At 43.0% G+C, this 230,356-nt stretch overlaps 2 protein-coding genes across 2 annotated transcripts; one reads left to right on the top strand and one right to left on the bottom strand.

Moving 5' to 3' along the window:
* The first annotated feature begins 68,712 nt into the window (after window positions 1–68,712).
* Window positions 68,713–203,060, top strand: STAB2 (stabilin 2). Its single transcript, XM_066591428.1, has 69 exons — window positions 68,713–68,866; window positions 74,678–74,811; window positions 75,563–75,678; window positions 85,117–85,202; window positions 87,347–87,416; window positions 90,253–90,348; window positions 91,041–91,160; window positions 92,239–92,435; window positions 97,003–97,136; window positions 97,218–97,348; window positions 97,876–97,955; window positions 102,033–102,182; window positions 102,360–102,503; window positions 103,296–103,358; window positions 103,456–103,572; window positions 104,380–104,433; window positions 104,835–104,915; window positions 106,274–106,426; window positions 107,324–107,386; window positions 107,470–107,565; window positions 107,694–107,780; window positions 109,987–110,098; window positions 112,455–112,635; window positions 114,351–114,444; window positions 114,874–115,032; window positions 116,260–116,355; window positions 117,045–117,140; window positions 117,354–117,401; window positions 118,365–118,495; window positions 119,894–120,008; window positions 120,611–120,688; window positions 121,299–121,397; window positions 121,526–121,633; window positions 130,243–130,374; window positions 133,261–133,389; window positions 135,802–135,858; window positions 135,973–136,068; window positions 136,635–136,830; window positions 138,060–138,155; window positions 140,166–140,211; window positions 142,692–142,768; window positions 142,889–143,014; window positions 143,128–143,201; window positions 145,871–145,942; window positions 147,407–147,526; window positions 154,353–154,400; window positions 156,111–156,194; window positions 156,265–156,411; window positions 158,460–158,594; window positions 163,245–163,304; window positions 166,048–166,224; window positions 167,143–167,235; window positions 169,989–170,135; window positions 170,307–170,363; window positions 171,677–171,803; window positions 172,521–172,670; window positions 175,403–175,507; window positions 177,798–177,905; window positions 178,837–179,030; window positions 179,453–179,594; window positions 181,084–181,217; window positions 182,075–182,240; window positions 182,819–182,925; window positions 190,910–191,029; window positions 192,774–192,923; window positions 195,397–195,507; window positions 197,689–197,817; window positions 198,438–198,572; window positions 202,795–203,060. The coding sequence occupies exons 1-69, from the start codon at window positions 68,783–68,785 to the stop codon at window positions 202,840–202,842; spliced, it is 7,668 nt and encodes a 2,555-aa protein (XP_066447525.1). The 5' UTR covers window positions 68,713–68,782; the 3' UTR covers window positions 202,843–203,060.
* Window positions 203,061–204,358: 1,298 nt separating this feature from the next.
* NT5DC3 (5'-nucleotidase domain containing 3) lies at window positions 204,359–225,329 on the bottom strand. Its single transcript, XM_066591429.1, has 14 exons — window positions 225,091–225,329; window positions 221,274–221,458; window positions 220,220–220,294; window positions 219,186–219,241; window positions 216,482–216,572; window positions 215,908–216,045; window positions 214,470–214,530; window positions 213,560–213,662; window positions 211,599–211,700; window positions 210,781–210,862; window positions 210,603–210,689; window positions 209,402–209,542; window positions 207,842–207,906; window positions 204,359–206,783 (listed from the first exon to the last, which is right to left on the bottom strand). The coding sequence occupies exons 1-14, from the start codon at window positions 225,284–225,286 to the stop codon at window positions 206,522–206,524; spliced, it is 1,644 nt and encodes a 547-aa protein (XP_066447526.1). The 5' UTR covers window positions 225,287–225,329; the 3' UTR covers window positions 204,359–206,521.
* Window positions 225,330–230,356: the final 5,027 nt, after the last annotated feature.

The raw sequence follows: 230,356 nt of genomic DNA on the forward strand, positions 1-230,356 counted from the left end.
CTGCGTGGAGTTTGTATGTTATTGTTAATTTTATATTTTGTTCATTTTTAAAAAATGAATAAAGATTTCTAACATTCTGTTTCCACCTAGTCATTATGGGGTATTGCTTGCAGAATGGGGGGGGGGGGGGGGAAACTTGACATTATTTTTACATTTGCACAAGCCACAACTTAAGTAAATCTAAACGAGTGAAGAGTCTGAAGGTTTCCCAAATGTATTGTATGTCAGTGATGGCAATAGGTTTACAGCACTGCTGAATATGCTGACACTATATAAGCAACAGGTAATATTTTTATTCTGTTTTAAAAGGGAATCTGTCATCAGAAAATGTCCTATTGTTTAACCTCTTAACAACACAAGACATACATTTACATCCTGTGCTTTTGGGGTTCATATGGAGGGGGATTGGGAGACCTTCTCCATACAATGCAAGTGCTGGTAAGCTCCCCTATGAGATCACATAGCAGCATGGGGTCTTTTGAAGGCTGTGGGTGAGCTTGATAGACTGCCTGATGGATTGCGGTGTAATGTAATACTGTGGTGTTACATTATACTGCAGGAGCGATCAAACAATCACAAGTTGAAGTCCCTTATGGGGACTAAAAAAAAAAGTTAAAAATGAGTTTTAAAAAGTTTTATTCGTTATTAAAAAGCAAAAACATATTAACCCTTTGCAATCCAGTGTCAGACCTCGTTTGATATTAAGATTTCCCTGCTTAGCACCGATGTCGGATGAGGTCCGACCCATGTTTCTAACAGTATACAGGATAACGCTCTGATGTCAGAGGCTGTTCTGCATATGTATGTAACAGTATACAAAACAGAGCTCTTATGTTGTCGGCTGTTCTGCAGATGAATGTAACAGTATGCGAGACAGCGCTCCGATGTCAGACGTTGTTCTGCATATGTATGTATTGGAAAGGGTTAAAAGTTTTTTTTAAAATACACCCGTTCCTATATTTATAATTTTAAAAAATCAAAAAAATATATTTTTAGTATTGCTGTATCAATAAAAGTCCAATCCATCAAAGTAACGCATTATTTATCCTGCACGGTGAACACCGTCCAGGAAAAAAAAACCCACCAGAATTGCAGTTTTTCAGTCACACTGCCTCCAAGAAAAAATGTAACAAAAAGTGATCTAGAAGTTGTCTGTGCTCCTAAATGGTACTGATAGAAACTTGAAGGATGTCCCACAATAAGCGAGCCCTCAAACTATGTTGACTGGAAAATAAAAATGTATTGCTGTCAAAAGATGGCGGCAGAAAATCATTTTCTTTTTCCAAAACTATTTTTTAAAAGCAGTTCAGCAAACAAAAGCTACATAAATGTAGTATTGTAGTAATCATACTGACCAATAGAATAAAGTTATCATGTCATTTTTGCTGCAGTGTGTACGCCATAAAAACAAGAATCCCCCACCCCCCAAGATGGAGGAATTGTGTTTTTTTTTTTTTTCCATCTCCCGCCACTTAGAAATTTTTTAAAGTTTCTCAGTTCATTAGAGGGTACATTTAAAGAGTACCATTGACAAATACAAAAATACAACTCATCCTGCAAAATACAAGCTCTCAGACAGCTACATCGATGGATAAATGACGTAGGATTTTATTTTTTTTTTTTTTTTAAAGCGAGGAAGAAAAACCCAGAAATGAAAAGAATGGTAGCATACTTAAGGGGTTAAATCAACTTTTATTAGTCCTCTCATTATGTGCGCACACCTACGTAATTTGCAGGATGGATGCAGCGGGGGAACACTGAGGATGGTGAGTATGATAATCACATACACTAAATCAGCTCCTGTAAGCCCATAACTTTAGTTTCAGCTGATTAATTCCCAATAAACAATAAAATCACAGAGAAAAAATGTACAAAGACCTAACTCACAGAAAAAGAAGCCAAATACGCTGATACTACAGGGAAGGCCCAATCACCACATCCCCTAGTAGCATGCAGACAGCCAGATTGCAATATGGAGGAGCTAAATGTTCAGTGGAGACTAATGTGCAACCACTCACATCAATCCAAGATTAGGGGTGGGGTGACTGCTGACAAATATAGTCTGCACATGTGAACTCATACCAAGGATGCCATCCATAGATAAGACACAACACAGGAGTTCAACCCCTACTGACAAAGCAGTGGATTGCCCTGTATCACCACAGTGTGCCACACTGGCAGGGCATAACACTGCATGCAAAAAAAGTCTTATAAATGCGGGTGTTAGTTTGCATTTTGGCCAAAACACGTAAACTGACGGGCCACAGCAAGGCCACCATGCATATAAACAATAGGTAATTTTCTGGTGGCACATTCCCTTTATGATGTACATACTCGTAACATTATAACAGTATGTTAAGAACATTTTAGGCCGGACCATGTCATCTGTCTACAGTAGAGTCACTAACAGTATTAGCAGGTTTGTACTGGTCCTAGTTATGTAATAAAATTAATTTCGATACAAGAAAGACCACTCGTTGCGCTTTACTCATTTGAAATGAATACAATGGCTAAGAGAGACTCTATAGAACTTGATTGGTTCTGTTGCCTAAAAAAACTTCTATTCAAGCTCCTTGCATAGTCTAATTTTCTGCATTTGCGATAGAAAATGGTTACATAGCTCATTACAAGAGACAGTTGCGATACACTAAATAAGATTCCTAAAATGTGACTTTTATTTCTCCATTTAAAAATGACTCCAAAATTATTGCCAACATACACCAAACAAAACAAGAAACAGAGCTCACCTCCACCTTAAGACCAATACAAAGGGGCAATAGTACTCAGGATGAGGTACAAATAAAAACCTAAGTATTAGACCAGTAATGTAACAGTTAAAGTTACTATGAGGCCTTTCCTTTTACCCAATAAATAAATTGCATATCAGCAACTCAGTATCTGAAATTCATAATCCACAGCTCTGTTAAAGCAAATACACATCTATCATAGGTGCATTTTCATAGTGCTCATGCTCATTCTCATTGTGTTGAGGACAGACTGCGGGTGCATCCTGCATATGTGGAGAGCAGGCTTAGGCCTCATGTCCACGTGGAAAATCAGGCCCGCTACGGATTCTCCATGGCGGCTGAAAAGAAGAATAAACTTACCTGCAGCGGACCGTGCAGGTCTTCTCTTCTTCGCCACTGGATCTTCTTCCTTCGGCCCGGCAGATGTGCTTGGCACACATGCGCCTGGCACATCCGCCGGGCCGAAGAAAGGAGGTCCTGCTGCGAAGGAAGGAAGATCTGCATCGCCCGGAGCAGGTGAGTTTAATTCAGGTGCGGGTCTCCTGCGGGAAGCTTGCGGGAGCCGTCCCCACGGGAGACCCGCACCTAAATGAAGTATGTCCTTCTTTTTTCATGCTCCAGGATTTTTTAATTCACTTTTATTGACCATCCGCGGGTATTTACCCGCGGGTGGTCAATGCATCCCTATGGGGTGCGGATCCGCGTGCAGGTGATCCGCTGCAGATTTAAAATCTTCTTTTCCCCCGTGTTTAATATAGCAGATTTGGATGATTCCTTTAAAACGGGTAGATTCTAAAAATATAAATTTATAGATAGATCTAATACATGTAGGTTCACTGAGAGGTTTGACGCATTTCTGTCAATATAAATGACTTCATCAGGAACAAGGAGTTCCCCTGAACCTCAATTACAAGTGCCCCTCAAAAAAATGACATCCTGTCTAAACTTAATCTGATTTTTTTTTTTTTTAAACTAACAAATCACTAAAGAGGCAGCTAATATTCTCCTCTGTCTAAATTAAACCTGGTAGCGAGTTATGCGAAGTGACAATAAACCCCGCTATACGAATCCTGCTAGAGAAGATCCCAGGATAAGTACTTCTTTGAAGGGACGATACTCCTTGCCTTAACCAATAGGGTTGGCATAGGCTGTCTAATAGTCCCCAAAGAACGATATCTTAGTTGCTAGTAGAGATGAGCGAGCACCCAAATGCTCGGGTCTGCGTTATTCGAGTCCAGCTTTTCGTAAAATTCGAAAGCTCTACTCGAGTAACGAACCCCGTTGGCTACAATGGGAAACTTTTTGTATGTGAGACGCCGGGTGCCGAGCTTTTTTTTTTTTCTAGGTCTCTCTCTCTCGACAAAAAATTTGCCATTGACCCGCGTGGTGGCGGGGAGGGGCCAAAACAGGCATGTCACAGCGGGGAGGAGCCAAAAACTGGGGCAGGGTCAAACACGATTTGATGCTCGTTCAAGTAACAAGCACCATCGAGTACGCTAATATTCGAACGAGCATTAAACTTGGCAGAGTATGTTTGCTCAACTCTAGTTGCTAGCATAAGCCCTACGCCATTCGAAAGGTACTGAACAAAAAAAAGCAGGATTCAGATATAGCCTCCAGCCTACCATCAAGGCTGGAGGCTATACCTGAATTTTGCTTTTTTTTTTTGCTCAGTATCTTGTGACTGGCTTGCTGTGAGCTGACCCAGGGGACTGGAAAACAATAGGTGAGTACAGAATTTTTTTTTTTTAAATGACAAAACTAGAGATGAGAGAGCGTACTTGCTCAAGCAAACTACTTGAGCGAGTAGTGCCCTATGCGAGTACCTGTCCGCTCGTCTCAAAAGATTCAGGTGCCGGCAGGGGATAGCGGTGAGTTGCAGGAGTGAGCAGGGGGGAGTGAGTGAGAGAGAGGTCTCCCCCCGTTCCTCCCCGCTCTCCCCCGCCGGCACCCAAATCTTTTGAGATGAGCGGGCAGGTACTCTCATAAGGCACTAGTCGCTCGAGTAGTTTGCCTTAGCGAGTATGCTCGCTCATCTCTAGACAAAACCCCTTTAACAAGGTCTTTTCATTCATTGACAGCAAACAAAAAGGTCTTGCAAAAAGAGGACATTTTTCATTCAATTTTAAATACAGGATACAAAAAATATTTCTCCATAGGGGTGCATTCACATGGGTGAGTGTGATAGCTGTCCCATATCGCTCTCTTAAACCTGCGAGTGTGATACGATTTGCGAGAAACATACCGCATCTCTACAACGTAAGATTTTTTACATGCATGAAAAAATCTCATGCTGTTTCAAAGGGGATAATTGCACTTGCACGTAGATGCGATGTGATTTTTCTTTTTTTTTGCTGCCATAGGAAGTAATGGTCGATTCTTAAACAGAATTGCGTAAAAATAAGACATGCTGCGATTTTTCAATCTTAGATCATTGGTCTAAGATAAAAATCGCTCATGTGAATAAACCCCCTAAAAGCACTGTGTTCTTTTCACGCATGACCTCTAACCATATATTGGTCAGATACCGCACATGAAAATCGCCCATGCACCCTAGGTAGGAAATTTGTAAACATTTAACCCCTTAATGACATGGCCTATTTTGAGCTTAAGGACCAAGCCTTATTTTTCAAATCTGACATCTGTCACTTTCTGTGCTAATAACTTTTGAATGCTTTTACTTATCAAGGTGATTCTGAGATTGTTTTTTCGTGACATATTGTACTTTATGTTAGTGTAAAAATTTCATCAATAAATTTTGTCCTTATTTGGAAAAAAAATCCAAATTTACTGAAAATTTGGAAAAATTCACAATTTTCAAACTTTGAATTGTTTTCTTTGTAAGATAGAAAGTCAAACACCACAACATAGTTATTAATTAACATTTCCCATAGGCCTACTTTACACAGCAATCATTTTTTAAGTGTTATTTTACTTTTTGCAGACTCCACAAAGTATATAAATTTAGCAGTAATTTTTCACATTTACTAGCAAATTTCAAAATCTACATTTTTTAAGGACCAATGCAGTTCAGACATAGTTTTGCCGAGCCTGTATATCAGAATCCCCCATGAATTGCCCCATTTTAAAATCAGCACCCTTCAAAGTATTCAAAATGGCATTTAGAAAGTTTATTAACCCTTTAGATGTTTTACAGGAATTAAAGGAAAGTGCATCAAAAATTAGAACAGTTCCTTTTTTCTACTGATTTTCAATATAAAACCTTTTTTTTAATATAAAACAGTAGGAGTTAGCAAAGAAACAAAACTTGGAATGTATGACCCAGATTCCGCAGTTTTTAGAAATGCCCCATATGTGGACGTAGCCTGTTGTATGGGCACATGGTAGGTCTCAGAAGGAAAGGAGCGCTTCTTGTCTTTTTGAATGCAGATTTGGCAGGAATAATTTTCAGACCCCATGTAGTGTTTGCAGTGCCCCTGAGGTAGCAGTACTTTTGAAACCCCCAATAACTGACCCCATTTTGGAAACTACACCCCTCAGGGAATTTATTAAGGGGTGTAGTGAGCGGTTTGAACCCACAGATGTTTGAGGAATTTTTTTTAACAGTTTGAGTTCAATACGAAAAAATCCAATTTTTCACATAATGTTTAGCTTTAGGCCCAGAAGGAAAAACGTACCCCATGATGCGTTACCCAGTTGCTCTCGAACACGGAAATGCCCCATATGTGGACGTAGCCTGTTGTATGGGCACATGGCAGGACTCAGAAGGATAGGAGCGCTTCTTGGCTTTTTGAATGCAGATTTTGCTGGAATAATTTTCAGAGCCCTTGTAGTGTTTGCAGTGCCCCTGAGGTACCAGTGCATTTGAAACCCCCAACAACTGACCCCATTTTGGAAACTACACCCCTCAGGGAATTTTTTAAGGGGTGTAGTGAGCGGTTTGAACCCACAGGTATTTGAGGAATTTTTTTAACAGTTTGAGTTCAATACAAAAAAATCACATTTTTCACATAATGTTCAGCTTTAGGCCCAGATTTATATTTTTTACCAGTGGCAGAAGGAAAAAACGTAGTCCATAATGCATTACCCAATTACTCTCGAGCACGGAAATGCCCCATATGTGGATGTAAACTGTTGTTTGGGCACATGGCAGGGCTCAGAAAGAAAGGAGCGCTTTTTTTGAATGCAGATTTTGCTGGAATAATTTTCAGACACCGTGTAGTGTTTGCAGTGCCCCTGAGGTACCAGTGCATTTGAGACCCCCAACAACTGACCCCATTTTGGAAACTACACCCCTCAGGGAATTTTTTAAGGGGTGTAGTGAGCGGTTTGAACCCACAGGTATTTGAGGATTTTTTTTTAACAATTTGAGTTGAGAACGAAAAATTCACATTTTTCCAATAATGCTCAGTTTAGGCCCAGATTTTTATTTTTTACCAGGGGCAGAAGGAGAAAACGTAATCCATGATGTTACCCAACAGGGAAATGCCCCATATGTGAATCTAAACTGTTTTTAGGGCGCAGGGCTCAGAAGGGAAGGACTTAGCATGTGGCTTTATGTACAAGCTGTGCGAAGTACATCAGGGTAAAACGTCAGGGCAATAAAAAAATTAAAATTTCAGGGACGTGTGGTAGATCTTAAAACACTCATTAATACAGAGGCCGGGTTGTGTGGGGCACGTTTCACACTGGTATCTGGTGTCTTTTCTTATCCCCTGTTTGTAGCACACTCTGCACCTCTTTTGGGGCCTTCCCTTCGTCGCAGTGGAGGGAATTTCACTGAGAAAATGCTGCCCTGGTACAATTCTTGTGGCCTCGCTTCCAGAAGTACTGGGCCTCTCCCCCACCTCCTGGTCCCCAAATATTAGGTCCTTGATAACTTCCTCTTGAAATTCAAGGAATGTCCCCCTGTGGCCTGCACCTCGGAACAGCACGTAGGCATTATACAGTGCCATCTGTACGAGGTGCACGGCCAGTTTTTTGTACCACACCCGTGTTTTCCGCATGGCTCTATAGGGCTCCAGTACCTGGTCTGATAGATCGACCCCTCCCATGTACTTATTATAGTCGAGGACGCAGTCTGGTTTGGGGGTCTCTGCACTGGTACCTCGTACTGGGCAGGGGGTACTGCTGTGGCCGTGTATTGTCGTCAACATAAGGACATCCCTCTTGTCCTTATATTTAACGCACAATACATTGTCGCTGCATTGGGCCCGGCTCTCACCCCTTCTAAGCAGTTGCCCAAGCAGCGTCTTAGGGAGGCTTTTTTGATTTTTCCGAACAGTGCCACATGCCACTGTTCCTCTGGAAGCGAGGCACTGAAACAGGGGGACACTGGTATAAAAGTTATCCAGGTACAGATGGTAACCCTGGTCTAATAGTGGGTGCACCAGTTCCCACACTATTTTCCCTGTTACTCCCAGCACGGGGGGGCATTCTGGGGGCTCAATTTTAGTGTCCTTCCCCTCGTAAATACGGAACTTGTGGGTGTACCCTGATGTACTTTCGCACAGCTTGTACAACTTCACACCATACCGTGCCCGCTTACTGGGCAGGTACTGGCGGAATTTTAGCCTCCCCTTGAAGTGTACCAGGGACTCGTCTACTGCAATGTTTATCTGTGGGGCATACGCCTGGGCAAACTTGGCGTTAAAATGGTCTATTACGGGCCTGATCTTATACAACCGATCGTAATTGGGGTGATCGCTGGGGGGGCACAGCAGGTTGTCATTGTAGTGCAGAAATTTTAAAATACACTCAAAGCGCGTCCTCGACATCGCCATGCGGAACATTGGGGTGTGGTACAAAATATCGGTAGACCAGTACGCCCTGATTGTTGGCTTCTTTATTAGCCCCATGGTTAGTATAAACCCCCCAAATTTTTGTATCTCTGGTGCATCCACAGGGGTCCACTTATCGGGTCTGGCATAGCTGGAGGTGGGATTTTGTTGAATAAAATTCTGGGCGTACAAATTAGTCTGGGTAACAATGTGGGCAATGAACTCTTCTGAAAAAAAAAACTTGAAGAAGTCCTTCCCTCTGAGCCCTTCCGGATCAAATTGAATCCCTGGGTTCCCAATAAAATCAGGGATCTGGGGTCTGTAATCTTCCGGAGTACTCCAGTGAGCATCTGATGCATTGGGGTCAGTGGCGGTCCTTGGACGCCTTCTCGGGGGTGCAGGGAGCTCAGACTCGCTGGATGAGGATGAGGATGAGGAGTCGGAGAATGCCAAAAAAGTGGGGTCGTCATCACCACTACCTGAGTCCGAGTCTGATGCAATGATTGCATACAGTTCCTCTGAAGTGTACCTCCTGCGGGCCATATTTATATAAAATGGGGCACACGGGGAAAAAGTTTTATTAGATGGGACACTGCGGGATGGGGTGACCACGGGACGGGGGTCGGAAAGAACGCGGAAACTTATGTGGTGTATTCACGTAAGTGTTTTTTTTTTTTCTTTTTTTTTTTTTTTTACACAGACGAATACACTGACACAACACGGACTAACGACACACTACACACTAGACGGACTAACTAGACGCTACACTAACTAATAACGGGTGACGGGACAGGTAACGAAATGGAAACAACAGGAACTTTTTTTGTTTTTTTGGGTTTTTTTTTACACAGACGAATACACTGACAGTACACGGACTAACGACACGCTACACACTAGACGGACTAACTAAACGCTACACTAACTAATAACGGGTGACGGGACAGGTAACGAAATGGGAACAACAGGAACTTTTTTTTTTGTTTAGTTTTTTTTTTTTACACAGACGAATACACTGACAGTACACGGACTAACGACATGCTACACACTAGACGGACTAACTAAACGCTACACTAACTAATAACGGGTGACGGGACAGATAACGAAATGGGAACAACAGGAACTTTTTTTTTTTTTTTTTTTTACACAGACGAATACACTGACAGTACACGGACTAACGACACGCTACACACTAGACAGACTAACTAAACGCTACACTAACTAATAACGGGTGACGGAACAGGTAACGAAATGGGAACAACAGGAACTTTTTTTTTTTTTTTTTTTTTACACCAAGGGATACACTGACTACACGCTGCGCTACACTACACTGCTGATCGCACGCTACAGCTCACTCACTACACTTCTGATCACACACTACAGATCCCTCACTCACTACACTACACTGCACTTCTGATCACTCACTCCACTCTGCTACACTACACTGCCTGATCAATCACTCACTACACTCACTACACTACACTGCCTGATCAATCACTCACTACACTCACTACACTACACCACACTGATCACTAACACTCACTCCACTACACCACACTGATGACTAACTCCTCTCCACTACACTGATCACTAACTCCACTCTGCTACACTACACTCCCGCTACCATGACGTACCAGGTACGTCCAGGAGCGGGAAGGGGTTAAAATACTAGTAACTTAAAATCTACTACATTAACCCTTCTCAATCACATACATATTGCGGACAAAGCTGTGACTATAAATGTCTACCTCCATATCCTAGTTAGTGGTGACAGACTTCGCAAGTACATTGCTCCAGAAGAAATTGAAAACCTATATCAACAGCCTACTGTGTGAGCATATAATCACTGGCTGCTGCTTTGGCAACTGAGGTTCAAGACTGTTCATGTGCTTCAATGCTGCCATCTGCTGTCACTCCTCAAAAGTGGAGAGGAAAAACTTTCAGTAGCTGGCTCAGTTTTAATGCTTTGGAAACTAAGGTCCCCACCAAGCTACAGATTGATCACATTTTGCAAAGTTCTAGAGATGAGCGAGCGTACTCAGAAAAGCACTACTCGCTCGAGTAATTTGCTTTATCCGAGTATCGCTGTGCTCGGGTCTGAAGATTCGGGTGCCGCTGCGGCTGACAGGTGAGTCGCAGCGGGGAGCAGGGGAGAGCGGGCGGGAGAGAGGGAGAGAAAGATCTCCCCTCCGTTCCTCCCCGCTCTCCCCTGCAGCTCCCCGCTCCGTGCCGCCACCCGAATCAGGGACGAGCACAGCGATACTCGGATAAAGCAAATTACTCGAGCGAGTAGTGCTTTTCCGAGTACGCTCGCTCATCTCTATTCACTATCCTTTTCTGAAAATTCAGATATTTGCCCTCTGTAGCAGTGGGATGAATATTAAAGGGTGAAACTTTTATGTATTTTTAATCGTGTGACCACGTCCATTGACACCCATATGTTCTATCTTTTGTATGTGCAAATTTAATGCGCATGTAAAGATCGGACATGTGACCTCTACCATTGAAAAGCATTGGTTCTATATAAACGCAAAAAATGCCTGTCTGACTGAGCCATCATTGTGCTATATACTGTAATGGTCTTATTTTTGTGTTCTATGGGCTGTGTTCATGTGTAAATTTGAAGTTGGTGGTTTAAGGCCGCCTTTCCACAGCCGCGACGGAATATCGCGGGGGAGCACTAAAGAGCTCCGTGATGAATCTATCTTAATGATAGGTTCAACATGGAGAATTGCTGCAAATCGCGGCATGCCGCAATTTTTAGATGCGAGCAGTAAATCGCTATGGATTTCCCGCTCATGTACATTGGGCTGCGCTTTCCATAGTTATCCTATGAAAAACGTTTCAAGCGTGATCCGTGTGTGAGTTATCGCCGCGGATCACGCTATGAAATATCGCCTGTGGACAGACAGACAGCCTAAAAGTAATAGTTTAGTTTAGATAAGAATAGGGCAGCCAGTGATTTAGCTCTTTCTAGCCTCCCAACTATCAGCCAATCAGCCCTAAGCTGAGGGGAGGGGTAAAAGTTATATAAGTTACTGTAAAGTTTCAGAAGTGAGAAGAGCATGTTTAGTAAAAACTGAGCAAATCGCTGGTTTACAGGACAGACCTTTACAGTTCTAAGAGCCAGTTCCTGGATCGGATGCACGGAGGTTAAAGAGTGCTTAGGGCACGTTGCAAGTAAGCTGGAGTCCTGGTGAAAAACCCAGATCAGCAGTATGGATTATATACAGAGGCAGCAACACCTCCAACCACCACCTTCAAGACGGGATTTGAGAGACTGGACTGTGATGCACTTTAACTGTGAATTATCTGTTACCCTGTCTGACTCCTTGGACTCTGTTCCTCTGGGGGACATTGTACTACACCAAAACATCACACCAGGGAGCAGAGGCCAGCCTTTACTATCAATCCCCCAAACTTTTCACTATAGTGTAGCTGAGTTGGAGAGGGACTTGTACCATAATTTCCATTGTGACACTAACCTCCCACTCTGGTGCACTTAGTGTCATTGCCAACTCTTCCCATAGCTTCCCTGGAACTTCAACAACAAACAACACAAGTTGTTCCCTGTCGCAAGGTATCTTTCATCACAGTGCCAAGAACTGTTCACTGAATGTATTGTTTTCTTTGCTTCGTTGGGACTTTGCCAGTATTTTTGGGCACAGGCCCATAGTGCCTAAGGCTATCAGATGGTCCTGTTCTTATGTGTATAGACTGCGTAGAGCGAAAGATCATCTTGACAACTTGTAAAAGTCATTAGCAGATAGTGACGAAGGCCAGGTATAGCTTTTTGCATCTGGCCCAACTACAGTATGTCACTTCTGCCATCTTCTACTTTATAGCCGTACCTGTGTAGCCTTTAATGCAGGGTTAGGCCTCATTCAGACACTTGTAACATGCAGGCTTCATTATGACCGTCTGAATGAGGCCATAGCTATATTTCCACAAGTGAAGATGTAATACAGTTATCACTAACAATGGAAGCCATTGCTTATTTATACTGAATAGCCTCTTTTTTAATTTTAGAAACATCTGCCCTTTTCATGACTGGAGCTTTCCCCCCTATGGAAATTGGACATGCGACCCCGAAGTGCTGCATAAAATCAGGTGAGGAAGTTTTCCATGGATCAGCTTCAGATGGTCAAATTGAGTGATCTGGGCAACTTTGAACAAGGCCTAATCATCAGTGCTAGGCTATCTGGGGCCAAAATTTGAAAAACTGCCAACCTTATGGGGTTTTCTTGTGCAACATTGAGCGTATACTAAGAATAGTGTGATCAAGGCAAAAACATCCAGTGAAAGGAGGTCTTGTGGATGTAAACCGCTTGTCCACAAAATGGGTCAAAGGAGGATGTCGAGAATTGTTCAGATGAACAGGCAGTGCACAGTCAAGCAGATTGCAGCTGAATACAACGCAGGTGCTCCAACTAACATCCGAAAGCACAACCCATCATTCATTTGCATGAATGAGCTTTAACAGTAGATGACCAGTTTGAGTGCCAATGCTGTCTAAGAATAACAGAAAAGCAAGACGCCATTGGGCAAAAGGGCACAAAAATTGGATGAAAAAGCATCGCCTGATAGATAAATCCAGATTTCTGTTGCATCATGCTGATATTGGGGTCGGAATTTGGCGCAAACAGAGGGAATTGAACTTTTCCTGTTGGGCGCCAACAGTTCAGGCTGGTGGAGGTTGAATAACGGTGTGCGGAATGTTTTCTTGGCCCACCATGGGTCCTCTGATAAGGGTGGATAAACTTCATGATGAATTGCTTTGTTTCCGAAACCAAAGGAGGTCCAACACACTACTAAATCCCATCTTAGTGTAGTTTTATCTTATATTGTACAAGAATGAGGACATGTCAATTGCTGTTAATGGCTATTTCATGTCAAAAAGGTTGTTTTTCCACACTTGGTTTTCACATTCATGTATTCTTCTGGTCAAGAAAATCAGCTATAAGCAGTAATCGGCATCACCTTACTCGCAGCACAAAAGGACTAATAGGCCTACGCTGTTCTCAGCAGTTTGACATATGGTCTAAACTGCTGTGTTTACTTGCCTTTAATTGTGCGATCTGGGTGGACCATTGTGAATTAATTATTCCAGAAGTTTTTTTTTATTTAAGTTACAATATAGTCACTTGACTTTTTTTATCATTATTTTTATCAAGATCGTAGCAGTGATTTGTTGCGAACTCGAAACCGCATAATGCTCTGATCAAAACCTCAAACAGAGATTTGTGTTATAAAACATCAACTGAAATATAAACTTTATAACCCCATAATAAAAGCTGAACAGTACACTAATTGCCCTAATATACGCTGATCACTACAGGGTCATTTCCTCACAACTGTGCCATGACACGAGCGCTCTTAGGATAAAACAGTAAGAAGTCAATTTATAGGCTATTACATTTACAAGAGTAAACCTATGACCGGGTATTACCTGCATTACAGTGGAAGGAAGTGTTAGGCTGTGTTCACATCACTATCAGAGGTTTGCTTTGGAGCCTCCATTGCCGATGGTCTGTGAAAATCCTAGTTGAAATAGCGCCGCATGCGGCATTAAATGCCAAAGTGCATAATGGGGCCAAACTGAGCCCAATATGGTCAATGGGTTCTGTTTGGTGCCATTCAGGTCAGATATGTGCCGGATCTGACACTTTTGATTTTACCATTGTTCAACTCCTAGAATAGAGCACAACAAGAGAAAAAGAAAACGCAGGTCAGTGCTAATGTGAACAAGCCCTTCAAGCCAAGCTCATTCTTTTCTTTTTGGGTTTTTTTACTGTATTTTTTGCAGTAAGTTTCTTTGTTCTGCAACTAATGTAAGCTTATTGCAAAACAGATGATAAACAAGACTACATAAGTTTCCATAGACTACTTTTTAAATCTGTGCCTGTCATTTACATTGTTTAGCTCTATCATAGTTGCTGAATAATGAAAATCACTAAGGCATCAGATTTGGTACGTGATGGGCAGGTATTGACTATAATGGGGTCTGTCGGGTTTCTGGCAAACCAGCTGGCATATAGTGCACCTAAAAGATGCTGCTCAAAGTTGAACGTTTTTTTATTTGCCCTATAGGTAATGAGGAAAAATATATTTCCATGTTGTATATTTAAATAGTACATTTCCAGGTCCCAGAAAACAAGCATCACTTTTTGCATTTACCCTGAGGGGCACACTTCCTCCCGAATTGTTTAGATGATTGAAAGGGATTGGCAAGTAGAAAGTTGTCTCATGTTTTTGAAATGTCTTCTTTTGTTACCTAGCCAGAAATGGAATCCCCTTGTTTAGGACCATGAATACAGTTAACCAATGGGAGGATCTTTTATTCAACATGGACTTCAAAGACCAAACCTTACTCTACATAATGCTGCTACCTATTGTCTGATGACAGAGGCTACACACTAAAACTACTGGTTTTGTTTGTTGAGGTTTTCCAAACAGGGTGTACTGGGCGCATGCAGGAGTGTGCCGTCTGCTCCGAGTCCTCAGGCAAAGTTCAGTCAAGATGCTGCGTGATAAATGGCTGCTGACAAGGAGGTATACCGATGATGTCCTAGATTCTTCAGGTGATAGTGATGTTTGCAGTATACTTAAAAGCACTCCTGCTTTGCTTGACTAATAAGCGTCTGCTCTGCTGCCTGCCAGCTACATCAACAGCATCACATATCAGATTTGAGTAATTGCTAATTACTTAGGAGAACAATGTGGCAAATCTCATTTGAGTTCTTCACTAGCATCTGTACTGTGATCCATAGTTTGATCCAGTCAGTAAACTGCCTGACCCCGGGCACTTCCTTTACTCCAGCTGGATCCTGCTGCTGAGATACAGGCGGCGTCTGCGCCGTCACAGTGTAGCACAGTCACAATTATTGAATGCTTTTTACATCCAGTATGTGGATGAGCTGGACCACATGAGCTATAGACTATCCATATGATAATATATGTACAATTAAATCTTATGTATAAAGGCCCATTTAGACACAACGATTATCGCTCAAAATTCGCTCAAAAGATGTCTTTTGAGCGATAATCATTACGGGTAAATGAATGGCCATTGTCTACTGTTCGTTCATCGCTTATTTCTAGCCAGCTAGAAATGAGCGATGAGCCTCATCAGCGCCACCCGCTGATATCCCACGGGCGGTTCTGATACCATTCTTTCTGCTGGTATACCACTGACAGTTGTCTGCAGGACACCAGCTGAAAGCTCCGAGAACAAAGCAGCTGTTTGCATATACAAAACAGCTGCTGTTCGTGGAGCTATTGTGGGTGTATCACGCTCTGCCTGCATTAACTCTTTAGTAGCTAATTAGCTACTTAGAGTTATGTAGAGATGAGCGCTCAAAATTGTCACTCAAACTGTCATTTGAGCGAATTTTGAGTAATAATCGTTCTGTGTAAACGTCCCTTTAAGTGCAAAATCTTTTTTTTTTAATGTCGTATGCAAATCCACAATTCTGGTCCGATTTAAGTGAAATTTTGCATGAACGAGGTAAAAAATAAAACTTGAGACTCCCCGAGAACAAAAAACATTTTTTCGAGAAAAATTTATTTTATACACCAAGCAGCCACCCCCCTCTATATCAAGAGGCAGTTTGAGTGGCTGTCTCATCGGTGTCCCACACAGGTGCAATTAGCTCCCTCATCCGGTAGTCTGCTACCTGCATGGTGAAAGGATGCATCTATATGCACTCCTTAGTAAGTATATGGCCGTTTTCTGTGATTGTTTTTATGTTTTCCCCTTCTGTATTGTCTCAAGCATTGCCCCATGGGATTCTACCTGGTACTCCTTTTCTCTCACAATTCAAATGCATCCTAAGGGTAGAGTTGCAGAGTGGCACTGATGCCCTTGTGATGCAGCCAAAAAACGGTGTCAACAGCATGCAGCTGCTGCCACGGTTTAAAATTGATTGAGTTGCGGCTCTGATTGGCTGAGCAACTGCGCTTGTGATCCAATCACAGCACTCGTTTGCTGGAGGCGGGGTATTCAAAGCCCAGTCACCAGAAAGAGAGTGCTGTGTCAACCCTTCGGAGACCAGCACGAGGGACCCAGATGCCGCAGGGCAGGTGAGTATAAGACACATTCCCCCCCACACCCACACCCACTTCAAACATAGGACACTGTGTCTGTTTTGGGCAAAAATTAATATAAGATAGTATCTTATTTTGGGGGAAACACAGTAGTACTGGCAGAGCCGTCAGGCAGGGTTACCGCCCACTGAAAATGAGTGGATGGGTAAAAGTGCAGTAACTCTGGGGCACTTTTCAGGAAAGTAAAGATGTGTGCCCCAAATCATATTACCACACCATCTGAGGCATAGGAAGTACAAGCCTAGGTATTTATTTCAGTTTTTGATGAAATTACAGGTTGTCTTTAACACAATGTTTGTTGAAATGTCAAAATTGACTTTTTTTTCCCCAATTTGCAGTTGCAGTTTAACTAGGGAAGAAGATGTGAATGAAAGGAAGCAGCCTGGGTAAATCTTTAAACTTTCTTTCTTTCTATTGATACAGGGGAGCACAAAAAACCCAATAAGTCATAAACCAGTCTTCCCTAAGAGGGAAACAACTCTTTCCTGACCCTAAGGGGTGATCGGACTGGATCAAGGTTTTAACAATAAGAATTTTGAAGAAATTACCTAAGGGTACTTTTACATGGGCTGATAGTTGCCAGAGTAATCACTCAAAAGTGCGATTAGAACCGATTGTCATCTCATATAAACATAGGACAAGTAAGCAAGAATCGGTTACTTTTCAGAGTCACTATATATTTAGTTCACCGAAAAACTAAATGACTATCAGGTCGTGTAAACAGGCAGTCGTTCACCTATGAATCACTGCCTCTTCACAGTGAATGGAGGCAGGTGGGCAGAATAGATGTCTGGCATGCTATGCCTCTATTCGGTGAGAGATTATCGCTTCTGTGTGAAAGCACAGGAGCAGTAATCATTGGAATGCTGTTGAGTGCTTGGAGGGGTATTCCAGGACTTTTTTATTTTTTCAACTCATGATTGACAGGTCATTAATAAATGATCAGCGGGGACCCGTCATTTGCATCCCCGCTGATCAGCTGATTCCCAGGACCTCTGTCACTATGTACAGTGCAGTAAGCGCTGATGATAGTTCAGTGGCCTGGGTTGATATTACAGGCGCAGCTCCTGTTGAATTCAATGGGTCATCTAAAGACCTTAAAAAGAAAAAACTTCCAGAATACCCCTTTAAAGGCCGGACAGTGTCCTCTGTAAAAGCACCCTAACCGCAGCATTCTGTCGTGGATCCATGCACCGAATTTCCCCATTCAAAATCCGCATGTAGAATTCCTTCCTGAAAAACGCGTTTTTCCACATTGGAATTCCACACACGTATTTTGCCTAGTAAGGCCTCAGTCACACGGGCGTTTTTTCGCGCGATTTGCGGATCGCATAACGGATGCGCATCCGCAAATCACATGACCAAGGCCGACGATTCACCGAAAAATCTGCACCTAGCAGCATTTTCAGCTAAACGTCCCAAATCAAATGAGCGCTGCCCGCTATCCTCTGCCACAGCTATTGAATGACAGCTGAGAGCTGTCTCTGATTGGTCCCTGCACTCAGCCAATCAGAGGCAGCACTCACTCACCCATTCATGAATGAGTGAGTGAGAGCTGCCTCTGATTGGCTGAGGGCTGTGACCAATCAGAAGCAGCCCATTCAGCAGGTAGGGATTTTAAATCCCCGCCTGCTAAATATTGCACAAAGCAGTTCAGGAGAACTGCCGGCCGGACGCGGCTGAATTCCGGCTGCAGCAAAAAGGCGAGTATACATTTTTTTTTTATTTTTACACATTTTCAGGATGCCTTTCAGGGAAGGGCTTATATTTTAAGCCCTTCCCCGAAAATTCATCCCGCGCTCGTTGGCAGACCATTGCTTTCAATGAAGCCAGCTCCATTGAATTTAATGGGCAAACATTCTTCTCTGCCACAGCTGTTACAGCTGTGGCAGAGGAGAATGATCTTTGTAGTATATGTTCTCAATGGGGTCGGCGCTGCTGCCGCCGGCCCCAGTGAGCGCATATATAGAACACCGATTTGCGCAGAACGCGGATAGGCGCGTTCTGCAAATCGTGTCCTATAATTTATCGCACATCCGCATAAAAAACGGACATGTGCCCGCTCCCATTGGGATGCACTGGGTCTATATATCTGCAGATCGCAAGCGCGTCTGTAAATCGGACCAAAAAAACGCCCGTCTGACTGAAGCCTAACAGTGCAAATTCCACGTGTGGATCTGCGCTAAAAACTGAAGCAAAAAGAGGTGGATTTGATGCTGTTTTTTGATGCAGGGTTCACACTAAAATCTCTGCAGTGAATTCCGCTGTGTGAACATACCCAAAGTTTTTCTTGAAACAACATATCACATACCTATAAACATAAAGTGAATAGCGGTCAGTTGTTAACGGTCATGCAGTTTGATTAAAACCATCCATTAGCAACTGACCGCTAATGAACACTTAAATTGCAACCCAGCCGTGTGGCGACCACTGCGTGGGGCCGTACCTATACCTCTGATCAATACCATCTATGTAGATGAAATATTTTTATTATTCTTTTGTTTTGCTCATTTACATTTGCCAATTACTATCATTGTGAGTGCTTGTAATTTGTCTGTACCTGAGCTACTGTAGCTTTACGTAAATGGGCCGATTTTGGCTTTCTGTTCCCACTTTAGGCCAATAACATGCAGACATTAGCCTTCTAGCAATACAAAACATGTCCTGATGGCGTTTCTATAATTATCATATTTTTCTGGTCCTGCTTCACATGGTTGTTAGAACACAAAAAGGAATGTGTATCATTTGCATACACTTGGCAGAGAAGATATTGTTTAGCAAACAACAGGGATCCATGGAGTGCTTAGCTGTAATTAGCATGAAATTGATTAATTGTACTGTCTCCTGCACATGTTCCAGAACCCAGGAGTTGTAGCATGGAATTCCCTCAAGCATGTGTTCTCAATCAGGACCTACCGATCTGACTAATGGTGTCCACCCACTCTCCTAAAAACGACTGTATTATCTGCCCTGTGCGTTAATCATTGATTATCCTATCTCTGCTAGGTTGTGCCTAGAGGTGCTTTTACACCCAACGATGTTTCGGTCGAACAAGCGAATGATGTCGGAGTTCACTCGTCTAGCCTATTTATACAGGCAGATACATCGCTGGTCGCTAAATCTCTCACGTTCGCTGTATAAGTGAATGAGAACAACCAAACGATCGGTATTTAAACCGATTGATTAGCGAATGAGCCAACGATTATTTTTAGGCTTGCATGAAATGAACAATAAGCAAATGAATTATCGTTCAATTGTTAGCTATGTTTACACAGAACAATTATCTTCAATTTTTGCTTGCTTAAATGATTTTTTTGGACAATAAATATTCTGTGTAAAAGGGTCTTAAGTGTTGCTGTAAATCATAAGCAGTACTTCAAAATCTTGAAAAAAGCCTTCACAGTAACTGCACTACTATAGAATGGTCGAGTTGGAAGTGACCTCCAAGGTCATCTGGTCGAACCCCCTGCTCAGTGCAGGATCACTAAATCATCCCAGACAGATATTTGTCCAGCCTTTGTTTGAACACTTCCGTTGAAGGAGAACTCACCACCTCCCATGGTAACCTGTTCCACTCATTGATCACCCTCACTGTCAGAAAGTTTTTTCTAATATCTAATCTGTGTCTTTTCCCTTTCAGTTTCATCCCATTGCTTCTAGTCTTTCCTTGTACAAATGAGAATAGGGCTGATCCCTCTGCGCTGTGACAGCCCTTCAGATATTTGTAGACCGCTATTAAGTCTCCTCTCCGCCTTCTCTTCTGCAAGCTAAACATTCCCAGATCCTTTAATCATTCCTCATAGGACATGATTTGCAGACCGCTTACCATCTTGGTAACTCTTCTCTGAACTTGCTCCAGTTTGTCTATGGGTACCCACTTTAATGTTAGTTCTAGTTTTGAAGGTGACTAACAGAAAATATTGTTTTTCTCATTCCTTTAGAATCCACATTCTCAAAAAGTAAATGAAAAACTGTCACAAATACGGTGCAATTTATTTAAAAATAACGCAACGTGTATTATAGGGTGTATTTACACTGGCGATTGCAATATGGACAGAACTCGCACAGGAAAAGAACCCATTCATTTCAATTGGTTCATGTACACAAGCAATTTGTTTCACTCAGACAGGACTGTGGCAGGAGCTTCTATAATCATCAGCAGTAACTTTGATAGGACTTTATGTCCTGTCTTACCCTCTCTCCTCCTCCTTCTTCCATAAAGAACCTATGTGATGGAGTCAATGTAATTTCTTCATACAGGAAGTTCTGGTGACTTAAATTGTGACTCCTGGAGAGAACAGAGAGACAAGTAATTCTCTGATGGTCACATTGAGATCATATAACTCGCCTAGCAAGAAGGATTCCAGGAATGTTCAAATAGAAAGCAATAACTAAAAAAGGTAATTCTAGTGGATACAAAGATGTATCCACTGTGCTTGCAATCTAATACTACACCTAGATTGCACCGTCTTTATCTCCCCTTTTTTCCCAAGCAATATTTCGCAGGGTTCTTTATTCTATCTCATGTATAGTATGGGGGGTGCACTTACTTTCCAGGAAGTCAAGATCAGGCATTTCCTTTGTACATCCAGGAGATAAGTAACTGTCATTGGTGCCTCACAACCCCTTATTCTACTTTCCCCATTGCCAAGCCAAGTGCATATATGTATGGGAGAGCTGGGAAGAATAACTGAGTTCAGCCAACAGCTGTGGAAGGAGTACGGCCATCTTAACATTAGGGTCAGCCAATAAACCACCGGTCCGGCTGGTAATTTACTCCAGAGCTGGTGCCTGTATTTTTTTTTTACCAGCCATTTTACTTGATGTAAGCACCTCTAGCTGGGCAGCAACCCTGTCATACAATGCTATAACTCACTCAGATGCTCCCAAAGGGACACCGCTGCACAGCCCACAGGAGATCCTTGCTTCTCCCCCAAGTGTCTGCATACATGCACATACTGAGCCGACACGCAGTGCGGATGGCGGGACAAGTAGCGAGAATCTCCTGTGAGCTGTGCAGTGGCATCCCAATGGGAGCATTTGAGTGAGTTATAGTGCTGGGCCAGGGGGCATAAGCCCAACCAATTGTTTAGGGCCAACTGGCCCCCCACACCTAAATTGACGGCCACTGATAGAGCTGAGAGTACCTGGTTTACCAACACTCACATGTTGGACCTGACCTACGATGCTGCACACTGTCTCGCATGGTCTAACCTCCAAGTACAATGAACAGGTGGAGGAGTGAGATGGGCACACAATTTTGCCAGTAATTTTATCTGGCCAGGTTTTTACTGGGTGTGCCCAGCCACATTGTGTGTCTCCACCATTGGGGTGGGCCGTAACTCATGGACCAGTGCTGGGTGCTTGCTTCAAGGCTAAAATTTGTCAACCAGCCCCTACACTGGATGATATGGTTACTGCCTGCCCAAGGTCGACTAATGTAGGCACTTTTACTACTGGGGCCACAAAAGAGGGCATCATTATTATCGGGGCCACTAAAGGAGGTACTAATATTACAGGAGCCACTATTACTTCTGGCATCACTGAAAAAAAAACATGTTCTGATAAGCCATGTCCCTAATCACACCCCATTTACCTTGGCCAACTTTTTTTGTGGTGACAAAGGTGTCAACCCTACTTAAAGTACAGTCTTTATCGTTCAGTTAGGGTGAGCTCACACATTGCAGAATGTGAGCGGTAATACCGCAACAATGTACAGTACAATGTAAGTGAATGATGTTTTAACAAACCCCATTCACTTACAGCCGAAAAAAAATATTCATTGGAAGATAGTAATGCTGCGGATTTTCCAATCTGCAGCATACTCTAATTGTTACAGAAATGCTACGGATTTTGCTATGGAATTCATTCATTGCAATGCAGTGACTGAATTATGTATTTTTGACATGTATCACTTAAGGTCAGTTTTGATAATCCCATCCCTTAACTGTAAAGCGCTGTGATATATGGTGGTTCTATATAAGAGTTGGTTCCCATGCAGCTGTAGTGTCCCATGCAGCCAATTAAAACAAGTATGCTATACAGTTATTGGTAGTGCAGTTTTTTAAAATTTAAAACCCATTTTAATGTGTTTCAACGGCAAAAACTGTAGGGCCAGTAACGGGGTTAGCAAAACTGTTGCAATTTACTTTAAAATTAGCAATTTTGTGGCATGGTAATTGGCTGTATGCCACAATATTGCTGCCTGTGAGCCCAGTCTAAATGTGCTTAATTCATTTTATACAGTACAACTTTTGCTACAATCTTGCTGTATGTCATTGCAGCATTCATCTAGCGTCTCACTACTGCGCTCTATCAATTTCGGACGCGGGGCCTATTTTCTTTACTTAAAATGCCGTTAAAATCAATGCACATTACAGTTTATCAGATAATGCGCTGCGTGCTATTTCAGAACCGCATCATGTGGTGTTCAAAGATGCTATGTGATCTGCAGGTCATTCTGTGCATTCAGATCTTTACTAGTGCACTGTGTGAGCTGACACAGCCTCAAAAAAGGTTAACGAGCACAACAGACATCATTTGTGACGAGTGGGAATGCTCCATGTGCTGCGCTGTCATCCATTATCATCCTTTCTGTTGTAGGCTGGCAGGGCAGCTACCAAGCTATGCTTGCAGTTTGCCCCTCGAAGGGTTTTGTATCCGCCTTCCAACTGCTGCCAAAAAACTGACTTCAAAGAAATAAAAGGTAGTATATGGAAAGAATAAGTGTACTTCATAGTAAATTAATACTAAGGCCAAAGCTGTTATTACAACTTTCATCTCTTCATACTGGAAGTACACATGGGCATTAGCGTTAAAACTTTGACATTGCAAAATTATCTTATTCTCAACTCGCATATTTATGGCATAGCCAAAGGATATATCATTATTGTCTGTTAGATACAGGTCTCCGCTCTCTCATCTCTTTCCGTAACTCAATGCATGCATAATGACCTCTCTATTCATTGTCTATCTAGACACCACAGCCAATAACTGTCTCATTAGGCAGAACAGTGGTCGAGGGCAGGGCCGACCTTTGGGGTGTGCAATTGCTCAGGGCGAATTGCTCCAATAATCTGAAGTGGGTGGAAGGGGTTAACTTCAGTAATACACACACAAGCTGCCCTCTGCTCTGAGTCTAACACACTGCTGGGCTCCAGTAGTCGCTGTATTCTGAGTACTTAAAGGGGTTGTCTCGCGAAAGCAAGTGGGGTTAAGTACTTCTGTATGGCCATATTAATGCACTTTGTAATATACATCGTGCATTAAATATGAGCCATACAGAAGTTATTCACTTACCTGCTCCGTTGCTGGCGTCCCCGTCTCCATGGCTCCGTCTAATTTCGGTGTCTTCTTGCTTTTTTAGACGCGCTTGCGCAGATGGGTCTTCTCCCTTCGGCTCCGCTCGGCAGCAGCGGCGTTTTGGCTCCGCCCCCTTGTACGCGTCATCGCGTAGCTCCGCCCCGTCACATTGCTGATTCCAGCCAATCAGGAGGCCTTTTTGCCTTTTTGGCTGCTGCATCACATTGTTGACTCATGTTCAGTCTATGATCTATTAGTATACTGAAGTCTTTTTCACATGTGCTGCTGCTTAGCCCAATTCCTCCCATTCTGTATGTGCTTTTTTCACTTTTCTTACCTACATGTAAGACTTTGCATTCCTCCTTGTTAAATACCATTCTGTTAGTCGCCACCCACTGTTCAAGCTTTTCTAGATCTTTTTGAATCCTTTCTCTCTGTTCTCTAGTGTTAGCTATCCCTCCTACCTTTTTGTCTTTGGCAAATTTGATCAGTTTCCCCCAATTCCCTCCTCCAGATCATTTATAAAAATGTTGAACAACACTAGGCCTAAGACAGAGCCCTGTGGTACCCCACTTGATACATTCTTCCAATTGAATGTGCAATTGTGTGAGTGTGTATTACTGAAGTTAACAGGTTTTAGCAGTGGGGCACAGAGAGTCCAATTAGTAAGTGAGGGCATCCAGCGCGTCCTTTTGCTATGTGGGGGCACCCAAATGGGTCACAGAGTGGGGTTTTTTTACTAACTGGGGCATACAGGGGTCCTATTACTAAGGAAGGGGAGAGCACAGAGGAGGTAATGTTAATAAGTCGGTCCAGAGGGAATCTTACTATTAAAGGAGTTGTTTCATAGCAGACTGTTATCACCTCTCCATAGGACAACTTTGCTCTGTTGCCTGAAGTGATGTCTCAACAACGCTGTTTTATCTTGTTTCTCTTACTATGGTGCGGAGTGCAAAATATTATTTTTCACAGGGTGTTTAACCTAGATCAGCCCTAGTTGAGGGTCACATGTTCTCCACATGTGTCGGTCCCAGAAGTGGGACCTGCTTCCATCAAGCATGGCATGAAATGGCATATTGATGGTATATATTGTTGTAAAAATATCCCATTAGGGATAAAAATAAAATAAAACTTTACAAAATGTTACATAAGGTAAAAATAATTCTGCTGACTTGCTGTGTACAGTCGTTCTGGCTTCTAAATAATTCATTCTACCAGGTTTAACCCATTAAAATACAGTATTGTTTAAACATTTAATTTGTGCTACAACAAAAGAAAGACAGTACAATAGGTCATCAACTAATGGCCGTGCAAATGAATTCACATCAATAGTATATAAATGTAATGTGGCATCATGCATAAACATGGCAAGAAAATGCAAACCATCACGTAAATCAAAGTGAACAGCATGCCTGTATGAACAATTGCATGGCTCTGAATCCTTCTCCCGCTTATATTGTTCCCGTAAGCAATTATAATCACTTTGCTTGGCCTGTGCTGCACGCAATTCACTAGGGGGAAAATGAGCTATATCTATAGACACTTAATCCCATTGGTTTTATATTAGGTTCAAAGTAAATTTCATTATGTAGGTAGATTATAAACTGTCAATCAGCTATTTTATAGAAGACCTGAACAGGATGACTATTAGCTATATATGTGTGCACTATGATTTTTCACAATCGCCCTTCTTATGTGCTTGAAGGCATGACAAGTGCATACTAGGACAGCATAGATAATGTAGGAATGGACAGTACAAAAGTAAAATAAAATCATTTTGATGGTATCTCTGCAAGGGATATGAAAGACGAAATGCGGACTGTATTGGTGTCTTAGGCTCCAGCTGTCTACTGCAAATGTTTTAGACTACCACTTATGTGCAAGGGACAGAAAGCAAACTCAACTTCGCCATAGGCTAAGTCAACTAATCTTAAATTTTCTTCAAAGAGGAGACAGCTACACCCAGTTGATTTGGCATCCATTCTTGGTTTCCTTTAAAGAAGCCTCAAGAACAAGCGATACAATGTAGTAACAAGTGGTACAATACCCCCACTGCTGGTGTGATGGCCTGGGGGGCCATCGCATATGAAAATCAGTCACCCCCCGTAGTGGTAGGAGGGACAATGACAGCTTATCGATATGTTCAGGTCATCCGGCAGCCACATCTGTTCCTCTCATGGTGGCTTCCAAGAGGTATCTTCCAGCAGGATAATACTCGGCTGCACACACAAGGGGGTCACAGGAATGCCTCCACAACATTGCCACACTTCTGTGGCTGCCCAGTCACCAGATTTATCACCAAAAGAACATGTATGGGACCATCTGGGATGCGAGCTTTGGCAGCTTACAAGTTTGCACAATCTAGGAGGTTTAGTTACAGCAAATGGGACTGATATGCCGCAGGATACTGTACGGAACCTTTATGCCTCCATGCCCACCCGTATCATATCTTACATCCAAGCTAGAGGCGGTACAACAGGGTACTAGAGCCTCCATGCCCGCCCGTATTACAATTTGTATCCTAGCTAGAGTTTGCCAACAGGGTACTAGAGCTTCCATGCCCGCTCGTATCACATATTGCATCCAAGCTAGAGGCGGTACAACTGGGTACTAGAGCCTCCATACCTACCTGTATAACATCTTGCCTCCAAGCTAGAGGTGGTACAACAGGGTAGTAGAGCCTCCATACCTGCCTGTATCATATCTTGCCTCCAAGCTAGAGTTGGTACAACAGGATACTAGAGCCTCCATACCTGCCTGTATCATATCTTGCCTCCAAGCAAGAGTTGGCCCAACAGGGTACTAGAACCTCCATGCCTACCTGTATCACATCTTGTATCCAAGCTAGAGGTGGTACAAAAGGGTACTAGAGCCTCCATGGCTGCCCATATCACATCTTGTATCCAAGCTTGAGGCGGTACAGCAGGGTACTAGAGCCTCCATGGCTGCCCGTATCACATCTTGTATCCAAGCTAGAGGTGGTACAAAAGGGTACTAGAGCCTCCATGGCTGCCCGTATCACATCTTGTATCCAAGCTTGAGGCGGTACAGCAGGGTACTAGAGCCTACCTTTAAGGGATCAAATCATCCTTTTGCTCTGATACTGTAATCACTTACTTAGCGAAACGGAATGAAACTTTCTATGTGTGATTGTAATGTTGATATAAGTCCTCCCTGGTGCTTGATTTTTATACATATTTTTTTACAATGAGCTTGTGTAATATATAATGTGTGTACATATATATAAAGCACCAAAACCAAGCTCTGTCTATAAATACAATCCCAGAACTAGGCTCATTACATAAACACAGTACCAGAGCCAAGATTAATAAAGAGATCAATTGTAAAGTCAAGTCTGCCCCTGCTGTTTAGGTTAGTACTTTCTAATACCTGAACAATATTAAAGTATACAGTGTTTACAGGACTGATCAGAGGCAGCCAGTGGCAGAATAAACAATGACATTGTGACAGACAACATCATCTCTAATTAGTGTTGTCATTTTCTTCTCCATCCAGTCCAGAGCAGCATGACAAATTGTCCTGGACACAACTTGTCTCTTCAGAGGTTGTCACGCAGACATTTTTGGTTCTTTGCTTTTTTCATATCTGTAATCCCTAGATTGTTATAGACTTTTAATAGTGCCATTAGTGGTTTCCCCTAAATACTGTATGACAGTGCAACTTGCAGCGCCCTCAGTAATAAATAACAAGTCCCCTGTAATGAACAATGATCACACTGTCTTCCAATTGTAAATAAGCAGCCATATAATTTTCCTATAGTAATAAATAGCCATACTGTCCCCCTGTAATAAATAGGGACTATACTATCCCCCTGTAATAATATATAGCCATACTTTCTTCCTATAGTAATATGTAGCTGTATTGTCCCCCACCCTGTAGTAATAAATATCTGTACTGTCCATCTGTTGTAATAAATAGCCATACTATTCCGCTGTAGTAGTAGCAATAATGTCCACCTGTAGTGATAAGACGCAGACATAAAGTCCCCCTGTACTAATAAATATCCATTATGTCCCCTGTACTGAAAAACAGCCATACTGTCCCCCTGTAGTAATAGCTATAATGTCTGCTATAGTAATAAAATGCAGCCATACTGTCCTCCTGTAGTCATATATAGCTATACTGTCGCTCTGTAGTAATAAATAGTCATAATGTCCCCTCTAGTAATAAGTATACTGTCACCTGTAGCAATAACCATAATGTACCTTGTAGTAGTAGCTATAATGGCCCATGTGGTAGTAGCCATAATGTCCCCTGTGGTAGTAGCCATACGTCTACTGTAGTAGTAGTGGTACTCTCCCCCATATTAAGATAATCACCTCCCCGACAGTCCCATGACGCCTCCCATCCATTGCTAGCTGACTTCCTGTGGAATAATGGAGATGACACAATGACAACATAGCACCCCCTACGCCACATAGAAGATACCTGAATGGCAGAGCAGGGAGCCCAGCGTAGTGTCCAGTATTTCTGAACATTAGCAGTTACCCTCACTACAAGTAGGCTTAACGCCAAAACTTCACAGTTCATACCATGTACCTTATACCATGTATTAGCTGTCATATCGCTATCTCGGCATATCCGTATATTATGATCTCCTCATCTCACATCATATCAGCAAATCCCATCAGCAAAGGGGGCATCCTTTCCCTGTCACGTGTGAGCTGTCCCTTTTCAGGTTTGAAGCCAGAATGGAAGCCCAGAATCGAGAAGCAATTCTTGAGCCATTTCAGATGCCTTGTAATTAGGCTCATTAGCCATCCAAACATTTTTTTTCTGGGTTTGATACCTAACCACTTGCAACAGTCTATAATTTGGCCCTTTAGTGGCCACTTTAATAGCCATTCATACACATCAAATATCCTGTTGTTTTCCCTACTTTCTAGCTTAAAGGAGTATACCAGGACTTTACAAACTTCTAACCGTTTACCAAAGCCAGCCTTAATAAGGCATTCAACACTTTTTTTTGTTTACCTTAAATGAGTGCCTGTGCTTCCATCAGGGTTTGTCATATGAACCCTGCTGTCCTGATTCTGAGACTTCCTCTGATGCAATGACCATGGTTAGGGGCTCCTAGCTTCTGGCCTGACCCTGTATATACCCTGTTTCCCCAAAAATAAGAGTGTCTTATATTAATTTTTGCTCCAAAAGATTTTACTTTTTTACATGTATAGCTGCCTAGACACTATTTATATTGTCTTTTTTTATTGAATATAACTAGGGCTCAATTTTGGAGTAGGGTTTATTATTTAAGCATCCTGAAAAATCATTCTGCATCCTCAAAAACCCTGAAAAATCGTGCTAGGTCTTATTTTCAGGGTAGGTCTTATTTTCGGGGAATAGCTGAATAGTGTAGTAACTAAGAATCCTGCCTTTGACATGGCAGACTGGGGTTTGAATCATGGCTGAAACCTGTCTTACTGATATTGTATGTATACATTTATTTGCTCCAAAAGCAGGATTTTTTTTTATTTGGAATGACATTCTATATGTTTGTGTGTGTATGTATATATATATTTTTTTCCAATGAATCTATAGAATTTCACAGTGTGATAAGCCAATGCACACTAGAATACTTGTATGAAAGTAGATTACAGTTGCAGCTATAGCTGGTGATACTCATGCAGGTCCTACCTGTCAGGCTTTGTGAAACAATACGAGGAACTAGGTGATCATGGGTTTAGTGGGTGGGGTTTAGTATTCATGAGCTGTGTGTGGGAGGAGGATACTGAGTGAACAGGCAGAGATGCAGCCCAGGGGATTATGGGAGATATAGTAGAGAAGAACAGGAAGTACTAATGTAAACAACAAAGCACAGGGGATGCTACAAAATGAAGCCGAGAGCAGAAAAAGTAGAGGAAAAGGAATTGATGGATTTACTATAACACTGTGAGATGATTTAAGACTATTGTGGAATTTTATTTTGCCATCAGAATAACCCTTTAAGCCATCATACACAAGTTAAGAGTCAGCCAAAAATTATATGTGAACACTGTGTGATGACCGATAGCAGTCTGCTGTCTGACAAAACTGTGGTCTCTTAGGTTGGATTTTGTTTTGGCCATGGTCATCTGAAAATGCAAGTGTATGACTTGGGTAACTGAATTTGGCTGATCATTTGCCATTTTATGTAGGCCCACTCTTTATATATTTTCTCCCTTTTGGCCAGTTTAGTCTAACATGTTGTTGGTGGAATAATTTATAAGAACAATCATTTGATCAGCCACATTCTGATCTATGGGCAATTTTACATTTCAATTGCTGATTCTAAAGGCCCATTTAGACACAATGATTATCACTCAAAAGACATCTTTTGAGCGATAATAGTTGTGTCTAAATGTGCACATCTTTCACTGCTCGGCCGAGCGACGGTTTTCAGTTCTGCTTAAAAACGTCATTCAGCAGAACAGCTGATAAGCAGGACCACACGCTGTGCTCTGCCCCTGGAGAGCTGATTGCATTGTTACAGCTGTTCTCAGTGCCACCTGCAGAACAGCTGATAAGCAGGACAGCATACTGTGTCTGCTGTCAATGGTGCTGAATTCTCCATGAGAAGCTCATGGCTGAACAATGGAGCTCATTACAGAGCTCAGACCGCCTGCTGAGGTAACAGCTCCCAGAAGCTCATTTGCATGCAAATGAAGCTAATAAAGTACTAACAGCAATTAGTGCCTATTAGTACTTTATGCAAAACGATTGCTGATCTTTCAATCTTTTGAACAGTATCTGTGTGTGTAAATGGGCCTTAATAATATGCACACATGAATGGGTTAATTTATCTTCCTGGAAATGTGTAACTTAAAGTCAACAGGCACCTTATCATAAATTTTGGGAGCAAGAGCCACTTATCACTACCTAGAGTTTATTACACAATGAACACACATTGATATGTTTATCCTCTATACACAGTGGGGGAGATTTACTATGCCAAACGCACCAGAATTCTGCCTCAATATTACAAATGATTCCTGATTGGATGCTACAGCTGTCAATCAGAACAGAGAGGAGGGTACTTGATGGAGAAGGACCATCTTCATCGAACTTTCAAGTGTTCTGCATGGGGGAATAAAACTTCATGTTAAGAGTCCTGCTGCTAATAAAAGTTTTGATAATTGTATGCATAATCCCTTCTAACCTGCAGCTATCCAGCACTCTTAGCAGTTGTGCATGATCAAAACTGCTAACAGTGTCCCTTTAACCCTTTCCAATCCACTGTCTGACGTCTGAAGACATTCTGATTGAAGGCTGTACAGCTCCGATGTCGGAAGACGTCCGGCGGGGTATTCTTACTGTATATTACTGGCCACTCTGTTGTTGGGGGCCTCTCCAACATGTCCCATACTGCAGTACTGGCTCTAGCCAGCAGGTGGAGCCATTGTATGATGGCAGAAAGAGAAAGCCCAATAGGAAACCGTGAATTCAAAATTGGATTGCAAAGGGTTAAAGTAGCCAAACCTTGGCCTTATGTGGAGAGCACATAGGGCAGCAATGACATGACTGTGATGTGGACGAAAACCATAATGGTGTGCAGTCACTGTAGTTTTTAAATTCACTATTAAGCGGCCACATGCTTTTGTGGGGAAACAGCTAAGGCCCAGAGTCCACGGGAAGATCTGATTTGCGGAACCGTGCGGGCGATCTGCAAATCAAGCCGCCCATAGGGAGGCAAGGGCCATCCGCACATGAATTGAAGCATGCAGATTTGTTTTCCAGACCTTTTGGTCTGGAAAACAAAGCACAGCACGCTCTTTTTCAGTGCAGTTCCTGCGCGGACGGCTTCCATTGAAGTCAATGGAAGCCGTCCGATCCGCGGCCCGTCCGCAGCTGACACTGCAGACGGGCCGCGGATTCTGTGGGAAAGCAGGAGTTTTAAGGAAAAAAACTCCACACATATCCGCAGTGAAGAAAATTGAAAACCCAGACAGGCACGCAGAAGACCCGGACGGGTAAGTAGTGTCCTCAGCCGTGGGCAGGGTCGGATTCCGCTACGGCTCCTGCAAGTGGAATCTGATCCACCCATGGACAGGAGGCCTAATTCCGCTGCAAAATCGTGCAGCTGATTGTAATGATGCCAACGTAAAGGGGCATTCCAACAATGACCATTTATGGCAAATCACTAGTAGATATCATAAATATCTGACAACTGAGAGAATGGATATTCCTTGCCCCCGATTGAGTCTGACAGAGCCCATGGGGTCTATAGGGCGTTACAGAAACAGCCAAGTGCTTGCTTCCAACTTTAGAGTTACTTGGTAATGTGTAATTCACAGTCTGTAAAAGTAGCTCCATGAGGATTTACCCATTTTACATATTGGAACAGTTTTCAGTCTTCATTTCTATAGGTTTTCAGCTGCATTTTACATCGTCAGCTAACATAGCTGTAGGCTTCACATTGGTATAGCATCAGATACAGAAGGCAATTACAGGGATTCCCTATCTAAGCAAGAGTTGGCAAATTGCTAGGATTTGCCATCACTTGCTGATTGATTAGGGCTGCAGTACCAGCAGGGTGAAAATCAGAAGGGGCTGTGATGCCCTTTGTTGCTAATGATTGGTGATGGTCCCAGCGGTTTGATCGGTACCAATCAGTGAGTGATGATAAACTCCTGCAGATGGTTAGTCTGCACATTCGGGTAGCTCTGGTTCTAAACCAGATTATGTTGTCTTATATTTTAGCAGATTTATGTAGAAATTATAAAAGGTGTAACTCTGGGGGGTAGGTGCACTGTAGTAACCTGTAAAAATAGCCTTGATTTTCAAAAAACCCTACCATTTTTTTTATATATACAGCTCCTATGCCCAGGAGGTCAACTGCTGTTCTTTGGATATAGACTACATACAAAGCCTGTGTGATTTCATCCAACAGTCCTGTGCTCCTGCCATGTTTCTTGCTAACACACTCCTAAACACCATAGAGGCATCCGTGATAAGAGTAGGTTAGTGCTATTCACACGCAGCATCTTATAAAGTACTGTGTAAAGCTTTTATTCAGGTGTGGAAGAAATGCTGCAAATTAGGAATGCTTTAAAAATAGAAGTATTACTTTTTTGTCAATTAACAAAATGCAAAGTAAATGAACAACAGAGAAATCTAAATCACATCAGTATTTGGTGTGACCGCCCTTTGCCTTCAAAACAGCATGAATTCTTCTAGGTACACTTGCACACAGTTTTTGAAGGAACTCAGGAAGTGAGGTTGTTTCAAATGTCTTTGAAAACTAACCAACGATCTTCTGTGGATGTAGGCTTGCTCAAATCCTTTTGTCTCTTCATGTAATCCCAGGCAGACTGGATGATGTTCAGATCAGGGCTCTGTGGGGCCATGTCAGCACTTCCAAGACTCCTTGTTCTTCTTTTCCTGCTGCAGAATAAATTGGAGCCAATCAGACGCCTCCCTGATGATATTACATGATGGATAAGTATCTGCCTGTATTTCGCAGCATTGAGGACACCATTAATAGCGATCAAATCCTCAACTCTATTTGCTGAAATACAGCCCCAAACTTGCAAGGAGCCCCCACCGTGCTTCACTGCTGCCTGCAGACACTCATCATTGTATCTCCTGCACCGTGCTTCACTGCTGCCTGCAGACACTCATTATTGTACCTCTCTCCAGCCCTGCAGCAAACAAACTGCCTTCTGTTACAGTCAAATGTTTCACATTTTGGCTCTTCACTCCAGAGCTCCTGCTGCCATGTTTCTGCACCCCAGTTCCTATGTTTTTGTGTAGAGTCACTTGGCCTTGTTTTTATGTCCAAAGTCTGGGTTTTTGGCCACAATTCTTCCATGAAGACCACTTCTGGTCAAATTTCTCTGAACATTAGATGGGTCCCACTGGTTTCTGCCAGTTCTGAGCTGATTACACTTCTGGACATCTTCCGATTTTGAAGAGAAGTAAGCATTATGTTTCAACTGCTGCACTGTTTCCTTGGCCAACCATTGTGTCTACGGTCCTCAACACTACCTGTTTCTTTGTGCTTCTTTCACAGAGCTTGAATAGCACATCTTGAACCTCCCTGATGAGTTCTTTCAAAAACTGTGTGCAAGAGTACCTAGAAAAATGTATGCTGTTTTGAAGGTAGAGTGGGGTCACACCAAATGTTCATCATTACATTTAGATTTTTCTTTTGTTCATTCACTTTACATTTTGTTAATTGACAGAAATATATTGTAGCATTTTTTTTTCCACACCTACCTAAAACGTTTGCACAGTACTGTAGATCCTTGAGGAAACATTTGAGTATATTCTCTGCATATTCTCACAGAAATCACAGTCTACACATCAATGTCCTTTTTATGAAAAAGGAATAGATAAGAAAACGGACATGATTGCAGGGCTAGCTTGGGGATGGGGCAAACTGATCCAGGACACCAGACTTGTGGGCTCAGATACAGCTGCAACATCTGGCAAAGCAGGAAGCCAGAGGCTCCCAGCCCTGCCATTCGATAGGCCATAGACCTCTCCATAGAATAGAGGATAAATCTTTGATCTGGTATTAGTGTATCTTGACGCCACCAGGAATTCCTGGTGGAGTCAAGATTGACAGAGGCGTGATGCCCCCTGAATGTAATTGGCTGAACATGCAGTTGGGCTTTAGGTCCTGCAAGCCCACTAAAGATAAAGACAAAACATCATACAGTGGTCGCCGGCGCTGCAACCACAAACCCCCAGGAGCAAGTGCCTTACTTTCTGGCAGCAGCGGCGCATGGCAGGCCACGAGTCAGCACCCCATCACAGTAGAAGCGGTGCTCGACACGCATGTTCACCGCCAGTGGCCGTCACACAGCAGCGAAACAAACCTGACAGCCGCCGGCCGGGAGGGGGACTCCGGCGGCGGAGGAAAAGGAGAGGTGAGGCGAGCACACTGCACGCGATGTCTCCACTGGGATGGACCTCACAGCCGCCTGTCGTGAGGGAGAGAGTGGCTGACAGAAAGGACACATGAGCCAGCAGCCACATAGCGGCTATGCACGAAAGGCCTGCCGGCACAGAGCACAGACGCTGCAGCGTCTCCATTGATTTACCCTAGCACTGCAGCCTTAGGCTGAGGGTTACTGTCGTTCTTTGGGAGCATTTACGGCTAATAATGTAAGGCTACAAAGTATTGTACGGCTAAGGCTGTAGCGCTGGGAAAAATCACCCCACACTGTGCTGCTAGGACCTTTGTGCCTTAAGCCTATCAGGAGCTAGGGGTGTGACAGGGGCGTTCCTGCTGTCAAACCCCTACCTTCTGGTGGCATCAAGGTACACTAACACCGTTTGATCTCTGGTGATCTGACTAGTGATACCCCCAGTGACCGCAACACGACACACCTGAATGCACTATTTGAACGGAGGGGCAATGCACATGCATAATCACTGCTCCATTCACATTTATGTGGCAGAGGGAGATTGCAACTATCAACTTCTATCTGTCCCATAGAAGTAAATTGAGCGGCAGTTGAGCATATAAATCACTACTCCATTTACATAGGGCACTCAAGTGCGCTGGTGGCCACATCGCTAGGGATTCCACCAGTAAGACCCCCAGCAATCAGACATTTTCCCCCTATCCCATGAATAGGGCATACATTTCTTTAATGGGACTCCCCCTTAATAGCAACAAGCTATCATAAATTCTTGATGTAAGTGTATGCATCACTTAATTACTGATCTTCCTAATCCTGAATAGAAAATGTAATGTTCATTTAATTCCAGTAACCATACAGCTTGGGACAGTTAGTGCTAGGAATCCTTCACACATAATGACTGGAAGCCTTTATATATTACTGATGCACTTACTGCCAGTGCTGCTGCTCTATTTTTTGCTAGGCTCTTGCCATGATAAATACAATGATGCAATGAAATGGCAAGAATATTCATCAAATTCATTTTAGGGGACCTGAATCCTTCATGGCACAACAAAGAGGATTTGTATCTTGCCTCCCTTGCTGATAGTGTGTTTTCTATAAATCACTTGAAGTGCATTGCATTACAATGATAAATTGTCAGGACGTTGTGTCAGTTCATGTAGACAGATATTGGCCCACTTTCTATTTCCTTTGACTTGTGTGCTATAAGTTATGACTACAGTCCACAGGCTACATGCCTGGAAAATATTTACATATCCAGGTATAATCTGGTATTTAAGGACTTTAAAAAGTATTTAAAAAGTATCAAAGAAAATAATGTAGCTATCAGTAATTTGGTTTTCTAACAAAGTACACTAGTCACACAAAGCAATGTATATAAACTACACTGAATGAACACCGTGTTAGGAACACCTACGCAATAGCAGGTTGGTCCACCTTTTTGGGCGATCATGGTTTTCAGATGTCAGGGAACAGATTCCACAAGTTGGTAAACATCTTCCATACTGAACTCAAGCAATGCCTGCTGCAGCAGCTCCGTCAGTTGGCTCATATTAGTGATAATCGATATCACAGCCCTTTCCAGCATATCCAATAGGGTCACAGTCAAGTGAGTTTGGCAGTGTGGAGAATTCATTGTTGTGTTTCTCCAACCACTCCCTAGTGATCAGAGCTCAATTTATGATAGTGTTGAGCTGTTGAAAGTTGGCATTGTGGTTGGAGAAGACTTCCTGAAGCTATGGGTGCAGATAGACAGCTAACAGATCCCTGTAGGGTTCATCATTCCAGGATTGTGATATAATGACCAACGATCCTAGGGCATGCCAGGAAAACACTACCCAGATCATGACTGCATTGGTCTGGTGAACCTCAACAGTGCACCCATGGGATATGGCTTCATGCTGTTTATGCCAGACCCGACCATTTTTATGGTTCAGCAGGAGACAGGAATTGTCACTCCAGACAACTTTCTGCCACATGTCCAAGGTGCATTAGCATCTTTCCTGTGCCCATGTGAGGTGGTGTTGGTGATTATGCAGGGTCATCAGGGGCACCATTGTTGGTCTTCCGCTATTGATACAAGGTACACCACATGGTCATTTTGGAAATTTGTCTGACTTCTCTGGTGTTGCGCTACTGAGTCAGTTGGTTCACTGTAGCATGTTGTTACTGAGAAACTAGACATGCCACTTAACGTTTGCCTCAAGGTTCTAGTGTTGGATGTCTGTCCGTTGTTCAACAAATCTTAGAACACCCTTGATACTGTAATTGAGGAACAGCCAACAAGTGTAACTGTTTCAGATATACTGGCACCACACCTCTGGACACCAAAAATCTGTCTGTGGTCACAGTTACTCAAGTGACCACGTTTGCCTATAACTGCAAACTAATGCACAGAAAAGAGGTCAGCATGTTATCTGAGAGCAGATCATGACACGCTCAGGGATGGGTTGAGGTAGGGAGGCATGGTGGGGCTGGCTACTCACGAGTAAACCACAGCCATTTGCAGTGGAAAGGCAGCACAGCCTTGCCAGTAATTTTCGTGGCCATGGTTTGACTGGGTATGGACAGCTGCACTTCTGTTTCCACCCTAAAGCCCTTTTACAAAGGCAGAGAAATAGTTCAGATTCCCACAATCAGCTATGGGTATTGGAAAGCGGCGACACAGAAGCAAATCTTTAAAAAGGGGGGCTCTGTGTAGATAAATAGCAAAACATTAATTTTTTTTATAAACTTGGTGTTGCCGGAATCATGCTGACATGCAGGGTGATGGTGCCCAGCGGTAGATTAGCTGGAGGAATGGCGGCACACCATGATAGTAATTGATTCTGAAGTTGCAGCTTTGATAAATTTTCAAGCAGAGCCATCACCATTCTCCCAAAGTTGTCAGATATTTGAAGAGCAATGCAGAGTAGAAAATAAAGGTCCTTTTAAACGGGTGGCATTCTGGTGGACATTTGTGTCAATCGGCTTTCATTTAAGTTTATCTTACACAAGCTGAGAGTTGGTTTATGGGGACAAATCATTACTAGTACGCCCCCATAGGCCGGCTGTATGTATAAAATTAAGCACATGCTTAATTAAGTCATCCAAACTGCATTTTTATGCTCCCTGAAAATCATTGATCAGCCAATGAACAAGTGTTTGCTCATTTGTTAGCGGATCGTTAGTCCTTTTATATGGTATGATTGTCAGGCAAATGCATGTTTGGAAGAACGTTCATGCCCGATAATTGGGCCGTATAGGAGGACCTTGAGAGCAGGGGCGTAACTATAGAGGATGCAGGGGATGCAGTTGCACCCGGGCCCAGGAGCCTTAGGGGCCCATAAGGCCTCTCTTCTCCATATAGGGAGCCCAGTACTATGAGTAAAGGATTATAGTTGGGGGCCCCGTTACAGGTTTTGCATTGGGGCCCGGGAGCTTCAAGTTACGCCTCTGCTTGAGAGTAGAAGTGAGGTCAGCAATTATGGACATCAGGCGTATCTATTGAAAAGTACAACATAGGTGAAGAACAAGACATGAGACGTTGAAGCCTTTAGGGCAAGTCTGGTGACGGCCTGCAAGCCCACAGCTAGAAACACTATCTAATCTGCAGTGTAAATTGTTTCCTCATTGATAAGGGCTGTTTATTTACAAATAGAGATCGCTTTATTGTAACAGACTACCTTGTTTTCTAAATGCAGTTCTGCGGGTGCTTTAATGGAATTGGCCAACAAAGACTTGGAATGAAAAGGTGGAAGGACATGATAGAGAATTGAGGGGAACATAGTACTTACATTTGGGGGTGGGGTAAGAAATGGTTTTGCTTGTAAACTACATTATATAGAACATGTACCGCCACTAAATTCTTACATAGATGGGTTTATGTAAGGAATGAAGAGGAGCCATAGCTGAGCTCATTACGTTTACAATCACACAAGGCCAGGTTCCGACAGGGCACTGAGCAAGAAATCACTAATCTGTCGGAGTCGCTTGGGGCTAAAAACTAAGCAACTATTGGGCCGTATGAAAAAGAATAACTTAATGTTTGTGCGACTTCTGCTAACTGTGAATGAAGGCAGCCAGCAGGAACGATCTCTACCCTGCTTCGCCTCCATGCACTTGAGCGACTCGCTCTTATGTAAAGCACAGGAGCGATAGTTGGTCCATCAGACACTTATGCACTCGATAGTCGTCCCATGTAAAGGGCCCCTAAGTTTATTTTAAAAGTTTACAATGTTATTTATATACTTTCCTCAAGACGTCTGCTTTAGCATGCAAGTCAACACTGGCTGCAAGTTGTGCCAGTAGTATCACCAATTCAAAGATGTAGTTGCAGCATTTTTTTGGTTTCAATATGTGTACTGTGGGTTGTTTTCCTTATATTGGTAAAGAGTGCAGGTTGACAGTTGCAGAGTATACAGAAATCAGTTCCTTATTAAACTCGTAATTAAATTAATTGGAGGCAGAAGATCTTTTAGATACAATCTCTGTGTCTCTAGCAGACTGCTTTTCCTATCAGATAAATGATAATTGCTGCTAAACAGTGTACTCTGCTGCCCTCTAGTGTCAAGGTGCTGAACTAGCTGCTGATTAGTCCTGCTACAAAAACAGAATTACTTATCTGAGTGTTTTATGGGGGGGGGGGGGGGGTTGATTTTATTTATTTTGTTACTTTTTTGTCTTAAAAACAGTTTAAGAAGGAAAGACCTATGAAAAGGGACTATTAAGAAAAACTGCAGTATATGATAGATAAGTCAACATTACGCCTGGAGCCAGCAGCTTTCTCTATAGCAGAGCCTATCTTTTTTCTGATACTTGGTTATTAGTTACCTAGCCTCATAAACCACAATAAAATGGCTACAAATATATAATGCACAATATCAAATATATGAATCAAACTGCTATATTTGTAATCATAAGGTTCAAGAGCAAATACTGCCCGGTAGACCTCATTTAGAGGATTGTGGTGACATTTATTCATTATTGGTTTATATAGTGCTGCATACAACTGTAAGGGCTCATTCACACAGGTGTATTTTTGGTCCTTATGCTTGTAGTACAGACAGCATAAACCCCATTGATTTGCATTGGGTTATACAGAAAATAAATCACAGGATGTCCTATTTTGGCCCATTTCACGGCCCAAAATCACCCATTCAATTCTATGGGATTGTGTGAAAATGCAGAAAAATGTGCAGTTGCATGTGTATTCACTGTATTTTTATGCATGTTGGCAGAAGACAGTGACTAAAAAAAATAGGCATTTTGCGTGTTGTTTTTTTTAATGAATAACACAGTGAAGAAAAAGTGTACACACCAAATATGCCCCAAATACACATATATACATGCTCCCTTGGGCTGCTATCACACAGGTATCTTTAAAAACGTCAAATCTACAGCATTTTAGAATTGCATTTTAAAACGCGTTTGACAGCATATAATGTACCCGTGATGAGGTGCGTTAAAAATCACTGAAACGCACTACAATAGAGCAGACAATATTTGGAAATTGTGGCGTTAGAAATGCCGCATTCGTCTGAGAAGCCCCATTGAAATCAATGGAGGTGTTTTGTAGCATTTAGCGTGGCTCTTAAAACACTGCGCTAAACGCTGGAAAAAACGATAGTGTGAGAGCGGCCTTAAACTGGAACCACTAAGAAACTTCTGTACCTAAGGGTAAGGCGAAACCTAGCAAATATGTTGCAGATATTCTGTATCATTTGCAGAAGTTTATCATTTCCTATTAGTAAATATTACATTGTGAGCTTAGAAGACAGCTGCAGTTAGAAATATGCTTACGGTAAAATAGTTCTGTAGAAATAGAGTTGCAGGAATAAATGCCAATGACGACAGACATTCACATGTTTTTACTTCTTTTCCAAGCTTCTGTACTGCTACAGATGCCAAATTTTGGATTTCAGCATGCCTGATCTTTTGTTCCCACAGGAGTTAAGCTGGGTACATGGGAATAAGCTACTGTCAGACCCCACTGGCAGCAACTCATTCCTATCTCCCTGCTGAAAACACATGCCCCGTGGGCCAAGCCAGGCATGCATATGTATGAGAGAGTCGGGAAGAATAGTCTGTCGATTAAGCATTCAGCCAACGGCTACTGAAAATGTATGGGCACGATAATAGGGTATTCCAGAGAGTAAGACTTTTTATAGGTTTTCACCCATCTGCTGGAAGGGTAAAAACTGATAAGGCAGTGATGGTCTGACCGCTTGGACTCCACCAATCCCAAGAGCAATGGACCCTTGTCCCCCTATCTGTCATTGCAGGATTGCTTATCCCCATGTCCATTGTAATTGGCTATCTGTCTGCCCCATTGAAATGAATGAAACTGTTGCCGCTCCATTGATTTCAATGGGGTTTCTGAAAATAGCTGAGCACAGCACTTGGCTATCTATCAGAGTCACTAAAATAAATGGAGTTGAGGCCGTGCATACACAACCAGCAGCCCATTCACTGCATTATTTAGGAAATGGGGATAAGCGATCGTGCATTGAGAAATACATGGCATTCTTGGGATCAGTGGGGGTCCAAGCGATTGGACCACCACCGATTTATCAGTTTTCACCCATCCAGCAGATGGGTGAAAGCTTGGAAAGGCTCTTACTGTTTGGAATTTCCCTTTAAGTCAAACTCTTGAAGGCAGCAACTCCACCTTCTTACTATGTTTCTATGAAAGTGAATCTGGCTTTACTTCTAACAGTCAGGACATGAGTTAATACCTAATTGTTTAGTATGAATATCTTTGGAGATCATTACACAAGGAAATTGACAAATATACCTGGAATGTGACTGTAGGATGTCCACTGTGATCATATCATCTTTTGTTGCAATAGTATGCATCTTCATGACCCACTTGTTGTTAGTATTTCATGGTATGTGTCTATTGTAATGGGCTATTTTCTTGCCTTTCCTAGTATTGCATGGTGATAAAACCAATTGTCGGGCTTTGTATGGAAGTGTAAGTTAAAGAGGTTGTTTCACGGAAAATATTGTTAACAGTTTTTGTATTTACACTAATGAAAAAAATGTTTCCACCCCAAGATACTCTAGGACTAATGTTAGAATAGCACCACCCCCTGCTGTTTCTATAGAAGAGCCTTTTTGTGTCCTGCCCTCCTCAGTAAATGATCCCAAATGATCACACATTCTCAGTATTGCTTCGGACGAAAAGATTCGGGGGGCGCCGGGGGTGAGCGGGGGGTTGCAGAGGGGAGTGGTGGGGGGAGAGAGCTCCCCCCTGTTCCCCACTGCTACCCCCTCCGCTCCACCACGCCGCTCCCGGCGCCCCCCGAATCTTTTCGTCCGAGTAGTCAGTTACTCGGAAAAAGCGGTGCTCGAGTGCAAAAACACCCGAACCGAGTACGCTCGCTCATCTCTAGTAGTAACGCTGTCTCACTTTCTCATCATTTCTTCTGACATCAGAGAAGTCACAACAACTTCAGAAGCAGCCGCTCACCTCACCAAAGGTCCATATACCCAGTGGAGCAGAGAGAGAACCATCACTGAGCATGTGTGACCATTTGGAAACAAATACTAAGGTGGACATAGATTAAAAACAGCAGGTGCCGCTATTATAACATTAGTCTTGGAATATCTCGGGATAGAAACATTTTTTAGTAAGTGTCAATACAAAAATGTTAATAGTTGGCAAGAAGTAACCATCGTTGTTCTCACTGCCACCTCATCCCTAAAACCAACATCACTGGCCATTAGAGGATGAAAAATCAATAACTTTGGAACCTAATTGCAGAGATTATTGGGAAAAGAGGCGACATATGAAATGATTGATTTTTTTATCCTCAGTCGGGCAGTGAAGTTGGTTTTAGGGCTGAGATGGTGGCGACAGGTTCCCTTTTAAACTACCTTATCCCTTTCTAATAGTATAGTTTAACTACTCGTCATCTTGACACGACTCCTTGTCTTGTAAAATGTATTATATATATTATACAAATATAATGCTTCCTACATGCTGTCACCAGTTCTTGCCTCAATGGATGCAGAATTTATGCAATATAAACTTTTATGTTGATTTATACCTTAATTGCTCATGCACACAACCTTTTTCAACTCAACATCCAAGTTCTAGGAAGCATAATATGAGAGTGAATTAAAAAGTAGGGCCTCCCTTTCTGCAACTTTTTTATCTATTCAAGTGACTGTGAATGGCTATGAACAATGTTATATTGATGCACTTGCACTACTAATGTATATGTTTTCTTTTAAGGCTGAAGGTTCCTTTACATAGGGCTACTACAAGGCACATAAGTGCCCGACACTGCCCAGCGACTATTGCCCCAGTGATTTGACACAGGAGTGATCGTCATTCAGTGAATGGAGGCGTAGCGGGCTGGAGCTGATCAAGATCAAGATCAGTCAACTAACAATGTGCTGATGAGTTTAATCGAGGTGACAGATGTTGGACAATTCAGGATATTGCTGATGCATTGCACATTTCATTTGGTTCTGCCAAGGCGATGATTACCGACTTGGGGCATCTTCCACCTCAAGTTTTCCAATCTGGATTTCATACTTGTGTTCAACGTTGGCGTAAATACATTGAATGACTATCATTGTGACTATCTTGAATAGTGATTTCGTGTACAGGAGACTTCAGGCTGTAATCTGAAGTCCATTAATAAAGTTGTGGTAACAGTAGAGGCATTACTTTTTGATTCACCCTTGTATGTCATCCATAGAGATAAGTCTTAACGTACTTCGATGTGAGCCATGTGGACCATCCGCAGTACAGAAAACTTGGAAGAAGAGAAGTCCGTGCGGAGGTTACTGCCTGCACACACAGGTATGCAGAGTCAGGGGCGTAACTATAGAGGATGCAGGGGATGCGGTTGCACTTGGGCCCAGGAGCCTTGGGGGGCCCATAAGGCCTTTCTTCTCCATATAGGGAGCCCAGTACTATGAATAAAGCATTATAGTTGGGGGCCCTGTTACAGGTTTTGCATTGGTTCCTAGGAGCTTCAAGTTACGCCTCTGTGCAGAGTCAACGGCCATGGTCAGGCCCAGAATCCATGTGGGATTCCACAGGCTGAATCCGGACCTGCCGTGTGCATGAGGCCTTAGCTTACTTAGAAGTTGTACTTTGTGGTTTATTTTCTTGCTGAAATTCAATAGCAAAGTGTTTTGTAATACTGCGCAGTGCCCGGCCGTGAAAGGGTTAGTAGTTGTAACTGTTTTTACCCTGATATAGTAAAATGATCACCGCAGTAGCCTGAAGTCTAAATACTCTCTTACTATAGTAAATGTGACAGCACAGGCATGTGCCAAGTGTCATGCGCCAAAGAACTGCACGCTTACACATCAATGAATGAAAAAAATCTTCTTTGCATTAGTTTGATTTCTGCCGACAAAGGCTGCAAGTAGAGATACATAAATTCCTTACCTTAACAATGTTATCAGGACCTTTCAGGCTAACCCAAGGTTGATGGCGTTACTTAATTGCTTGCAATTCATTTTATTGCTAGAAGATTATTAACCATCCAGAACTGATGGCACGAAGTGCTGCTGAATAGGATTGTTGTATGTGTCGTCAGCCCTGCATTTGTAACAACGCCTGAACCTTCTGCTTACATGATCTTTAGTGCATTTCTAAAAGATGTATTCAGTATGTATGTAGCAGATTTTATTGTAAATGCCATGTATACGTTTTTCTAGTCACAAACATATTTTCTTTTATAGGAATTATGAAGTGGCAATTGGTCATTTAAGAGTCAATTGCTTTATTGTTCTAGAGATAAACAGAAGCACTTGTACTGGATGATGTATTTAGTGGAATGTCAGAGTGTGTCAGTGATTATCATGACTTATGGGAGTGGAAGTAGATCCTGGGGCTATAAAAACGGAAGATCAGAATAAGAACATACAATGCAGGTGATCCATTTTCCATCATTTAATTTTTCCTAATTTCTTGTTTTTCCCTGGAGAGGCAGAAAATTTCTATACCATTTTTAAGTTTTGAGATATCTATGACTCCAAGCCAGCAGCCTATTGCATACTGATTAGGAACAAAACCCCCATGTCTGTACATGGTGTATCTTTTCCTTCTGAGGAAACCCCTGGCTTTGGCTTATATTCCCAGTCATTGTTATAAGGCTTGGTAAAAGGTCTGACATTCACTTGAAGGATGCTGTCTTCCAATAGGTGGTGGTGTTCCATCTTTCCATTTCCCGCCAAAAATAGAAAAAGAAGAGAGGACCAGGGCGTAGATCTAAGGGTGGTTTCACATCTGCGTTGGAACCTCCAGCCGGTGGTTCCGTCACAGATGCGGCTAAAAATACTAGAAGAAAAAATGTGCATGCCGGGCAGCTGGGCAGAAAGTGGGTGAACCCCTTATAGTCAATGGGGTTTGTACTGTACTGTGCTGTTCAGTTCCGTCCGGAGGCAGAACTGTTTGTCCGCAGAGATTCCCCTTTTCTGCTTCCCGGACAGGTCCATTTACAAACAAGATGCAAAGATACTGTTCATAGTTCTTTTCCTCCAAAAGTTCCTAGGGTATGTTAGAGGAGCACCTGGAGTGAAACCACTGTAATTGTCACAGTGAACTTTTGTTGCGGCTCACCTGCTCCTATAGCCATGGGCGGTTGCCTCACTCGCTCACCGGTGTACTCCCATAATTCATACTCTTCCAATCCTGTTTGTCTACTCTCTTATTTAGGCATCCACAGCCTAGGGAAGATTCTTAAGCAGTTGACTTCTTACTCCCATCTGTGACAAAGCCCCTGTCTTTGCTTGTTCTGGTTCTGACTTTTACTATTCTGACTCTCCTGACCTTGGCTGTGTACTCTGGACTTCGTTATTGCCTGCTGTCTGGCTTGACCTTCAGCTTGGACCACTGCACTTGTGCCCCCAGCCCTGATTACAGCCTGCTTCCCTACTACTCTCCTGTTCACATCCTCAGGTACTGCACCTCAGCCCAGTGCAGCATCCGCAGCATATTACCAGGACTATCTATGTGTGTGACTGCTTGGAGGCCCCACAGCAAAGACCATATCCCACTTGGAAGGGTAAAAACTCCATAAAGTCAAATCACTGTGTGGTAAGGTGGATCCACATCCGCCTGCCTGACAGTAATTTGCCCAATCAATTCATTTAATAGATGTGCAAACTTTAACTTGACATTTAAACACATACCATTAAAATCAATGGTATGTAATGTGTCAAATATCAAGTAAAAATTCGCTACATTTGTAAGTATTATATGGCCTCATGCATGTGGCAGAATTTTGCTGCGGAATCTGGAGCAGGCGTCACCTCCATTGAAGTCAATGGAAGCTGTCCGACCTGTGACCCGTTGACATTGTCGACAGCCCACTGATTTTGCGGAGTTTTTAAAAAAATTTGTACTGCGCATGTCTGACAGCGAGCCGTGCGGACTACCTGCAGTGCAGAGAAGTCAGAAGAAGGGAGGTCCGCGTGGACGCCGCCACCTGCACACACAGTTAGGCAGGGTCACCCACCATGGTCAGTGACTGATTCCATGTGGGATTCCGCAGGCAGAATCCGGACCTGCTGTGTGCATGAGGCCTAAGTAATAGTCACTGATACTAATAGGCATATCATGATAGAATGCCTACAAGTGGAGTAATACTGATATAGCTTGTACATAAATGCAAATGCCACAAGAGGATTTTAGAAGGGAAATTTCAAATTACTACTAGTATGACTACTAAAATATTCATACCCTGTGTGTGTTCATATACTTATACCATACCTTATATTGTAGTATAAGAATGAAGACCCTTCCTAGACAGTTGTGCATACAATCATATTCTCTAGTGACTATAATAAAGATGTTCGATTATTAAAGAGGTGATTAAAAGATTTTCTAGTCTGCACATCCCACATTTTAAAGGGATTCTCAGACACTCTGTATCAAGCTCAACAAACAATGTAGCTACAGAAATGAAGACCGAAGGCCTCTGGTTAACAATGGAGGGAACACGTCCAGTGAAACTTTTAAGTCATTTATGTCTTTGTACCAGTAGCTATAGATTTTGGTGTCATGCATTTAGGCTGATTTCTCTTCGAATGCCTCCCTGGCGGGAGCGGTTTAAATAGAGCTCCACATTCTATTCAATCTCACCAGCTGAGAAGCTTTAGTTACTAAACAAAAAGATAAAGAGGCAAATCTATAGTGGCTGCTTTATATGGCCGGTCTATGAAGACGACCACCCCTCGACTGCCTGAGTTTGTCTTCAGCTGTATGCACCCTCAGCACGTGTTGCTTTCTACCGTCAGTAACGCTGACTAATTCTGAAAAGGGCACCATCTATGAAGCATTCCTGAAGCGACACCTGCCGTAGCCTGCAGCTATGGCCCCAGCGAGATTAAATAATGACATCTCATTAACACGTTAAAAACTGGAGACATGCATGACATGATCTCCATTCGCTGCATAGAGACCAGTGAGCGATGAGACAGTTCACTAAAGCTATAGGAATCATACCAAGATCTTTATTTAGGAGAACAGAAGGCAAGACTAGTTGGTCTCTTTGTGTGTGTATTGTCATCTTCCCATTGTTTGTAGAACTGGGATGATGCCACTGTCAGGTATTTTAGCCACCCAACTTTATGTAACTTCAGTACAGGCCCAAGGGCACAGTTGGTTGAAGACTGTCCTTTATTCTTCCTTTATGCATCTTCTATGGATACGTATAGTAAATTGATACATTTTAATTGATGCTAAGAGTATTTCAAAATATTATATCTGTATCTGAGCAAATGACGCTGAATACACATTGTTGTGGTAAATATTTGCATATATTCAAAATATAAATAAATATCATTTATGTAAAAATGGTTTAAATAACACAAAAATGTAATCTACTTGCCAGTTTAAAGAATTTCTATGTGATAAACAAGATATGGCTGCTTTCTTCCAAACACTGCATTGCTTATGTCCATGTGCTGCATCTGATATTGTAGACCAGTCTTATATAAAGGGGTTTTCCCATGGAAATACTATCAATGACCTGTTCTCAGGATAGGTCTCCAAAATCTGGTTGGCTGGGGTCCACCACTCAGGACCTCAGCTGATTGGGTGCCCACTTTCAGTGCTGCTGCAGGCTAGGCGATAGAGTGGAAGCTGCCGTTCTGACCAAGTAGTGGCCGGTGCTTTTAACTGCAGGCACAAGTTTACTTGATTTTAATGAAAGCTGCATCTCCAGTTAAAAGTATCAGCCACTACTCCATGTGTAGCATCAATGACAGCGGGCGCCCAATCAGTTGATCGGCTAGGCTAATGTGCAGTGGACCCTAGCCAATCAACTACTGATGACCTATCCTGAGTGTAGGTCATCAATAGTCTTTGCCTGGAAAACCCCTTTAAAAATGAAGCAGCCATGGCATTACCATACACAGCCTATGGACAAGGGTTGTGCTGTTTCAAAGTAGCCATGTTTTGGGGTTTTTTTATACAACCTTTAAGTACAGTGTCCCTTTACATATATTAATTGGTTTGGGGAGGATAATTGTATGTTGAAAATATTGTATTTTAAAACCATAACTCTACAGAAAACTGGTAATTGGTTTCAGAAGCCCAGCAATGTCAACCAAAAGTAATAGAAAATGAAACGTAAAATGTAAAAAAATTTAGCAAAAAACTATCAATGATAAAGCAAGTCCTTACATATAGATGCATTAATTTAATGGCATTATAGATGTGAGATTATTCATTCTTCTATACACAAGCATTATTATTTTCATACTGTAGAGGACTGATAGAGACTGTCTTACACATTCTATACTAAATAATATATGACAGGTAGGATATGTAAAACGTAATATTTAGAAATATGACACAGCTAGGGCGAAATTGATTTTTCGATCTCACACTTAAGTTGCAAGCGAAAAATCGTTATGTACATTAACCTATTGAAAAGGTGTTATTCCACTCCGCAAATTCTGTGCATCTCTCAGTTGCACAGAATTCACATGTTAGTACCATCCATTTAATACAGCCTACTAATGATTAAACATAGTAACATAGTGTGTAACGTTAAAAAAAACATGTCTATCCACTACAGCCTATTATCCTGTGTTGATCCAGAAGAAGGCAAGACCCCATGAGGTAGAAGCCAATTTTCCTCATTTTAGGGGAAAAAAATTCCTTCCTGATAACAAATCTAACAATCAGAATAATCCCAGGATCAGGACCCCTCTAAAGTTATCAGTCACTATAACATGTAATTTTGTTACACTCAAGAAAGGCATCCAGGCCCCTCTTAAACTCTTTTAGCGAGTTCTCCATCACCACGTCCTCAGGCAAAGAGTTCCATAGTCTCACTGCTTTTACAGTAAAGAACCTCCTTCTACCATGTTTCCCCCGAAAATAAGACACCCCCTGAAATATGCAGAAGTCCCAAATATAAGGCACCCCCCCCCCCGATAGTAAGGCATAGTAAAGTGTGCAGGCAAGTCAAGAGGCCTGTCCCCTGCTGCCATCCCCGTTGTCTCCTACCTCCAGATGTATAGGTAGATCTGCAGACAGTCTGCTGTTATCCTGCCCCTGCTGTGCTGTACAAGTATGCTGTTGTGAGCTCCCCTTGCTGGCTGGAAAAGTCCATACTGTACATTCTGTTCCTGCTGTACATGTCTGCTGTGATGAGCTCCCCCTGGTGGCCGGAAGCTGCAATACCATCCCTGCTTACAGGTGGTCCAGGAACTTCTGTCTGCAGACAGGTACGTTACTTTACAGCCCTTATTTTTTTATGGCTCAGTGTGTGAGTCAGGCAACCTGTGTGTGATTCTTAAGGCTGGGTTCTCACAGAGCGTATTTCCAGCGGAAATCTCGCAGTTTGGCCACAGCGATAAACAGCAAGATTTCCGCCGGGAAAGCGCTGCTTCAAAACCCACGGCACTCAGCCGCTTGTTTTGAAGCGACCTGGCTGCACGCTTTTCCGTTTCTGTGGCCGGTGAAGCCGCACCACAACACCGGCTTCTCCTAGCTTTGCCGTGACAGATTTGCTGTCCCATGTGGACGAGATTTCTGATAAATTTTGTCCACAAAGCTGGCCAATTGAGGGATTAGCGGCCACAGACGGATTTGCCATGGCGAAATAAGACACCCCCTGAAAATAAGACGTAGCGCATATTTGGGAGCAAAAATTAATATGACACGTCTTATTTTCGGGGAAACAGGGTATGTCGGTGTAGAAACCTTCTTTCCTCTAGATGTAGAGGATGCCGCCTTGTTACAGTCACAGTCCTGGGTATAAACAGATCACGGGAGAGATCTCTGTATTGTCCCCTGATATATTATACATAGTTATTAGGTCGCCCCCTCAGGCATATTTTTTCTAAACTCAATAACCCAATTTTAACCTCTCTGGGTATTATAGTTCACCCGTTCTGTTTATTACTTTAGTTGCCTGCCTTTGTACCCACTCAAGCTCTGATATGTCCTTCTTGAGTACCGATGCCCAAAACGGTCCACAATATTCCATGTGTGGTCTGACCAGTGATTTATAAAGAGGAAGAACAAGATTCTCATCATGTGCATCTATACCTCTTTTGATGTCCCCCATGATCCTACGTTACATTTATCAGTGTTAGAGGGGTTTTCTGAGTTGTACCATTTCTTTGCAACCAGCCCCCAATGCAGTAAAATAACAAATAAGCATATACTCTCCTCTCCCCGATTGTGCTGCTTTGGGTTTCCCCTCTGACGTCACTGTTACAGGCTTCCTCATCCAGTTTACGGGACGTCGCAGTGCTACAGCCAGTAACGAAGCTTAACACTCGATCGCTGAGCTCCATTATTGGCTGCAGTGCCTGTGACATCCCGTAAACCCGATGGGACTGCAGCCTGTACACCAACACAGGCACAGGTGACTGAGCAATGCTGTGGGACATAGTGGGGAGAGGTGAGTATTTGTTATTTACTGCATAGAGGACTAGTTGTGCAGAAATGATACTCAGAATACCCCTTTAAACTTAATTTTTCACTTTTCTGCCCAAGCCCCCAACTTATCCAGATCCTCTTGCAACAACACTCTGTTCTCTTGTCTTAATTACTTTACATCGTTTTGCTTCCTCTGCAAATATTGCTATTTTCCTGTGCAAGCCTTCTACCAGGTTGTTAATAAATTAGAAATAATAGGCCCAGTACTGATTGGTGTTAAATGGATAATGGTCAATTAAAAATAAATGTGCCCGGCTCACTAGACTGTCCTCATGCAGCGATCTCAGTCCTGTTTTTTCTCTCTTGCAGGAAATCCATAGCTGGAACTTGTGCTGTTGTGGAGTCCACACTTCCTAGAATTGTTTCACAGTCGGAAGCATGTATTTCTGCAGATTGGACAACCGCCAGGTAATATACTGCATGTCACTGTTTTCTTTGTTTAATGAGAAGGGGCTTTTACCACTGCACAGAATAAGGCTCGATTCACATCGGTGTAGTGGCGTCCATACAGTATATGATGTAGGCCACAGCGTTCTGCTGGATCCACCATATAGAGTCCATAGGGTTCTGTTCTGTTTTTTACAGAAAAAATAGCTATTTTTCCCCATTAAAAACAACAGCTTCTGCATTGGAGGCTTTGAATGGAGCTCCAGCACATATGGAACATAGCCTAAACCTGTCTAGTATATAGATGATCAAATCAATCTTTCTATTTAAAGGGATATAATCACGTCACACATTTATGGCATGTCCACAGGATATGGCATAAATGTATGATCGATGTGGGTCCTATCTCTAGGACCTGCATCTATCTCCAGAACGTGGGACCCCATCCTGTCATGGCTCTCGACCTCTCACTAGCCCCTGGATCTGGTTGTCAAATATCCTGTGCTTTCTGTAACTCCCATAGAAGTGAATGGGAGTTATGTTAACAGTTTTTTTCCTCCACATCTGGTAGACCTGCCCAGGGGTTGAGAGACTGTGGTCTTAGGTTCACAGTTTGCTCAACTCTTTGTTGGTTCGATTCCCACAGTATTTCATTTAGGCGATCTGCCGACATTTAAGAATCAAGCCCTTAAGCTTATCCAGTATATATGTATGACTACAAGAATCCATATGGTTTCTAGATGGAAGTTGCCTACCCTTTTCTTTAACAACGTTACCAGTAGAGCCTCTATTTTGATGTTGAACAAATAAATTTATGTGGTCAGGATGGACACTCTCTCTGTTTTCTCCAACACCTAGCGGTCCTGCATTAATTATTTAGATAGGTCTTTGGCATAATGTTTTCTTCAGTTAACTATGCCCATTACTCTAGAAATCTCGTTCTATATCCATTTCTATTAATCCCGCTTTGGACAAATTTAGGAATTCTTTATGGACTCTTGATGACCTTTATTCCTGTTATCCCCTCCATTGCGACTACAGATGTTTAAGTTTATTGATTCTTCTCTACTTGTCACTTACGTATTTCTTTGGCTCTACTGCACACTTCTGTATTTGCTCCCTGTGAGGGCAAATTATAATGTTCAATGCTTTCCCCTTTTTTTTTAGTTTTGAAGGTTTTTATTACGGTTAATCAAATAGTTTTTTCCACATCTCAAAAGTTACGGAAAGAACATGCCACATTGTTTATGAAACTCCCATTCACTTCTAGGGAAGTTACCAAAAGAATGTGGCTCAGTCAGCTTGGCTGTTTCCATAATCCGAGCCACCTTTTGCAACTTGACTATATCGGCCACATGGACAGGTGGGAGGCGGGATGGGGGTACACTTGTTCTAAACATAAGATGAGGTGTGACCTGCATCTATCAGATATTTATGGCATATCTTGAGGATATGCCATAAATGTTTGAAATAAGAATACCCCTTAAATACAATGCACTTTTTTGCTGTGTTGTGGCCTTGTGCAAGTGTAAAAAAAAATCCAGTTTTTCCCCATCATTCTGCACTCAGTACCCCATAAGGACAAAGTGAAAGCAGAATATTAGAAATCTTTGAACATTTTTTTAAAAATGAAAAACTAACATACTACATAAGTATTCACACCCTGTACTCAGTACTTAGTTGAAGTACCCTTGACAGTGATTACAGTCTCTTGGGTCTGATGCCACAAGGTTTGCACACCTGGATTTGGGGATTTTCTGCCATTCTTCATTGCAGATCCTTTCAAGCTCTGTCCGGTTGGATGGGGGCCGTCTGTGGACAGTCATTTTCAGGTCTCTCCAGAGATGTTTGATTAGGTCCAAGTCAGGGCTCTGGCTGGGCCACTCCAGGACATTCACATAGTTGTCCCTAAGCCACTCCTGTGTTGTCTTGGCTGGGTGCTCAGGGTCATTGTGTTGTTGGAAGGTGAACCTTCTGCCCAGTCTGAGGTCCCTTGTACTCTGGATCATGTTTTCATTAAGAATATCTCTGTACTTTTCTTCATTCAGCTTTCCATCAACCCTGACCAGTCTTCCTGTCCCAGTCACTGAAAAACATCTCCACAGCAAGACGCTGCCACCTCCATGCTTCACTGCTGGGATGGTATTGGGCAGGAGATGAGCAGCGCCTGGTTTCCTCCAGACATGACGCTTATACTGTGAGAAACAAGATTCTCTTGTCTGATGAAACCAAGACTGGACTTTTTGGCCTGAATTCTGAGTCTTTTAGGTCCTTTTTGGCAAACTCCAGACGGGCTTTCATGTGTGTTTACTGAGGAGGGGCTTCTACTGGCTACTCTGCCATAAAGCCCATATTGGTGGAGTGCTGCAGTGATGGTTGACCTGATGGAAGTTTCTCCCACCTGTACACAGGATCTTTGGAGCTCAGCCAGAGTGACCATTGGGTTCTTGGTCACCTCTTTTTTACCAAGGCCCTTCTTCCCTGATTGCTTAGGTCTGTCAGCTAACCCTAGCAAGAGTCCTGGTTGTTTCAGACTTGTTCTATTCAAGAATTAAAGAGGCCATTGTGCTTCTGAGAATTTTCAGTTCATCAATCTAATATTGAAGGCCTATCCTAAAAGTGGATCATCAGTTTTAAAAGGCCGGATAACCCTTTAGCCCATGTGTAATTTTTAAAATAAAGTTTTGTACTAAACTTTTTATCTAAGTCACTTTTCAAGATCTCGGTTTGCAGTCAAATAGGAAGCTACATTGTAATAAGAGCTATTATTATTGGGCAGCCCTGAGGACCTTTGTAAGTGACAACTAGAGAGAGATAGGTTACCCTAAACTGTATACTGGATAACGTATGACAAATAAATATTCACTGCATATATATAGTGAAAATAAAAATCTGTTCTATTTTCATGCAATAGCTTATATCCATTCACTATTAATTGTAAATGTTGGACCATGTAATGTATTTAATATTTTACATTACTGGACCTTTCACCTGGATAAACCATGACTGTTCCAATAACAACTCCCTATAATAAAATTATCTACATTATTTGTGCACTACAAATATCAACCGGTATAATGCTCGTTGCGATTAAGGTCACTGAGGCAGAGAAATTAGTAAGATCGATTAAAATGGAGACAAATGCGCCTGCTGCTTTGTGCTGAGTTAGCAGTAAAGGTCAGAGAAGGGCTGCTTGGTACTGGCAGGAAACACAATAACCAAAATAAATCACTATGATTTATCCCTGTGTGACTAAATACAGGACATCTGCAGGGGGCTTTTAAGAATGAAGACTGGATTACGGTATGCCATTACATGACTAGTGCTACTTTTTGCATCAATCTTCATATGATGATGATTATTAATATTCTAATAGGGCAAATACAGTATTTAGCAGGGGTGTCAAACTCATGGCCTGCGGGCTAAATATCTTTTTATTTTCTTCCACCTGTACATGCTACGACTGCTCCTTGAGTCATGGACAGAGGTCATCGCTGTATTATAGACTCTATAGTATAGCAATAGCCTATTTTCAAGGAGCAGTCATAGTATGTACAGGTGGAAGAAAAGAAATGTTTGGTGGAGTTTGACAAAATGTGTATATAGCCTAGATACTAAGGGTCCTGCGTGCATACCAACCACTGTTTGCAAGTATGGTCTAAGAAGATGCTCAAAGTAATGTGCTTCAGCGCAGGCTATTGTACTCCCTGAATAATGTCCTAAGCTCTTGTTTGATTCACTGACAGCTCATCTAACAGCCTGTGGGTGTTACATCAATCTTCAGTCATCAGACTTTTTTTTTGTTTTACCACTGAAAATCAAGTTTTAAGTGGCTAATACTAGGGGTCTCTCTTGCAGCATTTTGCAATCCACTGCCTGTTGTTTGGCATTTGGCTTCTCTAGTAACAGGGACATCGGGATGTTGCTAGTTACTACATGGAACACAGGAGTGGACATTCAGGTGCTGCCTTGCAGCTGATTGGAGCAGGGCCATGCAAGGGAAGGGGAAGTCTCGGCCAGTGCAGTACTGGCAGAATGACTGCTTAGTACGCCCCCCACCTGTAAGTGGATTGCAAATGGCAGGGCAGCAGAGAAATCATAAAATCTACATGAAAAGCTGAACTGATAGAGCTGAGGACTACACAAAAGCCTGCCGGAGACCAGCAGGAGGGGCCGGGGCGGCACCTGCTAGGCGAGTATTGTATTTTTGGGGTAGGGCTTATATTTACACCCCCCCCCCCCGCATCCCCCTTCTTCCCGCAGAAATTAGGTTAGGGCTTATTATCGAGATAGGTCTTATTGTCTGGGAAAACACGGTATACAGTACCAGTCAAATGTTTAAACATCTTTTCATTCCATGCTTTTTTTTTGTTTATGTTTTACGTTCTGCATGGGAACCATCAAATACTCTGATGAAGGTGGCCCCAGGAAAAGAAGACCAAGAGTTACCTCTACTGCAAGTGCACTAGTTGCCAGCCTTAGAAACCATAAATTAACAGTACCACTCACATCTCAACATTAACTGTTCATAAGAGACTGCGAGAATTGGGTCTTTATGGTCAAATTGCTTAAAAAAAGCCACTATTGAGGAACACCAAGAGCAAGAAGACAATTGCTTGGTCCAAGAAACACAAGGGAATGGACATTAGATGAGTGGAAATCTGTAATTTTGTCTCATGAGTCAAAATTTGAAATTCTGGTTTCCAACCACCAGGTCTTTGTGAGGTGCAGAAAAGGTGAGCAGATTTTTTCAGCATGTGTGGTTCCCACTGGGAAGCACGGAGGAGGAGTGATGGTGTGAAGGTGCTTCACTGGTGATTTATTCAAACTTCCAGGCACACTTAACCAGCATGGCTACCAGAGGCATTCTGCAGCAACATGTCATCTCATGTGGTTTGTGCGGAGTGGGCTCATCATTTTGTTTTTCAACAGGACAATGACCACAAATATACCTCTAGGCTATATAAAGCTATTTGACCAAGAAGGAGAGTGATGGACTACTGTGTCAGATGACATGGCCTCCACAACTACAAATGAGATTATTTGGGGTGGGTTGGGCTGCAGAGTAAAGGAAAAGCAGCAAATGTGAGCTCCTTCAAGACTGTTGGAAAACCATTCCAGGTGACTACTTTATGAAGCTGATTGAGAGAATGCTGAGATTGTGTAAAGTTATCATTAAAGCAAAAGGGGGTTGTTTTGAAAAGTCTAAAATAGTTTTCATGTCTTTAACATAAATCTACAATGTAAAAAATAAAATAAAAAAAGCAAGAAAAAGCATGTAATGAAAAGTGTGTCCAAACTTTTGACTGCTACCGTAGATAAACAGCAGCGGATGGGAATTGGCATGACTTATATAGACAGTTAAAATACATAAAGTCTCTGTTGCAGAAAATGCTTTTAAGTAATGTAAAATATCACAATTCTTGTAAAAGTACTTGTTTTATGGTGGGTTACACAGCAAGAATAAATGGGTTCGCATAAACGCATGCTAAATATTCATAAGTTTTACTTAAAAAGGAGTGGAGATATGAGATATAACAAGAAGTACAAGTAGTATATCAGCAAAATACGGAAAAGCAAAACAGTATTATACTTAGCATCCATGGTACATGGCAAATCAATCTGGGGTGGATTCGTCATTGTTTATCTGCCCCAGAGGTTGAGAGATGACTTTGCCAACACTGTTTCATGGTGGACTCCTTCTTCCCTTTGTCCCCAGTGAATTTATAAACCATGGATGGAGCAACATAATATTTCAAAGACGTTATTCAATAAGATGTCTGACACTTATTCTGTCAGCTGTTGTAAGGCAGAGCTTTCCTCATAACTGCACAGGTAAGAATATCATGATTGAAGAATGTTCTGCAGAGTCATCCTGTGCTAGATGAAAGATAGGGGCTTTCCAAGCTGTGAGTATATGTTAAATACCTCTAGATAGTTGCTCATGGATTAACCCCTTAATGACCAGCCCATAGTGTTTTTACATCCTGTCCAAGTGGGCTATGGACATGACAGCTCCATGCTGTCAGTGCCTGCAGGTAGCCAGGAGCTGTTATCCTGGGCTGCAGAGACCCCCCCCCCCCCCCCCCGGCAATGCGATTGCAAAAAAGTGAAAAAGTTTTAAAAAGTTAAAAATTCAGCTGCCCTAATTGATCGGATTCATCAGGGCAGCAGAAATTACTCACCCGCCTTCTCCGAGGTGTCCCCCGCTGATCTAGTTCCCCCGTACCTGCCGCCGCTCTTCTGCGCATGCGTGTCAGACGAATGACGTCACGCGCATGCGTAGAAGGATGGGAGACCTGGCAAATTTAAAATCTCCTGGCTCCCGGCTCCTGAAGGTAGCCGGGAACCAGGAGATGTTACCAGGGACCGCAGTGAGCGGTCCCCGAGCCTGTGATCGCCGCTATCCAATGGATAGCGGCGATCACAAAAAAGTTTAAAAAAGTGAAAAAAAGTACAAGTTTCACCTCCCCTCATGATCCATGAGGGGAGGTGAAAATACTCACCTCGGGTCCTCTGCTATGTCCCGTTGTTCCAAGACCTGAAGTCCCCTTCTGCGCATGGTTGCCCGACGTCAATCATCGGAAGCGTGCACAGAGGGGCTCAGGCCCTGGGAAATTCAAAATTCCTCTGCTCCTGGCTACCTGGCTTTGCTTAGATCTATTCAAAAATTGTAGGATTAAAATACACAGTACACCCCTAGATGAATTTGTTAAGGGGTTTACTTTTTAAAATGGGGTCATTTGTGGGGGTTCTCTATGGTTTTGGCCGCTCAAGAACTTTACAAGTGTGCTATTGGGCCTAAAAGAACTTCAAGCAAAATCTATGTTCTGAAAGACACCGACTACTCCTTTCATTTTGGACTCCGTTGTGCATCCAGACATAAGATTAGGGCCACAATGGGTATATTTCTGAAAACAGGACAAACAGGGGTATCCATTTTGGGGTGCAAGTCTTCATTCATATGTGTGCTGTACAAAAAAAGCTGTTTTTAAAATGACAGAATTGCCAAAAAAAACGAAAATCCCAATTTTTTCCTTTTGCTTTGCTTAAATTCATTCAAAAACTGTGGGATCAAAATTCACAGTACACCCCTAGATTCTTTAGGGGTCTAGTTTTCAAAATGGGGTCATTTGTGGGGGTCCTCAATGGTTTTGGCCGCTCAAGAACTCTACAAGTGTGCTATGGGGCCTAAAACGCCTTCAAGCAAAATTTCTGTTCTGAAAGACACCGACTACTCCTTTCATTTTGGGCCCCGTTATGCACTCAGATATAAGATGAGGGCCACATATTACACATCGCAGTAGGCCTTTGAAGTGAATGGGCGGGCGCAAATACACAGTGAATACGCAGGAGACCTGCATATCTGCGCACCATTTCAATGAGTCTTTGTGTTTGTTTTTGTGTACGCAAATACGCAGCATATTTACGCACATAAATACACGCTGGAGCGGCTGAAATACGCTGACGTAATTGATATTTGGTCATGCAATTACACAGTGTATTTTTATGACCGAAATGTACTTATACCTCTGTGAACAAGCCCTAATTCTAACCAGCATAGTGTCCCCAGTAATAATAATGACCCCCATAGTGGCCCCAGCAGTAATTGCTCAAGTGACTGTCAGCTCATGTAAAAGTACCCTAACACTGTAGAGCTTAGGTCATGTTCAGATCAGAATCTGGGTCTTAGTTTGAGGTCTCTGGTGCAGATCCGGCAAAGCATAATGGAAAATGCTGGCCTCATATTGGAACCCCAGTGGACCTCATTATATTCAAAAGCAGGGGCGTAACTATAGAGGGTGCAGGGGATGCAGTTGCACCCGGGCCCAGGAGCCTTAGGGGGCCCATAAGGCCTCTCCTCTCCATATAGGGAGCCCAGTACTATGAATAAAGCATTATAGTTGGGGGCCCTGTTACAGGATTTGCATTGGGGCCCAGAAGCTTTAAGTTACGCCTCTGTTCAAAAGGCATATGCCAAATCAGAAGGTTCTGCTATCCTCTATATAAGATGCTGAACAACAGAATAGGGAAGCGCAGATGTGAAAGAAACCTTATAGGGCTGAAGCTTATGCTTATGGCAGGTGCTTTTGCTCTATTGAAAGGAATTGTACCACTTAGAGCTGTTTTGCTCCAAAGTGCGGTGGCCGGGGGTTGGGTTGGTACTGCAGGCTGAGTCCTACTGAAGTGATTGAGACCAACCCGGCTCACTGCACAATATACAGAGCTGCAGCAAAACCGCTCAAAGTGGGACAACTCCTTTAATGAGAAAAAACATAATTGCTATACCAAATGCATCGCTGAGACTGACAAATAGGGATAAATTAGTGTTTTCTTTCTATTGTTATTTTTTCCTCCTTTATTCTATATTTAACGTTTATATTGATTCTCTGTATATAAACTGTAACACTGTTTTTCATAAAATGTAACAATATCTGTTGTGAAAACAACAAATCCTCTTGCTATTGCTAAATGGTCAAATATTCATGATGACTTTCAGAATAACAGGGAAACGGAAGTAAAACAAGCTACTTCCTGATGAAAGCTGAACTAGATTTCCTATTATCTTTTGGCTTGTTTCCTTTTACATGTGAAGTATATGAATGTGTAGCGCAGAGCCGGGCGCATTGTTTCCTGCAGATCCTGTTTGTTTTACTGCAATAATTCACTCTTTCACATGAAGGTCATCTCCGCCAGAATCAATACTCATCAAATAACACCATTTAGATTTTGGTGGATAAGTGCTTGGTCACTAGAGTTCTAAAAAAATGACTTTTTTTGCAGTTTTGTTCTTTAGTTTAGTTTTTCTCCATTTGTTCCAGTAAAATGTCAACTAAAAGTATTCTACTATAAAAAAAAAAAGAATGACGTTAGACCGCTATCAAAAGGCATGTCTCCTAAAATCAGGAAAAGCTGGTTGAAAATTAACTTTACAGTCGTTATAGCACCTACAGGGGTTTCCACCATTCTTCCTACAGTCCACAACTGTAAATGTGCCCATGTAATGCAGACAATCCCATTCCATATGCCCTGTTGGGGTACATGGAGTTTATAAAAGGAGTAGTTCTTTATGTAAGCCGTTCCTTTATGAGCCAGGGGTACAAGGCCCACTAGTGAGACTTGCTCAGTCATGCATTGCATGGGCGGTAACTTCAGTTTAATAAAGGGATTTTAGCATGCTTTGAAGATTTTGATGGCAATATGTAATTTTTCGGCCCCAAAAAAGGTCTTTTTCTGGGCCAAAACTAGAATTAATAAAGTTTTGTACTTTTTAACCAAGAGACTACCATTTATGCTGCCACTTTCTACAATTTGCTTGTTTAAAAACAAAATTGCATATTTGTGTAACTCTGTCTTCTGCTTAGTATCCTATAATCTGCATTGCATATCATCTCCCGCAACACTGTGCTGTCCTATCTAAGGGCAGCATATAACAGCGACAGGTCTGCTCGGTCATTTGCCAAAATAGCACAATAAATGTTGTTTCATTTGTCTATTAGCAACTATCAGACAATACACTTGACACATAGTTTATGAGTTCTGTGCATTGATGAGCGGAGCACGCTTCTCAAAATCCTGCTCACAGTGATCAAATGAGCTCAGTCACCACCGAGAGGATAGGGAAGAGTGCTCCCATTATGAATACACTGGACTTATGAACTATGTGATCCACTTTAAAGGGGCATTCTCATCTTTTAAAGCAAACCTTTTCAAACTACCATGATTTCTGTACAGGCTACTAATAAAATGTGGTCAGGTTGTCATATGTCACAATTATAGACACAGTTTAATTAAACTAATAACACTCAGGCAGTTCTATCATTCATGTCTTTTATTCTGTACACTGAGTAAATATCCACAGTGCAGGGAGAAAAGAAAGTGAACCCTTGAAAATGAATGACCTGTAAATCATCTTTTAGCAGCAATTATCCTCACCAAACATGTCATGTAGGTGCAAAAACTATTTGCACACTGTTGAGAAGGAATTTTGGCCCATTCCTCCCTGCAAATGGATTTCACTTCATCAATATTTCTGTGATGCCTTGTGTGCACAGCCCTCTTCAGACGATGCAACAGCATCTCGATAGGGTTAAGGTCAGTAAGCACTGCGGAATACGTTGGTGCTATACAAATAAAGATTAGTAGTAGTAGTACTCTAACTTGGCAATTCTAAAATTAAATCTTCTTCCTCAACCACTCTTTCATTAATTTACATGCATGCTTTGGGTCATTTTCTTGGTGCATCCAGCAACATCTCTTCAGCTCGAGGTCATGGACTACTTCCCTTACATTCTCCTTTACAATTTTTTTATACACCTCTTGAATTTGAGAAGAATTGCAATATTTATTTTGGATTGTAGCGGTTTCCTTTCCTTTTGTAGGTCATTTGCTGTCACACTTGGGTTCTTTATAAACTCTTTCAGGATTGCCTGTTGTGCCCTTGGAGTGACGTTATCCTCTTTTAGGGAAAGTAGCAACAGTTCTGACTTTTCTCCATTTGTACATAATGTAACCGCGGATGTTCAGCCATGTCTAAACATTTTGTGACTGCATCAATTGTGCCAAGTCTCTCAGATTACGTACCTTATCTATTCTATATATTACACACTCACAAAGCGAATCGCTTTCACCTGGTCTATGCAGCATTGTGATTAAGAATGTGTTATATTTGGTTGTTATCAATTATATGACTTTGTAACAATATGAGATTAGCGTGCTAATAATTTGCACTTAAAGGGGTTGTCCCGCGGCAGCAAGTGGGTCTATACACTTCTGTATGGCCATATTAATGCACTTTGTAATGTACATTGTGCATTAATTATGAGCCATACAGAAGTTATAAAAAGTTTTTTACTTACCCGCTCCGTTGCTGGCGTCCTCGTTCCCATGGAGCCGACTAATTTTCGCCCTCCGATGGCCAAATTAGCCGCGCTTGCGCAGTCCGGGTCTTCTGCTCTCTTCAATGGAGCCGCTCGTGCAGAATGCCGGCTCCGTGTAGCTCCGCCCCGTCACGTGCCGATTCCAGCCAATCAGGATGCTGGAATCAGCAATGGACCACACAGAAGAGCTGCGGTCCACGGAGGAAGAGGATCCCGGCGGCCATCTTCACCGGTAAGTATAGAACTCACCGGAGCGCGGGGATTCAGGTAAGCGCTCCGGTAAGCTTTCTTTAGGTCCCTGCATCGGGGTTGTCTCGCGCCGACCGGGGGGGGGGGGGTTGAAAAAAAAAAAAAACCGCTTCGGCGCGGGACAACCCCTTTAATAACACATATTAAACTAAATTTGACTTGATTGCTATACTTTGTATTACAATGGGAAAATTGAAAACCAGTGTTACCTAATTAGAATGGAAGAGGAATTGCAAATATCCTCTAGAAATGTTTATTAAGCCTTTGTAGCAATTAATATTCTAATAAGTGTTGACCTATGCAAATAATGACTTGTCTTCATGGATGGGGCACGTGTTTGCACATCATGTGACGGAGAATGTGCTTTCCTTTGCTATCTATGTAATCAACAAGAATATGATGAGTCTGCAGGAAGTTCCTTTGTTTTCCCTGTTCCTACTGAAAAACTGGGCTCTTTCTGGAGGGACTCAATGTTAGAAAAACAACTATAAGTACATGCTGACAAATGCACTCTCCACTTTGTGGTACTAAGACGGTATGCAATGTGTGTCATGATCCTGACATGTTCAGGCAACCCCTACAGCAACAAATTCATGCTACGAGGAAGTAATTGGACAAGAAGATGTCGATAAAATACTATGAAAAACGTATATAAAAAAAGACTCATTAATATAATAGTGTGTATTTGTAAAGCCATACGATAATAATATAATATTAAGAATATACATGAAAGCAGTGAGAGAGAACGATCATATGAACTGTTTGTGCCACAGCATGTGGGCATTGAATGAATGCATATGTGCTTGGCAAATAATGGCACAATTTTCAGATCACTAAGGCCAGGCAAACACAACATGATATGAGTATGAAGGATACCACTAGAGATGAGCGAGTATACTCACTAAGGGCAATTGCTCGAGCAAACATTGTCCTTAGCGAGTACCTGCCCGCTCGAGACATAAGGTTCGGGTGCCGGCGTGGGGGAACGGTGAGTAGCAGCAATCAGCAGGGGGGAGAGAGGGAGAGAGAGATCTCCCCTCCATTTCTCCCTGCTCTCCCCCTCAGCTCCCTGCCTGCCGCCGGCACCCGAACCTTTTGTCTTGAGCGGGCAGGTACTCGCTAAGGGCAATGCTCGCTCGAGCAATTGCCCTTAGCGAGTATGCTCGCTCATCACTAGATACCACCATGTTGGTTCCATCTCTATGTACTGCCCAGGGTTATATATTTGAAAGGATGCAGTATTTTGGTTAAAAAAAAGAAGCTACACTCACGCTCATTGGTCAGTGATCATTGATACTTTGGTCTATAATCACAGCAATGTGATATGCAGGACCTTGATCTGCCTGGGGCTGCCAGGTGGAGCAAGTATTTAAGATGCTTCGGGCCACCCAGGTTGTTCCATCTATCTGTACAACTTTCCTCACTATCGCTGACAAAGCATCAGTGCTGCGTACAAATCATGACTACTCCTCCATTGGGCTGGAAACAGGAGAGGAGGGAGTCATGGTTTGCACACATTGGTGATAGTGAGGTAAGTTCTACTGATGGATGGAATGCCCAGGCGGCCCTAAACACCTGAAACACTTGCTCCACATGGGCAGTCCCACTCATAAGGAAGGCAATTTTTTTTTGTGTGGGGGAGCTTGACAACTGGGGGGAGAGAGAGCGGTATACTATTGGGTACTAATCACTTAGTGATGGGACATTAAAGGAGGCCCAACTTCTATGTCGGGAGGGGCACTAAGGGGGCATACTTTGTGGCGGGCCACAGAGGGTCTATAATTACTTTGTGGCGCTAACACAACTTTCCTTGTTCTGCTTCCATAATGAAGAAGAACAATATAAGTTGTAACGGCGTGCAAACATTGATATGAGTACGGTCCAACTATTAGTCTTACAGTCACTGCAGTGTCTACTTTTTGCTGAATACTCTTAGTATCAAGAAAATATTGTGAATCCTTTGTTTTCATGTAGAATTTGCTCTAGCTGAAGTATGCACAAAGTATAAGAAACTCCATAGTTTTTATGAGGAGTCTGCAGAGAGGAGCTCTTCAGAGACACTCCTAAGGTGATGGCGAGAAGGTTTGGCAACTTTTTAAACAAGTGTCAAAATAAGTAGCAGAGCACAGATCAGAGGCTAGTGGAAGCACAAGCCAGGAAAGCAACAAAAAGCAAGAACAAAAGGAAGATCAAAAGGAAGTGGCAAGTTGGCCGGTAAAAGCAGAGTCGAGAAACAATACAAAACAAAGGCACAGATGGACATGCATCATAACGTCACTCTACCTATAAAATGAATGCTACAAGCACCAAGAAATGATGAAGAGGGGGATCATCATTAATCATGCTGGCACTGCTGAGGAGGGACAGTGCAGCACCACTGGCAATATGTAAAAGCACATAATATTATGTTGTGTGTTATTTGCACTGTACTATTAATATATTTTTTTGCTACAAATTAGTAATTTTTATCTGAATATGGCCTCAGCTGACTGCAAACAAAGTTTCTTGAGGCATGAGATTTATCATTCTGCAGTAAGGTGAGACTAGAGCATGCATAATTCAGAGGAGTTGTTTCATGAAGACAATACATTATTATTACATGTAGTCCTCTCACACCAGGCAATCAGTTATCGTTGTTATCACTGGGGAAAGCCTCATCTGGCGATATAATAGCCAACTAAGTAATAAATGGATTGGCCGAGTCTGTCAGAAGCTCTTTCTGAGAGGTTCTCGCTCATTGAAGGGAATAGTGATTTGGGGATAGATCTCTATTATATCCATATGCTCTGAGACTGACACAAAGTTTGCTGCTTCAGCTTTTATACCGATAATTTACATTAACTAGATTGTTATGAAGTGTAATTAGATGAATTGTCAAAGTCATTCCTTGCCACGAATATTAGCTTGAAGGGTATTCCCATTTCAGGAATCCTATTTCAATGTGTTTGAAATTGCAAAACAATGCACTCACCTATAGGATATTCATTTCCAAAATGCTCCGTTCTCCAGATATTGCAGCTATTGATTCCTCTGCCTTCTTGCTGTTTATTGCTCTTTGCCAGGGAAACTGACCACCTCTTCTATGGAAAGACACAGCATAGCAAAACAGTTGCTACTGCTCCAGAGATGCCGGTCATTAGATTTAGATGAAAGAAGTGCACAAGCGCCGGCCTCCTCTACTATTTCTTCCCATAGAAGAAGTGGTCCATTTTCCTGGCAACAAGCAGTAAACAACCAGGAGGACAAAGAAATCCATATCTGCAATATCTTGAGAACGGAGCATTCTGGAAATAAATAACATGGGAAGTGCATTTTTCACAATTTTGATCACATTGAAATAGGATTCCTGAGATCAAAATACCCCTTTTATCACGAAAAAATATTCTCACAGAATTCCAACCTTACCACAAAATGACTTGCTAATAGAGATGAGCGAGCATACTTGCTAAGGGCAATTACTCGAGCGAGCATTGTCCTTAGCGAGTACCTGCCCGCTCGGGAGCAAAGATTCGGCTGCCGGCGCGGGGGAGCGGTGAGTTGCGAGAGTGAGCAGGATGGAGCGGGGGGGGGGAGAGGGAGAGAGAGCTCCCCTCCGTTCCTCCCCGCTCTCCCCCGCCGCTCCCCGCCCCCCGCCGGCACCTGGATCTTTTCTTCCGAGCAGGCAGGTACTCGCTAAGGGCAATGCTCGCTCGAGTAATTGCCCTTAGTGAGTATGCTCGCTCATCTCTACTTGCTAACATCATTTCAGTGATGTCCATCACATGCCAGGACGCCTTCTAAAGAGGATTCGGCTATGGGATGGGTTTAACACCAGTGCGGAGCTTGCTTGGAAATGGCAGTAGGCAGGTGTCAGTGCATCTGTATGCACAGTGAGACAAATGCTTTTAGAGGCTGGCCTGGTGTCAAAAAGGGCAGCAAAGAACCTACTTCTCTCCAAGAAAAAACAGACTGTAGAGGACTGGGGGAAAGATATTTTCTTTGAAGAAGCCCCCTTCAGATTGTTTGGAACATCTGGAAGAACGATTGGAGAAGAAAAGGTGAGCTCTAACAGTAATGCATCCACAGATCATTCATGTGTGGGGTTGCTATTCATCCAAGGGAGTGAGCTCACTCACAGCCTAAGAACATTGCCAGATATGAAGAATGGCATCTAAACTTCCTCCAGGAGCAACTTCTCCCAACCATCCAGCATGATGAAGCATCATGCCACAAGGCAAAAGAGAGAATGAAGTTGTTGGTGAACAAAACATTGAAAGTTTGAGTCCATGGCCAGGAAACTCCCCAGATCTCCATCCCATTGAGAACCTGTGGTCAATCCTCAAAAAGTGGGTGGACAAAAAACCACAGAAATGGTTATTAACTCCAAGCACTGGTTAGGCAAGCACAGTTTGCCATCAGTCAGGATTTGGCCCAGAAGTGGATATCCAGCACGTCAGGAGGACCAATTGCAGAAGCCTTGAAAAAATGGGTCAACACTGTAAATATTGAGTTTTGGTCTAAACTTGATATATTTGTCAATAAACATTGAACCACTTACGAAATGCTTTTAATTGAACTGCAATATACCACAGAAACATCTGACTATAAGATCTAAAAACACTGAAGCAGCAAACTTTGTGAAAACCAAAATCTTGGCCAGTCTCAAAACCTTTGGCCACAGCTGTACAATCAGTTGTTTTTGCAGGCAGCATGTTATAAAACAGGATGAGCTCAACAGGTTGATATATAGTTTTGTGAGAAATCATTTTGTATAACATGTATTTAATTTTTTTCGATTCCTGCTCTTTCTATGCTTTTGTTTTCTATGCTGGGCGGTCCTATCAGTGACTGACAGTTGATGGCTGTCAATCATTAATTAGACGGCCCAACGAACACTGTGAAATTATATGGATTTCTATAGCAATCGGACCACGTTATATTTGTAATCAAAGGATTCACTTAATTTTCTTGCAACTGCATAATGGGGTCATTGCCATATGATTGGCACATGGGTGACATTACAATACGTGGTGCCACTATTAAAGGAATATTCCAGGACTCTATTTTTTCTAATAATGGGTGGGATCCCAAGCGGCGGATCTCCACTGATCAGCTGATTCCTGGGGCTGTCGCTGGGGTCAGCGCAGGAAGCAGAAAGCACTGAGCATAGCTCAGCGGCCCAGGTTAGTACTGCAAGCGCTGCTCCCATTGATCCACAGTCAGCACTTTCTGCATTCTGTGCAAACCTCAGCAACAGCACCCTGGGAATCAGCTGACCTGCGGCGATCCCCACCAATCTTCTATTAATGACCTCTAGGTCATCAATCGAAATAGTAAAAAAGTTTCAAAATATGCCTTTAAAGAAGGGTAAAACACACACAGAGCCAGGAAAATTTCAATGATTAAGCTGAAGGCTGAGCTTCAGCAGTCTTGTTATATTCAGTAGTTCATTTAATTGAAAATGCTGAAAGCACATGTCCCTCTAAGCATTTCCAAATTCAATATCTGTTGGCCTCAGAAGTGAATTTTACCTAGTTTGTTTCAGTTGTAAGATCGGTATAAAGTAGCTCGCAGATTTATATTGCCACATTATTTCAAGACTTTTGCCCTATGATCATCATTTGTTATGACATATTTCTGTTCTGGCAGTGAGTGAGCGCTACTACTGTGGATTAAAGAGGATTTCCGCTCCAAACATAACATTGATCTTATGTTAGTAAAGCTTAAAGAGAACCTGTCATCATCTTTGAGCCCTATAGAGTACGCTATGGGGCTGAAGGGTGAGGGGACGGAGAGTCCTGGGAGGTGTGTTTCATACTTCCCCGGGTGCCCTTTTCCTGAGTTATGTCCCTGCAAAGTTGGCGCATTCACACATCTTGACTCTTTTCAGAAAGTTCTGTTCAAAGAACACATGCTTTCCCATTCATCTCTACGGGAAATCATGTGCATAGAGCCATCTGAAGCTATGTGCGTGTGCCAACTTCGTAGGGACATAACTCAGGAATAGGGCACCTGGTGCATATGAAACACAACTCCCCAGACTCCCTGTTTCCTACACCTTTGAGCCCCATAATGTAGTTTATGGGGCTCAAAGGTGATGACAGGTTCCATTTTAGTTAAAGCAGTAGCTAAACTTTGTCTTGCACTTCCCAAGATTTTGGTATTTTCTATATTGTAGCGGTGGCCATTTTTCAGAAGTGTTAACAGGAAGTTCAGCCATAATAGTTATCACGTTTGAGCGAACTTATGCTAGTATATGCTGTGAGCGATTACAATTTGTATACACTGCGGATGGGAATTAGTAAACTTAATTATATTGAGGTCAGGATCACACAACGGCCCTTCCAAAATCTTCAATAAACTACTCATTAAGGATATCCTGCTATTTCACGGTCTCAGTATGCAGTTCTAAACTCACATAGAGAAACTTTTCATGTTTTCCTGTGATTGGCAGATTTCGTGCTCAGCTGTTTAACCCTGTACAGGAAAGAGAGGTGGGACTAGAGTAAAGAATTTATTTAAAGATGCAGCCAACAGAAAGTGCATGTAGCGAAATGTAAGACCTCTGGAACTATATTTATGAATTCGCACAATCACACAAACCTTTATCATGATGGGGAGAAAGACCACAATGTTAATTGTCCTAGCTATTTTGGGTCTCTTTCGCACTTGTTCGGGGGTTCAGACGCAGACGGTAAGAAATAGCTGCCTTTCATATCTTGATTTGTATCACTGTTGTAGTTTGAAGATATGTTTTTTGTATATTTTTGGCTTCTTGAAGTATCTGAGATGTTTTTGACACCAGTTCACGCTACATGAAATGCTACTTTTGTTAGAGGAATGCAGGAGATGGGACAGTTAGTATTAGCTAGTTTGTTTTTTGTTTTTACGGTATTATTTTATGAATTACATATAACATTTCTTGTGTGTCATTCCAATATCTCCATCTGGCTGTTTTACGCATTGCTATATTATTAAAGGCTCCTGCACACTTGTGTTTTTCTTGCTCATTTTTTTCTTGCGATATCACTGTGTTTTTTTCACGCAATTGTCAATGGGACTTTCTTATGTTAAAAACGCATCGCAGGTTGGTGCTTTGCAATTTTTGTGCGATGTTTTTTTAACAATAATTACTTTATTGCTGTACATTAGTGTTGCTTTAATTGCTTTACTGACATATTCACATGCAAGGGATTTGTTGACGAAGTTTCTCTGATTGTCCCATTCATCTGAATGAGGCTCATTGAAATGCATGCCCTTGCCACCAAATCAACCCCAATCAGACGAATGGCGTTGATTTTCAGTTGCAGAAATGTCTACAACAAATCTGCCATGTGTGAATACACACCATTTGATCATTCATTGATGCGAAATATAGACCAATTCTCGGTCAGAACTGTAAACTTGTATGTTGCAAAAAAATCTGCACTTGAGCCAAGATGCAATGCATTACAGCAGTGAACTTCGTCCTTTCTTCCCTGTCATGTACAAGCAAGGGAAGTAATATTTCTTGATCAGAGCAGGTCTTCTAGCAGTAACCAGCTCCTACTTGGGAGTTGCCAACTTCTTGTGGCTGTAAGCAGGGACGTAACTATAAGGGATGTAGGCGATGCGGTTGCACCCGGGCCCAGGAGCTTTAGGGGGCCCATAAGGCCTCTCTTCTCCATATAGGGAACCCAGTACTTTGAGTAAAGCATTATAGTTGGGGGCCCTGTTACAAGTTTTGCATCGGGGCGCAGGAGCTTCAAGTTACGCTTCTGGCTGTAAGGATTTATTGTTATTTGGCTGCAGATGTTCTTTAATAAATTACATGAAAACAAATTGCATGTGCCCCCTGAAGGAAAACTATACTGTTGACCTTTAACTCTCCTTAAGGGCCAGAAACTTTTCAGTTTTTCATTCTCATTTTTCATTTTTCTGCATAGCCTTATGAGGGCTTGAGTTTTGCAGGACAAGTTGAATTTTTGAATGGTATTCTTTAATGCGCCATATCTACATTGAAAACTGGGTGAAATGGGAAAAAATGCAATTGTGGCATGGTTTGGGGGGCTTGTTTTTACAGTGTTAATAGTGCTGTAAAGACTATATTTTCACTTTATCCTGCAGGTCAGTACGATTACAGCGATACCAAATTTCTATAGTTTTTTAAAATTATATTTCACTACTTTTATAAGTTATCAAACTTTTCAAGAAAAAAAAAGCTTTTAAAGCTTTAAATCTGATTGGTGTGGGCAGCTGCTTGACAGAAGAGAGTGCACTGCTTTCTTTTTTCTTTGTTTATAAATTGTCGAAAAAATCATAAAAAATATTTTTTGTTCTATGTTTCTAAATGGCTATTAATTGGTGGCATAAATTGTCTTTTTTGTAATTCAAGGAATGCAACTACTGTCCATATGCTCTATTAAGACATATATATGTTGTCAAAGGGGGTCCTCCACCAGGAACACCCCCCATGTGCCAGAAAGCCACCCTGTTAGAAGAGCTCCTGCTCTGCTGCACCCATGCATTAAATGGACAGCCATTTTTTTGGTGGCTCACGTGTAATACTAAATTTCCTCTCCAGTGTCCACGGTTTTTCTCCATGGTGTAGACAAGATTTTCCTAAGAATGAGAGAGAATAGAGATAATGCAAATCTATGTATCTATTCACATGACCATATGTTTCACAGCTATATATTTTTTTTAAAGGCAGCATGACCTGTGTTTTTCTGTTTTTCTATTTGTAGTGCTATTTCTTTCTAACACTGATAACAGTTATGTAATCTGTAACATGTCTATATTACACACATGTACAATACAATCCTCTGAAATTTGCCTTAAAGGGGGTTTGTCATTCCAACAAAATCCCGTCCACCTACCCAACCCAGCCTAAAATGAAAAAAAAAAGAGCATACTCGCCTGTCCTGGAGCCCCGGGACGCAGCTGAGAGCCACTGCCAGTATCGGCGGCAACTTCTAGATTGACGGCCGAGCGAAGTCAGGTGTCATCAGCTACCAATCAGAGGCTCCTGGTAAACCTGTACGGTGACTCTGCAGCCTCTGATTGGCAGCAAACGACACCTGACTTCCGCCAGGTCTTCAACCTGGAAGTCGCTGGTGGCGCTCTCAGCTACGTCCCGGGGCTCCAGGACAGGCAAGTATGCCCTCTTTTTTTTTTATTTTAGGCTGGGCTGAGCAGGTGGACGGGGTTTGGTTGTAATGACAAAACCCCTTTAAATGAGATCTGCCAGGTTTCCCCTTCCTGTTCTAGATAGACTAGTCTAGTAGTCCGTGCTCTTCTGCATCGGTTTAGACATTTCTCTACTTTTCATGTAAATTACAATTTAAAATAATGTAATACATTTCTAAATTATTTATTTCAGTTGCCACCACCCTTACTCGCCATGTTCCTACTGTTATTTTAGGATGTCCTAATAAACTAATAAAGGTGCAAAGAGCTTATTATAGCTGTTTTGCCCTCAAAGTATAACCATGTCCTGCTCCGCAGTATCCATCGTCCTTGGATTACAGCCATTGCCCATTTTAGAATGCCTTTTAAAGTTGAATATGTTGCTTTGTCGCTGATGATGGAAATCATGATGATTATTGATTGGCAATCTTGGTTTCAAGGGTTGAAAATGCTGTACATCTGTCAGAAAATCGGGTTACCTTTTTGCCGTTTTTAAAAGAGTTTATTCATCATACACAGGTTATGTGATTTATTAACTTATTCTGACTTCCCTTTTAAAAAATATCAGCGATTTGTAACTATTTAATGATGTCTGCCCAATTTGTGGTTTGTAAATAGGTTGCTATTTCATGGGCAGACCGAATGGTATATATGAGTTCCTACACTGTGATCTGCCCCCCTCTCCGTTTTTGAGGTGCTTCTGGGTAGGGAAATTTGATAGAAGTGATCATAGTGCTGCAGTGATTTATGGCAAAGCAACACTACTGACGCCTTCTTAGCTAATATAAATGTTCTAGTAGATTTAAAAACATCACAGAAGGGGAAATATAAAAGAAATTAAAAACAATCACAGAAAATGGCCGTTACTTACTGAGTGAGGAGTGCATATAGATGCATCCTCCTCTCACCATGCAGGTAGCTGACTACCAAATGAGGGAGCGAATTACACCTGTGCAGGACACCGATGAGACAGCCACTCACACTGCCTCTTGATATAGAGGGGGATGGCTGCTTGGCGTATACTCCCACACATAGTGGATACAAAGTGCCAGACCATTCTGATATATGTAGTTCACCATGCAGACCAGCAACCTATTAATGACGCCATGATAATTCGGCGGGTTGCCCTGCATTTCCATCAGTGAACCACATTGGTACTGTCACCCTGGGCTCCCCCTGGAGTCTTAAAACCAAGCTGCATGTGAATAATAGATAATAAATGCAAGGCATTAGTTGGATTTTGGCCAAGATACATGAGCCCACTAACCACTTCACGGTTCCTTGCATTGTGGTGGGTCCCTACACTAATATAAAAACATCACAGAAAACAGCCATTACTTACTGGGTAAGAAGTGCATATAGATGCATCCTCTCACCATGCAGGTAGCTGACTACTGATGGAAGTGCAGGGCAACCCGCCGAATTATTATGCCATCATTAATAGGTTGCTGGTCTGCATGGTGAACTATATATATCAGAATGGTCTGGCACTTTGTATCCACTATGTGTGCGAGTATAACCAAGCAGCTCCCCCCTCTATATCAAGAGGCAGTGTGAGTGACTGTCTCATTAGTGTCCTGCACAGGTGTAATTAGCTCCCTCATTTGGTAGTCAGCTACCTGCATGGTGAGAGGAGGATGCATCTATATGCACTCCTCAGTCAGTAAGTAATGGTCGTTTTCTAGTAGATTTAAGAGACATATATAAGAGAAATTGAAATACCGGGTGATTCAAAAGTAGAAAACACTTGGTCTGCCCCCAACACTACCGGTTTCCCTAAACTGCTGAATCAGTTTCCTGGCAGTTTATGCATTCACTCACTGTCTTTCTGGGTATTCTTGATTAAAAGCCCCGGCCATCTCACGTGAAATTCTGTTATTGACCACCAGGATGATAGCAAGATGATTGTTAACGCCATCTTCTAGTACCTGAAGAGACATGTGATTAGTGTTTGTCCTACCACAAAAAATCAACTTTATTAATACTCAACATGCCATCATTGATAACTCCAAAAATGGCTGCAGGTTCTGAAAAACTGACGGCACTTATCAATTTCTGCTGAAATTCTGCCCTTAAATCCTGTATTACCTGACCCACTTACCATTGAAATGTCTAGGTTTTAAATCACCCTGCACATTTCTATTTTGCCATGGACTTCAACTAATTCTTGGGAATCCATATCATCATGTTGGTGATGTCCCAGTAGAATAAATTGAAAAGCTATGCTATACTCTAGTTTAAAGTATTAGAAATAATACTTTAAAACTTCTCTCCCAAATTTTTAGTGCGCCACCAACAACTCGGGGGAGCTTTACAGCTTGAGAAAGCACTGTGCTATACTCTCGCTTTTCTTGTGCTACTAGTACACTGAGCTTGAAATGGGGCAAATCTCATTGATTACACCCATAGTTCTGTATTAAACTATAAAAGGTGATAAAATGCCGCAGAAAGTTTTGCTGAAGGTTAAAACTCTATAGACTGCATAAAAATGCAACTACCTTCTATAAGTTGATCTTGCTCCTTAGGTTAGCTCTCAAGAGCTTGGCCCTCATGCTTCATGTCTGTTATTCTGTTAAGTCTGCTTTCCTATATTGAAATAGTGTACTTGAATAGGAAGGTATGGAAGCGCTACACAATAGTATGGCGCACGGTCCTCTGGGGCTCCAGAACATGGATTGTAATTTTGTGTAGTGGCCCCTGTAAGAGATAGAGAGTAAAACCTAATTACAGAATTGTAGTGTAGCATGTGAGAAGAAATCAACTTTCAGTGTCTCTCTGAGTCCCGCGGGACCGCTGCTATGACTGAAGTAAGAAAAGGGTACTTAAAGTAGCCTCCTTCTGTTACGATAGGAGAAGATCATCCAGGAAGTCATCTATTGTCATTTGCACAAGATTCGGGTACCGATCCACATTGTGAGACCCTGGAATGAACATTGATCCTCCGATGGCTCCATGCATGTACATTGGCACAAGGAGGCCATTTTGAGTACCCTTTCCTTACCTCAGTCATAGTAGTGGTTCCACTGGACTTAGAGAGATACAGAAAATTAATTTCTGCTGTTCTTCTACTTTGTAATTGGGTTTTACTCTCTATCGCTTACAGAGGCCATAACGCAAAATTGCTAAACATGTTATAGAGGCCCCAGAGGCCGTGCACCACACCATCATGTAACTCATCCATGCCTTCCTATACAAGTACACTATTGTTATTTCAGAATAGGAGATCAGTATTGAGACATAGTGCTGGATCAGACTTTGTGACTACACCCTGTAAAATGATTGCTTCGAGACTATTTGTCGTGTCCATGGATATAATGAATTTACTTTCTTACGACAGACACAAAGCGTATGCGTTGAAAAAGTTTTAATTACATCCAGAACGGATTGCAGATCGTGCGCAGTAAATGCTGCTGTGAAGTGCATGGATGGTTTTACGAAAACCACTACGGGAAGTGGAATAAGAGACTGCCGGTAACTTTGCTTTACTATATACATTCATACTATTCATATGATCTTCTATTACTACGAAACATTGTTTTTCCTGCAGTTCATTGCTTTTACTCTTTCTGATCCTAATGATGCAAATCATTTTTGGTAAACCGCTGATCTATCCTCTAATGAATACACCATGACCTGTAAAAGGGTTCTTTCCCTATAACCATTTTCTATATACCCTATTAAGGAATAGGGATAGTAACTTAGTATATAAGGCCGAATGAAGACAATGTCCATCTAGTTCAGTCTGGGATGTCATAGAGATGTCATAGAGTGGAGAGTTACTAATACTTTAATGGACTTGATTTGTCCATGTACTATGTGGACGGTCTTCCAAACGAATGTCCACCATTTATCACCACATTGCTACATGTATTGCTGATTTCAGAAGGCAAACGAGCGAACATCAGCTGATGTCAATTTCAAGCAGTAGTTGTCATGGGGAGAAAATCCATCAACATAGATTGCAGAAATGCAGATATTCTGTCCTTCTCTATAAAGTTTCTTACTGGATGAAGCATTTTTTCCATTCATATGGGCTATATGGTGAGTCAGTACAAAAATGCCCATAGAACCCTTATGTTGCTTACTTGAGAAAAAACCTATTTATGTATACGAAGAGTGAAAATAATACTTCAATGGTACAAAGTAGTATTATACAAAATCCTGATGTGTGACGTGGAATAGCAAGTCTGATTCTAAATGCCACTTCCATCTTTTATTCAAGGTATTTCTTGCAATTAACATCCTACTCTCTGACACTTCCTGGTTGTCGACATACATGTACCAACAATACCTTTGTGTCCAAGTGCTGCCGGGGGTACTGGGGACCTGACTGCATGGGTAAGTCCTGGAAGGGTTTGAAGACGCATAACAGAGTTCTCTGCTTCTGAACACTTTTATTCCATGTACATATATTTTGAGTGGTTTCCATTTCCACTTATGCCTTTCATTTGTTTTGTGTATTGTATTGTAATAAGAATTTAGTTTATTTGTAAAACTAGCAATAAATACATAATAGATGATTGTTTATCCGACATCATGATTCCTTCAGTACCATGTATATTAGATTCTGCCGCGTGCACATTATTTCTAGATATTAAGGGCATGTTAGATACATTTGAGGCCGCTGATCTATCAGTGGATATCACAGGAAAGAATGCAGCCGATTGGATGCTTTTCCCCAAACACAGATGTCTTGGGACCGTATACTAATCCCCATAGAAATGACATTGTCATAGAAGTCTGTTGAAAATCATTTGGCTCTGCCCCCTAATATCTGATGTTTATGCTCGGTCAGAAAATTGCACAACAGGGCTTTTTTACACAAGCGCATATACGGCGCGTTTTTATGGCCAACCGATATAGGCAACCATTTGAGACATTGGTTTCCAGTGCGTTCGTTCACAAGGGGGAATATACAATCTTTTGCTTAATATATGGCGGCGGCTCGCGTAGACTTCTATGGGAGCTTTGTAAAAATCTTACGGAAGCCTCTATATAGGGATTGGAAGGCATTCTGATGATTTTTGCAGAGCAAGGGTTTTCCAGGGCACGACGTATTGTTTCATTTAAAAACGTTGCTCCCGGTGAATGCATGAGAGAATGCTGGCCATGATCACGGAAAAATAGCTGTTCATGCAATTTTACAGCATGGCCTAGAGAATGCAATGACGCATACAGCCGTGTCAAAGAGTCCTCAGGTGGAACTTCAGAAGTTGATGAGAGTTGGCCCTGTGGAGCATAAGGAATCAGCCACGGGTCCCACGCACACCTCTCAAACATATATAACTAGAGCTCGAGTGAGTAGTGCCTTAGCCGAGTATCTCCCCGCTCGTCTCTAAAGATTCGGGGGGCGGCGGGGGAGAGCGGGGTGATCTCGCTCTCCCTCTCTCCGCCCCGATCCCCGCCGCAACTCACGTGTCACCCGCGCCGGCAGCCAAATCTGTAGAGCCGAGCGGGGAGATACTCGGCTAAGGCACTACTCGCTCGAGTAATGTGCCTTAGCAAGTATACTCGCTCATGTCTATATATAACCTTTTATGTTCAATCTGGGTAAAGGGGAATTGGAACAACTTGTGAGCTCTCAGCCCACTTTATGCTCTCTGCAGCCAAGTAAAGTGCCTGTGCTACTCTCTCCTTAACCCCTTCGCGTCCACCATCTGTATATATGTAGGACTTAATTGTTCATGCACTATGCACCTAGAACGTATATATTCGTCCACTTTAGTGGCATATTTCACTGTATAGTCCTCTGCCAGTACAGTTATTTGATCGGTACTTTGTCAGTTCAATCCTAAGGAAATGGCAGGGAGTTGAGATGATCAGCACTTGGTCATGAAAAGTGATTATCATAGCAGTCAAAGCAAGCCCAAATACTAGCTATTGACAGGAGACGCTGAAAAATAACAGTGGGGACCATTGTTCCCAGATATTATAGCGATGCCACTGGGGAATTGAAATTCACATATTTGGTATCGTTATACCCAGGAGTCTGAGAAAAAAAATTTTTATATAAATTTAGTTTTGCAAATTTATCACATTGAATTAAAAATAGAACAAGCAAATAAAGTTTTTTGGGATTCCTGCCCATTTTTCTCTATATAAAACGTACAAATTAAAAGATGTTGATCCAGTCCTGGAACCATATGAAAGCCCAATCTATTCTCTCCACCATAAAATTAAAAACTAAGAATCAGTTAAAAAATATTAACCCTTAGGTCGGTCTCACATGACCAGATTTGAATTGTTTTTGTGATTGCCGTCCAATACGCAGGCATCGAAAGGCATGGACTTTCGAAGGTTCACTCACACTTGCGGGTAGGAATTGCGGATTGCGAGAGCAGAAGAAAAATTGCAGCATACCCTAGTTTACCGCAGATCCCGCACGTATGGGCCCCATTGATCTCTATGGATACGTTTGATTGCAGGAGAGTGATTTGGTCATGAAAGGGTTAACAGGGGAACCATGCATTTCATTGTATATTATGCTTTGCATTTTCTGCTAAAACATACAGAAAATTACACTGAAAAGTAATTTGGAACCATTTAGAAATTGGATGTCTCTCTTATAGCAAACAACTGTCCTGGAAGAGGCTGTGTGGGGGCATCTCTCTTGCATTTAGTGATGTCCAGTGTGACAAGTGACCACTGTAGAGGCATTATTGACCACTAGGGGGACCAAAGGGAAGAAAAAGTGGTCAGCAAGGGAAGAAAGTTCCCTGTATTTGGGCTTCCTAATGATGAAATTAGCAGCCAGATGGGAGTGTTCTTTAAAGGGCTGAACTTATCCCAGGCATTGCCAGGGCCTAGGGGAGTCGTGCGGCACTAAACGGTAAAGATGCACCGTGTGCTGTATCGGGGGTCGGCAGTCGGCTGACATCTTGTCAGCCAGAGATGTTATATTTTCAGTTAGTACCCAGATGGCCTAGGTTTTGTTTTATTCATTGCTAGTTTTGTCATGACATGCTTTGTTTGGCAACTCAATAAAGGTGTTTGGGGCCACTTTAAAAGGAAAACCTATATGTGTAACCGAGGTGGTAACGAACCGACCATCCATGCTCCCTTCACCTAAACTTCCTTATCAATTGAAGGACCGCTTGTGAGAATAAGTTTTAGCCATTGTTTCTGCTGTCAGCTCTCTTAGGAAAAATAGCTTCAATGCTTATCTTAAAGTGCTACAGACCAGCACCAATGACGATGAGTTCCTTCCTGAGCGTGACAGCGACTGCCTCACAGATTCTGGAGGTGATGACAAAGTAGCCTTATCTATGCTTTCTATATTTCCTCTGCAGATAGACTTAATCAGTGACCTGTTAAAACTTATGTGCATAAATAAAAAATGGCTGAATCGTGATTATTGACTGATCCACACTCTGTGCATTCTGTAGAGCTTGCATATAATGCAATGTGTACAAAGGTGTGGTATATAAGGGCAGTGCACAAGGAATAGGGCTTGTGGTTGGCTGGCTGCTGCAAGTAAAGATATAATGGGCTTAAAATGAATTTATTATGCCTGAAAAGTGACTCCATATAAATTAGACTTAAGGGTCAACATAGATTCATAGGGTGTAAGAGTCTATGTGGTGCTCCACTGATAGACAAACTAGAATACTTATTTAATCTTCCACTCTACTTCAACACTTATTTATCCTCCCTACTGATTACCCCAAGCTCTGTTGATTCGGAAAAAGGCCATTACAGTTTTGAACAAACAGAGCTCATTCTACTAAGTCTGGCCACTGCAGAAAGAACGGAGCTGTCCGCTTCCTGAAGAAATCAGCTCAGTGCACAAGTGCACTGGCCTGGCAAACAGATGATTGGTGGGGTCCTGTGTGATGGACCCCCACCAATCTTCTATTAATGATCAGTCCTAAGGATAAGCCATCAATAGTTTACAACTGGACAACCCCTTTAACCCCTTCCCGCTGCAGGGCGTAAGTTTACGTCCTGGCAGCCTGGTGCTTCCCGCAACAGGATGTAAACTTACGTCCTGGGGACAGCGCGGGATCACATATGATCCCGCGCTATCCCGCAGCGGGAGCCGGCTGTCAGTCACAGCCAGCGTCCCGCTGCAACAGCGGGGGGGCATCGGAGATGCGCCCCCCGCTGTTAACCCCTTCCCTGCCGCGATCTAAGTAGATCGCGGCAGGGAAAGAGTTCACAGATGGAGCGCGGCTCCCTCTGTGTCTCCGGCCGGAACTCGCGATGTCATCGCGAGAGCCCGGCCTGTCACCATGGCAACAGGACGCCAGACACTGGCATCCTGTATTGCCTATGCCTATAATCGCTGTACAAGCGATAAGGCATGGCAGAGCAGTAGCTCTGCCATGCCTTATGACAGCGATCATCAGGGCAGTGGTTAAAGTCCCTCAGAGGGACGCAAACAGTGTAAGAAAAACAAAGATTAAAAAAATGAATTTAAAAAAATTAAAAAAAAACATTTTTTTATGCTTTTTCTCAGATTAGCATAAAAAAAGGTAAAAAAAAATTAAAACCCCACATATTTGGTATTGTCGCGTCCGTAACGACGCGTACAATAAGTTGCACATGCTTTTGACTGTGCATGAAAAAAAAACGCTAAAAAAACGCTAAAAAACTGAGGCAAAATGCTAATTTTTAGCATTTTGCTCACTAAAAACGCAATAAAAGTGATCAAAAAAGCCGTATGTACCCCAAAATGGTACCCATAAAAACTACAGCTCGTCCCGCAAAAAATAAGCCCTCACAGAGCGCCGTACATCAAAAAATAAAAAAGATACAGGACTTTGAATGCAGCAATTTAGAATAGAAAAAAGATTTCCAAAAAAAAGGGTTTTATTGCAGAAAAGTGGGAAAACCTAAAAAAAATGTAAGAATTTTGGTATCGTTGTAACCGTATTGACACACAGAAAAAATGGAATGTCTCATTTATGCTGCATGATTAACGCTGTAAAAAAAATAAAAAAAATCTATGGCAGAATTCATGCGTTTTCTCTCCCTGCTATCATAAAAAAAAATAAAAGAAGTTCCACAATATAGTCTATGTACCCAAAAGTGGCACCGATAAAAACTACAGTTCGCCACGCAAAAAACAAGCCCTCATACAGCCGCGTCGACGGAAAAATAAAAAAGTTATGACTTTTGATAAACGGAGAAGAAAATCCGCCAAAAATTGTTGTGTCCTTAAGCCCAAAATAGGCCATGTCATGAAGGGGTTAATCACCATCAACCCACCAACTACCTGTAGCTCAACAACAACGCAGTTTACAAGCTAAGCAATATTCTCCATCCCACTGGCGGTCAAGAAGGAAGTCTCAATCTGTTCAATAGTCATAACCCAAAAATGCTTCAGATAAAGAGTTGTTAGAAGTACAAAAACTGTCTGGGCTTTAAAAAAAAAGTGTTATGGCTGCAAATGAGATACATAAGGAAAAAAGCAGATGCGCTCATTTTAATTGTTCTGTTTACCTTCCTGAAGCATTGACGTGTTGTACTGGCATCAACGATATAGAGAGGACGAGGTTCTTGAAGGTAGGCCTAGGCAGAGAGAGTGGGGTGGGTGGCAGGGATGATGGGATAGTGTCCTGTACTACACATTTCATTGACACCATCCTCTAGAGTGTATCACATAGTGCCAAAATACATCAATTACATCGCGTACAAAGATCATTGCTGTAACCTTCCCAAATAGCTTTGCCAGAGAGTCAATAAATGATACAAAGTAGCTGCAGCCTATGCAGGATTCATGTACCAAGTGAAGAATAAGTGGTACAAGCACCAGGGCCACTGGCGCCCCTTCACTTGTGATGCACCCTGTGCAGAAAATCAAGTTGCAAGCGTTTAAGGCTGGCCTAGGGCAGGGAACATGAATGTAAGTCTAATTATAGGCATTAAACGTCCTCCAATAATTGGTATAATTTGTCACCACCATCTTCTCTGGTATATTGTAAAATGCCTATGACCAGGATATACGTACAAACACTGCAAGATACAATTTACTGTAACTGGTGGAGTACACACAATGTAAAGTCAGTACATTGGGACAAGGCACTGCACATAAGGACTAATGGTCCTTCTACACGAACCATGTTGATCAATGCTTGTTAAATCAGGCCAGGAATTTAGCCTGTATAAAAGGACCATTAAAGTCTATACATCGGAAAACAATTTTTCAGAGCTTCCTGTCATGCTGATGAGGGAACTCATCCCAATGTTTTACACTCACGCATGATGGTTTGGACATAGGGGTCTTTCTGTACAATTGTACACAGTAAATTTTTCAACCAATCACATTTTTAGCATTACTTTCAGAGAGCCCAACTCAGAGGAAACTGTCTGTTAGTATTAGGTTTTCCATACATTTCCTGGCTATATGTTTGTCATTACTTTAGCTTTTTTTCATGTACTTCAAGCAGTCTTTCTGTGGAATTCTCCATGGAGGAACACATAATGATGGCTCATTAGCCTGTTATTCTAGTGGAAAAATTGGTATAAGCACTTTTACAAATGATTGGAGGGTCAGAAATAAAAATGATTGTCAGCAAATTTTTCTGTTTTCCACATTAGAACAACCTTAAAAGGGTTTTACATGCAAAATCTACTGAAAAACTAATTAAGCGCCAGAGACCCTCTGCTTGTGATCCCTGGTGATCACCTGATTGCCCAGATCGCTGGGAGTAAAGTATCTATGGCATTTCCTCTACCATTCCCTATGACGCACATCCAACTCACTGACAGCAGGCTGAGCATTCAGCTCATCGCCAAGGATCCCGAGCAGCAGGTCTCCGGCAAATACGTATTGATGTCATCCTGAGAATAGGTCATTAATAGCTTTTGCCTAGAAAACTCCTTTAACTAGTAAGAAAAAAAAATGGCATAGTCATGCGGACTACAATATTGGTACTCATGTAGCAATAATGTAACGGAGATGCAAAATGCATTGACTTCTGCAGTGTCTGTAATATATTCCTTCCAATATCCCATGGCTCATAAGAAATGCCTCTAATACTATATGATGCTATGAAAATTTTCACAAAGCCCCTGTTATCCTCTGAAAGACAAAATTCAACTGAGTCTTAAAAAGCGTAGGCAATGGTCAGACCATAAAAATGCCCCACACATACATATGACAAGGCACAGACATGGATGTGCTTAATTTGCACTTAAGTTTTATTTATTTTTTTACCAGAACAGGATGAGTAGAGAAACAAATAAATACTTAAATAGTCAACTGATAAAGATGTGAAAGTTTTTATGGTCTCTGAATTAGTGTTAGGAGGTCACTAGGCCAGAGTGTTATCTGTGCTATAGATTTCTCAAAACGAAAAAAAAAACGTTTAGTACCGTGTTAACCAGTAGAGCAAAATGTGATTGTTCCCAGCAAGAGAAACCAAGTAATCTTGTAGATATGATATCTTTTAATGGCTAACAAAAATACATGATTTTAATGGGAGCATTAAAACCTCTCCGGGTCCTTCCTCAGGCATGATGAACTAGATCAGGGCATGATGAACTAGATCAGAAAAGGCACTGTTGCCTTGCAGTGCTGGAGACTTCAAATCTGACCAAAGACAACATCTGCATGGATGCAGATGTTGTCCTTGGTCAGATAGAGGTAGCACTAATCTGATACTGCACTGATGCTTATAAAGACATATAAGAAACAATGAAGGATATGCATGAACAAAATGTTTCAAAATGAAAAGTGCCGCCAAAAACCTAGACAAAAGTATGTGTGATGGATGTCTAATAGAGATGAGCGAACGTACTCGGATAAGCACTACTCGTCCGAGTAATGTGCCTTATCCGAGTACCGCTGTGCTCGTCCTGAAAGATTCGGGGCGCTCCGGTGCTGACAGGTGAGTCGCAGCGGGGAGCGGGGCAGAGCGGGCGGGAGAGAAGGAGAGAAAGATCTCCCCTCCGTTCCTCCCCGCTCTCCCCTGCAGCTCCCCGCTCCGCAGCACGTCCCGAATCTTTCAGGACGAGCGGGGAGGTACTCGGATAAAGCACATTACTCGGACGAGTAGTGCTTATCCGAGTACGTTCGCTCATCTCTAATGTCTAAAGATTACTGTGCCACTTTACTAGGAGTTTTCTATGTTTTCAGTAATTGAATCCAAAATATCCTGTAGTTTTATCTGTTAATACCCTTAGCATGTTCTGCTCTTAAAGGGGTTATCTCGCGAAAGCAAGTGCGGTTAAGCACTTCTGTGTGGCCATATTAATGCACTTTGTAATATACATTGTGCATTAAATATGAGCCATACAGAAGTTATTCACTTACCTTCCCTGCGCTGGCGTCCCCGTCTCCATGGCTCCGTCTAATTTCAGCGTCTAATCGCCCGATTAGACGCGCTTGTGCAGAAGGGTCTTCTGCCTTCGGTTCGGCAGCAGCGGCGTTCTGGCTCCGCCCCATCACGTGTGCCGATTCCAGCCTCCTGATTGGCTGGGATCGGCACACGTGATGGGGCGGAGCTACGCGATGACGTGTAGAAGGGGGCGGAGCCAGAACGCCGCTGCTGCCGAACCGAGCCGAAGGCAGAAGACCCTTCTGCGCAAGCGCGTCTAATCGGGCGATTAGACGCTGAAGTTAGACGGAGCCATGGAGACGGGGACGCCAGCGCAGGGAAGGTAAGTGAATAACTTCTGTATGGCTCATATTTAATGCACGATGTACATTACAAAGTGCATTAATATGGCCATACAGAAGTGTATAACCCCACTTGCTTTCGCGAGACAACCCCTTTAAGGTCTATTTAGACACAATGATTATTGCTCAAAATTCGCTCATAAGCCAACTCTTGAGCGATAATCGCTGCATCTAAACACACGCCTATTGGGCACTTTTCGTGCAACATTCATTCATTGCTGATTTTTAAGCAAGCGTAAAGTCAGCGATAAGTCTAACCAGCGCCGCACGCTGAGTTCTTAGTGGGATACCACTGATAGTATTCTTTCAGCTGGTATCCCGCTCAGAGATCTCACCAGTATACCTCTGATAGTGCCGAGAACAAAGCAGCTGTTTGCAGATAACAGCCCTCCTGCTGTCATCTGCATACAACAGGAGCCTTCTTTTACACGCTAATAAACTCTTAAGTAGCTAATTAGCTACTTAAGAGTTATGCAAAGTGATCGCTCAAAACTGTCACTCAAACTGCCGTTTGAGCGATTTTTAAATGATCATCTTTCCGTGTAAATGGGCCTTTAGGAGTGATCCTATTGTTCTGTACTATGAAACATTGGCGGAGCCATAAGTGGTGACAATAGTCTTTACAATACCATCAGGGAAAGGACACTCCACCCATGAAACCACAAACCATTATGTAAAATGGCTTGGGATCTGGCATGGTGGAACTGCGGGATGAAATGCAGATAAGTAGCTTCAATGAAACCAATCCAGGCAATAGTCTGTGTGCTGAACAGTCTGGTCTCAGAGCTGATAACTGCTTCATAGATTGTAGCAAACCCTCAGATCTGGTTGTGCATATTTTACAGTGGACCTATTATGGGGTATAGGTATGTTTTTGGGGTTTTTTTGTTACAAAAATCAATAGACCTCAAAAAAATTCCAAAAATATACTTATTAAGTAATGTAAAAAGCAAAACCAGTTTTTAAGGCACTTGCTATACGTGTAAATGCCCCGAACATTTGGGTGAGCAGCTCCCCTAATACCCGGCGGCATAAAGCTGCAAGATCCTGCTAGTTACCATGAGATGTCACAGCTATGACTAAATCTTGTACTGATGTATGTATAGATGTAAATCCATATAGAAATATAAGCTGATGTCCTTTCTTCACAGAGTGTCCAGGTGGAGCATCTTCACCATGTAGAAATCGAGGAACATGCTCTGATGGTTTGGAGGGCGATGGCGTCTGCTCTTGTCAGGTACGCTCTGTGTGACATGCACAAAGTTGTGATTAATATTTAATTAACATAATATTTTGCATATCAGTGATGTTTATTATTTTATTATTTTGTATAGAAGTTTTTATTGGGACGAAAGTCTAGATTCAATACAACAGATTTATGGAAACACTCTAAAAGGAAAACTGGCTTTGTTGTCCACAGCAACCAATCACAGAGTGGCTTTCATTTTTTAGGAGCACTATGAGGAATGAAAGCTGAGCTGTGATTGGTTACTGCAGGCAACAAAGACAGCTGTTTTTTTTTTAGACCATGAATCTGCCGCAGTGTGTTCGTGATGGACAAACCTGTTCTATTAAGTTCTTTGAGATGCAATCTAATAGCAAGTTATCACAGTTCTGTTTTTTAAATTAAAGTTAGCAGGTAACAAAAACTGGACAGCAGATGAGAGTTTATAACAGTTCAGAACTGAAAGGGTCAGCGATGGGTGCAGGCCGCTCAGACCAATAGGGAACATTCAGATTGCAGTGTGGTAGTCCTGCGAATTTACTGCCTTTCACAGATGCTACCAAACATGGCCGTGTAGCCCAACCTACAGTCCATTTTTAAATAATTTGAAAATCAGATTAATCTTTTTAGACTGCGGCTGCTGTCACACTTGCAGGATTTATTCAGGGGTTTTATGCAGTTTTTGAAGCCGGAACCAGGACTGGATCATAAAAGGAGAATCGTAAGTATGAAGGACAGATAATGCAGGTACTTCACTTTTATTAATTCACTCCTGGCTTCAAAAACTGCATAAAAAAACGAGAATAGACAAAAAAACTACACATGGTGGTTCCCAGAGGTTTACCAAAATCAGCAATGTAAATGGTAATACTCCTCTCAATGCCACCATACCTCACAACCTTTGAACAAGGAAAAAAGTGGCAACTATAGTGGCGTGCATAGCACACTGCAGAGAGTTTTGAAAGCCATAACCTCTGTATCCTATAATAGTGCCCTTCAGTGACCCTCCTCACACTAACTGTGACCCCTTTAATGGCCTCCGTTGTAATAGTGACCTTTTTACTGGCCCCAGTAGTAATCGTGAGCCTCATGTATGTTCCCAATAGCAATAGTGATCCCTATAGTGGCCCCAGTAGTAAAAGTAATCCCTATAGTGGTCCCAGTAGTAATAGTGATCCTTATAGTGGTCCTAGTAGTAATAGTGATCCCTATATTGGCCTCAGTAGCATTAGTGATCTCTATAGTGGCCTCAGTAGTAATAGTGATCCATATAGGGGCCTCGGTAGTAATAGTGATCCCTATAGTGGCCCCAGTAGTAATAGTGATCCCTATAGTGGCCCCAGTAGTAATAGTGATCCCTATAGTGGCCCCAGTAGTAAAAGTGATCCCTATAGTGGTCCCAGTAGTAATAGTGATCTCTATAGTGGCCCCAGTAGTAATAGTGATCCCCATAGTGACTCCAGTAGTAATAGTGACCGCATAGTGGCCACAGGAGTAATAGTTAGCAGACCCAGTGTTAATAGTGACCCCCATAGTAAACCTCCAGCCACCTGACAGGAATTTAGTCCCGGTCCAGTGTCGGCGGCACCGCTGCTGTAATCAGTGCAGCTTCCGACCTCTCTGCTGGTGTCTGCTTGCAGGAATGCAAATGCTGAACGAGAGGTCAAGGGTGGAATAAATGGCCCCTGTCCCCCGGGACTGTGGAACAGCATTCCAAATCCGGGACAGTTGGGAGGCATAGTGCCACTTCAGGAAAAATGAAACATTACACCTGACCTTACCTATTGACATCACTTCATGTACTCAAGCAAAATTCTGGTATGGAGACCCACACTTGGTACAACTCTAGCTCTTTTAAAAAGATCGGAATCTGTCTCATAGGAAGCCTCTATGTTATTTGCAGATACCCTAATAGGGCAGTTTAGGAAAAGGCTTCCCCTGTCACATTCCATATTTTTAACTATACAGTCTCATTATTCATGTGTGCGCTGACTTGCTCCCTACACATAGTGCTAACCCAGCTATTTAACAAAGTACATAGCCTGCTCAAACTTTACAATATGTTGCCTTTAATTTGGTCTCTGAGTGCCAATCTTGGGGTCTGCAGCTGTGAATCTGTTGTAAACTGCAGCTGACTATTTCTAGTCTTTGCATAGGAAGGATTTGGTGGAACAGCCTGTGAGAAATGTGCTGAGAAGGACAAGTATGGCGATGACTGTCGATCTGGTATGTTATAAGTAAAACACCACAACTGCTAATCTAAGAAATATAATAAGAATAAAGATTCGTGCATATCTACGTGTCTAATAATCAGACCACAGAATCGCTGAGTAGCTTCACACACAGTATTATGTCATTAAAATCATACAAAATGCCACTTCCATCATTTATGATTGCAATGATAGTATACTACCACAAGGGGGCAGCAGATTATCAGATATCCTTACTCATATGAGTTTACACTACTGTGATCATTATAATGGTCTTTGTACCTTTATAAAGTGGTCACATGTCCAAAGTTTTCACAACAAATGGAATCCCCTTCCATTTTGTTGGAAAATTTGGAATGTACCTCCAGTGATGGAATAAAGACGACAAAGGTATTTATTTTCCGGTGTAATTCGAAGTTTCTGGCCACAATGTAAAATCTATAATCGGGAAACCACTTATAATCATATAATACTGACAGATTTTTTTATGTGGCAGGGGTGCCTTCAGACCCTTGCAGGTGTCAGCGCCTGGGTGTGACTGCTGACTAAGGACTCCCTATAGTTACATCGTGGTCCCCGGGGTTTTACTCAAGTGTTATGTCCACTTTAATGCAGTGCTCAGTCCCTATTGATACCCTTGTTTAAAGGGGTTGTGCCAAGTTGTACAATTATCCCCTGTTCACAAGATAACTTTATAATTGGTGGGGTCGGGCCTCTGGGACCTCCCACCGATCTTGAGAACAGGGGTCTGGTCGGGCTCCGAGTGAATGAAGCTTAGATTGCGGAGGCACGCTGCTGCTCCGTTGACCTCAATGATAGCATCAGAGGTTACAAAGTTAAAACACTGCGGCGTTTTCTGGCGCTGACATTACAATGAAAGGAGCAGAACATCGGCGCAACCTACATTCCATTTCTTCAGGAACTGACCCCTCATTCTCGGAATTTGTGAGGGTGGTCGGACCCTCACTGATCATAAAGTTATTCCCTATCCTGTGGATAGGGAATAACTTTAGAACTTGACACAGTCTATATGTTTGTGACCTGAAACATCCTTCTGAAAGCTGGGTTACAGGCAGCTCAGTGGTTTTGCATTCAGACCTTTTGAGTCAGAAGAACCATGAATGACTAAATGCATTGTTACCGAGCTGTAAGGCTATGCTCACATCTGCATTGCAGGCTCCATACTGCGCCTCTAATACAGATCTGGCCCAAAATCCAAAACAAAATAACATTGCAGGCCGCACTACTTTGTCCAGTAAGGGCCAATGTCCACGGGTGGATTTGAATTGCGGCACCAATGCAGAAGATTCGCAGTTCAAGAACCCATAGGGAAACATTGGCGTCCACACCTGAATCAAAGCATGCAAATTTAATTTGCAAATCTTTGGGTGCGGAAATTGAAACGCAGCATGCTCCATTTCAGTGTGGTTCCCGCATGGACAGCTTCCATTGAAGTCAATAGAAGCCATCCGATCCGCAGCCCACCCACAGCTGAAACTGCAGATTCCGCTGAAAAGCAGGAGTTTGCAAAAAGAAAAGTCTGACACTTCCCCACATATCTGCAGTACAGGAAAAAAAGAAGAGCCGGACAGGTAAGCAGGGTCCTCAACCCCAGGCAGGGTTGGAGTCTGCTGCGGGCTCCCACATGCGGAATCCGGCCCACCCATGGACATAAGACCTAAAAGGCCAGGTGGCATGATGGAAACCCAACGAACTCCATTATAGTTGGTGGGGTCTATCGGCACCATTATTGTCCACTGTAAAGGATCCGTCCCCAGCTACCACTCCGTGTTTCTGTTGCTAAAACAGAACAGGAAAACAATGCCATGACATAGATGAGCACAAAGTTAACTAACCTTTCCCACATCTCTCTGAAACTGCACTGAGTGGAAAAGTTGATGTAGACAGGCTGTTCTTTGATCTGGCTCCTGAGGACAATATGGAAAAAAATACTCACAGACCTTAATGGGACGCCTGCAGAAGTACAATATACTGCATTACTGAAGTATTGCAGCACATTGTGTAAGTGATCAAACAATCAAATTTAAGTCCCCACAGGGGAGTAAAAAAAGGTGATGGTGACAGAAAGTTTTTTTTTTTCTGTTAAAGAGCTATTTCTTTAAAAGTAGTACAACAAGAAAAACTAGACAAATTTGGCATTGCTGTAACTGTACTGACGCTCTGCACACACATATATATGTATATATATATATATATATATATATATACACACACACACATATTGAGCAATTAATTTTTTTTCCATTTCACCCAATTAGAAATTTTTACCCCTGCATAATAGCTAATTAAAGACCAGTCCTTTGCTCACTACAAGACTATGCAAACATCCACCAATAATTTACACTCTGAGCACACATATATTAAGTAACATTGATCTCCAATAAAAAAATACCCAATACAAGTGGAACAGCAGACATGTCAATATAGGAACAGGGCAGCTACATATCAATAGTCATATATTCCTATGACATAACAATCATCTTATGCAACATATACAAACCACCCATTACCTACTTCCCCAACGTGATGCTTCCTCGGGTAACTCAATTACAATTTTTTTAAAAAATTTCAGTACATTAAATGGCACTATTGAAAGATAGTCTAATAAAAAGCCTCCATACAGCTATGCTGGTAAAAAAAAATGAAAAAGGGCCTTGTCCTCAAGGGGTTAATGAAATTCTGCATAAATTACTAACTGTAGTACATACTAGGCCCAGGTTATTCAATATATAAATCAGGTTGAAACTATTGGATTTGGGTAAGAATTGTTTTATTTGGTTATGTCACCATTTACAGTTCTTTGTATAATGCACTATTCTTCATTTTCACAGTCTGCTCTTGTGTACATGGGGTTTGCAACAGTGGCGTAAATGGAGATGGTACATGCTTGTGCCTTTCTGGCTATGGGGGTCTAAGTTGTGACCAGCGTAAGTATTGCAGCATGGGATACTGGCATGTATAGTGCAGAGATACATTTTCTGCTGCTTGTAGCATTGCAGTTGTAGATTGTCATTCATGCTAGTAGTAATCTTTCCATTTATTTTCCACATCTCCAGCCCCTTTACCTTCTGTCTCACTCCATTATTTGTAGTATGTAAGCTCGTTGGAGCAGGACCCTCACCCCTACTGTTTCCATCAACTGATTACTATTCGAGATGAGCGAGCATACTCGCTAAGGGCAATTGCTCAAGCGAGCATTGCCCTTAGCAAGTACCTGCCCACTCGAGAGAAAAGCTTCGGGTGCCGGCGCGGGGGAGCGGGGGGGAGAGAGGGAGAGATCTCCCCTCCGTTCCTCCCCGCTCTCCCCCGCTGCTCCCCGCCGGCCGCCGGCACCCGAACCTTGTCTCTCGAGCGGGCAGGTACTCGCTAAGGGCAATGCTCACTCGAGCAATTGCCCTTAGCGAGTATGCTCGCTCATCTTTAATTACTATGTAACCGTGGTTCTGTAATTTCTGTATTTTGTCCTTCTGTATTCCCCCTGTCTATGTAAGCGCTGCGGAATATGTTGGCGCTATACAAATAAATATTATTTTCCCATTAAGCAGCATCCATGACAAGTGTACTTTGTAAGGTGTTACTGTCTATAAAGGGCGCTAATATATTCATTTCATGATCTTAGCTTTACCGGAATGTGCAGCATTGAAGTGTGAAGAAAACATGCGATGTGTGAGCTCAAGCAGTGGAGCCATGGAGTGTAAATGCTTACCAAATTATGAACTGAAAGGCACAGCGTGCGAACGTAAGACGTGATACAGTAATCCGCTCTAATATTACCTGTATTATGTAAATGTACATTATATACTACTTAATTGCCAGATTATTTACCAGGTTTACATTTGGGGACTCTACAGGCATAGATTGTCTGACATGTAAGTCACTTCTCCTTGAAGCAGGTTTGCCAGATCCTAATATGGCATCTGTAGCTTCACTTCTAGTCACTGCATGTTAGGGTGCTGACACACCTACGTTAGGGCTCAGTTCAAGGTTTCCGTCTCTCTGCTCTGTTTTGGAGGAAAAAAACTGAAATTAAAAAAAAAGGCGGATCCATTTTTTGCACATTGATTTCAATGGAGTTTCAAAAAAGCAGAAAGGAAACAGAAAGGCTTCATTTGCTTCAGTTTTGTTAGATTTTTGTAGTCCGCAGTGATATTTTTCCAGCCTAAAAACAGAAAACTGATGGGATGGAAGTGGACCGAAGCCTTTCCATCTGCTTTCCGTTTTTTTGAAACCTTATTGAAATCAGTGATCCTAGCAGCAATAGTCACTGGTACGGCTGTCAGCGCTTATGTGCCCAACAGTCACATCCTGTAAATGTACCCTAACAACTGCAAAATATTGGCAATACAGACTTGCAAAGTCAATGCTGTATTAGGGCTCCCACCCACTGGCGATATTTTCTTTCTTGCGCTGCAAGAGCACGAGAAAAATCTCGCATCACAGCGCAAGAAAGAGGCCGGTATAGAACAGGCATATCGCAAGTGGTTTCAATGGGGCCAGCGACAGCAGCGCTAGCCCCATTGAAAGCATAGGGAGAATGCCGCAGACTTCTGCCACAGCTGTGACAGCTGTGGCAGGAGTTTCCTTCATCCCCCCGGGGACCATGGGGATGAAGGAATCCTCTGCCACAGCTGTGGCAGACGTCCGCGGCATTCTATTCTATTGGCGTCATGCCGATTTTTTTCTGGCACTGCGATGCGAGACTTTAACTTTAGAATCGCATCGCAGTGGAGAAAATATTGCCAGTGGGTGGGAGCCCTTCAATTGATAATCTGGGAGGTCAGGAATTCATTTATTTCCACTCTTTTTTTCTCTTACAGCCATTAACCCTTGTTTGAAGAGGGTTTGTAATGCAGCAGCAGATTGCTTCCATACTGGCCCAAACCAACACAATTGTATATGCAAAGAAGGCTACGCCGGTGATGGGGACGTGTGTTTACCTGTCGATCCCTGTCAGACAGACTTTGGAAATTGCCCAACACCATCTACTATCTGTAAATATGATGGTCCTGGAAAGGTAAGAATGCAATGCGCTTTGCATGTGGCTTCCTTCACAATGAAGCTAAAAAATGCATTGCGTAAGTTTTCCTTTATTGCTTTCAGAATTGCACCAATAATTTTTTTTCGACTGTGTTTATTATCTTATTATGTACTGAATACAGATACTATTCCACCGTCTACAGCTCTGATTGACAGCTGTAGTGGTCTAATGATTGGATGCTACTGGCAGACTCCCTTTAAAGGCATTCTACCACTTTGCACAGTGGCCTGGTTGGTACTGCAGGCTGACTGTTATTGAAGTGAATGGAACTCAGCCTGCAGTACCAACCCTGTCCACTGTGCAATGTATGGAGCTGTCTACTTCCTGCAGCAAAACAGCTAGAAGTGGAACATTTATTTTTACTTCCACATTTGGCAACCCAGACAGCGAAAAATAAATAAACTAGATAGTCAAGCAGTACAACTGCATGGATACATGAGTAGAATGTCTGTGTATCCATTTTACATCTTCAGGCAGTATATATTATGCTGTGGATGGGAACTTTGCCACAAGTTGTGATGAATTTACCTTCACTGATAATGATCTAGTAATCTGGCATTGTCTACATGTACACATTCCTAGTTTGAAACCTATTCTCACAGCACACAGGCTCTGGACCAAAATCTGTTAATTTAGGTGATACTTAAGGCATATCATAGCCTTATCAATCAGGTATGCCTAATGATTATTATTACGATGCACCAGAGAAGAGTACAATGAGAAACACTCAAGTTATGTTTCCAAGCTCATCTGTTTTATTATTGCCATGCAAAATGTTTTATAGTATAACAACCCCATCACACTCCTACCAGATTAAAGAGGTCAACCATTCAAAGTCTACAGCAAGTGTGATACTTCTATCTTAGTAAAACATTACAAAGGTTATTATGACAAATCTGCATGCTCAGCATCTGGGACCCCCTTAGTAAAATTTAACTAAAATGCGTTTTTCCTATCATACTTCTTGCTATGCACATGGCACCACTGCATAAAATATAATTCAATCCTTTCACAAATGTTTCACATACTTCAGTTTGAACCTCACATCATCTATTTGGCAATGACCTTGCATTGCCTGGAACTAAGTAATATGTATTGTCTAATACAAGATTAAGATAAGTTGTATTTATATCAGAATGTTTAGACTCGACCATCATTACTCAGGTCCATGAAGATATTCATGACAGTTTCTTCTGCAGATACAGTCATACTCGTAACCTTTTCCATCTTCCTGTAAAGGGTGATGTCTTAGCCTTGGAAAAGGACTAAAGAAATTTTGTTTTAGGCCTGGCTTTTTTCTTTCTTGCAACTTTAAATAACAATAAGACTATTCTATCTCCTTGTAAGACATTGCCTTGAAAAGGAATGTCTTATTTATTTAATTTTAGCTTCATTCATTAGATATAAACATATAGAAGAGAAAAGAAAAGAAAACTTTGTTTGTTTTTTATGTACCCTGTTTCCCTAAAAATAAGACCTAGCATGATTTTCCAGGATTTTTGAGAATGCAATATGATTTTGTAGTAGTAGTTATTAAAAAAACAACTTTCCTGGGGCAGCCATATTGGAGGCACCCACTTACTTTCTGTATTATCTATATAAACAGTGCAGCAAGGTTTGTGCACTCTATAGCAGCTGAAATACATGGAGTGAAAAGGAATGCCAATTGACAGAGAAATTTCAGGGAGACAATCGGAGACCATATCCCAAGTGCACATGGGTTCTAGGAACGGGTGGAAGCCATGTTTACTTGAGATATGGGCTCTGATGGGGATTGTACCCCTTAATATTTGGTCTCTCACAGCATTAATATGGTGGGAGTCGCATTGGTATCCTGGTTGTTCTCTCACTATAATAGCTTGTAGGTTCTTATCGTATTACATCATTATTTCTATATTTATTGTATATGGTTTGGGATGTATTCCCTTGTATTAACTACCTGTCATTATGCATTTGCGAACGCTAATTATGAGTAAATGCATCAGCATCCTCAGCTGACGAGCGCCCATTAAATAGCAGGGTTTTGTTAGTGATCCTCTCCAGTTTGGGATCAACAGTCAGCGTCCTGGTTTACTTAACGAATACAGCAACAGTTATGCAAAACATGTTTTACCTAAAAGTGCTTTTCCTAGTAGTTGATAGGAGATGAGCACATATTGATTGACTATTTACAGTCTAAGACGCACGTACATTGAGCACCTTGAGACACCAGCATGAGTATCAGTGATTCTACCAGTGCCATTAAGTACTATGACTTGCAGGGTAGTATGCAGGAAATCTACTATACTATAAGATAAATATGTTGTATAAACTGTGGTGTCTTATATTGGATTGCCCGATTAGATACAGAAGATATGAAATAATGAATGGGCTAGGGAAGGCAGACCCCTGGTTGAGTGGGATATTATGTTGGATTTGTGCAGATATTAAGGTATATATATATATATATGTGATGGATATGACCATTATATGGTATGCTTGACATAGGACCAACATGAATAAAGGAGTTTTTTTTTTACTTGACACCGGATTGGATGCTGTGATATTTTTCATTTGCTGATGCTTGCTCCAGTGGATCCCTGGAGGGAGGGAGTTGTGCATCGTTACCTATATGAGGTTTTGAGTAATTAAGTATGCTATGCGCTACTGCTATCTGAATGGGACTGAGAACTGACAGTCCATTTGGCGCAGTCTGGTTTGGTAGGATCTTCAGCGTAGTATGCATTTCCTGGCCCTGGTTCAAGGACCACTCAGGAAGGTTGTGTCACTGTGAGATAAAACTATTTGTCCAACTGCAAAATCTGTGTCATTCTGGGGAGCCCCTCCTAAGAAAGTGCGATCAGGGGGTGATAGAGGAACCTTAGGCATAAGGAGCCTTATCTACTTATACAGTGTGCTTACACCACCTTATTTAGGCCTCCAGTAATACAGTAGAGCTGTCATTAAAGGGACACTCTGGTGAGTATTTTATATTCTCCAGTACATATACGTGGGCTAGTGTTACGTTGGTTAGTTGTTTCTTTCTGTCTGAACCTCCTGGCCTCCTTCCCCTCAGATGGTCATGCCATCTTGGTTCTGACCAGCTCGGATCTCCTTGGGGTTACATATTCATTTCTAGTCAAATTTTCAGTTTGTGTGATGCTGTTACATGATTTACACTACAGAAACTGTGTTGAGGGGGTCAGAAAATCTCCTGCCACATTTACCGATGAATAGAGGCTCCTTTCAAACAGCAATAATAGAGGAGATCATCCTGACTGTGCACTTCTAGTCTGTAGCCTATATAGAAGGTAATGATAATTAAATTGTCCTCCAGCTGGCAAAAATGATATAGTATCAGCTAATGCATCATAGGATAGAGGTAAAATTGAAAGTAAAAAAATCTCAGCCTCAAGATGGTGCTTGATAAGCATCAGACAGGGGGCTACACTGCAGGGAAATGGTTGCAATACACAGAGGAGACCTCCAGAGTGAGACTAGCAATCAGGTGAGGGTGAAAGCATGGAAAAATGTGTTCTCACCGGAGTGGTCATTTAATATCATGGCAGTATAAAGGTTATTTCCTTTTTAAAGGTAAACCATTTTTTTGTTAACCCGTTGGTGATCAACTGCTATATAACCAGGGTATGCCATGATCAACTACACATTTTCCCTGCAGTGGCCGCTGTGGGAAAAGTATCATTACATATTATATTCAACTTGTATGGCTGGCTATGTAATGGCTGGATGTGTCATTCTAACACAAAAGTATGGTCCTAAGCCGACACCTTCTCTATGGTGTCCATATGCCTAGGAGGGGGTCTACTACATGGGCCCTCTTCTATGAGCCAGAGCAAAAAGTTGTTTTTTTCAGAGTAAAAAAAGCTGCTGCAAACAAGCCTGGTCCATAAATGTATTACTTAAAGGGGTATTCCAGTTGTGAAGCAAATTTTCAAAAATTTCAGATATGTAAGGTTTTGCACCACGTTTATGCACAGTTGGTTATGAGTATAAATCAAGCAGCCATTACCTTCTTATCCTGTCCTCCATATCTGATGTTTCCCTGTATCCCTATTTTCCAAGATGGCCGCCACATTCCTGCTGACATATACCTTGAAACTAAATTTCCCACAATTACCTGCTCTGTACTTCCTTCCTGTGCATGTCCCTACTAAGTGCTGCTCTGTTATTGGTCAGCAATCCGGTCCTGAGAGCTGAAGAGCAAAAAAAGCAGTCCCTCATTGGAAGCAAGTCCAACCTGTAGTGCTGGAATGCCTACAGGTCATATCAGGACAACCTGTGAAAGAACACTTCTGTAGTGCCAGGAGAAGGTGATGGTTTATAGAGCTACAGACACAAAATCCAAAGCAGAACCACATTGCAAACTTTAATAACATTTGATTATCATTCGTCAGCAACATAGCTGGAATACCCCTTTAAGTACCTGCTCATAGTATTACATGTTGGCCGTTCAAATAAGTATTAAAATAATACCGAACACCTCCAGACTACTCTACCAATTAATAACAATAGATATCTTTTGTAATAAGCATTTTTTTTCCAGGCTCATTGTGAATGTGCAGAAGGATACAGTAACTTACTGCCAAAAATTGGGTGCCAGCTAGTAGATGTATGTGCAACCAAAAATACATGCAGCAAAAATGCCAACTGTACCACTGTTGCTCCTGGAAAAATTGAGTGAGTATTTGCTTCGTCCTTGCATTTATAATAACTTCATGAGACTATTATTGTATTTAACAAGTTTACCCTGTTTGACAGATGTGTATGCCAGAAGGGTTATACTGGTGATGGCATTGTGTGCTATGGAAACATTTTGGAACGTATGAGAGAAATTAACAGTAAACCAGGGCAGTGGCAGGGAAGGCTTTCCCTTGCCATAAACTTGTTTGGTAAGTGCTGATCACTATTTGTTATATAAAAGTGTTAACTAAAGTTTTCTTAAAGGGGCATTCCAGTCCCAACCCCAATATTGTAGACCAGGGTTCCCCAACTCCAGTCCTCAGGGACCGCCAACAGGTCATGTTTTCAGGATTTCCTCAGTGTTGCACAGGTGATGTAATTATTGTCGGTGCCTCGGACATTACCACAGGTGTTCTTACCATAGGATATCCTAAAAACATGACCTGTTGGTGGTCCCTGAGGACTGGAGTTGGGGACCCCTGTTGTAGACCATATCTTTCTTTTGGCTGTTTGTACGTGATTGCCAGAATTGGAGTTGGAAAGGAATTTTTCCCATAAATGAGAAAAATTGTCTTCTACCTCATTGGCTTTTTTTGCCTTCCTCTGGATCAACATTGAGGGGAGGGGTAATATGTTTAACTGGATGAACACGTTTTTCAGCCTAATATACTATTTTACCTTTTATATTGTTTCTCCTCTTAAATACAGCAAATAATTATCTTCCTTTTTCCCAAAGAGGAGTATTCATGGCCACTGTCTTCACTGGGACCATTCACCGTTCTAGTGCCTATTAACAAAGGCATAAGGCCAAGAGAAGTAAGTATATTTATGTAAAAAATAAAAGACCTAAAAAATGACAGTTTGTGAAATCACAAGTGAAAACCGTTACCTCTATTTTTCGTTTTCATGCTGATTTCTTAAAGGAACACTAAACCTAATATATTGTAGTAAGAAAAAAAGTTGGTGCTAACATTCTCAAATGGATAATTTTCTGGATGCCATCAGAACTTAAGTTGTGTGATATAGACTAATTATGCACATACCTAATTTTAGGCCCAAACTCAGCTATCTCTATAATAGATGCCTCCATAACCATGCATACTCGAATCCACCAAGCATTCATCTCTATTTCATCAGTGGTGGTATAATCTGCTGTCAGGCAGTTTATATACTACAGTAGGAGAACAGGGAAAGGATTAGGCATGTTGAAATCCAACATGCCTGATCCTTATTTTGCTGCTCCCCTCCTACATGACATCAGCAGGATCAGTCAGTATTTTTTTTATGTATATGGCCAACTAAATTCATTGCATCAGACATTCGGGTCAGATGTTTTATGATTTAACTTGTTATATAGGGGCAGACATTTTCTGGGCTTCCCGTCCGTAATCCACAGTCAGTCTCTCTGCATAAAGTGAATCAATATCCCTACGAATAGACTGAATAAGTTACAAAGAATTAGATGCAAATTCATAATCCAGAAATTTGGAATATTTCTTGCTAACCTCCACTCACAGTAATCGGGCAGTTGCTCATACAATGAGTAAGAAGTTGCTCAGCACTCATTCTATTAAGTGAGCTGAAATGTAATGAGTAGTGAAAACCGAGCGACCTTGGTCACTAAAATGATAAATAACAATGATGTCCAGGTTTAAAAGAACATTCAGCTGAAGGTATGCCATGGCTGCAACCTGTATCCAAGAAGGGACTTAGACCAAAGTGCCAGTGAAAAGAAAGGAGAATAAAAGAGACCAAGCACTCAGGGAAACCTTATATATGGTTCATTCCAAGAACCAATTTGGAGTAACCATTTACTTCATTGAAGGGGGCAATTGATACAGAATTAGTGTTGCTCATTTTGATCAGCCAGGGAATAAAATCATTCCAATTTTTGCAAAATCAAGTCACGTTAGTCTGAATCAATTTTTGGTGAAAATTGCTGGAAATTTGAATTTCCCATAATGCCTGCTGCAGATGTCAGCATGCAGCTAATCTGTAGCCATGGTGCCTTGATGCCTTGATGATATCACCAAATGTGTCCTCCATCTTGCATATGGGCAGCAATTTCATTGGATGCCTGCATCACATGACCTAGCCATATATTACATAGGCATAGTGTAACCAGTGGCCATTTTGCATTTGAGCACTGGACAGAGAAGAGGCATCATGTTTACATGCCTATATAACACATGGTGTGTTGTTAAGAGGGACAGATATTTTGCAGAGGATATATTGCTGCTGGGTGTGAAAACTTAAACAGGGTTCTATTGGAGGGAGCAGAGAAAGTTGCTGCATCATGTTTATATGCCTATATAAAATGTGGTCTGTACTTTGGCAGAGGGTATATTTCTGCTAATGTCAACGTATAGTGCAGCAAAGCAGACAGACAAAATATGGTTTGGTGTGGGAAATATTGCAGTTCTCTGTCTGTTGCTTCAGACATCTTTCAAAAGTCATCAGTCCAGCCACTGCAAATTACACTCTTTGTAAAAAAAAAATCAAGCCCCTAGGAGAGGTTGTGGTTTTGCTGCAAAACTTGGCATGCAATTACATCTCAGACAGATATACAAATGATGTGAGTTGTGGTGAGAATGCTTTTACCAGATGAATGCTTTTACCACCTGAGGCACTTAAAGTAGTTCCACGCTTGGCCTATAAAAAGGCTTTCAAGGGCTACTTGTGTGTAGTCTACCTTTTTTTCTGCTTGTGTAGAGCTTGTTGACCACTAGGCGCCTCTATAACGCAGTTGAGAATCTGGATAGTCATACGGATGAATTGCCACCACCTGGAATGTTCTGACCAAACTGTTAGGCGGTGTTGAGACAAGTGGATGTGTGAGGGCACGCACACAAGGTGACCAGGCTTAAGACACCCTTGACAGATGACCAGTAGAGAGGATTGTTTTATCATCCGACAAACATGAGCAGTTCCAGAGACAGGTGGCACCATCATTGCTGTCCCCTGTGTCTATTGGAAACATTTCCATGCACTTGTTAGAAGGACATTTTGTCTCCTGGCGCCCATTATGTATACTGCCTTTGACACCCACCATCTCCTCTGTTTGCGACAAAACTGAACTACTATGGAATGGAACCAGATTGTCTTAAGAGATGAATCCAGGTTTAGTTTGTGCACTGACAACAGCCATATTCATGTCTGTAGACCTAGCGGTAGAGCACCTCAATCCTGCTGTTGCTGTGGAGTAGCACACTGCCCCCACTGCTGGTGTGATTGTGAGGGGCCCACTGGATAGTCAGTCATCCCTAGAAATGGTACAAGGGACAATGACAGCTCGGTGATATGTTCAGGACATCCTGCAGCCACATGTGTTCCTCTCATGGCGGCTTCCAAGAGGCATTTTCCAGCAGGATAATGCTCAGCTGCACACAGCAAGAATGTCACAGGAATGCGTCAACAACATTGCCACACTTCCGAGGCTGCCCAATCGAAAGATTTATCTCCAAAAGAACATGTATGGGACCATCTGGGGTGCCAGCCTTGAAAGACTACGAGTTTGCACCATCTAGGTGCAACTCCAGTCCCCAGGGACCACCAACAGGTCATGTTTTCTGGATTCCCTCAGTATTGCACAGGTGATGTAATTATTGTCAGTCCTCAGACATTGCCAAAGGTGTTCTTACTATAGGATATCTGAAAACTTGACCTGTTAGGGGTCCCTGAGGACTGGAATTGAGAAACACTGTTCTAAAGGCTCAGTTTCAGCAAATGTGGACTACTATTCTGGAGGATACCATAAGACTCTGTATACCTCCACGCCTGCTCGTATCACTTCTTGCATCCAAGTTAGAGGCGGTACAACAAGGTACTAGAGCCACCCTTCAAGTATTCAATCTTCTACAATAAATTATCCCTTTGCTCTGATATTGTAATCACTTACTTATTTCAACAATCACACATATGAAGTTTTGTTTGATTTCGACAACTCCTTCTAGGTGCCTGATTTTTTTGACCATGAGTTTATTTGTAGACCTTACACAGCTAGCAATGTGGTTGGGGAATTGAATTATGCTGCAGCTTCTATAGACACAAGCCATACTCTGTAGCCTTCTTTTCTCACATATTTCTGCCTCCTGCAAATTGCAGATTATTTAGTTGGCAATGCGTTTTTTTATTAATATAAATCAAAAAGAAAACCAAATAGGGAAACAGCAAATACACATTGTGCGTGTCAGCGGCCTCAGACATTGTTCAAAGTCGCCAGTCTGGCAACTGCAAATTAGGGGTGCCGTGTCCCACCTTGCTTCATGTGCTGCAGCTCTGTTCCTGTCGGCAGGTATACTCACACGCCTTCACATTGCCATCCGGCTGCTTTGGCTTTGGTTAAACACATAAATTCCATATACAGCAGTCCGGCTTTTGTGAGATAGTTCCTGCTTTTATTCAAATAAACTTGTGCTCATAATAGACAGAGTACGCGTTTCGGTTCACATAGAACCTTGCTCACCTCTGCAAGGTGAGCAAGGTTCTATGTGAACCGAAACGCGTACTCTGTCTGTTATGAGCACGAGTTTATTTGAATAAAAGCAGGAACTATCTCACAAAAGCCGGACTGCTGTATATGGAATTTATGTTTTCAATGGAGCACCCGGCAGCAGCTGCGGCTCCATTGAAAACAATGCAGAGCATGGGTCACCTTGAAAAATGCTGGAGTCTGCCATTGACTTCAATAGGGCTCGTTACTCGAAACGAGCTGTCGAGCATTACAGAAAGCTCGGCTTAAGTAATGAGCACCCGAGCATTTTGGTGCTCGCTCATCTCTAATGGGCATATTTGTTTATGTGCAGGCATAAATATATGAATTTTATAAAGCTAGAAACTATTGTCATGCCATATATGGAAGCAGATGTAAATACAACCTTTCTTCCATTCCAGGTAAAGAATCTTAAAACAAATAAGGAAAGCATCCTATACTTCATCAAGCTTCATATGATTGCTGGGCAGCTGTATGCTGAGGACTTCAACAGTACAGATCTAGTTTATACACTCACAGGGAAATCTGGGGAAATAACAACTGATGAACCGGTGAGATTATAGATAACCTACTCAACAGAAAACATCGTTTACAATGTTAGTAAGAAACTGCAAAAATAATTTAGGGTTTTGGTGGTTAATATTCTAAGCTTAAAAGGAGAAAACTCAGGATAGCAAAAACTTGATTCATCAATGCGAATGGACTTTATGGTTTACTTTAATATCTAGGATAATGAGATGAAAATAAGGATTCGCGGAAGTAAGAAGAGAGGGAGATTTCTTAAGAAAAATATAATTGCCTCCAATGGAATCCTACATATCATAGATAAGGCTATGGATTTTGTAGAACCAACTCTGGAAAGCAACACTAAGGTAATGTATCAATGATCGGTAATTGTAGGTTGATTCCGTTGTGAACTTTAATGATCGTGTATTGATTCTTATGGTGAGGGGCATGCATCAAGGGAAGAGTCACATGGTCTAAATAACAATGTGTCCCACTCTTAATTCTAGTTCATACCTGTAAATATTTGAGACAGGAAAAGTGGATGCTTATTTACCACACATGTCCTTTCCGTGATCCCTGAGTTGATTCCCACACCAAGGTTCATCTACATTGTAGGGCTTGTTGAAAGAGGATCTCTGCACAGGTTCACACCATCTATTAAAAAGGGTATGGCCAACCTGAGATGGACCCTTCTCTTCATGGGACCCATAGCAGCTGCATAATTTCTCTATGATACATACACCCTTGTTTATAGTTACTAGTATGTGTTCATCTCTATAATTACATATATTTATGTCCACTCCAAAATGATCAATATTTAACAAATGAGAGGGGTCATAGTTTTGAATCAGGTATAGTCTGTCTCATAAAGAGAGTGCAGCCAATAGCGGCGACATTGACTGCATCACTCCACCCTTTGCTGTTTATTGGAGTGAGTGGACAACCTCTCCTCCAGTTAACGGAGATGGTTACATGATCGGCACAGTGACATTTATCATAGATGGCCAATTGCCCAACCAGAAACGGTGGAGTGCTACACCTACTGCTGCTGCTATTGGCTCCATTCTCTTTGTGAGGCAGCCTATAGTAAGGTCTTTAGACTTCTGTTACTGTTTCTTTTAATCAGCAGTGTAAAAATGTGTTTTCTATATTTTTAGGAGACTATCATGGAAATACTACAAGATAATGCTAGATACAATCGCTTCAGGTTTCTGCTGGAGGTATTCTCTTGTTTTACACAGCATCTTTTCATATTTTGTTGTCAACCGTGGATTTGGAATAATACACGGTTTAATACATTGTGTGATTATTTCACAGAAATCTAACCTCGGACCAGATCTAGACAAGGATGGACCCTATACAATTTTTGTACCCAACAATAATGCCTTGTCTGAAATGGAAAATGGAACATTGGACTACTTGTTATCCAAAGAGGTAAAGTTGCTATCATGCTGTGTCCTGGTCTGAGGACCGCAATGTCCGATTTTACCACTCCTAAGGGTTAAAGTAAAACTAAAAGGGGTTTTTCAAGTTGTTCATGAACTTGGCTAAGGATGTGAAATATGAAGAAAAATTATTTTAAAAAAGCATTACCAATCCATAAATCCCAGCCAATCCATCACCGCCACCTCTGTCCTCCATGCCAGGCTTTGTATAGAGATACCCATGTGCCCGTATACGCATGTGATCGCTACAGCCAATCATTTTTTCAGAACCATTGGGACACAAGCAAGCATATCTATTTTCTGTTGAATGGAGACACATAGAATAGCATCAAGGGTCGCCTGTCATCACTGGGATGCAAGTTGTGCACCACTATACCAGCCAATCACTATGACTCTCTAAAGTTACATAACCTCTCTTTATACAAAAACTTAAAGAGGTATTCCCGTCACAGTAAGTTATCCTCTATCCATAGGATGAGTAATAACTTGCTGATCAGTGGAGGTCCCACTTCTGGAATCCCCACCGACCCTGGGATTTTAGGCCTGGCGCATACCATAGTTCTGTTGGATAAGGCCGCACATGCATGCCTCTGCTCCACTCACTTCAATGGGACCACCAGAGACAGTCGAGTTCAAGCTGAAATCTTGGGATCTCTGTGGGTCGCAGTTGTCAGACTCACACCTTGTGGATAGGGTAATAGTTGCTTTGATGGGACAACCCGTTTAATTACTGGAGTGTATTCTGAATGGTGTCTAGTATTATGTGTTTAATTGTTTCTGTTGGATCTGTACACAGGGCTCTAGGAAACTTCTGGAGCTGTTGCGGTACCACATTGTTTCATCTGCTCAGGTTAGATAAACTTTTGGTTATACTGGCCATTCTTGTGTATATCTGCATGTCCTTGTACTCCTCTGTTATTTACATCCTGTTTTCATGACCACATTCTCGGTCAATAGACACAATAGTTGTAGTGACTAGTGGTTATTCTATACATCACAGTAGACTTGGTCATGATACAGAAGGTTAGCCGATAGTGCTTGGTTATATTAGTGGGGATGGGTGGGGGGGTCCTGAACCTATAGAGAAGGTGATTCAGAGCAAAGATATAAGGTCAGTATGTGGCATAGGGCTGGGGGATTTGTACTACTCACCAATGTTCTATCTGTGCTCAGGGTTGTATTACTATCATCCTATATTGTTGTTATAAATCTTTGTTAGAGACCAGTAATAGTTGGCTTTGTTTTTTGCAGCTTGATGTTGCAAACATCATCTCTTCTACTCAGATAATGAGTATGGCAAACCAGTTAATCCAGTTTAAAACAACCAGCAATGTAAGTACTGGAGGTGTTGTACATATGATGAAATGGGGTTGTTTTTTGAGCAGTATACTCCAACTGTCTCTGCCAATTGACCAAATACAGAAAAAGAAAAAATGCATTGTACGTCCATGTAAAATGTTATATCTTATTAGTGGTATCATTTTTAGATATGAAGATTAGTATCACAATTTTGAGCATTTCCACATGTGCGTGCACAACTGACCAATAGAACAAGTAACCAGCAGCCACCACAGCACAGTTTGAAATAAGGTACCATTCACCTGGGAGTACAAGCAGTATCCAATTAGTATCTCATTAGTCCAGGAAATGGTCTGTTAATTATGGCATTTGCTGCCCCAATGAGTTTCCAATTCTCCCGAAAAATTAACTTATATGTAATTCTCCATTAACCACAATGATCACCATCAACATCTCAAAGTAGGCTTCATAGCAGCTGCTGCCCTGATAATTCTGACCGGGCAATGATACTTAAAAAGTATTCAGAGCATGCTGAAGTTGAATGACAAAACTGATTCCCAGCTGGGTATTTTAGATGGGGTTATTGGGCAGTGACATGTTATTTACAGCACCTTTTAGATTCATCTATTTCTTGCACTATCACCCGTCTGGTATGCTGTGAAGATGCTGTTTTGTATTTAGATTTTGCTTTTCAGACCAGCACACAATAGACTCCTTCTGCATTGACATTGTATGAAGCTTTCCTGTCTAGTGTTGCCTGACCTATTTCTGGTGCATTCATAATGACATAGTTGGCATCTCTGGTCTGTTCTTGCAACCCAATAACTATGGAGTCACATGCAAGATCTAGAACAAGTAACAGCGGTGATGTTTTTAACAAGCCAATAGATGCTTGCTGAACAGTTACAGTTTAAGTTCTATTGATTAGACCATTTATTTTTATATATGAATATCTGTTATTCGATTCATTCAAGTTCTATTAAAGCTTTTGCAACATTTTGTTCTGCTTGTCAAATCAATGGTAATGCAGTCTCACACTATATTCCATACTTGCAAAGCAGGCTTACAGGATTGGTGGTTGCAGACAACACTTCTCACTTGGATACAGTCACAGCAATCTACTACCAGGGATATACGCTTATACATCTAGCAAGCTTAAGAGGTTCCATTGCTGGTCTCGGCTCCAGGGTCGTCACAGCGTCTCCTTCCCATAGCTGCAACCTGTAAAGCATAACATTAAAAAATAGTTTTAATATGTATGAAAAAGCAAATATTCTAAACAGTACACTTTACTGATGTTAGAGACTAAGTGTCATTTTTTAATTAATGCTTTATTTATATGATTACTGTAAGTCATTATTAGTCAAAACACAAGTTTGTTTTTCTTAAAGGGACAAATTCTAGTCAATGATGCAGAGGTTGAAGAAGCTGATGTTGGTGCAAAGAATGGCCGTATTTACACTCTGGATGGGGTTCTCATTCCGCCTTCTATAGTACCCATTTTACCGCATAGATGTGATGAGACAAGGCATGAGAAAAAACTTGTGAGTGGATTTTATATTAGCTGTATTTATAATTAGCAGATTAGCATGAATAATAGAGGGCAATTTTAGTATATCAGGATGGTGCTTCACCATGTAGAAGCTGTAGGTACCTTTACACGGGGCAACTATTGGCCGACTAAGACAACAAATTCAAACCATAGTGCAAACATGGCCACCAAGAGCATGATGAATGATAAATCGCTAGCTGTTTTGTTTAAGCTACCAAAACAATAGTCACTGGTTGATCAAAAGTCATCTGGTGTAGAGTCACAGTCCTTTGTATTTGAACAACTTGTGAACAACTTTGCATGGAGATCCCTTTTATGAACACTCTCTCAGCAAACAACTAATGAACTATCATCACTCTGTGTAAAAGCAAATGAACGACTGTTTGTACACATCAACGACTTGACTATCTTTACAGTAATTGCTCCATGTAAAAACATATACAATGCATGAACATATATATATATATATAATAGTAGATTTATGATTTAATTAATCTGGCACTGCTTGCATTCGCTGTTATGGATTATCCAATATTCTAGATCTTTAAACGTTCATAGAAAACAATATAACCCTTACTGTTAAGAGTTCTGAACCTTTAGGACAGCACTACAGTAAAAATGTTACAATAAAATCTACTATTACTATATATTTTTTAATTAGATGAATTTGGGTTTTTCACTCCATTTCTTGCTTTGGGGCATATGAAATTCCACATTATATTGCGATTTTCTGATGCCGGATTATCACGCAGTCTGAATTATTAGATGTTGCATTAATTAACTTTTAATGAACTATATTTTACTAAATTTCACTTGTCTTTTACCTTTTTGATACATATAGTGTTTCAGCTATGCGCTGCATACAGGTTACAGTTGTGTTTTTTATTAGGGAACCTGCGCTTCCTGCACTGCGGTCCTCTTCAGTAAATGTCCACCAGGAAGTTTAGAAACGGTAGGATCCTATATCTCATTATCCATACATTGGAAAGTCTACAGATTGTGCTGAGGTATAACATGCCACTCATTTGCTTTCAGTCTCTGTTTACACATAAGTGTACCTACCGAAGATCAGTTATGGATAGTGATTTTTCAGTGGGTGGCTGCGCAAGGTACTGCAACTTCACAGTACCGGTAAGTCTTCCTTATTGATACTTATTTAATACTTGTGGCCCACCACATATGTACTTAAAAAAGACAATGTGTTGAAAGTACGTCTTTGAGTTGGGTCGAGTCATGTGTTGCTTATAACCCTCTTGCAGGTACCCAAGTGCTGTGCAGGATTTTATGGCCCTGAATGCAGACCTTGTCCTGGTGGCTTTACTAACCCATGCTCAGGAAATGGAGAGGTAATGTGGATGTTCTGCATGTCTTAAAAAGCTAAGTGAAATCTGGAATTTGTAAGTTCACCGTTGAAGACTCTTCTTCATTTTAGATATTGAACTAAACTCTACAGAATTGTACAAATACATTGCTTTACTTATCTAGTACTGCTCATGAGCTATAGCCTATTCCAGTTCCGCATTAGTAGTTCTGCAGGTTTCAGTACTTAGGCCTCATGTCCACGGGGAAAATCAGATCCGCTGCAGATTCTCCATGGAGAATCTGCAGCGGGTCCCTCCTGCCCCGCGGACATGAGCGCTGAAAATAGAAATTTAAAAGCATTTACCTTTCCGTAGCGGGCGGCGAAGGTCAGCTGTTCCTCACGGCCGGATCTTCATTTTCGGCCGGCGGATGAATTCCTGACGCCGGCGGCACGTCGCCGGCACGTCGTCGATATGCCGCGCGCATGCGCCGGGCACATCCGCCGAGCCGAAGCAAGGGAGATGCGGCCGTGAGGAAGAGCAGAGCTTCGCGGTCCGCTGCGGGTGAGTAAATGCTTTTAATTCCTATTTTAGGTCTCCCGCGGATCCGGACGGCTTCCATAGGCTTCAATAGAAGCCCGCGGGAGCCGTCCCCGCGGGAGACCCGCATGAAAATGGAGCATGGTCCAGATTTTTTCATGCTCCATTTTTTTTTAAATGCCTTTTATTGACGATCCGCGGGTATTTATCTACCCGCGGGTGGTCAATGCATCCCTATGGGGTGCGGATCCGCGCGCGGGAGATCCGCTGCGGATTTTAAATCACATTTTGCCCGTGGACATGAGCCCTAAAAGCTCCAGTAGCTGTAAGCTCAATACAAGATAAGGGTACATTTCTGAAAAGTGCAATTGACTGTGCTTTTCAATATAGTTGGGGATATAGGATCCCGATGTATGACAGCCAGATGTAACCTTTTGGAATATGTTTGGATACTTTAAGGGTCAGGAGGGAATGCGGGTGTCCTTAAGGAGAGCACCCAAAAATTGTGCGGAATCGCCGAGGGGGTGAGTAGGTCAGGGGATAGTATAGTCTCTCCCCAAGGAAAGCACCCAAAAGGTTTGTGGGGGGACACCTAGAAGCTAAGCAAGGAGACTTATAAGGCCATGCAAGTTCCTCTGGGTAATTTATGCAAATAGGGAAGATGAAAAAATACCTCTGCAGCGCCACCTAATGGATGGAAGCATTCCTTACAAATCGATGTGACTTTCTAACAAGTCTTAACAATGATTGGGAATAGGAAATCATCAAACTGATCTTATAGGAGCATTCCAGCAATTCTAAATGAAAATGATATGCTTCATAAGGCGATAACATGTAATTTTGCGATATAATATCATAGCTTGCCTTCTAAGGCTGCAGAGATAAGGCTTTACCTGTGGTGCCCCCCTGCTTAGTTCTGCATTGGTACCCAGTGGCTATGACCTGTATGCCACTGTGTTACTGATCAGGTTGCTAAGTGCCTTCTTACATTCTGTAATAACGACACAATTCGTACGGTGGTGAATGCGTCCTAGTCAGTAACTGACAGTGGGGCATTGTGGGAGTCTCCGGTGGCCATTTTCAATTATAGTTTGGAAATCTGAAGCTGCCTGGAGAGTAGCGGTAGAGCAAGTCGGCAAAAAACGGTCCTGGACTTCAAGTTTGATGATTTAGATGAACTTTTGGAATAATGGTAAAAAGGGGAAATGTTAGGGAAATTTTGAAAATTTCGCCAGTCTCTGAAATACCCCTTTAAATCTATGAGCACATAATTGTATATGTTGGGACATTTTCCAGAAATGAAATATGTTGTGAATTTAGCCTAATGTAGTAATATTTTACTCCTTTTTCATTAAGTATTCCCTACAACCGTCTTATGCCTGCTGTAAGGACTTATTCAGACAATTGCGCCCATGTTGTTTCCACAAAAGAAATGGCCCACACATGTACGGATCTATACGCTCTCCGTATGGAGCCCAAAAGTGATAGCCCTTGCTATCGCTCAATTTTGAGGACCCCCTAATCCATTTCCGTTTCCGGGGAATCCTCAGACTTTATTGAGCCCTGACTGAGAGATATATCAGTCTATACAAGCCGTATATTTGATGGCAGATGTGCCGTTAGCTTGAGAGATTTCTGTTTATTTGTCTGGTCATTCACAGTGGGCATCGCCTTTTAGTAGAACTTTAAAAAATTATTTTCTATGTTTCAGTGTATGGATGGAATTACAGGAAATGGGACCTGTGTCTGTGATGAGGCATTTACAGGCTATAACTGCCAGCGTTGTTTGGATACAAACATGTATGGGATTCGCTGTGACAAAAGTAAGTGTATAGTAACCAACAAATGTATGCAGTAATGCAGCTGGAGGGTATATACAATTATGGTTTACTCCCAGAAGGCACTAACAATTGCATTCTACCTCAAGGCAGTCCTTGCAATTAAAATTCGCCACTCATGGATTGCAGTCCATATTCTATATGGATTTCACTGTATCCAGAAATTGTCAAAATTAATCTTAAAATAGTCTAATATTTCTGATTCTCTGACATAAAAACAGTAATGCTGTATGAGATGTCAGTCATGTAAGGAAAATATTGGTATTCTGTTATGTAAAGTCGGAAGGGAAGCTAGAGTAGAGTCACGGTGTGGCTGGATAGATAGCACCTGTCTATAAATGAGAGAACTGTTGAGATTTTGGATTATCTTTTGGACATATTTTTTTTTCTTGGTTGAGAATTGTGTTAAATAAGGTGACCAGACATTTCCATTTAGGCAGGACAGTCCCACTTTTTCCAGGGTCCCAAGCGGGACAGCCATTTGTGCCGCTATTGGGGGCGGGGTTACCATGAAGTTGATTACCAGCCGGGGTGCTTTGGCTTCTCGGATGGTAATCACTCAGCGGTAGCACTGATGGATGCTCACACTGACGGCAGAGTGTGCATCTGGGATCTTCCTTCCCTGACCTTTCCTCCTTGGTTCCACAAGAGGAGAGGAAAAAGGAGGAGGCGCTCTGAAAACTAGGAGAAGGGTAAGTTTATGGGTTTCAGGGGGGGGGGATCTACTAGTACTGGGGCTACTGTTGGGGTCACTGTTACTACTGGGGTTGATATAAGGGATACTGTTAGTAATAGTGTCTCCTATATCAGCCCCAGTAGTAATAATATTAATACTGAAGCAACTGTGAGGGTAACTATTACTACTATGGTCACAATGGGGCTCACTATTACTACTGGGGTCGATATAAGGGACACTATTATTACTTGAGCCGATATAGGGGACACTATTACTACTGGGGCCGATATAGGGAACACTATTAGTAATAGTGTCTCCTATATCAACCCCAGTAGTAATAATATTACTATTGAGGCCACTGTGGGGGTCACTATTACTACTGGGGCCAATATAGGGGTCACTATTACTACTGGGGCTGATATAGGGGTCACTATTACTACTGGAGCCACTCTGCACATGGCAGCATACCTCAAGCTGATTTAGGCTGGGTTCACGCGGGGCGGAATTGCCGCGGATTTGCTGGGGAACTTCTGTGCGGAAATTCTGCAGAATTCCTGCTTATGTGGCAAAACCACTGACAAGTGTAGTTTGTTATTGCTTCTATTGCTGCGGATTATGTGCGATTTTTCTGCATTGAATTTCCGCAAGTTATGAAATCCGCAGCAGTTTTACAGTATTTCCAGCGTTTTCAGCTACGTTTTTTTAAGCTACTTACATTGAGGCCTATGGACAAAAAAACGCCCCGGAAATGTCCAAAGAATTGACATGCTGCGTCTTCAAAAACCGCAACGCAACAACATTTCCGCACTACGGCAGAGCAGAAAAATTCTGCACTGTGAGAACAGCTTTTTGCCAAAACACATTGACTTTGGCTTGCACTGCAAACACAGCGGTTCGTCCTTCCTACGGATCTGTAACGGGAAAATGCAGATAATCCGCGGCAATTCTGCCCCGTGTGAACCCAGGCTTAGGGTATGTTTACATGGGGTGAAAAAGCTGCAGAATGTTCACAGTGGAAATTCCCGCAGTACATTTCACAGCATTTCTATATCCAAAAAATAGTCAAAATCTGCACCGTTGGTGTGAATTTTCACTGGAAATCAGCCGTGTACCCGCAGCTGATTTCATACTATGCGGCGCTCCCCCTCACCTCCCCTGAAGGCTTCCCGCTGTCAGCGCTCCCTGGTTTTCGGTTCCCAGCGGCATGGTCAGGTGTGGTGCCGCTGATCAGATGATGCTGGTTAGGTGAGGCCACTACAGGCCGCTAGGAACCGGAAGCTGGGGAGCGCTGACAGCAGGAAACCTGCAGAGACGGTGAGGGGGAGCGCCGCATAGTATGAAATTGGCTGCGGAGATGTGGCTGGTTTCCGGTCAAAATCCGCACCAAGGGTGTGGATTTTCACAGTTTTTTGAATGCGGAAATGCAGCAAAATTCGCTCCCTGTCTTTCTTTTCACAATGACTGAGAAAAAAAACATGCATTGTGATAAGCCCCGCCCCCGACCACACCCTCTGTGCCACTTTGACCCTAGGAAAATCTGGTCACCTTATGTTAAATATCAGAAAGATTCATGTTCTAAATCACTTTCAGTCTGCATGAAAATGGTTATTGGAAAGGTTGTATAAAGGCGGATGAGAATACTAATTTATTGTTACTTGCCCTTAGAATGTGGCTGTGTCCATGGCAGATGCAACAACCATGTAGACAGTGATGGTAGCTGCCTGACTGGGTCCTGTAAAGCTGGATTTACAGGACAGTTCTGTGATAGGAGGACTACTCCTTGTGGAATACTTCTTACCTTCTGTCATGCTCATGCCGACTGTTCATTCCGTAACGGCTTGCCCAGGTACTCTTTAATATTATAATGCTGCATTTATAACCAAACATTAAAGAGGTTTTCTAGGCATTCACTACTGATGACCTATCCTCAGAATAGGTCATCAATAGCTGATCGGTGAAGTTCCGCTACTCAGGATCCCCACCAAAAAGCTGATCTTCCAACCTGCTGACAGTGCAGGCCCTGCCATTCGCAATGGTGGTCAGGGTCAGAAATGTAAAAGAAGGCTTCACTTCCATTGAAATCAATTGGAAGGATGCCTTCTAATACAGTTCTGGCTCTAACAGCAATGAGGATCTGAAAGTGTAATAGAAGGCATCCCTTCCATTGATTTCAATAGGAGATAAACCGTCTAGTACACTTCCGGCCCTGGCCACTAGAGCAGACAAAGGGCCCTGCTGCACTGATAGCAGTTTGCAGGATCAGTGAACTTTCTAAACAACAGATCCCCAACGATCAACTTTTGATGACCTGCCTTGAGGATAGGTCATGAATACTAAATTCCAAGAAAACCCCTTTAAAACTTGAAGATCCAAGCTGTAAAATTTGAAAAACTTTAATAATGCTTATCTTTCTTTATACCTTTATTAAGGCCCATTTACACCAGGAGATGATCGATCAAAGATCGCTCCAACTACAGTTTGAGTGACAGCTTTGAGCAATCATTTTGCATAAACTATTAAATAGCTACTCAGCTACTTAAAAGCAATAAAATGTGCAAATGAAGCCTTAGCTGAATGCAGTTATTAGCTGAAGGGGTCTTATCTGCTTTCAGTTCCTTTGTTCTCCAACGGGAAACAATGCTATCAGCACTCCCCGTGGCTGAACAACGATTTTTAGGTTGGACTGAATTTAACGATCAGCTAACAGTGCCTGAAAAGCGCATGATGAGCGCGCATTTAGACGCGCCGATGATCGCTAAAACGATCGCCGATTAGCGTTTTTTTGGGGGGGTTTTTGCGATCATCGGCTGGTGTAAATGGCCCTTTACTTGTAGTGCTAATGTACTATATCAAATAAGCCATTTGTTGTTTTATACATGACAATATACAAGATCTCTGCCTTTTGTCATTAAATTGAAATATTCATTATCTAGTTCCAGAGTTTGAGAATGGTTCTCACTAAAGCTGGCCATAGAAATAAGCTAGCTTCCCTATAAGGTTGTGTTCACAAGGGTCAAATACAGTATGTATTAGGCAGATTGACTTTGGGTTTTTCAAATAATCTACAGCAATAAATCTGAAGATGAAATTCTGATTTTTGCTGCAAATATGCCAGCAGATCCGTAAATGGATTAATTACCCTATTGTACTTCATTGGCACTAATCCATAGCCTTCCTTTGTGGAAGTCACAACATACTGTGGATTTTAAAATCCACAGCGCATTGATTATCCCATGCAGATTTTTTCCAGAGTATGTGAATGGAGTAGAAAATATCGTATTCACTTGCATAATCAGTGGCATGTCAATTCTGTGAAGGGAAGGGGGTTACTGGAACACTGGAACAATCCCAGCAGCTTTGTAGGCCTAACATGATCGTAAAGGCTTTTCTGTAAGCAAGATTGTTTCCATTCACTGACAGCAAGCAGAAACATTAATGCAATGAAGCTTTAAAATATATAGGACCATATATTGATAATTGCATAATGTTTCAGTATCCATGTATACATTTCCCTGGTTAGGTATATAATAAGTAACGATGATCTTTACGTTTTTCTTTCAGCTGTGTCTGTAAATTAGGATATGAAGGAGATGGAATAAACTGCGTAGAAACAAACGCCTGTCTGGTTTCTGGGAAATCTCCCTGCAATGTCAATGTGAGTTGGTTTTACTCCCAAATAAATGTTTGTGGTGCCTATAAAGTCATTTGTGATTCCTCTTCATAAAAGTATATTAAAGGGCTTTTCTCAGTACTTTAAATTGCTCCACAACCCTTCTGTCCTTCTTGGTTGCTGCTGACCAGGACGTGTGACTGCTGCAGCCAATCACTGGTTATAGAAGGTCACTGCTGTGGTTAGTGATTGGCTGCAGCAGTCACATGTCCTGCTTAGCAGCAACCAGGAAGGACAGAAGGGTTGTGGAGCAATTTTAAGTTTTGGGGAAATTCCTTTAACTGAATATTTGAGGTTTTATTCACTGCTCATGCTGTATATACTATGTGCCAGTAGCACTTCATTACGACATACATGCTACAGTAATAATCATCTATCGTGTCCACTGACTTACGTTTCGATGTGTTTATACAGGCTCAGTGTATTCCGACAGAACCAGGAAAATTCAAGTGTGTGTGTCGCATAGGATGGACAGGCGATGGGATAGACTGCTCCGAAATAAATAACTGTCTGCTTCCTGACAAAGGAGGATGCCACCCAAGTGCCACCTGTCTGTATGTTGGTCCTGGCCAGGTAAATGGATGCCTTGAAGTTCACAATATACTGTATATCACATGACAGTGGGGTATTCGTATTAATTCTGGCAGACCACTGAGCAGTACACTAGTATAGAACTTCATTATAGGAGCTATTCTTACCCAAAAAAAAATCACATATAGTAACATGGGGCTTTCAAGCTACACTCCTTATTTCCAACACTTCATAAGTGTCAGAAAATGTGGAAGGCTTAATCCAGTGCTAGAATGCTGAACTTTTTAGTGCAACTGTACAAGAATGATATATAGTGGTCAATCACCACCTGATGGGTGGTGACTAACTATTATAGTCATGTGACATGGGGGCAGGATGTGTCCCATGAATATCACATCAACATATGCAATTTGTAAATGGGTAAGATCAGGTAAGAACAATGCAAGAGCAAAGCAGAATTAGTATGTTCAGTTTTTTCGTTATTTTAAGCATAAAAATCCTTATTTAGAAGACCTGCAAAACAATTTTAAAGTAGTTTTAAGTGTAATATTTTTGAGCCTTTATTATGGATGCCGATACCGGTCTGATCACAAGTGTAATGGCCTAAAGCAACAACAGCATAGTTCCCTATGACGCTGTTAGTTTAGGTCATTGAACCTGCAGTTGGCCAGGATTTGCAGCCATAATAAGATGCATTGGCATTATGCTCATGAATAACCGGCCTAAACTGGCCTAAATCTCACCCAAGCATGCATTTTTACTGGTAATAAGGAAAAAGGGCTCTTCCAACAGTTAACTAAGGCAAACTTTAGAATGCTGCCAGATCCCGTCAAAACTTGACTGAATCAGCCACTAATTTTTACAACCAGCTGTAGCCCAGGTACTGTTATAGGCGTGTCAGAACTGAGATATGACAGTTAGGGTGGACAAACATTCTATCCATACCAAATGTTGGTAAGATAACGATCCGTCCTCAGACTTTTCAATAAAGGAGCTGATCTCACAGGTGTTTCCCAACTTGGGTCCGACCATACAATGGGGCTGTATGCAGCCAGCGTTCGGTTTTGGAGATATACTGTAGCTGTCATGTATTTTACAAATGTCATCGATTATGGTGAACTCAAACTGTCACGCCGATTTTTTTTTTCCGCCAAGTAAACTGGCAATGTTGTATTAAGGTCTGATGGTAGATTTAACACAAGGAAATTCATAATCCGAGAATTCTACAACTGCAATATGTTGCCACTCTTGTTTTTGCACTTTATGCAGAGTGATTGTGAGTGCAATAAAGGGTTTCGAGGTGATGGCATTCAGTGCGAGCCAGTGAACACGTGCCTAGGAGAGACGGAAAAATGTCATTTTCTGGTAAGTTCTATGTCCTAAAAATACTTTTACATACAAGTTTATCAAGTGAAAATTTTGTCCCTCTGCTGCTTCCTCCCTAATATCCATATCCCCCTGATTAAATAAGCGAAGATTATGTCCCCGTTTCCTTAGTAACTTTGGGATAAGGTTACGATTAAAGGATAGGGTTAAGGCCCATTTAGACACAATGATTATCGCTCAGAATTCACTCAAAAGCCATCTTTTGAGCGATAATCGTTGCCTAAACGGGCGGCCATCACGCACTATTTGTTCATCGTTGACTTTTAGCCAGCTGCGGAATTTCTGCCTGTCTGCAGGCGGCCTAAATGGGCTTTGAGGGTTTGAATATTGGCTGGGGACATTTACATTTGTGGCAAATGAACTTTGTGTCAGGGGTATGTCCTAGGAAGACACAATCTTCACTACTTCATTTGGTTTGTGTCAAGTGATGTTTATGTCCTAGGGAGACATAATCATAAATTGATCCTGTTGATCCTTTGGATTTGGAAATGGAGCAATGTATCCATGCTTCAAAGTGATGTGTGTTATTGTAAATGGTCTTCTGATTCAGTTTCTCAGACTTCACAGACAGCCCAGCTGCAATGTTACCATACGAGTATGGTTTGTGGTTCAGCAAGCTAGATAGAGAAATAGTGACTGAATGTGCATTTTGTCATTCTTCTCTGTAGGCAAAATGTCAAAAAGTAGCATCTGGTTTCTGGGAGTGTGTTTGTAAAGAAGGCTATGAAGGTGATGGAAAAATGTGCTATGGAACTGTAGCAGATGTAAGTATTTCTGTATCCAAAACATGGCTCCAGCCTGATACAACCAGAGTGGAATGAAATATCTATATCTAAACATATGTCTTTATAAAAATGTTAATTAGAGCTTTCCATTCTCCTTTTAAAATGTATCCTGCATTCTTTATTTGTCTCTTTTTTACATCCATAAGCTCAAACAAAAATACACATTGTAATTCATCTATTACTTGGTCTTAGGTGGTTGCATCGCTCCCAGAGGCCTCTGAATTTTCTAAGTGCATAAATGTAAGTTGGAGATATAATACCATGATAATGTTAGTAAGGCATCATGTTGTATTATGGATCTATAAAACAAAGGCTGCTGTGGACCTTACTGTACCTCCATGTGCCTCCACACAAAGGCCACGAATCTGTCAGAACAAATAATGCAGTACTGTAGCTTCTACAGGAAAATATTGTGTCTCAAGAAGCACTGTATGGCAGCACATGGAGTACCTATAAGTTTACATGTTCAAAAAGGACTTTGTGTGCCACTGTACGTGGTTCATTCATGTGCATGGACCCTTAACCTTTAACTGTGGACGTGGAGTCTCACAGACCCCTCCCCATTCTAGATTTCCAACAAATGCATACTTCCCCGCTCATCCCGTGGACGAATGGCTCAATAGCTTTTGTTTTAGTTGTGCAAAGACCAATACGAGAGGAGGTTGTATCTTTAATTAAGACTGAAAAGTTCCCATAATTCTTTATTATGTAAAATTACTAAAATATTTAAATAAAAGTTGACTATTTCTACATGTTTTTTTAATTATTTATAACCTGAAAATTAATGAAAACAAGTCATTGTAAACATCCAGTTCACTATTACGAAAAAAGTCAACCACAATATATAGGAGACTGTGAGAAGTGTCCACAGAAGTGTAACAAATAAATCACATCCACAGTTGAAGGTTAAGAGAATTTTCTATTCTATTCTACTGATGGGGATTAATCATTACTAGTTTTTCCAGCATTCTGCAAACTAGATAAAGTTGTTCTGGAGTTCAAATTATCAGTTACTCCATACTGTCCGTGTTAGAATCAGTGTACATTAGCTTACACAGACCCCCCCCCCTAACCCTGAATAATGAATGTTCATTTCCTCTGTATATAATACTGTTAAACCTCGTTAGAGATATAACAATAGATAAAAACCTGCACACGTTTGAAGTCATCATTTTAAATCAAGCAATCTGACATTAATTTCAGGATCCTGATATAAAATCTTTGCTTTCTCAATCTCCAAATGTCACGATGTTTGTCCCTTCTCGACGGGCGTTTGACAATATGAAAGATAAGGTTTACTGGATGAAAAAAGAGAATGCCCCAACCTTAGTAAGGTAAGGAAATCATTCTTTGTATCAATACGCTATCCCCATTACACTGAGTTATTGTAGTCACACTAGCAAGAAATGTAATGTTCTTTATGTATTGCAAGGGAATAAGGTTGTACTGTAGAACTGGCTAATGTACCAGAGTGTTTAGTTACAGCAAATGTGGAGCAATATTTTTCAAGATACCATACAAATCCTGAATGCCTCCATGCCCGCCCAAATCACATCTTGCATCGAAGCTAGAGGCGGTACAACAGGGTCCTGGAGCCTCCATGCATGCCCGTATCACATCTTGTATCCAAGCTAGAGGTGGTACAACAGGGTACTAGAGCCTCCATGCCAGCCCGTATCACATCTTGTATCTGAGCTAGAGGTAGTACAACAGGGTCCTGGAGCCTCCATGCACGCCCGTATCACATCTTGTATCCAAGCTAGAGGTGGTACAACAGGGTACTGGAGCCTCCATGCCAGACCATATCACATCTTGTGTCCAAGCTAGAGGAGGTACAACAGGTTACTAAAGCCTCTATGCCTGCCCGTATTACATCTTGTATCCAAGCTAGAGGCGGTACAACGGGGTACCAGAGCCTCCATGCCCACCCGTATAACATCTTGTGTCCAAGCTAGAGGTAGTACAACAGGTTACTAGAGCCTTCATGCTCGTCCAAATCACATCTTGCATGCAAGCCTAGAGGTGGTACAATAAGTTACTAAAGCCTCCATGCTCACCCATATCACCTCTTGTACCCAAGCTAGAGGCTGTACAACAGGGTAGTAGAACCTCCATGCCCACCAGTACCACATCTTTTATCCAAGCTAGAGGCGGTACAATAGGGTACTAGAGCCTCCATGCCCGCCTTTATCACATCTTGCATCCAAGCTAGAGGCTGTACAACAGGGTCCTGGAGCCTCCATGCCACCCCGTATCACATCTTGCATCCAAGCTAGAGGTGGTACAACAGGTTCCTGGAGCCTCCATGCCCACCCGTACCACATCTTGTATCCAAGCTAGAGGTGGTACAACAGGGTACTAGAGCCTCCATGCCCGCCTGTATCACATCTTGTATCTAAGCTAGAGGCTGTACAACAGGGTCCTGTAGCCTCTATGCTACCCCATATTACATCTTGCATCCAAGCTAGAGGTGGTACAACAGGGTTACTAGAGCCTCCCTACAAGAGGTCAATTTTTCACAATAAATCATCCTTTTGCTCTGATATTGTAATCCCTCATATCAACTTTACAATCACACATAGAATATTTAATCAGATTCTGACAACTCCTTCTAGGTGCTTGATTTCTTTTGCCAATGAGTGTATAAGAGTGGTCATCTAGTGTGATTTGTGCAAATTCTGCATCTTGTGTGAGCGTTTGTTAACCCAAATGATATATATTTTTACTTCTAGGCATCATATTTTGTCAGGTATCTACAGATATGATGACATCAGAGCATTATCTTCAACTGATTTATTGGCTACATCTCTGAATCGTAATTTTCTTCAACTTTCTATAGAAAATGGGGTAAGTTACAAGTGTTCATAAGTCAAGCAAACATTAGGCAGCTCTCTATACCAGAGAACGCTGCCAACGGTTACCTGTAGGAGTCAAAATTTTATGTCAAATTCTCAAATGTCCTTGAAGGGAATCTATCAGATTGAAAATACTGCCCAAACTGCAGGCAGCATGTAACAGAGCAGATTGATATATATAACACACATATATATATATGTATATATATATATATATATATATATATATATATTATTTTTTTATATATATATATGGGAAATGATTTGTCATAACTTGTAGTTTGTTCATTTAATCTTCTACTCATTCTGAGCTGAACAGTACAGTGGGCGGCCCTATCAGTGATTGACAGTTACCCCTGCATGTACAATCATACACAGACAGCTGCCAATCACTGATTGCTCCGCCCACTGGACTGTTCAGCTCAGAATGAAATACAAGTTATCCTGAATCTTTCCCCATAACACTATATATCAATCTGCTCAGCTCCTCCTGCTCTATAACATGCAGCTGGCAGTTTAAACAGCAGGTTCAAGCAGATATATTCCCTTCATTTGTAAAAAATGCTTTAATGGAAATTATTTCTTTTATTTTAGAATATAACTGTTGGAGGCGCTAATTTTGTTGTCAGCGATATAGCAGCTACAAATGGAGTATTGCATCTTATTGACAAGGTAAATCTCTTGATTATGTTGATGGTAATTTCTGTTTTGAAAGCCATGAAAACCAACTGGCACAACATGAAATCACTTTCTGTATACGTCTTTTTTTGTTACTGGCAGGTAGTTGTTCTATTCAAGTTCTTAACAATTTCCAGTTTGTAAAATGCACAATATGCTATGGGACATTTTCTCACCCCTCCGGATCCAGCGCGGGTCTCCTCCGTCGTGGCTGGATCTTCTTTCTTCAGCATGGCGGATGTGTCTGGGCGCGCTGGACGATACATAGTGCATTTTTGTTTTATTTTTAAATCCGCAGCACATCTGCAGTGTCAGCTGGGGGTGTGCCGCAGATCGGACAGCTTCCATTGAAGTCAGAAAGATGGAGCATGCTGCGATTCTCTCCCGGGCGTGCGATCCGTATAAAATCAATATTAAATGAATTCAAGCCGCCTAGGATAAGTATATATCCTAAGCGGGAAGTAAAAAGAAAATAATATAAGGGTAGACTAGATGTACCGTGTGGTATTTTTCTTCCGTCTACGTAACCATAAGCATAACATAATATTGCCATTTTTAGCTATATAAAAAAGTTGAAAACTTCAAAACCGGATGCCGTTTATAGGTTTTGACCCCTGATCCATTAACTGCTGGGCAGTTGCCAGACTTGATGACCAGGCTTGAAGAGATGCCCGATTACTCCATCTTCCGTGGCTATATAATTGTGAGTAACACATAACATGAGTGGATGTTTGTCTTTCCATAAGCTCATCATTTTATATAGAAACTTGGCTCATGTTATAAATCTCTGCCGGCATATTGTACAATACTATGCTGATATTTTTTATGTAGGAATATCAGCTGGCAAAACTTATTGAATCTGGTGATCCCTACACAGTATTCGCCCCTCACAATGATGCAATCAACAGTTTTATCCGAAATAAAAGCCCGGCCACGGTGGTAAGTAAACTTGGTAGTTTGGGACTTTGGCACTGTTTGCTATAAGCTATATGATCTGAAACCAGATCAGAGACACATATATGTATAGCAGCCAAATAAAGGCTTTACATCAGACAGATGCACAGCATCAGAATACAGAGATTTATGCAGTCGTCGCGGGAGTTGGTATAGCGATGCAGGACCGAGAATATGATGCGGATGATGGAGTAACCAAGATGTACAATATTTGTTAACATGGGAATGTAAGTGAACAATAGAATAGTAATAATTAAACAAATGGATATCTACCTGCAAATACTAACGCATTATCTGCTGCTAACTATACTTAGGAATAGAGATGAGCGAACGTACTCGTCCGAGCTTGATATTCGTGCGAATATTAGGGTGTTCGGGATGCTCGGTACTCGTAACGAGCACCACGCGGTGTTCCGGTTACTTTCAGTTTCCTCTCTGAGACGTTAGCGCGCTTTTCTGGCCAATTGAAAGACAGGGAAGGCATTACAACTTCCCCCTGTGACGTTCAAGCCCTATACCACCCCCCTGCTGTGAGTGGCTGGGGCGATCAGATGTCACCCAAGTATATAAATCGGCCCCTCCCGCGGCTCGCCACACATGCCTTGTGACTTAGCTGAGGGAAAGTGCTGCTGCTGGTGCTGCTGTAGGGAGAGCGTTAGGAGTCAGTGTAGGCTTCAAGAACCCCAACGGCCCTTCTCAGGGCCACATCTACTAGTGTGCAGTACTGTGTTAGCACAGTAATTTTTTTTTTTTTTGTCCAAAATTGGATCTGCAGAGCATTGCGCCCTGCAATAGGGACAGAAGTGGGGGTTAGGCAGGGAGAGTGTTAGGAGTTAGTGTAGGCTTCAAGAACCCCAACGGTCCTTTCTAGGGCCACTTCTATCCGTGTGCAGTACTGTCCAGGCTGCTGTTAGCAGTGTTGCATTTTTTTTTTTTTTCTCAAAACCGGCTGTGCAGAGCATTGCACCCGGCATTAATACTACAGGGATAGAATTGTGTAGGCAGGGCCAGAAGACATTTATTATTCATTGAATACACGCAGTGGGGTCTTCCCTTTGCTAAAAAGGAAAAAAATTATATTTGGCCTGCCTGTGTCAGTCCTAAGGTCTGCGTGTACGTGTGTGCTGCGTGTACAACGTACAAAAATCAGACGCAACCAGCTACGCTTTACTGCAGCCTAGCGCCATTGTCTTTCCTGACTGGCAAATACCTTCTCTGCTAGAGTTAATAACTCTGCTACACTATAGTTGTGTGACACTTTTTGAGGGCCACACCACAGATATTAAACTTCTTGTTCATTGAATATACGCAGTGGGTGCTTCCCTAAGCTAAAAAGGAAAAGAAATTATATTTGGCCTGCCTGTGTCAGTCCTAAGGTCTGCGTGTACGTGTGTGCTACGTGTACTACGTACAAAAATCAGACGCAACCAGCTACGCTTTACTGCAGCCTAGCGCCATTGTCTTTCCTGACTGGCAAATACCTTCTCTGCTAGAGTTAATAACTCTGCTACACTATACTTGTGTGACACTTTTTGAGGGCCACACCACAGATATTAAACTTCTTGTTCATTGAATATACGCAGTGGGGTCTTCCCTTTGCTAAAAAGGAAAATAAATTATATTTGGCCTGCCTGTGTCAGTCCTAAGGTCTGCGTGTACGTGTGTGCTGCGTGTACAACGTACAAAAATCAGACGCAACCAGCTACGCTTTACTGCAGCCTAGCGCCATTGTCTTTCCTGACTGGCAAATACCTGCTCTGCTAGAGTTAATAACTCTGCTACACTATACTTGTGTGACACTTTTTGAGGGCCACACCACAGATATTAAACTTCTTGTTCATTGAATACACGCAGTGGGGTCTTCCGTTTGCAAAAAAGCGAAAACATTATATTTGGCCTGCAGGCTTGCGCCAATTTATTTCCTGCCTGGGAAATCAAATCACTGGTAATACAGCATGCTGAGGGGTAGGGGTAGGCCTAGAGGACGTGGACGTGGCCGAGGACGCGGAGGGCCAAGTTAGGGTGTGGGCACAGGCCGAGCTCCTGATCCAGGTGTGTCGCAGCCGACTGCTGCGCGATTAGGAGAGAGGCACGTTTCTGGCGTCCCCACATTCATCGCCCAATTAATGGGTCCACGCGGGAGACCTTTATTAGAAAATGAGCAGTGTGAGCAGGTCCTGTCCTGGATGGCAGAAAGTGCTTTGAGTAAGCTATCATCCACCCACAGTTCTGCGCCGTCCAGTGCTGCAAATCCGAATCCTCTGTCTGCTGCTCCTCCTTCCTCCCAGCCTCCTCACTCCACTACAATGACACCTGCTCAGGAGCGGGAACACTCCCAGGAACTGTTCTCGGGCCCCTGCTTAGATTGGGCAGGAGTGGTTCCTCTCCCACCAGAGGAGTTTATCGTCACTGATGCCCAACCATTCGAAAGTTCCCGGGGTCCGGGGGAAGAGGCTGGGGACTTCCACCAACTGTCTCAAGAACTTTCTGTGGGTGAGGAGGACGATGACGATGAGACACAGTTGTCTTGCAGTGAGGTAGTAGTAAGGGCAGTAAGTCCAAGGGAGCAGCGCACAGAAGATTCGGAGGAAGAGCAGCAGGACGATGAGGTGACTGACCCCACCTGGTGTGCAACGCCTACTCAGGACAGGTCTTCAGAGTGGGAGGCAAGGGCATCAGCAGGGCAGGTTGCAAGAGGCAGTGCGGTGGCCAGGGGTAGAGGCAGGGCCAGACCGAATAATCCACCAAGTGTTTCCCAAAGCACACCCTCGCGCCATGCCACCCTGCAGAAGCCGAGGTGCTCTACGGTCTGGCAGTTTTTCACAGAGACGCCTGACGACCGACGAACAGTGGTGTGCAACCTTTGTCGCGCCAAGATCAGCCGGGGAGCCACCACCAACAGCCTGACCACCACCAGCATGCGCAGACATATGATGGCCAAGCACCCCACAAGGTGGGACGAAGGCCGTTCACCGCCTCCGGTTTGCACCGCTGCCTCTCCCCCTGTGCCCCAACCTGCCACTGAGATCCAACCTCCCTCTCAGGACACAGGCACAACCGTCTCATGGCCTGCACCCACAGCCTCACCTCCGCTGTCCTCGGCCCCATCCACCAATGTCTCGCACCGCACAGTCCAGCCATCGCTAGCGCAAGTGTTGGAGCGCAAGCGCAAGTACGCCACCACGCACCCGCACGCTCAATCGTTAACCGTCCACATAGCCAAATTTATCAGCCTTGAGATGCTGCCGTATAGGGTTGTGGAAACGGAGTCCTTCAAAGCTATGATGGCGGCGGCGGCCCCGCGCTACTCAGTTCCCAGTCGCCACTACTTTTCCCGATGTGCCGTCCCAGCCCTGCACGACCACGTCTCCCGCAACATTGTACGCGCCCTCACCAATGCGGTTAGTGGCAAGGTCCACTTAACTACGGACACGTGGACAAGCACAGGCGGGCAGGGCCACTACATCTCCCTGACGGCACATTGGGTGAATTTAGTGGAGGCTGGGACCGAGTCAGAGCCTGGGACCGCTCACGTCCTACCCACCCCCAGAATTGCGGGCCCCAGCTCGGTGGTGGTATCTGCGGAGGTGTATGCTTCTTCCACTAAAGCACCCTCCTCCTCCTCCTCCTCCTCAACCTCTGTCTCGCAATCTAGATGTGTCAGCAGCAGCAGGACGTCGCCAGCAGTCGGTGTCGCGCGGCGTGGCAGCACAGCGGTGGGCAAGCGTCAGCAGGCCGTGCTGAAACTACTCAGCTTAGGAGATAGGAGGCACACGGCCCACGAACTGCTGCAGGGTCTGACAGAGCAGACAGACCGTTGGCTTGCGCCGCTGAGCCTCCAACCGGGCATGGTCGTGTGTGACAACGGGCGTAACCTGGTGGCGGCTCTGCAGCTCGGCAGCCTCACGCACGTGCCATGCCTGGCCCACGTCTTTAATTTGGTGGTTCAGCGCTTTCTGAAAAGCTACCCACGCTTGTCAGACCTGCTCGTAAAGGCGCGCCGGCTCTGCGCACATTTCCGCAAGTCCCACACGGACGCTGCCACCCTGCGCACCCTGCAACATCGCTTTAATCTGCCAGTGCACCGACTGCTGTGCGACGTGCCCACACGGTGGAACTCTACGCTCCACATGTTGGCCAGGCTCTATGAGCAGCGTAGAGCTATCGTGGAATACCAACTCCAACATGGGCGGCGCAGTGGGAGTCAGCCTCCTCAATTCCTTTCAGAAGAGTGGGCCTGGTTGGCAGACGTCTGCCAGGTCCTTCGAAACTTTGATCAGTCTACCCAGGTGGTGAGCAGCGATGCTGCAATCATTAGCGTCACCATTCCTCTGCTATGCATCTTGAGAAGTTCCCTGCAAACCATAAAGGCAGCCGCTTTGCGCTCGGAAACAGAGCCGGGGGTAGACAGTATGTCGCTGGATAGTCAGAGCACCCTCCTGTCTATATCTCAGCGCGTTCAGGAGGAGGAGGATGAGGAGGATGAGGAGGAGGGGGAAGAGACAGCTTGGCCCACTGCTGACGGTACCCATGCTGGTTGCCTGTCATCATTTCAGCGTGTATGGCCTGAGGAGGAGGAGGAGGAGGAGGATCCTGAAAGTGATCTTCCTAGTGCGGACAGCCATGTGTTGCGTACAGGTACCCTGGCACACATGGCTGACTTCATGTTAGGATGCCTTTCTCGTGACCCTCGCATTCAACGCATTCTGGCCACTACGGATTACTGGGTGTACACACTGCTCGACCCACGCTATAAGGAAAACCTTCCCAGTCTCATTCCCGAAGAGGAAAGGGGTTCGAGAGTGTTGCTATACCACAGGACCCTGGCGGACAAGCTGATGGTAAAATTCCCATCCGACAGCGCTAGTGGCAGAAGGCGCAGTTCCGAGGGCCATGTAGCAGGGGAGGTGCGTAGATCGAGCAGCATGTACAGCCCAGACAGTGCAACAGTCTTTAAGGGCCTGGCCAGCTTTATGGCTCCCCAGCAAGACTGTGTCACCGCTCCCCAGTCAAGGCTGAGTCGGCGGGAGCACTGTAAAAGGATGGTGAGGGAGTACGTAGCCGATCGCACGACCATCCTCGGTGACGCCTCTGCCCCCTACAACTACTGGGTGTCGAAGCTGAACATGTGGCCTGAACTAGCGCTGTATGCCCTGGAGGTGCTTGCTTGTCCTGCGGCTAGCGTCTTGTCGGAGAGGGTGTTTAGTGCGGCTGGGGGAATCATCACAGATAAGCGTACCCGCCTGTCAACCGACAGTGCCGACAGGCTTACACTCATCAAGATGAACAAAGCCTGGATTTCCCCAGACTTCTCTTCTCCACCAGCGGACAGCAGCGATACGTAAGCAATACGTAGGCTGCACCCGCGGATGGAAGCTACGTTCTCTCTCACCATCCAAAACGGGGACATTTCTGCTTCATCAATCTGTGTCTAATATTCCTCCTCCTCCTCCTCCTGCTCCTCCTCCTGAAACCTCACGTTATCACGCTGAACGGGCAATTTTTCTTAGGGCCACAAGGCTCACTCATAATTTTTCGAAACAATTTTTAGATGTTTCAATGCTCTGAAAAGCGTTGGAACTTTAACTTGAACCAATTTTTCGTTAAACTGGGCTGCCTCCAGGCCTAGTTACCACTTAAGCCACATTAACCAAAGCGATTAATGGGTTTCACCTGCCCTCTTGGTTGGCCATGGCCAATTTTTTTCAGGTACATTAGTACTGTTGATTCAGCAATTTTTGTGGGCCCTCGCCTACAGTGTAATCAAATAAATTTTTAGCCCACCTGCATTAAGCACGACATTACTACCTCAGCTGTGTTGGGCAATGCAATGGGATATTTCTATGTACCGCCGGTGGCTTCCTGGCACCCACCCATGCTGTAGGTGCACACGGAGTTTTTACTACATCTGTACACTTGAAAAGAACCCCAGTCTGACTGGGGCATGCAGTGTGGGCCGAAGCCCACCTGCATTAAGCACGACATTACTACCTCAGCTGTGTTGGGCAATGCAATGGGATATTTCTATGTACCGCCGGTGGCTTCCTGGCACCCACCCCTGCTGTGGGTCCACAGGGAATTATAAATGCATCTGTTTCCACTTGTAAAGAACCCCAGTCTGACTGGGGCATGCAGTGTGGGCCGAAGCCCACCTGTATTACGCACGACATTACTACCTCAGCTGTGTTGGGCACTGCAATGGGATATTTTTATGTACCGCCGGTGGGTTCCAGGGAGCCACCCATGCTGTCGGTCGACAGGGACTTCACAATAGGGAGTTGTACCTGCCTGTGTCTATGAATTAAAAAGCCCGGTCTGACTGGGGCATGCAGAGACACCTTGACAGAATGAATAGTGTGTGACACATAGGTTCCCCATTGCTATGCCCACGTGTGCAGCTCCTGATGGCGGTGGCACAGGATTCTATTTCTCATTGCTTCTGTACAGCATTGTGGGCTATCGCCCCGCCACTCTTAAAGAGGGTCGCTGCCTAGCCGTGCCAACCTCTGCAGTGTGTGCCTGCGGTTCCTCCTCATGGCAGACGCACTTCTAAATAGACATGAGGGTGGTGTGGCATTAGTGCAGCTGAAGGCTGCCCAGGGACACTTTGGTGTGCGCTGTGGGGGGGAGGGGGGGCGGTTGGGCAGCATGTAACCCAGGAGAAGTGGCAGTGGAGTGTCATGCAGGCAGTGATTGTGCTTTGTTGGAGGTAGTGTGGTGCTTAGCTAAGGTATGCATTGCTAATGAGGGCTTTTCAGAAGTAAAAGTTTTTGGGAGGGGGGGGGGGCCCACTCTTGCCGCTATTGTGGCTTAATAGTGGGACCTGTGAACTTGAGATGCAGCCCAACATGTAGCCCCTCGCCTGCCCTGTCCATTGCTGTGTCGTTCCCATCACTTTCTTGAATTGCCCAGATTTTCACACAAGGAAACCTTAGCGAGCATCGGCGAAATACAAAAATGCTCGGGTCGCCCATTGACTTCAATGGGGTTCGATATTCGAAACGAACCCTCGAGCATCGCGAAAAGTTCGTTCCGAGTAACGAGCACCCGAGCATTTTGGTGCTCGCTCATCTCTACTTAGAAAAAACAATACTCTGTGTGCAATCCACAATGACAGTAATACATGTGTAACATCCCTTTAAATAGCATAGTTCATTAACTAGGTTTGAGCACCATAAACATACGCAACATTCGGTGTTTGTTCTGTGAACCCTATCTTCAAAAGCAGGCCTATTAAAATACAATTTTTAACCCCTACCTGGTGTGTACACCTAGCAGTTCTACTGAGGCCGGCCTTACTTATGGTCAGTTGCATGGAAATCACAGCTGCTACCAACCCAGGCTTGTCCAGGGTCAGGAGAGCAGCTCTGCCACTGCTGTCCTCGATGCTTGGTATATTCGAATTGTTCCCTCCAGATTGGGGCCGCAGTGCCTCCCTCTTAGCTCCAGGCAATGGGCACAGCAGATCTCTCAGCCGCACTTTGGCTCTGGCTCCTTCTCCTCAGCAGCAGCCTCTCCTTCTCTTTTGTCCAGCACTGCGCTACTATTGATGTGCAGCAAGAAATTATCATTTTTTATATTAGGGCATCCTTCCTCTGTAAGCATGCTCAGTTCTGCTACTCCAAAATTTGGTGCAAATTTTGGGGCATGTGGTGATTGTAGTGTCATTTTTGTCATATTAGCACAGTCTATTTCTATAGCAATAGTACCTTACACAGTGTTAAGATAACCACTGCATGCAACATTTAGATAGACTGTTTCATATAGTGTCCAGATAAGTATTACATGCACAATGTTCAGATAAGTCAGGACAGCCCATAGTACTTATAGACTCCTTCACAATACAGAATATAGCTTAAAGGACCTCTCAGGTGCAAATACATTTTGCATCTCTGCACCTCTCTCCAAATTGCCATCTGAACATCTCCTATGTATATTGCAGTCACTTCTATGCAGTGGCTGCAGGGAATTAATTGTTACTGTTCTCCTGGTGCTGTCAAAAGTATAGAAGTGCTGCTTATGACAGCCTGTGGTTTGTTGGTTCATAGCAGATGAAGGGCCACAGTCTTCAGACCACTTCTGTACATGTATGTAGTTTGCGCACTCCTATTTTTTGAACTAGTGAACACTTTGGTCTTGTCATCATCACTATGTATATAAAGACTTTACAAGTAATTACTGGCAGTGATTCCATGTAACAGCACACAGCAATAGGTTCTAGATCTAGAAAGGTTTAGTTTGTTAGCAGGAAGAGAATTGTATCTCATTGAGTCATTTCCAGGAGTTGTTGACAAAGGGTGGAGAAGAATGAGGAGTGATTACATGTAGACATAGATTTGTAGGCCCTGTTCATGACCCAGTAAAAGAGATATTAGCCGCATTGGAACTAATCTGGCTGACAGGAGATAGCTTCCACTTATGTCGTAGTTTAAAGCAAGGAGCTTACAAGAGAGAGCATGCACACAGTTACTGCATGTAAGGAGTCAGGAGTCTAGGCTACTTTTTATGTATGCGTCTTAGGTATAATATGTTTAATTATCAGCAGACCAGTTCTAAAAACTTTAGACTATAATGTGTTTTTTAATCATTTTCAGGATGAAGATACAATAAAATATCATATCTTACTGGGAGAACAGCTAATGAAGAATGATCTGCATGAAGGCATGCATCGGAAAACAATGTTGGGCACCTCATTCCAAGTTGGATTCTTCACACATAATCGCCAGGTATAGAAACAGTCAGATATCTCAAGAAATCAGCATAATTGAAATGTTCTCATTAATTGAAAGAACAATATTGAGAGAGCGAGATTAGATAAACCGGCAAAAATTAAAATAAAAAAATAATATATACTCATTGACAAAAAATAATAATGCACCCAGATAGACAGATAGAAATGTCGGATTGCTACAAAGCTCAGCATGCAGCTATGTCTCTGCAGGTATGTAAATGATTATATTTGTGGTGTGATTAGACACTGGGTGTTGCTAGCAGAGGCCGCACAAGTGCTTCCCCCTTTGCCACGTAAAAAGGCTTTCAAAGGCCACCTTTGTGCAGTGTACCTCATGTTGAGATATCGTTAACTGCCATGTGGCCTGCCATTAACACCCCTGCACCATCGCCGCCTACATTTACAGTGGTGTCGTGAGTGAGAATCTTAGATTGCTACAGAATGGAACTTTATTAGAGATGAGCGAACCTACTCGGACACGCCCCTTTTTCGCCCGAGCGCCGCGATTTTCGAGTACTTCCGTACTTGGGTGAAAAGATTCGGGAGGCGCCGTAGGTGAGTGGGGGGGTTGCAGCGGGGAGTGGGGGGGAGAGGGAGAGAGAGCTCCCCCCTGTTCCCCGCTGCTATCCCCCACTCCGCCACGCCTCCCCCCGCCCCCTGGCGCCCCCCGAATCTTTTCACGGAAGTACTAGAAAATCGTGGAGTAATTACTCGAAACGAGTATATTCGCTCATCTCTAAACTTTATCTTTTCTAGCCACAATTCCAGGTTCTGTTTGGTAGTCGACGATGGTTGTGTTCATGTCTGGAGACCTAGGGGTGAGCGCTTCAATCCTGCTTTTCCTGTGGAGAGCCATTGCATACAACAGTTAGTCACCCCTAGTGGTGATATGATGGACAATGACAGCTCAGTGATATGTTCAGGACATCCTGCATCCACATGTGTTCCTCTTATGGCAGCTTCTAAAAGGCATTTTTCAGCAGGATAATGCTTGGCCGCATACAGAGATGTCTCCGTCAGGCTGCCACGCTTCCATGGCCTCCCCGATCAGTAGATTTATTGCAGATTGAGCATTTATGGGGCCATCTGGGATGCCAGCTTCACCAGCCTAGGAGTGTGCAGGATCTAGAGGCCCACTTGCAACATCTGTGGGCAAATGTGCTGCAGCATAACATATAGAGCCTCTATGCCCGACCATATCTCATTATGTATCCAGGCTAGAGGCGGCCCAACAGGGTACTAGCGCCTCCTCTCAATTGCACAGATTTTTGCCAATAAACCTATCCTTTCACTCCACTATTGTAATATCTGACATATATCATCATTATATTCACCAGTACAAAGTTTCCAACAACTGCTTCTTGGTGGATTTTTGTTTAATCAATAAATGTATATAAATGAGATGAACTAATTTGTAAACAAGGTAGATAATTCCTTATTGTATTCTGACATATCCTCCTCCTTATATTAATCCAGTATATATTTCCCAAGACTAACACCACTTATTTGGTGACAGACTTTTACCAAGCTCTGTATTTGTATGTGATAAAAGGTCACATTTACCCCTACTATATTCATTTTCATTTGAAGGTCATCCTCTAAATATAGCTGTTTGCATCTACAGTTATGTGCATAGTATACACTTACACACATACGCTGCATTGCCATTTGCCTGGTTGCATACTGTTATAGGAGTTAAGTTAGATACTGGTCACATGGCAGGCACAACTTTAGTTGTACAACCATACAACAAAATTACCATAGTACAAACACACAGTATCGGCATGTATTATGACAATGGCAACAAACACCAGGCAAAAAGAAAAAATATACATAGACCTGCACTCAGGGGAATGCAACCTTATATAATATGTAAAAACTATTTACAAGGGAAAACTGTGTCATGAAGAATGCCAACCCCACTATCCAGGCTCACCCGTTGGATGGTCTATCCCAAAAAGGCCTCTTAGTAGACGAAGGCACCATCCAAATTTATTGGCAAAGATATACAAGTATTGGTCATATGAACTGAAGCACATTTTGGAGGTCAGGCATGGCCTCCTTCATCAGGCAGATATAATCCATAAGACAAGTAAGCATCTATATTTATATAAATATGCCACATATCTATCCTACTAAAACAGACATGTGATCCTGGTTAGGGTAGCATTGCTGAGTGGGGCAATATACTGGAAGCATATATGGTCCACAGAGGTCTTCCAGTGTTATCTGTTTCATTCTATAGTAAGAAGACTGTAGTCCCAAAAAATTAATATAGGAAGTACACACGGGCAATTAAATTCATCCGTAGGTAGTGGGGAGTAACACATGTGGTGTGATCGGCACAGTGTCTTAAAAAAGGGAATCGGAAGTGCAGTGAATTCCACAATCACTGTCAGTGTGTATTTCACCAAAGCGGGGTCCGATAACAGGTAAGTATAGTATCATCCATACGGCATGTAGAGTGCAGGTAGACCGGAAGTGCAATGCGCTCCATGGCCTCCTCCAATTTGTGTTTCACTTTGTAAAAACCTCAAAGAAGAATGAGCTGAATGATTGCAAACTTATAATAAGATTGAAGAATGATGTAATTAAATTAATTTTATAATTGTTTTTTAAAATTACCTTCTTACATAAAGGGGAGAGAGAAATGGTAACAACTAGCTATCAATTTGTTGATACATTTACTGGAGAAATATCAGAAGAACAGAAGAAATGGTCCAAGAACTGCTGCTTCAGCCATGTTATTTCATGGGGAATATAAGTACTTACTAAATCAGACATGTCAGGAAAACCTCCCAAACCCCTAAGTGATATGAAGTCTCGATACCTCGTTGTAGAATGATATTCCATAAAACTTAACCTTCTTTTTCTGCTTCAGGTATATGTTAATGACGCATCGCTAAACTACACTAATGCGGCAACTGAGAAAGGAGTCATCCATGGCATACTGAAAGTTTTGGAAATTCAGAAGAACAGATGTGACACGAATGATACAAGTGTGTCTCTGGTAATGATAAGATTTACAAGTTGTTACATTGTTACCATTTGTAGTAACATTTTCCTATGAATGTAGTTCAAACAATGGTGAAGACAGGCAGACGATGACACCTAAGCAAGCAGAGTAATTGGGCCACTTGGTTTTCAACAATTAAGTTGATATATGTGGGATAGAAGTTATGGACAAACCTTCTTCATTGATCCAACAGTCATTGTGAATCATAGCTGAGAACAGACTGTTATGTCATCTAATAGACTATAGAAAGCACTATATTTTTTTCCTTTGAAGTACAATCATAGAATGGTAGAGTTGGAAGGGACCTCCAGGGTCATCTGGTCCAACCCCCTGCTCAGTACAGGATTCACTAAATCATCCCAGACAGATATCTGTCCAGCCTTTGTTTGAACACTTCCATTGAAGGTAAACTCACCACCTCCCATGGTAACCTGTTCCACTCATTGATCATCCTCACTGTCAGAAAGTGTTGTCTAATATCTAATTTGTGTCTCCTCCCTTTCAGTTTCATCCCATTGCTTCTAGTCTTTCCTTGTACAAATGAGAATAGGGCTGATCCCTCTGGACTGTGACAGCCCTTCAGATATTTGTAGACCGCTATTAAGTCTCCTCTCAGCCTTCTTTTTTGCAAGCTAAACATTCCCAGATCCTTTAACAATTCCTCATAGGACATGATTTGCAGACCGCTCACCATCTTGGTAGCTCTTCTCTCAACTTGCTCCAGTTTGTCTACATCTTTTTTAAAGTGGGGTGCCCAGAACTGGACACAGTATTCCAGATGAGGTCTGACTAAGAAGAAACTTGCGTGATAAATTCAACTTTGTGAATATGGCTTTAGAGTGCATTCACATGGGCGATATTATGTCACAAGTGTTGCGCATTGCGAAATGCCCAAAATTTCCATGGCATATGTAGAATGGCTGTATTTACATGAGTGATTTTTCTCTCGCAAGGATGCTGTGAGATTAAAAAAAATTACAGCATGTCCTATTATGTGGACATATCACCCATTATTTTTATGGGACCACAAATACATTGCATCAAACTTGCATGTGGATGCCATTTTCTTGCGCGTGCAATGCAATATTTTGTTTTTCCTATTGAAATAACATGCAATCTTCACATGTGTGAAAATTGCATTAATCATGATGTGATGCATCACACATCTCACTCACATAGAAAATCTCATGTTCGATACTACAATATCGATCCAAATGTCTCATATTGCGCTCGTCCGTGTGAATGCACCCTTAAACTTCTAGCACAAGACACACTTGGCATAATCATTAGAGGATATTAATGCGAGGTGCCTGCTGATATTCATATAAGAAGAAGTGTTTGTTCCTTTTCGCCTCAGACTGAAGATATAATCCAGATGTAGAATATGTCCGTTAGTAATCCTCTCTGGAGGGAGAAGAGACGCAGGAGTTTCTGTTTACATACCTTACATTGTACCTAACAAATGTGCTGTGAAAGGCGCCTTTAATGCCTAATCTTAGGGAATGTACAAGTATATCGCTGGACTCGCTCACTGTCACCGCGTGATAACTGTCTGGTCCTGTTACTAATAAAAGCCGATGAATTTATATGTTGCCAACCACAGTTTCCAGCTATATTGGCACCATAAAAATGACAAACCTCCTCCCACTATGTGCTTATAATGGCTGCCTCCCTTAGGGCTGCTTCACATAGGCGTGTTTTAGTCCCGTTATGCTGCCATAATAATCACGGCCGCACAATTCAATGGGTTCATTCACATTTCCGTGTTTTGTGCGCACATTTTGGTTGCACAAAAAAAAATAGAACATGGTCTTTTTTTCTGTGCATTTGCATACAAAAGCTGCCCATAGAAGTCAATGGTGTGAAACCATCCTATAGTAGGACTCCATGAATAACTAGTGTTAGGTCTAGTTAACACAAAGAAAGAAGATGGAACAATACCTCTGCAGCGTCACCTATTGGATGGCAGCATTCCTTCAAATGAATGTAGGACTCTTTAACAAGTCTGTAGAACAATGGTTGGGAATAGGAAACCAAGCCAGAATCCATACACAGACAGCTGTTTCGGGGTGTTTGCCCCTCATTAGAATGCAGTCACAGCATGAAGGGGTGGCGTAAGACGCAGGGATTCTTTCTTTGGTGTACTTTGTATCCCCCTGTCATGCATGACCCCTGGAGGCGCCGAACTAGATATAACACAGTTTATCAGTGTCGGCTGAAATATTGCCTTAGATTTCATCACATGACAAACACTGTAAAAACCTCTGGAGATTCTTCAAAAATTATTTTCTTTCAGATTGGAATTAACTTTTTTTTTCTTCTTCTACAAGATTGGAAATGCATTTTGACAATGTAAAATGAGAATGTAATTAACAGTATAACACAATGTGATCTATTTTCTTGTAGCGCAAATGTGGTGACTGCACATTAACCCCTGTCTGTGACAACAATATGCAGCCTACGGTAAGGATGCGATAATGTCCGCGCTCACTGGTAGAACATTACAGCAACCATAATTATGCGTCCAGTTTCTTTGCAGATAAAAACATTCTTTTCACAATTTCTTTTCCATTTCAGACTATTTTGAAAAAGCCTTGTGTATACACAAAGTACAGCTTGGGGAAGAGATTCATCTTCATTGGATGCCAGTATAATTGTGTTAAAACTGTAATTGTAAGTGTAGCCTTTCATTTCTGGAACGAATCTTGTGAGTGTCTACTGTAGTTTAGATATATATTGCTTAGATTGTAACATTGCCTTTTAACCCTTTCCAATCCAGTGTCAGACCTCATCCGACTTGGAGATTTCCCATGTCAGGCGAGGTCCAACACATGTTTGTAACGCTATGCAGAAGAGAGCTGCGATGTCGTAGCTCTCTTCTGCATAGTGTAATGTATATGCAGAAGACAACTCTGGTGTCCGAGGTCTTTTCTGCATAGTGTTAGAAACATATGCTATATACATTGCATGCAGTTATAGGATTCCTCTGTGTGCCACTGTATTACAGGGATAATAAAATCATCATGTCTGTTCATTTTTATGTGCTTCTATTGAGTAATTCCAAGGAATCTACAACACACTTTCCCACCCAAAATAAATTAATGCTAGAGAGTCTGTGGGGGGCAGTGAAATGGAATTGGAAAGGGTTAATATAATCTTCTTTGGGCTAATTTTCACCTGTAAAAATCACCATAGCTTTATGATACTGTTTGGTAATCGTATTGATATCTTCTGTGCAGACCAAAGAGTGTTGCTCGGGATTTTTTGGTCAGCAGTGTCTATCCTGTCCTGGAAAAGCTGGATATCCATGTTTTGGAAATGGAGTATGCATGGATGGTGTTAATGGCACTGGAGTGTGCCAATGTGAAGATGGATATACTGGAACCGCATGTGAAACCTGTGTTAAAGGGAAATATGGGGCAGACTGTGACCAAGGTACTCATTGTACTTATGTTTATGGATAGATTTATGGCAGAGTTTAGGGAAAAGTTACATGAAGGAAAGAAAACTTTTTGTGAGCAGAAACCATACAAACCTTACAATTCCACATGGATGGTGAAAATCATTTCTTGATAAACACACACTGGTAATATTGTTACAGTAGTATGATGTAATACATAGCCTCTGATTGGTGTCACTGAACTCCATCATAGCTCATTACTGTGACAATAAACAGTCTTTAGTATGCACTTGCCTTAAAAATAACACTTTCCACAATTCTGGCACAAATTACACCAAAAACATAGAATACATGCTGTGCACCAAATTTATTATGTGTTTTAAGCACTTTTTGCCCCTTTCCTTACAGTTTTAAAGAAGTTTACCAGCTGTTAAAAATTGATGATCTATCCACACAATAAGTTATCAAAAGCCGATTGGCAAGGTCTGTAGCCTGGGACGCCAGTGATGAGCTGTTCACTGAGCCAGATGTCACGCAGCATGGAGAAGGGAGCAAGTAGCTTCATACAGTGCGTACATTGAAGTAAATGGGAGCCGTGCCTGCAACAACACTGCAGCCACTGCACAATGTATGGAGCTGTCTGCTTCCTGTTCCACATAGGGTGACAGCTGGCCTAATCAGCCAGGGTCCCTGGTGATAAAACAAGCATGGCTTCAATGATTTGCAGAATGCTCCAAATTTGTATTCTATGTGCACCAGTTTTGGTGCCAAAATATTGGTAAAGTATCCCAATGACATAAGAAAAGGTGAAACGTTTCTAGCAGGCTACATTAAATGTATCATTCTACGGGTGCCTTTCTTATAAAACTGGTGCAAATGTTTTACATACTGCTTTTTCAGACGCCCCAGTGGCCCCACAATAGAGATAGTAGTCACAGTTAGTTACTCATTGCATGAGCTCCTCAACTATGCCTTCTCCAGAGATGATACTGCTACTTCACCTCTTTGCTCTGTTTAGTGTGTATGTTCACTATTAGGAAGTGTGGGACACTAATAGTGTGAACATGGCAGGTACTCACAGACATTTAGAATTAGTGAAGAATCTCTTTAAGACATATGACTAACAATTGTACAATCATAACTTCCATGCCCTTTAATAACTAAAGTCATAGCCAATTAGCAGTATCAAGAATTACAGTAGCTTACAAGCATTGCATGTGTATAATGTCACTTATGCTAATACCAGATGTGTTGTTGTGTTCAGAATGTACTTGTGTCAATGGACAATGCAATGAAGGGATAACTGGAGATGGGACTTGTCAATGCAACGTTGGCTGGAGAGGCATAAAATGTGACACAGGTAAATTAAGCTCTTTGATGTTCTGCCTGGTTAAGATCAGGCATGGAAGCATTTATTGAGATCCCCCGGTGTGTTCCAGTATATCAGTAGATCACTTCAGTAAGATGCTCAGGAGTAGATTTGGGTTTCTCTAAAGCTTGATAAGAGCTTTCAAGGTTTTACTTATGCCCAGAACATGTTATTCATCAGTAAGAGGAATGTCTACACTAGTGGTGGTGAAATGATGGCCTATGGCGGGGGTCCCCAACTCCAGTCCTCAGGGACCACCAACAGGTCATGTTTTCAGGATATCCTATGGTAAGAACACCTGTGGCAATGTCTGAGGCACCAACAATAATTACATCACCTGTGTAAGACTGTGTAAATCCTGAAAACATGCTGTTGGTGGTCCCTGAGGACCGGAGTTGGGGAACACTGGCCTATGGAACACATGTAGCCCTTGATTTCCCTCTTCTATCTGTGCACTCTAAAGTGAATGGGAGTTATGGAAACCGCATACCCCAGTGCACTACACCAAGAAGTTTGTGTAACTTTTGTGTCACGGAAACCATGTGGGACACTGTGCTTTGTGTAACACCCATTCACTTCAATGAGAGTTATAGCAACAGCGTAACGCTGCCGCCTCGCCTGCTTCTGCAGGACGGTCAAGAAACCACCATCATCTCAGCGAGAAACTACTGAGAAGGGAATACCCCTTTAAGTAGTATAAAATAATGAATGATGCCAGTATCTGAATGAGACATAGCACAATATTTCCCTATTTGCATCCATGAATGAGGGAATATCAGACTAACAGTGATTAAATGAGTATCTTGGCTGAGCCACAAAGTTTACACTTGACTTTGATCAAACAGAATTAGTCTGGCAACTATCATTTCGTGCTGGAATCTTTAGTCAGATAAATCCATTTAGACTTCTTGGCTAAATAGAGGCAGTCTGGCATATTGACGATGATTTTCCACTGACGAGAATAGTTTAATTGAACAACTCTATTAATATTATTTATGCCCCTTTCTAAAAATATCGCAACTCAGATGCAGCGCCTACAAACCTATGTAGTTCAGGCTCTGAACCAATAACTGTAAGTCTGTGGTAATTCTAGTCTCTTAATGCCACGCTCACATCTACCTCTTATATATTGTTTCCATTGTCTTTGTGGACTGTTTCCAAATACAACCAACACGGTTGTGACTATAGCGCTGGGCTATATAGGTTGTAATTAGAGATGAGCGAGTATACTCGCTAAGGCACATTACTCGAGCGAGTAGTGCCTTAGCCGAGTATCTCCCCGCTCGTCTCTAAAGATTCGGGAACGGATGGGAGATCTCTCTCTCCCTCTCCCCCCCCCCCCCCCCTTCCCGCTCCCCGACGCAACTCACCTGTCACCCGCGCCGGCCCCGAATCTTTAGAGACGAGCGGGGAGATACTCGGCTAAGGCACTACTCACTCGAGTAATGTGCCTTAGCGAGTATACTCGCTCATCTCTAGTTGTAATGTAGGATGAGTACAAGGATGGGGATACCATGCCACTCAGTGGTGAACAGACTTTTTACATTTAAAGGGGTTGTCTCGCGAAAGCAAGTGGGGTTCAGCACTTCTGTATGGCCATATTAATGCACTTTGTAATATACATCATGCATTAAGTATGAGCCATACAGAAGTTATTCACTTACTCAATCAGGAGGCTGGAATCGGCACACGTCATGGGGCGGAGCTACGCTGCTGCTGCCGAACCAAGCCGAAGGCAGAAGACCCTTCTGCGCAAGCGCGTCTAATTGGGCGATTAGACGCTGAAGTTAGACGGAGCCATGGAGACGGGGACGCCAGCGCAGGGAAGGTAAGTGAATAACGTCTGTATGGCTCATATTTAATGCACGATGTATATTACAAAGTGCATTAATATGGCCATACAGAAGTGTATAACCCCACTTGCTTTCGCGAGACAACCCCTTTAAAGCTTGAAATGGACGTATTCTAGATCTTCTAATTCTTGGCTCTTGTTTTTTTCAGCAATCACGGAAGATAAATGCAATAAAATCTGCCACACTAGTGCAAAGTATGTACTGTTTGCCTGCCTATTGTAAATTAATGAGTGTTAATGAATGATTTATGGCAATGTTATACCAATGGCAGCTTGATTTGAAGGCCACCATGAATAGCATTGAGGACTACAGTATTCATACTTCAAAAATTCCAGAACGCTAACGGAATGGCTTGTAGTCAGAGTTCTAGACATAATGGAGCTTATTTACTAATACTGTCTGAAAATTAGGCCAGCTATACACGAACGGGTCGGATTCTGCATGCGGGAAACCAAAGCGGAATCTGGCCCTGTTCTTGGTGGCAACTCTGCATACTTTTTAGTTTCCTGTGTTAAGTATGACTGGGGGGTTTGCCATTGGTCATGCGCAGTACAGATTTTTTTTTTTTTTTAAATCTTTGTTTTTCCCGCATCGTCACTAGGCGATGATGCGGGTACCTGCGACCTATCTGCAACGTCAATTGCAGATCGGCCGTGGTTCGGATGGCTTCCATTGACTTCAATGGAAGCAGTCTGTGCGCAATCCACACAAAAATAGTGCATGCTGCAATTTTTTCCTCCGCTTGCAAAAATCGCAATTCGATTCCGCGCACGTTTGGGAAAAAACATAGCATGTTCTGAACAGTATTTGCGGATCCTTGGTGCGGACGCCAACCGCAGATTCCGCAATGCAAATCCGTTTGTGTGCAGACAGTGCAAACTTAGACTAGGTAGTTTTAAAATACACCAGCTTTATCACAATAGCTCTGCTGAAAAATAAATATATCTATGTTTAGACCAGCTTTTAGTGGGCTTAGTTTATGCCAAAAAGTGTGCCAAAATTTTGGTGCAACTTGCTGCAATTTTTGGTGCAATTTAAGCACCCCCTTTTGAACTAATAACACCCCTTTGGCAGACACAGCAAAAAAAGTGTCTAAACAGGTGGAAAGCATGTTTGACAGTTTTCTGTCACAATTTGTACCAATAGTTAATAAGCCCCAATATGAGGCTATTTCGTTTTTAAAATTGACTATATTTTCATATTGTGATCACTCATTTTGAAATTATGTAACAAAATGATATATGGTGGAATTAAAAAAAGTGTCCTCAAATATTGAAAAATGTGCTCAAAAGGCTGGAAAAACATAAAAATAAAGCATACTGACCTCCCTAAAATTCACTCAATTTGCCAGTCCCGGTCCCCTCTGCTGTCTCCTTCCTGCAGCAACACTAACATCCAGACATTGGGACATATTGCCATTGCAGCCAATCACTAGCTGAGCTGAGCCAGTGATTGGCTGCTGAAGTAACATGTCTTTGGTGTTGGTGATATTATCATTGCTGCAGGAAGTGTGGGGCAGCAGGGTACGGGCACAGGTGGAATTGGTTGAAGTGAATATGCCTTGTTTTATGTTTTTCTAGCTTGATAAGCAGCAAGGAGAGAACTCTCAGTCACCATGTTGCAGGCAGGTAAAGCCAAGTGCGACATGTTTCTTTGACTTGAGAGCTTCATTCCCTAATCAAATAGGCAAACTTCAAAGTGAATTTATTCTGAAATGCTTCAATATTTACATGAGGGTTTCTATGCAGATCTGTCCCAGGTTAATACTGTGTGTGGTTCAGGTGGCATGAACCCGGTGACAGGTTCTCTTTAACTAAACCTAAAATTGCAAAAATTTGCATATAAATGGATTATTGCAAAAGGTAGATACTCTGCAAATTTGTAAACTGCCTAGCCAATCAGAGATTGGTGCTTAATGCAGTAAATAAGTAATATAGCACCCACATTGGCACTACTTAAGAATTAGGATTGGTCTGCAATATTGTAAATGCTGAAGTCTTATTGTAGTCACTGCATATGGTTATAATGTGGGGTCCAATCCTGAACCACAAGGCTTGGAGTTCCAAGCTTCTGGTTGGTGATCACTAAGGAAAATAATCCAAAGGGTGTTACTTGGACAATGCGTAGATATAGCATGCAATAGTTTAACTTAAAGGGACCTTCTTGTTTTGGGACAAAATTCTGTCCTGGGACTGAAGGGGGACTGGGGGTATATTACCTGCAGTTGCTCTTCTTTGCCTGCCCTCTGATCTGCCATTTCTAGGTCCCGTCTTCGGCTGCTGAAGATGACTACTGCAATCTTCAGACTATCTAATCCTCATAGTGAATTGGTAGTGTTAGCCAACCAATGCACTAAATCTGGTCTCTGATTGACCAGAGCGTCTCACATGATTGGCACTGGCCACTCAGAATTGAGTGCACAATGTGCATTAGGTAGTTAGAAAATTGCTGCAGCCATCTTGGAAACTGAAAGCGGGGCTCTGGAATTGGCGGATTAGAGGGGCTGCATAGAAAAATAACTTCGGATAATATATTCCCCCTCTCCTTTTTGGCCCAGGACAGAATTTTGTCCCAAAAACAGAGAGTCCCTATTAACCATAACTTGTTGCTGACTGTTTATGTAGACAACCTAAGGGGTCTGCTAGGACGCTGATATTCATATCTGTTTCTTCAGCTGTCTGACAAAAGAAGATGGCACCGCTTACTGTCAGTGCGCCTCTGGGTTTGAAGGAAATGGCACAATGTGTACAGGTAGTATCTACATAAATGACTATCATCATTCTTCACTTACCCCATGCACTGTATAAAACATGATGTGCGACTTACTGTCATCAGTTTGTATAACATCATTTCTTGTATAACACATTTCAGCTATTGATGCCTGCGCAACAAGCTATGGGGGTTGTTCGGAAAATGCAGGATGTCGAAAAACTACTCCCGGAAACCGGCTATGTGTTTGTAAAGAAGGTTACGCTGGAGATGGTATAGTTTGTATGGGTATGTATTATAAGCCATTCTTTTTGGAAAACCTTTCAAAATCCCATTAATCCTGTGAATATTTTGATAGAAATGTTTTGTTGTGTTAGTGACTATGGTGTTGTTTTCCCCAGAGATTGATCCATGCATTGCTAATAATGGGGGTTGTCATCAATTTGCCGAGTGTACCAAAACTGGTCCAAACAAGGTAAAGCAAAGCTGGTTATTTATCTTTATTTCGTTTTTATATTATTACCAGTTGTAAAACTGATCCTATCTGTGGGCATTAAGTTATAGCAGGAGAAGCTATCTTGTGTGTACATGAAGAATAACACTATTTCTGGCTATTATCTGATGAAGGGTATCGTTTCTTCTTAAGGAGAGCACCTAGAAGGTGTGGGAGGAGACTTGTAAGGCTATCCATGCTCCTCTGGGAAATATGCAAATGAGAAGATGCAATATAGATGGTGCTGTAGAGGCATTGTTCCTTCCCAAAAATTCCCTTCCTGACCCACATCTATATGCCTCCCGCTGGTCAAGTCAGAAATCCCCCCAAAACAGCTGTCTGTACATGGGTGTTCTGGCTTTGGCTCACAATTCGCAGTCATTGTTATAAGGCTTGTTTAAAAAGTCTGATATTGACTTGCAGGAATAATGCCTTCCAATAGATGGCACTGCAGAGGTATTGTTCCATCTCCCCATTTGCTGACTTGTATATGGAATTATTCACCAGTTTTACCCCTCTGCGGGCTTTATCTCTATCGGTTTTACCAGAGCTGTTGGGTGGGGACTAGCTGCTATGATGTCTATCCTACTCTGCACACACAGAGAAGAGGAGATTCTGCTCCTCCATCTCTCTGTAGCATAACCCCAGAAGCAGCAGCATGGAAGACATTATACAGCAGTACTGAGCAGGTTTAACTATGAATCCAGGACTTGGGTGCAATAAAAAGCTAACTGAAATCAGCAACATGTCTTTATGTCTGTATGCCACTTTCACTGCAGCTGCTCTCTATCCCTCTTCCTCCTCGGACCTCTTCAGAAATGTCTATAGACAGCATGTAACCTGATAACTGAGTGAGCTAATCATCTTGCTGGTCTCTCAAGAGGGATTTTAGCAATATTTCAGTGTGTGTGATAAGTACAGGAGACAGAAGGGATGAGAGGAAGTGACTGATAAGTAGAGAGAGGCATTTTTCTCTAAACTGATATTATACATTTTACTTCTGTTCAGTAGTACTGTTGATTTATACAAAGTGCAGTGCCTATTTATATAGGTTTTATCTCATAGAATTATTTGCTGAATCATAGTGGAGACAAACAAAAGATAATATTTAGAATGTGCAAATATTTGTGCATCCTATCAGGCAATACTTGGTAACACATCGTAGGCCAGCTGCACACCGGCGGATTTGCATTGCAGTATCCGGAGCGGACGTCTGCCTCTGAATTCCGCAACAAATACCACCCATAGCATGCCATGGAAAAGTGCTTCTTTCTCTACACGAGCAGAAATCAATTGCGATTTTCCGCTTGCGGAGGAAAAATTGCAGCATGCTCTATTTTTGTGTGAGCTACATACGGACACCTTCTGTTCAACTCAATGGAAGCTGTCCGACTCGCGGCTCTTCTGCAATGACATTGCAGAAAGTCTAAAGGTACTATTTAGTGGGCACCACTTATACATATAGACTCAACATAGATAGGTGCTAAACAATCCAGGCATGCAGAATCAAATATCAATTATAACACAAAAAGGGAAAAACAAGCATGCACAAACAGGTTGGGACAGAAGTCTTTCTAAAGAATTCAGTTTATTATTTAATCGAAAAGAGAAAAGATCACTATATAGAAAACACATTAAAACCATTTAAAAAGGTGCCTGTAAAGCATACAACCTAAAATAGGAGAGTAACGGGTGTGCATCACATAAATAGACTGATATTACTCTACTCCATAACAAAGGTCTGATCCAGATACATGGTCAAAAATTAATTCAATTTCATAGAATCATCGCCAACTGATCATGGAGAAATAGGGATAAATACTACAAGCAGGGACACAAATGAGAATATAGACGCGATGACTAAACCATAGTGGAAAGGGTATGGACAAACCTATACAAATGCTTGGTCCAAACAGGTCAGATATGAAGCCAAAAAAAGGTAGCTGCTGGCATAGTCGACACTATAACATAGAGGAATCTAGTTTACAATGCCATACCCATCCTTAATCATCAAATAAAAGATGTTGCTGCGTTCCCCTGATGAGGGTCTAGAAAATAAATAGACCTGAGTACCCCACTACATCCAAATCCTACACATATCGCTGGCACTCTGCCCACCTTCCTCATGAAAAAGTGTTTGCGGAAAGGTACCCGCGTCATCGCCTAGTGACGGCGCAGGAAAAGCAAAACTGTACTGGACATATCCAAGCACGAACCGTGTGGACCGTCTGCAGTACAGGAAAAGCAAGAAAGAAGCAGGTACATGTGGACACCGGCCGGCACAGGGTCACATTCCGCTGTGGGATCCCGGATCTGGAATCCAACCCATTCATGTGCAGCCGGCCTTAGTATAAAAATCACAGCCACCATGTGCTTCCTAATCTGTCCATCTGCTGTACTTATATAGGGCTTATCCACACATCGGAATTTTTTGAGCCAAAACCAGAAGTGGAACATACAGAGAGAAAGTATGATGGAAAGATTTGCATTTCTTCCATAGTTAGGACCCACTCGTGGTTTTGGCGCACAAAATACTATACGTCCGTGTGAAAGAGCCTTTAGTCTGGGAAGAATACAAACCGCACACAGACATAAAATATCCCCGTGTGGACGGCCCCTAATGTTTTCCAAATGTATTTATTTTTTTACAGTCTGTCTGTAATTGTTTGGAAGGATACAGTGGAGATGGTAAAAAGTGCAATCCTATTAACCCATGCTTAACTGTAAGTATACAATCTAATTAATGACATTTTTGGAGTAATTAAAGTCTATATTCTCCTTTTACAGTTTATATATAGCCATGATCTACATACAATGTGTGGCCTGCATGTAAAAATGACATTACTTGTACGGATTCGCAGTTACAACATGTATAGGTCACAGATGGATCCACAATACTGCTGGCTGGTTGAGCGTTTGCACAAAGCTTGCTCTGGTCATTTACATTCTGGGAAGTGTAATCCATTCACGAGCCACTGCACAGTATTCTATTATAGGGAGAAAACGACTGATTTACATTTATTTTGAGGACCTTGTAAATTGCCGCAGCGCTTCGGAATATCACATAACGGGGCAGTGTACATACCTCTCCTGGGTTCAGTGGAAACACGAGCAATGATTGAACAATGAATGATTAATTCATTCGCTTATCATTCATTTTCTGCAGGCTTAAAAACTTGACAATAATCGGCCCATGAAAACAGGCAGTTGTTCATCTATGAATGGACTGCCTGTTTACTCTTAATGGAGGCAGGCGACTGGAAGAGATCTCTGTTGCGCTTTGCCTGCTTTCAGTAAGCAATGATCTTTGGGATAACTGTCAGGAGCTTAACCCTTTCCAATCCAGTTTGTATCCTGGTTTTCCTAGGGGGCTTACTCTTTTTCTGCCATTATACAACGGCGCTGTATGCTGGCTAAAGCCAGTACTGCATGAGGTGACACATTGGATAGGCTCTGACAGCAGAGAGGCTCGCAATATACAGTAAGAGAACCCCGACGGACGTCTTCCAACATCGGAGCTGTACAGTCTTAAATCATAATGTCTTTAGATGTCAGGCAGTGGATTGGAAAGGGTTAAGCGTCCAAGAGTTGTCACGTCTAAAACTACTCTTAGACTGCTTTCACACAGCTGAGAAAGTCGTGCGAGATTTGTGCATTGTGTGATGCACGTTTACGAACCCCATTCTTCTAAGTGGGGTCATATACATAAATCATTTTTTTTCTTCTTTCTCGCATTCCATTGTGGTGTGGGAAACAATTGCAGCATGTCCCATTTTTAGGCATTTCTTTAGAATGCCTGGCCCGTTAATTTCAATGGGGCCGAAAAACACATTGTACGGCGTGCAAGGTGCACACAAGTAAAATTTCCAATTGAAAACAATGCAAAACAATTGCCAATCACTACTTCCCTGAAGTCATGGGAGGCGTCTTTGACACAAAAACGCCTCGCATCCGCGGTACATCGTACATGCATGAGTGTGATATTGGGCTGAGTTTCAAATGTGTGAAATTAGCCTTAGTAGGCCAATCTACTTGACAACCTTCCTAACCACAGTTCCTTACATCATTAGTGTTTACAGCAATAATTTGCCTGTGATATTCCTTTAGAGAGCTCAACAAATACTGCAGTATTGAATTTCTGAATTATGTACTACAGACATAATTTTTAAAAATACTTTGTTTTTCAGAAAAATGGTGGTTGTAGTGATTACGCCACATGCAATCATACTGGTCCAGCAGAACGAACCTGTACTTGCAAGTCAAACTATATTGGAAATGGAATCACTTGTAGAGGAACCATCTATGAGGTACTATTACATAGATAAGTCAGTTAATTTATGTATTTTATTAATTTTTATTTACTAACCTTACCAGCATTAAATTCAGTTGGTAAGGATAAGAGGTAAGTAAAGTACACCTGAGGCTCAATTGTGTAGAGAGGGGCACAATTAAAGTGGCTTTCTTGGGACATAAAAAAAAGTCAAAAGACCATAGAAGACTCACCACTAAAGTGTGCGAGTGGCTGAGCAGTCAAGTGCACAATGAATGGCATGTGATCGATCAACTGCCGCTTCTTCCGGGTTCTGTGCAGCAGGCACTGGGCTGCAGCACTGGAGAGTGAGCCATGATTGTTCAATTTTTGTTCATTCTAAGCCCTTTTAACTTTTTTATTAAGTATCAAAAAACGCTTTAATAGATCTTTCAAAAAATTACTGTCTTTAAATTTGAGTGGCTTCTAATTCTGTAGGTGCTTTCCTTGAGTACATTAGAGGACAATGAGTGCTTTCCTTCAGTACATTAGTGACTTATTAAAAACTAGCTTACCCGTCGCGCGTTGCTGCGAAGACAGACAGACATACATACATTCGTTTTTATATATCTAGATAACAACCAATCACAGCGCAGCTTTCATGTTACCTTAGCGGTATAATATATAGCAATTAATCACAGCACAGCTTTCATGTTACCTCAGCAGTATAATATATAGCAATTAATCACAGCACAGCTTTCATGTTACCACAGCAGTATAAGAAATACCAACCAATCACAGCGCAGCTTTCATTTTACCTGAGCATTCTCAATATCCAGCAATTGTCAAGCGAAACATTCGGCGGATGCATCATTTTGTAGTTGAACACGCATCCCGTTGCTCATAATGCCTTTTGCTTTCGTGCTTGAGATGGAAATCAAACGATCTTTGTCTGGGGGGCATAATTGTCGACGACGCTCGCATGCGCGGCACCTATCGTAGGATAGTTGTACTATGCCAGTAATCTTCCCAGGAGTGTACTCAACAACTTCCCAAAGTTTCATGGCGATTGGATGAATGGTGTAGTAATGCATAAAGGACAGACAGACAGACATTCATTTATATATATATATACCGTGTTTCCCCGAAAGTAAGACAGTGTCTTACTTTCTTTTTATCCCCAAAAGCTAGACTATGTCTTACTTTCGGGGTATGTCTTATAATTTAAAAAAATCATTACTCACCTCCCCCGGCGTTCTGTCGCGCTCCGGCAGGATGTCGCTCGCTCCTCGTCCCCGGAGCAGCATTGCTTTCTGAATGCAGGGCTTGAAATCCCCGCCTCCAGAAAGCTAATACACACGCCGTCAGCCAGTTACAGCCATTCAATGACAGCATTGAATGGCTGTGATTGGCTGAAGGCGCACGTGGCTTCAGCCAATCACACTATTCAATGACATCATTGAATGGGTGTGATTGGCTGAAGCCACGTGCGCCTTCAGCCAATCACAGCCATTCAATGATGTCATTGAATAGTGTGATTGGCTGAAGCCACGTGCGCCTTCAGCCAATCACAGCCATTCTGTAACTGGCTGACGGCGTGTGTATTAGCTTTCTGGAGGCGGGGATTTCAAGCCCCCGCATTCAGAAAGCAATGCTGCGCCGGGGACGAGGAGCGAGCGACATCCTGCCGGAGCGCGACAGAACGCCGGGGGAGGTGAGTAATGATTTTTTTTTTCTACGGTATGTCTTACTTTCGGGGTACGGCTTACATTGGCCGACCCCCCTGACACCCCCGATATGTCTTACAATCGGGGGTGTCTTACTAGCGGGGAAACACGGTATATAGATGACATCAGGAAGTGAGAGAATTAGATTCCGTACGTAAAATTTGAACGCAAATTCTTTTGCACATAGAATTGAATAATCGAGTTGGGACCCATTAACTTTTCCTATTTATGACATATTCAATGCTCGTGTCAAATTTCATGTTTCTATGACATCAAGAAGTGTGAAAATTAGATTCCGTACGTAAAATTTGGACGCTAATTCTTTTGCGCTTAGAATTGAATAATCGAGTTGGGACCTATAAACCTTTCCTATTTATGACATAATCAATGCTCGTGCCAAATTACATCGGGAAGTGAGAGAATTAGATTCCATACGTAAAATTTGGACGCTAATTCTTTTGCGCTTAGAATTAAATAATCGGGTTGGGACCCATTAACTTTTCCTATTTATGACATAATCAATGCTCGTGCCAAATTTCAAGTTTCTATGACATCAAGAAGTGTGAAAATTAGATTCTGTACTTAAAATTTGGACGCTAATTCTTTTGCGCTAGAATTGAATAATCGAGTTGGGACCCATTAACTTATCCTAATTTTGACATAATTAATGCTCGTGCCAAATTTCAAGTTTCTATGACATTTGGAAGTGAGGAAATTAAATTCTGTACGTAAAATTTGGACGCTAATTCTTTTGCGCTTAGTATTGAATAATCGAGTTGGGACCTATTAGCTTTTCCTATTTATGACATAATCAATGCTCGTGCCAAATTTCAAGTTTCTATAACATTGGGAAGTGAGAAAATTAGATTCCGTACTTAAAATTTGGACGCTAATTCTTTTGCGCTTAGTATTGAATAATCGAGTTGGGACCCATTAACTTTTCCTATTTATGTCATAATCCATGCTCGTGCCAAATTTCATGTTTCTATGACATTTGGAAGTGAGAAAATTAGTGGCAATGATGGAAATCGAACGATCTACGTGGGGGGGCGTAACTGTCGATGATGCTCGCAAGCGCGCCATTTATCATAGGATAGTTGTACTATGCCTATAATCTTCCCAGGAGTGTACTCAACAACTTCCCAAAGTTTCATGGCGATCGGATGAATGGTGTAGTAGCGCATAAAGGACAGACAGACAGACACACACACACACACACACACACACACATACATTCAATTTTATATATATAGATGTCTGGCTAGGCATTGAAAAATGCACATCAAAGGGTAGAGGGAAAATAATGAGTCTGTATTATAACAAGAGCATCCAACAGCTACCGTGCTGAACTTCACAGACCAAGGCTATAGTGGGAGGGGGCACCAAGAGTTTGTCCCACCCCTGAATACCGTATCTCATGCTTACACGGCAAGCTAAGAAAATGAGGGTGTTATTATGGTAAGTGGTTCCATACTACTTAAAAGGGTTGTGCCAAGTTTAGCACTTATCCCCCCACAGAGAATAGCAGCAGCTGCAGGGTAAATTATTGGCTGCCTGCAGCTTTCCCTGCCAAATAAGCTGTAAACTATAAATCATTAGTATAGGCCTGAAATATGAAAACCTATACAGAGTGAAGTAAAAAAGACTCATCTAACACTAAATCTCAATACTGGTGTTCTAGATCAAAATAACAAGAGCGTACTTGAATATGAAGACATGGATGTGCTACATGATGGTGTGGAGCATAGGGACTTGGAACATAAATTTCAATTTTGTATTGTGGTCCCTGTAAGAGATCAGAGAGTAAAACCCAATTGAAAAGTTGAAGAGTAGCATGCGAGAAGCAGAAATCTGCTTTCTGTGTCTCTCTGAGTCCCAGGGGACCACTGCTATGACTGAAGTATGGAAAGGGTACTCAAAGTGGCCTGCTCCTATATGATACATAAATGGAGCCATTGTTGGATTTGTGTCCATTTCAGGGACTCTCAATGTGGATCGATACCTGAATCTCCTGTAAACGACAATAGACGACTTCCTGCATGATCTGCCCCTATTGTAGCAGAAAGAAGCCACTTTGCCTATGCTTTACTTCAGTCATAGCAACCATCCTATGAGAGACTCAGAAAGCCTATTTCTGCCTCTCACATGTCACTATTCAGTTTTGTAATTAGGTTATCTTCACGTTCTCTTACAAGAGCCACAACACAAAATTGAAATCCATGTTCCGGGCTCCCAGGATCTGGTGCACCATACCATCGTGTAGAGCAACCATGCCTTCCTATTCAGATAGGCTATTGATACTTCAATATAGGATGCCAGCAGGGGCATAACTATAGGGGATGCAGGGGATGCGGTTGCACCCAGGCCCAGTAGCCTTAGGGGGCCCATAAGGCCTTTCTTCTCTATATAGGGAGCCCAGTACTATGAATAAAGCATTATAGTTGGGGGCCCTGTTACTGATTTTGGATTGGGGCCCAGAAGCTTCACGTTATGCCTCTGGATGCCAGTATTGAGATATAGTGCTGGATCAGACTTCTTGACTACACCCTGTATAGGGAGTGGCAGCGCATAAACTGACTTGTGTTGACTCTCCCATAATGTTGTACCATATAGTGCTAAATTAGGTTCAGGCACCCCATGTGACCATAAAAATCACACTGTCCTGGCTAGCCCTAGTATCACTTACCCATCCCAATCCTTCAGCATCATGCAAAAAACACCTCAATAGCTCTAGGTTTTTTTATTTTTATTAGATACTAGCTGATATACCCGGCTTCGCCCGAGTTAATTTGGTACTGGTGTTTATCTGGTGTTCACACGGATAATCTTATGAAGTCGTGGTTACTTTAGAGATACCGGAAAAACATATGTTCACCATTTTGCATGGTTCTTTGCGTTACCCAGGAAACACCACGTGGAGGCAACCATGCGACATTTCCTTTATATAAAATGACATCAGGAAGTGAGAGAATTAGATTCCATACGTAAAATTTGGACGCTAATTCTTTTGCACTTAGAATTGAATAATCGAGTTGGGACCCATTAACTTTTCCTATTTATGACATAATCAATGCCCGTGCCAAATTTCAAGTTTCTATGACATCGGGAAGTGAGAGAATTAGATTTCGTACGTAAAATGTGGACGCTAATTCTTTTGCGATTAGAATTGAATGATCGAGTTGGGACCCATTAGCTTTTCAAATTTATGACACAATCAATGCCTGTTCCAAATTTCATGTTTCTATGACACCAAGAAGTGAGAGAATTAGATTCCATACGTAAAATTTGGACGCTAATTCTTTTGCGCATAGAATTGAACAATGGAGGCGGGACCCATTAACTTTTCCTATTTATGACATAATTAATGCCCGTTCCAAATTTCATGTTTCTATGACACCAAGAAGTGAAAGAATTAGATTCCGTACGTAAATTTTGGACGCTAGTTCTTTTGCGCTAGAATTGAATAATCGAGTTGGGACCCATTAACTTTTCCTATTTATGACATATTTAATGCTCGTGCCAAATTTCACGTTTCTATGACACCGGAAAGTGAGAAAATTACATTCCGTACGTAAAATTTGGACGCTAATTCTTTTGTGCATAGAATTGAATAATCGAGTTGGGACCCATTAGCTTTTCCTATTTATGACATAATCAATGCTCCTGCCCAATTTCGAGTTTCTATGACATCGGGAAGTGAGAGAATTAGATTCCATACGTAAAATTTGGACGCTAATTCTTTTGCGCATAGAATTAAATAATCAAGTTGGGACCCATTAACTTTTCCTATTTATGACATATTCAATGCGCGTGCCAAATTTTAAGTTTCTATGACATTGGGAAGTGAGAGATTTAGATTAGGTACGTAAAATTTTGACGGCAATTCTTTCACGCTAGAATTGAATAATCGAGTTGGGACCCAATTTATTTTCCTATTTTGGAGATAATCTATGCTTGTGCCAAATTTCATGTTTCTAGGACATCGGGAAGTTGGAGAACTTTTGGCGAGTCAGTCAGTGAGTCAGTAAGTGAGGGCTTTCGTCTTCTATATATATAAAGACGAAAGCCCTCACTGACTCATTCACTGACTCACTCACTCACTGACTGACTGACTCGCCAAAAGTTCTCCAATTTCCCGATGTCGTAGAAACATTAAATTTGGCACAAGCATAGATTATCTCCAAAATAGGAAAAGTAATTGGGTCCCAACTCGATTATTCAATTCTAGCGCAAAAGAATTGGTGTCGAAATTTTGCGTACGGAATCTAAATCTCTCACTTCCCAATGTCATAGAAACTTAAAATTTGGCACGAGCATTGACTATGTCATAAATAGGAAAAGCTAATGGCTCCCAACGCGATTATTCAATTCTAAGCGCAAAAGAATTAGCGTCCAAATTTTACGTACGGAATGTATTTTTCTCACTTTCCAGTGTCATAGAAACGTGAAATTTGGCACGAGCATTGATTATGTCATAAATAGGAAAAGTTCATAGGTCCCAACGCGATTATTCAATTCTATGCGCAAAAGAATTAGCGTCCAAATTTTACGTACGGAATGTAATTTTCTCACTTTCTGGTGTCATAGAAACGTGAAATTTGGCACGAGCATTGATTATGTCATAAATAGGAAAAGCTAATGGGTCCCACCTCGATTGTTCAATTCTAAGCGCAAAAGAATTAGCGTCCACATTTTACGTATGGAATTTAATTCTCTCACTTACTGATGTCATTTTATATGCAGGAAACGTTGCATGGTTACTTCCAATGGTGTTTCCTGGGTAACGCAGAGAACTATGCAAAATGGTGAACATATGTTTTTCCGGTATCTCTAAAGTAACCACGACTTCATAAGATTTCCGTGTGAACACTAGATAAACACCAGTACCAAATTAACTCGGGCGAAGCTGGGTATATCAGCTAGTTATATATATAGATAAGCCATATGAAACTACTATAATACTGCAGCAGATTCTACTTAGAATATTCTCTGTTATATGGCATAAAAAGGGGTTTTTGTTACCTGTCTACGCACAGTATAGATATATATTTTCTCTATTACAACTTAAAATTAATATGCCATTTTATTTCAATTCATTTTTTTTCTTTTTTATTCATTCTCTCTAAAAAAAAAATAATTTCTTTTTTTCTAATTTAGGAATTACGGAAAAGCATGAAGACACAAAATTTATTTTATCTATTGCAGGTATCGTTTGTACACAAAATTATTGAAGCATGAATAAAGATAGTTTAGAAATGAATGCCTATAGAATCTATTTCCACTGGGTGAAAAACAAAACTGAAAGTTTATGCATGTTTGGAAAGTTTTCTACCTATTAGTATATTCTGTGATTCAGCTGAAAGGGGTTATCAAGGATGAGTAAGGGTCTTGGCCCTGGGCGGTGTCTGGTACTGCAGCTCAGCCCTATTGACATAAAAGGTATTGGCTTACAATATACATTACAAGACACAGCAAATAGACAAGAGTGATGCTGTTCCTGGAAGATAGACCTTTCCTAGAGTCTTAAATAACCCCTTTAAGGCATATGTTAAGGTGGTTTCACATCCGTGTCGGAGGGGTTTTGGTTTCCTTCTCCATTTGGGAAGCAGGAAAGGGGAATTCCCTGGCCAAACAGTTCAGTCTTACGGCTCCCACACACTTGCATTTTTTTTTAACGCTGCGTTAGTGCTGTGTTTTTTTAATGCAAATGTCAATGGGACTTTCTAATGTTAAAAACGCATCGCGCAAAAATCACAAAGCACAAACCTGTGACGCGTTTTTAACATTAGAAAGTCCCATTGGCATTCGGGTTAAAAAACAGCATTAACGCAGCGTTAAAAAAACGCAAGTCTGCGGGAGCACTTAGAATGGAACGGAACCACAGCAAACGCACTATAATGGGGTCTTTTCACTTTCCGCCCAGCTGCCCGGCTTTTTGCTGGAAGAAACGGCAATACTTTTTATTCCAGTGTTTGTGCGAAACATGCGACGGAACCTCCAACTGAAGGTTCCAGCACAGATGTGACACCACTCTTAGGGCTCAGTCACACGGGCATTTGTAAGCTCGTCTGTCAGTTGCGTTTGCCAGACGCATCTAAATAGAACCAATGCTTTTCAATGGGAACTGGCACATGTGCGAATTTTACATGCGCACAAATGCACGCGGCGAAAATTATAAGACACCCCTTCGCAGAACGCATATAACTGCGTTCTGCGGCAAACCGGTGTTCTGTGTATGTGAAACCCCTAGATGCTGTCGGTCGCATCCAGGGGTTTCACCTTGTGCTCACTGGGGCCGGTGGCAGCAGCGCCGACCCCATTGAGAATATATAGTGAAGATCCTGATCCTCTTCCACAGCTGTCACAGCTGTGGCAGAGGAGAGCGATGTTCTCGCATTGAATTCAATGGAGCCGGCAATACAGCTGGCTCCATTGAAAGCAATTGGCTGCCGGCAAGTGCTGCAGTGATTTTTCAGGGAAGGGCTTAAAATATAAGCCCTTCCCTGAAAATCTATCTAAAAATGTGTAATTAAAAGAAAAACGTATACTCGCCTCTCTGCAGCTGCTGGGGCTCAATCGTGTCCAGCTGGCTCTTCTCCTGCACTGCTCTGAGGATTTTTCAGCAGGCAGGGATTTAAAATCCCCGCCTGCTGAAAGGGTTGCCTCTGATTGGCTGAGCACTTTGACCAATCAGAGGCAGCTCTCAGCTATTGAATGACAGCTGAGAGCTGCCTCTGATTGGTCCCTGTGCTCATAACTGATGCGTTCAAAAATTCGTGCCACAAAACGCCCGTGTGACTGAGGCCTTAGACTTGATGTCTTCATTTCATATACTAACTTTAACCTTGTAATTGCTGATTATATTATATAATAACAGTCTTTGGGATCTTATTATTCTGTTGATTTTTTTCTCAGTCGAATCTCATTGATGAGCTGGCTGGTCCTGGCCCATTTACAGTTTTTGTGCCAAATAATGATGTTCTGAAAAATGAAACCCGGGTAAGGAAAGGGTGAATTATGGTTCGTCCGAATTTTTTTTGCAATGTACTAACCTTATCCTTTCGTGCAGGCCAAAGAATGGACAACAAAAGGTATGATGGAGCAGGTTCTCTTGTATCACATAATAAGCTGCACACAACTCACTAGAGATGACCTCAAATCAATGACGTCAGTGATCTCACTACAGGGTGACCCAGTGAAAATAGCATTCTCTCAGGTACTGTTTACCTACCTTTATGGATGTGTATATGTACTAATCCTATAGACCCCAATGTTTCCAGATATCAGATTTCCAGAGGGAAAGTAAGGATAGGCAAAATAATGTAGAACAGCTGCCAATAAACCTATCAGACAAGAGATAAGCTCCTTCATACAAATTACAGCAGTCACCATAACACAAAGTTTAAAGTACGATTTTTTTTGTTGTTTAACAAGAAAAATTAGTTAACAAGAGAGGAAAGTTTCTGGGTGCATTGACTTTTGGTAGTTGTCCAGCCTCAGACAAAGGGCCATTTTGGAATATTTTGAAGTGTTGAAACACTCATTATATTGATAGAAGACATCCTTTTAGAGTAGATCTACTTTAACACTATGTAAGGCTTCAGGTAGGTCCTGGTATTGCCTCACCGTAGGGAAGGCTTGGTTCGCAGGGATAGTCTCTACCCAGTATGTCACCAGGATGGAGAACTGGTAGGTGTAGGCGCAATCACACAGCTTACCAGGATGGAGGCAGTAGGTAGGGAACATTCGCCGGGATCCCAGCCACATAGCAGTAGGCATTACCTGCTCTTCAAAAGATTTATTTGAACACAGTGGCAAAACAGTTCTTCAATTAACTTTACCGGGATCACAGGCACTGAATGCGGCAGTGCGGGTCTTGTCTTGTAATGGTCAGGAATCCACATGATCCTTCTCAAGATGCACCTTCTTGCTTATCCAGCTGCTTTCTCCAGGCAAGTCTTCTCAGAACCAGGACAGTGCTCGGCGTGACAAATGCAAGAAAATATGCCTCTATCCCCAGTGCACATCTTACAGCTGCATCACTGCACACCGAATACACAGAAAATAGTACTTCTATAAACTTTGGTTGACTAATAACTAGGCCTTCCTACCAGCTGCCATCCCGCCACCGCAGTCCTTGCCTGAGGCACTTTGTTTAAAGTAATACTTTGCAGCAATAATAACGGAACTGTGAAGGCACAACGTATATGTTACATTAGAGTTAATGTACGTAGTAGTGCAGGACATTCCTGTCCATAACTCCTCTTACAACTATATGACAGATACCCATCGTTTATACTGCATGATATAATCATTCTTGCCCAACTTGTGGCTCCAGTCTACAGGTTGTTATATCATTCAACTTCAGTCATTGCAAATGCCTTATCATGCTAACCACAATTACATATGTTTCCTCTTCACTGCTTTGTATAAAAGAGGGATAGATTAACATAGGATTTGTAGACTTCGTTCATTTTAAACATAGACCACATCAACTGGAAATATCTTTATTACGAATCTATGTTATACAACAATCTCACTTAAAACACTAAGAAATGCTATAGAACCGGCGCATGTGATGTATGTTTACTGTCTGATTAGTAAGTTAAAAGGGTATTATGGGACTTTTAACTATACTGCAGATAGGCCATCAATAGCTGATCAATATCTATCCACATCTCGGAGTCAGAAGTGTAAAAGAAGGCATTACTCTCACTGATTTCAATGGGAGTGAAGCTGGCTATTACACTTCCGGCGCTGACTACCTATGACAATGTCCAGCCCACTGTACTGAGAGTGGGCCAAACAATCAGCTGATTGGTGGGGATCCTGAGTAGCTGACCCCAGATCAACTATTAGTAGCATATCCTTAGGATAGGTCATCTTTAGCTAAAGTCCCAGAATACCCCTTTAAATTAGGGTGCCGCATACTTACTATTCCCAGCTTTATTGTCATTACAATAATGGCTATAATTTTAGTGGGCGCTGGATCATCTTTTCGTGTATTCCCAGATTTATTGGTTTATGAATCAGATGACAATTTGTGTAGGTTTAAAAGCGAAAAGGCTCAATCTACCAATGACAATGAAAATAAAGACTATATATTTTTGTAATAAAAGTGATATATATTAAATTACCCCCCCTTCCCGAGCCTTAAAAATGTTGCTAATTCTGAGCCTCATTATTGAAGGGCTTCTAGTAGCCTCTTTGCGGAACTTTAATAGGGATATTCCTTATTCAACTGTATATACTTTCTTCTTTCAGAACACTGTTGTTTTAAATGATGACACAAAAATCATGTCAGATGAGCCGATGTTAGTCTTCACGAATGGTGTTATGCACTTCATTGATAAGGTTCTTGTACCCAAGAAAATGCAAGATAAATCCGAGAAAACTTTGGTAAGTTTTCATGTTATGTGCAACAATATAAAGTACAGTCATGTGGAATATGTAGCTGGACTTCCAATATCTTCAAAGTAAGTGTGTTGGAGGCTGCAATACTTGTAAAAGTATAACATTCAGATAATTGGTTCTAACATCCTAGATATTAGAGAGGTGGACATAGGGTACCCATAAGAAACCGGAATCTTCTTCTGTTGGGCAGGGTGTTATTAGTACCTGCTCTGTTGCTAGGTGAATGTCTGCAAGACCTTTATGAGGCAATATCGCAATCAAGATTTTTGGGTAAAGTTTTGTTTGGCTGGTGATTTTTTTTTTTTAAAGTTAAGTTTTTCACCTATTTTATGATGGCTAATTTCTACGAACACAGTATCAACAATGCTCATTTGTTTCTTTGATGTGAGAGGGATAGCGCACTCAGAATTTGTAACGGAGGGTCAAGCAGTCACCAAAGTTTCTATTTGAAAGTTTTGTAAAAGTTTGCATTATGAATAGAGATGAGCGAGCACGCTCGTTTAAAGCTGATGCTCGAGAGAGCATCGATCTTTTCGAGTAACTGCTTACTCGTCCGAGCACCATGCGGGGGGGAGAGTGAGAGAGATCTCTCTCTCCCCGCCCGCTCACCCCCGCCGCCCCCCTGCATGGTGCTCAGACGTGTAAGTAGTTACTCGAAAAGACCGATGCTCTCTCAAGCATCAGCCTTAAACGAGCGTGCTCGCTCATCTCTAATTATGAAGTATGGAGAAAATGTCCTGGTTTGTGGCAAACACTTGACTGGTTCTTCCATCGGGACAACGCACCTGCCCACGCAGCGCTGAGTGTTACCTACTTTCTGATGAAAAACAACATGACACCCTCGCCTCAACCTCTGTAATTTTTTTAGCTTCCTTGGATTAAAAAAGACCTTAAAGGAAACCATTTTGCTGATGTTAAAGAAGTGAAACAAAAAATGACACAAGTACTTAAAAGACATCAATAACGATGAGTTTAACCCCTTAAGGACCAGGTTGTTTTGTACCTTAAGGACCAGACACATTGTAGGGATTTTACCCATGTGGCGGCTTTACTGCTCCATTTTTTTTCCTTTAGCTACCAAAATAATTTTTGCTGTGTTTTTTTTCCGTGACATATAGCACTATTTTTTTAATATCTTTTTCACTGACTTTTTTTCCCGTTTTTTAGTTTTATTGGGAGTAAAATGCTAAAAAAAATGATTTTTTAACATTTATAGTTTTTTAAAAATTAGTTTTATATTTACACTAAAATAAAGTATGGGAATGGGTTCCTCTATTTGTTTTGGACGTTTTGATATATAGTATGTATGGTTTTGGTTTACAGGGCGCATACGGCGACGGTTTTTGTTGGCGTCTGCTTTGTGTTATTCTCTTTCTTATGTATGTATTGTTGTTTTATTCTGTTGTTTTGTTTTACTTATGTATGTAATTGTGTTTTTTACTATCTATGTCCCCCATGATGTCATGTAAGACCTCTGGGGAACATTCACTTTTTTTATTTTTTAACTTTATTTGACACTTTCCCACTATAGCTAGGGCGTCCATAGGAGCCCTAGTTACAGAGGAAAGCAACCACTGTAGTGACATTAGTCCCCTGCAGAGCTGCCAGGGTCTAAGTCTGACCCTCCAGCTCTGCATAGCAGGGAATCCCAGGAGGGCACATGACCCCCCGAGGCTCCAGTAGTGAAAGTACATGTTACTTTCACTTTTCCCATACAGTGCTCATTGAGCACTGTATATCGGGGAAGCAGAAAGCAGGAAGGGTTAAAACCCCCTCCTGCCTTCTGCTCCGGGTTATCAGCTGTCACTAACAGCTGATAACCCATTCCTGCCTCTGACTGATTGCAGAGCAGGAGACTTAGAGCACCGCCGTAATTTTTTTTTTTTTTTTAATTCTTTATTTATAAGTTTTCCATATAAAACTGCAATTCAACATTTCCCAAATACAAAAACAAAATATATGTGTACATACATTGATCTGGATTATGATTTCTCCAGCAGGCTTTGGGGTATTTTGTCGCTTCCGAATTATATCGTGTGCACACATCGTCGACCAGAATCAGACACAAGTGCTGGTCTAAAACCGGGAGAGTCTCTACAATGTGTAGAGGCTCAGGCTTTTTATTATAACACATGACAACCGCCCTTCAATGGGCGTGCAACAGATTACATCAGTAACATATAAGATTCTCATTTGTCGGATCATATAGAATCCCCCACCTCTCTGCCCACCCCCTTCCAAGTGCTGAGGTAGTATGGACTTTTGTCCTAGCTGAAGTCAGCTCCGTGTAGTGGTGAATCATTGTTTAAATAGCTTCAGGATGGGAGTGGAAGGGGGCTAGGTAAACACTCAGTGTTAAACACAGGATATACACGACACTATGGCCCTTTAACTCTTAGAGGCTGGTTGTGCAACTTGTGTAACTTCTATGTACTTAACTAACATTACATCAGACATCCATTGTCTAGCAAATACCATGATTAGATTGTGTGTGTGTCCTTTAAACTCCTCAGAGCTGAAAGTCATTACAACAGCAAAATACATTTGATTTATACAAATATCGATAGACATTTTATACTAAATAATTATCATGTCTATCACAACATCTTTAACATTCCAAAATATCAGTCACAATATGGGACCAGGTAGGTCCTGACAAGATCTACCTTAACTTGCAGCAAGGGTAGAGAAAGGGAACATAGAAGGTTTGAGGGGGAGGGAAAAGCAAGAAGACAAAGACGGATAAGACAAAAAAAAGGGGGGGAAACAAATACAGGTCCCTATGTTCCGTAAGGGAAGGCATATAAGGCGTGGAAGTGAAGGATTTAATAACTGGCTGAGAACCCCTGTTGGAAAAGCTACTTAATGTTCTGTCCAGAGAGATTCTTATATTCATCAGAGTTTTGGAACTCCAGCCAATGATGCCATGTTTTGGCAAATTTTTCATGAGCGTCTTTGAGTGATGCTGTGAGCTCTTCCTGCACCGCCGTAATTTTACTATTTGCGGTGCTCTAAGCCCAGGACCAGCCGCCGTAAATTTACTGTGGCTGGTCCTAAATGGGTTAAAAAATGCTTTGAGCAGTGGAAAAACAAAAGTGTTGCTTCAGATGGAAAATACATAGATTATTTTTAATAAATTAATTCCTGTTTCTTTTGGGTTCCCCCTCGTATTCTTATGCATGCTAGATTTTGCTGGCACAAGTCTGCTGAGATTTCCTGCATCTGCTGACTGCGGTTTCCTATTACGAAACAAAAACACAACAGCAAAACCACAGTAGTGCCAAGTGTAGAGGATATCCAACGTGTGTGGGTTTGTTTTTAAATGACTGCAGGTTCTCTAAAATAAAATGAACACCTAGTTGCTTGTTCTTTCAGCCAGTGATCCTGTGGTCGTCCTGATCCTTGTTTACAAATGGATAGCACATGACCTATGCAGCCAATTAGTGGCCACACCAGTCATGTGCTGTACTACCAACATCACCACTTGGTGATGGAAGCCACGGTTGCAGACATATAGTATCTACTGATTAATGGCTCTTTCATTTGAGCATATGTGTTTTTACGTTTTGTTGTCTGCACCGTAAATTCGCATGAATGGATGATTTTCCGCGATCACGGCCAGAGATAATTACCATTTTTTCATCCATTCACACAACCGTGCGCAACGTTTTTAGCTAAAAAATACTTTGCACCCCGGAAAACCCTCGCTCGGGATAAATCGTCGGGATGCCTTCCAATGCCTATATAGAGGCACCTGTAAGCTTTTCGCAGCGTTGGACGCTGCTAAAATGCCTCCCCCTCCCTTTTTTCTCCCAGCTACCATAGGAGTCTATGGGAGCCGTCACCATATATATCGGGCAAAAGATAGTTCCAGAACTATCTTTCCCCCCACCGTATAAATGCAGTCACGTTTACGTCGCGATTGTTCCATTTTTCACGGTGCAGCGTTTTTATGCGCCCTATATGCAGTCGTGTGATTGAAGCCTAAGGTTGGTTTCGCACGGCCAAAAAAATTGCATGAAATTTGTGTGTTGCAAGACGCACAAATATGAATCCCATTCTTTTGAATGGGGTCATACACACGAGCGATGTTTTCCTGTACAGTAACGTGATGTGATGCTGTGCAGGAAACATCACAGCATGTCCTATCTTTCTGCGATACCGCCCATTATTGAAAGCAATGGAAGAACTTTACGGTGCTCTGCCACGGCTGTGACAGCCGCACAGGACTATCCCTGCATCTCCAAAGTGATGAGAGGCTGTTTTCACATGGAAACGCCTCGTATTACTGGGGCTTTCACATGGATGGCAAGAGCGATATCGGACCATGATTCACAGCCCAATATCACCCTCTCCTTCTGCTGCAGAAGGAATATATTACATTCCAATACAATAGATGGTTGACTATGTAATATATCGATGAGCTAGATTTGACAGAACTAGAGCCTCTTTGTGAGCTGATCTCCACTCCGGCTAATACATGAGGCCAGGACTGGGAATATGGAAAGCTATATGTGCCTAAACTATACGTGTTTCGCAGCATGGCAAATGCCAATAGAACAATGGAAACTGCTCCGCTAGTGTTTTACTTCTCATATTGTACTCAATGTTAATAATTCTACTTTTTTCCTTCAGGATGATTTAAAAAATATTGCAAATACAAATGGATACAGCACAATGTTCAAATTACTCCAGGTACGTACGGCACGGCAGGAACTTCTGCTTTGTTTGTTCTTCTTTATCCATAATAGATTCTGTGCTTCCAATAAAATTATTAACTACATAAAAATATTTTCCATTTTAAGAATCCTTCCTATATTACGGAATTTATTATGGAAAAACTTTGTGTTACAATTACCTTTGTGACAGGACTTGTGAAACTTGGTAGATTGGATAAAACATGGAAGTTAAGCCCAATGTCCACGGACAAATTTGAATAGTGGAATCCGCACGGGGCATCTGTGCGGACGATCCGCAATTCAAGCCACCCATAGGGAGACATGGGCGTCTGCAGCTGAATGCATGCGGATTTGTTTTGTGGATTCCGCGGGAAAGCAGGAGATTTAAAAAAATCTTTATTGCGCATGTGTGCCAGTTGGTGCTTCCGCACACATTTATAGTTAAGGCCCGGACAGGTATGCATTGTCTTCGGCCGCGGGCAGGGTCTGATTCCGCTGCAGGCTCCTACATGTGGAATCCGACTCACCCGTGGACATGAGGCCTTATGATGAAGAAACAGAACATGTGAAGAATATGTTTTATTAAAAATATCAACACTACGTCCAGCATACAATTATTGTCATAGAATCATAATCATATCATAGAATGGTAGAGTTGGAAGGGACCTCCTGGGTCATCTGGTCCAACCCCCTGCTCAGTGCAGGATTCACTAAATCATCCCAGACAGATGTTTTATCCAGCCTCTGTTTAAACACTTCCATTGAAGGAGAACTCACCACCTTCCGTGGTAACCTGTTCCACTCATTGAGCACCCTCACTGTCAGAAAGTTTTCTCTAATATCTAATCTGTGTCTCCTTCCTTTCAGTTTCATCCCATTGCTTCTAGTCTTTCCTTGTGCAAATGAGAATAGGGCTGATCCCTCCACACTGTGACAGCCCTTCAGATATTTGTAGACCGCTATTAAGTCTCCCCTCAGCCTTCTTTTTTGCCAGCTAAACATTCCCAGATCCTTTAACCGTTCCTCATAGGACATGATTTGCAGACCACTCACCATCTTGGTAACTCTTTTCTGAACTTGCTCCAGTTTGTCTCTGTCTTTTTCAAAATTGGAGTGCCCAGAACTGGACATAGTATTCCAGATGAGGTCTTACCAAGGAAGAGTAGAGGGGGATAATGACCTCATGTGATCTAGACTCTATGCTTCTCTGGATACATCCCAGAATTGTGTTTGCCTTTTTGGCTTCTGCATCACATTGTTAACTCATGTTCAGTCTATGATCTATTAGAATACCCAAGTCTTTTTCCCATGTGCTGCTTAGCCCAATTCCTCCCATTCTGTATGTGCTTTTTTCTTTTTTTTTGCCCAGATGTAGGACTGTGCATTTCTCCTTGTTAAATACCATTCTGTTAGTGGCTGCCCACTGTTCAAGCTTTTCTAGATCTTTTTGAATCCTCTCCTTCTCTTCCCTAGTGTTAGCTATCCCTCCTAGCTTTGTGTCATCGGCAAATTTTATCAGTGCAGGAAACAGGTTACAGGTGCTTGTATACCCCTCTGCCAATGTGCTATCACAAAGGGTGTTCAGCACAGCTGGGGGTGTCATAACTGACAGACATATCTGCTTGCCACAGATAATATGGATCTCCTGATGTTTATGAAAATGAACCAGTCATGGATTTCACCTGACTTCATATGACTGAGCATATATTTATATCAAGGACCAAACTATGTCCTCAAGGTGCCGCAGCTGGTGGTGGTGGTGCTACTGCTGCTCTCCTCCTGATTCCACCATGTTTCCTACTCCTACCCCCCCCCCCCAAATTAAATATGTCAATATGGACATTCTGAGCTATAGCTCTCGTGTTTCCACGTGGAGTACACTCTTCTGTAAAGCTTCTGCCGCTGGTGGTGGTGCTGCTGCTGCTCTCCTCCTGCTTCCGCCATGTTTCTTCCTCTTCTCCCAAAACAAACATTTTCTAAAGCACAAGAAACAGCTGTAGCTCTATAATTTTCCTTGGATAAGGACCATGCTTGGCTGTTCTGTTCACCTGATAGAATATGTCCTTTGCAAACTTTATGACATTGCTCTTAAAACAAGCAGCCCACCTGCTGTCTTGTGTAGCCTAATTTTTGATCTAGGATTCCACTAAGACTATTTTACTATTGTACACTATTTTGACCAGTGTTCCCTATATGTGTGGCTGTATTCCCATTAAATTTGGGGTTTTTTGCTGCATTGGGGACCGTCTAGAGGGCAAAATAATGGATCCGATTTTTACTCTCATTGATTCACGAAGATTTTGGTGAAATCGGCCTTATCCTGACACAAACCAATTATTCCACTATTCGCTCATCACTACAGGTGACCTCAGATAGATCTCCATGAAGTTCAAAATGGCTGACAATGGTTGTAACTCCTGTTTCAAATTACAGTAGAAAGACCAGCACAAGCTGCTGCTCTAACAAGTGTAACACTGTGCAGTGGAAGAAGACAGGGACATGTATAAGCACATTTACATTTTATTATATGGGTGGCGGATGCCTTAAAGGGTGGACTTTTTATGTTTCACTGAAACGAATGTGATAATTCTAATAGAATTTTCATTTTACAAGTAGATCGAGGTTCTAATGTTCATTTAATAGTTAGGGAAATTGGATACTGAATAGAAAATTGTTTGATTGTATAATGTGTAAATGTTATAGCTTTGCAAACCCATGCCAGTGTAAAGTGTTTATAGTGGAATCTTTCTAATTGGCAGGATGCAGATCTCATGAAATTCATAGATGATCCAATACATCAACCGATCACTATGTTTCTGCCATCAGACCAAGCAATGAAAATGTTACCCAAGGAGCAAAGCGATTTTCTGTATAACGCACAGAACAAAGATAAACTTGTACAATACTTAAAGTATCACATTATTAGAGATGCCAAGGTAAGACCGACATTCATTATGTAAATATCTTTATGTCCTCACTATAGGAGATGTACCAGTACAGACATTGATGATTAGTTAAAACCATATCCATTCTAGATGGTCTATTATTGAATTAAATGTATTTCTAATAAATATAAAATAGTTTTTATATTGCATTATATTGATTTAAGAGATAGAAAAAACATCCGAAAAGATAAATCCAATATTACGGTACATAAGATCTTTGAGTCACTCAATTGTTTTGGTATGTACAGTACTTTACTGTTAATTAAAACTAAACTATAAATTCTGAGAATTGTGTTTGCCTTTTTGGCTTCTGCATCACATTGTTAACTCATGTTCAGTCTATGATCTATTAGTATACCCAAGTCTTTTTCACATGTGCTACTATGAACATTTTTCTGATGATGTGTAAAAGACTTAAAGGGATACTTTCATGATAAGAACTGATAGCACATCGACAGGGCATACTGTCACTTCCTGATTAGTGGGGGGGTGGGGTGGGGTGCAATGACTGATACCTCCAATCTTCTGAGGAAGCAGCCTTCAGAATTTTTCCCAGCACAACAGCGAAAGCTATTCATCTGTTGTGTAGGAAAAAAGTCAAATGGACTTTGACCATAGGGACCCCTACCAATCAACTGAATTAAGGGGCAGATGTCACCGATGTTGAATCGATGACATATCCTAGTGATGTGCCATCACTTCTTATCTTGAGAATACTTTTTAATTCAGTGAATATTAAGTCCTCGAAAATGTTCAAATAGAGACCTAATGATTCATGAGCCTCTGATAATAGGCCAATTACAAGTCACAATTCCTAGACTCATAAACTTTGATGCTCGGAGACGAAATCAATGTTTAGACTCAAATTCCATGTTCGTCACAGCTAAGATCTATTTTTACTATTTCCAGATTGATGCTTATGACCTTCTCGTTAGAGGATCAATAAAGACACTACAGGGCTCGGATCTCACCATCAAATGTGCTGATAAAGATTCTTCTGTTGTAAGTAGATGGCATTTTATTTCAATTTAACTACATTAATACCATGTTGATAGGCATAAAATACTAAAAAAAACACTAAAATAACTAGGTTGAAAAGTAAGGTCAAATGGCTAAATATGTTAATGTAGAGATGGGAGGGGAGCTATTGGAGGGGAGGGAAGAAGGAACAAGTTTTATGTTGTGATGTAAAGTTACCGTTTTATATGCCTTGTGTCTTTTAATGTACCTGCTTGAAGGAGTTATTTCATGATGAAAACCCCAGTCTATATGGTTTGGTAATGTATATGAACATCATAAACAGGGCGATTCTCATCTAAGATGACCCTCTATGAACCATAATGGAAAGCAATTCTGCAAAAGAGAATCTCTTTTGCAGCATCAAGGCATCTTCAGGGGGTGTACAAAAATATGGAAACACCGTACGAAATGCAAGCCTTACGTTACTTGGGATTATAAATCATATTTCCCTAAGACATGTAGAGACCGATTTTGAGTGGAGGTAATATGACACAGATGCTGCTGGACAGAAGTGAACATCTGCCAAGTAAAAAGATTCCATTGGTCAGGGGTTTGAGCCACTCAGCTGCTGTTACCAGCTAGCTCCCAAAACCACCCAGAGCAGGGCAAGAGGTGAAGTCAATACAAATTTGGCAGTAAAGCTTTCAGCCAAGCAGGGGTCAAAAGGGCAGCTCAGTGCTAATGGTTAAAATCCCATGCATTTCGTATAGTGTTTCCATATTTTCGTACACCCCCTGTATGTATTATATAGATAACCATTCCCCTAAAAAAAAATCAGTTGTTTGATGGAGGTGCTGAGAGCCAGACCCACGGTGATCAGCTACAATCTAAAGGCATTATCTCTGATAAGCCTGAGACTAGATAACCTGCAGATGCACCTTGAGGCCCTCAGGACAGCATCATAAGCCATGCAAATGCTTTCAGTCACTCATTTTAAGCTCACAGGTCAATGTAAGATCAGTCATAGTAGCCTTGTAATATGATCATGATCTTCCAGATAGTCAAAAAAGTCACAGTGGAAACCTATTTAACAAGTTTTCATCTGTCCTTTAAATGTTATTTAGTACACAGAATTTGCTGATACATTATGTGTGCATTCACATGACCATATTTCAGCAATGACTATATGGTTCTTATAGAAAAGAAATAACCGTAAATAATTTTTTACTTTTCTCTGATGGAATCTACTCCCACTTTTGGATAGCATTATAGAGATATTGACCAAAAATATTGGCATTACCTGTCTCAAATCATACCTTATTAAGGATGAGCGAGTATACTCGCTAAGGCACTACTCGATCGAGCATTGTCCTTAGCGAGTACCTACCCGCTCGGAAGAAAAGGTTCGGCTGCCGGCTGCGGGGGAGAGCGGGGAGGAATGGAGGGGAGATCTCTCTGTCCCTCTCTCCCGCCCGCTCTCCCCTGCTCCCTGCCGCGACTCACCTGTCAGCCGCAGCAGTCCCCGAATCTTTATGGACGAGCAGGGAGATACTCGTCTAAGGCACATTACTCGAGCGAGTAGTGCCTTAGCGAGTATACTCGCTCATCCTTATACCTTATTCCTTCAGTGTAAAGCAGTTAGAAAATGAAAGCTGATTTGTCATTTTAGCCTAGGCAAGAGAAACACTTTTTTCTCTTAAATAAAGTTTTAATTGTTGAGGCTAATTATGAGAAACGCCAAAATACAATCTAGAGATATTCTGGATCTCCTCTTTTAATAAATAACATAAAAAACATGATTTTATTCAAGTGAAAGATGGCAACCTGGAATACAATACACTGTCCCCACGGAAGAATGGTGCCACTTCTAGACAACTGCAGACCTTTTTTTAATCCGGGCATTGTTCTTAAATCTAAAAGATCAGTGAAATCTGTAACTGTAGGAATAAAGGCCTACTTGGACACAAAGATTATCGCTCAAAATTCACTCAAAAGCCATCTTTTGAGCGATAATCACTGTGTCTAAACGCGTGCCCATCGTGCACTATTCGTTCATCACTGACTTCAAGCCAGCTTGAAAACCATTGTTCCTGCTTATCAGGACCGCACACTAAGTTGTCTGCAGGTAGCTCTGATAGCATTCTTTCAGCTGAAGACCTGCTGGAGAACAATGGAGCTGAATGCAGATAACTGACCTCCAGCTGTTATCTGCATTCAGCAAAAGGCTTTATTTGCATGCTAATAAGCTACTAAGTAGCTGAGTAGCTACTTAGTAGTTTAAGCAAAATGATCGCTCAAATCTGTCACTCAAACTGTCGTTTGAACGATTTTTGAGCAATCATCATTGTGTCTAAATGGGCCTTTACAGTAAATTTTATAAAACATTGTGGAGATGTGTTTTTAAGCAATGTTTTATTAAAGGGTTGTTCAGGGCATTTACTATTCATGATTTATCCTCAGGACAGGTCATCAGTAGTTGATGGTTGGGGGTCCGGCACTTGGAAAGTGCAATACAAGGCTTCAATCATAAATGGGAGTGATGCCTTCTGTTATACTTCTGGCTCTGACCACCGATGTGAACTGCTGGCCCTGCTGCACTAATAACGCAACAGAGGATCAGCTGATCATCAGGGATCCTGGCTGGCAGATCCCCAACGATCAACTATTGAGAAGTCATCAATAGTAAATGCCTGGAATTTCTCTTTAATAAATGAGCATTATGATTATTACATACTTGTTAACAGTATAGTACAATTAAAGCCTCACCTTTTCCTATCATCTCTGTTTTTGTTTAGGGAGACATCCTTCTGGACAACAGACAGTGCAGAATTACCCAACGACAGCTGACTTTTAATGGAGGAATAGCATATGGCATTGACTGCTTTCTTGCTCCTTCTACTTTGGGAGGTCGATGTGACAGTTTGGTTACTTTTGACATGACGGTAAGTTTGTGTTTTTTTATTCAGTCACTGATATGCAGCATAGTTTTTGGTTGATGGTTTTATGCTGAAGCATCTTTTTCAGGTTTGTTGCTAAGAAATACTAATGTGTTACAGTAGTAATATAACCGGGAGATGAGGCATAATGAGAACTTTATTATTAACTTTCAACAGGGAGAATGTGGCCTGTGTTTTAGTGTGCCAAAGTGTCCCGCAGGAAGTAAACCCAAGGTAAAATAAAAATACAATGAGGTCTATTGATTTCATCTGTACTGAACTTTGTAATACTATGCTAAATTTCCGGTTTCTTGATGTGTGGTAAAGGGGACTGGGAGAGAACAGCCAGTAAGATGGAAATTTTACAATAGTGAAAGGGGCCCCTGGTTGGAGGTTAGGCCCTCTAGCAGGTTTGGAGATGTGGTGGGGTGACCACAGAAAACTCCAGATAAATGTCCACCACTACTGTTAGTCGCAGGGCAGAAGTTACTACTTGCTGACCAGATTCTTGACTACACCTGATATAACAGACCCTATCGCAGGGGTGCATCAAGATAGACAGTGGCTTGTGGCAAATAATGTGCTGGAGACCTTACTTCTAAACTTTAATAAACAGTGAGACAAGTAACTGAAACAGTCTCTGAATCTGCTATATACATCCAATAATTCAGAAGGTGCATTCTTATGATAGTCAGTTGCAAATATAACTCACAGTAGACCTCCGACCTGGTAGCGATCAATAGGTCGATCGGCAAGAACACTTCTTTTTAAGACAAGCAAACAGTGATATACGAGACTTACAGCATCTCGTGTCTTAGTCCTCCGATGCACGAAGAATTGCTCTTTCTCTTATTTCTGGTAGCGGTGTAGCACAAATTTGTGGTGGACATTGGGCTTCTCCAAAATACCTTCCTTGACTTCATGGGGATTCTCCAACAGACAGACACTTCTTCACTGAAGTTCACAGGTCGGATGCCAGCTTCACTATTTAGACTGTGCCAGAGGGCTTGGTAAGGTACCCAGGTGGCAGCCATTCCTTCCACTCACTTGAGCATGCAAGGCCATGCAAGGGGGACCTGGCACTGAATCCCTATCGGCTACCATTCCTCATTTCTCACATCTCCACTGGAGTTATCTGCTCTGACACTGCAAGAAAATACATTATCTAGTGCCTCAGAACCTTATCAAACATATGACCTCCCAACAGCCAATCCAAAAAATAGTTTACATTTACATTACAAAAGGAACCCAAAGCAGAAACACTGAATGACCACTAGAGGTCCTTTGTCCACAGTCTAACTCAAATTTCAACATACCATGTGGCATGTTCCTCCGTGACCCTTACAGTAACAAAGACTATGCCACAAGCTAGATGCAGTAATGTATCTGGATGTCTATTTGTGTGATTGTGTTATCAAGGATAGTCTATGTTATGAACAAGTGGAAAATCAGAGATAACGAAATTAGAAATAGGAGGAATAAAGTAAATGCTAATGTCTACAAACTGGGGCATAACTTTCCTTGTATAATAATAATCTATTACACAGGGCCAAAAGACAAAGTGTCCGTATGAAATTAGCTTCAGGAGAATTATAGAGGGCTGTCGCCAGGAGTGCACCATGGTCCTTTGGATGCCCCAGTGCTGTAAAGGCTACTTTGGGAGAGATTGCGAAGGTCAGTATAGTAACATATTACTCATCTCTTCCTTACTATCCACTCAAACCCTACCTATGTATCTCTTAAGCATTGTATTAGCAGCTGCTACTGACTTGAACCTATGAGTAAATATATGCTTAGGGCAAATAGCATGCTGTACTATTTTGTCCGGGAAAATGCCAATGAGAATTCTGAAAGCTGGAGGGCCCCTTTTATGGTCAACGGCATTCTTGGCATTTGCCAGATCTGGCGGCTCCAATACTTTTCGACCAATGGAAATCAAGTAAGGGTACGGTCAAAATTGTGAATGTGGCCATAATAGGTTGTGTACTTCACATGATCATACGCTTAGGTGTTCTGTTTGAAGCCCTCCCCTGGCATCAATGTTTCCTAATATCCCATGAACTGGGATTAAATTTTTCCCTTGACCTGTCAGTCCGTTTAGATGGAAATGTTAAGGGTGTAGTAGGGGACTGAAAGTGTCTTTTAGTGCATCTCATAATATGCTGTAATTCCAAAGGGAAATGGGTGCTTCATAAAAGCTGCTGGAGACATTTGTTAAGGTAGGAGAACCTCTAAAGTTACACAACTGTCCACCCTGCAGCATTGCCCTCTGTATGAATGCCTATAATGGTATAAAAGAGCAACAATTAACGGGAATGTTACTTGTAGTTGCGATAATTATCATTATTGATGGATAAATATTCTTGTGCGATTACATTTCTATATTTACAGCCTGCCCTGGGAGTCCCGAGACACCTTGTAATAATCATGGAACGTGTAATGAAGGCTATGCAGGCACTGGAGAATGCACATGCAAAGAGAGGTTTAATGGAACGGCTTGTGAGTCCTGTAATGAGGGAAGATATGGACCAGACTGCAAATGTATGTAAATAGGATGTTTCTTAGTAAGCGTCTCATTGTGGTTAAGTAATGTGAAAGAAGCAATATGTTGTAAGTCACTAATGTAATGCTGCCTTCCAGTAGGTGGCACTGTGGAGGTATTGTTACGGCACTCTGCCCCCCGAGCGCCAAGTGGGATGCCCTGATCTTCCCGCACCCCACTGTCCCTGCCTACTTGCCTCGGCCCTGGCTAACCCCAGGCGGACAACTGGACGGCGGTCCCTGCACTGGCTAGGGACCTGGCGGCTGACAAGCAGGAAACTACCTAATGGGGGGAACAGAGTGCCGACAGAGGAGGCAGGTGTAACAGACCAAACAAAACTGACAAGGCTGGAGATGGAACTCACAGGCGAACTGGCAGAGTGCTGGATAGCAACTAGTGCTGACTGGCCAGACTAGATTAGAGGCAAACCAAACCAACCAAAACAGACTGAGTAAAAGGGGACCAGAGGGAGCTGACCGAACACTAGGGACTGACTGAGGAGAACCGCAGACAGACTGGCTAGGTGCATGCAGAACCAATAACTGGCAATGAGCTCAGTTCACTGCCAGTCTTTTAACCACAAGGTTCCGCCCAGGGGCGGAGAGTGGGAGGAGGCAACTCCACCCACTGCTGTATAAGAAGCACAGAGGAGTGCGGGCGGCACCCTACGGGCGGGCACGCCCACGCCGCCGCCCACTGGCCAACCCAAGCTGCTGGGATGACCTCGACACAGGGCTCCAGGCTGCTGGAGCCGACGCCGGAGCGACGCGCGCCGACCGCGGGACCCCATGCCGCACTGTATGGTAACAGGTATTGTTCCATCTCCCTTATTTGCATATTACCCAGAGGAGCATGAATGGCCTTTTAAATCTCCTCACTCACTGACCGTCTAGGTCTCCCTAAGGAGAAAATATAGCGTTTCTGACCTCATGTTCTGTAGGGAATGCCGGACTGGGGTTTCATGGACCCAGCGGAGGAAATGATTGAGGGTCCATTCTCTATCCATACAGAATTTCTTTTAATTGCCTGTAAACATTGCTGTTAGAGGATCCTCTGCTCAGCCAGTCTGCCCTGACAGTAGACACAGTTCTTCGAAATTTCTATTTTAAATGTTAAAGCTCACTTGGCATTCTGTTTGCTTTTTAGTTGACTTGTCACTAGTCGAGCATGACAATATTGTGATATTTTGTACAAATGTTTTTTGGAAGGATTGTCTTAGGTTAGATTATATAGCACTTAGTACTTTGCCTTTATTTTTTAAGTTGCGTTTTTTCATATATATAATTTTGCTAGTTGCATTATGTCAGACATAACTTACATTAAAGCATAATTAATAGAGATGAGCGATTATACTCGATAAGGCAAACTACTCGAGCGAGTAGTGCCTTAGTCGAGTATCTGCCCGCTTGTCTCGAAAGATTCGGCTGCCGGCGCGGGTGACAGGTGAGTTGCGGTGGTGAGCAGGGGGGGAGAGAGGGAGAGAGAGATCTCCCCTCCGTTCCTGCCCGCTCTACCTCGCTGCTCCCTGCCCCCCGCCGGCCCCCGAATCTTTAGAGACGAGCGGGAGGATACTCGGCTAAGGCACTACTTGCTCGAGTAATGTGCCTTAGCGAGTATACTCGCTCATCTCTATTAATTAAGACTAGAAAATCTGCTGCTCCAAAAAGTATGAGCTTTCTGGCTGAAAAATATTTTTGTAATTCTAAACATTCCATGGTCTGACTCCAGATAGTTCAATATCTATATCAACGTCTCAGATCTTCAGGATTGGACTTCTAGCTGTCTGATACTCATAGTAGAAGCGTGCATGTTTTGGATTGTTAGAACTCATGCAGGTCCAATATTCCAGCCCCCACCCCTATCTGTACGCACTCTTCTCCAGGTGATCTTTAGCACGTATTTCCTGTTTCAGAAGACCAAGTGCAGAGCAACTAAAGGAGGGATTCATCATATATATCTTATTCTTGTGTGAGGATGCTTAGGGCATTCTGGAGTTCTAAACCGATGAATACCTTCAATGAGTAGGACAAACTGAGCATACATGTGACGGTGGGCCCTTAACTCTTTAGTAGGGGCTCTTATGGGGGTCTAAGTGTCTCGTAACGGAAGATATTTAAAATTGAGCCTTCTTCATTTGCTTCCATTAAATGGGTTCTCTTGGACTGTTACCATTCATGACTTATTTTTAGGATAGATCATCAATAGTTGATCGGCGTGAGTCCACCAGTTGCGATCAGCTGATACTCAGCATTTTTGTCAGTATGGGCAACCCTGGAAGCAGATAGCGCTGTCTGTATTGCAGTGGCTCTGTTGTGTATGCAGGCTCAATGAGTTCAATAGGAGCTATGTCTGCAGTACCAAACCGGGCTGCTGCAGTGTTGACAGCGCGATCGGCCTCCAGATCTGTCCATACTGACCTACTGGTGCTAGGAATCGGCTGAGCAGCACACCCCGATGATGTACTATACTGTAGACAGGTAAGCAATAGTAAAAGTCCTGGAGAACCCCTTTTGAGTCCAAAGTTGGTCCTCACCACACCTACCTCTGAATGTGGGACTACTGAGCTTTGCTGTTCATTTTTGTCAAGGTTGTTTTGTTGCATTCCACAGCAGCTAAGATATAGCAACATCTATTAACAAATAGTCATCAGGAACACATATACTTTTCCATGATGTGACTGATTACAGCCATATTATGCATGATGACCCATTTATTGGTTTATATTTTTCAGCCTGTGACTGCATAAATGATGGGATATGCGATGAAGGCATCAGTGGAACTGGACAATGTGCTTGTGAAAAGCAGTGGACTGGAAAACGTTGTGAAACAAAATTAGGTGTCCCTTATTTTCTAGATTTTTCAACTAAATGTATCATTTTTGCCTGCATGATTATAACACTAACTGTAATAAAGGATGGCAACAGAGGCGGTCTTGGTCTAAGTGCGATACGTATAGATGTTGAAGGGGTTGTCCACTTACTATATGAAATTATAATGGCAGGTGCACATGTGATAAAATAACAAATCCAGCCTTACTTACCCGTCCTCAGCCCCAGTGATCGAATGCTGTGGCCCCTGAGGTCCTTCCGATGTTTGTTGTAGAAGGTAATGTCACCGGATTTCACCTGACCACTCCAGCCAATCAGAGACCACAGCATCGCCGCCCATTCTCCTGACATTAGCATTCATGTCCTGGATGCCATGATGCCAGAAGCTTGGAATGGTGATACTGCAGCGGTCAGATGATAACCAGTGGCATCATCTTCCACAAGAAACACTAGGAGGACCACGGGGCCACAGTGCTGGATAGTCAGGGGTAAAGAAAGGAAGTTAACGCTGAAATATATGCAAAACTTATTTTTTGTCCCTTTTTAATTTGTCATATCAAATACTTACAAAACAGCTGTCAGGGGAGCTTAAAAAGATTTGGAAATTGAACATATTGTATGAGATATTAGGATGGTAGAGTTGTAAACTTTAATTTTCTCCAGCAGACAAAAGTAGTTGTAATCTAATAAGCATTTATAGAAACAAAAGCCCAAGAACCCCAAAAGCTCTCAACACAAACCCACAGACAGAAAGCGGTTTCAAGTTTTACACCTCTTCCAATATGCACTATCCTACCTATTGGAAACCTGAGCAAGAATCAAAAGTATAATTTATTTCTATTAATACTTAGTCGGGGTCTCCTTTGTCCTTAATGGCATTGAATACTCTCCGTGGCATACTTTCTACTAATGTCTGATACACTTCAGAGGGTATTTCCTTGCATTCATCCTGCAAATGTCTGGTGAGTTTTCTCAAAGTAGATGCATCAGTCTGTCTACGGTGCTGCAAGTAGTGTTGTCAATGGACAGTTAAACAATGGAAGAATGTTCTATGGAGTGACAAATCTCAATACTCCATCTTCAATTCAGATGGAAAAACTGCCTTTTGCCTGTGTGCTGTGCCAACAGTTAAGCACAGTGGAGGTTCTGTTTTGGGCTTGGGCATATTTTAGTTCACATGGTTTTGGTCCGGTGTACCTTTAAATTTTGGACAATAATGTGCTGTCGACAATGTGGCAATACTCTGGGAATTAACGACAATACTTTCAACAATACAGTGCGCCTTGTCACAAATCCAACGCTATTTTATGCTGATTTAAGGATATGGATGTTCCATGATTGAACTCACCTGCACAGAGTCCTGACCTGAACCCTACTAAACATCTTTGAGATGAATTGGAACATCAGGTCAGAAAATATGAACAGCACCCATCTTCTTTGAGAGAACTTGCCAAAAATTTGTAGGATGAATGAAGGGAAACATCAGCTGAAGTGTATCAGACATTAGTATAAAGTGTGTCACAGCGAGTATCCAATGTCATTAGAGCCAGAGGAGGCCTCACGAAGACATATGGAAATAAATACTATACTTGATTCTTGTTCAGGTGTCCAATTACTTTTGATAGGCTAGGGTACCACATAAGAGCCTCTACTCTTTGAGCAATTACATAAGACATGAGTTAGAAATAAACTGTTGTTACAGAATAACTTCGCCTTCACTTTGACTGACATGATTGTTAACCAGATTTTGCACTAGCTGATAAAAATCTTGCAATGATGATCTGCATCCTAATATATTTAATTTTAGAGCCATTAATTAGATATGTCTGTAGAAGAGGAATAATGCTCTTTGTTTACATGTAGCACCTGTCCATCTAATTTAAAAAAAATAGAACTTACCTGGATGTGGCCAATTGACAGATAAATTATATTACAGTTTCCAGGAAATAATGGACTACAGCTCATCTCCAGACACCAGAGAGTTCTAGCGGAGATGCATAAAGTTCCCAATATGTTTGTGTAGTGTTCCTATCATGCCAGGCCACCAGCAGTACAGTAGAGCTGTCATTACATCCACCTACCCTTAATGAGGTGGCTCTGCTCACTGACCTGGTCTATATAGCAAAGCCTATGCGTGAGATGCAGAAAACAGGAAATCTGAAACTACTTTCTGGTTTGCATGTTATGGAGAGGCATTTTTAAGAGATATAATTCCAAAATAGAAGTAATAGTGACATTTTACAGTCATCTGTTATTTAGACCTGAACCTATATTTAATACAATCTTTTATTATTACAGACCTGCCACCCGTGTGCACTCCTCCATGTTCTAGTAATGCTGTGTGCAAGAAAGATAATGTTTGTGAATGCAAAGAATTTTATGAAGGAGATGGAAGAACATGTACAGGTAACAGCTCACATATACTGGTATATGGATAAAGTCTGGAAACATGGTATCTAAACAAGTGACACGTCTTCTAGAATGGTATTAAGCACCCCTCTGTGATACTGATGCCATGCCTATATCTCTAGTATCTGAATAGTAGAATAGTATATCATTGATGACTAATTACCCCCTTCTCATGGTATTACTCATAACTTTAGGAAAAATGGGAGATTCATTTGACTTTTTACGTGGTACTCATGAAAATTTGTTGCGATGTTCCTACAGAAATAAAGGAGGAGTACTCCAGGACTGGGATGTTGGTGGCCTATCCTCAGGCAGGTTGTCAATATCCCATCGGTAGGGTTCTATGCCCTGGGCACCCGCCGATCAGCTATTTAAAGAGGCTGCAATGCTTCGGCCCGTGACATGTAGAGATCAGCGAGCGTACTCGGTTCGGGTGTTTTTGAACTCGAGCACCGCTTTTTCCGAGTAACGCACTACTCGGACGAAAAGATTCAGGGAGTGGCGTGGTGGAGTGGGGGGTAGCAGTGGGGAACTCTCCCCCCCCCACTCCCCTCTGCAACCCCCCGCTCACCCCCGACGCCCCCCGAATCTTTTCCTCCGAGTAGTGAGTTACTCGGAAAAAGCGGTGCTCGAGTTCAAAAACACCCGAACCGAGTAGATTCGCTCATCTCTAGTGACATGCTGTTCATTTGTCACATGGCCTTGCAGCAGATCATTTACACTCAACTGAATAGGCACAGTCACTCAATGTATGGCAGTGTCTACTATGCACTGAAGACGCCACTGCCTCTTCATAGAGCTGATCTATGGAAGCCCCAGATGGCAATAGGTCATGAATATCCAACCTCTTCAATGTTCATTTTGGCTGTATATTACATTGCTGTATTTTTCTACTCCTCAATGATTGGAGCTTCTTCCTTTCCTCCAGTGGTGAATCTTTGCCAGTCAACTAATGGTGGCTGTGACATGAAGGCTAAGTGCTCACAAAATGGTGTTAAAGTTACCTGCAGCTGCCTGAATGGGTATAGTGGAAATGGAAAAGTCTGTACCGCCATAGACCCCTGTGCCGATGGACTGAATGGTGGTTGCAGCGAACACGCTATCTGTACCATGACTGGACCAGTAAGTCTAATGTTCTGGTGTAATGTAACAGTACAAGATGAGATCTGTATGTGCCGGACCCCTCATTCTAACATAAATGCTGTAATAGAAACCATGATTTGATATAGGTCCGGGACAGAGGCGTAACTTGAAGCTCCCGGGCCCCGATGCAAAACTTGTAACAGGGCCCCCAACTATAATGCTTTATTCATAGTACTGGGCTCCCTATATGAAGAAGAGAGGCCTTATGGGCCCCCTAAGGCTCCTGGGCCCGGGTGCAACTGCATCCCCTGCATCCTCTATAGTTACGCCCCTGGCCCGGGAGATGATATACTCTGAGTCAGGTTCCATCATGATGTGGGTTTCATTTCCTTATTTCCTTTCTCTTTAGATGCTTCATTGTGTTTGTATTCAGTTATATCACATTTTACCTTGTTTTATAGAATAAAAGGAAGTGTGACTGTAAGGAGCAATACATAGGTGATGGTGTGGACTGTGAATTAAAGAATCTACCCATTGATCGATGTCTGCAGGATAACGGGCAGTGCCACTCAGATGCAACATGTGCTGACTTACACTTTCAGGGTGAGCTATTGTATACCCTGCAAGAAATGTGGCTTCCTGTTACTGTTTTTTTTTGTAGGATTTCTTTTTTTTACCTTATGAATGAGAGAGCAACTTAAAGTAATGAAGTTTAATATTTTTGTCCATGGCATTAAGTTTATAAATCTGCCTTTGTACTGTAAATTAAACTTGAACATTGTGTGCTGTTTAGTACCTGATGGCACTATTGGAATAATAGGCTGCTTTTATTTCTACTACAAAGGCCTGTGATCTTGGCCCCTCCATGTGCTGTTCATGTACTGGGTGTGAGATATAAATGTCCTGACCCAGTGAACATAAACTGGGGGCAATTGGAAAACTGTTAAAGAGATAGTCCAAGTAGATAAAATCTATAAAAACAGACAGCAGAAAAAGACCACATGACACATCTAGTCCGCCCTTATATCATTCCCTTTTTACTTCCCTCAGGATAGATCTATGCTTATCCCAGGCAGCTTACATTTACTTACTGTTTAATTTCCAACCATGTCTCCTGGGAGTTCATTCCAAGCATTTACAACTCTTTCAGTAGAGTAATATTTCCTGACATTGCTTCTAATTTTCCCCCCAACTAATCTCCGATTGTCCCCCTTGTTCTAGTGTTTAGCTTCCTAATAAAAACCCTACTGTTCTGAACCTTATTAATACCTTTAACGTATATCGAGGTTTCAATCCCTCCCTTTTCCCCTCCAGGATATACAAATTAAGTTTTTTTTAAGTATCTCCTGCTAAGTTTTATGCTTAAGACCTTCTATAATTTTTGTAGTTCTCTTGTGTGTTTTTCATAGTACCATGGCTTTTAATTCCTAGTTTAGAATTTACAGAGGTTTTCCAGAGAGCCATGTCTGCCCATTTCCTTGCCTATCACATGAATGATATTTAGCTACAATACTAGGCACAGCCCCTGGGCAATGGTGGTACTGTTTCCGGAGGCAAAAAAAGCTGATATTTTGTTCTGATCATGAACAACCCCTTTAAATCGATGCTTTATCAGTATTTATAACTAAATTATATTTAGTATTATTACTATACACCTTAACAGTAAATAGTATTACTACGACAATATTTTCTCCTAACTCATGCTGCTCACTATGTGTTTAAATAAGGCCCTTTTCATATTACGTTTTCACAAGCCATTGGTGCCAATATCCTGGGTTTCCATCTTCGGTGCAGAACACTGCATGGTGATGGAAACCAGGGTAGTAGCTGCATGGCACCATAGGGGTGACCAAAGATCTCTGTCTCACGTATTCACTTCTATGGTGAAACCAAAGGTCTCTGTCATACATATACACCCCTATGGTGCCATTCAAGTTCTGTCCTTGTTTTCTTCCCCTTTCAGTTTTCATAACCAGGATGGAAGCGGCACTGGATTCAGAAATTGTAATGTGGAACCAGCCCAATCCAGAAGATATCTATTGTATCTTACTACTCTCATTTGCCTAATATGACAAATTTGTTCCCCCCACAGATGCAACGGTTGGAGTGTTTCATATACGTTCTACAAAAGGCCAGTATAAGTACAATTACAGTGAGGCCATCGAAGCATGTAAAGATCGAGATGCCACCCTGGCTACATATAACCAACTGTCCTATGCTCAAAAGGTATAATGCTAATAATGAACCATCAGAATTCAAGGCTTCTTAGGCTAGGGCTACCCTGCAACTTTTGGCTACCATAGTGGTCGCACAACTAAAGATTGCTGTGCGACCCTGGGATCTCACATTGTCATGGTCTCACCTTGTCCTCAATGACAGTGCGAGATCACAGAGCTACACAGCATTCCTTGGGTCGCACGACCCTCATCATAGCCAAAAGTCACCATGTAGCCCAGGGCTTACTCCAAACTGTTTACTTAGTGTATATTATATGCAGTGTATATTAGATTATCCTGTATAGCAGATGGGAGGTGCAAACTATACAGTATACATGCAATATATGGAGCATTTGTCCTAATACTACCAGCATTCAGCCTCACCATTTCAGAATGCCAGAGCAAACAGTTGTAAGCAGGACAGATATTTCTAACACCTCCTCCTCTGCCATTTGCTTATTCGCAATGTCATAGCACCAATACTTTCATACACATTAACTATGCAAAACCCTGTACTACGCAGAGCCCCCCCCCCCTCTCATACCTCCACATGACAGTATAATTCTGTAAGGACTTCTTATTCGGTCGTTGCATTTTGTTTGCATAGTAAGATCTTTTTTTAAACTAAAAGACCACCTCCTTTGGAAGCCCACCTGTGAGCCAGATCCCATTAGTCTGCAACACATTTTCAATTCATTCACATCTTCTGTTTATTGGCCCTATTTTTTGAGAGGACCACCACTTTAGAAGACCATTTTCCTACAATATTTTAAAGCGGCTTCACTTTACTTATATTCTCTACCCTTGTATAGTTCAGCCAGACACTCCTTTTCATTCTCACTAACCGAGTCCTTGTATTTAATATAGGCCAGTTACCATTTATGTGCTGCGGGATGGATGGATGGAGGAAGAGTGGGCTACCCAACAGCATACTCAAAGCCTAGTTGTGGATTTGGACATGTTGGGATAGTAGACTATAAAGTTCGGAGCAACCTTTCAGAGACCTGGGATGCTTTCTGTTATAGAGTTAATGGTAAGTTTCTTTTCCAAACTACCATATCATAATGTACTCTATCACCAACGACTTCTTATAGTATGATAGTCTTTACCTAACAGGCTACGATTCATTGTAGATATCTGTAAATGTGGAGTTTGTTATTCTAGGCAATCTGTATATTATGCTACCCTTTGTTATATGCCTGGGCTCCTTGCAGCAGTACAACCACTTCACCCTGCCTTTACTTTGATGTATAGATCAGGGGCGTAACTATAGAGGATGCAGGGGATGCGGTTGCACCCGGGCCCAGGAGCCTTAGGGGGCCCATAAGGCCTCTCTTCTGCATATAGGGAACCCAGTACTATGAGTAAAGCATTATAGTTGGGGGCCCTGTTACAAGTTTTGCATCAGGGCCCGGGAGCTTCAAGTATCGCCTCTGGTATAGATTGATTACTTCCTATGATTGTACAATACTGTATACTTCTGCTGCGTAATTAAAAGGTTCTCATACACCCCTGTAAAGTGATAGCTGTAGGTAGCATGGTAGAAAATAAGAGCAGCTCATATGATGATTCAAAGGTTTTCATCAAATGTATATTATTGCTATTCCATAGATATAAAGTGCACCTGCAATCCTGGCTATGTAGGAGATGGCTACACCTGTAAAGGGAATCTGCTGCAAGTCCTCACCTCTGTTCCTGAATTCTCAAGCTTTGTATTGGTATGTTAACAAATAAGCATAAAATGCAATAGTAACAAAATTGTTTCCTTTTTACAAAAACCAAAATACTGTCACCATTTCATTATTTGTCTTTAGTCTTGAAGATAATATTCTATTGGTAAATACACCCATATCTGCCATATTATTAATAGGTCTTTAGTAGAGATGAGCGAACGTGTTCTTCCGAGCTTGATATTCGTGCGAATATTAGGGTGTTCGGGATGTTCGTTATTCGTAACGAACACCATGCGGTGTTCTGGTTACTTTCACTTCCTTCCCTGAGACGTTAGCGCGCTTTTTTTGGCCAATTAAAAGACAGGGAAGGCATTACAACTTCCCCCTGTGACGTTCAAGCCCTATACCACCCCCCTGCTGTGAGTGGCTGGGAAGATCAGGTGTCACCCGAACATAAAAGTCGGCCCCTCCCGCGGTTCGGCTCAGATGCCTGGTGAGTTAGATGAGGGACAGTGCTGCTGGTACCGGAGCTGCTGTAGGGAAAGAATTGGTAGTTAGTGTAGGCTTCAAGACCCCCAAAGGTCCTTATTAGGGCCACTGATAGCTGTGTGTTGGCTGCTGTTAGCAGTGCCATTTTTTTTTTTCTCAAAATCGGCTCTGCAGAGCGTTGCACCTGGCATTAGGGACAGAAGTGCTGCATAGGCAGGGAGAGTGTTAGGAGTGAGTGTAGCCTTCAAGAACCTCAACGGTCCTTTCTAGGGCCATATTTATCCGTGTGCAGTACTGTCCAGGCTGCTGTTAGCTGTGCTGCATTTTTTTTTGCTTCTCAAAATCGCCTCTGCAGAGCATTCCACCCTCCATTGATACTGCAGGGAAAGAATTGTATAGGCAGGGCCACAACACAGTTATTATTCATAGAATATACGCAGTGCTGCCTTTTGCTTGTAAAACAAGTGAAAATAATTCTATTTGTCCTGCCTCTGTCCGTCCTAACGCCGGTGGACACGTGTCGGCTGCGTGTGCAACCTGTAAAAATCATACGCACCCAGCTACGTTTTACTCCTGGCTTCGCCATTTGCTTTCCTTAATTGGGAAAAAAAATACCTGCTCTGCCACAGTTAATAACTCTGCTACCCTCACGTTCTGTGACACATTAGCAGGAAAACAGCACAGTTATTAAACTTCTCATGTTCATAGAATATACGCAGTGCTGCCTTTTGGTGCAAAAAAACGGAAAATAATTCTATTTGTCCTGCCTCTGTCCGTCCTAACGCCGGTGGACACGTGTCGGCTGCGTCTGCAACCTGTAAAAATCATACGCACCCAGCTACGTTTTACTCCTGGCTTCGCCATTTGCTTTCCTTAATTGGGAAAAAAAATACCTGCTCTGCCACAGTTAATAACTCTGCTACCCTCACGTTCTGTGACACATTAGCAGGAAAACAGCACAGTTATTAAACTTCTCATGTTCATAGAATATACGCAGTGCTGCCTTTTGGTGCAAAAAAACGGAAAATAATTCTATTTGTCCTGCCTCTGTCCGTCCTAACGCCGGTGGACACGTGTCGGCTGCGTCTGCAACCTGTAAAAATCATACGCACCCAGCTACGTTTTACTCCTGGCTTCGCCATTTGCTTTCCTTAATTGGGAAAGAAAATACCTGCTCTGCCACAGTTAATAACTCTGCTACCCTCACGTTCTGTGACACATTAGCAGGAAAACAGCACAGTTATTAAACTTCTCATGTTCATAGAATATACGCAGTGCTGCCTTTTGGTGCAAAAAAACGGAAAATAATTCTATTTGTCCTGCCTCTGTCCGTCCTAACGCCAGTGGACACGTGTCGGCTGCGTCTGCAACCTGTAAAAATCATACGCACCCAGCTACGTTTTACTCCTGGCTTCGCCATTTGCTTTCCTTAATTGGGAAAAAAAATACCTGCTCTGCCACAGTTAATAACTCTGCTACCCTCACGTTCTGTGACACATTAGCAGGAAAACAGCACAGTTATTAAACTTAGATTATTCATTCACTAGAGGCAGTGGGGCCTTTCGTTTTCAAAAAAGGGAAAAAATTATATTTGGCCTGCAGTCTTGCGCCAATTTATTTCCTGCCTGTGAAATCAAATCACTGGTAATACAGCATGCTGAGGGGTAGGGGTAGGCCTAGAGGACGTGGACGCGGCCGAGGACGCGGAGGGCCAAGTCAGGGTGTGGGCACAGGCCGAGCTCCTGATCCAGGTGTGTCGCAGCCGACTGCTGCGCGATTAGGAGAGAGGCACGTTTCTGGTGTCCCCACATTCATCGCCCAATTAATGGGTCCACGCGGGAGACGGTTATTAGAAAATGAGCAGTGTGAGCAGGTCCTGTCCTGGATGGCAGAAAGTGCTTCGAGCAACCTATCGTCTACCCGCAGTTCTGCGCCGTCCACTGCTGCCAATCCGAATCCTCTGTCTGCTGCTCCTCCTTCCTCCCAGCCTCCTCACTCCACTACAATAACACCTGCTCAGGAGCGGGAACACTCCCAGGAACTGTTCTCGGGCCCCTGCTTAGATTGGGCAGCAGCGGTTCCTCTCCCACCAGAGGAGTTTATCGTCACTGATGCCCAACCATTCGAAAGTTCCCGGGGTTCGGGGGAAGAGGCTGGGGACTTCCGCCAACTGTCTCAACAACTTTCTGTGGGTGAGGAGGACGATGACGATCAGACACAGTTGTCTTGCAGTGAGGTAGTAGTAAGGGCAGTAAGTCCGAGGGAGCAGTGCACAGAGGATTCGGAGGAAGAGCAGCAGGACGATGAGGTGACTGACCCCACCTGGTGTGCAACGCTTACTCAGGAGGACAGGTCTTCAGAGGGGGAGTCAAGGGCATCAGCAGGGCAGGTTGCAAGAGGCAGTGCGGTGGCCAGGGGTAGAGGCAGGGCCAGACCGAATAATCCACCAAGTGTTTCCCAAAGCGCCCCCTCGCGCCATGCCACCCTGCAGAGGCCGAGGTGCTCTAAGGTCTGGCAGTTTTTCACAGAGACGCCTGACGACCGACGAACAGTGGTGTGCAACCTTTGTCGCGCAAAGCTCAGCCGGGGAGCCAACACCAACAGCCTCACCACCACCACCATGCGCAGACATATGATGGCCAAGCACCCCGCAAGGTGGGACGAAGGCCGTTCAGCGCCTCCGGTTTGCACCCCTGCCTCTCCCCCTGTGCCCCAACCTGCCACTGAGATGCAACCCCCCTCTCAGGACACAGGCACTACCGTCTCCTGGCCTGCACCCACACCCTCACCTCCGCTGTCCTCGGCCCCATCCAGCAGTGTAGTTCAGCGCACCGTCCAGCCGTCGCTTGCGCAACTGTTGGAGCGCAAGCGCAAGTACGCCGCCACGCACCCGCACGCTCAAACGTTAACCGTCCGCATAGCAAAATTCATCAGCCTTGAGATGCTGCCGTATAGAGTTGTGGAAACGGAGTCCTTCAAAAGTATCATGGAGGCGGCGGCCCCGCGCTACTCAGTTCCCAGTCGCCACTACTTTTCCCGATGTGCCGTCCCAGCCCTGCACGACCACGTCTCCCGCAACATTGTACGCGCCCTCACCAACGCGGTTACTGCCACGGTCCACTTAACTACGGACACGTGGACAAGCACAGGCGGGCAGGGCCACTACATCTCCCTGACGGCACATTGGGTGAATTTAGTGGAGGCTGGGACAGAGTCAGAGCCTGGGACCGCTCACGTCCTACCCACCCCCAGAATTGCGGGCCCCAGCTCGGTGGTGGTATCTGCGGAGGTGTATGCTTCCTCCACTAAAGCACCCTCCTCCTCCTCCTCCTCCTCCTCTGTCTCGCAATCAAGATGTGTTAGCAGCAGCATGTCGCCAGCAGTCGGTGTCGCGCGGTGTGGCAGCACAGCGGTGGGCAAGCGTCAGCAGGCCGTGCTGAAACTACTCAGCTTAGGCGATAAGAGGCACACGGCCCACGAACTGCTGCAGGGTCTGACACAGCAGACCGACCGCTGGCTTGCGCCGCTGAGCCTCCAACCGGGCATGGTCGTGTGTGACAACGGCCGTAACCTGGTGGCGGCTCTGCAGCTCGGCAGCCTCACGCACGTGCCATGCCTGGCCCACGTCTTTAATTTGGTGGTTCAGCGCTTTCTGAAAAGCTACCCACGCTTGTCAGACCTGCTCGTAAAGGCGCGCCGGCTCTGTGCACATTTTCGCAAGTCCCACACGGACGCTGCCACCCTGCGCACCCTGCAACATCACTTTAAGCTGCCAGTGCACCGACTGCTGTGCGACGTGCCCACACGGTGGAACTCTACGCTCCACATGTTGGCCAGGCTCTATGAACAACGTAGAGCTATAGTCGAATACCAACTCCAACATGGGCGGCGCAGTGGGAGTCAGCCTCCTCAATTTCTTTCAGAAGAGTGGGCCTGGTTGGCAGACATCTGCCATGTCCTTGGTAATTTTGAGGAGTCTACCCAAGTGGTGAGCGGCGATGCTACAATCATTAGCGTCACCATTCCTCTGCTATGCATCTTGAGAAATTCCCTGCAAACCATAAAGGCAGCTGCTTTGCGCTCGGAAACGGGGGCGGGGGAAGACAGTATGCCGCTGGATAGTCAGGGCACCCTCCTGTCTATTTTTCAGCGCGTACAGGAGGAGGAGGAGGAGCATGAGGAGGAGGGGGAAGAGACAGCTTGGGCCGCTGCTGACGGTACACCGGCTGATTGCCTGTCATCCTTTCAGCGTGTATGGCCTGAGGAGGAGGAGGAGGAGGAGGAGGAGGATCCTGAAAGTGATCTTCCTAGTGAAGACAGCCATGTGTTGCGTACAGGTACCCTGGCACACATGGCTGACTTCATGTTAGGATGCCTTTCTCGTGACCCTCGCGTTGCACGCATTCTGGCCACGACGGATTATTGGGTGTACACACTGCTCGATCCACGGTATAAGGAGAACCTGCCCACTCTGATTCCCGAAGAGGAAAGGGGTTCGAGAGTGTTGCTATACCACAGGACCCTTGCGGACAAGCTGATGGTAAAATTCCCAGCCGACAGCGCTAGTGGCAGAAGGCGCAGTACCGAGGGCAAGGTAGCAGGGGATGTGCGTAGATCGAGCAGCATGTACATCCCAGGCAGTGCAACAGTCTTTAAGGGCCTGGCCAGCTTTATGGCTCCCCACCAAGACTGTGTCACCGCTCCCCAGTCACGGCTGAGTTGGCGGGAGCACTGTAAAAGGATGGTGAGGGAGTACGTAGCGGATCGCACGACCATCCTTGGTGACGCCTCTGCCCCCTACAACTACTGGGTGTCGAAGCTGGACACGTGGCCTGAACTAGCGCTGTATGCCCTGGAGGTGCTTGCTTGTCCTGCGGCTAGCATCTTGTCGGAGAGGGGGTTTAGTGCGGCTGGGGGAATCATCACAGATAAGCGTAGCCGCTTGTCAACCGACAGTGCCGACAGGCTAACACTCATCAAGATGAACAAAGGCTGGATTTCCCCAGACTTCTGTTCTCCACCAGCGGACAGCAGCGATACGTAAGCAATACGTAGGCTGCACCCGCGGATGGAAGCTACGTTCTCTCTCACCATCCAAAACGGGGACATTTCTGCTTCATCAATCTGTGTCTAATATTCCTCCTCCTCCTCCTCCTGCTCCTCCTCCTGAAACCTCACGTAATCACGCTGAACGGGCAATTTTTCTTAGGGCCACAAGGCTCACTCAAATAATTTTTCTGAACAATTTTTATAAGTTTCAATGCGCTTAAAAGCATTGGAACTTTAACTTGAACCAATTTTTCGTTACACTGGGCTGCCTCCAGGCCTAGTTACCACTTAAGCCACATTAACCAAAGCGATTAATGGGTTTCACCTGCCCTCTTGGCTGGCCATGGCCAATTTTTGGGATGTACATTAGTACTGTTGATACAGCAATTTTTGTGGGCCCTCGCCTACAGTGTAATCAAATTAATTTTTAGCCCACCTGCATTACAGCTGACGTTACCTCAGCTGTGTTGGGCAATGCAATGGGATATTTTTATGTACCGCCGGTGGGTTCCAGGGAGCCACCCATGCTGTAGGTGCACACGGAGTTTTTAATACATCTGTACACTTGTAAAGAACCCCAGTCTGACTGGGGCATGCAGTGTGGGCCGAAGCCCACCTGTATTACGCACGACATTACTACCTCAGCTGTGTTGGGCAATGCAATGGGATATTTCTATGTACCGCCGGTGGCTTCCTGGCACCCACCCAGGCAGTGGGTCCACAGGGAGTTTAACCTACATGTGTCCACTTCTAAAGAACCCCAGTCTGACTGGGGCATGCAGTGTGGGCCGAAGCCCACCTGCATTAAGCACGACATTACTACCTCAGCTGTGTTGGGAAATGCAATGGGATATTTCTATGTACCGCCGGTGGCTTCCTGGCACCCACCCATGCTGTGGGTCCACAGGGAATTATAAATGCATCTGTTTCCACTTATAAAGAAACCCAGTCTGACTGGGGCATGCAGTGTGGGCCGAAACCCACCTGCATTAACCCTTTCCAGTCCACTGTGTGACCTGTGAAGACATTAGGGTTTAAGGCTGTACAGCTCCGTTGTTGGTAGACGTCCGTCGGGGTTCTCTTACTGTATATTGCCAGCCTCTCTGCTGTCGGAGCCTATCCTACGTGTCAGCTCATGCAGTACTGGCTTTAGCCAGCATATAGCGCCGTTGTATAACGGCAGAAAAAGAGTAAGCCCCCTAGGAAAACCATATACAAATTGGATTGGAAAGGGTTAAGCACAACATTACTACCTCAGCTGTGTTGGGCAATGCAATGGGATATTTCTATGTACCGCCGGTGGCTTCCTGGCACCCACCCATGCTGTAGGTGCACACGGAGTTTTTACTACATCTGTACACTTATAAAGAACCCCAGTCAGACTGGGGCATGCAGTGTGGGCCGAAGCCCACCTGCATTAAGCACGACATTACTACCTCAGCTGTGTTGGGCAATGCAATGGGATATTTCTGTGTACCGCCGGTGGGTTCCAGGGAGCCACCCATGCTGTGGGTCGACAGGGACTTCACAATAGGGAGTTGTACCTGCCTGTGTCTATGAATTAAAAAGCCCGGTCTAACTGGGGCATGCAGACACCTTGACAGAATGAATAGTGTGTGGCACATAGGTTCCCCATTGCTATGCCTACGTGTGCAGCTCCTGATGGCGGTGGCACAGGATTCTATTTCTCATTGCTTCTGTACAGCATTGTGGGCTATCGACCCGCCCCTTTTAAAGAGGGTCGCTGCCTAGCCGTGCCAACCCTCTGCAGTGTGTGCCTGCGGTTCCTCCTCATGGCAGACGCACTTCTAAATAGACATGAGGGTGGTGTGGCATGAGGGCAGCTGAAGGCTGCGCAGGGACAGTTTGGTGTGCGCTGTGGGGGGGAGGGGGGGCGGTTGGTCAGCATGTAACCCAGGAGAAGTGGCAGCGGAGTGTCATCCAGGCAGTGATTGTGCTTTGTTGTAGCTAGTGTGGTGCTTAGCAAAGGTATGCCATGCTAATGAGGGCTTTTCAGAAGTAAAAGTTGTTGGGAGGGGGGGGGGGCCCACTCTTGCCGGTATTGTGGCTTAATAGTGGGACCTGTGAACTTGAGATGCAGCCCAACATGTAGCCCCTCGCCTGCCCTATCCGTTTCTGTGTCATTCCCATCACTTTCTTGAATTGCCCAGATTTTCACACATGAAAACCTTAGCGAGCATCGGCGAAATACAAAAATGCTCGGGTCGCCCATTGACTTCAATGGGGTTCGTTGTTCGAAACGAACCCTCGAGCATCGCGGGAAGTTCGTTCCGAATAACGAGCACCCGAACATTTTGGTGTTCGCTCATCTCTAGTCTTTAGTTGTTGGGAACAGAACAATTAGAAATAATATATAATGGGTTTGATGTGTCTCTATAGCTTATGTGGTTGAACACTAAATTACAAGCCGGCACAAAAGTGCTGACAAGTATCAACCTAATTTATCTTAATACTCTCATCTTCTACACAGGAAATCTTCACATATTCCAATTCTTCAGCAAAAGGCAAAGAATTTATCAGTTATCTCACCAACTTGTCTATACAAGCTACACTTTTTGCACCTAGTAATGATGGCATTAATGAGAATGTGGTAAGTGTCCATTACTTGTTATGAGCAGTCATAAGCAGGGGCATGATTAGGGGGCATGTGCCCCGGGTGCAGTTTATCAGGGGGGACCAGGGCACAATAAACCACTCTTCTCTGGATTGAGCATTCCGATGTATGGCAAAGACAACTAACTGAATGTTTCATGGTTCTCTGTGATAACAGCAATAATAACAAAATAGAGTTTCTATCCAAAATGTAATACTGATCATACATTAACCCCTTAAAGACCAGAGTGTTTCAGTCCTAATGGACCAGACACTTTTTTTAGTTTATGCATTTGCTTGTTTTGTGGCCCAATTTTTTCCTAGACTACCAAATTTATTTTGCTGTGTCCTTTTTTTTTAGGTGCCATTTATTTTTTAATACCTTTTTTAACTGAAGCTTTTTTTCATTTTTTTTTTGCCTACAAAAAGGAAAAAAAATACATTTATATTTCTTTATTTTTAAAATAATTATATTTACGTTAAAAAAAAGTGCAGGAGTGGGTCCACCATTTTGTATCAGATGTTTCAATCTATAATTTGTGTAGTCTCGGATTGCAAGGTGGATATGGCAACGGCTTAGGTTAGCGTCGGCAGTGGGTAGTTTTCTTTTTTTATATATGTTTTTATTTTAACTTTTTTTATCATCTGTGCCCTTCATTACATCATATAAGACCGCTGGGGGACATTCGTACTGTCCATTTCTTCTTTTTATTTGAGAGTATTCTACTGTAGCTGGGCATAGTGTGTCTCTGGGGTCTACTAAGATCACGCAGTTCTGACATGTCGGGGGTCACTGGCAATCATGTGATCATCGGGCTCTATACAGGAAACAGCACTGCCTGCTTCCTGTATTCTCTACATAGCGCTAATTGAGTGCTATGTAGCCTGTAAAAGAGAAGGCATAAGCAGTTAAGAACCACTTTTGTCTTCTTCTCTGAGTCCTCGGTTGTCTCTGACACCTCCCCCTCTGTCATTTGCTTATTGACCTGTTCCTGCTAGATTGAAGGTGTTTTAATCACATGCTGAATTTTTACTATGGCATAGGATTAAAGACCAGGACCGTAATGGTCCGTAATGAGTTAATAAATAAAGCTAGATGAGTTTCTTGTTTATTTTACTTAAACAGGTGTTGGCCATTTTCTTTTCAGTTCTGGGGGACATCTTTGCACAAACTGATAAACAGGAATACTAAAATGTCAAATTTATGATGAAGTTAAATAAACATAATAGCCGAACTGCAGACAACTGGTCTAATGTCATCATATATGGTGAATTGTATATTTGGGTGGAAATCCTTTTTCAAACCTCACAGAGATTCACATTATTTAGGGGGGTAATGTAGCCCAAAAAATCACCTGAAAGCTGCTCAGCATGGGGATGAAACATAAGAAACAAAGAAGGCTTACTCGCCTCAAATGATTCCTCTCCGCTCCCTTTCCACCTCTTCTGATGCCCTACTCCTCTCTACTGCAGCAGCAAAGATGCCTCGACCTCAGTGATTGGCCGCGGCGGTCACGACGCTTCAGGACATCATTACTACTACAGCAGGGAGTAGAGGAGCAGCCACAGCCATAATTGGAGCAGTAGTGGTGGGGAATTGGGTGAGGTGAATACATCTACTTTGTTTCTTCACCTTGCTGAGTAGCTTTCAATTTTTGGGGCTCTGGTTTATCCCTTCAAAAATGGCTTCGAATAATAAATCGTCATTATTGTAGCTTTCACTGTTCTCTTTATTTTTGTAGACTCTCTCTGGTCGTGACATTGAATATCACATTGCCAATGTCAGCATGGTATTCCTTAGTGAGCTCACCAATGGAACATTGCTTCAGACCAGGATAGGCAACAAGCTCCTTGTTTCTTTAGTAGAGACCCCCACAGATGCCAACAACAAGGTGAGAGAATGGTATCAGTCACATCTATATGTAACAGTAAGGCCTTAGTCAGACGGGCGTTTTTTCGCGCGATTTGCGGATCGCATGACGGATGCGCATCCGCAAATCGCGTGACCGGTGCCCGAAAATCGCCCGAAAATCTGCTCCTAGCTGCGTTTCATTGGAAACGGGCCGGAGCTGTCCAGCGCATTGCATTCAATGGAGCCAGCAATACAGCCGGCTCCATTGAAAGCAATGCGCTGCGGGCGAGTGTGGGATGAATTGTCGGGAAGGGCTTAAATATATAAGCCCTTCCCTGCAATTCATCCAGAAAAGTGTTAAAATAAAAAAAATATATATACTCACCTGCTCCCGGCAGCCGGAGTTCCGCGCGGCCAGCCTGCAGTGGGTGTGAAGGGGGTGTGAGTCAGACCTGCCCCCTGATTGGCTTAGCGCTGAGCCAATCAGAGGCAGGTCTCACTCACACCCATTCATGAATTCATGAATGGGTGTGAGTCAGACCTGCCTCTGATTGGCTCAGGCTGAGCCAATCAGGGGCAGCTTTGAGTCACACCCCCTTCACACCCATTGCAGGCCGGCCGCGCTGTACTCTGGCTGCCGGGACAAGGTGAGTATATATATATTTTTTATTTTAACACACTTCTGAATGAATTGCAGGGAAGGGCTTATATATTTAAGCCCTTCCCGACAATTCATCCAGCGCTGTCCGGCAGCCCATTGCTTTCAATGGAGTCGGCTGTATTGCCAGCTCCATTGAATTCAATGGGCAAACATCGTTCTTCTCTGCCACAGCTGTTACAGCTGTGGGAGAGAAGAATGATTTGTCTTCTATATGTTCTCAATGGGGTCGGCGCTGCTGCCGCCGGCCCCATTGAGCGCATATAGAGAAGAGAACAGGAATCGCAGATCGCATATAGGTGCGATCTGCGATTTCTGTTCTATAATTTATCGGATGAGCGCATAAAAAGCGCTCATGTGTCCGATACCATTGCAAAGCAATGGTTTTAAAAAATTGCCGGACGCATGCGCAAATCGCGCAAAAAAACGCCCGTCTGACTAAGGCCTAAGGGTGCATTTGGAGGACCGTATATTGACCGGGTATTCACGCCGGCCGATATACGGTGTCTCTCTCTGCAGGGGGAGGAGGCTGGAAGAGCCAGGAGTAGTGCTCTGAGCTCCCGCCCCCTCTCTGCCTCCTCTCCACTATTTGCAGTGAGAGGAGGCGGGAAGGGACGGGGCTAAGTTGCGGGAATTAGCCCCACCCCCGTCCTGCCTCTCCTCATTGAAAATAGTGTAGGGGGTGGAGAGGAGGCAGAGAGGGGGCGGGAGCTCAGAGCACTGCTCCCAGCTCTTCCAGCCTCCTCCCCCTGCAGAGAGGGACACCGTATATCGTCTGGGTGTGAAAACCCAGCCGATATACAGTCGTCCGAATGCACCCTCAGGAGCAGGTTGCGTTCATTGGCTTTGACTGCATGCTTCCCTTTGTGATAAAAAGTACAAAAAAAAAACCACTTTCTGTATTTGGGTGCAGAATGGCAAGCAGATGTGAGCTAATGGAAAGACAATGGGAAGCTTTGTTTTTAGGCATTACCACTTGGTCAGATACGGGTACTGCAGACATATTTGGTATTATACATAGCAGAGTTAGAGAATTACTCTCTGGTAACTCTTCTTAATAGACAACAGAGAACAACAGAATGCAATGGAGTACATAGAAAAATCCAAGAAACTTTATTTTTCATTTCCTTCTCTGTCACACCTCTCTTTGTGAACTGGGTCAGACATGACGGCACATGTAACAAAGGGTTTCTGATGAACACATAGGTATTGGGTACTAAATAATCTCCAGGTTTGGGGATTCCAGGTACACAGCGCAAATGTATGTGTAAACGCTCGTGTGACGCCAGCCTAAACTGCGATGTGTAAACGCTCGTGTGACGCCGGCCAGCTTAGGCTGGTGTCACACGAACGTTTACACATACATTTGCACTGTGTATCTGCAGGATGGGCACTGCATTTTGCAAACACCAGTAAAACACGCACAGTACTTTTTGCGCATGCACACACAAGCATGCTCCCATTGATTGCAATGATCAATTAGTGTAATTGGTTAAATGTGTGCCATTTCCCCGACAGAAAACCGACAACCATCCAGTACTGTTTGCCTTCTCCACAATTTTGATGCAAGTTCCATTCCCAAATCTCCATCATTTTAGCATTCTATTGAATGCTATGGAAATCCACGCCATACTTCATACGATGTGGATATTTCTGCACTGGCTTGCACGTGTTATCGGGGGGGGGGGGGGGGGATATTAGTTGGGGGGGGGGTTATTAGTTGTACATTGTGTTTTATTTAGGCATTATATGACTGTTTTGTGAGCTGCATTATTTTGACACAATATGGTAGTATTCTGCATTGGAACACATGACAATCTGGTGGTTTCTTTTTTTTTTGTTCCTTCATTTCCAGAATCAAATCACGTATGTAGGTGGTAAACCTATAGTGCAGGCAGACTACATTGCTTCAAATGGTGTGATACACATGATATCCGAACCTCTGAAAGCCCCTCCGGAACCAGTAGTGAGTATAACATGACATCCTCCTGTATATGCAGAGCAGCCACTGAGTCCAGAGTCTCACGAGTGTATGCGGATATGCACATGCATGGTGGTAGCGTTGTTGCGGAACGATATATGCCTTTTTTTTCTTCTTTGCAGCGGCATATTTTACTGTACTATTTCTGTGCATTTTCACACGGCAAAAAAAAAATGCAGCAATTGACTTGGCTAATACGTCTAATGAGTTACAGATATGCTCCTTTTACTATGCAATTACGCAGAATTTCACACTTTTCCTAGTGTATTTTGTGCGCGTCCATTGACTTCTCTGTGGACTTTTCCTGAGCAATTGCACAGGAACATAGAGCATGCAGTGGTTTTCCTCAAACCCCCCCCCCCCTCTTTTTACGCGACTGAAATGCGCAGGAAAATTCTTCACATATGTACGAACCCACTGAAATTAATAGGTTCTAGTCTCTGCATATTGAGTGCGCAAATGTGGCAGTGAGGTCAGTGTAAGGGCGGATTCAACGAGCGTACTTTTGTCTCCCCATTCGACCACAAGAATCACAGCTGTATAACGGGATAAAACGAAACCACGGACCGCTGTGGGATTACTGTGGTTTTGTTTTCACCACCTGATTTGTACTCCGGACCAGCTCTATCTATCCTGCACGTAGTTAAAAAAAACATGCGGGAAGATCGGGCAGCCGCTGACTTCCCCCCTCTTTTTTCAAACTCCTGCGCTCTGGCGTGGAGTTTAAACTGCTGGTGGAGAAGAAGGGATTCCCCTCATTCAGGTGCAACTACGCTCCGTGCCGCTGAGTGTGAATAAACCCTAAGGTGAAGAGCAGTTGTCATGCTGTAGATATGTTAGCAGTGCGTTTTCTGTCTGGACTTTTCTTCCCAAAGTTTACTAGAAAACAATGGCACCTGCTAATAAATTCCAAATGTTTAATAAGAAAATCTGACTTTGTTGCCCATAGCAACCAATCACAGCACAGCTTTCATTTTACCTCAGCAGTTTAAGAAATGAAAGCTGCGCTGTGATTGGTTGCTACGGGAAAAGGACAATTTTATTTTAGACCATATTATAAATCAGCCCCTCTGTTTCCAAGCTAGGTTTGCAGCCATAAGTATTGTGTAGGCCACATGTGCAGGTAATTTTTGGGTAACCCTCTCCCCTTTCAAAAAAAAAATCATGAATTTTAAATTTTATCGTTAACATAGTTGCATGAGGGCTTGTTTTTTGCGGGATGAATTGTAGTTTTCAATGGTACCACTTAATGTACCATATAATGTACTGAAAACGTTTTATACAATTTTTAAGTGAGGTGAAATGGGAATCTATGGAAAGCGCAGCCCCCCCCTGTCCACGAGCGGAGAATCATAGCAATTCTTCGCTGGCGGCTGGCAAATCACAGCGTGCTGCGAATTGCCACGATTCTCCGGAGTCAGCCTATCTGTCAGATAAGCTCACCGCAGAGATCCGTCAACTGGCTCCTTCTCCCCGGCAGCAGATATCGCAACGCCCGTGGACAGGCAGCCTTATATGCCTTTATTACTTATCAGCATAAATTATTTTCCATACCTTCTTGTACAGCTATTATATGCATGAAGGCTATAATACAGGTACCACAGACAGCAATACTAAATGTCTATTCTATCCCCTATTCTCATCAGGACGTCGCTTACATCTAAACTAACTACTAGCAGCCTACCCCGCCGCGATACATTTCATCTGTAGAAGGAGGGTGGAGAATAATTTATGCTGAGAAGATTTAAAATATGTAGCATATCAATTATTGCATCTTAGTGTGGATTACACCTCCTCAAAGGAGGGAGTTGAATTTTGCGCCAAAATCAGGGTTAAAATCTGGATCAAGTGATATGGATTTTCTGCAGATGTTCCGCCACAAATCCGTCTCATGTGAACATAGCCTTACAGCCAGCAAAAAAAAAAAAAGATATATATATATAAAATTCTTTTTTTAATATATATATATATTTTTTTTTTAATATAGGATACAGGTACTGTATTTGAACAGAAGCATGTTGAAAAATAAATTTTAAAAAATCCCAGTATCCACTGAACTTGGATGCTTTTTATATTTCATCTCTCACCATACATCTCGGGATGTGTCAAATTAAAGGCCAACTTGAGAGGACCCGTTTTTATCACTGTCATTTCCCTTTGTTCTAGGTTCTACATGCTGGACACGGAGCTGGAATATTCTTTGCCATCCTCTTCATCGTCGGATTAGTTGCACTTGCCATATTTGCCTACAAGAAGTTCAGCAGGAAAGACTTTCAGTTTCAGCAGTTTCATGAGGTACCGGTCACCTAAAATACTCACTGATCCTTACGGCTATAAACCAGATGTCTGTGTTTACGGGTCGGAATGGAGCCAGTCTCTGACATCCTGGTGACCCCAGTCAGACACCTCATCTAGTCTATGACCTTTATCCCTTTGCTCCCATACTTGTAATATAAGCAGTACTTATATATTTCCAGCAACAAAGCCACAAAGGCCCAGAATTATTAAGGGCCGCCCACACGGTCGTCTGCAGCATCTGTTTAAAGTATGGCGTTTGGGAATGTCTCGATCTGACAACGATCAGGCTGGGTTTCACTTACGAACTCCGTACGTCCGGCAGATATTGCAACAGTGTGGATCCTAAGACTTGTGTTTGGACCACCTTACTTAACGAAGTGCACTGGAGTAAGATGCTCCTAAGAAGTAGCAAGATGCTCCTAAGAAGTAGCACAGATTTAAAATTAGCTGTTATGGCTTATTTGGGGGGAAAAAAATTACAGCATGAATCTTGTAGAAATGCTAAGTTAGTCCACGCTATTAAATATAAGTGCTACATGTTATGAGAATTTACATTATTTTGTAATGGAATATGCTGGATTAAAGGCTTCTGACATGAAGTCTCTCATTTTCTACAGTACGATGAAAAGGAGGCGGTGTGCGACTTTAACATAGAACCATCTGCAAACATTTCAAACCCCATGTATGACAGCGTTGAAACGGACAACCACACTCCGGAGCAGTCAACAGAGTCAACATTTCATCCATTTTCTGTAAGTTTTCTATTTTGTTTTAATTAAGATTTTTCTCAGATTGATATCTACATAGGTTACTAAGATAATTAGCTGTAGAACTATGCTGAACAAATATCTATGGTGACTGTTAAGAACAAGTTAGGGATATTGCCTCACACACAGCGCTCTGATTGGTCACAGCATTCAGCTGCCAAATGAGATACAGCTCTTTCAGCACACAGGGGTTTTAAATCCCCGCCTGATGAAAGACCTTCAGAGCAGTGCAGGGAGAAGACACGGCTGAGCCGCTGCAGCGGTGGAAAGGAGTGTGTGTTTTTTTTTACACTTTATAGGGATGACTTTTAGGGAAGGGCTTATATTTAAAGTCTTTCCCTTGCAAATCACTGTGCGTTCCGTGCAGGATATGCAGAACACAGCTGAACCACTGTGTTCTTCATACTCTGGCAAATTCACGGAGTGGGATACTAGATGAAACAATAGTATCAGCTATATACCGCTGTGAACTCCTGATAAGGCCCCTGAAAGAGAACAATCAAGGACTCGTGCACAAAAACTGCACAATGTCTGTGCAGTTAGACCCAACGATTATTGTTCAAAAGACGGCTTTGAGCGAGAATCGTTGGGTCTAAATGGGTCTTAAGTTCCATAATTAAAAAACAAAAACAGACCCCATACATCTCTTCCTTCTAATGTAGGCAGGACGCTACGCTTGAGCATCAACAAATAGTCACTACGGCGTCATTTCCACCCAATAAGTGTTCAGTTACATAGTCAGAGACCAACTGCTTCAGCCAAAATGACGTTGTAGGACACCTGGCTGCCCTTACAGTTCCTAGAATAATAATCTTTATTTGTATAGCGCCAACATATTCCGCAGCGCTTACATAGAGGGGGATACAGAAAGACAAAAGTACAAACATTACAGAACCACGGTTACATAGTAATCAATTGATGGAAACAATAGGGGTGAGGGTCCTGCTCCAACGAGCTTACATACTACAAGTAATGGGGTGATACAGAAGGTAAAAGGGCTGGAGATGTGCACTGTATGGCGAGGTGGAGAGTGAGGGGTGATACACATAGACAATGGTCAGACATTTAGCCGTGTGACGGCAGAAACAGTATGACTGCAGGCGCGGTTTATGATGGCTAGCAGGGATTGCAGTCAGTAGGTCAGGGAGCATGTTATCAGGCGGAGTACAGAGGGGTTTGTTTAGGGAATGCGGTATGCCTCCCTGAAGAGGTGCGTTTTTAGAGCACGCCTGAAGTTCTGCGAGTCCTGGATTGCTCGGGTAGCCTTTGGTAGTGCGTTCCAGAGGACCGGTGCTGCTCTGGAGAAGTCTTGGAGGCGGGAATGAGAAGTTCGAATTAAAGGGACGCTGAGTCTGGTTTCGTTAGCAGAGCAGAGAGCTGCATGATGGATTGAGATGAGGGAGGCGCTATGGGGGGGGGGGGGGGCTGCGCTGTGGAGGGCTTTGTGGATGAAGGTAGCGAGTTTAAATTGAATTCTGTATTTAACGGGCAGCCAGTGCAGTGACTGGCACAGGGTAGAGGCATCTAAGTAGCAGCTGGACAGGAAGATGAGCCTGGCTGCTGCATTCAGGATGGATTGGAGAGGGTAGAGTCTGGTGCAGGGGAGGCCGATCAGCAACGAGTTGCAATAAGCGAGCCAAGAGGGGATGAGGGCAACAGTGAGCGTTTTCAGCATGTCCACAGTGAGAAAAGAGTGGATTCTTGCGATGTTCTTGAGGTGCAGCTGACATGTTCAGGCGAGAGATTGGATGTAGGGGGTAAATGATAGAACAGAGTCGAATATGACCCCAAGGCAGCGGGCATGTTGTCTAGGAGTTATGGTGGTGCCACACACTGAGATGGAGATGTCAGGATGAGGTCGGTTAGTAGAGAGCAGAAATACCAGTAAGTCAGTTTTAGAGAGGTTTAGTTTTAGGTAGAGAGAGGACATGGTGTTAGAGACAGCGGACAGATAGTCGGTGATGTTTTGGGGTAAAGGTGCAGAGCTGTCACGGGAAGAGGTGTATAGCTGGGTGTCATCAGCATACAGGTGGTATTGGAGGAAAACTCCATTTTGGTGAGAGCCTGCTGCGTGCAATCAAGGTGGGGAGGTAACTATGCTTATATTTACCATCAATCTGTAAATGATACATGGTAAGTCTAGTTTTATTACAGGTCAGGGCTCGTTCACATCACAATTTTGATTTGTTTTAACCAATCCATTTTTTTCCCCAAAAAACAAGAGGTAGCAAAAAAAACAACCCCAAAATTTGAAATGGAAACAAACTGAAAGCATAGTTTTCATTTAACAGATCTGTTCGGGTGCCTTCACACAGGAGGTTTAAAAAAAAAAAAAAACGCACAATGCGAGAGTAAGTAGAAAAGCAATATTATGAAACCAATGATTTACAATGCTTTCCTTCACATTAGCAATGTTTTCATTCATGCAATGTTGCATAACAAAAAAATAAATAAAATTGCAGCAGGTTTTAGCTTTCTGCGATTAAAAAAAAAAAATTTGCATCTCATGTTTTTCCTATTGAGCTTCCTTTTTATCGCAAAATTCGCAGGAACAAAGACATAAGAAACCACAACAGATAGTTTCCTATCATGTAATGGATCGGTTTTGGGGTTTTCTCCCCAAAACTAAATCTATTATATAGGCAACAAAAATGGAACCTCGTGGAAACCTTTTCATTGACAAAACAAACCCAGAAGTGTCCTTTCCATTTTATTTTTTTGCCATGTAAACAAAAGCGTAACAGTCTGCGCCATTTTCATTTAAAAAACAGAACAGCGGCACAGAGCTGATATGAAGCACTTTAGCTCACAGTGAATTCAATGGTACTTAAATGCAAACATTGTTTTCTGTTGAGCTGTTCTATGTGAACAGCAGCCAAATGAAAAATAAGTGCACAGGTGAACAACCCTGTATTCACTTAGATAAATCTATAAAACTGCCAATTTCATATGTTAATGAACTTTGAGATGTGGACCTGTAAGAAATAGAAAGATTAGATTTTTAAAAATTTTTTAGGCTCACTTCACGCACGTAATTAAATGCCAGCCACGTGGAAAAGATTTCAAAAATGTCCTTCACTTGTAGCAGAAAAGTTGCACACCGAAGCCAGTGGTTTTGAAAACCGGTGCAAATTTCAACCTAAAAAGGAGAATAAAAAAAGTGCCAATTTGGTCCCTGTCTTTGTTGTGGATTTTAGCTCTTGTATTTCTTAAGCCCCATTTAGACGGGAGGACTGGCAGGCAAACGATGCCCGACACTCGTCCCCGCATGTACTCGCTCCTGTGCCGTTACACAGGAGTGTATCGTTGGCTCACAACGGGGCGGCTGGAGATTTCTCTCCTCTATTCACTTAACACAGCGGTCATTTATACTCATCACTAATCGTTCAGGTTTTTATGCAGCCTAAACGATTAAAGATTAGCTGAACAATCATCGTTCAGCTAAACAGTACTGAACGGCCGCTGTGTTAAGTGAATGGAGAGGTGCAGGGAGAGGAGTGAAATCTCCAACCGCCCCGCTGCGAGCCAACGATACTCTGTCCTGTGTAACAGCACAAGTACATGTGGGGACGGGTGTCTTTGCCCAACAGTTGTCACATCTAAATGGGGCTTAAGTCTCTATGGTGTAATACCCCATACAGAACAAATACCCTTTTCAGTGTATTTAGGCATACTGTGAGGATGCCTAAAACAGCTGCACTGTAAGAGGTTTGCTCTTGGCACAGTGTCATGTATGTAAGGTTTATAAGTCAGTGCACTCATGACGACAACAAGTTTCTATTTAAAGTGCACCTTCTTCAGTTACTGGATACTCACAGTGCCCCGTGGATGTAGAGCTCCTGCCAGCTAGTCACAATGTTCCTTCCTGCATTCTACACACTGTAAAACAGGGGACCACCATAGCATTTGGTAATGTCATATTATCATATGCCGTTGCCAAGATTACTTGCATAGTTGGTTTGCAGTCAATAATTCTAATGGTGCATATTTATACTATACCAATGGTTGATTCTACAATATGTAGAAGGCATATGAGGCCGTGACAGACTGATTACTATTTAATAACCCATGTAGAAAACATAGCAATATACACTTTATGTACCATTTGGTTAGCTACTATGTTAAATCATACTGCTAGAAATACACATTACATGTCTCTACTGTAGTCTTATGTAATCTAGAGGAAGATTTTCTTCTTGTTTTTCAGGACGCGGACGATCAGCAGTTAGTGGACTTTGGTGGCCGAAACAAATGATTGCAAATAGAATAATTCAATTGTAAGATTATGGCTGTGACTAGTCATCTGCTCGAGATAGAACATGTCACGTATATGAAGCAGGTGTGTGCGAGTATACAGCCCTCTACACAATGTAGTGTCCTGCCTGCAGAGATTAACGGAGCCTGGCTTTGGGGGCAGTTCTACTTTATTTGGCTCTTACTGTGAACCTGTAAATAAAAACATTGATTCAGTCATGACGTACTAATTGGCCCCTGGTCTAAGGCTCAGGGGCACCTACAAGGCTTGCACCGAAAGGTTTAACACAGCGCACGCACGCACACACACGCACGCGCGCGCGCACTCTGCTTATTGTGCATGCGAATACAGAGACCATTGAGTTCAATGGCTTCATTCTCATTACTCTTATGAGCAGGTGGGGGGGGCCCATAGAAGTCTGAGAGGTGCGCACTCAATATACTGCGAAATTCAGCAGGAAGAAAAAAAAAAAAAAGGGTATAGTGCAGGATTTTTAAAACATTTTTTATGCAGTCTCCTGCATTTTGCACAGTGAAGTCTATGGGAGGGGTAAAATTACACAAGAGGAAAGGTGTGCCACTGTACAAAATGCAGAAAAAGACAGCAGCTGGACCTTATTAGGCTTAAATAGCCATGAAATGACTCGCTCTCTGGGATCGCCATCTTCTCCATTCAGGAGTGTTGGCACCACTGAATTACTTCAAACTCTGGCTTCCCCCAGTTTTATTTCACACCCAGAAAACATATGCTGGAACATAATAGGATTTCAGAGTTTCCAACACGCAGGATCCTAGTCACTATTCCCCACCAGGAGTGTGTCTAGAGAGCATCCTCCTCTGTCAGACCCGTGACGGGCCCTAGTCTGGTCCATTCCCAACTTCAGGTTCCTAATGCTCCTACCGCAGACCTCACTTTGGCTTTCAGCCTGAATGTGTCTGGAGATTTTAGCTCCTCCAGACACACCTGTACAGCTGTCCTTGCAGGTGTGCTAATCTGCTAGTGCACAGACTGCCTGTTTACAGCCCCCTGCAGGCCATTCCGTGCACTGCCTTGCCACTATAGTCAATACCTTTGTAATATTTTAGTTCAATCACCCAACCACAAGTGATACATTTTAATAAGTTTTGTCTTGGGTACTTTTACAGGGGCGATAAGCCTCCCATTTACCGTGAATGGAGGTCAGAGCGATCCGCGGGTGCTTCACCTCCATTGACTTGAATAACTATCGCTGTCGGGTGCTTATGTGCCTAACAGTTCTGTGTAAAAGTACCCCTACCCATTTCTCTACAGTAGTTGGGCAGAGCCCTACTGAGTAGTATTTTCACAGTGCCTTCTAACATTGCAAAGACTGGCAGAATTGCTTTAAAACATCTCATAAAAATGTGTCTATTGTATAGTTTACAGAGAAACTGTAATTGTACCACAAGAGATGGTCTATTTGAAGTGAACATGCCATTACCTATGTAATCATAGTGCTCAGGACAAGGAGTTTAGTACATCTCTAGATTTTCACATGAATATTCAAAAATCACAATTTTATTAAAAACAGAAAACTACATAACTGTATAATACAATAATTACTATATAGTTTCATCATTTTACCTGCTAGGAGTGGACATTGCACAGGATTGTACTGAAATACAATGTGGAGATCTGCCGATACCATTTATAAATACTTTAAATCCGCATTTACTAAATATAAAGTGTGCAATAAGGCAACGTAATGTACTTACAATCCTACTGGTCTAGATGTATACAAACTGCAGATATACAATACCATTAGATTATAATCCGCAGTGTAAACCGTCAGACCGTCTGCGACCACACGAGAAATATCCAAGTCACTTGCCAACACAAAGAATGAACTAAAAGACTAAACCAATCATCCCTCACACTGACTGACATTTGCAGAATGTACTACCGTAATATCTATAGGGATGGCTAGCTTCAATAATATAAACTACTATACCAAATATATAAAACCAGAGGGTTCACCATAATGGACATTCATGGCATGCCCTTTGGCTTATCCAATTTTCTTCTCTTTAAACAGCCCCCAAAACTTTTGCTATAAGGATAGGGGCTTCTTAACTTGCTCCAAGACGGAAGAAGGGTAGAGCTGGAAAGCAGCGTTACAGTGCGAGCCAAGGAGACCACAACATACTGGAGATTGCATCTCAGAACAGAGTAGGCAGCCCACCCGCAGGCCAATAAGAAGCAGAATGAAAACCCTGCACTTTCTTGCCAGGAGTGCAACGTGTGGTAGATCGCAGGAAGAGATCCAAAAACTGCAAGATCCATGATCTACTGTATGGCTGCATTGTACCTTTTAACTTATGACCCACATTTACCCCTAACCCTGGCACATGCCCAGCTTCCACCTCATTGTGAGCAGGCCTTATTACAGAAGTTTTAGTAGAGCTGGAAGAGGAGATTTGTTAGATTTAGAAATTCATAGTTTTTAGACGCTGAACTAACAAGTTTAGGGTTGTTTCAGTCTCCTGCTCCGTTCAGGGGCTTCCTGCAGGAGGAGAGAAGAATAAATAATCACGCTTTCTTCCTGCATTTGGGGCCGGTTCTGTGACAGAAAGACAAACACGCCATCAGAACAAACAGCTTTTTGAGAGTGCGCGTTATTCCCCTTCATACTTCAGAGTCTGAAACTTATTTTGTACCAAATTGCATATTGGCCACATTAGGTTACCAATCCAGTCTCTTATTTGTACTGCAGCACATCTTCAATGAGCTCAACCAATAGAGAAAAAATATATATATATTGCATATACATTAAACTAAATTCTTACGACTGGAGAAGTACCATTTCTAGATGATAAATAGTTAACATGGCTGTCTTTTCCCATCATGAAAATGTTGTCCAAAGACAAGTGTGCCTAAAACCACAACCTACTTCTGTATGTATAGTGCTAAATATGTGAGATAAACCCCATTACCATGGCTGATCATCAATGTAAAGATATACATAGTGTAGCAAACCAACATAAAATAGCCTAGATGCTATAAAGCAAAGCAGTGCATTGAAATAGTGTGTAAACAGGTAGCCTTCTCTGTTCTTAGGACCCTCTCCTACCGAGAGTCCTTGCAACTAGCAGCGCAAAGAAAGTAGCAGTCAGTGCAAAGTACTGGATGGAAGGTATAGACAATGGAGTAGTTGTGTAGGAATAGAACAGGTCCATTAATATTACGGATTTAACTGAACTGATAGCTTTCCATTTCTATACCAGTTCATTTCAGGTTGCATTAAGGCAGGGAAGCTTAGGGTACTGATATTTTTTCTTCAAGCTAAAGTTGATACTATACACTTTAGCATTTTAGGAGAGCTATATATATTTAAAAAAGAAGTTAAATAAATCTACAAATACAATTTTAAGACTCCTTTAACTGTCTACACTTGTAAGAATAGCTGCATCATGAGGAGAACTACAGAAAGGAAACGGATGGATCGGTAATGGTTCTATAAGCCAACGAGAACAGTGCAGCTTTGTATCCGTCACTATTCATGTTCAGTTCTAAGTACATGAGGCACTATGCACTCCATACAGGCTGGTAACATTACATTTCACTAATAGTAAGCCACATAGAATCACTTCTAAAAGCTACATTCAGTCCATCGTCCATTTAAGCCATAATGGTGCATGACTGGAGATCAAACCAATGGGAGTCACTTCAGCTGAGCAAATTCCTGTAAGAAGGGGATACCAAATGTGCCGGGATACTGCTGATCGGACCAAATGGGAACCTCGTGCTGGAGGGGCGTTCTCTTTGGATAAAACGTGTGATGTAGGTCATAGTTCAGTAAGCAGCTTAGAGATTCCATGTAAATATCAGCAAAACGAGAGAGGCGCCTCAAGAAGTAGGTTGGGTTGTGATCAGTCCGGAATATACTACCAAAGCGAGGGTTAAAGATTTTTCGTGCCATGTCCCTAATATGGAAAGAACATAATATTAGACAGTAACTTGTAGAATAACTTACAACATTACCGTAACCCACTTCTGTATGTGGAGTGCTAAGTGTTATGGGATAAACACCATTACCAAGGGAATGAAACTGGATTGTGATGAAATAGAATATTTTGAGAAGCAAAAACATATGCAAACCCCTCAACTGCTACAATTTATGGGTTCATCACTTGACCATCTAATGGCTGCCATCCTGGAAGTTATATTGGGAATCAGAAAGTGTATGTGTACTTCCAATAAGGAAAGCCAGGAAATTACAAGTTACATATAGTATTCAATTAGCCAGAAACAAAGTGGGTGGGGGTGATACAGAAGGTACATGGACAGGAGGTGGAGCAAGGGGGAGCACAGCAAAGCAACGATAACATGCAATATACAGTTTTTAGGACACAGAGTGTGTAGTACAGGAGGTCTGGGGCAGGAAGTGTACATGATGGGCAAAAGTAGGAAGTCATATGGAGGGGCAGGAAGTGTATTGTGGGGGACTAGATCAGGAAGCTTGGTATGCTTCTTTGAAGAGGTGCGTCTTTAAGGCGCCTCTGAAGTTCCGTGCGTCAGGGGATTGTTTGGAACACCCTAGCCCAAAACATCCGGAGGGACGGTGCTGCTCTAGAGAAGTCCTGGAGGCGAGCGTGTGAGGTTTGTATTAGAGGGGTATTTAATCTGAGTGTGTTAGGAGAGCACGAGCTGGGTGATGTATGGACAGGAGGAAAGAAATGCACGGTGGCGCAGCGCCATGCAGAGTATTGTGGGCAACAAGTTTGAATTAAGTTCTGTAGTGGATGGGCAGCCAGTGCAGCGAATGGCGTAGTGCAGAGGAGTCTGAGAAGCAGCTGGATAGGAAGATGGGTCTAGCTGACGCATTTAGTATGGATTGGAGAGGGGAGAGTCTGTTGCGGGGAAAGGCCAATGAGCCATCCCCAAAAAGAACATAATTAGTACCTGCAAGTTAATATCAGGGTGGAGGGAGAGGAAAGTCTAGTTCTTGCTCATATTAAAAAAAAATAAAAAAAAAAATTACCTCATCTCTTGCCTTTCTTTTATCCAATCACGCAAAAGCATTTGTGACTCCGCATCTCTGTAAACCTGTAACAAATGAGACCCCATCAGTAGGGGACCGATTTATACATACAAAGAAATAAGGTTCAGGGATCATTTTGGATGTTTGGAAATTGTACAACCCCTGTAATTGATGCATTCTAAAATGAGCAATGGTGGCAGAGAAAAAAAAAAAAAAAAGACAAAAAAAAAAATTTCCTCTGAAGGAGGAAGAAGCTTGGTGGCTCAGTGGCTAGCACTGTTGCCTTGTGGCACTGGGGTTTAAATTGTCCAACTCTAGAAAACATCTGCCTGGAGTTTGTATGGTCCCTTTGAGTTATTTTTTTTCCCCTAACACGTAAGGGGAATAGAAGTATGGCGGGTCAGTTGCTAGCGAGCTTGCCTTGCAGCGCTGAAGTCCAAGGTTCAAATTGGACCACGGGCAAAATATGTATAGGTTTAAGGTTCTCTCTATTCTTGTTCTCTTCTGGAGCAGAAAGGACAAGTGTGGTGGCTTGATGTTAGCACAAAGCATTAGTGCCGAGTTCTAGGTTCAAGTCTGTCCAAAGGGAAAATCTGTTTGGAGGTTTTCAACATCCGTCTAGTGGTTGTCCTTGATGACATTTGAACCTAGGATCTGAGCACTGCAAGGCAGCATTGCTAACTGCATTCAGAGAGGAACCACCACTTAGAGGGCAAATTTGTGCACCTGATTTTCACCCTCATTGACTTTAATGCATGTTGGAATCTGCCCATCCCGATTCAAGTAGTTTCTGAAAGATTGGGCCTGGCGCTCCAGACCCGAATATTCAAATAATCATTCAACACTAGCCCCTTGTCCTCCATCACTGCAGCCGAGCATGCATGCTGCTGCTCTATTAAACTCAATGGGACTGACAGATAGGATTTCCAGACAAGTGCTTGTAGTTGACAGTCAGTAAACCCTTAGTAACATATCCTTTAGCAGACATACTAAGCTCAGTAAATCAGCCCCTCGGTAATCAGGCATCTGTCACTCATCTTGTGGATAAGCAATTCAAGCATATTCATAGAACAGTTAAGTACATTTTGTATCTACTTACTTCCACCAATTTTCAAGTTAGTTTGTTCACCATTTGTACAACGCTGGTGAACAGTTTTAATTGAAAATTGGGAAGGCCCATTCTTGCCTCCATCCACAGTTTTTCCAATGTGGCTAGCTTCTGGAACAGTTCTGCCCTACACTTTATTTGATCAGGGAGCAGAAGTTAAAAGGGGAGCAGAAGTGTCTCCTCCAACACAGTCCCATACTGAAATGGAGAGCATGCAGTGAGTTAAGCCAATAGCAGCATGTTGCACTCAAGTTTTCAATTCTACATTAGAAATTTAGGATATGTACAATTAGTTGCAGATCCCAAGAGGCTTTAAGTAGGTTACCAGAAATAAGCTTTCCTGACACTGGAAGAGAGTGACCAAGCGTCCTCTCATTAGCCCCACAATAGACGTCTACAATTTAATGCAAAGTGAATTTTACAGAAAAGTAATCATTGTATTTTTTACATACCTGCATTCGTTCAAGTAAACCCGTTAAACCCTGAAGCCAGGCCATGGTCTGAATATACTCCGATGTGTTCATGATGGTAAGCTCTGATTTCAGCTCAGGAATAATGGCACCAGTTCGCCACCCATGCTTTAATGTTAGGTCCTAGGAAACAAGAAATTATGCCCAGGCATTGTTTAGATGACACATTGTTGAATCTCAAGATTACTGGGGAAGGCAATGGCAAACCACCCCACAAAGACAGTCTGCAGAGAAAACGTCACAATGTGACAGCCATGACTTGGTGCTTGCACTATGGGACTTTAACCTTTACCGTACAAGACACTATAAAAAGCCTCCATTGATTCTAATGGGGCTTCTTAGATGAACGCTCGAGTGCCACGATCTATTTTAGTGCGTTTCACCGATTAACACACCTCACCACCCATTGCAATGATGGGGTATGTTAAAAACTGCTCAACGTGTTTGAAATCTCTTTAAAATGACGTGTTTTACAAATGCCTGTGAGCAGCCTAAAGGTAGCAAGTTTTTTGTGCATCCAAAATGGAATTAATTTGAGAATGACTACGTGCCTGATCTAATCTCTTACTACTTTATTACTAGCATAACATTAGAGCAAAGTCCCAGAGGACAGCTCCACGCTGCTTAGGGCTCACACACAGCTGTACTACACTTGTCTTCCCTTCCTACAATGGTCCAAGTTTGATGCAAAACTCAAACTGGATATGGGCCAAATCAGTGCTCAGCAGCCACCCCATGTAAAATGCCATTTACTACAGCTCCCTTCCTTTGGGTGCTGTATTTCTTCGCTACTATAATAATTTTACACATTTTCCAATAGATAGGTTTATTCAACCGATTACTTATCCAGCTGCCTACATGATGTATAGAAATCTTTTGGAATATTAATAGAAAAGTCATGGAAGTGAAACAAGTTACATCTGTTACTTAAACAGAACAGTGTTATGCTGGGTTCCCACAGGGCGGCTTTACCGCGGAAGTCTCGAGGTATTGCCGCAGTGAAAAAAAACACAAGATTTTCACAGGATAAGTGCAGCTTCAAAAGCCATGGGTTTTGGAACGGCTTTGCTGCATGCTCTTCCGTTGCGGCCGGCTCGGAAATTCTGCGGCAAATCCGCCCTGTGTGAACCCAGCCTTAAACTGGATTTAATGTTACATAGTTTAGTAAATAAACAGGTCTTACTGCCAGATCGCTGTATATATGGTCACCAAAGTACAACACTTTTGATCCTCGCCAGCCAGTGAGCTTCAAAAATTCAAACAGGTTGCCCTAAAAGTCAAAAAAAAAAAAAAAAAAAAAGAAAGTTACTATACTGCAAGCCTTTAAAAACAGCTGCAATGCAAAAAGCTACAGAACAAACCTGTTTGTAAATCTTCCCCTTTTCTAGTTGGTGAATTTTATCCCACAGCAAAACCCCTCGATCTGTAACCTTCCGGAATGGTCTGAGGGCAGAAAGTGTAGAAGAATTCAGTTAGAGAGTTTTACTGTAGTATAAAAAGAGCATTAGAGGCCAGAGGTCTCGACAGCCACAGAACATACCAAATGCCACCCCAGTCTCCAGACTGCCACCTAAAGGCATCACTTAGGAACAACTCTATGAAGGCCATCGGCAGTAACTGGTTTGTATGAAAACAACCTGGATTGAACCAGTTAAGTTTTATAAAACTCTTCCCACCATTAAGCATTGCATCAATACGGTTGAGCAAGATGCACAGTATCAGATTGTGAATGAGACTATGCATGTGCCAAGGCTTAATTATGGCATTGTGTGCGCTGACTGATGCCTAGCTGCAGTGACGGAAAAACAAACACATCTGATGCCAGTCTGTCGCTGAAAATGAATTCTATATCAGATGGCACGGTCTGTGGCACGAGCACATAGAGATCATAATGTAGGAAGATACCTGGACTGTTACACTTTCTAAGACCAACTTTGCTACAAGTAGTGTCCGTACTGAAGAGGAGCGTCTCCTCCACATATGAGGACAGCAGTCTGTACACATTAGGTTGTGAAAGTACGAATACTGAAGATTTATTGCAGTTAGATGCAGTAAGTTTAGTTATAGCAGATATAAAAGAAAGGTACAAGGGGGATGGTTACACCAGTGAGAACTGAAAGCATTAGGCAGATTTCGGACCCTTTCTACCCGCTATGCGAGTACAATCTACAATACTTACCTCCTTTTGTCATTGAAAAAGTTTGGCTTGTCAGCTTGAACAATGACGACATCAAACAGCTCTCTCCAGTCTTTCCCCACAATGAAATTCATTCCTTTGTCTCTGAAAAGTTAGGAAGATTATTAGTGTCACTAAGGGTATCCACATTTCTGCCCTTACATAAACTAGCTAGATCAATGTTGAGGCAGGCCGGAAGGGTTCGATCATGTCGAGTCTAAAATGCATCATTGGCGTGACCAACATTTTCCATCATTCCAATCCTATAGATCACCTTCATAACATTTACTGTATGTGATCTCCAAGACTAAAGAGGTTTCTTATCCTTTAGCCAGCTTGAGGCGATGTATTCCCAATATTACAGATATGTGCAAGTGTGTCATGCACTACAATCTCCTCCAACAAAGCCAACACGCAGGAATGCTATGTAACAGGCATAGGGTTTGCCTTTTCCGGTTTAGGATTTCTGTAAAAACTGGGTCTAAGACATTCATGTGAACAAGGCTTTAAAAGGAAAGCTGTAAATAAAGATGCAATTTCTAACACATCCCGCTGCTATTCTATAGGTCTTGGATCAATTATAAGAGAAACTAGATTAAGCCATTCTGAGCCAATGATAACATTATGCTCTTTATGGGCCAATTTTTTTTAATGATCTTTCTTTCATATTCTAGCATACTATATACTTTGTATCACCTCCTTTCCGTTTCTGGACTTACTATATATCATAGATATAGAGCCTCTGGGCTTGCCCTATCATGACCCCAATATGTGCAGCCCTACTAACAAGTCATCACCCTAAAAAATGCCTTTCTGATTACAACTTCATGATTAGGAGTGCACTCCTTTGCTGAATTGATTTATTGGTGCAGTGTAATATCTGGGTAACAAATCACATTGGTAGGTATTGTATATGCACTTCTGGGGTACATATTAGGGTCATGATAGGACAAGACAAGGGGTTATAGATCTGTATTGCCTACTTTGTCTCTGAACCCATATTATATAATTTTTTTTCTCTATTTCTTTGGGCCTTTTTATATTGAAATATAAATTTCCATATTTAGTGATAGTTTGAATATATAATATTCACTTACCTGCGACACATACTATATATGGGCACTCAGATTTATACCTTCACCCAAATACTCCCAATCCTGAAGGACCACTGACTGTTCCCAGCAATAGAAACCACGTAATCTTGTAGATTGGCTAACAAAAATACATGATGTTACAGTGAGCTTTCAGATTCTTATCGACCCTTTGTGAAAACTAGTTTGGATGGCACACAAGTATAACATACAGATGTAGAGGGGAGGGGGGTGGGATGACACCTCTCGATCTAAATAAATGTTCACACACAGAAATTTGAGAGACTTAAAATAACACAAGACAATCTGAGCAGAGAGATAAGTACTAAATCAGTCCACTGAGCAGAAGGTGGCAGTTTTATGATGTCCGTTATCTCTACTGCACATAAAAGATGGAAACACTACTTCTGCAGCACCACCTATTGGATGGCAACATTAAGGTGGTGCTGCAAAGTTGGCATTTCCATCTTCTACGTGCAGTAGAGGTAATAAACATTATAAAACTGTCACATTCCTCAGCCCAGTGGACTGATTTAGTACTTAACACAAGACAATCTGAGCAAAGAGATAAGTCTCAAATTTGTGTGTGAACATTTAGCATCTGTGTTATATTTGTGTGCCATCCAAACTAGTTCATTAGTATGACGAAGGGTTCCCTTACTGAGAACAATCACGCTACAGTACTGGCTGACACGCTATTAAACCATTTTATATTACCTGGAGGAGCACTGGGACTACAATTCTACTGCAGTAAGCTGCAAATTCACTTTTCAGAGTAGCAGCAAGTGAATGGATGATACATTGTAGCCCCTTTAGCCCCAGCTCAGGATCCATTCCTGTTTTTGGCCACTATCAAAATTTGTAATCACTTACACAAAGCTACTGGGGCTGTTTGTTATGAGAAACATCTTTTTGCCATGATTTGCCAACTTCGCCAACACAGCACGAGTTTTCTCCCCATAGCAAATATACCGCTCTAAGAAGAAAAATGCATTAATAGAACAGAGATGTAAAGGACACATACATGAAACCAAAGCGCACACTCTTAAAGGAAATCTGTCACCCTCTTTTCACAGCCACACGATCGTAACAGTCATGCAGATTACAGTGAGGTCTATATCTGCAGTATTTTTTTTGGGGGGGGGGGGGGGGGAATACAATTCTATTAGAAATAGCACATACTTAGAGGACTAGTCTTCAGTATTCACAAGCTGCAGCTAGCTACACCCACTGATTGACAGCTGTCTGCCTATTAGGAGATCAGTGACCATGGAAAAAAGTGGCAGATCCCCTTTACAGGAGTATATAATTTTGGACTAAAAATCAGTATAGGAACATGTTACTTATCTGAATATTTTGGCCTTCTGTCTTACCAATTGTATATCCCAACCCTCCACTTGGCATGGCTACTCATGAATCCCTGTCTAGCCTTCTGCATATACATAGGATGTAGAGAAATCTACTAAATTGGCAGCAAATGTGATTGATTCTTTTTCTCAGAGTTCATATTTCTCTATAAATCCAGGCCTCAGATTATAATATACAGGCCTAGCATTGAGAAAAGGTCAAATTCTTCATATCAGGTCTCAGCTGAAAACTGCTACTGTATAAAGTTCACTCTTCAATGATTTTATGTCACTCATAAAGAGATACAATCTCCTTGTGGCGTCTAAAAAGAATGACCAGTCAAGCAGAACGTAGCAAGACTACTCCACTACATTTTACGGATCAGCATGTCACAAGCCTTAGTCTCAACAGGGTATTAGAAGGCGGCCCTACTTACCGATGTCAGCCTCTACAGCTCGGTACATCAGTCCCTTCACATGGACGTCTCGAATTGCATCCTGTTTAAAGAAAAAAAAAACCAAAAAACTACTGAGTGATAAAGATTATTATACCTCATAATGGAGTATAGACCCCTCATAGCCCATCCAAGAGAAAGGTCATCACAATTAGAAGTGTAACAGTAGGAGGCGGAGGAGGAAATTCCAACGCGTTTCTGTAGAAAATTTAGACAGGACCACCTGGATTTTGCTTATTGACAGGACTAAATCCATCTACAGCTTTTGCTACAGATCTGTACAAGAGATCTGCCACTGTTCACATGCCGGAATTGCCTGTATGTTACAGTACGAGTTTGGTGCACTGGATAATGAAACTACTACAAATAAATGCCTTCCATACACATCATGTTAATATGCTTTCACTGCAAAGGAAATAGTAGGTCATCGAGTCCCCCATCATGCGTTTCCTAGTTATTCCTCATAAACTACCACAGATGCCTTATATGTGAATGCAGTCAGATTCTGCTTGTATGCATTTTCCTTAGCTGGTAGAGCGGCACTGAGCAGTGGGAGCAAAAAGTAGCTCCAAAAATAGCAGTAAGCACTTAAGGGGAACGACTCCTCAGAAGAATGATCCTTTGGCAAAAGGAAGTTTATTAAACTTGTAAGAATTATTAGCGATTTAAAAGTTTGATGTCAAAATTAGATTTATAGGAAAAAAAAAAAAAAAAAAAAAACTGCAGTTTTGCCAACCAAGCCCAATAAGCCGTTCTGTAGAGATTACTTTTCAGTAGTCCTCTCATTATCACAGGCAGGATTACAGTGACAGGTAACATCTACATATAGGAGGACACAGGATCCACCATAGGTGATGGACACTTTCTACCCCTCCCTATATTCTGTGACCCGTGCAGAGGTCATTGTATATCCAGAACACACTCCCATAGAAGTCAGTGGGTCAGCTCTTGTACTGTACATTGTGTTCTGCTGTGTGTAAGGAGTCTCTAAATGTTCACTGCAACTCAGGCAATATGGCCACCCCCTTAGTCATGTACAAACAGAATAAAAACCTACAGTCAGGAAAAATAAATGCTTCATTATCTGCTTCTAATTAGCAAGTCGACAAGCTTTACCAAAAGGGGTGGGGTGGAGTTCGGTTACTTAGAAGTAGGAAAGATCAGGAACCACTAGGTAGCTAAAACTGAGCCGTTAATAGGGAGAGTACAGCAAAGTTTTCTCATCCGCGTCTAAAAATGAGGGGGACTCACCATATAGGGAGAGTACAGCAAAGTTTTCTCATCCGCGTCTAAAAATGAGGGGGACTCACCATATACTTACTGAACACTAGAAGAGTCACCACTGCAGGAGGTTTATATGGGCTTTGTCTTAAGTCTACAGATGTGCAGCATACACCGAGGACCAGCGACTAATACCCACCTTGACATCTTTATACAGATGCACAGGCTCGTAGTCAATGTTGTTCTTTAGGAAATAGTCATTGACACAGGACAGCAGCGTCATCTCTGGTAAGGAGAAGATGTCCATGAACTGCTTCAAGGTGTTCCCTTCTGAGCTCTGCAAGGTGACAGAGGGAAGCGTTACAGCGCAGCGGTCCCTTATCCTTTACATATTAGTACCCCACGCTAACAGTCTGCCAAAATTAAAGTGACAAGTCAGTCCTACGCCTCATACACAAGGCCTGGTCATCTTATAGGTAGGGCAGCACAGAGCACTTAATTGCATTATAAGTCCAGTTATTTTGCATCAGACATGTCTATGTCAAACGGAAACTAAGTCGCGATCTCTGGCGACTGCTGGCCCATGTCCGCCCCCAACCCCACGGGCACTGAGTGAGAAGTCCTAGTTATCACCAGTTCTGTTACAGCTCACTGAAATGGAAGGACTCCTGTGTAAAACACATGGAGCAATACTCGCTGGTACAGCGGACCATGTCAAGATACTTAATGTTTAACAGATAATCTACAGTATAGGAAAGAATGACAAAGTTTACCTTTCCATAGAAGTCACTCATCTGTTCCAGTGGCACATGGGAACCTTGATACATATCGATGACCTCGCAATCAGGTACAACGTGAAATCCTCTGAAAATAAGTTACATTGTATTACACCACATGGGAGTAATTAGGACACATGTAATTATCTTGTTTGCATCAACCTGCACTATAAGTGATATTATGAAATGGTGTCATCTCATGTAGGACAGCCTTGTGACAAAAATAAAAAAAACACAAAACACACCACAAAACAAAAAACACAAAAACACATACCACCACACAACATACACTGAGTCTTGCAAAATGGGCAGAGTACAATGAGCCAACTAGAGATAGAAATGGGGGGTGGGTGGGAATAGTGGGAATGGAGAATATGCATAGTTAATGACAGACCATGTATGTCAAGACATCCTGACTTACAACGGCATGTCACCACCTAGTCAAGACTGATGTGTATAGTTTATAAAAGTTAGCCGGGAACGACTTGAAACAAACCTTACCCTGAAAATAAGCCCTAGCTGCATGAAACAAGACAAACCCCTCCCCCGAACAATACATCACCAAAAAGGCACTGTCCCGCTCTGCCACACGTCTCCTCTGTATCTTTGGCAGAGCTTCCTGGTTGGAAATTGTTTCATCGAGTGCTGGCTTTGATTGGTTCTCGAGCATCGCTCAAGAACCAGAGGCAGCACTTCCTGGAGGCGGGTTTTTCCCCCCCAATCACAGCCATTCATCGATTGGCGTTCGAGAACCCCAATCACAGCTAGCACTCCCTGGAAGCGGGGATTTTGAGCCTCCAATCCAAGAAGTCCTGACAGAAGACTACAAACAAGTAACAAGGATCTGCGAGTAGAAGTGCGGCAGACCTGACAGCGACTTAAGTGATTTATTTTTATTTTAATGCAGCTGGGGCTTATTTTTGAGCTTTTATAGTAGGCATTCCTACTGTAAAAGTTGAACTGCACTAGATTTAGGCCGCACACAAACCTACTATATCCACTCAGCTGTATGCACACAGCATGTAGTTACCCATGTGGAACGCCAGAGTCTTGGCTCAGGGACCACTTTTTGGCACAATCCGGTTTCAAAAGGTCAACAAGACACACCTTTCAGTCTGTTCACACTGACCATACTACATCACAGTACTTGCTCTGTAATCACATTTACACGGTGTGTATGATTGTACCAAGAGGCGAAAGGAACAAGTAGAATTTTAAAAAAATAAAATAGCTGAGCTTTGCAGGAAAATCTCAAATGTTCCCATCCAAGGATCCAGGATCACCGCAGTACGCTTTACACCCCTTTATAAGCATCCTAGTACCAAATCTCAGCTAAACCAGAGATGCACAAACCTTCTGGTCCGAGGGCCACATTCAACTAATCTGAGAGTCTCAAGCTGTAATAAAGTTTAAAGGGAACCTGTCACATCCCCACAGCGCTATAACCTAAGCCATGGTGTTAGGGGACGTAACAGGGAGCCGGATGTTTGTTTGTTTTTTACTCCACCATTCCCAGCATCCAGTGCTGTCACCCTTCGAAGATCACATAGCATGAACCCGATGACAGAATTAATTTCAACACGCCCAGTCTAACCCCTTTGGGACCTCTGCCCAAATACAGGCAGAAAAGAGGATTGGTTTAATTGCTAACCGTCTGCAGAACGGCTAAGAGACTTGGATCTGAGCGGGTTTCACACTACAGATTAAAGGAGATTTCATTATGGAGCAACTTTTAATTCCAGAACGAGGTGAACACATGCTGATGCCTCACGCTGCCATTTAGTCCAGAACGGATTTAGCAGCCAAGTTTGGGCTTACCAAGTACAGCAAGTAACAGTTTATTCTACAATCCTATTTATGAGCAGTTTGGTATGTGTAATCTAAATGAAAACGACACTGCTATGGCTAGGATCACATACTGACAATTCAGTTAGAGCTGAAAACGGCAGCAGAACCCTCCATAAGATCGCCTTCACGCAGGCGATAAAACTCTGCAAGATGTGCGTTTTTAGACAAGTATGAACCCCATTCTTTTGCATGGGGTCATACACGCAAGCCATGGTTTCCTGCATGGCACCACGATGTGTTATGCGGTAAACAAATCACAGCCCGTTCTATCTGGCTGTGTGATCTCGCATCACAGCACACATTGTTTTCAATGGGACTGGCAGCAGCAGCACTGGCCCCATTGAAAGCAATGGGAGAACTCTACAATCCTCTGCCACGGCTGTGAGAGCCACGGCGGGGGATTTCCTTTACGCCCACAGTGATGCAAGGCCATTTTCACATGAAAATGCCTCACATCTACGGGGCGTTCACATGGCGGGAAGCACAATATGGGGGGGGGGGGGGGGTGAGATTCACAGCAGGCAGCCATTGCAGCAGTGCCACAACCCCGATTGAGGAAACACTGGTGTAGACCATGGATTCAAACTCCAGTTCTCACAACTCCCCAGCAGGTCGGGTTTTCAGGATATCCTATAGAGAACACAGGTTGTCAAACAACATCACCTGCGCAATACCAAGGAAAGAAGTGCGGAGTGGAGTCTGGGAAACACTAGTCTACAGTTCCAGATAGTCATTTCTGGAGTCTAAAGTGGAGATTGTATAGATACAAATCAGTCTAGAGTTGGTACAAGAAATAGATGTGATGTCTGTGAAAAGTTCTAAACAAACCAACAATACTGATAGTGTGACTCACTGATACACTGTGCCCAGCTGGATGTAATGGAAGGAATCGATCTTCATTAATAGTGCCTTATAAAAAAGGGATAGAAAGACAAAAAAAAAAATCAGCATTTCCATACTAGCCAATTATAAGAGCTACTGGAGAGATGGAGGGTCAAGCTAGACCCTGGCAGCTCTGCCAGTGACTAATGTCACTATAGGGGTTGCTTTCCCCTGTGACTGGGGCTCCTATGGATGCCCCAGCTACAGTGGGAAAGTGTCAAAGAAAAAAAAAAAAAGGTGAATATCCCCAAGAAGTCTTACATGATGTCATGGGGGACATAGATAGTAAAAAAAAAAAAAAAAAGGCAGTTACAATATTGCAGAATAAAACAATACGTACATAAGAAAAAAAAACAACAAAGCAGACAACAAAAACCGTCGCCATATGCGCCCTGTAGACCAAAACCAAACATACTATATATCAAAACGTCCGAAACAAAAAAAAGGAACCCATACTTTAGTGTAACTATAAAAATAATTTTAAAAAAAAATAAGTGTTAAAAAAAGGTCATCTTTTTAAAGCTTTTTACCCCCAATAAAAAAAAAAAAAAAAAAAAAAAAAAGTGAAAAACATATTAAAAAATATAAATAGTCCTATATGTCATGGGAAAAGGAAAAACGCAGCAAAAATAATTTGAGTAGCTAAAGGAAAAAGAAAAAAAAAACAAAGCTGTAAAACCACCACATGGGTAAAATCCCTAAAAAGTGTCTGGTCCTTAAGGTACAAAACAACCTTGTCCTTAAGGGGTTAACATAGCATCCCAACTTTTTTGGGAATTGGGCCTGCAGTTTGACTCCGGTATGCTTGGACAGGCTGAAGCTGAAGCTAAGCGCGGTCTGTTCTGGGGAGCCCTGGCTGGGAGACGGTTCTGTAGCATTTATCTCCAAATGAACTTTCACTGTTAACGAGAATCCTTCAAAAAGAAGGAGCAGTTTAGCATGGGACCAGAGAAGCTTTGCACCTCTCAACAGAAGACCTTCATTGCCAAGTGTCCAAATACTAACCTTGTGGACATCATAGTGAAGACCTCGAATTGCAAAGTTTGGGTCATACTCATATCTTTTCAGTTCACTTGGATACTGTAACAAAAGAAGTTACAATAAACTGCAAAATACAGAACTAAAGCCCATAACACCTGAAGACTTAAAAAAGGTGTATATTTATTATAATTGCCATTAATTAATGCAGTCAGGCTTACTTATCACTTAGTCCCAGAGGGTGAAGCCATCACTGCTGCATTGTCCAAACCATATAGGGTCAATGGCTGTCTAGAATGGTTATCCTTGTGTACATGCATACAAATTTGCAGCAGGTTCCTATATACCTAGGACCAGGATATTCTCACCATTTGTAGATCCAAACCAAAACATATGTCAAGTTCAAGGACTTACAGCACCTCTAAGTGTACCATTCCCTCTTTCCTAGCTTCATGTTCCCCAATCCCGCAACTTTATTCTACAGGGCCAACATGTTTTCACAGCCCTGTAGAATATAGCTCAGACACCCAGGATGTGAAAACATGCATGGGTGATCACTAAGGGGTTAATACAAATTGCAGCCTCTACAGAGACAAAACAGATTGGAGTCAGGAATGAGTTTTTCCCTTAAAATGAAGAAAATTGGCTTTTTTGCCTTCCTTGGGATCAAAATTGAAGGGGTACATATGTAGATGAACACGTTTTACTATGTTAAAGCCGTAGAAAGTTCTGCAGTCCGCAGGAAGTAATGGAAGCCCAGCAATCTCCCCATAGAGAAGCATGTGTATATATAGAAGTGTTGCTATGCAGGTGTATTTGGGTCTCCCACAATATACAGTTATTTTAAAGGTGGGCGAGTTAGTAATAAAATAACTCCTCATGTCCCAGTCTATACAGCAAAGCCAACAAGCAAGCTATAAAGAACTGGAAGCTTCAGCCTAATGATTATTCTAAAATAATAAACTAATTAAATGTGTTTAAAGGGACTGTAGCATGTGAACACAGCAGGTCACTAACACAGGGCTGAATGATATGTCGGGATTACTTATTTTATACTTCTCTTTACACGGGAATGACTTACCCGATGCTCATTAATCAGCAGGTTGCGTGCGGTGTTGAAAATCAAAGTGTGAAGATCCTTAGAGTAGAAGGCTAAAGTATAGTCATAATCAAAGCCATAAATTTCAATGTTCTCCAGGCTCATTTCATTATTGGAGAAGATCGCACTTGGATTCAGCATGTTACTTGAAATAGAAGGGATGAACTCTGCAAGAGGAAAGAAGAATAAGGTACAAACAGACTTGTATGGGAGAGCACATCCACAGGACTCGGGGGAAGAGGCGGATTGTTGGTGGTACGGGCTATAGAGGCGAATGCCCTGGGAGCAAGGAAGTGGTTGGGTATGACATACCTCCACCAGCTCACCTGCCCCACAGGCTAGTTTATGGTGCTTCAGGCAGGTTTCCTTTACACACACAAGATACAAACATACTGAAACAAGAGCAAAAGTCACCATCCAAACACTCAGTGATACAACCATAGTACATCGGCAACATGTCAGTCATACAATGGTTTTGCACTTGCAGCTTAATAGGGAGGATGAAAGGAATTGTCTGATTAATGGCACATTGGTGGCAGTGGGAATTAAATCAAATAAATTGAGAATATCTCCCATGCTGCTGTGGCTCATCTGGTCTGCTTACATTGGCTGCAGATGGGTAAACAAGCATGTCACAGCCGCAGCCAACGTCAGCGATGTCCATATACAGGCCTGGGATGATCAACTACCAGTCCAAGTGACACCACTGGGACCAGAAGACCCTGTGACATCAGTGGAGCGGTAAATGGGTGCATTTTCAGCCTAGTTAGTGTTTTTTTAATGTACAGAATTAGCAATTCTAAGGCCGCCTGCAGACGAGCGGTTCGGATCCGGTGGCGAGAATTCTCGCCGCGGGACCCGACCCGAGCGCCTGCAGAGACGAGCGCGTACTCACCCGCGCCCGGTGGCCCCGGCTCTTTCATGTGCCGGCTGACGGGCAGCCGGCGCATGCACAGACCGGAGCCGGCGGCAGGGTGAGTGTCGTTTCTGTACGAGGCTCTGCGAGCCCCGCACAAAAATAGGACATTCCGCGGTTTGTTTGCCGCGCGACATTTCGCGCGGCCGTCTGCATAGGAGTGCGTATTGTAATGCACTCCTATGCAGGCTTTTAGTGGGATTTCCGCCCGTGTGCAGGCGGCCTAAGAGTGTAGGAGTCATTCATATACGCTAGTCTCAAGCCCGGATAAATGGGGAGGGTTAGGGGGAAGACCTGGTGACCTATCCTGTAAAAACTTGGAAACCCTAGGAAAGCATTTTTTTTGCAATAGGTTTTATTAGCCTAGTTTGTACAATTTTCTTACAGAACAGCTCTACAGCTAGCTGAAGACAGCCCAGCATGTCTCACTCCATCTGCATAGCAGAAGAGGGCGCTCCAGCTGTGCTTGCACTGTTCTATCTAGTGCAGGCACAGCTCTTCCCATAATCCAGTTTATTTGTCCTTTATATTTAGTTTTTGGTCCACCTGTGCCATAGGCTCATTTTATTATTGTCCTGCCCCCATCCCAGGGTAAGGTGTAAGGAGAAGCGGTTCTGTGCTGCAGACAGCTTCTCCCCTTCACGACGCCCTTTCTTCACCAGACCTGACGCACTGTCAGTGTATGTCACAAGCGATGCACTAAGCCCGACAGTACATCAGGTCTGGTGGGGAAAGGGCGCTGTGCAGGGGAGAAGCTGCCTGCAGCATGAAGCCACTTCTCCTTGGACAGTGCCTGGGGACAACAGCAGGGGATTAAAGGGTGTCATCCGCTTAGCGCTGGCTGCTCTTTGCGAACAACATAGCCATGCCATCTCTGGATTCATGTGCATCACTTACAGGGGGAAGAGGTGGCAACAGGATGCTCTAATTTTGTGCACAAAGGGTCCCTATAAAAGTCTATGGGACGTGCGCAAATGTGGACGCAATACACGCACAGATGAGCAACACGTGGTGCAATTCTGCAGGACATAGAACAAATGTGGGGCTCACTAGGCTAAATAGGCTGTGGGACGTGTTCTGCATCCATGTAAACAGGCCCTGCGAGTGCAAAAGGTACAGTAATATGTGCCAAAACCGCACGCAAAAGGGGCATAGTTCATGGCGCACATGTGTGCAGCAATAAAACAAAGTCAGACCCAGGCCTGTTCCACACGGGTGACGCAATACCGCCACAAGAAAAGTCGCAGCGATATCGCATCGGTTGTCTGTGCAATATCACAGCAATATCGCAACTTTGTGGCGCTCTTCTGCCAGGATTTTTTTTTGGGGGGGGGGGGGGGGGGGAGCTTGAAAAATAAGCCCTATCTGCAGTTTTAAAAAAAAAAAAAAACATCACCTAAGCGCTTTCAGCTCCGCCGCATCTTCTCTCAGGTCCCAGGAAATTTTCTTAAGGCATGTCTTCCTTGTCAGGGAACTAAAAATCCCTGCCTCCAGAAGTGCTGGCTCTGATTGGCTCTCGAGTGCCGCGGCTCAGCCAATCAAAGGCAGTAATTTTCAATTCCCTGACAAGGAAGAGATGCCTGAAGAAAAGTTCTGGGGACCTGAGAGAAGACACAGCGGAGCTGGCAGTGCTGCTTAGGTGATGTATGTTTTTTCCCCCTCTGCGGCTAGGGCTTATTTTAGGGCTTTGACAGTAGGATTTCTTACTGTAAGGCTGGGTTCACACAGGGCAGATTTGCCGCGGGTATCCGCCTGCGGCCGCTAATGCCTGCGTGGGCCAGCCATGGGGACGAGATTTGTCAAAAATGTTGTCTACACGGGACAGCCAATCCGTTGCGGCAATTCCGCAGGCTATAAAACATCGCTAGGGTGAAGGAACCCATTGGAAGCCATGGGCTTCGTGTACACGTGATCTGTAGCGCCGTCGCATCGCAAGAAAAATCGCACGATCTTGTCCGTGTAAAGCCAGCATCAGCGCTCGTTCCCATTGTGTCAGGCCAGTCTAACACCAGTTTTTCCAGCACAGCGCTAAACACTATCAAATGCCACCATTGGTGTTAACGGCGCTCCTCAGACATGAAACGCTAAAATATGGCGTTTTGTAAACGCCGTTGGGTCTATTTCATGCGTTTCTGTGCTTTGCCCACTGAAATGAATGGGGAGCGTTTTTAGTGATGCTGAAAACACAGCAGAAGGTGGTGGCTGCGTTTTTTCGGTTCTGCAAACACAATCAGACGCTGTAAAGTCGCTGAAGCGCAGTATTTTTACCAGCGCCGTGCGAGCGGCCGGGAGTTACATGTGAATGCCATCCGTCTGGAGCAAAAAAAAAAAAATAAAGTATTTAGTTATTTTTTAACTGCCCATATTAATTGCACGCCGGCAGCCCCACAAGTAGGGCACCCCCTCCGTCCGGGCAGCCACCACACTGTCATCAGTAGGGGGGGGGGGGGGGGGGGAGGGGGTCACAGCTTCTGATGGGGGAGGCACTATTACTGGGGTCACCACTTCAGATCAAGGCTGGGCATCTTGCATACTGGCACTTCCAATGCTTGGGGGCATGGGTGGGCTTTGCTGGAAAAGGGGGCACATCTCACGCATGGCCTCTGTCAGCATACAGACTAGGGGCACCCGGGGCTGCCAGGCTCACCACACACACCAGCAGGTCTATTAGGGGAATAGGATGCCAAGGTGGGCAGATAGTTTCCAGAAGTTACACTTGGTGCCCGGGGAACCCCATCCTCCAACTGAGGAGGTCCATGATCATGGCACACCTGCTGATGCCGGAGCAGCAGAGCGCAGTGCCAGCAGTCCGGCTCCTCCATGTGCCCCTGCAGGCACAGTCCGCGGCAGCCGCCACCTGTCTCAGCCGCCGGCCGCACTCACCGTTGATGCTCCTCCGCGCCTCGCCGTAGTGCGCACTCAGATACCTCCGCATGTCGCCGTCCTCCGGGCCGGTGGAGTAACCCGCCGTGAGCTGCCGGCCCCTGAGCGGAGGTCCGGGACTCCCCGCCGCCCTCCTCCCTGCGGACAGGCTCAGCCGCCGGCAGCAGCCTCTGAGAATAGCCCGAGCGTGAGCCATAACTGGACTGCGTGCGCGGAGAGCGGCGGCGCCTCTATATAGGAGGACGGCACCTACTAGTGACATCACTGCCAGGAGGGGGCGGCACCGGGGAACCCTGAAGAGCGGCGGCGGGCAGCTCACATGGGGACAGATGGCAGAAGGAGGCAGAGAAAGTGCCTGGGGGTGGCGCTGTGGAGGAGCCCCTCAGTCACCGTGCGTCCACTTATTGCCACCAATGGGGCTGAGTCCTGTCAGCTACTCCGGCATCATCATGTGAACAAGCCCCCGTACAGCCGGTGTCACCACCACCAGTATCTGCTCCTCCATCAGTATCTGCCCCTCCGCCCCAGGACACATCCGCACATGTGATGAACCCTCTGAATCCAATGGCTTCTCTTCACAGCGTATTGCGCGCGCCCAAATACAGCCGTGTGAAGGCCGGCACGCGATACGCCGCGAACAGACCCCATCGAAGGCCGGCGTGCGATACGCCGCGAACAGACCCCATCGAGGGCCGACGCGCGATACGCCGCGAACAGACCCCATCGAGGGCCGACGCGCGATAGGCCGCGAACAGACCCCATCGAGGGCCGACGCGCGATAGGCCGCGAACAGACCCCATCGAGGGCCGACGCGCGATAGGCCGCGAACAGACCCCATCGAGGGCCGACGCGCGATAGGCCGCGAACAGACCCCATCGAGGGCCGACGCGCGATAGGCCGCGAACAGACCCCATCGAGGGCCGACGCGCGATAGGCCGCGAACAGACCCCATCGAGGGCCGACGCGCGATAGGCCGCGAACAGACCCCATCGAGGGCCGACGCGCGATAGGCCGCGAACAGACCCCATCGAGGGCCGACGCGCGATAGGCCGCGAACAGACCCCATCGAGGGCCGACGCGCGATAGGCCGCGAACAGACCCCGTCGAGGGCCGACGCGCGATAGGCCGCGAACAGACCCCGTCGAGGGCCGACGCGCGATAGGCCGCGAACAGACCCCGTCGAGGGCCGACGCGCGATAGGCCGCGAACAGACCCCGTCGAGGGCCGACGCGCGATAGGCCGCGAACAGACCCCGTCGAGGGCCGACGCGCGATAGGCCGCGAACAGACCCCGTCGAGGGCCGACGCGCGATACGCCGCGAACAGACCCCGTCGAGGGCCGACGCGCGATACGCCGCGAACAGACCCCGTCGAGGGCCGACGCGCGATACGCCGCGAACAGACCCCGTCGAGGGCCGACGCGCGATACGCCGCGAACAGACCCCGTCGAGGGCCGACGCGCGATACGCCGCGAACAGACCCCGTCGAGGGCCGACGCGCGATACGCCGCGAACAGACCCCGTCGAGGGCCGACGCGCGATACGCCGCGAACAGACCCCGTCGAGGGCCGACGCGCGATACGCTGCGAACAGACCCCATCGAGGGCCGACGCGCGATACGCTGCGAACAGACCCCATCGAGGGCCGACGCGCTATACGCTGCGAACAGACCCCATCGAGGGCCGACGCGCGATACGCTGCGAACAGACCCCATCGAGGGCCGACGCGCGATACGCTGCGAACAGACCCCATCGAGGGCCGACGCGCTATACGCTGCGAACAGACCCCATCGAGGGCCGACGCGCGATACGCTGCGAACAGACCCCAATCGAGGGCCGACGCGCGATACGCTGCGAACAGACCCCATCGAGGGCCGACGCGCGATACGCTGCGAACAGACCCCATCGAGGGCCGACGCGCGATACGCTGCGAACAGACCCCATCGAGGGCCGGCGCGCGATACGCTGCGAACAGACCCCATCGAGGGCCGGCGCGCGATACGCTGCGAACAGACCCCATCGAGGGCCGGCGCGCGATACGCTGCGAACAGACCCCATGGAAGGCCGGCGCGCGATACGCTGCGAACAGACCCCATGGAAGGCCGGCGCGCGATACGCTGCGAACAGACCCCATGGAAGGCCGGCGCGCGATACGCTGCGAACAGACCCCATGGAAGGCCGGCGCGCGATACGCTGCGAACAGACCCCATGGAAGGCCGGCGCGCGATACCCTGCGAACAGACCCCATCGAAGGCTGGCGCTTGATACGCCGCGAACAGACTCCATCGAAGGCCGGCGCACAATACGCCATGAACAGACCCCATCGAAGGCCGGCGCGCGATACGCTGCGAACAGACCCCATCGACTTCACAGAAGCGAATTACTCCGGCGCATTTCAGTTGCGCAAAAGAACCAAGGCAGCGTGCTCTATCTTACTGCAAATCTGCAGACAAAAAGTCCCCATAGAAGTCAATGGAGATGCGCCGTACGCTGGGGGAAGCGTGTAACACTGCGGAGGCTGCAGGGAAAGAATCTGGAACTCCTCAGACTAATGAGCCATTTCAATGACGGGGGCATCAGTGCCTTTTTTTTGGTGCATATATGCACACCGTAAGTAAAACACGCAGATGTGTGTGCAAAAACATCAGTGTTCGTTTCGCAAAAGCCCAGTGATCGTGTGCGCACAAATATGCAAACGCTTGTGTGAAGTCGGCCTGAGGCAAAAGTAAGTGCACACTTGCATAAAAAGAAAAGATTCTGCAACAACAAAAAAAACTAACCTTTTCTCTTCCATTTTTAATGTCTGTAAAAGAACCTGAAATAAGCGCAGTTTGCGTTCTGTATCGCTTTTTTAAAATGGACTGCACATGCATGGCGCCCGTGTGCCGGCCGTCTCTTTTCTTGAATGGGCAGGTCTGCTCCGTTACATGGATCAGAAGGGTGATGTGATACATTGTTTCACACAGTCCACCTCTGCATGTAGAACCTCACTGGTGTCCGGCCTCATTAATAGCAGTGTGAGTGCTGCTTGTGCCAACAGACCACCCGCGGGCTAAAGAACCGCCAAAGAGAACACAACACTGCAGCCCCCCGACTACGGAGGACAGGGCTCCAGCCATCATCCAGTCAGGACCATAGGCCGCCACCTTTCAGATGGGAATGCCCTTACTGCCACTAATGGCACACTGCTATGTACATGATGCATTCAGAGCATGGAGGCTACATTCACGCCAGCGGAAATCTCCTGTGAGTTTTGTGTGTTGCGAGAAGCACAAAACTCGTGTGAATATGAACTCCGCTCTTTTGAACAGTCCTACACAAGTAAGGGGGAAAACATGGCTGCTTGTCCTCGGAACGCATTGCTACATTTGTAGCTGAAACCCGTTCCATTGTTTCATCAATGCGAGTTTGCTGTGCAGCGGTGGCAATATGTATCATATGTACTAATAGTAAGCAAAAGCTGGTGGGAAAATAAAGTAAGTATAGCAGAACTAGACAATGGCATCAGGAGTATCTCAAACACCAGAGCTCCTAGAACGAAATGGATGGGAATATGGGAATCAGTGGCACAAAAAACCCAGAATAAGGTCTAAAATTCCAAACAAACGCAATCCTAGGCAGACGGCCGTGACTTGGCCACGCAAAATCTCGCGCGGCAAACAAATCGCAGCATTCCCTATTTGTGTGCGGGGCTCGCCCGGCAGCCGGCACATGAAAGAGCCGTGGCCGCGGGAGCAGGTGAGCGACTCGCTGCTCTCTGCAGGCGCTCGGGTTGGGTCCCGCTGCGAGAATTCTCGCAGCCGGATCCGACCCGGCCGTCTGCAGGCGGCCTTACTTGTTACGTTCCTGGTCTTACTGTTTGGCTGCTTTCACATGAACATAATACTGGTGCCTTTTTGCACCTTTTACAGGCGCTTTCTTACAAATGAGTGTCCTGGCCCAAATGCGGGTCTACTGAGCCCACACTAGTATTCTGTGATTTCAGGTCAGTAGCCCCTTGGTCAGGCTTGGACACGTCTATAATAACGGTACAAAAAGGCACTTGCATTACGCTCGCGTGTAAAGTGGCCTTTGTGCTACTGTAGTAGCTATTTAGTATTGTGTCATCCACATAGAACGTGCATAGTGTTATTTTTCATACATAACACAAGTCCCTCGGAAGTAAACTCCCCTAATTTATGCAGAAACAGCATGTTTTGCATTCATTGGCTATATTGGATCTCCTTTCTTTTTCCTGCAACTTCCCAATATTCCCAAGCCACAATTGCTGTTGACGGCAAACGTTTCTGATTTTCGGTTTATCCCCATGCCATGTTTGTCATAAGACCCACAACGTAATAAACGTGCTCCTGTCACAAGATATGAATGGACAGCCTATATTTGTGCAACCGAGCAGCTATATTAAGTATCTGGTATTTCCCGCTGCTAAATGGATTAGCAGGCAACATGAGATTCCACTGTGCAATAGCGCAGTCACTTCCTAAAGTATCATGTTGCTAAGCAACAAGCCTGTATATTTCAAAAAATGCAACTTCTGGGTAAATCAAGCCCAGAATTGAATGTGTTACATGCATTGGATTGCTTAGTCCGCGATGATTACACTACTTACTTAAAGGGCAATTACGTCCTGGCACTGTAGTTTAGTGACCAACTTACCAATCAGAAACTGCAAAGTACCGGATCCGTCTGAGGAACTCGGACCAATATCGCATTTTTTTTTATTGTGCAATTGCAATGCATTTTGCGAGATTAACACATTGCTGCACGCCTGATAATTGCATATTGTTTGAATGTTAACAATAGAAAGACGCATTGCAATCTACATGTGGGTGCGATTTTCTTTGGCTGTCATAGGAAATAATAGGAGATTCCTGAACAGAATCACCCAAATATAGGACATGCTGCAATTTTTCGTTCTCACACTATCTAGTGGAACCAAAAAAAATCCCTTCCGTAGATTACTGCATTAAAAACTGCGGTCTCTTTTCAAGTGATTACTGAGCAGTAGAGATGAGCGAACGTACTCAGTAAGGGCGATTTCGCAATCGAGCACCGCGATTTTCGAGTACTTCACTACTCGGGTGAAAAGTACTCGGGTGCGCTGTGGGTGAGCGGGGGGTTGCAGAGGGGAGTGGGGGGGAGAGGGAGAGAGAGCTCCCCCCTGTTCCCCGCTGCTACCCCCCACTCCCCTCTGCAACCCCCGGCCCCACAGCGCACCCGAGTACTTTTCACCCGAGTAGTGAAGTACTCGAAAATCGCGGTGCTTGAT

The sequence above is a fragment of the Eleutherodactylus coqui genome, chromosome 2 (genome assembly GCF_035609145.1).
Source record: "Eleutherodactylus coqui strain aEleCoq1 chromosome 2, aEleCoq1.hap1, whole genome shotgun sequence".
Classification (NCBI taxonomy): Eukaryota; Metazoa; Chordata; class Amphibia; order Anura; family Eleutherodactylidae; genus Eleutherodactylus; species Eleutherodactylus coqui.

Excerpts from the sequence above, each read along its gene's own strand:
- STAB2 (XM_066591428.1), top strand. The coding sequence starts at position 68,783 with ATGATGGGGAGAAAGACCACAATGTTAATTGTCCTAGCTATTTTGGGT. Across the intron at positions 147,527-154,352 it reads GTAGAGGAACCATCTATGAG|GAATTACGGAAAAGCATGAA; the intron begins GTACTATTACAT and ends TTTCTAATTTAG. Across the intron at positions 195,508-197,688 it reads AAGCCCCTCCGGAACCAGTA|GTTCTACATGCTGGACACGG; the intron begins GTGAGTATAACA and ends CCTTTGTTCTAG.
- NT5DC3 (XM_066591429.1), bottom strand. The coding sequence starts at position 225,286 with ATGGCTCACGCTCGGGCTATTCTCAGAGGCTGCTGCCGGCGGCTGAGC. Across the intron at positions 221,459-225,090 it reads GGCGCGGAGGAGCATCAACG|AGTTCATCCCTTCTATTTCA; the intron begins GTGAGTGCGGCC and ends TTCCTCTTGCAG. Across the intron at positions 220,295-221,273 it reads TGCTGATTAATGAGCATCGG|TATCCAAGTGAACTGAAAAG; the intron begins GTAAGTCATTCC and ends CTTTTGTTACAG.